This window comes from Benincasa hispida, chromosome 6, assembly GCF_027475165.1.
Source record: "Benincasa hispida cultivar pf3 chromosome 6, pf3_genome.v1.1, whole genome shotgun sequence".
Taxonomy (NCBI): domain Eukaryota; kingdom Viridiplantae; phylum Streptophyta; class Magnoliopsida; order Cucurbitales; family Cucurbitaceae; genus Benincasa; species Benincasa hispida.
In genome coordinates, this window is record NC_143483.1 from 6453399 (window position 1) to 6741756 (window position 288358).

A 288358-nucleotide genomic window follows, 5' to 3' on the forward strand; every position below is an offset into this window, starting at 1 on the left:
CCAACTCCCCAATCAGACAAATTCCAAAAATGGTAGGCTTGTTGAGTTGAGGATTTGGCCACTCTCACCCATATAAATCAAAGGACCACCCTCATAGATAGGAGTTCACAACTCATCAAGATTCAGGTCATGTTACCTATAGTCATCCTGGTGAAATGAAAGTCTCTATTATGAACGGTGTTATATATTGAGACTAAACATTTCGTGGTTCGGTCTTATACAAACTTTTTTGTATAGAATATCCCCGCTCACATGTCTAATACATGAATGATCAAGATTAGATCATTTGTAGCATTTTATAACAATTGTAACACCTACAAAGCGGGTCATACTCATAGTGTCACTAGGATAAGGTACCCAGCCTTATCCATATACTACAAACTATTTAGGTTATCACTTAAACATGATCCACCTGTATGTCTCCACATACATATTTAAGTTATAATGATAACTTTGCATGTTAGTTTATTGGTTTGTGGTTAATGCAACTAAAATATCACATATTTTATAGACAAAATGAATATCATATATTAATAATCACATAAGAGTTTGTTCATAGAATGTTTACAAACTATAGGACTCTATGAGATTTAGAGCATCACCCCCAATAGTCTTATCCATCTACTATAGACCGTTTAGGTTATTATTTAAACAAGATCCACAAGTATGTCTCTACATACTTGATTAAATTACATAAAATAACATAGTATCTTAGTTTATTGGATTGAGTGTATGCTCATAAAATAACAATTATTTTATTAATAATAACAATTTTTTATACAATGTTTACAAACTACGAGAATACAAGAGATTTAGGACACCAATCCCAACAATTGAACATTTAAATTCTTTGAATATTTCATTTGATTTTTATTATTTAATTTATTTTTTTATTTAAAGTTAGGGGTACCTCAAATAGATATTTTATATTTTTTTATAGGTTTTTAATAAAAAAAATTATTCATTATTTTGAATTTAGTCAAATCTGATGAAAATGTCGTTTCAAAGTTTATGCATGCATGTTGTAACGGTCCGGTTCTTGTTCTAGAAAGTCAGATCGTTACAGACTTGCACATTATTTCACTCTTTAACTCAAGCATTAGAATGCATGTTGCAAGCACCACATTGATGTTTAAATTTTCTCTTTTGTAGGTCATGTTCTTTCTCTCTTCAAACAAGTTCACTGCAGATGCCATATAAAGGTCAGGTGTATTTTCCTTATTTAAATTTCAGCATCAACCTATGAGATATTGGAGCATTGCAAGACAAAAAGATTGGTGAAGCATATTTGTTTATTCTCTCTCAATTGTTCTAAATTTGTAATATTTAGTTGAGAGTGTTTTTATGTGAAATTATAAAAAGGGTGAATTGTTTTATATTTGTGAAAAATATTTTAATTAAGTCTTGGGAGAAGACATATCTACCTTTGAAGAAAGTTGAAATGGTGGTTCACAATGCATCAGGAGCTTTGTGTTTGAAAAGACTTTGTCGAAAGAAAAGTTGATCAACCATTAATGCCTGATTTAAGAAGAGAATGATTCTTTTTATGAAAGTCAATATGATCGTAAATTGTTCTAACATTTGATTGATTAATGTTATTCTCTGGAGGTAATCTTATGGAGTAGATTGAGAAACTGAATCACGTTAAGAAAACTTTATACCATCTTTCTTGAATTATTTTTACTATTAATCCGTGGTTACATTCTATACCTATTTTAAATAATCATTCATTACATTTGCAAAACTTAAGTTACATTTTAGCACCAAATTCAAAACCCATTAAAATTTTGAAAAATTGCTCAACTCAATCTTTTAAAGATATTTGTAATAAATTTTTAAATTTTCCATCATAAGCCTACATATCGTTTTCATATATTAATGAATTTGTCCGTCCTTGAAACTCATTCCAACACGTAATCTAAATTTTTAAATTTTTAAGTTCAAATTATATTAATGTATCTGTAAAAGAAAAAATGAGAAAAAACCAAAAAAAAAAATTAATTTTATGATGCGTTTACTTTTTTTCATTAAAAAAATTGCCTAATTTATTGTTGTGGGTTTATATTTTATTTTATATGTCAACAGTGGAAAATTTAAAATAAAGAGAAAGGGACAGCAGAGAAACAACAAACTACAGCTTTGCTTGGCCAGTGGGGGCAACAACCAGATAGATCTGTAGATAGTAGACTCGGCATTAATTTAACAACCTGACAAAAATACCCCTACCTTTACATGATATTTTGAAATATACTAGTGTATATTATAAAATAGATTGGTTTAGATTTTTAGTTATGAAGTCACGAAGGTTAATAAAGCATGAAATTAATATACTTTTAATCGTGTAGTCTTTAAACCTCTTAAATCCTAACTCTAACTCCAACTCCTTGGATCAAACACCTCTTTCACAAATCTTCAGTAGAGGTAGATTTCTAACTCAACTAAATGTTTGACTGCCAACTTCATAAATACTAAATAACTCAACTTCACCAATTTCGATAGTGTTCAATATTGAAGTTCGTACATTTATTGATGAATTTTCATCTTTCCCTCTTTCTTTCTCCCTCTTTCTCCCTCCCTCCACCACCGATAACCAACTCCAGGGACATGCTCTAACAACCACCTTTGGTAGCTAACTCTACGACCAATTCTGACGCTCAACTCTGACAATAATGATTGTTGGTGACTATTGCTGTCTCACTCCAGCTTACATACTTCTACAACCACCTCCAATGACCATCTCCGACGATAATCACCTTCAGCGACTACCTCCCACAAAGACCACCTTCGATAATCATCTCTAGCAACTACCTCTGACATCCAACTTCGTATGATCACTACCTCCGATGTCCAATTTCGACGATCACTTTTGGTGACCAATTTCGATCACCAATTCAAATAGTGTTGCTACTAATTTTGTTAAGTAAATTAAGCTTCTGATAGTGTTGCTATAATTTTGTTCAATGTTTTGATAATTATAACTTAGTTGAAATAACCTTGAGATCGTCTAGAAAATGATCAAATTAGAGTTATATAACTTGTTATGCCAAATCTGTGACAAGTTGATATTTTTTTTCTTTGGTTTCATTGACAATGTTATGATTGAAATAACTAGGTGGTATTGTTGGTACAATGTAAAATGAAAAATATGTCACTTTTATTTAAATGCTTAAAATATGCAAATATGTGGTAGGTTGGTAATGTTCAAAACATTTTATATTCTAAATTTTATAACAGGTTTGTATATTAAATTTTACATTATTTTTCTAATTAATAAATAACTTTCAACAATATTTTATTGAACATCAATAAATTGTAAATCATAATTTACAAAAAGTAGCTTGAAATTTATAGTGGCACATAATATAAATTTTTATCGATGTTTTACCCATGTCGCAAAAGATATAGGATAGGCAACGGGCAGGGCGGGGATAGGGAGTACTCCGTGGGGATTTGCCACCCCCGTCCCCACCCCATTTCCCCTTTTGGAGAGTCGAGGTCGGGATCGTGGAATCTCCGTCTGGAGATTGAGTCCCACGGGAAAAATTCTATGTTTTTATTTAAAATCAATTAAAATTTGATACTTATATTGAAATTGTAAATATTTTAAGTAATAAATTAGTAGTAGTAGTATTATTATTATTTAAATTAATAGATAAAAAATATTTTATTTGTTGTAAATTTAATTAAAAAATAAAAGCTAATTGTGTTATGACATCATTTTTTTAAAAAAAAAAGTTAAAAAGAATTAACAGAAAAAAAGGCTTAACTACTGTTTTATAAAAATATATAAAAATATTTAAGTATATTTATATATACTCAAGGTGTTTTATGGGGAAAATTAAAAGGATATTATCCTTTTAGAAACTATTTAGGAAAATATTGTTGTTTTCAAACTATTTGTAAAAATATTGTTTTTTTTTTAAATAAGTCGAGGGTTGAAAATTCGACCTAAACTATTTAGGAAAATATTGTTGTTTTCAAACTATTTGTAAAAATATTGTTTTTTTTTTTAAAATAAGTCGAGGGTTGAAAATTCGACCTAGATGGGTCGAATTTTGAACCCTCGACCTTCCCCTTTCCCTTTACATTTGCACGTCGAACTTTGCCTCGACCTTGCCCTAACATTATTATTGAGTCTGTTTAATTATCATTCCGGAGACCTTCCTCATAATTATTTGATGTGGAGAGAACGAAAGACCTTCCTCATTCCGGAGACCTTCCAGAGACCTTCCTCATAACACTCATAATTATTTTATGTGTTAAAAATAATTTTGTATTGGGAGAGAACGAAAGAGGGAAGAGTAAGAGAGAGAGAGCGAGAGTTTGAGAAAGCGAGATTTTGAGAGCAAGAGCGAGATATCCGTACAAATTTTCCTTTTTTTCTTTTTTTAATTATTACACATTCCACCTTCTTCTTTCTTCTTTCCTTTTTTTTAATTTTCTATTTTATAAAAAAAAATTCTAAAAAATATTGTTTTATTATTTATAATTTTTTTAAAAAAAGAAAAAAAAAACTCCATCAAAATCTTGGTACCAAATGTACAAGAGGAATCCAAGATCATTATTGTAAAATCTTTTAAACTATTGATCTCACTACTGTGATTAAAATTTCTATTCTTTATATCAATAATACAAGTCTTATTTATAGACTTGCATGTGAAGGTTTTGAGTGCTGATTTGATTTATTATGTCCCTAAATTATTATCTAAAATATGTAAATTCGAATATTGAAGTTTTTTTACCTAACTTTTTAGATGTAGACTATCTGATGTTATTATTTATGTCAGTGACATTTAAAAACTTCTATATCAAAATAATTACTATTCATAATATATAAAAAGAATAAATTTTAAAAATAATATCTCATAAAAATAAAAAATGTAAATTAAATATCTCATTTATATAAAAATAATTACAAAAATCAATGTGTCCATAAGGCGGACGTCGTCGATTTCGAGCTGGTTGTCGTTGTCGCCTTCGAACTTGAGGTTGCTTGGATTCTTCTTGATGTTGCTCTGATACCTCTGCAGGCGCTTTATAATATAAATATTCATTATGCTCTCCACGACCCCGACCATGTCCATGCACGTATGAAGACGAAGGACCAGCCTTTGAGTCATAATGTCCTGAACCAAATGCTGGTATCATCATCATCAGACTAACATAATCAGTTTGACTCTGCGTCTGCATCATAGGGGGCAACTCTTCCACATTATGTGCAACCTCATCAAACTCATCCTCTTCCCGAACAGGTCCTCTACGTCTAGGAGTTGATAGAGGAATAATAGGTATATCGTACATATAATGAATTTCCTCCATATAGCTTTGGTTGTCACTACATATAGCAAGAACCTGGTTCGGATCATTCGCAACCTCACGGAGTCTACAGTTGTTCGATCTCTATAAATTATAAAACAATTAGACAATATTTAAAATAAATTTAAATTAAAAATAATTAAATAATATTCACTTACCAGATGACCCACAGCTGCTCCCGGACGAATAACGTAGCACATTGTGATATTATTATACCAATGAATATATTCTGGAGTGACATCTATGTTAAACTGTTCAAGAGAAACCCTCACTGCAATAAACCTTGCACGATAATGTCATCGCACTACCAAATGTGCAACTTTTTCAGACCAATCTCCAGTCCTTAGGTCAATATCATGCGGGTTCAGTATTACAAGGCGATGGGACATTCTGCTGAAAACCAAATTGTCTCATCACCCTGTCAGGAAGATGCCACTCACCAATATGAAAACATATGAGAGGACTCATCGTCTGCCATATGTTTTGATCATTCGTACAAAAATTAGGCAAAGTATGCATAATAATTTTGTACGGCTCCCAAATAACCTGAAACACAAAATATTATATTAGAGAATATTAAAGACAAATACAATAAAAATGTGTATAAAATAATCAATTAGGTTTAGTGTAATGTACCTGTTCAGGTTGAAGCAGATCAAACATGTATCTATACTGGCTGACTACATGTGTGGCTATCCTAGTCACACAAAATTTGTCTCTCCACCAAAATTTTAAAATTGATATTTTAGAATTTAAATTAACTAGATCAGTGATATAAAAATTAAATTGAATTAAAACAACATACTGAGAATCGTAGGCTCGTCCAACTAACTGAACGTTATTAACATGTTGTAGCTGTGGAACCATTGTTGGAAATCGTTCCCAAGCCCATAGTTGAAAAAGTATGAGAGGCCCAACTATCTCTCGAATCTCAAGTCTTGTTGCTTTGCATAGTTGTCTATACAACCATGCCAAGCATGCTCCACTCCACGAATATCGCCCCGTATCATAGAGGTTAGCTAACAGTGGCAGGAACATCAAGTGAACAAAATGACTTGATTTATCTGAAAACAGACTTCCACCATTTGTAAGCTCACGAAATTGTGTTCCTAACCATATTAAACTTAACATAGATCCTTTAATCTTGTTGGTAGGTGGAGTCGCACCGAGGTACAGTTGACAAACTTCTAACCAGTCATTGTACATCACTCCGGTGATGGACTCACCGTCAATAGGTAACTCCAACAACACTTCTATGTCTTGTAGAGTGATAGTGCACTCTCCAACAGACATATGGAATGTATGCGTCTTGGGCCTCCATCTCTCGACCAAGGTTGTGATCAGATGCCAGTTCAACTGAATAAATCCTAATCTGACAACCCCATAGAATCCAGATGTGCGCAATAGGGGTAGTATTCGAGGGTGAAGCGGGATAGTGTGCTGGAGAACTGCCTCTCGACGCCTGCAAGATATTTCTCCAGTAGTATGATCTCGCTATACAACAGATGATCGATGAATGGACTGGTTGTACAAAACATCAGGATCAACAGTCCTAGGTTTAAAGCCATGATTTTAAAAAATATATATTTGTTTCTCAATTAGAAGAATAATGTACAACTTAATTAAAAGAATAATGTACAACTTAATTAGAAGAATAATGTACAACTTAATTAGAAGAATAATGTACAAGTTAATTAGAAGAATAATGTACAAGTTAATTAGAAGAATAATGTACTAGTTAATTAAAAGAATAATGTACAACTTAATTAAAAGAATAATGTACAACTTAATTAAAAGTAATAAAAAAAATTGAATATACAATAAATTTATTTACTTTCCATAGAAATATATATATATATATATATATATATATATACATGACCAATGAGAAAAAAACTAGTAATCATTAATGAAAAAATAACAACAATAACAGAATTTTGAATTGTAAAAGAGAGCGAGATGTTCAGAGAGAGCAAGATTGTGAGAGAGAGCGAGATTGTAGGAGAGAGCGAGATTGTGAGAGAGAGCGAGACGCATACATTCCATAGACATTAGAGATTGTTCCATCCTACAATCTCGCTTGCAATCTCGCCTCTCCTACAATCTCGCTCTCTCTTACAATCTCGCTCTCTCTTAAAATCTGCTTCACCCACTTATCTTCCTTGTCGATGGTTGAAGTTTCAACTTATGTAAAACTAGCGAGATTTCCTTTTCCTTGTCGAGGGTTGAAGTTTCGACTTATGTATGTCGAAACTTCAACCCTCGACAACCCTTGTTTCCAAGTTTTTCTTTGTTTGTCGAGTCCTCAACGTTCGGCCTCCATTAGTCGAATCCTCAACCCTCGACTTCTAGCCTCGAACTTCCCAAACAACAATATTTCTCTAATAAGTTTTGAAAACAACAATATTAATATTAAAGGTCCGTGTTTTGTGGCTTTCAACCATGTATTTTATTGGTCATTAAAAGTGGTGTCCATTGATTATCTTCAATAACTAACTCTAGCGACCAACTCAACGGATCATACATACTTGAAAAATAAAAAACAAAAACAAAAAAAACTTAGTCGATGATATTTATTTAAATACAAAAGTGAAATTACTAATTTATAATGTCTAATAATTCTTATATAGTAATTTATCATTAATAGAAACACTTTGAGCATATAATGTTCAAATCTAAATGACTTTCTAAAAAACATTTCATTGTTTGTCCAAAAGCTCAACCACTGATGAATACCACCATGATTGCATCCTTTGAGACTCTCTTCACTTTTTATTTGGCATATGAGGATTCTACCAACATGGCTAAGTCAGGATTTGGCGTCACTTTGATATCACTTATGTTAGGGACAGCAAGCCTCTGGATATCACCATAATGATATGATATAGTTCCATTTCGGACATAAACCCTTTTGATTTTACTTTTGGTTTCACCCAAAAGGCCTCATATCATTTGGTAGTTGTCTCTCCTTACATACCTATGATCATCATCTTATTCTAGCCAAACTTTGTTCACATTCCCAACACCAACATATGCATAATAAACTATAACCTAATTTTTACATAAATGACATAAAAAGCCCTAAATCCTCTTGATGGCTTTTTTTTAACCTATTAAGTTCATGCATTACTAATATGAAAGTTTATTGTAATTTTGTTATTTATATAAAACAAGAGTATTTTTATCTACTTTAAATATAATAGGTTATATATAAAGAGAAGAACACATTAGATTCCACGATCCACACTATTGTTGTTTAAAGAGGAAAAAAACAAAACCATGCCGAATTCTTCTAAAAAGGGGAAAAAAAAACCATGCATAATTCCACGCTATTGGATTTGAGTTTTAAAAATAATTATATAATTAAAAAGTTATATGTTGGGAGATGAGGAAGGAAAGAGAAAAGAGGTAACGCAAGGAGTGAGATATAAGAGGTTAAAGAGAGAGAGAGATAATAAGGATTACCAAAATTTTGTCCACATTTTAATGTTATTTCTTAACATCTCGACACTTGGTCGACACTTTAGAAGCCAATGTTTTATCTTTCAACCACGTATTAGACCCTTTTTCGATATCTTGAAAAATCGAATGACATTTTGGGACGACTTTTTATGCCTAATTTAATAGAATCATTTTTAACTAATTTTTATAACTCGAAAAAAGAAAAATCATTTGATAATTTTTAAAAGTTGTTTATAATTATTTGATTTTTTTATTTTTAAAAATTAAACATATTTTATACACATTTTTTATAATATTTTACATCAATGATTAAATTCTTAATCAAATTCAAAAAACAAAACTCAAAGAAGAAAATGTTGAAATTAGGATAGACAATTAAATGAAAACTAATTTTATAATACCCTTGCCTTCAACTTCAAGTACCCACATTTCACAATATACTATTCTAATCACTTGATTAACTAAATACATAACTGTCATGGAAATAGATATATGGTCCCAAGGCTATCTTGTATTATAATTACATTTAGATTGGTGAGATAAAAAGATGATCATGGATATATATAAGTGAAGATAATTATCTCCATTCGTATGAGAATTTTTGGGACGACACTTAAAAGGCCTCATGCTAATGGGGATAGTTGTCCTAACTTATATACCCATGATCCTCCTCTTATCTAACCAATGTAAAACTTTGGTCGCATTCTCAATAATTCTCCCCTCGAACAAAGGTCCATCGAGTCTCCTCCCAAATAGTCATCCATCCGTCTAACTTATATCTAGGCTAGCAATAAAATTTGAGAACACAAAAATTTGCGTGAGAATCACACAAAATAATTCTCTCCCCAATCTCAATTACAAAAGCATTCTCTTCGAACATTTATATATTGCTCACACTCTTCTTCCATTCTCAAACTAGAGAATACATAAAAGGGAATTTATCTACATTTAGACTCAAACTTAAAGTGTTTCTGACTGAGACAACTAAAAATCAAAGGCATAGACTACTTTTATCGACTTGAAATCCATGATTTTCTTAAATTTTTTTATGTAGCACAAACCCATGACCTTCCTAAATCTTTTTTTACATGGGACAATTACACTTCAAATATTTTGTCAAAAATCCAACAGTTCCTTCATCCACATTTTGTAAGAATTGGTGAGAGGCTTCACTAAGACTAGGGTTGACAAAATCCCCCATAGGTCAGATCCCATCCCAATCGAGGTAGGGAATCCCTGATTTGACCGAGGATGGAGTCAAACCAGAGATTCTAACCGAGTCTTCGATCGGGGACGAGGAGAGTATTCTCGCCCCATCCCCGTCCTTGATTAATTTTTTTATTTTTTAATATATATATATATATATATATATATATATATATATATATATATTACAAATATTTAAATACAATTATATAATTATATTTATATATAAAAAATAAAAATAAAAAAATTTCTCCAACAGAGAATTCCTATGCTCGCTACGTCTTCAATTGGTGGGGACAGGGGCAGATATGAGAGAAATACCCTGCAGGGACATAATTAATAAGTAAAGATGTTCACAACGTGGGGTGAAGCGGAGACAAGGATGACTCTCTCATCGTCGTCCCTGCCTCCATTTGATTGTTCATCACCATACGAAATCTCTATTTAATTTTGTAAAGATTTGGGATGGAAATTACAAATAGAGGTTGAGGACGTGAACAAGGATCGGGTAAACAGATCTTCCCGCTCATTCTCTCATGCTCCTCTTGAAAGGAGACCCACATCAAATCCCACAACGCCTATCCCTATAGAACATTGAAGGAAAAATGCATAATTTCCTTTTTTTTTTCTTTTTTAATGTTTTGTAAGTGATTAGGAAAACAGATAATTTATACCTGAAAAATGATGAAATGATTTTTTAAAGGAGATATGAAAAAGAATTTAGGAATATATAGTATAACTTTTATAGGGAATATTAATGATTAACTCAAAAAAAAAAAAAAAAAGAAAGGGAGAAACTCGATAGAAAAATAGGATATGGAGAACTGGAGTTTACATTTCAATTCAAATGCCGGCGGCGAAATAATGATTGATAAAAGCGTGGAAGGGGAAATGTATGGGATGGCAAGTGGACAGGCTGTGAGGAAAGGACAGAAACAGAGAGTGAAGAGAAAGACACGTGTCGAAAGAGGAGAGAGATAAACGTGACAGCATTTTTGAATGTGGGTCCCACCACAAATGGCATCCGAGATTTTATTCTCTGCCCTGTCCGTTTACAAATACAATACGATACAATATAATTGGGTTCAACGCCAAGTAATTATCTCCTTCCCACCTAACCCTTCTACTCTCTACGCTTGGATTTATCAAAACCACGGGCTGGAATTATCCTCTCCATCCTTTTATCCATATTATATATATATATATATATTCTTTTTTTTCTCTTGAGTCATAATCCTTATTTCGAATTTTCGAAAATAGAAAAATAGATTAAATTATTTATATAAAATAATATAATTTTAGTATTTCGTTAATAAAAATTGATAGAAACCTATTAATGTCATCGATATTTTTTTTTATTATTTTTATAAATAATTTGATTTTTTTTATCCGTAAAAATTTCTTATTCAATTATTACCAATTGTGTAGTCTAGGGTGTTCATGGGTTGGATTAGATTGAAAGCTTTTCAGACCTAACCCAATTGTTCGGGTTGTAAATTTTTTCAACCGAAATAACCCTTATTAAAAAATGAATTCAACCCAATCCAACCATGAAATATTTGGGTTGAATTGGTCCGGATTAATCGGTTATTATTTAAAATTTTGTTTTAAAAAGAAACAAAACGTAAATATATAAAAATCTAATTTAATTATTTTCATATATTGAATTAAGATTAATAACTCAATCTTAATTTATATAGTGAATTTTTTTTAAAAATATAAAAAAAAAAACTAATTTTGAGAGTTGTTGAAGAATAAATTATTTAAAAAATATTGAAATTAAATAAAATTAAAATCAATATATATATAAATAATTATATTATGAGTAATAAAAAAATATATTTTAAAGTTAATAATAAATTCGAATTAGTTCGGGTTGGTTTAGGTTTAAGTAATATTAGATGAACCCATAAACCAACCCAATTCATAAAATTTTCATTTATTTGAACCCAACCCAACCCAATTTAAATGAGTTGATAACCAACTCAGAATTGAATTGGATTGATTGATTTTTTCGAATTATTAGGTTTTTTGAACATCCCTAGTATAATCTACGAGGAGGGAAAAAAAATTATAGACCTTTAACTAGAAATGACATCTTTTACATCTTTTTATTTTATACTACAATTCAAATCACGACAATCTACAAGCATTTCTTTTAACAATTTAGCCCAAGTTTTACTTAATTACAATCTGGTCTTTATATTTTTAAGTTTATAAATTTTAATAAATATTAATTTAGTTTTTATATTTTAAAATTTATATAAATTTAGTCTTCATTATGAAAATCTTATGACTTTTATTACGTCATAATTTAATCTTTATATTTTATATATACAAAAATTAATTTATGATATGTATATATAAGAAATTAAGTCTTAATAATATTTTTTACAATAAAAATTAAATTGTTTTAAATTTTAAAGTGCATGGATTAAATTATTACTTATTAATGTTCAATGATCAAATTGTTACAAATTTAAAAGTATTTATACTAAATTATTTGACTAAATTGGTAAATTCATAAGAGTTAAAAAAAAGTAGTTTTTTTTTTTTTTTAAACCAAGTATTTACTCATTTTATTGTACATTTGATTATTATTTTTGTGGACCATTTATTTGCTAGAAATTAAGATGTTTGACACATTCTCAAATGTTTGAAAATAGATGTTCAGATTTTGGGTAACCATGTTTGGTGGTAAAAGGATGACATCTTATTTTCAAATAATATTGTTATTTTTTAAATGTATCATTAATTTGTAATCATTATAAAATTAGTTATTGAAAAAATATTGTGATTTTAAAATATACGTAGACAAGATGAAATTTTTATTCATCCTTATCTATCACAAATTGGAGCATCCTCGTCTAATCAAAATACGATGATGCATTAAAAATAATTAAAATATGAACAAAAGATCTTCGTCTTTGATCATTTTAGTGAATAAAAAATAACCCAACAAAAAGAAGACCGAGTATCTTTTAAATTTAATCTTTTCTTAAAAGGAAAAAAAATAAAAATAAAAATAAAAAACCCTTCCCCATCTCTTGTAAAAATAGGAAGGCATATTTTTTTTTTTTTCATTTTATCAATTAAAAATTCTTTCTAATTTCAACTTTATAGTATATGTATCAAAATTTTATTACGAAAATATATCTTAAAAAATATTCACTTGTTTTTTTTTTTTTTTTTTTAACATACAACAATTACAAAATGAGGGCAAAGGTCATGTCAATACCATTGAACCAAGCTCATCATTTATTTTTTTAGTTTAATAGTTTGATAATTTCATGACCATTTCATTTTCATTAAATTGGTAAGCAAAATATGAAAAATGTTGTAAAATAAGAAATCGATAAATAAAGTAGATTCGTTTCTATTTAAAAAAAATAAGCAAATTGTGCATAAATGCTCATTCACAACACAATGAGAGTAAAAGGATGAACGATAATAAATTACAAAGTGGTAGTCAATGACAACTCTTTGATATTTGATTTCGTTCCTTTGTTTCCTCTACAGGTTTTGTAAGGTACAAATATTGTTCATGTTATCCACGTTCATACCCACACCTTTGTGATGAAGGAACAATCTCACTATGAGCTAGGAGTGTGTAAAAGTTGGATAAAACTGGTGAATGGAAGCCGACTAAATCGAACTGGGTAGTTCAGCCCTCTTTCTAGTGAAAATTTGAAATCGACGGTTTATTGTTGTGCAAAACCCAACAACTCGGTTTGGACCTTGGTTCACCTAGTAAAAATATGCTCAACTTGATTTGGACATTGGTTCACCTTGGTTCGAACTTATATATTTAATTATATATTTATTAGATTTCAAAATATGCTCAAGTCTGCTGGTAGACCATTCTTTTTAATAAGTCCATCCCAATTTAATTTTAAAATTAAAAATAAAAGAAAATAAAGAAATCAAAATGAAAAAATTAGAGAAAATCCTAAAAGACCCTTCTTTTATCTTCTTCTCTCTTCTTCAAGTTCACGACAGCCACCACTCCAAACTCACCGCCCATTTTTCTGTCTTCTTCACAGTTCACAGTAGTCACAGATCCATGTCGTCGTACTCAATCGCAGATCTCCAGCTGTCACAGACCATCACGTTTCCATCAGTTTTCCTTCAGTCCATGGCTACGCCTCCCACACACAGATTCTCCACTTGCTAATCGCAAAAAAAAAAGGGTTAAAAATCGAATCGAACTGATCTGAATCAAATCAGGTGGGTTCTATTCAAAAGCTGAAACCAAGGAAATCTGGTTTTTGTTAGTTTCTTTGTAATATGAATTGAATAATTTGATTTGGTCCTTGGTTTGACCCAAAATTGGATTGAACCTAACCCCACACACCTCTACTATGAACAACATGTGATGATCAGGAGAGAGAGGCTAGTATCACTATGAGCATATGATGATGATGGAACATGGTATGTTGATGCAAGGGTCAACATCTTCATCTTTAAGGTGAAGGAAGTAGCTCAATTTTTATTTTGAGTTTGTCTAATAGGAGGCCTTTTTTCAACATTCCAGTGAAATTCACCATGTACAAATTACTCATCTCTTGAAATTTCTTCATTTCGAGCACGTCTTTTATGCCTAGGACCAAGTGGACATGTGAATAGAGGTATCATATATAATGAATTTGTATAAGACTAGACCATGAAATATTCAAGCTCTCTTTATAAATATGTTAATGGAAAGGATTAATATTTCACTGTAGGATTATATGCAATCAATCTTACTTCTGGGTGAAATATAAACTTTTACCTGTAACGGCTCATCCTTTGATTTGCATAGGTGGGAGTGTCTATAGTAATCAATGCGATTAACCTACCATTTTTGGGGACTTGATCTTATAGGGAGCTGAGAACATAATCTCACACCATGAAATTCACCCATTCCTATATATGATAAATAGATGAGTAGTTCCCTTAAATGATGATTTCATAACTTGAATTTTGAGACTTCCAAACTTAGTTTATAATTAGATCATAAACAAATTGTTTATTAGTAAATCAGCCGTAGTTAAGGTGCAAGTAGTAATTATAGAGAAAAAATAAATTTTTTTTGACCCATTTATAATTACAAACAACTCGTGAAGTTGGAGTGTGAGACATAAACACCCACCAAAATAGCTTCCATTATTCAATGATGTAAATTTTGCATTTTGTTTTTCTTTTTTATTATTATTCTTTTGAATTCTAAATAAATTTAATGACTATCCAATGCTTCCATGGTAGGTCCTTAAATACGGAAATTGGACACTTATCTTTATCATCCACATATTTTTTTTAGTTCAACGTAACGTAATGTTGGGATTGTGTATTCGGATTTCCGATGTTTTTGTGATAATTATTTCATCATATTTACATAACATATTTTTTTTTGGCTCCAAGACATCACTATTTGGGTCAAGGTAGAAGATTGCCATAAATAAGAATTTTATTGTTAAATATATTCTAATTGGATTCTTCACATATAACCTTGATTCCATGTTAGCGTTTTGTATTAACTTGACCTAGCCTAATATACAGTTCTTTTTTTGTTTCTAGGTTCGGACACAGACAAGACTTTGTCCACATTTGGAACAAAGGGCTGCAGACAGAGTTAACGACGAACAGTGCCTCACGTGCTGTGGTGATTCATGACAAAAAATGTGAACATGTGTAATTGGCTCATAGGCAAAATAATGGTTAATTGCTAGTGCACACGATCTATAAGTATTAAAGTAGAGAGTACTCCGAATATCATTTTTCGTGAAACCATGTGAAATCCAGATTTTGAAAGGAAAGTGATTTGAGTTAAAACGATAAAAGTAATATAAAAAGTAATGGTAAAATGAAGGATTCAATCAAGCTTCAATCATAAAAGTAAACTGCCAAAGGATTGCTATCACATTGCAACAACACTGCACTTTTTGTTAATGAACCAAGGTAAACTCTTATTTAGCTTTGATTTCAAGAACCAGTAAGAGCATACGAATTTAGTCCTATATGTCTGGCTAATTAAAACTTAGATTAATACATGCATCTTTTTTATTGTATATGATGTGCCTTACGTTTAAGATCATGTGACGTGTCCTATATTTAGGTTTTTAATTCCTTATTCCTTTCTAAAATCCGTGAAAAAACGTAACATAAGAGTTTAAAATGCATTCACAATTCTATAAAGAGAGTAATCAATAAATTCATTGATAAAAGAATTCATGAATACAATGAAGAGATATATAAACTAAACATAATGTAGAAAAGTGACAATATTTTTACTCTCTAAAGTGCTCTCTTGACGCGATTTGGCCACCTCTTTCAAGGGTAATCTTGCTTACAAATCTTTTTCATGGATAGAAGTTTATCTAAAAACCCTAATTTCAAAGGAACTTTCTTTCTTGATGTATGAGACGTCACTCTCTTTGTGGGAAGCATAAAAAAATCATCTTCAAGGGTTTATGCCGTAAGGCAAGTGGACATGCTTTGATGTACTCTATATCAACATGTATTTGGATAATCTTCCAAGGTTAAAAGCATCTCCATTTACATGTATAGAACCATGTACGAAGGTTGATCACTTATTCGTATAATATTATTGTTCATTTATTGCAGACGTAATTACTTCGATACTTTGTATGTTCAATGTTGAGTGGTAATATCGAGATACTAAGGTGGATTTGAGATCTATGTACATTTGAGATGCCCACATTGATCGAGTGTCGACGTCATAAAATGTCGTATTTAAGAACCCATTGATCAAAAATTGCCACTAGTCTCATCAATTTATCACAAATCTCACTTCTTATAGTTACATGTAGCTAGACACTGTATAACTAACTTTTCTAATTGAAGTTAAGTTTTAAGTTAAGGGAGATTCAATAATAAATTCTACCATTCTTTTAAAATTATTGTCGTTACAACTCGTCTTAAGATTAACAGGGCCACTTGGGACCGGGTGTGACACTAAACAGTAAAATTTTGATTTTTTTTCCTCTATTGTCTTAAAAGTTTCAATTTTATCCTAAACCTTTTAATTTGATTTTTAATGAACTAAAACACACATTAAAAAAAGTTGAAACCAACCATATATATGTTACCTTAAAAAAAGTATATATATATATATATATTAGAGAGATTTGTATAAATTAAACTCATTATTGTCAATTAAAATATAATTCAATTAGTTCGAGTATGATATATATGCACATGTATAACAAAATAATAAAAGTTTGATCTTCACATGTTGAACTCGAGAAAAAGAAAAAGAAAGCTTTACTAATATAGTGAGGGTTCATTGTCATTATTTTTCTCTTACACTCCTTAAAAGTGGATTGAAATATAGACATAAGATTATTGGTGATATAAAGTATATGACTTTGTAGTTGAGAATCTCTACTATTAGGAAAAAGGAATCCAACTAACCTTTGATGATTTTCTAAGCCAAAGTGAAGTTGCTACAAACTTCCACTCCCAATTCACACTAGAGATTGGGTTTTACGTCGAAAAACCTTTCCACCAGCTTTCTAATTTCAATATTATTTTGGGAACAAAAATTATTCACAATTTTTAATTTTAACATACATGTAATTTTAAAAAAGTATATTTTGATTCCTGAATTTTATTTTTATTCTTATACTTCTAGAAAGAATTGTTCATGCTTTTGATAAATTTTCTCATTACATATCGTCCTTAATTTTCAAATTTAATATTAGATAAGTTTGTAAATTCTCAAAGTTTAATGTTTAAAATACAAATGTACAAGTTATACGTGTTAGTATATATTTAGGAGTGATTATTAATTTGTTGAAATTACTTTTATCATGTTCTTAATTACTTTGAAACATGTCTTTAATCACACAAAATTAATTTAATATTTAATTTTACACTTTTAAATGCAATTTTATGTACTCAAATTTATTTTAATTTATTAAAAACATGTTTTAGAGTATTTTGAAAGTGATTTTAACCATTTTAGAATCACACCCATACATGTCCTTAATCTGTTACAAAAAAGACAAATATCATGGTAATTCTCTCAAATTCTGACGTCATATGTAAAAATTAATTATGCGGTAGACCATCTCATATCTACTATGATTGTACGTTTAGGGATTGTTTGGGGTGTAAAGTTAGTTATAATAGTATGTGATTAGTATACTCTCTGGCTCTAGATGATTACTAACTTAATCGTTAGAATGTTTTGGTGGCCAAACACCACACCAATGTGAGATTCTCTCTTATGTAGGATGTTCGTTTGGTTCCTCCCGAATATTATAAATTCATTGTGGGCACCAAAAATTCGTATCAAAGGACTTGAACAAGTTGATTATAATATTTGCTAAATACTAAATTATTGTATTTTAGATACAACGACTAAAATAGACATGCTTTTAAAATTTACATTTTTTATAATTTATAATTCTTTTTAAACGATGGCCTAAAATAGTATTTTCTTTGCTCTATATTAATTTTTGAAGAATCAAGAAAAATAACTTTTTTTAAAAAAAGAAAAAAAAACCAATGGTATGATTTAAAAGGAAATAGTTACATTCAACTTATGAAAAATTATGAGATAGATTTTCTATTAGATACATAGAATAAATTTTAATTTAGAAGGATAAAATTAAAAATCCTAAATTGAAAAATTTATTAAAAAGTGACTGAATATTTAAAGTCAGTAGAAATTAATTTTAAAACTGGTGTGAAATAAACGTATGTTTTGAAGTAATTTTGATAAATTTACTAATCACGTGTGTTAGAAGTGATTCTAAATGATCAAAATTATTTTGTCATTTTCAAAATTATGTTGAAACATGTTTTTAATCATTCAAGATCAAATTTGTTGTTTGCAAATTGTATTTAAAAGTGTAAAATATAATATTATGTTAACTTTGAGTGATTATAGACACATATTCAAATGATTTTAAAGATGACAAAAGTGATTTTAACGATATTTGAATCACTCCTAGACTTACACTCAAAATTTGTTATACCAAACATAAAAAATTGTTAAGATTTTTAAAAATCACTTTTTAACCCTCTCAAATTAACTCTAAACGCACCTTTAATCAGTTGAGCTATGTGTTAAGTCTGTTTGTACGTTTTTTTTTTCTTAAGTACAATAACACAAAGATGGGAAACGAACTACTAACCTCTATTAAAAAAAGTCATGTCAATTATCGTTGAGTTAAAACCAATTTAACAAGTTTCCTTAATTTTATATAAGTTTTTATATAAGTTTACTTTTTGAAAAGAAAATTATTGTTTGATTATTTATTATAAGGTGTGGGTCTCATTCATGGAATTTAATTGTTGTATAATAAGTATGTTTCTCATCATGATGTCTATCTAATATGTGTACGGCATGTAAAAATATGAGCATTTTAATGGAAAATTGTCCAAAATAACCTCTTTTAATTTTACAATTTTAAAAGTAGCATGCTTTTTAAAATCTCGTAGAATTGATTTTTCTCGGGCCTTCTCAGGCGAGATCGGGCCTGAGATTGTGTTTAAAACGTAATGAATTCAAATTATCCAGTCGTGTAAAAGAACAAAAATATCCCTGCTTTAAAAAAACCTTTTCAAATACATGGAAACCCTTCAGATGATTCAGGTCCTCAACTCTCCCGAGATTTCCATGCTTTCTTTGTGAAATTTTCCTTCTCCACGGTTCTTTGCATCCTTAAACTTACTTATTTTAGAGATATGTCCTTCTTTAAGTATATTGTTTCATTTATAATTAGAGGTTTGCTAGGGTTTTTGAATGTATCTAAAGTATATGGATCGATACTCCTAATCCTTTCATATACAATGAAATCTGGTTTGATGATTGTGTATGTTGCAATATTTGTTCCTTTTTGGGTATGTAGTCTGTCGTTGATGATTTTTTTGGAATTTTTCCATGTTATTTCGATTAATTTTATTTGAATCTCAGTCGAGATTTGACCAAGTGGACCCCAGATCGTTTGGATGTGTACCGAGATTAGGTTTATTACCTTTGAATTTTCAGAATTTTGTATATAATCTCGGGGTAATTGTAGTCCGAGTTCTTCCTCGAGATTTTATATAGGATGTGACGAAAACTCTAATCTCGTGGCATACCGGTGTAAATGGCCCAAGTTCTTCATTATTAGGGCATGATCTTAGGTTTTTCATCGAGTTCTTTACCGAAATTTTAGCTAGATTCTAGATTTATTTGTATTGTTTTGTTGTTGTTTTGCCTACTTGATTGTTGACGACGACTAACTGTTCCAATTACCCTAGGAGGTAAGACTACTTTATCAACAAACCCGGGTGATGTCTTCCACTCTAATTCATGAAAAACAGGGAATATAGGCTCTACATAACTAGCCAGTAGTTCGTAACTGTGTGTGCACTTGAGCATAAAGTATATGGATCAATACTCCTGACCCGACAAGCGGCAAGTGCATGCAAATAGGGGATTTCATAGTAATGAAACTTGCCACACATGTAAGTCTTCTCATTCAAGTTAACATGAGGGTTTAAATGACCGTCTACAATCTCAAACTAGTGGTGATCGATCGATCGTATAGTAAATGTTCTAGAACTAATATCTGCAAGTTTCAAAAAAATTTCCCCATGGACTAACAAAACTGATTCTCACATTGAAGCTAATGTCCTACGATTGGAAAACCATTCCTGGTGAAGACTTCTAATATGATCCAACAGTGTAGTCACCAAAAGGAATCAAGCATCCTTCAATACCACGTTGATACACTTTGCAATATTTATGGTCATCTGATCATACCTCATTCCTCCCTTGGTATACGTGGGCCACCTTGACATCCCGACATTAGTAAGGTATTTTTGAACACTGTTGTAAGGAGACAACTTGTTCCAATAATATCGAAAGACGGACTCCTGACATGCCTTAGCTGCTAACATAAAGTTTGAACACATGTTATCATTGTTGAACTTCGTTGTCAGGTTCAGGCTCAAATGATGGATACAAATTCATGGAATGCGTCAGGAAAAACTGTAGCAATAGACTCTGCAATACTTTTGTGTTGATCGGATACACAACAACCCATTAATCACAACAACAATTGATTGCAACCTTTTCATGAACCACGTCCATGAACCATCTTTTCTTTATCCCCCAAACCAAAAGCAACCAGGTATATTTGTTTATTAGCATAAATTGAAACTGCTACGAGGACAATATCCTTATACTTCCCTTTCATGTGTGTAGTATCAACAATAATAACTGGCTTGATATAATTTAAAAAAAAAACCCTCTGATTGCAATCTCAAGTGCCATATAAATGTATTTAAAATGCCCATCAGAATCAATCTCCAACTCATAGTGAGTCCCAGGATTGGCAATCTTCAACGCTTCCCCATACTATGGTAACAAATAGAATGACTCTCTAGGGGATCCTCTCGTTAAGGACAATGCAACTTCCCTAGCCCACCATGCCCTCTTGTAACTAATGTCCACCCCATACTCCTTGCGAAAGTCTTGAATAATTTCCTTCGATTTATAACCATGACTAACATCCTGATATTTAGACTTAATCACTTCAGCTATAACCCAACTGTTAGCTTATTTATTATCTTGTTTTCTTAATATCTTTTAGCATGTGTGGGTGTTAACATATTTGCTAATTTTGAACATTTCAGGGTCTTTCATTCTAATAGCCCTAATCTTCCATTGATAAGTCATTTCTATGCATCTTAAAATATATAATTTCTTAGTAGATCTATTCAACACATACTAGAAGTTCTTTCTAATGGCAAAGACAGACATTTTCTTAGCAAAATCTTTTTTGCTTAAAAACATATTATCAACTTGGACATCTTCTATAGTAGACTCGGATGAGACGACTATGGTGCTTGCCATTAATTTCTCGATATACTTCCTCTTCTTACTGTTGACACGGTGTTCACCACTTCCTATTGAATCTGCATGATGCTCATCGTCAATTATCGGGTTATTATCACCATAAGGTCCTCTATCAACCCTTGATTCTACATTCATCATTGACTCTTCCACATGATCAACATTAGCAATCTTCTCAAACATATCTATATCAGCCACATTAACGTCCACATCATAATCCACTAACATGTCTACTTCAAACATAGACTCATTGTTAACAGCATCCTCATATAGGTCCACGTATTCCATATTCAACAACCCATCTGTATCGTCTCCCAAGTATAAAGGACATACATTATTATTCAATGGACTTAATGATTGCACCTCATTGAAAATCGTATTGTATTCAGGAATAAATTCAAGTTCGGATGCAAATGTTGAGACATTTTGAACTGGATAGGATAGTATTGTACTCCTAGGTTTATGGACTCCTATGGGTAACTTCGATACTAAAAGGGCCACTTGAGACATATTGTCACCAATTAAGAAAAAAATGGAGATCTTCTTGATTACTTATCACAAAGGCAGCTACATTTGGTCTAACAATGTACAAACACCTTATAACCAATTCAAATTCAACAGAATTTATCCTACTAATTCTATATATTTCCCATAAAAACTTCTCATACTTTATTCTGACATCGACAATCAGCCCTTTCAACTGACTCCCTATGCATTATTTCTCATCCTCCTTCCATTCACCCACAAAACAAACAAATATATAAAGCATCCCTAAAAAAAATCATATACAGGTTCAACAAACTTAATAAATTCAGGCAAAATCTCGGGGATATTGAATAATCTCGGTGCAACTATATAAAAATCTCGACCGAGATTTTAAACCCTCCACTAAATCTCGGTGTAATTATACTCAATCATGGCCGAGATTATTGAGTTTCGACCGAGAATGCATAAACAACCACGAAAACATAAATGATTGCATCAACAACATGCTAATAACAACTCCAACAAATTTACAAAAAATAATATTGCTACATTTATCTTGTTTTTTTTAATGTATGCAAAAAGATGAGACCTGAGGATTTTGAGGACGGCCAAACACTAGGGAAAACTTTTGATCATGTTTAGGAAACTTGTTGAGCAAGCCAACCATCTATTTCCCAAAAAATGGGTAATTATAATAATTATATTATTTTTATATTACTGAGGGCATATTCGTAAAATTCATTTCCCATCAATCAAATTTGATATTCAAAAGTTAAAACAATTAACACAATCTCGGACTCGATCTTACCTGAGAAGGCCCGAGAAAAATCAATTCTACGAGATTTCAAAAAGCATGCTACTTTTGAAATGTAAAAACTAAAGGGGTTATTTTGGACAATTTTTCCATTTTGATACAAGTGAGTGAAATGGTTTGTTAATAAAATTTTTCAAAATAATTTTGATATTAAAACCATGTCGAAGAGTAATTTTCAAATAGCTAAAATTATTTTTATCAATTTGAAAGTCACTCTAAAATATATTTTGATAATTTAAAATAATTTTTTATGATATAAAAAATGCATTTAAAAGTGTAAAGTTAAATATTAAATTAATTTTGAGTGATAAATACTTGTTTCGAGATGGTTTTGAATATGACAACAATAATTTTGACTTCAAACTCACTCTCAAATATGTACTAATTGTTTTTGTTAAGTGGAAACGAAGTATTATAGTTATGGAAGAAATATATGATATATAAGTGAAGACAATTATTTTCATTGGTATGAAAATTGGTGAACATATATAAAGAAAGTGTCTAATAAGTTTATGACATTTTAAATTTATGTCTTATTAAACATTTAAAATTATTGAAAAAAAAATACAAAATCTATCCTTTAAATTTGGGCGAATATCAACTTATACCCCTAAACTTTGGAGATTGTATCAATTTAAACCCTAAACTAAGAATTGTATTAATTTAAACCTTTAACTTTGGGGTTGTATCAATTTAAACCCCGAACTTTGAGATTTGTATCAATTTAAACCTCAAACTAATAATTATATCAATTTAAAACTTGAACTTTCATAAGTGTATCAATTTAAATCCTAAATTTTCATAAATATATTAATTTATACCTTAAACATTTATAAGTGTATCCAAATAAAACATAATGAATGGTGTAAGTTGATACAATTATGAAAGTTCATGGTTTAAATTGATACAATTATTAGTTTGGAGTTCAAATTGATACTATTCCCAAAGTTTAGGGTTTAAATTGATATAATTATTAATTTAGGATTTAAACTAATACAACACTTAAAATTCAGTGGTATAAATTATACTTTAAATTTTGTGTTAAGTAAATTTGTGAAATTAAAAAAAAATGAAAAATTAAAAAACTTGGAGTATTTTAAATAATTAAACTTTAATAGTAAATATTATTGAAATTTTTATATTTTTAAGAAATTCTATATTCATCTCTTTCTCTATTTTGTAGACCAAGAAACTTTATTTTATTTGTAATTATAATATATTAATTTGAGGCATGATAACTCAATAAGGGATAATTTTAACGTTGAAGAAGTAAAGAAGAAACCAAAATATTATAAATAGACAAAATTTATGATTTGAGAAAAAAGAATGATTAAAGAGAGATTAAAGTTAAAGAATGAGAATGATGATTGAAGTTTGAGAAGGAAGGGAAGGAAGAATAACGTTGTAAAAAGAAGGGGGGAGAGAGGATGAGATAGGGAAGAGGAGGAGGAGAAGGGCCCACAAACAAAGTGGCATGACAGCTGGCGAAGGGCTCTGACAGTCTGTTCTTTGTTATCATTACAACGGCAAACAACACACATACCCCTCGCATCCTTTCTTCTTCTTCTTCTTCTTCTTTCCACTTCGCCTCTCCTCTTCACTATTAAGCCCTTCTTTCTTCTTTTCTCTGTTTCACTCACAAACAATACTCCTTTCTTCTTCTTCTTCTTCTTCTTCTAGTCATGGCTGAGGAAACCCAGAAGCCTGCTGCTGCCGAACCCCAGCCTTCTTCTCAACCTGTCCCGGAGGACCCTGCCCCTGCCCCGGCCCCTGCCCCGGAGAAGGAACTACCTGACCCTGCTCCTGCCAACCCTGATTCCGTGGAGGAAGTTGCAGAGGCGGAGAAGCCAAAAGCCGCCGAGGACTTTGAGAAGATCTCTCAGTCTGTTTCTTTCAAGGAGGAGACCAACGTCGTTGCTGAGCTTCCGGAGTCCCAGAGGAAGGCGCTGGCCGATCTTAAGCTTCTGATTCAGGAGGCTCTCAATAACCATGACTTCACTGCTCCTCTACCCCCTCCTCCGCTTAAGGAAGAAGACAAGCCGTCCGAGGAAAAGAAGGAAGACCCTGACAAGCCTGCTGAAGAGACTAAAATCGAAGACAAATCCGATGCTCCCAAAGAAGCTGTACCCGAGGAACAACCTCCCAAAGAAGTTGTGATCGAAGAGCCTCCCAAAACCGAACCACAACCAGAGACTGTGACGGTGACGGTGAAGGTGGAAGACACAATCACTCCTAGTCCCGCGCCCGAGACTTCGTTGGCTCCAAAACCGGAAGAGAAGGCGGCAGAGCCATCGACGGTGGTGGAGAAAGTGGCAGTTATCGACGAGGATGGTGCCAAGACGGTGGAAGCGATCGAGGAAACTGTAGTTGCCGTCTCGGCCCCGCAGCCGGAGGAACCAGCCCTGCCCAAGGAAGAGGCGAAGGCTGAGCCCGAAGCAGAAGCGGCAGAGCCTGTGCCGCCACCTCCACCAGAGGAGGTGTTCATCTGGGGAATTCCTCTCCTCGGTGACGAAAGGAGCGATGTGATTTTGTTGAAATTCCTCCGCGCCAGAGACTTCAAGGTGAAAGATGCTTTTACGATGATCAAGAACACGGTTCGTTGGCGAAAACAATTCGGCATCGAGGCTCTTCTGGACGAGGACTTGGGGAACCAGTGGGACAAAGTGGTGTTCTCCCATGGCGTCGACAGGGAAGGCCACCCAGTCTGCTACAACGTGTTCGGTGAGTTCGAGAACAAGGACTTGTATCAGATCACCTTCTCCGACGACGAAAAGAGCCTCAAATTCCTCCGATGGAGGATTCAGTTTCTGGAGAAGAGCATCAGAAAGCTCGACTTCAGCCCCAATGGCATCTCCACCATTGTTCAAGTCAACGACCTCAAAAACTCGCCTGGACTCACCAAGTGGGAGCTCAGAAACGCCACCAGGCGAGCTCTGCAACTCTTCCAAGACAATTATCCTGAATTCGCTGCCAAACAGGTATCGCCATATTCAATCCATTTTTCTTTCTCCCTCCAAATCAACTTGATTAAGAAACTGTTTGATCTTACGATGAAATTTAATTCCTCTGAAGGTGTTCATCAACGTGTCATGGTGGTACTTGGCCGTGAACAGGATGATCAGCCCCTTTTTCACTCAGAGAACAAAGAGCAAGTTTGTGTTCGCCGGACCATCCAAGACTGCCGAGACCCTATTCAAGTGGGTGTATAATTAAAACTTTTATTATTTTTTTCTTTTTCATTTTTCCGCCATTAATGACCTTTCAAGCTTGTTTTCCACTGCAACAAATGTCTCAATCTCATGTAGCCTTGGCCTGTACTTTGGTTTCTTTGTGTTCCCTTCTCAGATACGTTGCTCCTGAACAAGTACCAATTCAGTATGGTGGATTAAGCAGGGAGGGCGAGCAAGAATTCTCCATTGAAGACCCTGTTACTGAAGTTTCCATAAAGGCAGGAACCAAACATACTGTTGAATTCCCAGTTTCTGAGGTAGGAGGACGACTTGAATTATATATATATATTTTTTAATCAGAAACTCATAATCTTTTGTTTCGTGTAGTTTTTTGGTGTCTGTTTATTTGATTTGATACTAAAAGATCCATCTGCTTTTGTAGCCAAGCCTTCTGGTTTGGGAATTGAGAGTTGTAGGATGGGATGTTAGCTATGGGGCAGAGTTCTCGCCGAGTGCTGAAGGTGGCTACACTGTGATTGTACAAAAGACAACGAAGCTTGGGCCAAGTGATGAACCAGTGATCTCCAACAGCTACAGGGTTGGTGAAGCTGGTAAAATTGTGCTCACCATTGACAATTTGAGCTCCAAGAAGAAGAAGATCTTGTTGTACAGATCCAAGACCAAACCCGTCTCTGATTAATGGAGCTGCAAAAACTTGATCAAATCTCCCATTTCAAATTGATGAACACAAAACTGCAGACACAATAATCAGGGTTCTTTATTTATGAATGATACAATGTTTTCTTCTTTTTCTCCTTGTTTCATTTGTTGAAAAATTAAAATCATATTTCTCCAATTTGGATAGTCTTATAAACAGGATTGGTGGGTGAGAGTTGGATTTCTTTTGTATGCCTTCTTTCTTTCCATGTTTGCTTGGGTGTTGTGATCTTTTGACGTTGGTGCTAAATTGGCAGGAGAGCTGTCTGAAATTGTCTGGACTCCCAGGAACGAGAGAGGGCTTTTGTTTGTTCTCTTGATAGTATTCTGTAAAATTTGTGTAAATTTGTTGTATTATTTAGTGTTACTCTCTTTCCTTCAATTTGTGTATTGGTTTATTTTTCGAAAGATTTGTTGCGTGGTATCTTTTTGATCATTCATGGTTGTTAATACAGTTGTATTTTCTCGGCATGATTAGCTTTCTGCTCTAATGACTTGACTGACAAGTTTCAAAGCAATCCAGCCTGTCTTTGTTCTCTCGTCTGGTTTTTTGATAATGGAGATTTGAAATTGTGGAAAATGACTATTTTATTAAACGATAATGACTCTCTTGGATGAACCAAAATAATTGTAGAGAGACGTGGCCAAACCACACATCAATCTTAATAGGTTGCTTAGAAGTTGAGTTGGTAAATTTTAGTAATTTAGTCAAACTTATGATGTATTTGAAATACTTTTTTTTAAGTATATTTTAATCCCTTTTTATCAAAATTAATCAAATAAAAATGAGTTTTTTGAAAATTATTTTTTTCTAAAGTCAATTTAAACAAGTATTTAATATTATGGTCATTCTTAATTTGTTGAGTTGATAAAAATTACCAATTGAATTTAACTCTCCCCCTTTCTAATGCCTCTACACGTTAGATACTGACTGTGATCAACTTCGGTGAAAACTAATGTCAATAATTATTATTGTCTCACTCGGTGATATTTTCAGTGACCACCTCTGTCGATATGGTTTGTAACAACCCTTGTTGAAGATTACTTTGTTTCATTTTGACGACTCACTCCGACACCACCTCTGACTACAAAACTCCTATAGCCAACTTCGATTATAAATTTCGTTGATCATCTCCAACGACTAACTTAACGACCAACTTTGTCGATCATATACACAGAATAAATATAAAAACAAGAAAACTCAATATGCAAAAGTATTTTTAAATAAAAATTTGAAATTATGAGTTTTATAATTGTCTTATATAGTAATTTAACATTAATATACTAAGTATACGTTTGGGGGCAAGGAGTTGGTTATTAAGTTTTAGGTTATTATAGTTGGGTCATAATCGTTGGTGTTTGGAGTGTATATTTTAGTTTGGGTTATAATAATATGTGTTTGAGGTGTAGATTATTTTAATTTAAGAAGAAAATAGTAAACATTATAGTAAATAATAAAAAAATGATCACCCTAAAATAGTAAAATCTGTATCAAATAGTAAACTTTTTTTCAACCTAATCCAAACAAACCGCAATTCAAGTTTATTAGTTAAAAAATATCAAATGGCATGTGTAGTAACAATAAATAAATAAGTGCTAAATCTACATAAATTTCATAAAAAAAATCAATACAATTCAATACATATACATTTACATTTTTCTAAAAATTGAGATACATTTTTCATAAGACAAATAGATTTTTTTATTATTTTTATTATTTTTATTATTTTTTTAGGCAAATATGCCTTCTCAATTTTAGACATAATATTGTTAATAATTTTTTGCATGTCATGTTTATGAATAAAGACAAGTAAAAATAATAAAGACAAGTAAAAATGCTCTAAACCAACCAACATAGTATATAATAAATCCAACCTATAATTTGACATACATGCCATAAAAAACCATAAACCCCTTGATGGTCTATTCATGTTTTTTTACATTTTCTACTTATATATTCCACATATGTGAAAGGATGTTGTGCGTTTGTTGATTTTTTATGTTAAAAAAATATCTAAAGTACATGATTATATTCATAAAATTTCTAAAAATATTGAATCAACTCAATTAGTTTAGGCATGTGTTATCAACCAAGAGAGTCAGATGTTCAAATCCCTATACCTCCATGTTGTTGTATTAAAAAAACAGCATGATTAGAATCTAAGTTATTAATGTATTTAAGGTAGTTTGTTTCTCTATTAAAAAAAACAGAAAAAAAAGAAAAGAAAAGATAGTTATGTGGTTCTTTAAACAGGAATATCTTTTAATTCTAATATACGAAACTTTAATTTAACATAGATATCAAAAGTATCTAATGCATTTTTTTTTGTTGTTATCATGAAATAGAAGAGGGTGTTTAGGACTTGAGGTTGGTTATTATAATTTATGGGTTATAACAATCTATGTTTAGGGTACAAATTATTTTAATTTGAATAGTAAATAATCACTATAACAAAGAGAAAAAGAGATGATGGGTAAGAAATAGTAAATACTATAACAAATTAATCATAGACAGAAATAGTAAATACTATAACAAATTAATCATAGACACCATAACAAAAAGAGATTTAAAATAGTAATATATTATAGTTAATTGTAGGTTATAATAGTTGGAAACACAAACTATTATAATTCGAGTCTTAAACATGGAACGAACTATTATAGCCCACTCCACCAACTTGAAACTGGAGGTTCGAACACTCCTAAATATTTTGTGTACATAACTCAATTTACAACCAGCGCATGCATAATTATAACATACATGTAAAGTTTTTAAATCGGTATCTCAATAGAATTTTGAAAACTTAGAAAAATGTGTAATTGAGTGATTACACAAAAAGTTAAATAGACAAAAGTAGTTGGCATAAAATCAAGAGTTCTCTAGGTTACAAAAAGGGGTTTCTCCTTAAATAGACCAAAATAGGACCCATTATTCTACACAGATGATAAATTTTCTAGTATTTACAAATTTGTCCGGCACAAAATAATTAGGAATTTTTATATAATATATCAATTACTATATTAAACTTTAAATATTGTAATATTAATCTTTTTAAAAAAAATACGAGAAAAGAAATAAATCCATAAAATAATTACTATGATTAATAAATCTATTTTGAGAATATCCATACTTCTTAAAGTTGGTCAATTAATTATCCATACAAGAGAAAACATACTATCATGTGGTGCCCCTAGCCAATGATTCAGAATTCAAATTCGGCACATGATGATTCCAACATTCTCTACATATCCCCTGCGACCTGGCAATGTCAATCTTACTTGTCTTGAACTGCTTTCAAGAGTGAAAACTATCCCCCACAGACCAACATGAATCATTTTGTTATATTTTGTCTTCACTCATATGTTTCTTAAGAAAATTTCTCGAAGGTAACCCAACATAAAATTTCCAAACTAAACACTTTTAACTTTTGTAGTTCATATGATTGAGCCACCAAAAAAGGAGGTGGACTTTGTTAGCATAGGTATTAACTTTCATTTAAAAAAAAAAAAAAAAATTCTTAACCATACTCTCATATGTTCATGATCTCTCTCATTTAAATGTGATATTGGTTCATTTATGTGTACTTTTTAAACTCGAGCGTTACGTGTCCACCAACTTCAACCTAGTTTGTTTCCAAACTACATCTTACTTAGAGATGTTTTTCTTTGATACCATATACAACGTCTCCAAGTCCAAGATTTGAATCAAAATTTAAAATATGGACTCAACACCTGATTGTCCATGTGAAAGGTTTTAGAAGAATCAAGCCGTTACAATTATTAATGCTGCCAAAATTTTACAAAAAATGAAAAACCAAAAAAAAACAAATTCCATGCATGCAATTGCCGGTTTAAAAAAAAAATCTAAAATGAAAAAGTTTACAAGAAACAATGAATCTGGAAAAATAAATCATACTAAAATTTTCTAAAAAATGAAAAAAAAAAATCATGTAGGACGAAAAGTTGATCGTTTTCTAATTTTCTCACAAAAAGAATAAGTTTTAAAAAAAGAAATAAAAGAGAACGTTTGAGATAAGAACTATTGTTAGACTATAATAATCACCTCTTACTATAGTAAATATTATTTCAAAACCTTAAATTAGCTACCGTCAATACTATTTCAAAAATTCTCATTGGCTACAGTATTTACTATTTGCTACAATTTTTATTATTTTAAGTTCATCATTTTTTTATTCTTTACTATAATGTTTACTATTTCCTTCTCCAACTAATATAGTTTACACCTCAATCAAATACTATTATAACTCAAACTAAAATAATCTACACTCCAAACACAAACTATTATAACCAAATTATAATACTTAAAAACTATAATAGCCAACTTCTTACCCCAAACGTTTCCGAAGTGTTTGAGAATTTTAAATTTATTTATTTTTATTAAAAAAACATTCTTTATATGCCACTTCTCAAATCCGCCAAATTCTAAATAAATTATATAATAAAAACATTAAAAAAATTCTAAATTACTAATAAAATAACAATAACTAATTTTGATAAAGGTATTTATTTTTGTAATATAAAAAGATTTTTTTAAAATAATGTTACTTCAATAATTATTAAAAAAATTAGGGTTGGGTGGAAATTATTGACAAAAATAGGTGTTTAAATCGTGTACCCGGTGCAGGACTACCTGTTACCTGGCACGTGTAGATTGCCACATGGACAGTCATGCAATGACTAAGTAATCGTGGGCGGGGTTCACAATTACCCTAAATTGTGTACTAGGTATATGACTTAGTGGTCCCTTAAACCACCTCGTGGCCCCTTCCTCTTCCTCCCTCTAAAAGCTCTCCCTTTCTTCCTCCTCACTACCACTGGTCGCCCACTCCGTCGCCGTCCGCCGTCTCTGATCTTGTTGATGCTGCCGCCGTGAGCCGATTTACCACCTTCCGTCTCCAATCTTTGTCACCGTCCGCCTTAGGTAAAGTTTTTTCTTTATTTTTCTCTAATATATGAATTTATTCATAAAAAATAAAGATTGCTTCATAGATCTATCATTTTGTTTTCATTTGGACTGATTTAAATGTATGATTCATAGATATACTATTTTGTTTTTATTTGGGCTGATTTAAATGTATACTTTATATATCTTAGATTTGGGTTGATTATTTTTTTTTTGTTTGTAATTGGACTATTGAATTTATAAGTTGAATTTATAAATTGGATTTTGTTGGGCTATTTTTTGGGTGATTTTGTTGAGCTATTTGTTGAGTTGATTGAAGAAAATATTTGGATTTCTTAAGAAATAAGAAACAATTTTTTTTTTGTCGTATTAACATATTTTTTGTCAACTATAACAATTGAAAAAAATTGAATAAATATGTCGATGCGTCCTGAAAATTTAGTCATTCTTGAACCTAGAAATGATGGAGACAGTGATATTGATGTTGAACTTGATGAATTATTTGAAAATGATAGATGTGAGGAACATGATCTTGAATTGGTACCATCAGATATGTTCACCCAAATAGATTGGGAAATTACTAATTCAACATGTGAACGAGAGTCAACTTTAGAGGAAAGGAGTATATGTGTAGATAATTCCAATTTAGTATAGAAATGAATGCTATTTAATACTAAAGAAAATTTACAACTTGGTATAAAAAAAATATTGCGTGACAGAACATTATGAGATTATTGTAGTAGAATCAAATCAAGATATTTGGTATGTGAGATGCAAATAGTGGAAGGATGGGTGTGATTGGAGATTACAGGCATATCGGCGTAAAACTCATGGGATGTTTGAAATCACCAAACTTGAAGGGGAGCACTCATGTTTGTATTCAGAGTTGACACAAGATCATTCATAGCTTGATTTAAATTTTGAGTATCGAAATCTAAAATTTGGTTAGGGTTGATCCTAAGGTACTTGTGGCCCTACTCTAAGAAGCAATTAAAAAACAATATGACTATAATGTTAATTATAGATGGGTGTGGCAAGTCAAGAGAAAAGCATTGATTGTTGTGTTTGGTGATTGGGAGAAATCATATTCAGAGCTTCTGTATTGGTTGAGTGCTCTTGTTTATTACAATCCAGGAACACGATCGCATTGGTATTTCCTTTTGTCTGATGTGCCAGGTACGGCTACTTTTGGTCGAGTTTTTTGGTCCTTTGGCCCTACAAAAGAAGGGCTCAAATATTGTAGACCATTAATCCAGATCGATGGAACTCATCTCTATGGAAAGCATAAAAGGAAATTATTGATCGCCTATTGATGCAAACGGGCATATATTTCCCCTTACTTTTGCTGTTGTTGAAGGTGAAAATTCATCCAGTCGGTCATGGTTTTCGTGGGCATTGCGTGAATATGTTAACCAACGAGATGGTATTTGCTTGATTTATGATAGACATAAGGGCATTCTTGCTGCAATAATAATGAAAAAATTGTTTGGAGTACAATTTGCAAGGGAGAATTGGAGAGAGAAAAGCCAAAAATTTGATGTACAATTTGCAAGGGAGAAGGACATAACAAGCATATTTGTCCACAACGTACATTAGGTGCTTCCTCTTTGGGCCATTGAATTTTTTATGTAATTGTATTTTTTATGTAATTGTACCATTTTTATATAATTGTATTTTAATGTAATTGTATTTTTAATGTAATTTAATTTTTCATGTAAAGAATTTATTTTATCTAATTCATTCCTAGGAAGTTGATTTTGTTATATAATATAATTTGAACTTCTTAGGCAATGGAGTCCGATCATTCTAATCTTATACAACTATATCAACAAACTACCTATCGTTTAGAATCAATATGGGATAGTTCTTCTATTGGGTTGTTGGAGAAGGGAGGCATTTGCACAATATACTATCCAATTTGATCCATGTATTATTCCCTACGTTGAACAGACTGGTTTTCTTGGAGTTGAACAGATCAGATTTATCCAACTTGATTGACACCTCATTACTACTTTAGTTGAGCATTGGAGACCAGAAACCCACACATTTCACTTGCCTTGTGGGGAATGTACAATTACGTTACATGATGTTGTCATTCAATTTGGGTTACGAGTGGACGAAGAACCTTTCACAGGTTCATTACAATATAATTGGAAAACTTTTTGTGACAAGCTCTTGGGCGTTCTACCAGATGATCTGAAAGGCTCAAGATTGAGTATCTCGTGGTTGACATCCCAGTTTCCAGAATTATCTTCCGATGCCGACAACATTAGTGTATGTATGTATGCATGAGCATACATTATGTAGCTTATTAGAGGATTTTTGTTCGCTGACAAGTCGAACACTCGTACATTTTATGTTTCTCCCTCTACTGTCCGATTTTGAGCATGCTACTACGTACTCATGGGGTGATGCCTGTCTTGCATGACTTTATAGAGAACTTTGTCGGGCTACCAATGCACAAATGTTGGAAATAGTGGTGCCACTGATACTACTACATGTATGGACTTATGATAGATTTTAAATTATAGCACCACAAGTCCAGTTACAGGCCCTAGGTCATTAGTGTTAGGTATTATTTTATTTATATATTTATTCCATTATTATTTTATGTAAGAATATAAATTAGTTGTATTTTTTTTTTTTATAATTTTAGATGGAGTGGTGTATTAGCTGCCTCTGAACAATCAGCAAATATGTTACTAGTATACCGAAAAATATTTGACAGACTGATGCACAATCAGGTAACAAATGTATATGTTCGTTGAATTCGTGATGCGAGCTTAAGAGTGTATTGTATAAAGTAATTGGAAAAATAAGTGCAAATGTGAATGATGCGTTAGTGATGTGCAACGGGACGCGTGACACTCCTCTCTAGATGTTCAAGTTTTCCTAACTCAAATCCAAGTATAAATCCAACTCAGGTTCCTGGTAAATCCAGGGTCAAACTTAGGATTCAGATTAAAGCTAACGCAGAGCTTGCGTTGTAGCTGTTGTAGAAATATCCTAAGTGAATGCAGAAATGAGTTATTTACATTAAGCTGCTGTGTGCATGCAAGAGGATACAAAAGGGTCAATTAGAAAACAAGGGGTCGTGTGAAAATGGAGTTTAGTGCCGGGGATATGCATCGATCTAAGTTAAATGTACATGAGCAAGAATATGATGCAGATGAGATGACTTGCTTATCTCCGTTTATGTGTTAGACTTCTATTCAACACTTCTTAATGCGAATGTCATATAATACCCTATCTCTAGGATGTATGCGTTAGTCACAGGATGCAATAAAACATTAGTGCGTCTATCTCTAGATGTACCAAGCGTTTCTAACTTAATGCTGACTTGCTTATTCTCTCGAATAATTCAAGCTAAAGTAGCTTTTACGAAGTGATTTAGATGGCTTAAGTGTTTAGAAATGGATTTTGCATGAAGTTATAGATGTGTCTAACATAAAGCAAGAAATAAACAGTGGCGAAGTAAGATAGATCAAATATGTGAATTCATAAAGAAATTGATTGTCTTTGCAAGATCAATACTCAATCAAATGAGATGAAGAAAATGATAATTCAGATGAAATGAAATAAATCAAGCCGCAGAGTACAATCTCTTGGCCTCTTTTGGCTAAATTCTAATTCGTGTATAACCACTTGTAGAAGAAATGGAAGATAATTCTCTCTCGAAATCAGCTTTCTCCACTCCTTGATCGACGGTGGTGGTGATTCTCTTCCCTCTTGTGTTCTTCTTGTCACTGCAGCATAACTCTAAGTCTCAAAATTTCAGAATTATACAATGAGCTAAAAGATCCCTTCATCTGGTGGGATTTCTTCTATTTATAGGCGTCATTCTTCACCAACTTGATGATGGGGCAGCATTAAATTTCATAACCTGGTCAGCCGCTTGACACTCAGATACTTTTCAGACACCGTTAGCTACAGATGCCCATGCATGCAAGTGATGATTTGACACAAATATCCTGAATCAATGAATCTCCTTGCGCTGAATCCCTCCGACGCATGCCTATGCGTTTGACATTGCCTGCGACATTTAGAATCTTTGTTGAAATCTTGCAATATTATGCGTTAGCACCACAGTATTTTAGCAATAAACACTATTTTGCATGAGTTTGATAGTGTTCGAGTAATTCCATGTGTTTTCTCTAAGAATGATGAGATTTTATCATTAAAGTCCTAATTGTTCCAACTTTTGAGTCACAATGACTTGTATTTCTACAAGTTATCAGTATATAAAATGAATATTTAAAATATTTTGGGTGGATAATTATCTTCTTTTTTTGTCAGATTAAATGGACGCCATACACGTAAGATATTTGGTCATCACTACCTGATTACTGTCGTGATGGTTAAGACATCTAGTTAACCGTTAGCGCTCTTATATGCTTCCATATAGTAGAGTGGTATCATCCAGATCGTGTGTTGAGATAGTTCAGTCTACGACAAATGGTACCTTCGTTGTGCTATACACTCCCAACACTACACTAGATTGATTCGAGAGGTAAGCATGACCAAGACTGGTATCGAATTTACACGTAAATATCCTACTAGCATGCACAACATGATCGTTGTGCACAGGGAGAAATAAAAAATGGACCAGTTGAATCAAATGACTACTTTTTCTGGTACGATTCAATCACGAGACAATTTATCACACCTGACGGTGTTTACTATTACTGCATGGTAAGAGATTTAAAATCAGACATTTCCCAAATATATGATATGAATATTGTTTAATATTAATTTTTTGATCGTACAAAATAATTTTATCGAAGAAGTACAACAATATTCAGTACAACATAATTTACTAGAGTTGGGTTTAATGTGTGACCAAACATTGATCAACATAGAACATATTATTCAATAAACAAGATGATTCAATGTTGTTGCCACTGATCAAAGATGTAGTTGTCATAGACGACAACGGCAACAGAGCGAAGCTTATTTAGAGGCACACAAAGACAACCCCCATGTAGGGTAAGGGTCAGGGGGTCGTCTTTAAATTTCATGTAAACTTCTATTTTCAAATTAAAGAACTAATTATAAATCTTCTTTAGTATCATGAGGTTTTTTTTTTATTATTATTTATTTATAGAGGGATGTACTACTAAATGAAGTCACAATTTTTTTTTTTTAATATGAGTGCAGAATAATTAAGTTTAGTAATGAAGAAATTTGTTAGTTAAAAATTAGAAAAAAAACAGTTAAACCGATTAAAAAAAGAAAAAGAAATCGTGGAGTGGGTCCATGATTATGGAAATCGTGGACCCGATCCACAAGTATGTCCTTGACCAGTCCACTGACTGTGCTGACGTGGTGCTGACTGGATGAAAGCCTAATCATGTACGGGGTACACAATTTTCTTTCCCAAAAAACTACCATAGTTTTGTCAATACTTTTCATTCCCACCTATTTTTAAAAATTCTTTCCCATCTACTCATTTTTGTCACTAAATTAAAAATGCACTATATTCTTGAACTTTGTCTAGATAAAAATAAGAAAAAATACTGAAATAATATGTTTGAAAATTTTTTAACCTTCTTTATATGCTGTTTCTCAACCCTGCCAAATTGAAAATAAATTATATAACAAAAACATTAAAAGTTTCCAGATTACTAATAAAAATAATAATAATAAATTTTGATAAAGGTATTTTGGTAAGATAAGAATAAGAAAAAAATAGTGAAAACAAATGAATAAAAAATAATTTTTTTTAAAAAATCAATGTATGCAATGGACGAGATTAAAATAAAAAAGTAATTCTTATAAATAGAAAAGAAAAAAAAAAAACCAAAAGTACTTACAATCTATAGTAAAAAAATTGTTAAAGGAAGCGAACTTATCCTAATATCCTTGCAATTTGAAATCCGCACGTCATTACCTACAACTTCTTCCTCGTCGTTCTCCAGCTTCTTCTTCTGCGTTCTTTGTCATCGATATCTTCTTCCTCAACCTCCTTCATCATCGACAACGTCTTCTTCCTTGGTATTCTTCTTTATTGAAGACATTCTTCCTTGACCACGGTATGACTTCTTCTTCGATTTTCTATGCGTGTAGGTCTACAGTTCTTCCTTGATTATCTTTTTTGATTTTTTGCATGCGTCCGCATATGGCTTCTTCCCCGTCCATGGCATCATGGTACCTCGACCACACTATTTGTGTCGGGAAGTTCATCTCGTGAATTCACGAGACGAAATTCTCGAGACAAAAGACAGAAATGACATGAAGTTGTGTTCGTTGAGTTCATTTCTTGTGAAGTTCAAATCAGTTTTTCTTGTGAAGTAACTTCACGAGACAAAAGACAGAAATGACATAAAGTTTAGTTCGTTAAGTTCATTTCTTGTGAAGTTTATCTCTTGAAGTTCATCTCGTCAAGTAACTTCATGAGACAAAAAATAGAAATGATGTGAAGTTGAGTTCATTAATGAGATTGTTATCCTGAAATGCTTGTTCTGGTCTTTGATAGGTCTTGTAAAGGACTATCTTTTCTATGATAAAACCTTTAATTCATCATAATTTTTTGCTTAAAATGACTATTTTTGTAGGTAAACTCCAATCCTGACTCAACAAAGCTATTTTGGAAGATTTAGAGCTAATTCATGGAAAATGATACCAAAAGATCACTTAACAAGAAGATCAATGATGAAGTACCACTTTTCCCCTCAAAAGGAACAATACCACTTTTCTCCTCAAAAGGAACAATTCAACATACTTCAGCAATCCTTGCAGCATCACGACGCTTCTTACTACACTGAGACTAATGCTAGCTCGACTTGAAGACAGAATGTATCTATTTGCTGTAAAATAGGGTAGCGTCACAACGCTTGACCCAGGATCACAACGCTCCGAATTTTCACGGAATAGTCCGCGTGCGCATGTGCACCTTGCGCAACCGACCGTCGACGCATCGTTGCAACGTTAGCCTAATGCTTCTTGGCTTTTCTACGATTTAGCGTTGCAGCACTGGCCTTGGCATCGCGACACTACGGCTGCTGATATAAATTTCGTTGTTTCATTTTCAGCGAGAGAGGAAAGAAAGACTTAAACTTTTAGAAGAGACTTGGGATTTGTAGAGCTATTTTTGTAAATTTTGGAGAGATTCAATCAGTTTGAATTCAACCTTAGTACCAATTATGCAACTATTAATGTATTTCTTGAAGAATTTCATCATCCATGAGTAGGTAATTCTTTTTCTTGGAAAATTGTGTAGATCGACACTTTCTTGAGACTTTTCTTTGAATTTCTTTCATGTAATTACTTTCTTTTGAATGTTCTTGCTGAGATTTAGAATAAAATTGATTAAGAATGAATTGACAACTCAAGATTAATCAATTTTTGTATGCAAATATTACATAGTTCTATAACAACTTTGTAATTAGGGTTGCAAGAATTAGTAGCTTGATAGAAAATGTGGACTTCTTTTTCTATTTTTTTTAAAGAACCTATTAATTCAGAACATTCATGTAATCAATCTTGAATTTTTCATCTTTTGATTTCAAGATTTGGAATAGTTAAGAAAACCTATGAGTTTAATGCAATTTAGGAATTAATTGTGAAATTTTTTTAATTAGGAACCAATTAAGACCTAGGTTAGGGTTAATTGTCAAATTAGCTAATTAGGGCATTAGGAATTTATTTTTAATAAACTATTGAATAATCTAATTGTATATTCTTTGTTAAATCAATGATAGAATCATTTTCGATTGAATCTTATCTCATAATCCCTCTTACATCTCTCATTACTAATTTTCCTATATCAATTCTTGCTCTCCCCCCGTTTAACCTTTTGCATATTGGAATTCAATTGGTCTATTTTAGGCCAATTAATAGAGGTTCTCTTGAAATCGACCTCTTACTCGACTACTGCTACGTGCTAGTTTTAATTGTAGTTAGTGTATTATAAATTACATTTGTTTTGGGGAAGATAAAATTTATGACACCTATTTTAGCTCAAACAGTTTTGCATTATTGTTTGTTGTTCATGTTCCTATTCTACCTATGTAAAGATACAACTATCAGTCTATATTACATCATTGACTATCACTCACTATTGATAGACTATCACTCACTATTCACAACATGACTAAACCACGAAGTGGGTCCTATAAGCAAACTAAACGGAAAACAAAACAAATATCAAACATATACAATCTAATAAGTAGCCCCTAGCCAAACAATCAAATATCAAAACATATATAATTAGGCTAAACATATATGAGAAAACGTTCCATCATTTTATATCACTGATAGACAGTGATATACCACTATCAATGTCTATCATAGGTATGTTTACACATTCAGTTTTAGTTTTCCTTGTTCTTCCTTTTGAGTTTTTATCTTCTTTTGTTTTTTTTATGATTGTCTTTACAAGATCAATACTTAATCGAATGACATGAAGAGAATAGAATTGAGATGAAAAGAAAAGTGTCAAGCCGCAGAGTACAATCTCTTGTCCTCTTTGGCTCAATTTAAATTTAGGTACAACCAACTTGTAGAAGAAATGGAAGAAAATTCTCTCTCGAACTAAGTTTTCTCCACTCATTGATCAACAGTGGGGTGGATCTTTTCCTTCTTGTGTTCTTCTTGTCACAACAGCACAACTCCAAGTCTCTAAATTCCAGAATTATACAAAATGAGCTGATCTCTTTTCTTCTGTTAGGATTTCTTCTATTTATAAGCGTTGTTCTTCATTAGCTTGATGATGGAGCAGCATTAAATTCCATACCCTAATCAGCCACCTGACACTCAGACACTTTTCAGATGCCGCCATCTGCAAATGCCCATGCTTGCAAGTGGTGATTTGACATAAATAGCCAGAGTCAATGAACCTTTGTTGCATTGAAATCCCTCTGACGCATGTCTATGCGTTGACGTTGCCTGTGACACTTAGAATCTTCGTTGAAATCCTGCAATATTATGCGTTAGTGACGCAACTTTCAGCAATAAACACTCTTTTGTATGATTTTGGTAGTGTTTGAATAATTCCATCCGTTTTCTCTAAGAATGATGAGATTTTATCATTAAAAACCTTAATTGTTCCAACTTTTGAAAGACAATAACTTGTATTTCTACAAGTTATCATACATCTTGTTCCTTCAGTCCCACTGATCTTGCAATGAACAATTGGTTTGTGGTCCAACCACTAAACCGAGTCCCTCTTGGGCCAATGAGAGGGTGAGACCCCTTGTTCAAGATTCGAAGTCAGCACTTAAGAGAACGCCTATCTATTATCCCTAGAATCGGGTAGGAGTGAATTTCATCTTGCAGGACTTGTTCCTAGTTATCTACCTAGTCTTATCCCTAAAATGGGGAGCTTATTGAGTCGGTGAACTCGAGCAACTCTCACCCATGCAGATTAAAGGATAATCTCGAATAAACAAGAGTGCATAGTTAACTCAGAATTAAGATCGAGCTAACTAAGTCATCATATTGAAATAGTCAGTCTTAATAGTAGATAGTGTTATAAAGTAAAAGTGACTATTATGATGTTTGGTCTTATCTAAACTCATTGCATAGGACGCCCTTACTCGCATGTCTTCACATGAACGATTCAAGATCACATCGTTTGTGTACAATACAAAGTGGACCACATCCATAGTGTCCTCAGGATAAGATACTTATCCTTATCCTTATAGTATAGACCATTTTGGCTATTACTCGAACTTGATCCACTTTTATGGCTACACATATAGTTCAAGTATTCATGCTATAACTAGGGGTTCTTAGTTTATTGAATTTTAGAATTTTTAAGTGCAATTCACATATTCAATATCTTTACTGAATAAACCTCAGTAACAACTTTATTAAAGAATAGAATATGTTTTTTGTTTGCGAACCACGAGTTTTAGGACATGAAACCCAACAAACTCTCACTTGGACTAAAACTCCAGTGGGGTTACTTACATTTAATGTTGATCGTGAGAGAAAAAACATAAATACAATAAATTAGGTATCACATACCTGATAACTTGTAGAAATACAAGTTATTTACACTGCCTTATTTAGATATTGCAGCCAAAAGAAAGGAAAGTTGCGTCAATTGTATGGACATTAGCTAAGAAATACAAAATCACCGTATGCGCTCATGGCTCAAGAGAAAAAGATTAACACATCTACGTCGCATTGCGCCCATCATTCAGAAATGAATAGACGATCAATGTAATGATGGCGCATGCGACAATCGATCAAGAGCTTTGCAATCAATGCAACTTCAACCGTATGCGGTAATAAAAAACAACATCGCATGTGGGTACACGATCAAAAGATGCAAATGAACAACGCAATCGCGGAGGATTTTGACACGTGTACAACTTTGTGCATTTTTTACGGATTGATTGTACCCTCAGAGAATTCATTAAAAGATATACTTGATACGAGGCTATTTTGATATTTGTATATTGAGAGAGAGGCTGATCTGAGTGCTGATCGGAGAAGATCTGGGAAGAAAAGAGGCAAGGCTAAGAGGTGAGTCTCAGGGCGAATCATTCCAAATCCTCGCCGTGAAGCTCTGTACCTAGATCAACTCTACCGGTTGAGCAAGCCTGAGAGGGACGCTCATCCTACCATTCACTCCATACGCCGGCAAGCGATTTCTCCATTCAGATCTGTGTCAAGACGTTGACACTCTTTTGTATTTGTTTCTATCTCTATCATCAATTGTATCTCATCTTCTTAGTCTAAATCATTCACACCATGTATCAGACGCTTGATTCTATAATTAAATGTCATGATCATTTTCCTCTCCATATTTCTGTCTACTTCCATTCCTCCATTAATCGCTTTCTCCACAATGTTTTCTTAATCCCTTGGTAATTAGAATGAATTAAACAAGTAAATTAATTTGTGTTAAAGGAATAAATATGTGTAGCTAAAGTATACTAGACGGCATCTTCACTTGTGAGAGCAGAAGTGAAGATGCCATTCTGATCTGTCGAGAGAAGGTTAGAAGAATGCGTTAACTAAAGCGAGAAGTACTTCCAAAGATGGAAGCCACCTTACGTTTATTACGTTCATCCCTGTTTCACCACAGAGATGTGGGAACACGATCGATCACCGAGAGGTGTACGCTAAGAGAAAGTGGAACCATAGTTATATCTTTACGCAATTAATGAACTTGCGATGTTTGTACTAATTATCTTTTCTCTTTCTGCTTCGTACATAAAGCCTTGCCACTGCATACACGATTCTTTGTATAATCTTCATAGTCAGTCTCAAACTCAGTATCATGTATCATGTAACCTATATCTTGTATCATCATAGCTTAGGTTTATTTTTATCGCACATTATTTTACTGGCCAACTCTATTTTATCGCATATTTTACTTCACCACAGATTTTACTTTACCGCAATTTTTAAATACCTGTACAAACCTCACTTTTATTAAATTGAAAAACGCTCGGTTGCTTATATCACGAACATAAAACAATTAACCTAAAACAATCCCTGTGTTCAACCTTGGATCAGTCTGAGAAACTTGCGGTGGAATTATACTTAGTTTCAACGCAAGGAAACTTGTGACAACGCATAGTATACTACAAGCATTTCGTTAAGAATGCATACATCTAGAAGTAGTATTGCATATCATTGCATCATCGCATTAAGCACTTACAAGTTGTATCCTGCATTACAATCATCCATGCGTTGTATGACATAAGAATAAATTTTATGCGTTACAAGTTTAAGAACTAATTTTATGTCACCAAGTTTATGGTGCCGTTGCTGGGATTGGTAACGGTTAGTGTTGAGTACGTTTGTGATATTTTGCAGGACATATCTCTTTGTATTGGTTGTTTATCACGGAGAGCAGTCTGACGGTTTATGAGTACTGGAGTGATCTAGAAATTCTAAACTGACTCAGAGATCAAGTGTATTTTTCGCGCAGGAACACATCAGACTCACTTGTCCTAGGTTTACATAACTTATAGTCTTAGACTCACTAGGTGACCCTCAAACACTTTAGTTGTGAGGGCCTTTGTAAACGGATTAGTAATGTTGTGCTCCGAGGCTATTTTCTTGATGATCACATCTCCTCATTGTACAATCTCCCTGATGAGATGATATTTTCATTTAAGATGCTTCCCATGCTTACGGCTTTTGGGTTCTTTAGAGTTTGCAACTATGCCTCTGTTATCACAATAGAGGCTGATAGGCAGATGCATATTTGGAACCACTTCCAAATTTGTCAATAACTTCTTAAGCCATACAGCTTCCTTTGCCACTTCACATGTAGCTACGCTTTATACTCCTTCAAAATACTGCTCCTCCATTTATAGTGAACACTGATCCTGATGTAGATTTTCTTAAATCGTTATCAGTTTGAAAATTAGAGTCAGTGTATCCTGTAAGGATCAGATCTTAGCACCATACACGAGCATATAGTCCCCCGTTTTCCTAAGATACTTGAGGATATTTTTAACGGCAACCCAATGGTTATATCCTAATTGGACTGATACTTGTTGACTATTCCCACTGCCTAGTATATGTTAGGTCGTGTACATAATATAACATATATCAGACTACCAACTGCTGATACATATAAAATATGTCTCATATCCTTAACTTCTTAATGTGTCTTAGGACACTGTTCCTTCGATAGATGAACTCCATGCCTGAAAGGTAACAAACCCCTCTTGGAATTCTACATCTTATATCTAGACAACATCTTGTCTATATATGATGCTTGAGATAGGGCTAACATTTTGATCTTATGACTTAGAATGATTTGGATTCCAAGAACATACTGAACCTCTCCCAAATCTTTCATTTGGAATTGGTTGCCAACCATTGCTTAATGTCAGTCAGGAATCCTACATCATTCCCAATGAGTAGGATGTCATCAACGTACAACACTAGGAAGGCTATAGTGGTTTTGACAATTTTTTTGTAGACACAAGATTCATCAATATTTTGTTCAAAGCCGTAGGATTTGATCACAGTGTCAAATCTTATATTCCAGGATCTAGATGCTTGTTTTAATCTATAAATGGATCGTTTAAGCTTGCAAACCTTTTGCTCTTTATATTCCAGGATCTGGTTGAGCCATATAGATACTCTTTTGAAGATTGCCATTCAGAAAGGCTGTTTTGACATTCATTTGCCAAATTCAAAATCATAAAATGTGGCAATGGACAATAATATTTTAATTGATTTTAGCATGGAACAGGGAGAAGGTTTCTTCATAGTCTACCCCTATTTCTGGGTATAACCCTTTGCCATTAGTCAAGCCTTAAAGGTTTATATCTTACTGGCTTGGTGTTGTTTACTTTTGTCGATCAATTTACAATCAATAGGTTTTACCCCATCCGACTGATCTACAAGTTTCCAGATCGAAATGATATATAAACTCCATATCGAGGTCTATGACTTTAATCCACTAGTCTCGGTCTACATCATTCATTGTCTATTTATAGGTCCATGGATCCTCAATGCCATCATCGGTTATGATGACCTAAGTTTCTGATAAACCCATGTAACGGACAAACTGATATACAACCCTCCCACTACGTTGAGGCACTCTCAACTTTTGAGAATGATGCGACCGACTAGATTTACCAGCTTCATTAACAAATTTTATGAAGGATTGGTCTTATCAACAACCCTTGTTGGTTTGTCTATAGCTTCTCTTGAAATTCTGCTCGATACTATTTCCTGTGAGGTTGATGATCTCTCATGTGGTCTCCTCTAAGAATGTAGCGTTTGTTGACACAAATATTTTGTCATCTTGAGGATCATAAAATAGACCAAATTTCATTTCTTTGGGGTATCCTACGAATAGGCACAATTTCGAATGGCATTTTGTCTGCGACTCGGAAATCGATGTCATTAATTCGACTCCAAACTGAAAGAAAAAAAAATATTTATAAATCACCAAAACCTACTTCTTATACTAACAAGTAGCATAAGCGGCAAGTACGGGGTCGAACTCTAGGGAGGCCATGATTTAATCTTCTCTTAAGCTAAATTTGACTATGAAAAGTAGTAAAAACGAGATTTTGGTTTTGGATAAAATGAAAACATGCTAGGAATTAAAATGCAAGGAATAAATGTAAACTAGGATTGTTCTATGTAGTTTCTAGAGCCATTTAATGCAATTTCTATCCTCGATTTCTGAAACTTACACATGCAACTGATTCGTGTATGTGAAGAAACTCTTATTCAAGAGAACCAGTGAGCAGAAGAAAGATCTATCCAAATCCATTGTGAAAGAGTTAAAGGCATTCACAAACATATATAATAGTTATGCATATTAGAACAAATTATAACATGCTTTAGTAATTAAATACAAAAGGAATAAGAAACATACCTTTGAAGAAAACTTCTTCTATAGATCTCTCGCTCTCATGAAGAACCGAACGACAACCTCTTGCTCTTATTCAGATCGCCTACCCAATTGTCTGGTAATCACGAACAGTTTTCTCCACGAACAAGCACCCTTCGACACCACCACTTGGTAACCTTGGTATTCTCAGAGTGAGAATCCAGGAGGTGTGGGCTTTATTGGATTTGGTAGAGGTATGGAGGAAGGAAACGATCATACTACTTAATCAAGCAAGTGAGAGGAGGTTCTGTCTATCGCATAGACCAAGATTAAGGGTTAACTATTCTGGATCGAACAAATGGTGGCTATTAAGTTTAGTTCCAAGAGTTGGTTCTGCCTAATGGTTGAGAATGTCTCATCCCAGTGAAAGGACATCCGATCACCCCACCACTGACGTTTGCCCTGCCTCGCTGGGGCATCATTGCAAAATAGAAGTCTTTTCACTTAGGGTACTTGGAATCCGTTTTGCTAAAATTAATTGGTTAATTAAAAGAATGTGGTTTTTTTTTGCAAAGTCTTATAAAATGTTATTCTTTTGTTTTAGCAACGAATTTTATTGGCATCAACCACTATCAATTTACTTAGTGCAAAAAAACTAAATGGCCAAAACTATTCAAGTTAGAAACATATGCTCACGACGATACTCATCATCGAGAATCTGAAGTTTTTCCTTACGGAGGAATGTCCTCCTATCCCACCTCAGGATGCTACTCGAAATGTTCAAGCGGCATACGAGTGTTGGACATGGGTAAACGAGAAGGCCCGAGCCTATATTCTGGCCCGTCTTAATGACGTGTTGGCCAAGAAGCACGAGTCCATGGTCTCAGCTCGTGAGATCATGGAGTCCCTGTGGGGAATGTTCAGACAGCTTTCTGGACAGCTCAAGCATGAGGCTATGAAACACGGCTTCAGCTCCAAAATGGAGGAAGGCATTTTTTTTTTCGTGAAAACGTGCTGAATATGATGGTCCACTTTAACGTGGCAGAGATAAATAGGTCTAAAATCGATGAGGGCACTCGGGTTAGCATTATCCTGTATTCATTGCTGGAGAGCTTCCTCACTTTATTAGCAATACGATTATTAACAAAGTGGACTACTCCCTTACCACTGTCTTCAACGAGTTGTAGACTTACCAATCCTTGCTAAAAAGTAAAGAGAAAAAGAGAGGTAAGGAAAATGTTGTCTTGCCCTCTAAAAAGTTCTATCGAAGTTCGACCTCAGGAACAAAGTCGACACCTTCAACTTCTAACTCTGGAAAGGGAAAGAAAAAGAAAGGTGGTAAAGGAATAGGGAATGTGCTTGCTAACCCGCCACTTATCACCCAGAAGAAGAATCCATCACCAGTTGAAAAAGAGAATGTTTCCACTGTAACCAGGACGGACATTGGAAGAGGAATTGTCCTCGTTATCTAAAGGAAAAGAAGGCTGCCAAGGCATACAAAGGTAAATATGATTTTCTTATATTATAAACTTGTTTAGTGGAGAATGATGATTCTGCTTGGATAGTAGATTTGGGCCTACTAATCATGTATGTTTTTCTTTTTAGGAGATTAGATCCTGGCGACAGTTGGAGGCTGGTTAGATGACGATGTGAGTAGGCACCGGGCACATCGTCTCAGATGTGGCAGTGGGAGACATCCAGTTTACTTTACATAATAGGTTTCTTATATTAAAAGATGACTTCGTAGTTCTTGAACTAAAAAAGAACCGTATTTCTGTAAAGTGTCTGCTACAATACAATTACACTATTTCGTTCAAATTGAATAAAGCGTTTATTCGTAAGGATGGTGTTGAAATTTGTATAGCTAAACTGGAAAATAACTTGTATGTGCTAAGACCTTTAGCCTTAAGTTCCCTCCACAACTCAATCTAAACGCCAACGAGTTTCTCCAAAAGAAAATCCCGACTTTTGCACCTTCGATTAGGGCGCATCAATCTCAGTAGGATTGAGAGATTGGTGAATAATGGCCTTCTAAACGAGTTAGAGGAAAATTCTTTACTAGTGTGCGAATCTATCCTGGAAAAGGTTATCGAGCCAAAGAGCCTCTTGAATTAGTACATTCTGACCTTTATGGTCCTATGAATGTGCGAGCTCGAGAAGGTTATGAGTACTTTATTAGTTTTACTATGCTTACATAAGATATAGGTATGTCTATCTGATGCAACAAAAGTTTGAATCTTTTAAAAAGTTCAAATTATTTACGGTCGAAGTTGAGAATGCTTGGATAGACAAATAAAAACACTTCGATCAGATCGAGGTGGAGAGTTTTTGGATTATGAGTTCCATGACTATTTATTAGAACATAGAATCGTTTCCCAACTCTTGGCACCGGGTACACATCAGCAAAATGGTGTAGTAGATAGGAGAAATAGAATCTTGTTGGGCATGGTTTATTCAATGACGAGTTACACTTCCTTACTGGACTCGTTTTGGGGTTTTGCAGTGGAGACTGCAATATACATTTTCAACTGTGTTCCTTCTAAGAGTGTTGCAAAAACACCTCTAAAGTTGTGGAACGGGCGTAAAGCTAGTTTATGTCACTTCTGCATATGGGGTTGCCCAACACATGTGCTTGAGGAAAATCCCAAGAAGTTGGAATCACAATCGAGGTTGTGCCACTTTGTAGGCTACCTCAAAGGTACACGAGGAGGTTACTTTTATGATCCGTTCAAAAACAAGGTGTTTGTTTCCAGGAACACTACTTTCCTGGAGGAGGATCATATCAGGGAGCATAGTCCACATAGTAAAGTCGTGTTAAGTGATCTTTCCAAAGAAACTATTGAAACTTCAACAAGAGTTGTTGAAGGACTTGCTTCATCAACCAGAATTGTTGATGATATAGTTCATCTGGTAGGTCGATTCCACCTCAAGAGTTGACGGAACCTCGACATAGTGGGAGAGTTACAAACCCGTTTGATCGCTATTTGTGCTTCATGAAAATCCTAGCTATGGTGATAGATGGCGATGTTGATGATCCGTTGTCCTATAAAAAGGCAATGGAGGATGTTGACCAAGATGAATGGGTCAAAGCCAAGAATCTCGAGATAGAGTTGATGTACTTTAAGTTGGTATGGGATCTTGTAGATCAGCCTGATGGGGTAAGATCTATAGGTTATAAATGGATCTACAAGCGTAAACAGGGTGTTGATGGGAAGGTGCTAACCTTCAAGGCCCGATTTATGGCAAAGGGTTCTACCCAGGTGGAGGGAGTCAACTATGAGGAGACTTTCTCACTTGCTGCCATGTTAAAGTCGATTCGCGAGATAGTGCATCGAGGAGACGTGATCGTCATGAAGATCGCCTCAGAGCGAAACGTTTCTGATCCATTTATGAAGGCTCTCACGGCTACAGTTTTTGAGGGTTACCTTCAGAGCATGGGTCTACGAGACCGCCCATGGCTGGACTAGGGCAAGTGGGAGATTTTGATGCACTAGATTTTTATGCCCTAGTTTATTGTTTTGTGCCTGTTTACTTGTACTCCCCACTTCGCTTTAAGACAAGTGGGAGATTGTTAGGGTTTGTGCCCTAAAGTCTCGTATCCTGTAGTTTGTAACAACTTTGTACGAACACTTATGATGTATAATATAAATGATATTTACTTCACTACTTGACTTTGCACATTTAGATGTTTTTTTATTTTACCACAAACCAATAAACTTAATATCCCTGGTTGTCTTTATGTAACTTAAGCATGTATGTAGTGACACACAAGTGGATCATGTCTTAAGTGACAACAAAATAGTCTGTAGTATATGGATATAGGAGGGAAACCTTATCCTGGTAACACTGCGGACGTGACCCACTTTGTGAAATTGTTACAAATGTTGTGACTTATCCTAGATGGTTTGATCTTGCGTCCTATACAAAGAGTTTGTATAAGACTTGACCTCGAAGTGTTAATATCTTGTCATATAACACCGTTCATGGCTGAGACTTCACTTCACTAGGATGACTATAGGTAACATGACCTCAATCCTGAGTGAGTTGGGAACTCTTACCATTGAGGGTGGTTCTTTGATTTGCATGGGTGTGAGTGGCCAGAACGCCGACTCAAACCTACCATTTTGGGGATTCGTCTGATTTAGGAGCTAGGAACTTAGCTTCACAAGACGGAGTTCACTCTTTTCCTCCTTCCTTGAAGTAGGGGTAAGTAGATAGATTGCTCTCTTAAAGGTTGATCTTGGGGCTTGAATGATGTGGCGCCACGCACCTTCTCATGGCTCGAGAGGTGTTCACACATAGTAGGACTATGTTGTATTGTTCATTAGAGGGATCGGTGATACTTAAGGAGGGAGATGTAATTACGGGGGCAAAATGGTAAATTGGTTTGCTGTAATTACGAGCATCTGTGAAGGGTCATCGTATTAATGATTGATTATATCCAATGGACATAGAAATATATCTATGGTAAGAAGAGTTCAACTGTCGGTCTTTAATGGAATGTCTAGCAGTTAACGGATGGTAGATATTGTGACTAAAGAGTTTAGTCAGCTATTTACGTACCGTTAGAGCTTTGAGCCATAGGTTCATAAGGTCCCTTTGGTGGCTTGGATACAAGTTAAGAGTTAGTTTTTTTGTCAGTTTGAAATGTTCAAAATGACAAGAAGGAGTTCGATTATATATGATATAATAGAACGAGTTAATTAAATATGATATAATTAACTTTTTGTATGAGATACATTAATTTAGAGGAAATTGGATATAAATATGATTTATATCTAGTAGAGGAAAATATTATAATTAATATATGATATTAATTTATATGTTATGAATATGATAAAATCACATTCATTGAACGGTTATAAAGGAAATGGGACGGTGTCTCTTCTATTCAAAATAACGGATGAGTGCATTATAAATAGCTGACGGTGTGTTGAGAACAAGCACGCAGACATTGTGAAAAAGATAATGTCATCATTTAGAAAATCAGTGCCTATACGAGAGTGACTGCACGACCGCTTACATATACGATATTGCTAAGCGATCACTTACTGATTACACCATCACGCGCTATTATCTAAACGATCATTTGCCTTTTTCCTAAGCGATCGTTTAGCTCCTGATATTTACTAAATGATCGTATAGACGATTGCTTAGTTTTTCCCACGCGATCGTTTGGACGATCGCTCACCCTTTTCCTACACGATCGTTTATACGATCGCTTACCTGTTCCTACACGATTGTTTAGACGATCACTTACTTTTCCTACATGATCATATACTTCACCTAAACAATCAAGCATCTTGTCTATGTGATACGACGACCTCATCTCCCACCTGCTTGATCGTTGTGTACGGTCTCTCTTCCTCATTCCCTCTACCAAATCCGAACAAAGCCCATACTTTGGATTCTCACTCCAAGAATACTGAGGACTCTGAGTGGTGTTGTCTTCTCCATTTCCTTCTGTCTGAGTGGTGATTGTTCGAGGTAGAAGATTGGGTTTAAGACTCGCTGTGAAGAAAAAATCTTCATCTGGTGTGATCTCTTGATCTCTTTAGCATTATGAATGCATATTAGTATGTTTTGAATGTATTTGCGTCAATTCTGTCACAATGAATTAGAAAGATCCGCTTTTGCTCGTAGGTACTCTTGAATAAGAGTAGGTTTGAGTCGGCAATCTGGCCACTCACACCCATGCAAATCAAAGGATCGCCCTCATAGGCAAGAGTTCCTAACTCACTCAGGATTAAGGCTTGTTACTTGTGGTCATCCTAGTGAAATGAAAGTCTCTGTCATGAACGACGTTATATAACGAGACTAAACATTTAGTGGTCTGGTCTTATATAAACTTCTTTGTATAGGACACCCTCGCTCGCATGTCTCCACATGAATGATCAGGATCATACCATCTATAGCACTTTACAATACTTGTAACATCTATAAAACGAGCCATATCCGTATTGTCACCAGGATAAGGTTTCCCTTCTTTATCCATATACTACAGACCATTTAGGCTATCACTTAAGGCATGATCCACTTGTATGTCTTCACAGACATGCTTAAGTCACAAGATAACTAGGGATCTTAGTTTATTGGTTTGTGGTAAATGCCACTAAAATATCTCATATTTCATAGATAATAGTGAAGAAAATATCTCATATTATTACATCACAAGCGTTTGTTTAGGTGTTTACAAACTACAGGACTCTATGAGATTTAAGGCATCAATTTCAACAGTATGCATAACTACTCTTTCGATGTGATCTAACTAGCCTCTACAAAGGCGGACAACTAACAAGAATCTAATTGAGAAAACATCATAATTATTATTTAAGGTCGGAAAGGCCATACTTCAACTAGTCTACATGTTTCGAAATTCTATTGGGTTTGATAGCAGCCATATAAAATTAAAACCACATGCATTATGATTTAGGATTCAATTGTGTTGATTAATTGTCAAGAAAGTCATGTTCAATTAATCAATTTTATCTTCGAACCTAGCAATTCATGTATCCTAGGAATAGCCATCAAATGCAAAGTGAACTAATGCTACTTAATTGGTTTTTAGCTAGACATTCAGGTAAGAACATGACGTAACTAAAAACTTATTAGCCATGCACGATTATGCGTGAACAGTTAGCCTGACAATCATGCTTTTAGAAATATAATGGATATGAAGAAGACATAAATTCACCATGCAATTTATTCAAGAACACAGAATTCTACAGAAATTCGCAAAGAATTAAAACTCCAAAAAACTAGATATAAAATTGTCACCTCGAGCAATCCATAGACAAAACGAAGAGGAAGATCCAATCCATCATTTAGAATCCAAAAAAAAAAAATCTAACTTAAAGATACAAAAAAGATAAAGGAAGGGGAAGAACTAGTAGCCATTCCTCGGCCTCCATCAGATTTTGTATCCTCTTTTACCTAATTTGGAAAGAACACTTTTATACATTAGGCGTACTATTGCAACGCTCTTGTTGATCCAACCCCTCAAGCATTAGAGTGGCATTGCAACGTTACTATGACACTTGCTTACGACGACCGCGTGTGCACGGTTGTGTTGGCGTTCCATTAATCTTTGCAACGTTGCAATGCTAAGGGTAGCATTATGACACAGCTCTAAATAGAAGCCTACTGCCTTATAACGTTGAGATAGAGCGTTGAGCGAGGGTTGCGATGCTACGGTTAGGGGAATTTTGGTCATTTCTTCTTATTTGAAGCCCGAATGCTCAAATCACCTCCAAATTGCTTCAAATTAATATCGTTTCTATCCAATGCTCGGTTTTACCTTTTCGGTGCTCAATACCTACAAAATAGGATAGTTAATATTACAAATCCATTAACGAGCCTAAATTAAGCTAGGAATTATAGCTCTTTTTTAGAGCTATCACATTCCAATTTCTTTGGGTTTTGCACCAGCACGTGTTCAGAGCATCCTCAAATTCTAAAGTGGCATAAACTACCTTTACGCTTTCTCTATAACTCATAAGGGTTTTTAGAAGCTCTTTTGGAAGGAACCATGTTCAAATGTATACAACAATCTCTACTACATATCTCCAAAACAAATCAGGCAATTGAGCATTGCTCATCATTGATCGAACCGTGTCCAACAGGGTTCTGTTTCTCTTTTTTGATACACCATTCTGCTGAGGTATGTCGGGTGCTAAGAGCCGAGATTAGATTTCATGTTCTACCAAATAGTCCTGAAATCTTAAGTCCATATATTCTCCACTTTGACCTGATCGATGTGGTTTAATTATTTAACTTAACAGGTTCTCAACCTTCTCCTTATACCCCTCGAAACCTTTGAACTTTTCAAGGGTTTCAGACTTCTGATGCATTAGGTAAACATAACCACACCTTGAATACTCATCAATAAAACTGATGAAGTATTCATACCCGCCTTATGCTTTGACATTCCCCGGACCACAAAGATGCATGAGTTCTACGGGTTCTTTGGCTCTAAGGCATTTTCCTGCAAAAGATCTTTTGATCATCTTACCCTCAAGATAGGACTCACATGGAGGAAAAGAGTTGTCTTCTAACTGACTAGGAGTCCACTCTTGATCAATCTCCTAATCCTATTTTGATTAATGTGTCCAAGTCTCAAATGCCAAAGGTAGGTACTAGGAGAAACTTTTTGCCTTTTCTTTTGAGTTTCAATTGTTTTAATCATCTCAGTATTTAAAATAGCTTTTGCCTTGGTTGTTCTTAACACATATAAGTTGTCTTCAAGTTTTATGGAACAAATTTGTACACCTCTTAAGCTAACTAACACTTCATTAACTTCAAAAGATACTTTGTACATTTGTTTTAACAAATAAGAGATATATATTAGATTCCTTCTCATATTAGGAACTAAGAATACATATTCTAGTAAAACGAATCATCCCTAAAAAAAACTTCAAGCCTCCCACTACTTTAGCAAAGACGATGTCTCATGTTCCAACTTTGAGAGTTGTCTCACCTTCTTCAAGCTACCGCTAGGAACTAGTTTACTGTAAAGAAATACAAACATGGTTAGTAGCCCTCGAATGTAGTATCTAGGTGGAGCTATCATTCTCCACTAAATATGTTTAAACAATGAGTAATTGACATTTATCTTGTTTTGTTTTCTCAGATTTCTTCTCAGTAAGGCATTTTGGGCAATTTCGTTTCCAGTACCCATCTTCGTTGAGTAGAAATGCTTTTCTTTGTATGTAGCTTTTTCCTAGCTTTTATGGGCTGTAGGAACCTTACCTTTCCCTTTTCCCTTATTTTTCATTTGAATACTCTTATTTTTTGAAGTGGAAGGTCCATACTTAATTCTTGAGAATGATTTTTATTTTTTTTTTAACTTCTTTGAGTTAGAAACATTTGCTTCCCTTTCTTGTCCCATAGTCTTTATAAGAGATAGATATATCTGGAGCTCGTTCAAGAGAGTAGTCAGATTGTAATCAATTTTGTTCATCATTGCATTTATGTGGAACTGTAGGAAACTCTTCGAAAGAGATTCCATAATGAAACTAACTTGACTTTTCTCATCAATGACAACATCGTTTACCTCTACTAGATTGAAGTGGACCGTCATATCTAGAACAAGTTCTCTAATAGAGGTTTCTTTCTTCATGCAAGAGTTGTAAACATATTTGAGAGCATCATGCCTAGTATATGAGGACGGTTGTCCAAACATTGCCTGCAATGAATCCATAATCCCCTTATCAGTGACAATGCTCTCGGGTTTCTTAGCTAGAACATCATATTTGCTCGCTAAGAAATAGACTCGAGCTTTATCATTGGCCATAATCCATCTATCATAGGATTCTTGAACATTTCGGTTTGTTGACGAGCTAGGATTTAGAGGAAATTCCTCTGTTAAGACGATTACTAGTATCATGTTTAAATTTGATTTTCATGTTGCGTAGTTGTCTCCGTTAAATTTTTCAGAAGCAAGTAGTTGAACTAATGAGCTAGACATGCTAAAAAATGAACAAGTTCTATTAATTAATTGCTAATTAAATCCAATTAGGTTTTAGCAAAAGTAATAATGTACCCAATGATTTATTAATTTTGCAACGATACTTCAGTGAACCAGAATAATCGCTACCAAGGGGCAGTCAGTTACTCCTTTACTGAATCAAGACATTCTTGACTAAATACTAATATCAGAATAACTCTTATTCCTATAGCATTTAGTTGTCGCTCGTTTGGTCAAGAATTTACCAACATTTATTAATTCTTGTAAGTATAGCTCTTCATTTTGAGAACCCAGAGATTGGTCCCAACAAGCTACTGAATGGAAAGACAATGTAGAGAATGGACCTAAGAGACCCTATTCATTTCTTAAGTTTGCGTTGTTCCGACCCCCATGTCACGACCCTGCAAATGGGTGGTCACTCTAGGACGACATGCAGGAAGAGCATGGGAATCTCACGGTGTGACCTAATGGAGGAAACCATAGGATGTGTTGACACATTTCCTTTTCCTACTTACTATGGGCAACTTTCACTATTCACCTTGATATTGACCCATGCAAACATTTTCCAAATGAAAGCTGCACTAGGGGAGACATGAAGCCAAGCACGGATCTCACAATGTGAACTCTTAGGGACGTGAGAGCTAAAAATAATATATCATATATACCATTTTTCTCCCACTGAAATGTTCTAGATGGTTTGGGTATATTTTTACTAAGGTATATTTCGGCTAATTAAATACAACCTAAGCCTAGGTGTTTATCCTGTTGGGGTTGATGCCCTAAATCTTGCAAGGTCCTATAGTTTGTAATTCTATTATACAAACATTTTGTTTATGTAATAAAAGATATGATGTTTTTTTTTAAAATTAGTTGCATTAACCATTAACCAATAAACTAACATCCAAGGTTATCTTGTAGCTTAAACATGTATAAAGAGACATATGAGTGGATCATATTTAAGTGGTAACCTAAATGGTCTATAGGAGATAGATAAGGCTAGATACCTTATCATGGTAACACTACAAGTATGACTCGCTTTGTAGATGTTACAATTGTTGTAAAGTGCTGCAAATGATCTGATCTTGATCATTCATGTGGAGACATGTGAGCAGGGATATTCTATACAAACTCCTTGCATTTTTAGTCTCATTATATAATGTCGTTCATAATAGAGACTTACATTTCACCAAGATGACCATAGGTAACATGACCTGAATCCTGAGTGCGTTGTGAACTCCTTTCTATAAAGACCTTTGATTTGTATGAGTGAGAGTGACCAGATCGTCGACTTAACAAGCCTACTATTTTAACGATTCGTCTGATTAGAGAGCTGGGAACACAACTACATAAGAAGGAATTCACTACTTCCATAATGTCGAGGTAAGTAGATAAATTGCTCCCTTAAGAACTGATTTTGGGGCTTGAACAATGTGGCGCCACACCCTCTCCTTGCCCGAGTGGGGTTTGGTCATAGTTAGACGATGAATTGTTGTTCATTAGAGAGATCAGTGATATTTAAGGAGTTAGATGTAACTATAGGGGCGAAACGGTAATTTTGGCCCGTTTATACTTACGAGCAATTTGTGAAGGGTCGTGGTACTTTTTATTGGTTATATCCAATGGACACAAAAATATATATGTAGTGCGAAGAGTGCAACCGTCGGTTTTTAATGGAGTGTTTGACAGTTGAATGGATGGTGAATAATTTAATTAAAGAGTTTAATTAATTATTCACATACCGTGGGAGTTTCAAGCTACAGATCCATGAGATCCCCTCGGTAGCTCAACGGGATTTAATGAGAATCAGTTTTTGGATTAATTCTAATTGTTCAAATTATTTGAAGGAATTAATTATATATGATATAATTAATTAAATTTTAATTATGTATAATATAATTAATATAATTTATTTGATACATCTTATTCTTAAGTATTTATTTGAGAGAAATTTGATATTTGAATATGATTAAAATATTAATTATGTGAATTGGATTCATATAATTAAATTGAATATAAATATGATTTATATTAAATATCGTTGTTGAGAGAATTAAACCATAGGTTATATTGTATTGGATACTGATGGATAAATAGAAGCATGCACAGTGGAAGCAATGGCTTATTAACGCTCTAATTACATTAATTAACTAGGATTAAGCATGCAAAGAGAGTTAGAAATACAACCTTTGTAGTTTCTACAAGTATCTTCATCTCCGTGAACAATCGGCACCACCAACAGTAAATCCTCGCTATTCTTCGATTGAAGAACACGGTTGTGGGACCAAATCTTTAGCGAACTATAGGAAATTTCAATAATTAATTTGGAGAGTCAGAGAGAATTTGTGGAAGAATAATTGACAAAAGTCAAAGAAGTATTAATTTTTAATTTTTGAAAATCAAAACCTATTTATAACCAAAACACATGCAAAGACTTTTCTTGCATGGCCTCCCCTCAGACTCCATTAGTATGTTAAAAATAGGTGTCAAGTTTAGCATGAAACATTTCATAATCCACTTAGTTAGTGGAACCATTAGATTTTTCCAATAACTAATTTTTTATTAAAATAAAATTAGAATAAAAAAATTTTTGAAAAAAAAAAATTTGAAATACATTTTTCATATTTTAGAAATTATTTAATTAAACAAATTAATAAATAAGATAAATAATTTAATATGACATATTAAATTGTCTTTGACACCTAATTTTGATTAATCACATTAATCAATTTTTAAAAACACTTTCATGCTAATATTTTATTTAATATAAAATATACTCTCCAAATACCGAATTTGAACATTTCAAATTCTCACTTAACCTAGTTCTTCAATTTTGTCCGTAGTGAGCTAGCAAGGAGACCCGATGGATCTACAGATCATGGACTGGTCTTCAACGATCTGAGACTAATCGGTCAAACTTTTTAACCTAGTTAATCAACATTTGTTAACTAATAGGACAATCCACTATAGCCTATAGTTGCACTCCTCTCACTCTAGATATATTTTGTATCCATTTTATATAAACAGTTATCAATAAGTTGATCCTTCACAAGTTGTCGTAACCTCAGCTAGGTCAATTACCGTTTTACCCCTGAGTTACATCATTTCTCCTAAAGTACCACTGTCCCTCTGAATAATTGATTTAGGATCTTAATCACTAAATTCATTCCCTCTCAGGCCAGCGAGAGGATGAGGCCCCTTGTTCAACACCTGAGATCAGCCCTTAAGAGAACAACCTTTCTACTTAAAATGGGTAGGAGTGAATTTCATCTTGCAAATTCTATGTGCCCAACTTATCTACCCGGTCTTATCCCTGAAATATGAGGCATATTAAGCAGCGATTTTGAGCTTACTCTCACCTATGCAGATCAAGGGACAATTTCGAAGAAACAGGAGTTTATAGATAGCTCAAGATTCAGATCAAGTTATCTAGGTCATCAAGAAGTGAAGTTAATCAGTGTTAACAGTAAACGGTGTTAATATATAACAGTGATTATTTCGTGGTCAATCTTACACATTCTCATCATGTAGAACACCTCCGCTCACATGTCCCTACATGAACGAACTAATCACATCGTTTATGATCTTTACAATATTTGTAACAATCATAAAGTGGGTCGTATTCAATAGTATCTCCAGAAATAGGTACCCAACCTAATCCAAGTACTATAGACTATTTAGGCTATTATACTCGAACTGGATTCAATTTATGTCTCCACATAAAGTCAAAGTATTCAAGACAATAGCCAAGGGTTCGTGGTTTATTAGAGTTAAACAATCAATTCATTTTCATTCAACAACATTTGTCTGAATAAATTTCATACATGTTTACTGTTTACAAACTACGAGTTTTAAGGCATACAACCCAATAAACTCCCATTTGGACTAAAACTCCTAGTGGGTTACAACAGAGTTGAGTACTATGAGAGAAATCTAAATACAATAAACTAGGGCATCTCATACCCACAAATACAATATTGAACTATAGGTTATATGTTATATTTGATATAACATATAGTTTAATATATATATATTATATGATAAAGTAGTTATCACACACACACACACACACACACACACACACACATATATATATATATATATTAAGGTTTATTATTTTTTTATTTTTAATAATAATAATAATAAACCAAGTTTAGGGAGGGATTTGTAATTCCCTTCCCATTATTCTTTTTACAACGTGCAGGAGTGAGGTGCTGGTTTTCATTCTTCTTTTTCCTAAAAAATAAAACAGATCCAAAATAGCCAGAACCCTACATCCTCTTGGATTCTCACTCAGAAAATACTGTGGATTCCATCGTGGTGGTGTCCAATTTGGACATGAAAGGTTTTTTCAATTGAAGAATCAATCTTCAAAATGTAAGGGTTTTCTAATCCATTTTTAATTCTCTATAAAATTTTTTTTTAGTATGCTGTAATTTATGCATGGAATGCATAATTTTATTGTTTTTTGTAAATTTTTTTTGTTCGGTAAAATTATGAAAAATTGGGACGATCCATCTCTTCCACTCAAGGTCCCATCATAGGGTTCTTTCATATCCGAGTATAAATTTTATGTTGTTTTTAACTTACGATGTCTAAGTGATAAACTCTTTAAAACCTCACATTGCTCACACATGCTTATAAAATCGGGTTTATCATAACTCTGATACCGACTCGATCCCCGGGTTGTAGCTGTTCCTTAAACCGTCAACTTAAGTATGTATAGCCTTAGATAGGATTTTATCGGGTGAGTTATGTTGTAATCTTAGTTTTACAAGTTATCGACCTATTTTAACTCTTAAAACAAGTTGTGGTTGTTAACTTTATGTGAGCATGCAATTATCTTTGTTATAGATTTTAAGTCTAATTCATTTTATAACACTTATAACTTAGACATAATCCATAACAAACATCAAATATTTCATAAGTTAATATAACAACTTATGTTAATTCTCATGGAATCCTACACATGTATACTATGTATTATAATACTTATAACATACTTTCATTGCATGAAACATGCTTATCCTATGGTAGGATTTTAAATCTATATGGCATACTTTATGTACAAACAAGTTTAATTTAATTAAAACATACATTCACAATGTATAATTAATTAAACACACTAAACTGAACCGATTTTGGCATCCTAGGAAATCAAACAACTAAATTATTACAATAGTAATTAAAAATAGGCTTGAATCGCTCTCGTACACTTTGAAATGGCCTGAACCAGGTGAAAACAACTTGAATTGGACCTCCACAACTTCAAACAAGATAGGACCAGTTGGAAAAGTTCTGAACCAAATCGAATTGGTCCAACTGGACCGTTCTTCCTCGCGTGCACGCGTTTTTGGAAAAATGATGAACAACTTTGCAACATTGTTGTAGGGCGTTGCGACGCTCTATGTCGGGTCACAGCTCCCTATTTCGGTTTCAACTGTGTTTTGCTTCAAATTTCTTTAAACTACAGCCTAAAATCAACTCTATTGACTCTAGCAAATTTACAAACTCTTCTTCACACATTAAAGCCCATAAACAAGCAGGAAATTATAATAATTACAACAAAATGAAGCTTAATTTAATGCCAAAATCGTAATATATCCAACTTTAGCAACCAACACATTCATCTCATGAAAAATTACCCATCAAGCTTAAATTAATGCATATTAAGCGCTTAAAACATGCTCTGATACCAATTGATGGATTTAGGAATATGCATATGGAAGCGATTTGGATCTAAAGTACTTTAATTACATCAATTTTAAGGATCAAGCATGCTTGTTCAAAATAGAAAAATAAAGTTTGATGAATAAACCTTAGTGTAGCTCAAAATTGAAGCAATCCTTTGGTTGTTTTTTTATCACGAACACTTCGTGGACTACCTCTAGAGTCTTCCCCCTATTCTTCAGCCTTGGAACGAATTGTGGGATCCAAAATTGTGATGAATTTTTAAGGAACATGGGAGTTTGATAGAGTTGAAGTTTATGAATTTGTGAGGATCAATTCAGCTTCATCAACCTTCTAAGAGGAACCAATATCAAGAAAAAAATTCTTCTATTTAAAGAAGAAATCATGCACTCCAAATTCTTCATAATTGATAGCAAATTCAAGCTTAAATGAAATGGGATTTGAGGTGTTAAAAATGTTCAAATGTGGAGAAAACCCACTAACTCATAATTAATTTAAAGTTGAATTTTTAAAATCCAATTTTTTAAATGAATTTTCTTAATTTTAAATAAAATTAATTGTAATAATTAATTTTAAATAAAACTAATAATTAATTTTAAATAATTAATTAAACAATTTAATTAATCAAATTAATTTAATATCAAATATCAAATTAATTAATAACACCAATCCAGATCATGAATCCTTATTCATGTATAATATTTAAATCATATTTAAATATTTCCAACTCTCCATATTATTCACTTTATAATTAAACAATAAGTCGTTAATTATTTCACATATCATTAACGCTTACTTCCTTAAACCAAATTTGAGCAATTCAAATTCTCTCATCACACTGTCCTAAGATTTAGTTTGATATGAGCTAGCAAGTGGACCTAATGGACCTACAGATCATGAGCTTCAACGATCCAAAATTAACTGGCTAAACTCTTTAACCTAGTTAACCAACATTCGTTAACTACTGGGACAATTCACTATAGTCCAGTAGTTGCAATCTTCTCACTGTAGATATATTTCTGTCCGCAAAATCTAACTATGATCCGTAACTTGATCCTTCATAGGTTTGTAATTACATTTGAGTCAAAATTATCGTTTTATCCTTATATTACATATTGTTCCTTAAGTCCCACTGATCTGGTAATAAACAATTAGTTTGTAGTCCAACCACCAAACTGAGTCTCTCTTGGGCCAATTATAAGGTAGGGCCCCTTGTTCATGACTTATAGTCAACACTTAAGAGAACAACTTATCTACTATCCCTAGAATCGGGTAGGAGTGAGTTTCATCTTGTAGAACTATGTCCCCAGCTATCTGCTCGGTCTTATCCCTAAAATGGGGTCCTTATTGAGTTGACAAACTCGGGCCACTCTCACCCATGCAGATTAAAGTATAATCTCGAGTAAACATGAGTTCATAGTTAGTTTAGTATTAAGATCAAGTTACCTAAGTTATCGTATTGAAATAGTTAATCTTAACAGTAAACGACATTATAAAGTAAAAGTGACTATTTCGCAGTCCCGTCTCATGCAAACTCATTGCATAAGACACCCTCACTCGCATTTCTCCACATGAACAATTTAGAATCTTTTGTATCAAATACAAATGGGCTATATCCATAGTGTCCCCAAGATAAAGTACCCAACCTTTTCCTTATACTATAGACCATTTTGGCTGTTACTCAAACTTGATCCACTTTTATTTCCCCACGTATAGTTCAAGTATTCATGCTATAGCCAGGGTTTTTAGCTTATTGGATTTAGGGTTTTTAAGTGCAATTCACATATTGAATAATATCTTTACTGAATAAACCTCAATAAAAACTTTATTGTAGAATAGAATATGTTTATTGTTTACAAACCACGGGTTTTAGGACATGAAACCCAACAACTGAGAACTCACCATCTTGCTCTGATCCCACCTGAATAAATTTTCAACAAGGTAAGAATTGTTAGGTTGTATGTCCTAAAACTTGTAGTTTTGTAAACACTAAACATATATGAAGTTTATTCAGACAAATGTTGTTGATTGTTTAATAACTCTAAATCCAATAAACTACGAACCCTTGGCTATTGTCATGAAGACTTGGACTTTATGTGGATACATAAACTTGATCAAGTTCGAGTAAAATAGCCTAAACCGTCTATAGTACTTGGATTAGGTTGGGCACCTATATCTATTGATACTACTGAATACGACCCGCTTTATGATTGTTCCAATGTTGTAAATTGTCATAAACGATGTGATCAGTTCGTTTATGTAGAGACATGTGGGGGGGGGGGGGGGGGGGGGGTCCTCTACACGATGAGATTGTGTAAGACAGACCACAAAATAATCACTATTACGTATTAACATAGTTTACTATTAACACTGATTAATTTCACTTATTGATGACCTAGATAATTTAATCTGAATCATGAGTTGTCTATGAACTCCTGTTTATTCGCGATTGTCCCTTGATTTGCATAGGTGATGGTAAGCTCAATATTGTTGCTCAATATGCCTCCCATTTCAAGGACAAGACTGAGTAGATGGTTGGGGATATAGAATTTGCAAGATGGAATTCACTCCTACCATTTTAGGGATAGTAGAAAGGTTGTTCCCTTAAGAGCTGATCTTAGGTCTTCAACAAGAGGTCCCATCCTCTCGTGAGAGGGAATGGATTTAGTGATTATGATCCTAAATCAATTGTTCATTAGAAAGACAGTGGTACTTAAGGAAAAAAGATGTAACTAAGAGGTATTTCAATATTTGACCTTGTTAAGTTTACGAGCAACCTATGAAAGATCAACTTATTGATGATTATGATCCTAAAGTGATTTTCCCTTGTCTTCACTAACAAAACGGTCCCACCACCGTGTTCTTCAACTGGAGAATAGCAAGGATTTACCGTTGGTGGTGTCGGTCGAGCTCGGGAGAGGAAGATTGTGGTGGATTCTACAAAGGTTGTAATTTCTAACCTTTATGCATGCTTATTCTTGTTTTTATGTAATTAGAACATTATCCATCCTTGCTTCCGCTGTGCATATGCTCTTTATTTTTCAACAAGAATCGCCTTGTTGTGCATCAATAATCTTCTGTCTCAAGGTCGGTTGTACTGTCAACTGTGCCAACTATGCAATGACTTCTCCCACTGCTACTGCAATTTCAACTTGTTCAGAATCTTTGCATAAATGTGGTTGTTTAGTAATAAGAGCTACTGAATCGATTGTCTTTTTGCTTAGAGAATCTGTTACTACATTCACCTTGCCTGGATGATATAAAATCTCACAGTCATAATCTTTTACTAACTCTAACCATTTGCGCTGCTTCATATTTAACTCATTCTTAGTGAAGAGGTATTTCAAGCTCTTGTGATATATGAAAATCTTAATTTTCTCCTGTATAAATAATGACTCCAAATTAAATCTTCAAGGCAAACACCACTGTTGCCAATTCCAAATCATGTGTAGGGTAGTTTCGTTCATGATTCTTCAACTTGCAGTAGGCATAAGTAACTACTTTACCTTGGTGCATCAACACATCCTAACTCTTTATTAGAGGCATCATTGTAAATAACGAAACTCCCATATCCATCTGGTACAATACGAACTGGTGTAGAAACCAACCTCTCTTTAAGATCTTGGAAGTTGTCCTCACGAGCCTTACTCAAAATAATGGAAACTCCCTTCCTGGTTAATTGAGTCAGAAGAGTGGCTATGCGAGAAAAGTCCTTTACAAATCAACGGTAATATCCTGCTAATCCTAATAACACTAACTGTGATGGGGCGAGGCCAACTTGTAACTGCCTCAATCTTTGCAGGGTCAATGGATACTCCCTCCCTCGATACCACATGCTCTAGAAAGGATGCTTGCCTCAACTAAAACTCACATTTAAAAAACTTAGCTTTTCACTTATTTGACCTCATAATCTCCAAAACTTTCTGTAAATGCTTCTCATGCTCCGCCTCTGTCTTGGAGTAGATCAAGATATCATCTATGAAAACTATCACAAAAGTGTCAAGGAATTTCTTGAACACCTTATTCATCAAGTCCATAAATACTGCAAGAGCATTTATCAAGATGAATGACATTATGACGAATTCATAATGTCCTTACCTCGAACAAAAAGTTATCTTGGGTATATCGCTACCCTTTATCCTTAACTGATGGTAACCTGACCGAAGATCAATCTTGGAGAACACTGTATGTCACACCCTCTCCCATGCCACCTTTTTAACCTAGAAAGATGCGTGAAGACAACAAATGTCAACCCTTCTATGACACCCATCACCTAACTCAACTTGTAAACTTGTTTCCTCGCTCGTGGAATACCTGATAGACAAATATATATAACATATAAAGTACCAACAATTTTAGCTTAACTTATGGAGCAACATAAACAATCTTTACTTCAGAGTTGGCTTGAGCTTTACCATCGTATAAACATATATTCATAATCAAAGTGCACAACCAATATCTCAAAAGTACATTTACAAATCTAGGGTTTACTACCTGTCCCCAACTAATATGTACATGAACTTCAAAATTATCAAAACATGTCTGATTATTAAGTAACTTTGGAGTCTCTCCAACTCTACTATTCTATGGCAGATTGGCAGCTATAAGCTAGGCTCCGGGACTTTGATCGCTACTTACAGAGGAAAAACCATTTGAAAAAGTGAGCTGGGATGCCCAGTGGGTGATTATTATAAAATAAACCTCTATAACCATGCTTAACGAGAAGATACACAAGAAAATATCAACTGAAAACATTCTTATAGTTTTAGAGTTGGAACATGCTTTTCACGAAGCTTATCAACAATAAAATATCAACATTTCATAGTAATTTTGGAAACCCTGAAAATAACCTTATGAAACAATCATATAAAATCTTTGCACTATTTTAAAAACATCTCATGAAGTCTCATATGAAGTTTGTACCCTTTCAAACCTTAGTTGGGTGGAGCCACATTTGCTCACATTCCCAACATCAAAAACCTTAGCTGAGGTGGAATTCTATGTCACTAACAACGTCGATAATAATCTGACGTGCATATAGAGATCTTCCTTGGATACCTTCGTCTCTTTCAATATTAGGGTAAAAAGCAACCCTATATGCCTTCGTAGCCTTCGTTATCAGGGACTCGGATATCTTCACAATCTTTAGTATCAGGTTTCATAACTAGGGTACTAAAATGATATTTTACATAAACACATTTTGCATACCAAATCAACATTCCTCATAAAACATGGCGTTTAAATGCATATCATTAGAAAATTCAAGATCATTAAGAATGCTTACATCAAACACCATATATTGGGAATATCATGTTCTAAAACATTTGAGCTAACCCTTTCTAAATGAATACATGCATCAAAACTCATAAATCAGTCATTCAACATAAATCATGTGTTAAAGCCACTTGGAGTGAAACATTCATAACTATGCATAGAAAACAATTTAGGAAACTCTTTTGAGTAAACATTGTCACTCATAGTCTTGGGCTAACTTCCTAAAGGTCTATAGGCCTTTCCAATCTCCATTTAGCCTGTCAAAACAATAAGGAACCTTGGTAAAAAAGCTTGCTTATTTTAAGCTTAAATGGCTCACTTAACCTAGCCTTAATAGTCATTTTCCTTTTCCAAATCTAGTGACCCTACACCCCTTTTAAAGTCCTCATTTAAATACCTTAATGATTTAATGTCCATACCATCGCATAAAGATTTTAACTTTGGCTTACCAACTCTTACAAATCCAATACTATGTTAAAACTAGGCCCACGCACATAGACGGGCTGGATGGAATAATGGCACTATGGGTGGGTGCTGTGTCACACCCGCTGACCCTTATACATGCACACAAGGCTGTTGGATAGCCCCTTGTGTGCAGTAAACACACACACGAGCATTTAGGTGTTAAATGTGTGCGGCAGCAGTGCGTGTGAGCTAGCATCAGTCGCTCGAGGATACTAGGCGATGGGATGTCTCCCTTCCATGCGATGTGTGAGGCTGTTCGCTGAAACGCACTCCAAAAATTTGTTCTTGGGCTTAGAATTTAGTTAGTTTTATGCTTAATATGAGTTCTTTGATGCTTTTTATGTTTAATTGTAGAACATTGAGCAATTGGATCAGAACAAGCAATTTTTTAGGATTAATGGCCAAAATACCTCAAGAAGGTCAAAACTTTGACCCAGGAAATGATCAAGGGTCAAAAAGTGAAGAAAAGGCGAAGACTGAAAATAGGGCAACATCACATGTAGTTTCGCAGCGCTGCCCTGCAACGTTGAAGACCCGAGAGGATTACAAATTTAACGAAAACCTAGAACGTGTCTTTGTCTAGTTTTACCCTGGTGTTATCTTTTATTTGATTTTTAGGAGTAGATTAATTAGATTCTCATCACAGTCCAGTCCCCTAAATAAAATTAAAAAGATCTTTGAATAGCTAAAAGAGTTAAACTAATTTCCTAGAGGACGATACTTGGTCTCTTGGCCGTTTTACTATATTATAATTTGATGTGTGTGCTTGCGCGAACATACACACCATCAAGTTTTTAGCATCGTTGCCGGGGTGTTTTAATTTCTTTTAATATTTAAGAGATTTGACTGATTCTAATTTAGGGTGTAGATTATTTATTTTATTTTGTTTTGTTTTGATTTTTTTTTATTTGAGTTTTATCTTAAGTGATTTCTTGTGGTGTTTGCTTTGTCATGTCTTATTATAATTTGGGTGACCTTATGGGTTTTACGAACCTAATTTAGGTCCACCACCACCAATGTTTATCAACCGATCCCCATATCCCATCAGTTACCCATCCCAGAAGTATAAGAGTTTTTATGTTTATCCAACCCCAGTTGAAGAGAAACCTTCTTTAGAGAACCAGTTAAAAAAGTTTATCTTAGAGTCCAAAGTTAGAAGGTTTTGTATGAAAGAGAGGAGGAGATTGGATCGGATAGAAGCCCAAGTGGTAGAGAATGAGGCAGCCTTGAAACGTTTAGGAGATGAACTTAGTCTAATGGTTAATGCATTTAGGGCCTTGTATGAGAAGAATATTTCCGATGCCACCGAGGTAGGGAGGTCAGTTATTGTAGATTTTGATGATGTGGATGAGTTGGAACATTAGATTCATATCAAGAGTCAGTTTGTGAGATCGAGAGAGAAGTTTAGCCTAATTTAGATAAGGAAGTTCGACTAATTAAGATTGAGGTTAAAGAGCCTTACGTTCCATCACTTGAGAGCATATTCTTATGAGTCTTATAGGTTTGAGTCTACTTTTAATTTTTAGTCTTTTTATTTTTTAAAAATTAAAATTACCAAAAATAATTTTCTGCTTTCAGGTACGTAGGAGAAGATGGAAAGCTTACAAGACTTTGTAGGTTATATTGATTCAAGCAAGAAGGGACCTAAAAAATGGGATAATTTTTATGTACCTTGATTGACAATCTCCTATGTCGTCTAGCTTGGACATTAAACTCGGCACTTCTTGGGAGCAACCCAAGCTTTTATTATCTTTTAGTTGTTTTAGTTTATTTTATTATTTTTATTTTTAGTTCAACACTCCTGGTTTGGACTCTTATCTTTTTCTGGCCTATGTTTTATAGGAGCCCTGAGATAAAGCATGGTTTGCAAGCTTGACACACGTGGATTACTTCACTAATTAGGCCAATTTCGCTCACTCATTGTGCTTTATTTTATTGCATTGAGGACAATGCATGTTTCTAAGTTTGGGGTAGGGGAAGTATTGCGCACTATTGTTTTTCTTGTTGTTCTTATCCTGCTATGCATGTTACTTGGGAAAATTGTCTTATACATGTTATTTGACAAAATATTTTGAGTGGCTGAATTTTGAGGATTTTCTTTTTAATTGAAAAGATGATCTTGTGCTTTAATTGTGAAATATGCTGAGGATGTAGTGATTATGATTGGCTATGAGTTATTCTAAATTTGCATGTTAGATGATCCATTGTGGAAATGGGATGGCATACTCCTTAATTAAATTATCTTTAAGTCTCTCTTTGAGTCTACCATAGCATGAGCACGTTGTCACTTTAATTTAGAAACATTAACTAAAAGTAGGATTTTGTTGAGTGTATTTGGTTGACACCTAGAAAGCTCCCACCAGTTAAAGGGTTGACGTGCATGATGGTTTGTAATGTTAGATTAAGAGGAAGAGAAAAGAATATTATGTTTGCCTTTGAAAAAAAGAGTGTACACTTATTTGCTTAAAAGAATATATTTTTTTTATTATTTTAACTTTGAATGTGTATGCATGGATGAGGGTAAAAAGAGTTGCCTTTGCTGTGATCAATTAGGACATTTGGGAATTGACTAGGTATGGTTTTCTGCCGTGGATGTGTGAAAGCTAGTGCCCTTAGGTAAAATGATGCAAGTTTAGAGCCTTTTTGTTGTTGAGAAAAAAAAAAGGAAAATAAAAATAAAAAGACAAGGCACCTTAGTGGATATATTACTCTTTTGAAATATGTAGATGCTTGATGATTGGTGCATGAGCCAAAGTAGGGTGGAAAAATTGGAGAAGCTCTCTTGAACCTAACTTTAGTTCTTTTGTTTTGAATTAAATGTGACTTGCACACACACACGTGGGAGATGGTAAGATTCGGCCTTGAAATCTTTTAATGTTGGGAAGTGTTTGAAAGTTTATACTAATGAATCTAATATGTTTATTTTGAATGATGAGGTTTTGAGTCATTTCTATGCTCGTCTGAATATCCTTATAGTTTTATGCTTTCTTTGCTTGGGACTAGCAAAGTTGTAAGTTTGGGGTGGTGAAACACAGTCCAAAAGTGTGTTCTTTGGGCTTATAATTTAGTTAGTTTTATGCTTAATATGAGAACTTTGATGCTTTTTCTGTTTAATTGTAGAAAATCGAGCAATTGAATCGGAACAAACAATTTTTAAGGATTAATGGCCAAAATACCCCAAGAAGGTCAAAACTTTGACCTAGGGCAATGATTAAGGGTGAAAAAGTGAAGAAAATATGAAGACTGAAAAACAAGGAAGTGCCACGCGTAGCATCACAGCGCAACCCGCAACACTGTAGACCCAAGAAGATTACAAAATAGGATAGCATCACGACGCTCTGGAAAGAAACACGTGCGCTTCATGTTTCTTTTAGCATCAGTGTCGCAACAATGACTCCCAGCGTCGCGACACTGCGACTACTGCCTATATATGCAGTACTCACTGAAAATTGAATGTAGGGAGTCGTTTTAGGGCTAGTCTTTTAGAACTAAATTGATATTGCAGTAAGGCCTCCTTGGGGAGAGTAATTCTGGACAGAGGCAGCACCTCAGAGCTTCAAAGGATCAAAGATTTGAAGAGTTCGTTGGGTTGCGATTTTGGATTCGAGGATGAAAGTCAAGAACACAACTTGCATCTTCTTCCCTCTTTTATTTTCTATTCCTTTGGTTTGGAAACTTCATGAATGTTCTATGTTTGTGTTATAACCATGGGTGACTAATTTGTGTTTCTAGGGTTTTTGATCTAGTTTTATGGATTGCTCAAACTAAATTGGTTATTATTAGATTGAATTTCTGCATAATTATCTTAGCATGCTTGTTCTTAATGCTTTTGAATAATCGGCCATTGTTTAAATGTTCTTTACTTAATATCTTGCTCGAGAGAAGGTGTTGGGTTAGATCTGGCATGTTAAACAGTTAATCAAGTATGCATGAGAGTGATAGGAGAGTAATAGAGATTGTTGATGGAGAAACTTAATGTTGTAACTAATCAAGCAATAGAAGAGATTTGGGTTGATAGTTAGTTATTAGATAGGGTTGAGCTCGAGAGAGGATACTTGGATATAAGACTCTTAGGTCTATCATTCGCATGAAATCAATCTAAGGTAAAAATAATTAATTTGGTTAATCCATTTAACGAAATCATACCTTAGAACGTGTCTTTGTCTAGTTTCACTCCAGTATTATCTTTTATTTGCTTTTTAGGAGTAGATTAATTAGATTCTCATCACAATCCGGTTCCCTAAATAAAATTAGAAGGATCTTCGGGTAGCTAAAAGAGTCAAACCATTTTTCCAGAAGATGATACTCGGTCTCTTGGTTGTTTTACTATATTATAATTTGGCGTGTGCGCTTGCACGGACATGCATACCATCACTCGCCTAGTTGTGTGGTCATGTGTGGGCACATGCGACAGGCACCTTGTTGCTTAGGGTGATCGCCTGCCCCACCTCCTCGCGTAGTCCACTTGCTTGGTTGTTCAACTGTTGCGGCTGCCTACTTATTCATCCACAACAATTTCCACATTTCATTTCCAATCTTTATATCTTAAAATCCAGACATCTAATCACAAAAATTCCTTCAAAGAACTTATTTCTAATCCTTTCAACTTTCTTACCTCAAAATTTGAGCCTATAACTCCTCTTGATGAACTTATTGAAAGTGGAAAAGCCAAAAGTAAATAATACTTTCTCTCTCATTTATTTATTGACAGTAAAGATACATTATATAGATGTACAATAAAGGAGAAAAAGGAGCAGTTAACTACCAATGAGGATATTAACAAAAATAACAAAAACTTGTTACAACTAATAACAACTAACAAAAAATAGCAAAAACTTGTTACAACTAATAACAACTAATACCCCCCCCCCCCCTCAAGTTGGACTGAAAATGTTAGACAAACCCAACTTGGATTTTATACCAGAAAATAGTGGAAAGGGAAGAGCTTTAGTGAAGCTATCAATAAGTTGATGTATGGAACGGATGGGCAGCAACTTAACAAAACCATCAGCAACTTTATCTCGAACAAAATGACAGTCAAGCTCGATATGTTTGGTCCGCTCATGAAAAATAGGATTGTTGGCAAGGTGAATTGCAGCTTGATTATCACAATAAAGCAAAGAAGGTTGATGAATAGAAATGAGTAAATCATGAAGAAGAGACTGAAGCCATACAACTTCACAGGTTGTGGAAGCAAGAGCTCGATATTCAGCCTCTGCACAAAATCTTGAAACCACATTCTACTTCTTAGACTTCCATGAAACAAGAGACCTGCCCAAAAAAATACAATAACCTGTGGTAAACTTCCGTGTATCAAGGCAAGATGCCCAATCAGAGTCAGTAAAGGCGCGTAGCTGAAAAGAATCAACAGAGGTGATCAAAACACCTTGGCCAGGGGCTGATTTCAGATAACGCAAGAGACGATATGCTGTAGATAAATGAGCTTTGCATGGTTTGGCCACAAATTGACTAAGTTCATTAATAGCAAATACAATGTCTGGCCGTAAAATAGTCAAGTAAAGAAGGCGACCAACCAGTCTTTTATAGGGAGAAGGATTATCAAGAACTTGATGGTCAGAATTTCGAAGCTTAACATTCGGATCCATGGGGAGATTGGCCGACTTAACACCAAGAAGACCAGTATCCTTAAAGATTTGAAGTGTATAATGTCGTTGAGAAATGGAAATACCTTGAGATGAACGAGCAAGCTTAGGGCCCAGAAAATACTTCAACGGTTCAAGGTCTTTGAGCTTGAAAACAACATGTAAAACCTATTTAAGTTCATCAATAAGCTTGATATCTACACGAGTAATGATAATGTCATCAACATACACTAATAAAGCAATAAAACTAGAGCCAGAACCACGAACAAACAGAGAGTAATCGGCTTTAGATTGTTGAAAACCAAGAGAAATCAAAACATCAGAAAATTTGGCAAACCATTGCCTTGCCTACTTGAGACCACATATAGACTTCTTTAATCTACAAACAAGCTTGCCTTTGTGATAAACCTTAGGTGTTTAGCCAAGTGAGAGGTCCATAGAAACCTTTTCAACCAAATCTTCATGAAGAAATGCATTGTTGACATCGAGTTGAACCAGAGGCCATTGATAAGTGACAGCTGAAACAAGAAAAACTCGAACAGTGGCTAATTTGGCCACAGGAGAAAATGTCTCAAGAAAATCCAGACCCTCCTGTTGAGTATATCCTTTAGCAACAAGTCGGGCTTTATATCTCTCGATGGAACCATCAGCACGATGTTTGATTTTATACACCCACTTGTAACCGATGCTATGTTTGGATGGAGGTAAAGGAAGAACCTCCCAAGTGTCATTGTCTTCCATAGCTTGCAGTTCAAGCTTCATAGCTGTCTTTCAATGGTCATAAGGTATGGCTTGATGATAAAATTTCGGTTCATAATGAGAGAAAATGGCAATAGAAAAAGTACGAAAAATAGGGGATAGGTGATCATAAGAAAAAGATTAGTGTATAGGATGATGTGTAGAAAAATTGGAAAAGAAGTTTGGGATGTGAGGCTGCAGTGATAGTCTTTAAGGTAAGAAAGGGGTTTGATTGGTTTGGATGTCCTTCTGGGTGCAGCAAAGGGTTGAGTATTTAGGTTGGAAGAAGGGGAAGGCTGTTGAGATGAAAGAACAGTGGAAAGGGAGGGGGGATGTGACAGGTGAAGAAATTGAAGATGTAGATGTAGGAGGCATCGAACAGAGAATGGATGGGGAAGGATTTGTAGAAGAAAAAGGTTCAATGGGAGTGGAAGGTAAGAAGGGTGCAATGGGAGGGTGGGCTGAAAAATCAATGTAAAGGGCTATAAAAAGGACAATATGCTGAAAAGGGTTGGGTTGCACAGTCTCCAAGGTCACTTTATGAAAAGGGAATAAATGTTCATGGAAAACAACATCGGGGGAAACAAAGAACTTGTTACTAGTGATATCAAAAAGTTTGTAAGCCTTCATACTTGGTGGATAACCAATAAAGACAGCAAAGACAGCCCGTGGAGCAAACTTGGATCGACCATGAGACAAAGTAGAAGCAAAACATAGGCACCCAAAAGTTCTAATAAGAGAATAATCAGCCAAAGTACCTTACAATAACTCATAAGGTGTTTTCCAACCCAGAATAGGTGAAGGTGTTTTGTTAATAAAATATATTGCAGTCAAAACACATTCATTCCAAAATTTGAGAGGGACTCTGGATTGAAAGAACAATGCTCAGGAAACATTTATGATGCTTATGTTCAACTATAAAATTCTGTTCTGGTCTGCCCACACAAGAATATTGATGTAAAACCCCTTTTTGTAAGAAAAACTCAACAAAGGAAAGTTCAGGAGCATTATCAAAATGGAACACTTTGATTTTCTTATCATATCGAGTCTCAACATATGAAAAGAATTGAGGTATAATCTTCAAAACATCAAACTTGGATTTCAACATGAATACCCAAGTAAAACGACTGTGATAATCTACTATAGTAAGGAAAAATTTATGTCCAGCATGAGTAGGTGTAGAAAAAGGAACCCAAATATCAGCATGAATCAAGTAAAAAACAACAGATGATCTATTATTATGCGATTCAAAAGACAATTTCTTTTGTTTTGCTAAAGGACAAATGTCACAAGGGAATGTGCTATGCAAAGAAATAGAATCAAAATATAAAACATGTTTCAAAGCAGATAATCGAAATAGGGATGGATGTCCAAGCCTGGCATGCCATAAGGAAGAATTATTTGAAAAAGCAGTAGTAATAACATGAGAAGGTACTGTATTAATGTGAGGTTGCTCAACAATATACAAACCATCAAGCAACCTACCCTTGCCAATCGTCTTCAAAGTGGACTTTGCCTGAATATCATAAGAATCAGTGGAGAAATGGACAAAGATAATACCATCAGATGTTAAAGCACTGATAGAAAGTAAGTTGTATTGAAATTCTGGAACATATAGAACATGATGAAGATGCAGTGACCCAAAAAGTGTGACGGTGCCAATAAAAGAGACTGAAATTCTTATGTTATCAGGCAGAACAACAGTCGTACTAGTCAGCAGAAGCTCGCGAAATAAATGCCTTTGGAAACATATATGTGTAGAAGCCCCAGAATCAATGATCCATTCATGATTAGAGAGAATTTGAGAAGAATTACCTGCTACATGTGTGACTGAATCAGTTTCGGCCTTGGCTATATTAAGCTTGGATTGCAACATAGTGAGGAGTTGCTGAAGAGTGTCATTAGTAATTATATTCCCAGATGGAGCAAGGGACGAGAAAGAGGTAAAATCAACAGGATTAGTAGATGAATTGGAGGAAGGATGTTGCTTATGAACTTGATTTGAGCGTCCTTTATGCTTATAGCTTGGTGGATATCCATGGAGCTTGTAGCATTTATCAGCAGTATGACCAGTGATGTTGCAATAGGTGCAAACAGGGCGACTTTTAGTCTGCTTCGAAGAGGGCTGGTGATGACTCTATTGCAAAGGGTTATCATTCTTCTGCACAGCCAATGTAACAACAAAAGAAGGAGGATTAGCAAGGGATTGATGTTGTTCTTGTTGAACAACAAATGAAAAAGCCTTATTAATAGGTGGAGGCGGATCCATGATAAGAAGCTGAGAACAAGTACGGTTGAAGCTGTCGTTTAGCCCCATCAAAAACAGAGGAGATACTCGAATTGAAGAAAGTCTTCCATGGATTTGATGTCCCCACAGGTACAATGCCCACACATACAACCAGGGCGATAGGAAACATACTCATCCCAGAAACACTTCATTTTAGTAAAATACATAGTGACGGAGTCTTGATCTTGCTTGAGGCTGGATATCTCGCGTTTGAGATGAAAAATACGAGGTCCGTTGCGTATTTGGAAACGATCTTGAAGGTCAAGCCAGATTGCTTGAGTCGATTTGGTGAAAAGAATACTTGAAGAAATACTCTTAGAAACAGAGTTGAGAATCCAAGCAACAACAACATTATTATTGCGAATCCATAAGGGAAGAAGATAACCTGTGGGTCGAGGGAGAGAATCATCAATGAAACCAAGTTCTTTTCGGATGGAGAGGGCAAGAACCATCGATCTGCTCCAAGAAACGTAGTTGTCATAAGTGAGAAGTTCAGAAACAAGAACAAGATTGGAAGTATCACTATGATGAAGAGCGTAGGGAGTGTACTGATCAGCATGAGAAAGTGGAAGCTTAGTAGTCGGAAAATCGACTGAGGAAAATGGATCGGCCGGAGGACGAAGAGGTGTCTCGGGAAAAACCATTTTGACTTCGCCCGGGAAGAGGAAAGGGGGGAAAAATTTAGGGATTTGGGGAATTTTCTCGCTCTGATACCATATTGGAAATGGAAAAGCCAAAAGTAAATAATACTTTTCTCTCTCATTTATTTAATGACAGTAAAGATATATTATATAGATGTACAATAAAAGAGAAACAAGAGCAGTTAACTACCGATGAGGATATCGACAAAAATAACAAAAAATAACAAAAACTTGTTACAACTAATAACAACTAACAAAAAATAGAAAAAACTTGTTACAACTAATAACAACTAATAGAACTTAAAATTCACCAATCTTTATAGCTTGCTTCGATTGATCTAAAGAATGGAACGCTTTTTGATTTCTTCAAGATGTCACCGTCAATTCGTGGGAGATTCTTCTCAGTAGCCTCAAATATTCTTCCTCACTCAATAAGGTTTCATTTGACTGCAAAATCTCTCCTGTGGTACGAGTAGATTGGCAAAACCTTTCTCTTTTCTTTCCAGCTCATTTTTAAACTAAGTCTTATATGCTTAAAATGCCTAATTTGCTGATAGCTCGCCCACTAACTCTTGATTAACACCTTTAATGTTGCCACTTAGCCCACTAATTAGTCTTAACAGATATGATTTCTCGGCATTTCAACACCGAAAAAAACTCAACCTTATGCCTCAAGTCTTATTGCCATAGCCAACGTTTACTAACCTCCAAACCATCGCCTACCTAGCCCCTTTCTCATGCCATCGCCTAAGTCATGCCAACGTCCATCACCTAAGACCTTTTTGTCGCCTAAGACACCTTGTACGTTCCTCCCTCACTTGGCAAGCCTTCCATGACTCACCATCAAGGTCTTTGCCTACTTTCCATCACTAGGCCTCCACGCCTAATTTCTTTATGTCCATACCCTAAAAAATTTGCCTAAGTTTTGAGAATTCCTTACTAGACCCGAGAGCTCTCTTTTCCTACACGTACATTGTTTCCAACTAAAACTTTGTTCTTCCTCTATAGAAACTTAATTACTTAGAAAATTTTCTTCAAACACTACAACAACACAATAACAACAACAACAACATCAACAACAAGAACAACATTTATGAATTTCAAATGTGTTACTTAAGAATTTTGGTTTTAGGGTTAACAATTTACCTTCCCTTTAGAAAAGTTTTGTCTTCGAAAATTTAGCTAAGCTTCTTACACGAATATCTGGGGATATTTGATCTCATCTGATCCTCTGTCTATCATGTTGCTTCTTCTACTCCATGGTTCTTCCATAATACCTTTACTAAAGGAATTGTCTTATTCCTCAACACCTGTTCTCTTCTGTCTAGTATTTTCACTGGTTCTTCGTCATAGGTCAAGTTCTTTTTTAGCTGAATGGGTTGATCCTGAAGAACATGTGATGGATCAGGAACATACTTCCTCAACATAGATACATGGAAGATATCATCTATCTTAGATAACTCCAGAGGTAACATTAGTTTGTAAGCTAAAAGTCCCACTCGTTCCATGATTTCATAGAGCCTAATATACCTCGAACTCAGTTTCCCTTTCCTTCCGAAGCATAACACACCCTTCCATGGAGATAACTTAAGAAAAAGTTGATCTCCAACTACGAATTCTAACTCTTTTCTTATTCTGTCTATATAATTCTTTTGACGGTCTCGAGCTACTTTTAAGTTCTCTCTGATTAACTAAACACTTTCTGACGTCATTTGGATTAATTCTGGCCCTATCAGCTTCCTTTCTCCCACTTCATTCCAATAGACTAGAGTTCTACACTGTCTCCTATATAAAGCCTCATATAGTGCCATTCCAATACTGAAATGGTAGCTATTGTTTTATGCAAACTCCATTGGAGACAATTGTGTGTCCCAACCACCATTGAATTGTAACACACAAGCTTTTAACATGTCTTCCAATGTTTGAATGGTCCTTTCTGACTGACCATTTGTTTGATGATGAAATATCGTACTAAATTGTAACTTATTCCTTAAAGCTTCCTGTAACCATGGCTAGAACTTAGAAGTAAATCTAGGATCTCTATCTAACACTATTGACACCGGTGCTTCGTACTAACTCACTACCCTGTCTACATATAGATTGGCCAACTTGTCAAGTGCAAATGTCATCTTGACTGGAAGAAATCTGGCTATCTTCATGAGTTTGTTCACTATTTCCCAGTTGTCGTCATAACTACTTGAGGTTCTAGGTAATCCAAAAAAGAAATCCATCGTTATATGTTCCCATTTCCACTCAGGTATTGAGAGTGGATTAAGTAATCCCACTAGTCTCTGACATTTTGGCTTAATCTGCTGACAAATTAAGCATTTATCCACATAATCAGCTATGTTGGGAAGGATTCGTCCAAAAATGCCTCTTCTGGGTCCAGTTAGAGCTAGAAACATGGTCTAGCTTGAGAGTAGGAACCTTTTGCCAGCGTAACCCGAGGGACGCTTTCATAAGTTGTGATCCCGAAGGGTCACAATTTGAGGCATACATGGTGATCCTAAAGAAACATCGAAACATAAACATAAGGTGTGAACTCGAAAGTTCACAACATGCGATGTACGTAACCTGCTAAGAACACTAATAGTCACTATCAGTCTAACATCGACATAAACATGCAATGATAATCTTACAACATTCTCATGAGCCTCTAGAACAGTCTCAACAATCCATCCATCAATCAAATATTGGAAAAAATCACATAATATCATATTTTTTGTAACATAAACACGAGTTTCCAAAACATCCTCAACAATCCAACCATAGCAAGTCATAGTAATTCAACCCATCCAAATTGAATCATACTTTCAGTGCAATCACAATCTTAACACTAACTTGGGTTCGAAGGCGAACTGGTAGTAAATCACTTACCTTAGAGACATACGAGTGAGTCATGTTTAAATGATAACCTAAACAGTTTGTACTAGATGGATAAGGCTGGGTACCTTATCCTGGTGACACTACGAATATGACCTGCTTTGTAGATGTCATAAGTGTTGGAAAGTGCAACAAATGATCTGATCTTGATCATTCATGTGGAGACATGTGAGCGGAGGTATCCTATACAAAGAATTTATATTAGACCGAATCACAAAATGATTAGTCTCATTATATAACACCGTTAATAATATAGATTTATATTTCACCAGAATGACCAAGGTGACATGACTTGAGTCCTGAGTCAGTTGTGAACTCCTACCTATGAAGGCGGTCATTATTTTGTATGGGTGAGAATGGCCAGATTTTCAACTCAATATGCCTACCATTTTGGAGATTCGTCTAATTGAGGAGATGGGAATACAGATGAAATTCGTTCATTCCCTGATGTCGGGGTAAGTAGATAAATTGCTCCCTTAAGGAATTATATATAAGGTAGTTATTATATATATATAACTACTATTAATTAAATTATTTTATTTTATTTTATTTTAATTAATGGGAGGGAGTTACAACTCCCTCCCCTGATCTCTCTCAACCCGTAAGTGGAAGTTTAAGTTTAGTTTATTCTTCCATAATTCTAGCTTTTGACAGAGCTCTCTCTTTGGGGTTTTCCAAGAAAATAGAGAGAAGAAATTTTTCTTCTTTCTCTCTTAATTTCATTCATTCTTCCAAGAATTCAACCAAAGCCCACAACTCTTGCTTGAATTCTCAATCCCAAGAGTCTTGGTTTGGAGATCAAGATCTAGATCGACGCATTCATGATCGTGGATCGAGGGAATTATGCGAAGAAGGTATTTTTCAAAGGTATGTATTTTTCTTCCCTATTTTTTATTTAATCTGCATGCTGTAATTTCATTTTTAAATGCATAATGGCTATATTTTTCTGTAAAATGTTCAATTATTTATTTTTTGGGATTTGGGTCCGATCCCCGTTTTCCCCACAAACCTTAACGAATTCCTTTAGGATATTACTTAAAATTTGCTAATCCGATTGCAAATCAATGACTCTATTTCGCATCTTTGTACGATTTAGTGGAGAAGGGCACTACAAGAAATAATAGATACAATAGCTAATGGAAAAGGCTATAAAAGACCTTTCATAGTTTTTTCGAAGGTCCTGACAGCCTATGTTATTAAAAGTCTATGACTTTTTATAGCCTTTTTGTAGAGCTATAATGGATACTATAATAGAGAATGGAGATATAACATGTATACATGGCTATGAAAATATTCAATAGCATTAGTCATTAAAGCTATCTTTAACATAAAATAGCTTGCTCTCAGTTCTATCTTTATTATATAATAGCATTTTCTTAATGCTTTATTTGACATATGATAACCTTTTTTTAAGGCTATTATATCATATATATAGCTTTAATCTTATGTTATAACAAATAGCATTGAAATTATGTTCATTTACATTACAAACACTTGTTTTAAGTTAAATAGACATTTGAAATAATTCACAATGTATGGATTAAATACAATGATTTCCTTTCATTATTGAAAATTTAGTAATCAATTTATATTAGAAACTAAAACTATTATCCAATAATACAAAAAATACATCAAATGTAATTTTCAACTAGACAAGATTCACAAAATACAAAATTCATCAAGTTCTGAGGATTATACCATCATGGAATTGAGCTTCCATCTTTGATCTTCATCTACCTACATAAAAAGTGAATTAACATCAGGTTGGTTCTCAAACCACAATTGAATGTCAAAACTATATAAAAAGTACATAGTTGTCATTTTGACTCTCAAAACAACCTAAAAAATATGTAGTTCATTAATAATCGACAAAGTTACATAAACACAATTATTAAACCTTTAATTACCTCTAAATTCATGAGTCTGTCATTCATTTTAGCTATTCTTAATATAACAAATATATATAAGCATTGGTCAGGAAGGATAAGTTGACATTAAACTTTATAGATCATTGAAATAATTGCCAATTAGGCAATAATAATATAAGCAATGGTCATGGACTCTAAACATATGAAAATAGTAGTAAAATAGAAACGAAGGCACAATGAATAAATATGTTAAAAACAAATTCGGAACAATATGTAAAATATGGAGATGTTTTACAATTCTAATAATAGATTGAAATCAACAATAAAGCAAAGTGTAACTTGTTTACCCATTAAGAAAAAAGCAAAAAATAAGCATGACAAACATGCTAAAATAATACTTTTATATCTACGGTTCATTGACAAAAAGATTCCAATCTTGTCTATAGTCATAAACTTACAAATAATACTCATGGTAAAACAAAGCAAGAAACAATTGAAGGTGAGAAGAGAAATAGTGTAGAACAAGAGAGAAGAAAAGGAAATTTTTATCAAAAGAATAAGAAAGCGATAATTCAAAATATTCTAAAAGATGTTTTGAACTGAAATTTGAGCATTTTTATGTTATTACCCACTTTAAAAGTCTCTCCTGTTCGAATCGGTGTAGAATGTCTTATCCATAACCACATTCATTGTCAATCTTGTAACTTCCTTTCTCACTTTATCATCCACTAGATCATTGGACCAAGCTTAAGAGTAGGAAATCACGAGAACCATTATCAACAAATTCTGGACCTTTACACCAAAAAATGACATTGAAAATGGATGGATAAATCAAGAACATCTCTAAGGGATTTTTTTTTTCCCATTGAAAAACCTAGAATTCCTCTCATCCCAAAATCTTCAAAAAAAAAATTGTTTTTGTTAATGTTGTCCTGTAAGAGTCCTTTCGTTTTCTTAAAAAATTATGATTTGAAAATTAGCAAAGGAAGGAAGAGTATAATTACTAAGTATAGGTTGAACGCATAGGCATGATTGATGCACATTTTAAAATAGATTGTCTACTAAGAAGTCTTTCAAATCCACGCGTTAAATTACATTCATACAAAGTTCTAAAAGTATATAAACGTACAACTTCTCACAACTTTTAGTAAAAAGAAGTCTAGAAATATTTATTACTTTCAACAAACTAAGTAACAAAAAATTGACCAATTCAGCATCACAACAACTCACTAAAGATGCAACCAAATTTCCACATATTTGGGTAACAATATCAACCAAAGATAGTATATTAAGGCTAATTAGCTGTAATAAAAAAAATCCATGTCCTAAGTGACTAATTACAACACCTACTCGTACACAAATTTAAATAAAAATCAGAATATGTGAAATTTAAGAACTTACATAAACAAGTCTTAAATAAATATAAACTCCTTTAATTAAAAAGTCAAAAGCAAATCATATACCTCACTCTTTCAAAATTAAGAATCATCTGTATACCACCATCTTGACCAATGAAAAACTACTCAACTGAAGGGAGAAGAAAGAAAATAATGTTAAAATCAAGAATCTAAATTCCACAACAAAGATAACAAAGTAAACAATAATAGTTTTTCTCGAATAAACGAACTTATTAAAATGAAAGAGGTAAAGAAACACACAATAAACGCAAAATAACAATACATAAGAGAAAACATTGCGTTTATATGTACAAACATTTTTTTTGCGGGGGAGCATCGAGTGGGTTTTATTTTGCACCAGATCTAGGTGAGCATCGAGTTCTTCACAGTGGGGGAGTTTTAGATCGGACCGAGTTCTGGACTGAATCAAGACTTGGATAGAGTTCGATCAAGGATCGAGTTCTAGACTAGATCGAGTTTGAATGGTCGAACACCAACACTAGAAGAAGTTGCACATATAAACGTTCAAATCTGAATAGAATGCACAATATGGTCGACGATGAAAGCACGTGTGATTGGACAAAGGGTAGGGAAGCTTTGGATTTGTGCATATGGCAGAGCAGTGTAGATCAAAGATGGATCTGCCTCCATCAACGACCATTCGCTAGAGGTAGAGAGCTGACAAAAGAAGTACATTGAGAAGTATAAAACCCTAGGATTTGGGCTCTGAAACCATGTGGAAACAATATTTGACTGAATAATTTTTGTATATTAACTTGAGATTTACATATGAAATTTATAGAAAGGACGATAACCTAATTATAGCCTAAATATATGCATAATACATAAATTAAGGCCTACATATCTCAATAGTACCTTTACTACTATGGTAGACAAGAGCTCATTTTTTGGAGAAATTGCACAAGTCAATAACCCTTCTTGAGAGCAAAGACACCTAGGAACATGAATCTTATAAATTGGTTTAGACTCCCCTGTAGAAACAACCATTGTCAATGATGTATTTCCTCATGTATTGCAAATAAAAAAAATAATTCCAAGCTTTTCATCTCTCGACAGCAAGCGAAACAGTGGTAGGGATTTGAGAGAAAGAAGAATTTAGGTTTTTGCTTGTAGAGGGGAGGAAATAAGTGAAAAGGGAAAAAAACAAAGATTTTTGTGCTTTGATGGAGTGAGGCTTATGGCACTTCACACGAAAATTTTTGGTGCCCCTCAAAATTTCATTTTCAACATTTTCCGCTTTTTTGTGTGATATTCCATAACCTATTTTCTAAAAGGTTATATTCAAAAGCTATTATAAGTCCTATTTGTTATAGTGTGGGACCAATCCAGAAGCAATTACGTTGGAGGTCATATGAAAAGTCTGAAGGTCAAAAATGATATAACGGTCAGTGAATTAGTGAATATTATGCACCATTGACTGAATATTAAACCAGATATGTTCGATAAACATATCAATTGTTGTTACATTATATTAGTCCCTATTCCTTAATTGACATAGTTGACGATGAAGATCTTGGCTTCTTTTTAAAGACAGTAATACATCCTAGATGCCATTATTTATATCAGTTACAACTTGCGAAAGCCATGGAATACACGCCGAGAATGCTTGCCAGAATACTTACAAGCAGTGCAATCCAATGAATAAACCCATTCCAACCAGTCAAAACTTTGGGTTTGCAACCATTCCAACGCGTAATATTCCCACCATGTCTTCGTTGGATGATCATATTGAGCCATGTAACTTGGAGGACGATTGAAGTGAAGCTTGGTTTGTTCATAACAATTAACCCAAATGTACTCTGCAGTTCGATACTGACCATGAATATGGACAATCTTCAGGACTACAAACTCCTCCAAAACCTTGCATTCATGTTCCAACCCCACCTGCTTACGTCCCACCAGTGGTGTTGCGTTCGATTCAAATTCATTCCATCATTCCAACCCAACCAGTTTTAGATATACCCAGACCATTAGAAAGCCCATCGTATGACAACCTCATGACTGTTTGAATGAGAGGATAAAAAGGTCGGCCAAATTTTCTTTTCAAAATATGACTTGTCAGTTAAATTGTCAATCCTTGCAATAAAAAAGAACTTCAACTATCGTGTAGAGAAGTTAAGGAATAGCTTGCTAACTATATGGTGTTCAGTGGTGGAATGCAAGTGGAGGATTCGTGCAAAAAAATTGAAAGAAAGTGATTCTTTTAAAGTTACAAAATATCCAAGTGAACATACATGTTCTCTTGAAATGAGAATGTGTAATCATTGACAAGCAAAAAGTTGGATTATTGGACACTTAATCAAGTTCAAATACAAACAAGTTGGTCGAACATACCGCCCGAGGATTATAATTAAAGACATCCGACAAGATTTTGGAGTGAATATAAGTTACAAATGGGCTTAACGCGCTAAAGAGTATGGATTACGCAATGATTATTCTTAAGGAATCATACTGATGTCTAGGACATATTGTGTTTCCCCGATGAAGATGCTTATAATTAATATGGACAATGGATATTTGGAGGGGTTGGTTCATCTTTGTTCACGGGTATGTACATGTATGGAGTTCAATTGCATGGAGATCCCATGCTCTCATAAAATATCTGCGACAACCCTTAGAAACATTAATGTTCAAACATTACGTGCAAAATGGTTTATAATTGAGAGTGTGCTTGCTATTTATGCAAAACCAATCTTTCCTGTTGAACATAGACAAGAATGGAGTCGAAGATCAGATTTTGAAGACTTTGAAATTCTACCACCACGAAAGGTACCAAGTGCGGGTAGACGTCAAATCGTTAGGATACCTTCTGCTGGAGAGTGTTAGTTTCTATAAACGTGTAGCAGAAGAAAACTGAATCATTAAGCACTCTAGTTCATCTATTTTAGCTATAAGTAAGCATGCTCATCAAATGATAAAAGAGGGTTTCAAACATACCTTTGAAGATCCTCTTCTTCAACAAAATTCAGCTGCAATTCTCTCGAATTCTGGTTGTAGACCACCACTAGAGCTTTTTTAATATCCTTTAGGAGCCTTAGATTGAATTGTGGGACTCAAAACTAGCTGGAATTTAGGGAAAGGAGGAGAAAGGTCACTGATTCATTACTGTTGAAGAATCCTTCTTCAAACTTGAAACTTCAGCAAAAATTAGGTATTTTTGCATACCTTTTTCCACTCAAATCTTAGTGTTTTATATTGAAAATTCATACAAGAATTGATTGCCTGAAGTAATTCCAGCTCCTCCTTAAAAAATGAGCTGGAACTGGGAGTGGAAGGGTGACTAACTTGGTAGCTTGAAAGTGGGATGGGATTTTCCATTTTCAATTTTCTTTTTAATTTTGAAATTGATTTTCAAAATCAAAAATCATTTTTTAATTTTAATTCTTTTAATTAAAACTATTTTTTTTAATTTTATGAAAATTAATTTAATAATGAATTTTTCTAATAAAATGAATAATAATTAATTAATTAAATAATTTAATTAATTCTATTATTTAATATCAAATATTAAATCAATTTATCACCCGTTCCATCACCATGAATCTCCATTCATGAAATTAATATTTAAATCATATTTAAATATTAATCGATTCTCCAATTTCGTTTAATTCCATAATTAAACGTGTAATTATATCGCATATAATTACTAATTCTTTTAATTCAAATTTGAACGATTCAAATTAACTTATCATGCTATTTTAAGGCTTGTTCCGTTTGTGAGCTAGTAGGGGAACCTAATGGACCTACAGCTCATGAGCTCCAACGATCCAAGATTAATTTATTAAACTTTTTACACCGAATTAACCCCCATTCGTCAACTGCTGGGTCACTCCACTAAAGCCCAGTAGTTGCATTCCCCTCACTATAGATATATTATGTCCATTCGATATAACCATGATTAGTAAGTTAACCCTTCACAGGTTGTTCGTAATAACTGTTGGGTCAATAGTTGTTTTACCCCCGAGATTACCTCTTGTTTCTTAAGTTCCACTAATTTTCTAATGAACAAGTTGTTTGTGATCCAATTAACAAACTATATCTCTTTCGGCCCAATGAGAGTGCGGGGCCCCATGTTCAAGACTCAGAATCAGCATTTAAGGAAATAACCTCTTTACTATCCCTGAAAGCGGTTGGAATGAATTCCATCTTGCACTCTATTTTCCTAGGTATCAACTTGGTCTTACTCCTGAAATGATAGGCTTATTGAGCTGGCGCTATTGAACCAACCCTCACCTATGAAAATTTAAGGATAATCTCAAATAAATAGGAGGTCACAGTTAGCTTAGGATTAAGGTCAAGTTACCCAAGTCATCTCTATGAAATAGTCAGTCTTAAATAGTAAACAACGTTATAAAGTAAGAGTGACTTATTTCTTGGTCCGATCTTATGCAAACTCATTGCACAGGATCCCCTCACTCCTCATGTCACCATATGAAAGAATCAGGATCACTTCGTTTGTGGCACTTTATAACTCATTATAACAACTACAGAGTGAGGCACATCCAATAGTGTTACGATAATAAGGCACCCAACGTTATTCGTATACTATAGATCATTTTGACTATTTACTCGAACCTGATCCACTCTTATGTCTTCACATAAAGTTTGAGTGCTCACATAATAGTCATGGATCTTTTAGTTTATTGGATTTATTTCTAAAACGAAATAAGCAATTCATATACTCAATAACAATTTTATTGAATCAAAACTTCAATAACAACTTTATTGATTTATAGAGTAAGTTTATTGTTTACAAACCACGAGTTTTAGGATATAAAACGCAACAGAGAAGAGCCACGAAAAATCCACAAGTGTACATGATGTGGTCAGAGAGGTCATAACAAAGAAACGTGCAAACAGACATTAATAACTCATGGCACGGGCCCATCTAGGCTCGATGATATGTAATTTATGGGTGATCGTTTACTTGTTTATGTGTGATCGTTTACTTATTTGTTTGTGATCGTTTATTTATTTATGTGTGATCGTTTACTTATTTGTGGGTGATCGTTTACTTGTTTATAGGCAATTGTTTATTTTTTATGAATGATCGCTTAGTTATATGTGGATGATCGTTTCGTTATTTATGGAAGATTGTTTAGTTATTTGGTATGATCGTTTAGTTGTTTATGGATGTTCGTTTAGTTATTTATGATTAATCGTTTATTTATGTTTTTTTTTTCTTTTTAGTTTATTTATTGTATTGTTTTTAATATTATTTAGTTGAACATAAATATACAATGCAAATTCAGTTCAAGAAATTCAAGTACAAATTACCATATATATTGATTAGCCCACAACTTGGCAACTTATTATTTCCTAAACAATTCCATATTATTCTATTCTTAGTTATCCCTATTACCAGTTACAATATATTCTACAAACTTAACACAAAAAATGTCACAGTCAAGAGACTTACCTTGTTGGAGTGTTCTTCGATCTGTTCACTTCCCATAGCTCGTACTTGAATTTTCTATATCACTCATCATATTTGATGGAAATCAACATTGAAGGTATTGATTTGGCCATCAGCTAAAGATAACCATCAATTATGTCGCTACCGATGTAGTTAGGAATGGAGTCAAATTCATAGATATTGCACATTTTTAGATTGATGGTAAGCATGAGCCAGTGTTGTTTGATGTTGATTGGCCCAAATATGAATTCAACTTCCGTCCATGTTGTTTGTATTCTTCATGTTGTCCAAGCATATAGTCAATAAAGTAAGAAGAGCCTACCCAAAACCTCATATGTGCCTCTTAATCCAACTAGTTTGCCACTTTTCCATCTTCCATTTCCACACCTTTTGGCTGGATCTTAGAAGCAAGTTCTTTTGGCTCCATAATTGCATCCTGGGGCAAAGCAATACGTAAATATAAAGTTGAATGAAGAGTAATCGTGCCTCTCAACCTCCTCAATCCTTCTTTCTTCAACATTATGCATCACAACGAGTCCTTCCAGTCAGTTCTTCTTGTATCTTATCTCTTCGACACTCGGTACAAGTCTCGTCAAAATAAATAGTCTGTACATAAGCAAATGAGTAAGTCAGAATGCATGAAACTATGATGGATACCAAGAATTACTTACTTTTTTTTGGCTGAAAAATATTCTTACTCAATGATTTTATAAGATGAAGCACGAGAAAAAGTTTATCTAAGAATTTTAGGAATTGCAGCCTTGCTGACTTTGGTGGCTATGAACTTATTTGATGAGGATAAAATTTCATAAGCCCACACCTATGATATGAGAGCTTTGTTACACATACATAACACACAAATTCAATGTAGATTAAAGTGAAGTGAAAACGAAAGTACATACCTGGAATACAAATGCAAATCCTTTTATACATTAATATGAGGCATGATAAACATTTTCTGCTTTCTTTATCTCATGTGCCTCCTTTTTTCCGTGCATGATAGTCTTCATGCTATTCAATTTACGTTTAAAAAAGACGGATGACCAGTCATAATGTCTAAAAACTTCAAGGTCATTGGCAATCTCAAATGTCTTCACATCAAATTGGGTTTTCTTGTCTTTTCCAATCATCACCATTTTGATGAATAATGCCAATGCAACCTTAACGACATCTTCATCGTTTGTAAAAGCGAATTTCTCGAATGCAATCTCCACGTCCTTGCAAGAACTATCCTTATCATTTGGATCCTTCGGTTCAAGAATGAGTTGTCACAGTCTCTCACCACTTGTTTCTCTTTCTATTATTTTCTTGGTCGGCCACGACCCAATTATCAAATTAAAATCACCTTGGGAGAATGTCACCTCCTTCCTCAATATGTTGAATGATATAACGTCTGGGTTCGTATCCATTACCTCCCTTAATAGAAAATGATGGAAAAGTTGCCCATTAAATAGAAGATCTACGTCCAACAGTGGACTCAAGGTCGATTTCCTATACATTCTTATCTGCTCGTCTTTCAACTTATTCTTAATCATCGATGCAATTCTGTGGACTTGGCAAGAATCTCTAACAAGGAAATATTTCTCAGTAGAGACGACCATCTTAGCAATCTGTAACAAACGTATACATTAACATAATAAGTAAACGATCGCCTAAAAAAATAAATAATCGCATAACAAAAATTAAACAATCGTGTAACAAATAACTAAATTATTGCATAACAAAAACAAATAAATCGCATAACAAAAAGCATAACAAAAAACTAAACGATCACACAATAAACAACTAAATGATCGTGTAACAAAAAAACTAAACAATCCCAATTACAAAGAACTAAACGATCACATAACAAAAAACTAAACGATCACATAACAAAGAACTAAACGATCATGCAAAAAAACTAAATGATCGCATAACCAAGAACTAAATGATCACGTAACCAAAATTAAATGATCGCACATCTTTATCTAAAATGATCGTTTAAGTTTCTCTAACTGATTATTTGAAAAATACTAAATGCTCGTATAGGACTATCTAAACAATCGATTATGAGCGAATACACAATCATTTAATAAAAATTGAGAGATCGTTTAACAAAAGATAGGCGCAAACCCTAAACAACCGGCGAGAACCCTAAATGAATATCAATATGCATTTAAGGAGAAGAGTCATATACCTTTCAAATCACGATGACAATGGAAAATGTGTAGAAATGAGCAACGAGAAGGTGGCCAAACACTCAAATGAAGATGGGAGACGACGAAAGAAAACGAGAGATACTTGAGAGCAAAATCACACAATGAGAGAGGTAAGCGAAAAGTTAGGTAAATGATCCTTAGTAAAACATTCATAAAAGTGGTAAGGATAATTTTTCTAAATTAGAAGTGAAATTGATATTTTATATGGACAAAAGGTTAATTGTAGATAAATTTTTAGAAAATGGTCATTTATAAAATAGTTTTTTTTATTTTTGAGTCATTTTGGGAAAATTTCCTAATGGTTATTGGGCGTGCGAAACACGACTAACTGTGACTCAGTGTATGGTATATAAGGAGAGGGAGAGAAAGAGAAGAAATGGTAATGGGTAGGATGAGGATAATGGGTAGCGTGAGTTGTAACGTTCAAAGTGGGATCTCTGTGAATCTTGGTGGTTCCTCCACTTTGGTTTGCAATCGGAGGAGAGTTTCTTCATTCCTTCCCAGAAGTAGAAGCAGGTTCCCCTTCACTCCTGAACGCCATTTCACCAGCAACAGAATATTTCATTCGCAATCGCAACCAGCTCCTCTATTTTCTGTTTCTTCCGAGAGAAGATGGAGTAATTTGTCTGTGTATGCCACCTCTCTAGACCTTCCGCTGCTTCCCTTTGGCGTCAATGAAGTAAATCAACCACCCCTTACTCTGCATTTACTTCAATCCCCAACCCTATTCAATTTTTAATTTATTACTGTCCCTTCAAATATTTGATTCCACTTTCGCCTTCTCTACTTCAGTTTCTTACCTTGCTTTTCAGGTGCTTGTTCCGTCGGAGAGTAAAACACTGCACCTGTATGAAGCCAGATATCTAGCTCTATTGGACGAGGTACTTACTTTTTGGACACAATTTATTTCATATAATATTGTCATATTTGTGGTATAAATATTACTGGTTGATTAATTTTATGATGTATATATCTTCCTAAGATTATGTAGCTGTTTTGTGTTTTAATTTGTGAGGTTGTCCATCAACTGCGTCTTAAATCTTTTGTTATGCATTAGCATCTCGGTGCCGGTGGGATATATCTCCACTAGAACAATTTTAAAAACGGATATAATGTGCTAGTAAGTAATTAAGTTCATAATCTTATGAGCGTGTTTGGAATTATTTTCTAAGTACTTAAAATTATTTTTGTTTGCACTTAGAAATAGTATTTTAGGCCATTAGAAAATCATTCCATGCAGACCCTAAGTTCTATTTCCAGTCAAGTGGGATGGAAACAACATAAAGTTTTCTACTTATCAGTGGCTTAAGTTCTGTATATATCTGCTTGCTTTCAGATTCCATGTAATTAGCACATACTCTGTAACTCCTTGGTATGTTCTGCTGCTGGAGCCAGTTTGGTCCTTGTTCTATGATAAGATTTTGAATCTGCATTCCCCAACCTGTAATATATTTCATATTCTTTTTGGTTCCTCCGTTACAAACCAAAGGAATGAGTTTGTGCAAAATAGCGATGATGAAGATGAGTGATTTCTCCTTGTTTGGAAGGGATGGAACTTCTTCTCAGCCTTCAAACCCTTTGACTTGCTGATAATCTTTCTACCTTCTGCTTTTCATTTATCTATGTTATCATATTCTTCAGTTAATTTTGTTGATGTTGCTTGCTTCAGTCCACCGTGGCTGATTCGTTGGTTTGTTAGCCTTTGTATTTAGGTTTTACTTTTTTGGCATTTTTTGTTCTTGTATTTTTCTGTTTGGTTCCTCTATTGTTGGTTCTTTTTCTTTTTCATTTTCTCCCTCTTTCTCCCAGGGAGGTTATAGCTTCGAATTTTTTCTTCCTTTTCACATATCAATGAAATTTTTGTTCCTTGTTCAAAAAAATTACACGATGTGTGTTATTTCATCCTTTTTTTTTTTAAAAAAAAAAGAAAAATTTACTTGCTCTATTTAATCAAATCCCTGACTTGAGTATACTAATTGCAGTCCTTATTTAGGAAGAATAAACTTTTCGTGCATTTTGTGTTGGATCCTGTCGCTGTCAGTGACTCATCAAGGGAAATATCGTTTGCAGCCAGACATGCTTGTTTGGTTTTAATTGAGAATGTAAGTTTCAAAACATTGAAATTGTATATATATCTATACTTTTTAATGTAAACACATGAACATATTTTGATCTACGAGCAGTTTCAGCAAATTGCAGGTCGAGAGATTGCAGGTGGGGGCGTTAGTCACCATCAGAGGAATCGGACGCGTCAAAATTATTGAGCTCTTGCAAGCAAGTGATAAGTGAATTGATTTGAACTCTAAGGAGGTGTTTGGGGCGAGAATTATCCTAATACTATAATAACTACCTTTTGCTGCAGTAAATACTATTTCAATGCCTCTAATTAGCTATAGTCAACACTATTTCAAAACCCTTATCTGTTAGAGTATTTACTGTTTGTTACAGTTTTTACTATTTTACATTCATCATTTTTTTTATTTTTTGTTATAGTTTTTATTATTTTCTACTCAAATTAAAATAGTTTACATTTCAAACACATACTATTATAACCGAAACTAAAATAATCTATACCCCAAATACAAAATATTATAACCCAATTATAATAACCTAGGACTATAATATCTAACTCCTTACCCCAAACACTCCTTAAGTCATTTATTTACCAGTAAATGCATTAAAGTCTAGAATGCTAATTTGTGGTCATTTTAACCATCTTATGGTATACGATTTTTCCAGGTTGATCCTTATTTGCGAGGTACAATTTTATCGGTGAGAGATAATATTGTTCAAGATGAATGTGGGTTAAGTTCAAAAGTGATAGACGTCAAAGACGTTCTTCATAATTTGAATAGTTTGGAGATCAAACTGAAGGTATGATTTTTTCCCTTTCTCAACCGCAGTCATTTCTATGAAATTGAACTGGAAGAGCCACTTGTAGGGCAGTAGATTTTGGGTGATTTTGATAGTTTGGAAGGGTAGAAAATTGTGCTTTCGGCTACTTATATTTCATCTCCATGCACGCTGCAGATTTTTGTGGGCATCTGTAACTTTTTCCTGTTATTAAATTTTCTGGAATGCTATTTTGCCCATCTTGTGGGATATCTAACTTGAAAGGAACATTATAATCTATAGTAGTTTTTGGAGTTAGGTTTAATAACTTCTTCAGGGAATCAGTCAAAAATCATGAAGGAGTTTTGTAGTTAGTTCCGAGTATATATATATATATATCAAAGTCATACTAAACTCACCGTTAATAATGTTAGATTAGATAATGTTCAAAATATGCGTTGTTATCATATCACCAGGCTCCCAAGGAGGCATTGTTGCAGACTCAAATAATGAACTCACTTACATGGGCTGAAAAGGGTATATATGTGGACATTGATCAAAATTTTGTACCATCGTTGGCCGAAAGAGTATCCTTCGCAGCCTTCCAACCAATTTCAGGTAAATTCTCTTTGATCTACACTAGGTATTTGGGCTTTAAAGTTAATATGATTTAATTAATTCAATTATTTCATTTTCAGGGTCAACTAAATCTGAATTACAGAGTTTGCAGCTAAAAAAAATCAAAGCAATGGATATCAAGAATACCCTTGAAAGACTAAATAAATCGTTGAAATTAACAACAGAAAATATTTCTACAGTGGTAGCCAAACTTGCTATACAATCAGTTGAAATTTAGTACTCTGAAAGCTATGGATTGGACATTCTGATAAGTGATAACCAACCCCAATCGTGAAAGGTTGTGAAGTTGTCAACGTGGGGAGTTGATTATAATGTTGGCCATACATGCAATCATAAAACATGTTATGCTATTTTAATTATTAAAACAAAAAGTGATCAATTAAAGGATAGACATGGGTATACGTGAGATAGAATCATTAATCGTGATAACCAACCCCACTCATGAAAGAATGTGATTTTCAGAATCTGACTTTGTCTTCGAGACAAAATCAATCCTCCAATGCTCTCTTATTGTCTTCGACTCCAAAAGCATTTACAAATAACTGACCTCTTTCTCTCGGTCTCTAAATCCCAAGGTCTCAATGCCCTAAATCGAAGAAATGAGAAAAAGTATATATAGAGATGGTGATAGTGAAGCAGCATTGCCCACAATTAACATGGCACATCATAGCGTTGCGGTGCTATGTGTTGTGTGATGTTCATAGTGTTGCAGTGCTAGAATATAACGTTTAGTTGCTATCCTATTTTGCAGCCTTGGGTTAGCATTGAGCCTAGCATTGCAGTGTTTCTTCCGTGCCTTTTTTGGTTTTCTTTTTTCCTTTTTTTTTTTTTTTGTGCCTTAGGACCATTTTTGCCTTTCCTAAAGCTATTTTCTTCAATTAATCTTCAAATTTCTTTTGATTTAGTCCAAAATGCTCGGTTCCTACAAAATCACTATGGAAAAGCATCAAAGAACACATTTTCATATGAAAACTAACAAAATCTAAGTCAAAGAAAGTACTTTTGAGTACTTTCCACCTCCCAAACCTAGAATTTTATTAGTTCCGAGAGAAAAAGAATAAAAATTCTAAACGTGTTATTCACTCAAACTTTATTACTCAAAAAAGCATATTACATCTATAAACATTCGAACACATTCTATAAATTTCAAGGTCAAATCTTTTTGTTCTTCATAGGTGTGTAGAAGTCCTTTTCATTTAGTACTTAATAGTTTAAATGTTGATAAAACTTCCTCTAGTTTTTCCTCTACTCTAATTTTACAAAACTAGCAAGCAATTTTCTAAACCAACCATGTAGCAAAAAGACACTATGTTAATTTTTTTTTTCACAATTTTTTTCTAACAAAACAAGAATACTTTGAAGACAACTGTTTTCGTTTTGGCTTGCTCACATGGCCACATAAAAAACATCCAACTACGTGTCTAAGCTTACTTTCGACAGGTCTTCATGCAATGGAAGGAGCAATCTTCTTTAAAAATTTCTTTTACCTTTTTTTCTATATATTTTTCATTTTTTTATCAACTACACAACAACTAAACTCAACTAAGATTCGGACCTTTTGAGGTGATAGTGGATTCCATTCCATGATACGTGCTAATTTAACAAGGTCTTATATGAAATGGCTACATGCACAAAGTGCAAAAGAATTCAAGAGGGACTTAAATAAAAATAATTAATTCATGACTATGGTACCCTTCACAGTAGATCATCTAACGTGCAATTCAAAACAAGTCATAGGCAATCATAATCCACAACATGCATAAGAATTCCTCATCATTAAAGTACCTTATTATCTCTAATAAAATTTCATATATCCTACAATTGAAAAAAATATAAAAAAAAGTAGACTCAAAATTCATATAATCATATGAGCAACTACATCAAATTCACACAAGCATGTAGTACGTCTCCCTCCCCAAACTGAAAATTACACATTGTCCCCAATGCATTAAAATAAAAATAAACAAAGAGTGAGTAAAACTGGTCTGATTAGTAAGGTAGTCTATATGTGTCAAACATGTAGAATGGTATTTTATGTGGTAGGACTCCTGTAAGAGAGACTAAAAACATATCATGAATGCCATGAAAGGTAAACTAAAACAAACATAAATGAAATAACAAAAATATTTACAAAGTTCGTGAAAAATTGGAAAAGAAAGATCAACAATAAGATTCTATATAAATGGAAAACTAGGATCATCTATCATATGAATGTCTTCCTTTATATAAGGCAGATTTAAAATCAGAAAAATATTTACAAGGCTCGTGAAAAATTGGAAAAGAAAGATCAACAATAGGACTCTACAGAAATGGAAAACTAGGTTCTTAACCTCAATATCTATCATATGAATATTTTTCCCTATATAAGGCAGATTTTCTCTTTCTATCTCACAAACATGCTCTTGGTCTGACTATAATTTCTTCAACTCATCCTCACTATTTGAATACAACATACTATATCTCTGTACTTCATTAGCATAAAAAAAAACATTCTCCTCATGCAAGGCTCTAAGTGCGTCAAGTATCAGAATATGTTGATCATAGTCTCGTTCTCTACCACTTGAGCTTCTATCCTATCAAATCTTTCTAGCTTAGACCTCTCCAGAAATTCTTCACCTTTCACTATAAGATAAACTCTTTCAACATGTGCTCAAGGGAAGGTTTCTTCTCCAATCAAGTTGGATTGAAATTGTAACTCACATGGTCATGGATGGATAACGGATGGAGTTAAAGATAAGGATTGAAAAACATTGGTGTTGTTGGACTTAGGTTGGGTTGGGACATCCTATCAGCCACATATAATTTATTATAAAAGGCCATGACTTAACCACATACACTTATAAGCATGCAAACAGAGTGAAATCAACCAAAAAAAGACTTAAAACAAAAACAAAAACAAATTAAAAGAATAAAAAACTACCTTACACCCTAAATTAAGATTCATGAAATCTCATAAATGTTAAAAGAAATCAAAATATTGATTCCCCAATCATGATGCCAAAAACTTGATAAGCTCAAGTGCAGGTGGCAAATTGCAATATAGTAGAATAGTTTGAGACTGAGTATTATCATCTAGAAATCATGTTATTAATTCTTTTATTTATTTGAGATATCGTTCCAATTTTATTTATGGGATGAAACTATGATGCAAAATAAACTAAGTTAATCCTAAGCAAATAAAATGATCAAGTATGAGGAATTTAAACTAAGTGATGTCCTAGGTATCGATTTCATCAATAAACTTAATAAATTCAATTGTTTAACTCTTGTACCAATTAATACAACAATTAGGTCTCAAATTCTTTTATTTCAAAGTCAACTTTTTCTCTCACCTAATTACTAATTCCTAATTCCTAAATCTCTTAAAACTAGTCAATTAAGTGAAACATTAGGACCCTTCATCATCAATCTCTATTGTTATCCTATTACGCTAATATATTTTAACATTAATCTAACATGTATGATCTAATTTAAAATCCCCTCAATAGATCAAGATAATAAACCATGAAATCAACTAAATATTGTACAAGCATTCAACAACGGGAAGAACAACCATGCTAAAAAGTATCAATACTCATTGAAATTTAAGATTCACGAAAGGGTTCACAACCATCCACATGACTACACAAACCCTAGAACGAAAAGAAAATCAACCTAACTTAGCTTCTTAGACAAAACCATAATCAGAAAACTAAGCTACAAGCAACAATGAAAGACACTGGAAGAAAATACGATGTTATTCGACAATTTAACTCCATCTCTAAGGTAGAACGACCCTCCAATGCTCTCTGGTAATCTTTGGCTCAAAAAGCACTTGTAAATAGATTTGATGTTTCTCTCTAAGCCTCGAAACCCTAGAGTCTTGATGCCCTAACTTGAAGAACCGAAGAAAATATCTAAAGCTGAAATAGTGATAGCATTATGGCACTAGCCCAAAATTAACCTAGTATGCCGTAGCAACACAATGCTATATGTTGTGTGATGTTTGTAGCATTTTGTTAGTAACTTAAAATTGCAAATTAATTTTTGAGTTGATCTAGTCAATTCCTAGTCTTTAGGAAATAGTTGAAGTTGTTTTTAGTTGTAGTCAAGTCTAAGTTCCTATTCTTGTGGAGTTAGTGGGATTAGTTGCTAACATTGTGGAATCTATTTTCAGATTCAAGATATGTATTTATATGAAGTTTTCTAGAATGAAATACACACTTCCCATTTTTCTCATTTCCCTCTCATTAGTTAGAACAACAGTGATATCAGAGCCCTCAATTCTTAAAAGATCTGTGAGTGAGGATCAGTGAAATATCTCTGAGAGAAACTGAGTGATATACTTGTGAGAGTTGTTAGAGATGGAATCAGGATCAAATAGTCTTTCTTCATTGGTTCCACTTGTATTTGATGGTGAAAACTACCAGGCATGGGCTATCAGAATGCAAGCCTACATGGAGGATTGTGATTATTGGGAAGTAATTGAGCAAGACTATGAGATTGCTCCACTTCCTGATAACCCAACAATATATCAGATCAAAACTCACAAGGAGAGAGTCACCAGGAAGGAAAAAGCTCGAGTTTGCCTATATGTAGCTGTGTCTCCCGCCATATTCAATAGAATTATGGCCTTGAAGTCGAAAAAGGAGATCTGGGAGTTCCTCAAAAGTGAGTATGAAGGTGATGAGAGGATTAAAGGCATGAAAGTGTTGAACTTGGTGCGAGAATTCGAGAGAATGCAAATGAAGGATTATAAGTCCATTAAAGAGTACTCAGATAAGTTGATTGGGATTGCTAACAAGGCAAGAGCATTAGGAATCGATTTATCTGACAATAGATTGGTTTAGAAGATTCTAATTTCAGTACATGAGAGATATGAAGCAACCATTGCTTCCTTAGAAAATATTAAAGACCTCTCAAAACTTAAGGTGATAGAAGTGGTTAGTGCTTTGCAAGCACAAGAGCAAAGGAGGTTGATAAGACAAGAAGGAAGCATTGAGGGGGCATTGAAAGCTAGAGTGCCGCAGGGAGAAGGTAGAAGAGAGAAGAAGGGAAGTGGCAGTAGTAGCTCAGAGTCTGCTATAAAGGATGCTGGTAGTACATGCAAGCATTGTGGGAAGCAGAATCATCCACATTTCAGATGTTGGAGAAGGCCAAATGTAAAGTGTAGAAGCTGTCATTTATTGGGGCACATTGAACGATTATGTAAGAAAGCAAAAATTCAACAACAAGGAGGAGCACATGTTGTAGTATAGCAAGAAGAAGATCAACTCTTTGTGACTACTTGCTTCTCATCAGTCACTCAATGTGATGGTTGGTTGGTTGATAGTGGGTGTACCAATCACATGACAAATGACAAAGAGTTGTTCAAGGACATTGACAAGTCATTCAAGCCAAGAGTGAAGATAGGAAATGGTGAGTATCTAGAAGTAAAGGGGAAGACCACAGTGTCAATAGAGAGCTGTGCTGGAATCAAGTTGATTACTAAAGTGTTGTTTGTCCCTGAAATTGATCAAAACTTGTTAAGCGTTGGTCAATTAGTAGAGAAGGGATTCAAAGTTTTGTTTGAAGAAGAAAAGTGCCTCATTTCTGATTCAAATGGGAATGAGTTGTTCAAAATAAAGATGCAGCACAAGATTTTCTCGTTGGATTCACTCGAGAAGGAGTAGATAGCTTTCAAGTGTCAAATAAATGACACTGAGTTATGGCACAAGAGGTTGGGGCATTTTCATCAAAAAGGGTATGCACAAGTCTGGGGAATTGATTTATCTGAGACTTTTGCACCAATTGCAAGAATAGACACAATCAGGTTGTTACCGGCTGTGTCAACCCAACATGAATGGAAGGTGTATTAGCTAGATCTGAAGTCAGCATTCCTAAATGGAGTGTTAGAAGAAGAGATCTATGTTGAGTAACCAGATGGATTCATCATACCAGGACAAGAGTAGAAGGATTATTTGTTGAAGAAGGCTCTCTATGGGTTGAAGCAAGCTCTTAGAGCATGGTATAGCAAGATGGATGATCACTTGCTGAACCTGGATTTTGTGTGAGTCGTTTTCAAGCTCTTAGGAGCAAGTTAGGTGTTTGCAGTATTTGAGTTAGGAGGAGAATGTTAGTAACTCAAAACTGCAAATTAGTTTTTTAGTTGGTCCAGTCAATTCCTAGTTTCTAGGAAATAGTTGAAGTTATTTTTAGTTATCTAAGTTTCTATTCTTGTGGAGTTAATAGGTTTAGTTGTTAACATTGTGGAATCTATTTTTAGATTCAAGATATGTATTTATATGAAATTTTCTAGAATGAAATACACACTTTCCATTTTTCTTATTTCCCTCTCATTAGTTACAACAATACATTTGGGTGCTACCTTGTCTTGCAACCTCCAATTTTAACATCGAGCCTAGTGTTGCCATGCCTCTTATACGTGGATTTCAGCTCCTTTTTGTCCTTTTCAAGTGCTAATATCATTTTGTGCTTCCCAAGGCTATTTTCTTTAATTAATTTTCAAATTTCTTCTAATTCCATTCAAATGCTCGATTCCAATCCGATCAATATAGAAAAAGCACATTTTTCAAAAACTAACCGAACTTCAAGGCAAAATAAGCATTTTTTAAGTGCTTTTGAGGGATCTGTCCAAGGGTTCCTTTTGGTCAGCCGCACGAACAACTTTGTTGCTCATCGCATGCTCACAGATTTGGCTATCTCTTTAAGGAAGTCAAGAACAATAACGGAAAGATGCAAACTTGGAAAGCTTTAAAGTGACAACGAACTTAATTAAGTTGCCTCTTGGTCACTTCAATGCATGTAATTGAAATAGAAGAAATACGACATTATTATCATGAAGAAAGAAGAGGATGAAAAGGGAAGAGATTAGAATACAACAATACGATTGAAAGAGAGTGATTCATCCCGACAGGAGGCTACAAGGTAGCATCGGTGGAATACACAACGGAGTGGAATGAAGAATTCGTGGAATACGATGATTTGTTGGCGGAATGGTGTGAAAATGCAGAAGAATCGATTGATGGAAAATTTGGGGGTGAATTTTGCATGATTTTAGGATCTTGATTTTGATTATAGAAGGAAAAAAACTTTGATTTTTTAATTCCGTAGATTTCAGCCAGGTTTTATTTCAATCCATATATGCTTCTTTTTAAAATTTAATTGTCAATGGATTAGACCAGAGATAATTACTAATATACCCTTTATCTATCTTTTATTTTAATATTTTTTATTCTCCATATTACACAAAAGTATAATATTTGATCAGATTGAACAAAAGTAAAATTTTGGTTCCAAACAAAAGAAATCATGGATACCCTAATTGGTTAAGTTGGTTGTTTAGAACCATCATAAAAAACTGTCATCATATCTATATGACAATTACTTACTATAACGAATCAGCAATTTATAATTAGTATCAAATCTAATGTCATCACATCTATATGATGACGGTTAGTTATGATGTTAGTTTAGAACCATCATCTTATTTCATGCCATTATGTTATTAATTATTTTGTTAGTTTGTAATCATGTTGTATACCTAATGGATGGTAGTTGTAAACTGACATCAACCTATTTTATGTAGATGACGTTTAATACCCATTATTATTGTTATCAAATGAAACTTAAAATCTTTTCTACTTTTTAAACATTTTACAAACTTAAGATTAGTTTAAATGTGTAGTGCTCCTTGACACCACACCGGTACGAAATTACTTGTATGTTGAGGATTTTTTCTTTTTTCCTTCAAATTTATTGATGAGTCATTTTTCTAGTATCAAAATAGTCCATCCAGATATTTTTAGGAAGGACAAAAAAAAAAAAAAAAAAAAAACGAAGATAAGAAATTGGTGATTTACATGGAAACTAAGAGGTTGTGTTTGTGGGTTTTGTGTCCCCAACTCCCAGGATATTTTTAGGATATTTGTTTTGGACGTCATTCACTGGCTGCCACTGCAAATATTTTATTGGAGAGAGAGAGAGAATGGGATTAGCCTCCGCCGGAGCGCAGTTGATTTCCCTTCCACCAACGGGGAGCAGTAGCTGCCGCCGCCGCATCGGGACGCCATTTCAACTACCTTACTTCCGATTTACTTCTCCTCTCCCTTTTGTATGTTTCTTTTCCCTAACATGTTTACCATTCTCAAAAACCATATATATAAATTGAATCCTCATTTTGTTGAGAGTAATTAAAGGGTTGAGATTATTTTCAGAGGAAATGCGGTAATAGGAGTGATTGGAAATGGAAGGGCAAGAGAGAGAAAAAGGGAGGTAAAGTGTGTTATAGCGTAGAGGGAGTGGAGGATGATGATGATGATGATGCTGCTTGTGAACTCGTTAATGGAATGGAGCTTTCAATTGGGGAACAACCTCATCATTCAATCCCTGCATATCTCTTTAAGGCAGTCAAGAACAATAATGGAACTGCCATTCTCCTCTTGTCCGATCTCTTTGCCTTTCAACATTCTTCCATTAGAGACTTTGCTTATCGTCTTGCTTGCAATGGCTTCAAGTATGCTGCCCTACCATTCACTTTCAATTTCAAAAAAAAAAAAAAAAAAAAATTCAATTTAAAATAAATTTCAATTTTGTATTAAAACGGTACCCTAAACTTCCAATTTTGCATTTAGTAAATATATGTAAATTTTGAAATAATATATCAAAGTTTAAAAATAAATTTACAATTTGAAAGTTTAAAAATCAAAACAATTCAAACGACAAATTATAATTCAACCTTCATCGCTTTTCATTTCCTCAACTCAATTAAGATGTCAATTGTGTTAACGAATTTCAAGTACAAACAAAATATTAATACTTTTTTTTTTTTAAATGCAAGATTGAAACTAAAAATACACTTTCAAACACTTTCAAACAGGGTTTAAAAGTTATGTATCCTGGAACCTTTTGATGCCAAATATCTTCTTTTTTCTCTCAATCATGCCACGATTGTTTGCTGAAGTTGAACTGCAGTGTCTTACTTCCAGATTTAATTCACGGAGATTCATGGAAGAAACAGTCTACAAAACGAGACATGCAGAGGATTGCAGAAGACATAGGAACAGTAACAAAATGGTTGGTCGACGAGTTTTCAGCAGCAGGCCTCTCGAGGAAGCTTGGGATCATGGGATTTGGGTATGGGGGAGGCCAAGTTATAGAAGTTCTAGCACGAGATGAGGGTGCCTGTTTCTGTATTGGAGCCTCCCTCTATGGTACTGAAGTAGATCCATCTCTTGCTACCAAAGTCAAGGTTCCTGTGTTACTCATCTCAGGGGACAATGATCCACTTTGTCCAGTGAGTGTCATGAAGGATTTGGAGAAAAGGATGGGAGAAGGTTCCAAGTTAGTGATATTTGGGGGAAGAGGCCATGACTTTGTTCACAACCCTAGATCTCCAGAAGAAGATGAAGATGCTGAGCAGGCTTTTCTAATGATAAGAAATTGGCTGCATCACGGATTGGTTGCAACTAATATTTAGCTAACTACCATAGCTAATTTGGTAATGAACGAAGTCAACCTGATTCTGATACCACTGCTACTAGGATTCCAAAATGCCCAAGACTGGGGCATGCCCACTTATACACAACTCAGCAATATGATGCAGTCATTGATAAACACATACTATCAGTTGGGATCCCTATGAGTACGTATTTTTCAGGCTAAAAATTGCTTTTCAATGATCCATATCAGATGAGTAATAATTGAAATGATAAAAACAAAAACAAAACTTAAGTTAAATCAACCAGTGTCCAAAATAATGTTTCACGTTTCCCCACTACTTGAAGCCATCAAACTGCGAAGTGTATGATACAAAAGATGGTTGTCATAGCATGAATTAAATAAACAAAGTGAGGGTTGCAAGAAAAGTACTTATTAATTTCTTATTTCCTCTCCAGCTCACGTAACTCTATTAGCAACAGGAAAAAGTTACAGACGCCCACAAAAATATGCAGCGTGCATGGAGATGAAATTTAATGTCTACATGCAAAAACGTTTGTATTACACAATGGAAACCAAGCATGGGAAACGTAAGCTTAACACTCTCAAGTAAAATTACGGTTTCACATCCATTCAATCTCAAGACAGCTTGCTTCTCACAGCATTTGTGACTAATCTTGCCCCTCCTGGACAAAACCAAATGTCAACCAGATATCAATACATAAAATGTTGACAAACTATTATCTGCTTTAGAAATTTCAGAAAACAGCAAATGGTTTCTCCTTTCATCACAAAGATATGAGGGAAAAAATGCGTGGAAAGACTATGGAAATCGATTTCCACATAGCAAGAAACCAAAATACGTGTTACAATAAACAGAAAAAAAGTATCAGTTAAAAGATCAGTTATTCCTGTGAAACAAAGATTAGAAACTGTGGTGATCAGGTGGACAACGACCACAAGCAACTTCATGTTTTAACTTTTCTTTCATAGTTGGTGGTTCTTTACGGTTCTAATTAAGAGGGCTGGGTTTGGTTCTTTTCCTTCAACAAGTTTCTTCACGTCTAGAAATTATCCCGGCATCCAAAACTAAGAAAAACATATATATATATATATATACAAATTGAACACAATTTAAGGTCCCAAGTCTAGAAACATATATATTTTGCTTACCCATGCTTTATAGGTCGCAAGTCTCAATCCCATCTTTTTCCTCTTGTCAAAAATAAGAAACGAGACAAATTATACTTATAACATATTAAAAAGAAAAACAGATCGGTTAATATAACCTTTTAAGGGAGGGCAATCTCTCTCGCACAACACTATTCCCAGAACTACAGTTCCCTTCCAAAACCCGAACTCCTATTTATAACCCTCAACTCAAACAAACTCCAAATAATATTCTCAATATTGTACTACTACTAACGCTGTTGACAAGACTATTTGGACACCTATCACCATATAGTGCGAGGATTCAGTATTGCTAAAAAAGTTGTTATTCTGTTGTAAAGGCATCAAGAAAGTTAATCCACTGAATAGCTAATACAAAACTTCTGGATGATCTACAAATAAAAGAGGTGCCAAGGCTGCATAAACAAGGATAGGAATAAACATGGGATGTATTTTTTTTGGGGGGGGGACAAGCCGACAATATAAGACCACCAAGACACCTAAAACCAAAGAAGCACAGACATGGCAACAAGACAATTTCTAGAAATGTAGGGCACAGACAAGTTGGAGATACTTTATTTTAACCTTTTTTTTATAATGAAATAACTTTCATTGAGAGGGAAAAAAAACCTCAAAAGGAAAGCCAATTCAAGGAAATTGCTACAATAGTGCAGAATAGAACCCATAGAATAATTACAAAAGCTCTTTGAAACCAAAGCTAAAAAAGAAACATAAAATCTAGACCAAACATCCAAAGGGGCCCTCTCCAAACCTCCAAGAATTTTACCATTCCTTCCACCCCAAGGATCCACGAATTGCACACCCCCGAAAAAGCTACAAGAGCAGGTACTTGCCACAAAAAGGAAAATCAAGGAGGAACTCTCCAATCGTACTATTAGAAACCTTATGACTAAGAAGCACGGACACGGACACGGACACGGGACAAAGGATACGACATGATGACACACCAATTTTAGAAAAGGTAGGACACAACTCATTCAGGACAATAGTTTTTATTTTTTTTTAATATATATATATATATTAAAAGATCAAACCTAAAATACTTCCATTTTTTTTATTAATTATTAAAAATAATGTTATTTAAAAAAATAAATAATAAAGAAGAAATTCAAAAAATAATAATAATAAAGAAGGAAAGGACATTTAAAAGAGAAAAGTCAAAAACCCATTTAAAAGAGACCCAACGTGGAAAGAATGTAAAAAAGCCCAAAAGCCCATTTAAGTGTAAAAACCCCAACCTTAATGATGTTTCCTTTTTCCCCCACTGTTCTCTTTTTGACACCCACACACAACCCCCTCATCTCTCCTCTCCGATTCTGCTTTTTCTCCCTTCCTCCTCGATTCTTATCAACTTTCACCACCACTGTCAAAGTTCTCGATGCTGATACCCCCCTTCGTCATTGCTCAGCAAGATAAAAAATGCAACGTTTCAATTGTTTTTTTAGATTGAAACTTGTCATGTCCTGAGGTGTTGCCTGCCGTGTCTGACCGTGTCGAGGGTGTGTCCTGCCGTGACAGACATTACAAATTTAATAATAAAACAATAAACATGCCAATTAGCATGGTATCCGACACCGGCCTGGCCATTTTAGGAGTGTTTGTGCTTCTTATATGACAGGCAAGCCTAAAACCAAATGCCTGGAAGAAACTACTCCAAACCAATCTCACATACTTGCACCTACCTCCAAAGAATATGATTCAAGTCTTCCTTTACCTTTTGACAAAGAATACAACAACATGGGCCAACTAACAAGGGAGATTTCCTAGCAAGCTAATTCAAAGTATTAGCTTAATCGTGTAACACCAGCCAAGCAAAGAACTTAACCTTCTATGGAATCTTTATTCTTTCATAGAGGAGAAAAAAAGATTCACTGACAAGAGAAGAGCCCAATAAACGACGAAAGAAGGAATCACAAGAAAACCCACCCAAAGGGTTACTACTCCAAATGTGAATCATTTCTTCCCAACCTAAAGTCAACCTCCCCTATCAAATATAGGAGAGCTCAAACATCCACCACTTCTTTATAAGTCAATATATGCCATAAGCTAGGGGGAAATACTCTCGAACCAGACCAAAAATCAACCACCAAGTGGTTTTTAAAGGATGACCCATGATAGAGACAAAGAAACACGCAGTAGAGGGGTTTATCCCCCACCACACAATGAACCAAGTGAGAGAAAGGGAGCTCAAAGATAAATATCTTTCCACGGATTTTGAAAAGTATCTCTCACACTATCTGATAGCCAATCAAAAGGGTGAAGCCCATACTTGATAACAATGACCCTATGCCAAAGGTCTTAGGCTCAAGGAGAAAACGCCACGACCATTTAGCCAACATGGTTTCATTGCAAGTCCTTAAATTCCCAATTGCTAAACCCCCAAACTCACATGCTTCTCAACAACCTCCCATCTCACCAAATGTGCCTCTTGCTTTCTTCCACCCTACCAAAGGAAGTTATGCATGAGCTTCTCTAAATCCTTACAAACCAAGCAAGGGTCTGAACAAAGAGAAATAGTAAATGAGGAGACCACTCAGCACATAATGAATAAGCGTCAATCATTTCTTCCATGATGCCAAACTTTCTAACCTTATCAACCACCGATTCCAAAAAGAACTAGTCTTCAAGTTGCCACCTAGAGGGAGACCTAACTACATAAAAGGGAAGAAACCTACATCATAACCCACCAACCCATAGCACTTACCCAACGTCTTTGCTTCACAATTAATCTCCATTATTCAACATTTGCCCTCGTTAATCCTTAGCCTTGACATAGCCTCAAAATAGGCAAAAACGTGATTCAACAACAAAAACGAATCCACCTTGCCAAATCAGAAGATCATGTAATCAACAAATTGGTTATGGGATGAGGCAACTTTCTTCCTGTCAACCTCTAAAGATTCAATAATGTAACCTTGAACACCTTTAGACATGATCCTACTCAGAATATCAAAAACTAGCAATAAGAGAAAAGGGGATAGAGGGTCATCCTATCTTAGACCTCTAGTGGCCTTGGTTTTCCCCTTCAGACAACCATGAATAGGATAGGACTAACTCACATTTCTTATACAACTCCACATCCACAGCCTCCATTGGTAATCAAACCCTTTTCTTCTCCGACACCTTATACAAGAATTTCCAATCAACATGTTCACAGGCTTTCTCATAGTCTATTTTCAAAATTACTCTCTCTTCAAATGTCTATAATCCTCAGTAGCTTCATTAGCTATAAGAGCTTGGCCAAGAATCTAACACCCAGCAATAAGCCTATCCATCATTAGCTATAAGAGCTTCCCCCGCCTCCCGATAAATGATACAACAAAAAGGACCCAACAACATCTTTATCATAAGCCTATCCATCGTATTCAGATGACCAAGCAAAACCTGTCAAGAAAATAACTTAACTTTCTTTGGAATCTAATTTTCCATATAACATCAAAGACTGACTCAACAATAGGAGAGAGATGCAAAAGAATCCTAAAGAATGAATTGTAAGAAAAGCACTCCAAAGGGTTAGGACACCAAACACAAGCATCCCTTCTCCCAATCCTAAAGTTAAAAACCTCAATCAAGGAAAGAAGAGAGACCACTTAACCCTATCTGTGTGCTCCTTCTTAGGAATAAGGCACACAAAGGTTTCCAAGAAGGAACAATTCATAATGCCTCTTTCAAAGAGAATTCTTCAAAAACAATTTCCAAATCCCCCTTTAGAAGATTCTAGTTACCTTGGAAAAAAGACATGGAGAAACCATCTAGACTTAGAGATTTACTCCTATAACTCCCCAAAATTGCTTTCCTAATTTCTTCCAAAGAAAATGGCACCACCGACTCTTCTCCCTCCCTAGGCAAAATAAGGCACCAATCAATACCTTGAATAAACAGTTTTGGCATCACAATGGGGCTATAAAGGTTAGATAAAACCAACAGAACCTCCTCTTCCACCTCCTTGTCACTACTTGTTCTCTCCCATGGCCCTTAACCAAAGGATTTCTTATTTCTCCTTCTACTAGCCACCCTATAGAAAAAAGCACAATTACAATCCCCATCCTCAAACCACTCCGCTTTCATCTTTTGGCTCCAATTAATATTCTCCCTTATCAAATCAGCATACTCCCCCTCTAAGAGAATCCCTCTGCCTTTCAAAGCAGGATCCAAAAGACCCTCCAACTCCTTCAAATCAATCTCCTCAATTCTATTAAGGATTTCTTGCTTTTTGATTTAGACATCTCCAGAAACCTCTCTATTCCAAGACCTTCAAGTTGCTTTTAGCACTCTTGGTTTCCTCATAAAATGAGAACCTTCCCAACTACTATTAACCCAAGTAAACTTACCATTCGAAAGAGAAAGACCAAAAAGGTTGCCACCCTCAATAAAGTCATTAAAGAGACATCGACTTCGTCACCCTCCCACCAGAACCTCTCTCTTGGGGAATGATCCATTTTAAAATTACCAGCAACACACCATCTCTAGCCATAGTAGCAGATTTGATACTCCAAAATAGATAAGATACATAAATTTAACATCAAATGTTTAAAAGTGCTTATAAAATTGGTATCATGGACCCTCCCTTCCCCCTTTTAGACTTTCAAATGTGAATTTAGTGTTGGGTTATATTTTATGATTGATCACATGTAATGGGTTGGGCAATGGCATATAGCAAAGAAGCACGAACATAGACACGACACGACATGAACACAATGACATACAAATTACAAAAAATGTAGGAGTAGGAGTAGGACACAAACAGATTAGGGACCAGTTATTTTCTTTAAAATTTTAAAACAATATTAAAAGACCAAACTCAAAGTACTTTAGTTTTTTTTTTTTTTACTAGCTATTACAAATTAAAAAAAAAAACATGAATGGAGATTTAAATGGCCATTGAATTTAGATTAGAATTTAAATAGTAGAAAACCCCAATGAGTCATATGAGCCCACTTTAACCCAATACTACTACCTCCAATCAACTTCGTAACCGCTTCAACCAACACCATTGTTTTGTTGCCAACCTCTTATGACCAACACAATCTATTGTTGACCGCTTGGAAGGTTTGGATTTTTTTTTTATGTACCATTTAAATGTTAATATGGTGTGTCTGCCACATGTCCAATTTATTATTATTTTTTTTAAAAAAAAGGTGGAATATCCAACATATACACTTTGTCAAAAACAAATTGTACATGCTTCCTGGAAATGTAGTAAGGAATAAGGTTAGACATTTTTCCCTTTCTCAAAGTTTAGTACACCCTGGCAAAACAGCTCTGAAACAAACAGGAAAAAAAAAAAGGTGCGCCACCTATCCATGTTTTCAGGTTGATGTGTTTGAGAGTGTCCCCTATGATCCAATTCCAAACATGTCCTAAGGGTTCGAAATTGAAATAAAAAAACAACAAAAAAGTACGATACTTCTTTTTTGCTTGTCAAACGCATGTTTGAAGTGTGTGTGTCAGACATATATACAACACAAACACCCTACCAAACAAAAAAGGTTAACCAAAAAGTTGGCATCTTTGGAAATTTTGAACCTTCAATTTTTCATTGACTAAAACAGATATATGGGTTGCAAATTTATAATCTTAGTAACTAGGTAATGACGTAGATTAAAGATTTTGTTGAAAAAGTCCCATAGGCTCTCTTTGCAAAATTACTAAGTCCTAACAAGTAATTTCTAGATCACACAACTCCTAATAAGTATGATCTAATGTCTGGATTCTGATAATTTACAATCGCACACGCTTAATACTTCTAGCCCTTACAACAAAATAAATTAATTCTTGACCATAACATAGTCCATATATATATATATATAAAGAAATCAATATAAACACATAAGAATCAATCTCTCCAGAAAAATTAAATCAGAATCTAAAGATGATCAAATAATATCATATTAAACAGAAAAATTCAAGGAGATGATTTTACTGTAAAAGAAAACGTGATTTCACCTGTGAAGGCTGAGCCTCTGTGATTTTGGGAGATGCGAATTTTGCGGTGGAACCTTCAAATAAGGAATTACAATCTGTGTATGCTGATCCAATGCCCAATCCAGCACCAAAAGCTATAGAAGCCCAACGAGTCACCGGACTCCCTAGTTAATCACGATATGGTGCTCATTAAACCATAAAACTTAAGTTTCAGAAATGATAAAACATCGGTATATTATTGAGTGCAGGTGCTTCAAAATAAACAACCAAAGAGGCCATCTATTTTGCAAAAATCCAGGATGTCCACAAGTGGGTTTCTGGGTTCAAACTCACAAGTTTGCTTAACAAAATTCTAGAAAATTCTGATATTCGAGGATGCAACGACCCCAATCTTGATATTTTTTTTTAGTACAACTACAACAATGGAAGAGATGGAATCGAACCTTCACCAAGAAATAAGGTCATGTCAATTACCTTACGCTCAATTTGGCATCCAATATTACTGCTATCCATGTTATCTGTTATAAACTGAAAGGACATTCCAGTATTTGTGCAAGCATCCATGTTATATGTTCCCGATACTTAAGAAACGGATACACTAGTACATAAAAACATGCTCTATGCGAACCTCGATTTTCTAAGTCTAGAGTCTCGTCGCAGAATAAAATCGTTACATCTCTTCCATTTGCAGATAAACAGACATTCCAAATTGACAGACGAAAAAATCTGAACATATGGTTGATCCAATGTAATAAAATGCAAATCCAATTTTTAGGAAAAAATAGCGAGAGAACGAAATGCTTCAAAAAGAATTATTTTGTTCGCTTAAAACTCCAATGCTTCCCATCCGCCATATGAAGATTAGGAAAATATAATAAGGTGGAAATAAGAAAAGAGAAAAAAGGTGAGGAATTATTATTACTGAAGAAAAGGAGACCACCAAATGCACCAGCCAAGGAAGAGTAAACGAATCGACGCAGCGTCAAATCAAGACAAGCGTCCCACTTGGCATTCAAATCGTGCGGTGGAGGCAAAACCCCTTTGTTCTCAGCCATATCTAGGGAGGAACTGTCAGACGCTATCAAGGGATAAAGTTGTATGATATCCTCCCCGTCGTCGTCGTCGTCGTCGTCTTCTTCTTCTTCTTCTTCTTCAGCTTTGTGGGAATGGCCGTATTATGAGGGTTTCCGTCGGACCCCTATCCTGCTTCGTTTGGTCAGCGGGTTCAGCCCGGCCCCATTTGTTATTTGGGCCCATTGATATCAATGAGCCCAAATACCAATCCCATTCTTGGCCGGCCCTATCACGTTGATTGTCGTTATCGAACCATTTTTAATGGAATAAATGGCCATAACTCTGGATTAATAAGTTCAATATTGTATTTTAAAAAAGAAATTTAGTCAAAACCGTTGATTTGAAAAATGGCTAAAGGCAAATTTACCGTAAAATGACCAACATGAATTTAAGATATATTGATTTGCTCTTTGTTTTTCCAATTTGACCCTCACGCCATTGTTAACATCATTAATAAATATTAATATTGATTTGCTCTTTGTTTTTCCAATTTGACCCTCACGCCATTGTTAACATCATTAATAAATATTAGTGCTCATATGGCTACAATCTAGTTCTCTCTATTAGGACTGGCAACGGGATGGAAATGCAATCCCTATCCTCATTTTCGTAGGGATTTATAATCCTCATCTCTGTCCATTTCCTGTTTTGAGGAGTCAGGGTCGGGATTAAGGAATCTCCATTCGAGGATCGGGTCCCTACAGCAAAAAATTCTTCGTTTATATTTTTATGTTTAATCTTTTTTTATTATTTTTATATTAAAATTCTAAATATTTTAGATAGCAAATTTATGTTATTATTTTTATTTAAATTAATAATAAAAAATAGATTTTTATTACAAATTTAATATAAAGTTAAAAGTTAATCAAGTTATGAAATGAAATTAAAAAAATAAAAATAAATAACAAAAAACAGTAACTTTAGCTACTGTTATATATATATATATATAAAGTATTGATAAAAATATATACGGGTGGGATCGGGGATGGAGACGAGGTAGAGATACCTTTCCTGTCCCCGATCGAGGACCCAGTTTGTGCCCTAGTTTGACCCCATCCTGGATCAAATCGAGGATTCTCTGATCAGGGTGATATCCATGGGGATCTTTGTCAACCCTACTCCCTACCGATTAGAGGAGAAAGCCAACAAGGAGACAAAGAGTCCTAAGTACCTTCCGACTCTATATTATTTGGAGAAATCGTGGCTCAAAAATGGTAAATACATATTCATCCATGTGATCCAAAATTTGATTAACCCCAAATGTCGTTATAGATATAGCGAAATCATATTTTGACAAAGCTAAATATGAAAATCAAGATCATTGCTAAATTTTTTAGCCTTCTTCAAGTTTGCACTCATGTTATCGTCCAACAATATAACTATTAATCGTATATTCAAATCTTCACAATGTAATCTTTACTAAAAATTTAGGTCCTCAGGTTTGAATTCACATCATCCCATTTGTTTGAAATCCAAATTATCTTCTTTTTCTTTTTCCGAATTTTTGGGATTAATTTATTTTTCAAACCTTTTGAAGATTAAATTAACATAACTAAGGTTCGATTTGATAACCATTTCGTTTTTTGTTTTTGGTTTTTGAAAATTAAGTTTATTTCCTCCTCATTTTTTACCATGATTTATATTTTTGTCAAGTACAATTGTTGAACTCCTAGCCAAATTTTAAAAACAAAGACAAGTTTTTAATAGTTACTTTTTCTAGTTTTCAAATTTTGGCTTAATTTTTTAAATTATTGGTAAAAAGTAGACAATAAAAGAAGAAATTTGGAGGTGAGATGTAGTGTTTATAGACTACTTTTAAAAACCAAAACCAAAAAATAAAATGGTTACCAAATGGAGTTTAAATTTTAGAATTTTTGGATTGAGTATTTTTAATTAGGTCTCTAATTCATAATTTTGAGAATTTAATATTATCTTTGGATTATTGAGAAAAGTTTTAAGACCCCAAATTTATCTCCAATGTCTCTAAAGATAGGTTTCACATCTTTTATGGTTGTTGAATTTGAGATTTACTTGGAGTCTAGTGTTGGAAAAATAGAGAAAATTTTGTGGAATAGAAATTTGCTCAATTTATGTGGTCATAAAAGAAGGAAAAGGGGGAAAAAATATTTCTTAAAAAAAAAAACGCAGGAAAATGGAAAGAAAAGAAACCCTAGACATCTTCGTCCTCTTCCTCCTCTCAACCTTCAACCTCCCATGGGCATCTCGTTCTTCGGTAACCTCAGACAATGCACAAATGCCTAGCTTTGGTGACCTATATTTGTAAGGGCGAGCAATAGGATTCGAAAAACCGAAACAACCAACTAAAGCCAACAAAACCAAAGTCAGTCGGTTGGTGACTAGGGCAAGCAATAGGACCCGAAAAATCAAAACAATCAACACCAAACCAAAGTCAATCAGTTGGTGACCTATATTTGTAAGGCAAGCAATAGGACCTCAAAAACCGACCAAATCAAAGTCAATCAGTCGGTGTGTTAATTTTAGTCGAAGTTGATTTATGTATTGACAAAATCGAAAGGTCGGTCGGCGAGCCAAAATGGATCAAACCGACCGAACCGATCAATTATATATATATATATATATAAATTTAAAAAAATGTAAAATATGATCTTTAGTATTTAATGTAGACGAAACTAGCGGTTGGTTTCCAAAGTAGGTAATCATTAGCTTTTTTTTCTTCTTTTCTTTTTTTTTTTTAAATAAAAGTAATTATATTCTTTTTTTTTTATATATATAAAAATAATAATTACCCTTTTTTATAGAGTTGTTTCCCTTCCCTATCGTGATCCCTTCATTTTTTTTTCTTTTTTAATTTTATTTGTCTTCTCTCTCCAACTTGCTAGAGACGAAATGGACATAATTGGCCAAACAATCGAGCAATCAGTTGGTATTTCTACTTTCATCAGAACCGACATGCACTGACCGAAAACATGCTGATATGTCGATTGTAAGCATCAACTTGAGCCCAAAACCAACATCGCTCGATCGATTATTGCCTCTAATTTGTTCGACCTCACCCACATGTTGATAGTGTTACCCATGGACCCATCATACCTCTTTTCCTAGAGCGTCATGATGATGAATCCCACTGATCGAACTTGTGATACAAGTACATGCTTTGTTTTAGCTTCGCAACAACATTTCTCTTCTTTTTGTTGAGCTTCGACGCCTTAGTAGACTATTATGGGTCTTTTGGACTAAAAGATATAATAAACATAAAATAAAGATATAAACAACAAGGTTGAGAAAATAACAAGGTTTCGGCCAAAGATAGCATTCATGAGCTTAGGGGAGACGATTAGTTCACGTCAAAGTCCAAATTAATGTGCTCAGCCTCGGTCAAGGGCAAGGTTGAACCCGAGCCTAACAAAGTAGCAAATGGGCATGTCCTGTGCATATCCCAATCCAAAATATCAATCTACGACCCTAGCTGAACGTGAAATAGGGCACACCCCTTGACCTGGTAGGTTATATGATTATCCTAAAGTGACTCTGAAACCCTATTAGAACAACCTAGGTCCATCACCTCCATAAATACATCATTTGAATTCCATATGGAGTAACTTATATCTTATATACAAACTCCTTAGTTTCCACACTTTTTCACTCTTTGACTTAAGTTTCAAAGTATGTGTGAAGTGTGCAAGTTTTCTCTTTTGCAAGCCACACTTTTCTCCCCTTGAAATAAATTCAGTATTGTTGTCACATGAAAATTATGTGTATTTCTCCTGTTCAGATTTTGGTATCAATAGTAATAATATTTCTCTACGTTTCACATAGTTTCAGTGTTGTCTCAAATTCTGTTTTATCTGAAACCAATTTATCCACAACTTATTGGTTCTTTATGTTATTAATTTTTCATTAGGCTTTTCATTTTGAAGTGAATTGTAGGTTCATTTGAAATCTTCTTCTTCTTTTTCCTGCTCAATACAGGTATAATACAGTGTGCTAATCATTTCGATCTAATTTAATTAATCATTTCCATCTAATTTAACTAGGTTTTTGATTCTTGTGTTATCAATTTGTCATTTTTATTTGTAGCTTAATTAGTGCCAACCTTCTAGAAGGCTTAATTATATTATGTTTTCGTTTGCTTTACATTTTAGGATGATTTGAACATTTAAAAAACAAATAATTTATAGTTGATTGTGTATTTAAAAAAAAAAAAGAAAAAGAAAACATGAATACAGGTTTTTTGGATAATTAGTATTTTTTGTTTTTTTATGTTTATTTACAATTTATCAATTTCTTTTTTCTACAAGGGTATTTTCATCATTTGGCTAGTATTACTATTTAGACATTTTTTTTTTTTGTTATTTTCACAAGTGAAACTTTAGTGTAGCCATCCTCATTATATATCGTAACATCTCGAGCTGTCATGTAAATTTAATTAATTTTTCTAAATTATTGAGTTTTATTCTATAACCAATTTTTTTTTTTTGCTTCTTGAATTATCATCACCTTTGCTTCCAAATCTTGGGTAGAGATCTAAGATTTTTTCTAACATTTTCAGATGTTATATAGACTTATTGGTGTGTTAGTAAATCTAGTAAATATATCGATTATAGACTCATTAACATCCATCTTATATAATTCATAATTATGAACAAGTATGCTAATTTTGAACTCTTTAACTTGATTTGTTCCTTCATGAGTAATTTCAAAATTGTTCCAAATTTCTTGAGCAGAAGAACACATGAATTCTATTAAATCTATCTTTCTTTAAAGTACAATACAAACAATTTATAGCTTTAGCATTAAAGTAACACTTTATACTTTTTCATTTCATTTTCATTATTCTTCTTCTAATTTAAGCCTTATCAATATTATTAATCTTTTTCATTGGTACATAGGACCTTTAGCAACAATTGGCCACAAATTATAGTCCATATATTACAAATTAATTTTCATTCTAGTTTTAATATGCATAATTTCAACCATCAAAGTAAGAAAATCTCAAAGTAGATTGACCTTCAAAAATTCTATTTACTACTAGATTTGTCATAATGCTCTGACAATAAAGATCATAAAAAAATTGAAATTTCAAGATGAACTACCTCACTCTGGTAGTAATTATTGGAAAGGTATGTCAACCCTAGAAGGGAGTAAATAGAATTTAATTAAACTTTTTTTTTTTTAAAAAAAAAGCTTAATTTAAACTAATTAGATACTTTTTAAATTTATCTAAATTAAATTAATAAACACACCAATTGATGCCAAATAATAAGATTGATAAGAAGTATGAAATAATGAATTCAATCATTCTCAACCAGCAAGAATAAGTAATATGGAGCATGCAATTAAAATTATTTGTAAAATTAACTAATATAGAGTAAGAAAAGAAAATACCATAATTTTTATAGTGGTTTGGTTAAACTCCACCTACACGTAGAATCCTATTGAACGTTGCTCAAAGCTAGTACACAATAGAAACTACATAATTTTCAACGGACAACCTCAAGGATTCTAAAAACAAGACTCCCATGGGATCAAATTAAGAGAAGTAAAAAAAACAGTAACTTCAACCTGTATTGCTTCGCTCAATTCCGAAAGGAGGGTCTAAATGTCTCATATGGGCAAAATTGAAACTGGTATATTATATGATCAAAATTGTTCCCAACAGATATTAGCAGCTAAAATAGATTTATAGATACTTAGCCAACCAAGGTATATCCTTACTGTCTTTCAGTGCAAATGAGACGTCATCACTGCATCACAATAAACAGAATTAAGTTAATTCACACTGGCGTATCGGCTATTAATTGAGATCATATATTGGTGAGGGGGAAGAATAAGTTAGGTGCAACGACAAAAATTAGGCTAGCTTTTAGTTCTAAAGATTTGGTCTAGATTTATATTTGATCGCTAAAATTTTAAAGGCGACCTTTTAGTTTTTGAAGTACAGAAAGTAGTTAGTAATGGTACTTGAGAAAAATTGGCTATCGGTTGACTTTGACAAAAAAAAAAAAAAAAAATGGCGCATGCTATGGTCCTTAGCCCCTTGGTGATGTGTACACTTTTAAATGACATGGAAGAATTTAATAATTTTATATTTAGTATTAATCAAATTAGTTTTTTTTCACTCTCCTCGTTGCCCATCCTTTATTCTTTCTCATCTTCCCCTCCATAATCATCGATCTCTACTACTACTACTTCATCCGAAACCATGTTTAACCAAATCACTACCACTTCTCTATAAATAGAAAAATTATATTCTTGTATGGACAATTTTTAATCGAAAGACTTTGAATTTTTATCTTTTGAGCTACACGTCACTACCTCTCAAGCAAAATAGACAATGACAGTTAAGTGAGAAGGAGAGGGGGAATCCAACAACAGAAATGCGACTTCTTCCAATCCTATGAAACTTCTCGAGACATCATCTTTGTCAAACTTAAATGTGTCAATTCTCATTTGGCGGGAATTTGAGGATGGTCTTGAAAACGAGTTTAGCGCTGATTTTTTAAATTATTTTATTTTCTCAATTTGTGTGGGGGTGGGGTTGAGAATTTGGGACCGGTTTTGGAAACGAGTATTGTCTAATTTGGGGGATCTAAGCAGCGTTTTAAAGAATTTTGATTGGAAAAACATGCAACAACAAGGAATCAAGAGAATAAATAAATAGTTGATTGAATCCAACAAGAGAAACATGACTTCTTCCATCCTATGAAACTTCTTGTTACTTCATCTTTGCCAAACTTAAATGTGTCACTTTCGAATTGTCGGTTATTTGAGGTTGATTTAAGAACACGAGTTTAGGACTGATTTTTTCAATGTGTTATTTCTATCTTCAATTTGTGTGGGGGTGTGGACGAGTGTGGGTGAGAAGTTAGGGCCGATTTCGAAGACAAGTATTGACGTATCCTGAAAGATAATTGGAGAGAAATCTCAAAGAATAAAACCAAACTCTTCATCATGAATAAAAAGTTAGAGAAATCTCAAAGAATAAAACCAAACTCTTCATCATGAATAAAAAGTTATTAATACAAGAAGACAATTTCTCTAATTATAAAGAATTGGAAAACAAACTAATCCTAATGGATAAAAGAAACTAATTTTATCCTATTGAACCGCCTAAAAGGATAATAGGAGAGAAATCTCAAAGAATAAAACCGAACTCTTCATTATGAATAAAAAATTATCAATATAAGAAGACAATTTCTCCATTTATAAAGAATTGGAAAGCAAACTAATCCCGATGGATAAAAGAAACTAAAATTAATCCTACTGAACCAAGGAAACTAATCATAATACTAAATAATCAAGGAAACTAATCCTAATCAAATTAATTACAGTTTTTTTTTTTTTTGAAGAAAACAACCACTTTAAAAAACAAGCTTTCCTTATTGGGACAGAAGAAAAGAGTATCATTAGAAATCGAAGATGGAATAGGGTCACCCTGTCCTTTCCCACCTCAAAAGGCTCAATGAACTTGCCATCAATGCATTTACTCACAAATCTACTGAAGACGTCCACAACTAGAAGGAAAAGAAATTAGAGGCCTCAATTTATGTTATTAGAGGCCTTAGAAAAGATTTCATCGGACATGTGGCTACAGTTGCCGACATTAGAGGCCTCGATTTATGTTATTTTTATTTTGTTATTCCAATGAACTACTCTTCCTGTTTGATTAAAAAAAAAAAAAAAAAAAACTAGAAGGAAAAGAAAGGGAAAATCAAGATCTCCCTAAGACTTCTAGTCACCACCACTTTGCCCCTAGGACTCCCAGTAAGAAAAGAGTAGCTCACGTTCCTCAAACAGCTCCACATTCACATCTGCCACTTATACCCAAAACCTTTCCTCTCTATAACCTTATCCAAAATAATTCCAATCCACGTGATCGTAGGCTTTCTAGAAATTAATCTTAAATAGCATAAATAGCACTTCTTCCTTCTTCTTTGATCTGTAATCCTCGATTGGCACATTAGCAATAAAGGACTTGATCTAAGATTTTTCTCCCAACCACCAAAGCCCCTTGCGAGTCCGTGATAGTCGACGGGAGCACCCTCTTCAGCCGATTAACCAACACTTTCGCTATGACCTTGTACACACTCGTTACGAAACTTATCGGTCACATTCTCTGTCTCCGGAATAAGACAAACGAAAGTTTTAGAAATTGAATTATTTAGGACTCCCCTTTTATAAATTTCTTGGAAAACTTTAACTAGATCCTCCTTGATCAGAACCCAATTGTCTTGATAAAAAGCCAAAGAAAACCTATCCAGACCTAAGGATTTAGAGCTGTCACACCTAAATACAACCATTTTAATCTCCTTCCTCAATGAAAGGAACATACAAACTCTCCCTGATGTAGGGGTATTTTAGTCCAACTATGTCTTATTATTGTTCTATTATTTAATTTTTATTTTAGTTTAAGTGGGACAAAGCCCCCTTTTGGGTCTACTTAAAAAGACCTAGGTTTAGAATTAATTAATTAGGTGTGTAACAACACTTTCCCTTTGGGTCTATTTAAAGGGACCTTTGTCTTCATTTTCAATATCAATAATACTCCTAATTCAAGATTGTTCCAAGAATTTCAGTCTACTTCAAGATTTGAACCCAATTTTAGCATGTAGGTCTTAGAAACTCTCCGCCGCACATAGCATTTCGTGGACCTTAGATCTCTCGTGCACAGGCCCATCGTTTCAGATCCACTGTGCACCGGAGGTTCCTTGTCGCGCAGATTATCGCATCGAAGGTTTCTCGCAGCATCATTCCGCTCGGTGCTCTTCAGATCGGTTTCAAATCTGCCGCCTCAGACCATTCCATGAAGGTTAGGTATTAGGTCGTGAAGGCATGATTTTTCGGTTCACGTTTGGTTCATACCGGTTCAATTTAAAGTCATGTTCATTTATTTGGTTCAGTTAGCCCAGTTCGACCCGGTTCAATTCCATCTTGGTCATATCACTTTGGTTTGAGTCATTTGGTTAAGTTCTTCAGTTGTTTCAGTTTTAGACTGGTTCGGTTCGGTCATTCAAATCAATTTAGCCAGCCTAGTCTTAGTTGGATTCAATCGGCCCAATTTGGTTTAGTAGACCGGTCTGGTTCAGTTTGGTTCATTGTTTAGTTCATTTTCAGTCTCTGATTTGTTTTCAACTTTGCATTTATGGATTTATGTTTCGTTTCAAATCAATTGTTCAAGGGTTCTGTTGTAGATTGCTCTATGAGGATTTTTGTTTTCAGCCTAGAAGTTCTTCGTAGGTTTTGTTATCGATCTCTCTATGAAGACCTTTGCTTCCAGCCCAGAAGTTTGTTTCCTTTCTTTGTGGGTTATGTTTCCAGCCTACACCGTGTTATCGTTCTTCATGGGTTTTTGTTTCCATCTCATATCTGCTAATTTGTTTTGGAAGTTATCTTTGCAAACTTAAATTGTTTACCAATCTACCATCTTGAGTTTGAGGGAATGTGTTAAAAGGAAATTAGGGCTTATTACTAATTATTATTTTTCTTTTTGGGTATTTTCCATTTATATATTTTATTTTAGTGGTTTCTTGATGTCTATTTATTTATCTCGTAAAAGGTTGATTATGTACTCTGATTTATTCAATAATACACTCTAAACAAAATGTCTCAGATGATGACTCGATGGTAAGTGTTAGTAGTGAAGAGCTGGATTTTAATTTGATGGAAAAAAATGTTGAGAAAAGTCCTATAATTGAGAATTATGGGAAATAGCTTAATGGCTTATGTTGAAATTATATTTTAGCCCTAAGGGCGTTTTTATCTTTTATCAGTCTAGGGTTTCTCATTATTTGGTTATTTATACTTGTTCCTGTATTGTGTACTGTATATCTGAATTAAAATAAAACTCTTATCGTGGTTTTTTCTCCCTGGTCTAGGGTTTTCCACGTAACTCTGGTGTTTTCTTTTCTTCCTTAACTTTTCAAGATGGTATCAGAGCATGGTGATGAGAACGTCACTGGAATAGAAGAGATTCAGTCATCGACTCTAGTAGGGGATGGAACTCCAAGAGAAAATTCTAACAGTGCTGAAATCAGGGCTACCGTCGACCAATATCTACGGTCATTACTTGGACCAATTCAGATCCAACCAGCCCTAATAGATCCAGCCGTCACTGCCGTCGAAGGACCCTTACCACTATCGTCGACGACTTCAACTATATTACAACCGCTGCCATCGAGAATCGACCTTCCGCCGCAAGTCCAGCCCAGATCCGCCGAGGCTTCGACGTCCTCTGTGTTCCAGCCGCCGTTTTTTTCAGATCGCTGCCCCAATTCCGCTTCAGATCTCGCCGGCGTAAACCTTCCAAGTCAGTCGTCTTCCCTTCCTCTGGTTTTTTCCCTTCCAGCGTTACCCAGCTCGTCCTACCCTCCGAACACACTCGATCTCAGTTGTCTTCACCAGGTCCAGAACCCATCGTGTCTTCCAAACCTTTAGAATACGTCCGATCTATCGGTCTACCAGAACCCACACACCGCTTGAACCAGCCAGTCCAGTCAAACCCGATCCAATTGAACACTTTACAGCAAATTCTTGTCTCCCGCTATTTGCCCTCTGGTCAGCTAGCTCCTCCCATTGGTTTTTCCACATCGACAGAAGCGATATCTTCAGGGGTCTATGGATAGAAACAACCTACAACGATTCATGGTGGGACTGTTAGTGTTCAACAGCAACTGGCCAACCTTCAGCAGCAAATTTCTACACTTGGGGCAGCCATTAGATCTTCGGCCAATCCATCAACAGATTTTTTACCAGATACATACCTGGGGGTTCCGTTATGCTTAGAAACTCCGATAACTACTTACCCTACTCTACCTTTCACAAACATTATGTATGGGTCTGTAGGCAATTCTGCAGGAATTTCCATTAGCGAAAAACTTAATGGACAGAATTATTTTTCTTGGTCACAATCTGTGAGGATGGTTCTCGAGGGGCGGCACAAGTTTGGGTATCTAACAGGGGAAATACCCAGACCAAACCCCGGGGATCCTCAGGAACGGACATGGAAGAGGGAGGATTCTCTCCTTCGCTCAATTTTAATAAATAGTATGGAGCCTCAGATCGGGAAGCCTCTTCTTTACTCAACTTCTGCTCGGGATATCTGGGAAGCTGTCCAGAAACTTTATTCGAAGAGGCAGAATGCTTCACGTCTTTATACCTTGAGAAAACAGGTGCATGAATGCAAGTAGGGGACACTCGACGTAACATCCTATTTCAATAAACTATCATTGTTGTGGCAAAAGATGGATCTATGTCGGGAAATAATTTGGAATTGTCCAGTTGACGGGGTTCAGTATTTGAAAATTGAGGAGGTTGACCGTGTTTATGATTTCCTGGTTGGCTTAAACTTGAAGTTTGATGGTGTTCGGAGTCGAATTTTGGGACAATGACCAATGTCGTCCCTGATGGAAGTTTGCTCAAAGGTCAGATTGGAAGAAGATCGAACCAACGCTATGAATGGTACAACGCCTAATACCCTGGACTCTGCTGCGTTTGGAGTCAAGTCATCGGGTTCAGAAAATGACAAATAGAATGGAAAGAACCCTCCAATTTGTGAGCATTGCAAGAAACCATGGCATACGAAAGATCAATGCTGGAAATTACATGGCCAATTTCCAAATGGCAAGCAGCGTCCTCCGAACGACAAATCTAAGTCCGGTCGCGCCTTCGTTAGTGAAGCTGTTGATGGTGCCCCTCCAGGAACGAGCTAGGTGGATCCAGGTATAGTCGGAATCAGCAATATTGCACAGTCAGGTACTCCCCATTCCTTTAGTTTCTTTGCTGAGGAAGATGAATCTTGGATCCTTGATTCCGAAGCAACGAACCATCTAACTGGATCATCTGACCAATTCCTCTCCTATTATCCAAGTACTGGAAATGAGAGAATAAGAATTGCAGATGGGTCATTTGCCCCTGTTGTAGGAAAGGGCACTTATCCCCAATTCAAGGACTGATTTTGCATAATGTCTTACATGTGCCAAAAATATTGTATAATTTGCTATCAATCAGTAAGTTAACCAGAGATTTGAACTACAAAGTTGTGTTCTCACCAGATAATGTTTTGTTTCAAGACTTGAGCTCGGGGAAGATGATTGGCACTGCCCGGCACAATAGGGGGCTCTATTTTCTTTCCGACGATGCTTTTTTTAGGAGTTTATCTAGCACTTATTTACCATCTTCTCTTACTATTTCTGAAACTGATTTCTTATTATGGCATTTTCGTCTTGGACATCCAAATTTTCATTTATGAAATATCTATTTCCCCATTTATTTCATAATGTGAATGTGTCATCTTTGTCGTGTGATGTTTGTATCCGTGCTAAGTAGCCTAGGGTGTTTTTTACCTCACAACCTACAAACCTTCCCGACCCTTCCATCTGATACATAGTGATGTTTGGGGCCCTTCGAATGTCCCAATGGTATCAGGTAAACGGTGGTTCGTTACCTTCATCGATGATCACACTCGTCTTACATGGGTGTTTCTTCTTACAGACAAGTCTGAAGTGACGACGGTCTTTCAACAGTTTTACACTACCGTCGAAACCCAATTCAATACCAAAATCGCCATTCTTCGAAGTGACAATGGGCGTGAATTTGTTAATCAGACCCTTCGTGAGTTCTTAAACTTTAAAGGAATTGTCCACCAAAATTCTTGTGCCTATACACCTCAGCAGAATAGGGTGGCCGAACGGAATAATCGCCACCTTATTGAAGTAGCCCGATCCCTCATGATACCTACATCCTTACCCTCGTATCTATGGGGGGATGTTGTTCTTACTGCAGCTCATCTCATAAATCGGATGCCCTCCCATGTGCTCAAATTCCAAACCCCCTTAGAACATTTTAAAGAATCCATCTCGTCCACTCGCCTTTTCCCTGATGTTCCTCTTAGAGTTTTTGGGTGCACTGTATTCGTCCATAATCATGGTCCTTACCAAAGTAAATTTGCTCCTAGGGCCCAAAAATGCGTCTTTGTTGGTTATCCGCTCCATCAACGGGGCTACAAGTGCTTTCAGCCTTCCTCTCGAAAGTATTTTGTCACCATGGATGTCACATTTCTGGAGGACAAGCCCTTCTTTCCCTGGTCTTCTTCAGGGGGAGACTTCGAGTGAAGAGGCTAACACTTCCACCTACTTTGTTCCCTTAGACTTGTTTCCCGAACCTATCCCTGAAACAGAAACAAATGAACCTATCCTCCCTACAAAACAAGTGCCTTGGATAACCTACACTATAGGAAGCATCTCCGAAAGGAAATAGTTCCCGAAATTGTTTCCCCTATTACTCCGCCGGAAGGTGTTTAAGAGTTAGAACCGGAACCGACTCAGGTTCAAAGTACCCCTAGTCATAATGACAATGAGTGTGTTGAAGGTGATATAGGGGACTAAGGCGAACTCAGAGATGATGACAGTGAAGTCAGGGATGATGGCAGTAATAAAGTGCCCAGTGGTGCTCAGGGGATTGAAAATGAACAACAGTTGGGTACAGATCAACAGGTTGACAAGACCAATGAGATTGAGGTTGATGCTACCTTGGATTTGTCGATAGCTCTGCGAAAAGGTACTAGGTCGTGCACCAAACACTCTATGACAAGCTTCTTGTCTTATAGTAACCTGTCTACGAGATTTATAACTTTCACCACCAGCCTGGATAATGTGATAATTCCGGGCAATGTGCACAAGGTTCTGGATATTCCTGAATGGCGAGGTGCAATTATGGAGGAAATGCGGGCCCTTGAAACTAACAAAACGTGGAATCTGGTTAGTCTTCCGAGAGGTCACAAAACAGTAGGGTGCAAGTGGGTTTTTACTGTCAAATACAAGTCAAATAGAACTCTTGACAGATATAAGGCCAGATTGGTTGCAAAAGGATTCACTCAGACATATGGAGTGGATTACCCAGAAACCTTCTCACTTGTGGCAAAACTTAACACTATTCATGTCCTCCTTTTTGTAGCTGTTAATCAAGACTAGCTTCTCCATCAGTTGGATGTGAAAAATGCATTCCTGAATGGTGAACTGGAAGAAGAGGTTTATATGAACCCACCTCCAGGTTTTGAAGCACAGTTTGGCAATCAGGTGTGCAAATTAAAAAAATCCTTGTATGGACTGAAGCAATCCCCTAGAGCTTGGTTCGATCGATTCACCACCTTTGTTAAATCTCAGGGGTTTGTTCAAGGGCATTTAGATCACACCTTGTCCACTAAGAAGTCAGCACAAGGAAAAATAGCAGTATTGATTATCTATGTTGATGATATTATACTATCAGGAGATGATTCAGCAGAAATTGACAGGTTGAAACGACGAATGGCAGATGAGTTTGAGATAAAAGATCTCGGTACCTTGAGATATTTCCTAGGAATGGAGGTAGCAAGATCAGTAGAAGGAATCTCAGTGTCTCAGAGGAAATACACACTCGATTTGTTGAAAGAGACTGGAATGACAGGGTGTAAACCTGCAGATACACCTGTAGAAGCCAACCTCAATCTGATAGAGTCAGCAGATGATGTTCCTGTAAACAAAGAGAGATATCAACGACTTGTGGGGAAACTGATATATTTGTCACATACCAAACCTGATATATCATATGCAGTTAGCTTGGTCAGTTAGTTCATACAGGCTCCGTATGAAAGACACATGGAGGCAGTCACACGGATCCTGAGGTATCTGAAGTCTTCTCCTAGAAAGGGCTTGGTTTTCAGAAAGCATGATAAAAGGTGTATCGAGGCCTACATAGATTCTGACTAGACCGATTCTGTTACAGATATGAAATCTACCTCAGGATACTATACCTTTGTGTGGGGAAACTTAGTTATCTAGAGAAGTAAGAAGTAAGGCGTTGTGGCTAGAAGCAGCGTCGAAGCCGAATCCAGGGCTATGATCTTGGGTATATACGAAGAGATTTGGTTGAAGAAGGTTCTAGTAGATCTACATCAAGAAAGTCATGACCCGATGAGACTTTACTGCAATAACAAGGCTACCATTAATATTGCACACAATCCGGTTCAACATAACAGAACCAAACACGTTGAGATCGACCGACACTTCATCAAAGAAAAACTGGATAACAGTAGCATTTGCATTCCTTATGTTTCGTCCAGCCAACAAGTTGCGGATGTTCTCACCAAAGGGTTACCCAGACAGACTTTTGACACCCATGTTAGCAAGTTGGGTCTCATTGACATCTACGCCCCAACTTGAGGGAGAGTGTTGAAATTATATTTTAGCCCTAAGGGCGTTTTTGTCTTTTAATAGTCTAGGGTTTCTCATTGTTTGATTATTTATACCTGTTCCTGTATTGTGTACTATGTATCTGAATTAAAATAAAAAAACTCTTATCGTGGTTTTTTCTCCCTGGTCTAGGATTTTTCACGTAACTCTGGTGTTTTCTTTTCTTCTCTAACTTTTCAAGAGTTTATTTCAAAGTTTCAAGGAGTCTAGCAAAGGTTCTCTCCACTTTCTTCATCTCAAATCTCATCCAAATTTTCTTCTCTCATTCAAGCCTGCGGTTTACAACTCTATAAAGTCTCCAATCACCATTCTCCTTTGGTTAGGTGATTGTTTATATGATCAGATTAGAATTTTTCATGATCCTTGGTGAGGGTTGTGGAAAGGCAAATGGTCTCCTCATTATTTGGGTTGAATGTTTATTGGAATTGTTGGAGTATTTGTTTCAGCTGCAATATTAATCAAGGATGTTCGGTTTTTTGTCTTTTCTCAAGGAGTTCTTTTGACAGCACCTTTTTTTTTTTTTTTTTTTTGGGAAGAATTCTCTATTTTCAAGGCATTCCAAGAACTTCTTTCGACTGCATTAACTGTTTGGAGTTTTTCTCTTCTGTATTTCGATAGCATTTATTGAAGTTTTGTTTTCAAGAATGGATAGCTCATCTAGATGAAGAATTAGACTGAATTCAAAAGGAGAATCTTCAGTGCAAAATAAAGTACCCCAAGCGGAACATTGAAAATTTTAAGCAACTATTACAAAGCATTCTGACCCCTACTTCAAATTCTTTGGGCAACTCGATGTTATTTCTCTTGCTTGATGGGGGTCGCCTTCTTTCAAAGATGTCAAAGTTGGTGGATGGTTTCTCACTTCTCCTATTTTGGCCTCATCAGATGGTGGTTGGTTTTCTTCGTTTTAGATTTAGTGGTCTTCTGTCGAGAGCCATCTTATTTCGTTTTGGGTTGTATTTCAGTTTGCTCTACTTTTTTGGACTAGTTAGTCACGGGTTTTATTTGGTTGTATTTACATTATTTTACTTATTTTATTTCACTGTACTTTGAGTATTGGTCTCTTTCCATTTCTTCAATGAAAAGTATTGTTTGTTTTTTTTTAAAAAAATAAATAAAGATTAAATTTATTATGTAAAGGTACTAAAAAAGGTTGGCTATGTTTAGCTCACTGCAGAATGTAGCTCTAGTAAGACTAACCTTGGAAAATTAAGCTGTAACTTTTGCAACCGGTGTTTAGCCCCTGATTCACATAAAATGACTCTGCACTCACCAAGCCTACAGCTGCAAAATTAAGAATGAGAAAAAAGAAAACAACATAGTTCGTTAATATAAAATGCCAAAGCAAGGTCAGTAAATGTGACGTAATAGGATTTGGGTAATTTATTAAACTCAAGATTAGTTACCCTATCCCACATTTAATTTTCTATAAGTAGAGAATCCCTCTCTTGTATTCATTAGATTTTGATCATTTGAATAACTCTCTCATTGGTTTTACACTAATTGGTATTAGAGCTCCAAAAAACTTAGACCTAATGGCGGGAAGAAGGCCTACCGGCAGTAACCCTGTGACAACCCTCGTAAAGGCAGAGCAAACAACCGTCCTATCGCCGAAGATATCAACCCGACGCTTGCAGTCAGTCGAAAGCTCTATCGATGATATCTATTGTTTACTTGAACGCATGTCCTTGACACTCGATCAAATAGAAAACAATCTTGGTTTATCGCTGCCACGAATCGAAGAAAATCAGCCACTAATCATTGATTATCCTCAAGAAAGATAGAATCTGAATGTACAACTGCAAATTTCTCCAAGAAATGTCCAAGATTTGCCAGTGGTTATCCAAGAACGACAAAAATTTCATGATCGCCAACGACATCATCAATATAGTGATAATTCCAGCAAAGAGGATGGGTCGAGTAAAGAAGATCAAGAAAAACTAATTGGAGTTGAAGAAAATGGCTTGTGTGAGGAGGAAGATGAATTAAACTCAAAGAATTGGGAACATTCCAACCGCATAGAAGAGGAAATCACTTGTGGGAATGAAAACGACAAAAAAAACAGGAGCAACCAAATCACCAACTCTAGACGAAGGTGAAATTGGTGGTGTTGCAATCGATTGCGAAGAACCTTGGACGACAACATGTTTCAAATGGAAAAAATTTGGGTATTCTGGCGAAATCACCGACAAAGCTGAGGTGGCTGGACCAAAAGACCCGATGAAGAAGGAAGATGAAGAAGATATCGTAGATTATGAAGGAAATCATCAAAAACTCATTCACAATCCACTTGCAGTCTCCTATGCCAGATAGAAGAAGAAGAAAGCCTTGTGGCTAATGAAGGAAATTGTTGGAAGCTCGTTTTCAATCCATTTGCAGCCATAGGCAAGATGGACTACAATTAATCCGTTTAGTGGTCTCCTATGCGAGTGTATTGTTAGACCTCCAATTATTCACACATATAGGAGGTGGGGTAAAAAGGGAAAAGCACTGAAAATTACTAATGTGGAAGGAGAAGATTCGGGTAACGGGAAATAAATGGAAAGGAATAAAGGATGATTTTGGGACCACCATTCGGTTATTTTGGGGAGGAAGGAGAGACCACCGAGCTGTTATATAAGAAAGGCAGTGGAGAGGCTTTTAGACAGGGAATGTTTTAGCTGAGGTTGAGGAAGCTGAAGGAGAGGAAACCAGCCCTCTCAAATTGGCTGGGAAAATCAGGACAGTGTCTCTTAGTTACTATTTCTTTTCTATTTCTGTTATTTGTTGTTTCCAAGGTGTTTTTCTGTAATATTTCCCAAGAAAGTTCATATATAATATAATCACAAAGTATACTCTGTTTTCTGGGAAGGTTGCCATTGTTGGGTATTAGTTTTCAGGGTTGGATACCTAACAGACTCCCATGCCTTTCTTGTTCCACTAGCTAGGAGCAAATTCTCATATGTCTCTTTCATTATTACAACCTTTTTTATGTAAAAGACCAGAAGCTGGAAACTTCTTACTTTGTTTTTACTTTTGTAGTTTTACATGCATTTTATGCACATGTTTAAGATCCATAACCATTGTGATTTTTTTTTTTTTTTGGAAATGGAAACAAGCTTCTTCATTGAAATAATAAAATGAGACTAAAGCTCGAAGTACAAGAAAGAGATACAAGGAACAAAAGTAACCTAGATCAAGAGATGTATCCGAGAATCTCAACTAGGTCGACACTCCCATAGCATCCTCATCATATCTATAAACAAACTAACAAAACATTCCAAAAGAACAAACAAGCTCAACAATCAAACAGAACAATACATCTCAAGTACAATGAATTTGAGTAGCAAATAGGTGCAGCTATGGTTATGGTTGAATCTATGGTTTTTCCATGATTATCATATTGCACATAATAGACCTGCCTTTCCTGCATTTTATTTTTACTTTCATGCACTTTATTTTTCCTGCATTTTATTTTTACTTTCATTTACCTGTCTGATGTAGGGGCCTTTCAGGGTTTTCCTTATTTGTACTAATAGGTGACACGTACTTATTTCCATAACTCTTTAGTTCTACCGTGTGTTGAAGTCCTTTGTAAGCTGCTGGTTAATATTTGTCCAACATCCTCTCTTAGTTAGCCAGCCTATATATAAAAGCGATTTCATTGTATTTCATTACAACTTTAATAAAATCCTTTCCCCCAAGAATTGATTCTTTCTCTGATTCCCCTATTCTTTCCGATCACGTCTCCTCTATCTATCCACCACATTTCTCCATTCCTCATCTCACAGTCATGGAAATCAAGAGCTGCAACATTGATGACTACTACTTTTGTATCTGGCAAGAAGATATCGGTTTTGCTATAGAAAACTTCATAAGAAAGCAGACACTCATAATCTCTTTACAGGTGGTGCAGTGACTGGAAAAGAACTACAGGAACTATTGAAGGATCAAATCCATGATTTCTTCTCTAAAAAGTACAAGATGGAGCAAGGAATCATTAATCTGGCCAAATTTCAATCAAAAGCAGGGTGGTTCATGGATCTAGCAGTCTGGCTCCTCAGGTGAAAGAAGAAACATCCATATTCCAGCGAGTATGAATACAAGAGTCTGGCAATCCTTTGCTTCAATGGTGAACGAAAGTTTACAAACTCTGAATAATCGACCTCATGGGGCCTCTAGCCTTGAAGATCAAAAACTTAACAGGCCCATCAGAATACGAACTTATGCTGACATTGTGAATGACAACAAAGCTACAAGAACTCAGATGGAATCTGAACATCCAGAGGTTCTTCATGATTCTTCCTCTTTCTGGATTTCAAAGGAAAAAGAAATGCTACTTATCTCAGTTCATTGCTAGTTGTGACAAGATTGATAGAATATTATTCTTGGTCAGATGTTAAAGATACTTCAGAAGATTTTTTTTGAAGTATCTATATCAATTAACCCATGTTTTGATGATAAAGCCTCAATTAGGTTTAATCAGGAGATTGATCCAGAGCATTTAGATGGCAAATGGAACGAATATGGAAGAATGCATTTGAAGATTGAACCTTGGTAAAAAAAGCTTCATTCTCTTCCAAGCTTTGTCAAATGTTATGGAGGATGGATATCAATCAAGAACCTTCCATTGGTTTTTTGGAAAAATTCTGTGTTTGAAGCAACTGTTCTTCACTTAGGAGGCCTTGTGCAGATTTCATCAAAAACTTTAAATGGTTTAGAATGCCTCTTCAGCGTATATCAAGATTGAAAATAACCTTTGTGGATATTCCAGCCTAATTAAGTATTGAAGATTCTTTGTTGGGAAAATTTGATATTCATTTTGAAAGCTTGGAACCTTTGATCTTCAAGAATAATATCCCAGTCAAAAAAAGAAGTTTTTCAGCTGATGACTTTCCAAATTCTATGGATATCATTCGAATTAAAGAGACCATGCTTGATGAAGGGTTCATGGTAGACATTCTTGAAGAAAAAATAAATGCAGCAAAGGATATTTCGAGGGCCATAATTCGGAGAGAGAAAAGATTGCTCGGATCTTGTGTGGGATAAAGAAAAGGCAGTAATCCAGCCTACTCAGCGGCCCTCTGTACTTGGAAAAACACCTGATTCTGAAAGGGTTTTAGAACAAGAAAAGGCGCCAACTAATATTGTTAATAGAATAAATCTGTCTGGCAATTTCCAAAGAGAGAGCTCAAGGAGTCATGGAAGTGCAAGAGGCTTTAAACAATGAGAAGACTAATGAAAAATCACCAAAGCCCTCTCAAAATAATCACTCACCCTCCCAGAAGGATTGCCTACAAAATCCTCAGGTGGAAGATGAAGGGTCTTTTTATGATCAGCAGCAAGATTATTCTGAATTTGAGCACTACTCGAACCAGGACTCCAAGCACACAGCCGAATCACTGTTAAATCATGCCACCAATCCTGATTTCTTGGAAGAGAATGTTGTGAGAGTCTTGACTTGTCAAGATAAAATCTCTTCAAGGAAGAGACATTCGTCACCAATAATAGTCCAATCAGTCTTCACATTTCTTGGTTCAAAAGTTCAATTCGTTCAAGAAACATTCTCTCAAAATTACAAGAACCATGATCAACAAGAGTCGGATGATGAATCAAATGTAAGTGTAAGTAGTGAGAAAGCATACAACCCTATTTCACAAGAAGAAGCTGAAGACTCATTCACTTTAGATAAGTTGGGAGAAGCTTACAAGACATTATTTCTACAGCAACAACAATCTCTTGTAAGTCCTCAACCTTTGTCTTCCTCTCAAATTCCACCACATTTTGCATCTTTAATGGCTACGTGTGATTTCAATCTGCAGACAATCACATCTCCACTGAAGGTTTCTTAAGAATGAAGATCTCATGGGTAATGGGCTGCATTGCAAACCCAAAGTTCTCCATCTTCATTAATGGCAGGCCACGAGGGATAATCTATGTAACAAGAGAAATTAGGCAAGGAGATCCCCTTTCTCCTCTCCTATTCATCCTAGTGGGTGAAGTGTTAAATGACCTAATCACTCGTTTGCATGAAAAAGGAAGTTATGAAGGCTTCTTGGTGGGTAAAGATAAAATCCATGTCCCTATTCTCCAATTTGCAAATGACCATTCTTAAGATCTCATGGGTAATGGGCTGCATTGCCAACCCAAAGTTCTCCATCTTCATTAATGGCAGACCACGAGGGATAATCTATGTAACAAGAAAAATTAGGCAAGGAGATCCCCTTTCTCCTTTCCTATTCATCCTAGTGGGTGAAGTGTTAAATGCCCTAATCACTCGTTTGCATGAAAAAGGAAGTTATGAAGGCTTCTTGGTGGGTAAAGATAAAATCCATGTCCCTATTCTCCAATTTGCAAATGACTCTAATTTTTTCCAAATATGAAGATGCCATGTTAGATTCTCTTCGGGCTGCTACCCTTGATCTTTTTGAATGGTGCTCAGGTCAGAAAATTAATTGGGAAAAATCAGCTCTTTGTGGCATAAATGTAGATTCAAACAAGCTGGAAACAATGGCTGCTAGATTCAATTGTAAAGTTGAGCAGCTCCCTCTCGTTTACCTCGGTCTCCCTGGGAGATTACCCAAAAAAGGTGGAATTCTGGCAGCCACTTATTGACAAATTTCAAGGCAATCTAGACAAATGAAGAAGATACAACCTGTCTCGAGGAGGAAGGGCGACCCTTAGGGCGACCCTTTGTAAGTCAGTACTCTCAAATCTTCCTACTTACTATATGTCTTCTTTCTTGGTGGCAGGGAAGGTGTTATCCAGTTTAGAAAAAATTTTGAGAAACTTCTTTTGGGAAGGACATAAAGGGGGGAGAATAAACCATTTAGCTAAATGGGAGCAGGTGTCTAAAGCTCAAGAGGAAGGAGGTTTAGGGCTCGGAGGTTTAAAAGAAAAAATTTTGGCTCTCTTAGCAAAATAGGGCTGGAGATTTCTGAATGAGAACTCCTCCCTATGGTGTAAAGTGGTCAAAAGCATATATGGCAGCAGCGTGTTTGGTTGGCACACTTCAAGTAGGGCAGGTTGCAGTCTTAGAAGCCCTTGAATCAACATCTCAAGATCGTGGCAGAAAGTGGAAAAATTGGCTGTCTTCGTTTTAAGTAACGGCTGCAAAATAGCTTTCTGGTTGGATGCTTGGATCGAAAATCCACCATTTATTTCCAGATTCCCTAGTTTATTCCGATTAGCTATCCAACCAAATGGCTCAGTGTCGGATCATTGGGATAAAAGCACTTCCTCTTGGTGCATTTCATTTAGAAGATTATTGAAAGAAGATGAAATTTCAAATTTTCAAGTTTTGTTAAGCCTAGTTGCACAAATAGAAGTGAAGGATTGCCCCGACATACGTTCATGGTCACTGGAGTCCAATGGCTTTTTTTCGGTTAAATCTCTAACCACTCATCTTCGCAAAGCCCCTCCAATCGATAAATCTTTGGAAGTATAAAAGCCCGAGGAGAATAAATATAGTCCTATGGATAATGATTTTTGGAACTCTAAGCTGCTCAAGTTTGCTGCAAAAGAAGCTGGCCTCCCATTATATTTCTCCCAATAGATGTGCTTTGTGTAGAAGGAATTGGGAGGACCTCCAACACCTTCTTTTCGATTGCATTTATTCTCAAAACTGCTGTTTCTCACTATTCAAGTCTTTCAACTTAAGCTAGGCTTTTGGGGAAGCATTCAAAGATAACGTTCAGTAACTGTTAGTAGGTCTAAGCCTTACGAAATCTCAACAAATTTTGTGGGTCAATGCTGTTAAGGCAGTGCTGTCTGATTTGTGGTTTGAACGGAACCAAAGAATCTTCCAAGATAAGGAAACTCCCTGGTTTGCAAGGTCTGAAGCAGCGAAGCTTAATGCCTCATTGTGGAGCTCTCTCACTAGCACCTTCGTAGATTACTCTTGTCAAGTAATCAGCTTGAATTGGCATGCCTTCCTTTCTCCGGAATTTTAAAGCTACCCTCCCCCAAAGGATTTTTAGCTAGCAGTGTTTTATTTTGTTCTTTGGCTATCTCGTTTTATTTTGTCCCCCAAGTGCTGATTGTTTCTCTTTGTACTGTTATGAAACCCTTTATATTTTCTTGTTGTGTCTCCAAAAGTGATGAGAGTGCTAAAAGGGTGTCAACCTAGTTGAGATGTCCTGGTGCACCTGTTGATCCTTTTCGTATCCTTGTATTCTGAGCATTAGTCTCACTTCATTTTCTTAATGAATAAAGGGACTAGTTTCCTTTTCAAAAAAAAAAAAAATGAAGATCATATCATGGAACACACGGGCCTTAATGACAAATCTAATCAGACAACATTGAAACATTTCATACAACATCCAGATTTAGTTTTGATTCAAGATACCAAAGCACCAGAGATAGACTCATTTTTCATCAAATCAGTATGGAGTTCAAATAGCATCGGCTGGACATTTGTAGAATCATATGGAAAATCAAGTGGAATGCTTATTGTGTGGGATGAAAGCAAGGTAACTCCCATTGAATTTCTCAAAGGGGGCTATACATTATCAGTCAAGATCATGACTCTTTGCAAGAATCTTTGTTGGGTGACAAAAGTATATGAAGCTGTAGAATACAGAGAGAGACATTTCATTTGGCGTGAGCTCATGTCTTTATCTCATTATTGCGTTGAGCCATGGTGTGTAGGAGGAGATTTCAATATCACAAGATGGCCCTATGAGAGATCTCCAATGAGCAGGTAATAAAAGGGATGAAGAAGTTTAATAAATTCATTAGAGAAGCTAGTCTGTTGGAAGTTCCACTATCCAATGGCAGTTTTACATGATCTCGAGAAGGAAACCGCAACTCTCACTCACGGTTAGATCGCTTCTTTATTCTAAAGAGTGGAATGAGTTATTTGATGATGTAAGAGTGAGCAAAAAAGGAAGAATTTTTTCAGACCATTCTCCTTTACTTCTAGAAGCTGGAGCAGTTTCATGGGGGCCCATCCTCATTTCGATTTTGCACAGCTGGTTGCTTAATCAAGAATGTAACATGGTGATGAAGAGAACCCTAGAAAATGATCAATCAGAGGGTTGGACTGGTTTTGCAATTAACTCCGAACTATGCAACCTGAAAGAGAAGATCAAAATCTGGTTTGATGATTATGAATCAAAAAGGAAGAGAAAAGAGAAAGATCTGATTTTCGAGCTGGAATTTTTTAATTCAAAAGCAGAGAAAAGGAGAACTCTCAACACTAGAATTTGACATCACGCTTGCCATCAAAGGAGATCTATTAAACTTGTACAGATTGGAAGAAAGGAATCTTATACAAAAAAGCAAACCGAATTGGTTGAAGCTGGGTGATGAAAACACCTCATTTTTTCACAGATTTCTCTCGGCCAAATGAAGAAGAAACTTGATCACAGAGCTCTTAACGGGAACTCCATACAATCCTTTAGAGAAATTGAATCAGAAATTCTGAATTATTTCTCTACTTTATACCAAAAATATCCTAGGACCAAGAACAATCTCCTCAAATATCTTCCGGATCCAAGTCACAGCTGCTCAAAATTCTGCACTGGCGGCTCCTTTTAGAGATGTGGAAATCAAAGCATTAAAAGCCCTCGGTTAGAGCAAAGCATTGGGTCCTAATGGCTTCACGGTGGAATTCTTTTTGAGGTACTGGGCCTGATATTCAATCCATCATCCTGAAGTTCTTTAACCAATTTTACACTAATGGAGATTGAATGCCTCTGTAAAGGGAACTTTTATTTGCCTAATCCTGAAGAAGAAGGATCTCTTTTGGTGAAAAACTTTAGGCCGATAAGTTTAACTATTTCCATGCAAAAAATCTTGACTGAAGTTCTTGCAGAAAGATTGAAATTATTGATGCCAAGTAGTTTAGGTGTGGGAAATTTGAGAAACAGAAAACGGCACTCCTTTTCAAATGGAACTGGAGATTTTTTAATAAAACAGAAGCACTTTGGAGCAGAATTATGAAGAGCATTCACGGCTTGGAGCCTCATCATTGGCACACATCTGGAAATTTTGGCTTGAGCCTTCAAAGCCCACGGATAAGTATCTCGAAATTACGAGTAGGGGTCAGAATTTGGATGCTTGGCGTACTGAATCTCCATTTAAGGTAAGCTTCCCTTGACTTTTTCGTATTGCCTCATTACCTCATGGTAGTATACATGAACATTGGGATAGTACCACTAGTTCGTGGAACTTCCTTCTAAAAGGCAGCTCAAAGAAGAGGAATTTTCAAAGTTACATCAGTTGATGAGCAGTTTATTGCGAAAATCTCCATCACATTTACCCGATTCTAGAAGCTGGTCTTTGGATGCCTTGGGTAAGCATCCATAAAGTTCAAAAAGAATTAATACTATTGTTTTGAGTGTTATTGTTTGGTTCCTCAATTGCTCAACTACCTTACAACATAAGCTTCAGTCACACTATCTTTCGCCAACTATTTGCCCTCTATGCTTAGCAAACAGCGAGGATTTACAACACCTGCTATTTGATTGTTTTTCTCTAGTTGCTGTTGGCAAAAACTACTTTCATCCTTCAATCTTCATTGGGTTTTCAGCAACACAGTACAGGATAACATGCTTCAAATCTTGGTGGGACCCCGGTTACCTTTCAAAGCTCAACTGCTATGGTCTAATGTCGTAAAGCATTAATTTCCAAAATATGGTTCGAACGAAATCAAAGGATTTTTCATGACAAAGTGACAGATTGGTCGGACCGTTATAGAACAATTTGACTCCTAGCTTCTACATGATGTTCTCTCTCCAATGCCTTCCAGGATTACTACATCGAGGATATTTGCTTAAATTGAAATGCTTTTATTGTTTCACCTTAATTATGTTTTCTATTTGAAAGACTTGTGTTGTGGTTTTGGTGTATCTCTTTGAAATATTTCTCTTTGATGTACTTCTTTCTATTGGGATGTGATAAGGGCACAAGAGATGTGTCAACCTAGTTGAGATAGTCAGGTGAGCCTACTAATCTCCGCAATTTAAGTTGCAAATAGCTCTTATGTATAATTGTACTTTAAGCATTAGCCTCTTTTCATTACACCAATGAAAGATTCTGGTTCTGTTTTTTTTTTTTTTTTAAATATATATATATAACAGCAAAGAAGGCGAGACATTCCACCCCAATATATTCCAAGAAACCAAGAACCTACAAGAACTCCTCCAAAGGGCCAAATTAGGGGATTTTATCTTTGTAATATAATATATGTTTAGCCCATGTCGATTAAATCATGGATTTTATATCGTCACGTTGTCTCTCTCATCCATTTTATCTAATAAAACCTGGTTTTCTATAATTTCTAAATAATAATAATAATATTGAAAAAAAGGAAGAAAAGAAACACCAAGATTTACGTGGAAACCCTATATCAGGGAGAAAAACCATGAATGGAGAATTTTTATTCTTTTAATTTTCTGATACACAGTACTCAATATAGGACAGGTATAAATAACCAAACAGAGAAACCCTAGACAGTAGATACTGAGAAAAAGACTAAAACGCCCTTAGGGCTAAAACACCATTTCAACACTCCCCCTCAAGTTGGGGCATAAATATCAATGAGACCTAACTTGCTAATACAAGTGTCAAATATCTATCTAGGTAAGCCTTTAGTCAGAACATCTGCAATCTGTTGACTGGATGGAACATAGGGAACACAAATACTACCATTGTCAAGTTTCTCTTTTATGAAATGTCGGTCAATCTCAACATGTTTGGTTCTGTCAAGCTGAACAGGGTTATTGGCAATATTAATAGCAGCCTTGTTGTCACAGTAGAGTCTCATCGGGTCATGACTCTCTTGATGAAGATCTACTAATACCTTCTTCAACCAAATTTCTTCACAGATACCCAAGCACATAGCTCTGTATTCAGCTTCAGCACTACTTCTAGCCACAACACCCTGTTTCTTACTCCTCCATGTAACAATGTTTCCCCATACTAAAGTGCAATAACCCGAGGTTGACTTCCGGTCAGTAGCAGAACCGGCCCAGTTCGAGTCAGTGTAGGCTTCTATACATCTTCTATCATTTTTCCTGAACATCAAGCCCTTCCCAGGTGTTGACTTTAGATATCTCAGAATCCGGTTAATAGTTTCCATGTATCTCTCATACGGGGCTTGCATAAACTGGCTTACCAAACTCACCGCATATGAAATATCAGGTCTGGTATGCGAGAGATATATCAGCTTCCCTACAAGACGTTGATATCTCTCCTTGTTCACTGGTACATCGTCTACTGAGTTTACCAGACTTTTGTTGACCTCAACTAGAGTATCTCAGGTTTACATCCAGTCATCCCAATCTCTTGTAGAAGGTCTAACGTATATTTTCTCTGAGACACTGAGATCCCTTCCTTTGACCTTGCTACCTCCATGCCTAGGAAGTACCTCAAGGAACCAAGATCTTTAATTTCAAACTCCTCTGCCATTTTCTGTTTCAGCTTGTCAATTTCTACAGAATCATTCCCTGACAAAATAATATCATCAACGTATATGATTAACACTGCTACTTTTCATGATGCTGACTTCTTAGTGAACATGGTGTGATCTGAGTGACCTTGAATGTACCCCTGGGTTTTGACAAAGGTAGTAAACTTATCGAACCAGGCTCTAGGGGACTGTTTCAGATCATACAAAGACTTCTTTAGCTTGCACACCTGACTCCCAAACTGTGCTTCAAACCCTGGAGGAGGGGTCATATAAACCTCTTCTTCCAACTCACCATTTAGAAACGCATTCTTTACATCTAACTGATATAGAGGTCAGTCTAGGTTTACATCAACAGAGAGAAGAACCCGAATAGTGTTGAGTTTTGCCACTGGCAAGAAAGTTTCTGAGTAGTCCACCCTATATGTTTGAATGAACCCTTTCGCGACTAATCTGGCCTTATATCTGTCGAGAGTCCCATCAAATTTGTACTTGACTGTAAACACTCATTTGCACCCGACGGTTTTGTGACCTCTAGGAAGAACAACTAGATCCCATGTTTTGTTGGTCTTGAGTGCCCACATTTCTTCCATGACTGCAGCTCGCCATTCAGGAATTTCCTGGGATAGTCACAATGTCTAGGTTAGTGGTAAAAACCTTGAATCTTGTTGACAAGCTACTGTAAGATAAGAAGCTTTTCATAGAGTACTTGGTGCAGGACCTTGCTCCCTTTCGTAGGGCAATTGGTAAGTCTAGGGTGGCATCAATTTCACTGGTCTTGTTACCTTTTTCCTCTGTATTCATCTGCTGCACATTTTCAGCCTCCTGAACATCATCGGGAGGAAATTCATTGTTCTCATCCTCCCTAATTCTGTCAAGGGTCACTGCATCGTCAGTGTTCACTGTACTACTTTCAACAGAGTAATTATTGTCAAGAATATGGTTACCTTGAGTTGTCTCTAGTTCTGACTCTTGAACACTTTCCGGTGGAGCAGCAGAGGAAACTATTTCCTTTCGTAGATTCTTCCGATAGTAGGTTATCCAAGGAACTTGTTTTGTAAGAAGGATAGGATTGTCCGGAATGGGAGGTCCAGGATTAGTGTCAGGAGGGCCAAGAGGATTAGTGCCAGGAATTGGTTCAAGAAACAAGTCTACAGGAATGGAATAGGTGGATGACGTGTTAGTCTCTTCACTCAAAGTCTCCCCCTGAAGAGGACTAACAGGAAAAAAAGGTTTATCTTCTTGAAAGGTAGCATCCATGGTGACAAAGTACTTTCGAGAAGATGGCTGATAACACTTGTAGCCCCGTTGATGGAGCGGATACCCAACAAAGACACATTTTTTAGCCCTAGGAGCAAATTTACTATGGGAACCATGATTATGAACAAACACCGTACATCCAAACACCCGAAGAGGAACATCTGGGAATAGCTGGGTAGAAGAGAAGGATTCTTTGAAATGGGCTAAGGGAGTCTGGAACTTGAGGACACGGGAAGGCATCCGATTAATGAGATGGGCTGCAGTGAGTACAGCATCGCCCCATAGGTACGAGGGTATGGATGCAATAATCATGAGAGCCCGAGCAACCTCAATAAGGTGACGGTTTTTCCGTTCGGCCACCCCATTTTGTTGCGGGGTGTAGGCACAGGAGTTTTGGTGGATGATGCCTTTAGAATTTAAAAACTCACGGAGGGACTGATTAACAAACTCACGGCCATTGTCACCCCGAAGGATAGCAATTTTGGTATTGAACTGGGTTTCAACCGTGGTGTAGAATTGCTGAAAGACTGTAGTCACCTCAAATTTATCCGTAAGAAGGAACACCTATGTAAGACGAGTGTGATCATTTATAAAGGTGACAAACCACCGTTTACCCGACACGGTTGTGATATTTGATGGGCCCCACACATCAATATGTATCAGGTGGAAAGGTTGGGACGGTTTATAAGGCTGGGAAGTAAAAGACACCTGAGGTTGTTTTGCACGAATACAAACATCGCAAGATAAAGATGAAATATTAACATTACGAAATAAATGGGGAAATAAGTACTTCATATAATGAAAATTCGGATGTCCAAGACGAAAATGCCATAACAGGAAATCAGTTTCAGAAATAGTAAGGGAAGAGAGTAAACAAGTGCTAGATAAACTCCTAGATGAAGCATCCTCCGAGAGAAAGTAGAGCCCCTTACTGTGCCGGGCAGTGCCAATCGTCTTCCCTGAGCTCAAGTCTTGAAACAAAACATTATCCGGTGAGAAAACGACATTACAATTCAGGTCTCTGGTTATTTTACTAACAGATAGTAGATTATAAGATATCTTTAGCACATGTAGGGCATTCTGTAAAATCAACCCTTGAATAGGAGATAAGTGACCTTTCCCAGCAACGGAAGCAAAGAACCCATTTGCAATTCGTATTCTCTCGTTTTCCACACTTGGACAATACGAGAGGAATTGATCAGTTGATCCAGTTAGGTGGTCCGTTGCTCCTGAGTCAAGGATCCACGATTCATCCCCTTAAACCAAGAAGCTAAAGGACTGAGAAGTACATGATTGAGCAACATTGCTGGTTCCAACCATGCTGGACTCTACCTGGTTGGTGGCTGATGATGTACCATCCCCTGTTTCACTGACAAGGGCCTGACCGGTTTTTGATTTATCATTCGCAAACCGTCGCTTACCATTTGGTGGGCGACCATGTAACTTCTAGCATTGATCTTTGGTGTGCCATGGTTTCTTACAGTGCTCACAGATGGGTGGGGATTTTCCGTTCTGTTTGTCGCTCTCTGGTCCCGAAGATTTGGCTCCAAACGCAACAGAATCTAAATGGTTGTTGCTAGTGCCATTCATAGCTCTAGTTCTATCCTCTTCTAATCTAACCTTTGAGCATACTTCCATTAGAGCCGGTATTGGTCTCTGTCCCAAAATCCGACTTCGGACACCATCAAATTTAGGGTTTAAGCCAGCTAGAAAATCATACATCCGGTCTACCTCCTCAATCTTTAAGTACTGAACTTCGTCAACAGGACAATTCCACACGACCTCGCGGCACAAGTCCATTTCATGCCATAACAGGGACAATCTATTGAAATAAGACGTTACGTCAAGAGTCCCTTGTTTGCACTCATGAATATGTTTCCTCAAGGTATAAAGACGTGAGGCATTTTGCCTCTGTGAATAGAGTTTCTGGACAACTTCCCAAATATCTCGAGCGAAGGCTGAGTACAGAAGTGGCTTTCCGATCTAGGGTTCCATGCTGTTTATCAGAATTGAGCGAAGGAGAGAGTCCTCTCCTTTCCATATACGTTCCTGGGGATCACCGGGGTTTGGTTTTGGTATTTCTCCAGTTAGATACCCAAACTTGTGACGTCCCTCAAGGACCATTCTTATCGATTGGGACGCTCACTGTTAAGTTTCTCACCAATAGACATTCCTGCAGAGTTCCCCACAAAACTAGACATAATATTTGCAACAGGTAAGTTAGAGTAAGCATTTACCGGTGTTTCTGAGCATAAAGAGAAGTCTGAATATGGATGAAAACCAGTTGTAAGATTTGTCGTGGACCTAAGGGCCGATATTTGCTGCTGTAAGTTGGCCAACTGCTGTTCAAAACCAACGGTTCCACTAGAATATGTCATAGGTTGGTTTTGCCCATAAATCCTTGGAAAAGTAGCTTCATTTTGGCTCGAGGACGGATCAAAAGAGGGGTTGGGAACTGACTGACTAAAAACCTGGTTCGGCTGGACCCGGTTTGGTTGAACCAGGTTTGGTTGAACCGGTTGGTTCGGCTAGACTGGCTGAGTAACTTGGGTCATCCATGGGCGATCTGGAACAAAATATCCCGAGGGTGAAGGGTTTGCTAGGGCTGGCTGCTGACCTGAAATCGGAGGCTGAAGATCGGTTGTATATCACCAGTCACGGGCGGTGGAGTCGGCCTGAGCAAAATATCCCGAGGGTGAAGGGTTTCCATGCATCGGGGGGTTCTGAGGCAGGATCTGGTGGGTGCTGATCGGGTCTAAGGAGTTTTGTTGGAGGTTGGATTGGGTCTGACGCAGATGGGTGTCGATCGGGTCTGACGCAGATGGGTTTGAAAATCCATAAGGTTGTCGAATTCTAGATGGGTCACTCGGATCTGAGGCAGAAAACCCAGATGAGCTCGGATCTGTGTGCCGATCTGGTCTGAGAGTTCCGGTGGTCGGGTCTGCAACAGTAGTCCACTGGTTATAAATTAGAGGATCAGGTCGGGTCTGGCTAGAGGTTGGATCAAACATAGATTTTAGGAGTTGAGGCATAGCGGTGTAAAAATAATGCTCAACGGCTTCTCTTATGGCTGCAACAACCTCAACGTTCATGGATCCCTTTGTTCCAATGGGGGTTTCTGTTGGGGTCTCTGGTTTGTTCTCATCAATGACGGCCAGGGCTTCGTCGCCATGCTCTGATACCATATTGAAAAAGGGAAGAAAAGAAACACCAAGATTTACGTGGAAACCCTAGATCAAGAAGAAAAACCACGATAGGAAAATTTTTATTCTTTTAATTTTCTGATACACAGTACTCAATACAGGACAGGTATAAATAATCAAACAGAGAAACCCTAGACAGTAGATACTGAGAAAAAGATTAAAACGCCCTTAGGGCTAAAACACCATTTCAACAAATAATAATGCCCAAGTGTTCAGAAAATAATTACAATGCCTATAACAATGTATAGAATACAATGGCATCTCTTACCCAACTTTCAGGAGAGCATCATATCCAGGAAATTCCTCTCCATTGCTTGTACAAAGATACGAGACAGTCATGGCAAGCTGTAGCACAAACGGAAAACAGGAATGAATGTATTTACAATATGAAATTTAGCTCTCCAGAATGACAAGTTAATGAGAAATTTTTTAGACATAAAGCTTCTAACGTCCACCAATTGTATGCAAATACCATGCTTTCAGTTAAAGATAAAGAAATCAGAGCTTTAGCTAATAATGCTTTTAGTAAAATACATTTTTAGTTCCTGAAGTTCAGAGTTGGTCTCTATTTGATCACTCAAGTTTCAAAATGAACACTTTTAGTTCATTTAGAAAATGGTCATAAATTGTTCTTGAAGTCAAATGACCATTAGTTGAGTGAACGGAAGGATGATATGATGGTTAAGTTGATTATTAGACTTTGTTGAGGTGCTATTTTTAAACGAGTTGGCAACACTTAAATTTTATACTGAGAAAAATATCTTTTGGTCCTAAGTTTTCAGAAATGGGTGTGTTTGGTCCCCAATGCTTCAAATTGGTTATTTTAGTTTTGCGAGTCGGAGTGTTGATGCTTCTCTGAATAAACGCACCATATTGAGCCCCTCCACAAATCACAATCATGACATTTGAATGAATCCCTTACAGAGTGAGCATAACTGACGATCCAACGGTTCGGTAATTCCTAGGCCCACCATCCAACAGGGATATTCCTTCACCACTTGATTCGTCAGGTGATGGTATAAAACTGCTCTATGGACAAACATGACAGAAACAAACAAAATCCAGTCGCAATTCGAATTTGAAATTAGGGCCAAACTAAATCTAGAATGAAAGACTGTTGAAATGGAATTGATGGAAATGGAAAGAGGATTTTGATTTTTGAAGACCTGAAGGAGAAAGGAAATTGATTGGAATTACACGAGGAACGAAGTGGGTGGGAGATTCATTATTAATGAAAGAGAATGAGAGGGGGGAATTGGATGGTGGAATAGATGTCAATTTTTCCAACCGTTTCTTTTGATCCTTAAAAAAAATAAATAAATAAAATTTAATTTTCCAATGGGTTCACGATGATAGTTAATGGCCCTACCTCCCGTTGTTTAATTTTCTCTATCGATATTTTTGTTTTCTATCTAGAGCAAGAGTCTTGCAACTTGCATTTAGTTGAAAAATGAGAAAGAGGGAGGATGGAGAGGGAAGAGAGAGGACAAGAAGAAAATGAGCGGAGGAAAAGATTAAAAACATTTTTTATTCCAAGACGTCTTGCCTCATTATCCATCTAGTCAATTCTACGTTAAATTTAATGATACCATTAGTAGATAGATCTTTTAAACCTATAGAACTATTGAAAAATACCTTACCTATTATTTATGATCTTGATTATTACTATTAGAAAGGTACTCGAACTTGTACTAAATATCTCATTGGCTAATTATATCTCATATGCAAAATGGTCAAATAGTCATAAGCCTTCACTTCTAAGATAGACAACTTATTTGTTCCAAGGAATATATAAGAAGCCCTAGATGATCCAATTGAAAACTAGCCGTGCGGGAGGAAATGAATGCTTTAAGACAAAGTGGTACTTGGGAAATAACAAACTTGCCAAAAGATTAGAAGGTTGAGAGATGCAAATGGGTGTTCACAGTAAAGTGTAACGCTGATGGTAATATTAAAAGATACAAAGCCGAATTAGTAGCCAAAGGCTTCGCTCAAACTTATGGAATTGACTACCATAGACCTTAGCTCCCTTTGCAAAAGTTAACACCATCATAATTCTTTTGTCCCTTGCGGCTAACTTAGATTGACCGCTTCTTCAACTTGATGTTAAGAATGTTTTCCTCAATGATGATTTAGAAGAAAAGGCCTTTATGAGCTTACCACTAAGATTTGAAATGGAACTTAGAAGTAGTAAAGTTTGCAAATTAAAGAAATCATTATATAGTCTCCAGCAATCTCCAACAACTTGGTTTGAACGCTTTGGAAAAGTAGTCACTAGCTACGGATACCTTCATAGTCAAGTAGATCATACCATTTTCTTTAAACACTCAGGGAATAATAAAACTACTATTATAATTGTGTATATTAATGATACGATTCTCACAGGTAATTGTTGAAATACGTTGAATTAGCCCTAAGGGCATTTTTGTAATTTTTGCTATATTTGCTAAATTAGGGTTTCACCTCATTCTATTTATATCTGAGGTTGGGTCTATTGTAAATATGACATAAAATAATAAGTCCTTTTCTACCGTGATTTTTCTTACCTGAATTAGGGTTTTCCACGTAAACTCCTTGTGTTGTCTTCTTTTTCTACTTCAATATGGTATCAGAGCAAGGTGATGAAACCCTAGCCCCGGTAGAAGAAACTCAGTCATCAAACTTGATAGGTGAAGGTACGCTGACTAATGAGGCTGTGATTCAAGCAGCGGTTGACCGCTATCTCCGAACCATCATCCCAGGTGGCTCAGCCGAACAGATCCAGCTAGCGAGCCGAACAGCAGGTGGTGGGATTGCTCCAGTTGGCGCGCCGATTAGCTTCCAGTCTCAGCCATTCCAACCGAACACCATCGATTGAACCTTTCCAGCCGAACAGCAGGTGGTGGTGGAAGGTCACGCTTTCCAGCTGGCACACGCGAACAAGTCACAACCGATCGGACTCTCGACTTCGCTCCAGCCGGCGCACGCGAACGGGTTACAACCAATCGGACCCTCGACTTCGCACACAATCATCTCAGCCTCGCACGTTCCCTAGCCGGCGCACGTGATCGATCTACAATCGATCAGTACCTCAGCATCGTACAGAACTGGATGTACACCAGATGGTCATGGGTTTGCTCCAGCTGCTGGGTCGGGTCAGATCGGCGCGATTTCTTCAACCTCGCAACCGATCGCCGAGCCTTCTGTCCGTTACCCACCATCACAGTCGTCTGGGAGCAGCGCCGGTCACGGGTTGCCGAACTTTGCCGCTGGTGGACTTCCGGCAGCAGCTTCTTCACAGTACCATGGTGGACAGCTTTTTCCTCATGTATATCCAGTTCAGCCCCAGTTTCGAATGGGTGATTCCATTGAAGAAAATCTCATGGTTTTTAGACAGAAAAATTCCAGATCTGAATCTCATGGGGAACTCCAACAACAATTAGTTAGTCTTCAGCAACAGATGGTCGCCCTGGGAGCCAGATTGAATGGTCATGATTCTTCCCGATGTATTCAGAAAATCCGGTATCAATGTTTCCTACTCTTCCAACTTCTAATCTTTTATCTGGAACAATAGGAAATTTTGCAGGAATGATCACGGGAGAGAAGTTGAATGAGCAAAATTACTTCTCTTGGTCCCAAACAATTAAAATGGTTCTTGAGGGACGCCATAAGTTTGGATATTTAACTGGAGAGATACCACGACCGAATCCTGGGGATCCTCAAGAGCGTGTCTGGAAGGCAGAGGATTCTTTGCTCCGCTCAATGTTAATCAGTAGCATGGAACCACAAATCGGGAAACCCTTACTCTATTCAGCCACTGCCCGAGATATTTGGGATGCAGTCCAAAGGTTATATTCGAGGCGTCAAAAAGCATCCCGCCTGTATACTCTACGTAAACAGGTTCACGAATGCAAACAAGGGAGCATGGATGTAACGTCATACTTCAGCAAGATGTCATTGTTATGGCAAGAAATGGATCTATGCCGGGAGATCATCTGGAACTGCCCACAAGATGGAATTCAATACTCCAAGATAGAAGAGGTTGAGCGTGTGTATGATTTTCTTGCCGGGCTGCACCCCAAATTTGATACAGTTCGTAGTAGAATACTAGGGCAGAAACCAATTCTGTCTCTCATGGAGGTCTGTTCAGAAGTTAGATTGGAAGAAGATAGATCGAGTGCAATGAACGGGCCGGGTGTTACCACTGTAGAGTCAGCTGCCTTCGGGGTAAAGTCCGCTGAAGCTGATGGTGACAAGCAGAATAGTAGAACACCCCCAGTTTGTGAGCATTGCAAAAAACAGTGGCACACGAAGGATCAGTGCTGGAAATTGCATGGTCGCCTTCCAAATGGTAAACGTCGCCCTCCAAATGACAAGTCGAAATCTGGGCGTGCTCTAGTGGGTGAATCAGTTGAAGGGGCTGCACAACCTCAGACACAGCCTCCAGTGACTAATCCTGGTGATTCAGGTACCATAGGGATCGGAACAGTTGCTCAATCAGGTAACCCTCAATCTTTTAGTTTCCTTGTTAAAGGGAATGAGTTATGGATTCTAGATTCAGGAGCGACCGATCACTTGACTGGCTCATCCGACCGGTTTCTCTCATACTATCCAAGTGCTGGAAATGAGAGGATTCGAATTGCGGATGGGTCCTTCGCTCCTGTTGCTGGAAAAGGCAGACTGTCACCATTTCAGGGATTAACTCTGCAAAATGTCTTACATATGCCCAAAATTTCTTACAATTTATTATCAATAAGCAAAATAACAAAAGATTTGAACTGTAGAGTTGTCTTCTCACCAAATACTGCTTTGTTTCAGGACTTGAGCTCGGGGAAGACGATTGGCACTGCCCGATATGACAGAGGCCTATATTTCCTTTCTACAGATGCTTCCTCTAAAAGCTTGTTTAGGACTAGTCTTTTATCTTCGTTTCCTATATCTGAAACAAATTATTTATTGTGACATTTTCGTCTTGGACATCCTAGTTTTCAATATATGCGATATTTATTTCCTCATTTATTCCATAATGTGAATGTTTCTTCATTATCTTGTGATGTCTGTATACGTGCTAAACAACCTCGCGTGTCGTTTGTTTCTTAGCCCTATAAACCTACCCAGCCTTTTCACCTGGTCCACAGTGATGTTTGGGGTCCCTCGAGCATCGCTACCCTGTCTGGTAAACGGTGGTTTGTAACCTTCATCGATGACCATACCCGACTTACATCGGTATATCTCCTTGCTAATAAGTCCGAGGATTTATCTACCTTCAAACAGGTCTATACCACTGTATTAACACAGTTCAACACAAAGATTGTCATCCTTCGAAGTGACTGGTCGTGAGTTTGTCAACCACACCTTTCAGGAATTCCTAGCGTCAAAAGGGATCATCCATCAAAACTCGTGTGCATATACTCCACAACAAAATGGGGTGGCTGAACGGAAAAATCGCCATCTTATTGAAGTTGCTTGTTCCTTGATAATTCCAGCGTCTCTTCCTTCGTACCTGTGGGGAGATGCGGTTCTTACCGCAGCTCATCTAATTAATAGAATGCCTTTACGAGTTCTAAAGTTTCAAACTCCTCTTGAGTGCTTCAAAGAGTCCTATCAGTCTACTCGTCTTATTCCTGAGGTTCCTCTTTGTGTGTTTGGGTGTACAACCTTTATTCATACTCATGGTTCACACCAGACTAAGTTTGCTCCACGAGCTAAAACATGTGTGTTTGTCGGGTATCCCCTTCATCAGCGAGGCTATAAATGCTTTCATCCATCTTCCAGAAAATATTTTGTCACTATGGATGTCACGTTCCTTGAAGATAAACTGTTCTTTCCCGTTAGTCATCTTCAGGGGGAGACCACGAATGAAGAGACTAACAATTCCACGTACTCCATACCCATTAGCCTCAATCTTAAGCCTAGTCCGAATATTCCTGAACCTGAGCCTAGTCCCAATGTTCCTGGACCTAGTCTACCTAGTCTTGAACCTAATTCTGCTCCTGTTGTTCCCGTGTCGGTTCTTCCTACTAGACAAGTGCCCTGGATAACATACTATAGGAGGAATTTCAGAAAGGAAATTCAGGAAACCTCTGGTGTTCCATCGGAAAGTGTCCAAGCGTCGGAACCAGTTCAGGTTCAAGATCCCGTTGTTTCAAAGGAGAGTCTTGAAGAAAAGTCTGGAAACATAGAAAATGATGAAATGAGCTCAGAGAAGGTTGAAACTTCAGGAAGTAATGAGATGCTGAAAGATCCTCAAGAAGATGCAGAATTGTCTCAAAAGTCTGATACTGAAAAGGGACAGACGAAAACTGACAACTATGATGATACCACTCTGGATATGCCAATTGCTCTGAGAAAGGGAACCAGGTCATGTACAAAATACCCTTTGCATAGTTTTCTGACCTATAGTAACTTCTCTCCTGTTTTTAAGGCTTTTACAACTCATCTAGATGCTCTAACAATACCTACCAGTGTACATGCGGCCATGGAAGTTCCCGAGTGGAAAGCAGCAGTAATGGAGGAAATGAGAGCTTTTGAGGCAAATAAGACTTGGGAGTTAGTAGCTCTCCCTAGAGGTCACAAAACAGTTGGTTGCAAATGGGTGTTCACAGTGAAGTATAAGTCTGACGGAACACTCGAGAGGTATAAAGTCAGATTAGTTGCTAAAGGATTCACTCAGACGTATGGGATTGATTATTCAGAAACTTTTTCCCCAGTAGCTAAGTTAAACACGATTCGTGTTCTTCTGTCTGTCGCCGTGAATAAAGATTGGTCCCTACATCAACTAGATGTAAAGAACACATTCCTAAATGGTGAGTTGGAAGAGGAAGTTTATATGAGTCCACCTCCAGGTTTCGAAGCTAAGTTTGGGAATCATGTTTGCAAACTCAGGAAGTCTTTATATGGGTTGAAGCAGTCTCCTAGTACCTGGTTTGACAGGTTCACCGTGTTTGTTAAGTCCCAAGGGTTTGTTCAGGGAGCATTCTGATCATACCTTGTTTACCAAAAAATCACCCTTAGGAAAGATTGTTGTGTTGGTAGTGTATGTCGATGACATCATCCTATCAGGGGATGACACGGCAGAAATTGCTAAACTAAAATAAAGGATGGCAAGTGAATTTGAAATTAAGGATCTTGGTAGTTTAAGGTATTTTCTAGGGATGGAAGTGGCAAGATCAAAAGCAGGAATATCTGTTTCTCAGCGGAAGTATACTCTGAACTTGTTAAAGGAAACAGGAATGACCGGATGCAAACCTATTAACACTCCTATTGAGGTCAATAGCAAACTGAAAAGTATTTCGGAAGGAGTTCCTGTGAATAAGGAAAGGTATCAACGCCTAGTAAGAAAACTGATTTACTTGTCTCATACTAGGCCCGACATCTCCTATGCTGTGAGTGTAGTAAGTTAGTTCATGCAGAGTCCATATGAGGAGCACATGGAAGCTGTGACTCGAATTTTGAGATATTTAAAGTCCACCCCTGGAAAGGGCTTGGTGTTCAGGAAACATGGCACACGAAGCATCGAGGCATATACTGACTCAGATTAGGCCGGATCTGTGACTGATAGAAGGTCAACCTCAGGGTACTGTACCTTTGTATGGGGAAATTTGGTAACTTGGCGGAGTAAAAAACAGGGTGTAGTGGCGAGAAGTAGTGCTGAGGCAGAGTATAGAGCTATGAATCTAGGAGTGTGTGAAGAAATCTGGTTGCAGAAAGTTTTATCTGATTTTCACGAGAGTAGTCCGGGGCCCATGAAGCTGTATTGTGATAATAAGGCTGCCATCGGTATTGCAACATGATAGAACCAAACATGTGAAAATTGACAGGCACTTTATTAAAGAAAAGTTAGACCGCGGAGCTATTTGTATTCCCTATGTACCTTCAGTCCAACAGATTGCAGATGTTTTTACGAAAGGGTTATCGAGACAGACGTTTGAAGCTTGTATTAGCAAGTTGGGTCTTGCCGATATCTATGCCCCAACTTGAGGGGGAGTGTTGAAATACGTTGAATTAGCCCTAAGGGCATTTTTGTAATTTTTGCTATATTTGCTAAATTAGGGTTTCACCTCATTCTATTTATATCTGAGGTTGGGTCTATTGTAAATATGACATAAAATAATAAGTCCTTTTCTACCGTGGTTTTTCTTCCCTGAATTAGGGTTTTCCACGTAAACTCCTTGTGTCGTCTTCTTTTTCTACTTTAATAGTAATGATGAAGAAGGATTAGTTGATCTTAAGAACAAACTTGCAAGGGAGTTTCAGATCAAAGACTTAGGGCCTTGAAGTACTTCGTAGGGATGGAGTTTGCAAGATCTAAGAAAGGTATTTTCATTAATAAATAAATATATATATATATATATATATATATATATACACATACATACATACATATATATATGTTATTGGCTTACTTCAAGAGATAGGTTTACTAGGTTGTCGGACAGTAGAAACTCCTATTGAACCGAATCTGAAATTACAAGCTGGAAAGGGTGAAGTAAAGGACAAAAACAGATGCCAAAGACTGGTGGGAAGACTAATCAATTTATCTCACACATCTAGATAACGCATTCGCAGTAAGTATGGTGAGTCAATTCATGCATTCACTTGGACCCATTCATTTTGAAGTAATGTATAAAATTATATGATATTTGAAAGGAACTCTAGGTAAAGGCATATTATTTCAGAAACATGACAATCTTTAAGTTTGAAGTGTATATGGATGTAGATTGGGCTAGAAGTACTACTGATAGAAGATCTACTTCTTGTTATTGCTTTTTTGTTGGAGGGAACTTAGTTACATGGCGTAGTAAAAAACAAAATGCACCTACCAGAAACAGTTCTGAAGTAGAATTTAGAGGTTTAGCACATGAAATTTGTGAAGGTATTTGGATTAACAAGATACTTGAAGAACTGAAATTGTCTAAGAAGGATCCTATACGAATTTATTGTGATAACAAGCTGTCATCGTCATAACTCATAATCTAGTCCTACATGATAGAACAAAGCACATTGAAGTTGACAAACATTTCATAAAAGAGAAGATTGATGCAGATGTAATATGCATATCCTATCTTCCGACTACCAAACAAACGACTGAGATGTTAACTAAAGATCTTTCAAAAAGGCAATTTGATAAACTTATCAACAATTTGATAAACTTATGAAAAGGTCCTTCAAAAAGGCAATGTCTCTTCTAGCTCACCAACAACCTTTCTCTTGGTTCGACTATTCTTCCATAAGTTTAGAAAATGTAGGAGGGTGGGGGGAGAATATACAATTTCCTAAGAAATTGGTCCATTCAGCCTCCCATCTTACAACTTATAGAGAGAGAAAACACAAGAGAAAAAAAGAGAAAAGTATTTATTTCCGCATCTCTTTAAAGAAAAATAAAAATTGAGTATGTCTACAAGTTTTGAAGAGAGTAGAGAAAGGAAGGAACTTTCTATTATGCAGTTTTTAGAAAAAGAGCGAGATATAAATAATTTCAACTTTTTAAAGAGAGGAAGTGGGGAAGATGGAAGTAATTTTATGTTCAATTCAACTTCTTTTTTCTATTATTCTGCAACTATTTAGAGAGAGGAAGTGGGGAAGATGGAAGTAATTTTATGTTCAATTCAACTCTTTTTTTTATTATTATTTTGCAACTTTTAGAGAGAAAAGGACGATGGAAGTAGTTTTATTGACTTTTTTATAAGAGAAACAGATTCCTGGTTATGAGCTTTTTTTTTAGTTTTTTTGCAACTTTTTAGACAGAGAGGGAGATGAAAGTAATTTTATGTTCATGCAACTTCTTTTTCTTTTCTCAACTTTGAGAGAGAGAGGGGGGGAGGTGAAAGTAATTTTTTGATATGCAACGTTTTAAACAGAAAGGAGACATTAGATAGAATGGGGGAGATGAAATAGGAGAAAAGAAGAGAAGAAGATGAGAAAGAAGAGAGGGAGAAGAGAGGACCATGGCAGCAGGGAGACCTGCCTTGAAGAGGGATGAGAAAGAAAAACGAGAGAAGATGATGAAGGAAAGAGAGGAAGGGGGGGGGGGAGGGAATGTTTAAAAATAATTTTAAATTAATCGCTTTTACCAACACATTGAAAAACGCCACCTTACCAAAGTCTAATCATCAACTTAATTATCACATCATTTTTCATTAAGACAACTAATAGTCAACTGACCTCGTGGACTATTTAAAACTATTTTTCAAACTTCAACGATTAAAAGTGTCTCATTTAAAATATAAAAAACTGAATAGACACTAACTCCAAACTTTAAGAACCATCCGTGAATCTACCAAGTAAGCAAAATTGAAAACTTGAGTTATGGACCTTTTCAAAGGTTGCTTCACCCATTCCAGTTTTATAAAGTTCGTGCACCATAGCTGTCAAGAAAATCTTACTCTGCTTAGAACAATTCCTCATCACCTACACAGGAGAGCGCAAGTGAATTGAAGTTGACAATTTATAAAATGCAAACCAACTGGCGTGCAACTACAAATTCATCATGTTTATTCATATTTATTCAATAGGAGACAAAATAAAATCTGAAGACATTTTCTTTTAAAGAATAGTCATTGATTAACTCTCATCTATGCAGTGATCTGACAAAGAGACATTATTATCTTTTTTTTTTGGAAAGAAAATAAACACTTTTTATTGATAAAATGAAAAGAGTTTTTTTTTTTTTTTTAAGGACACAAACACTAAAGCTCAAAAGGGAAACGAGAATGATAAAGTAATAGCCGAAAATTAAATCAAAATTGAATTACAAGAAAAACATAAAAGCATTCCAAATAATGCAAATATCCTGAATACAAAAAGTATCTCGCAAAGCCTTTAGAAAGAGAGCACCAAGGACTTTTAGTGCATTAAGTCAAAAATCTTTGGAATTTTTTGAACAAGAAACAAGCCTCTTAATTAAGATAATGAAATGAGACTAAACTCTTTGGAATTAACACCACAGTTAAACCAATCCATTGTTGAAAGATATTCTCTCCTTAATGAATTAAGAAAATCCCATTCGATGTTGAAGAGTGAGAAGAGATTCCATCAACAATGCCCCTTCAAAAATAGGAGAAGATGTTTCCATGTGTTTTCATAAATGATAAAGATTTCACAGAAAACTTGCACGAGAGACAACTTCAAGATCCCAAGATACCAATCACTTTGTAGCCTACTAACCATCCAAGGAGCTGCTGAAAATAAAAAACCACATCATCTTTAAGCAACCTTCAAAAGCCAATGTTCCACGAAAGAGGAGTACCAATCATGAATCTGATTCCTTTTGGTGTAGAGTGATCCAAAGTATACATGATAAGGATCAATTCTCTTATGGTTTAGTTGTTGAAGTAATTGACTCTAACTGCTTCAGTTCAGTCTCCGGTTCGGTCCAATCTAGTCTGGTCAACGGTCAAGGTCAAAGAGTAAACATTTTTTTTCCAATTTTAGAGTTCAAGCAATCCGGTTCAATCAATTCGGTTTGGTGCAAGATCGATTCTGGGTCAAGCAGACCGGTTCAGTACACTTCAGTTACACCGATTTCAATTTGGTTCGGCTCAGTCAGTCTGGTTCAAATCCGCTTTTCAAATTAGCTCATGGAGCCTATGTTTTCATTTAGGGGTATCATCTGGTTTCTGTTCAATCTCGTCAATTGATTCGCTCTATCTTCATCTTTTCGAGAACAGTTATCAATGTCAACCAATGGTTAGTCCAATAATAGGCTGCAGCCAGTGACTAAACTCAGAAGGGGTTGAAGGGAGGGCTGGATGGCCAGGGTTGGGGATTTTAGTCTCGGCAGTAAGGTCCTCCCCGGTTAGAAATAGGGTAGTTAGGTCAGCAAGCAGGGTTTCTTCCGGAATTGGCTCATCTTGATCTTTTGAATTGATGAGCCAATCGTTTTCCTCTGTATTAATACTGAAAGGGGAATCAGGAGGGCAATCTCTCTCAATGATTGATTGAGGTTTAGGGGTGAAAATAGGGGTTTCTTTTGGTGGTGGTCTAGCCGAGTTGTAAGGGGGAAGAGAAGATGGATAATCTGACCTGGAATTAAAAGGCTGCTTTGGAAAAGAAGGAATTTTGGCTTCTTGGGGCTGGGTGGAGACTGAGTTAAGGGTGAGTCCGAGGCTTTTGGGGTGTTCCCTCAGGTGCTTTCTTCTGATAAAGTGCTTGGGAAAAGTTTTGAAGAGGCAAGAGGGGTGGCGGGCTCTATTTAGCCATTTCTGGTTTGTTTTGCTAGGTTTAAGGGCTGGTTTAATGTTCAGGGGAGGAAGAGGAGGCTTGAGGGATGCAGAGACAGAGGTAAAGATTGCTCTATTAGGACAAGGGAGAGCAAAGCAAGGAGAGGATCGGATGTTTGAGGGTAAAGAAGGCAGGAAGGTTGAATAATCTGGAAAAACAGGGGAGGGCAGGGGAGAGGAATTGAGGCAAAGAACAAGGGAAGAGGAAAGCTGATGAGTTGCTTGGGTTTCAGGCTTGGCTAAGACATGCTCAATTGAGGGGAGCACCACATTGCAAGGGACACAAAATTTTGCTTTCGTTTTTCTTTTTGGCACCGGTGATTTTTCAACTTCTTTCTCTTTCATCTTAATGGCAACAGATGAATTAATATCTAACTGTGGAACACGAGGGGTTTTCAAATTTAAACAAGGAGCCTTATCTGAAACAACAATTAAATCAGGAGGCTTTTTGATTTCCTTTAATATGCCAGAGGATCTTTCAGATGACTGCGGCTGCAAGGAGAGCTTTTCGACTTCCTTTGAATTAAAAAAAAGCCTTTTCAAAAGGCTGTGGCTGTGAGTGAGGGGGGGCTTTTCAACTTCCCCTATTTCTCCCAGATTGATGATTGAAGTCTGTGGCTTTTGGATTTCTTTCAACTTTTATGCTTTTGCACTTGGACTTCGTGAGAACTTAGGCTTGGATTTATTTGACAATAGGAAAGACCAATTGGATAAATCAATTACATCAAATTGGGAGGAGGCATCTTCATCCTTTAGAGCATCTTGTAACCGAACTAGGTCTATTGGGTTGGAGAAGTCGTTAAGCAAGACTTTAGGGGGTAGTTTTGAAGGCTGATGACAGCAAGCAATATCACCAAAGTTTAAGTAAATACTTCCACGAATATCATCCTTAATTTCAGTGGTGGCTGGCATGAATCCACATAAATTCTTCCTTACTTGAATTTTTGCTTCTAAACAGTTGATGAGATTAAGAGTTTCTGATGCAATAGCAATTAAACCACCAAAATAAGCCCCAATTGCTTCAAAAGTTTTCCTACACCAATAATCTAAGGGAAGGTTTTTGATGGTTGCCCATAATCTTGCATTACTGAGGGCCTTCCATTACTGAATGAATTCCATTTTTCCAGATGAAGATGAAAAGGGCCGAACTTAGTCCATTTACCCTGAATTGGCACTTTTTCGTTAAGGTTTCCTTGGCTTAGTTTGATGAGGGCTTTGTCTGCAAACAGATGATTGATGATGACATTGGTGCCTAGACACTTACTTAGTTCTACCACAATTTCCTTCCACCCATTTGATGCCATAAGTCTTGAGATAATCCAGAGGTTACTAAAATTTTCAGGCAAGACATCATCATTCTTCTTTAACCAGACAGTAGGATTGCTCTGTTTCTTCACATGTGGAGTAGGGAAGGATGGGAGGGCAGAGTTCCCACAGAAAGGTGGAGTAGGGCTGGTACGACCGGCTGGACTATGTTTAGGAGAGGGAGGAGATGAAGAAGAACTAACCTGGAGAACAGGGGATTTTCTGAAGTATTGGATGCAGCTATCGATCATCTCCTTAAAGTCTTGCCAGCCTGCTTTTTCGTTGCCGAACGGGAGGTGGATGTTCCTTCTTCCTCCTGTGATTGGCCATACAACACATTCTACAAACCAACTCTCCTTTGCACAAAATTTGGCAAGCCTCATGATGCTTTGATCAACTCTTTCCTTTAGAAGGAAAAACTCAAAGGTGGAACCATACAGTAGTCTGCGAAAGCTCTCAAGAAGCCATTTAACTGAGGTTAAGGAGAGAAGAATGGACTGTCCTTTTTTTATGTATTTTAAAAGGAAGTTCGATCCTTCTTGCTCCATATGGAAGGCATGGTCAAGGATACGGCAAGAGAAAGAAGTCATGGCTGGAAACAGGGCAGAAACAGAGTGAGAGAGGAGTTCGGTGGAATGATAGGAGCCAAAAGAAGGCTGGAAGGAGAGGGATGAGGGAGGCGGTCAGAAGGAGGGAAGGTTAGGGAGGGCATGGTGAGCTCCGGTGGGGTGTACGGAAGGGAGGGCGTGGGGGAAGGGAGAAAAGGAGGAAAGAGCAGAGAGCATTTTTTATCATTAATAAAGATTATCTTGAAGTTTTCTTGGAGTTTATCCATTAAATTGGTATCAGAGCATTTTGATCCAACGCGACTTCTTCCCTCGGATCAACTTCAAATGGATGCGGAAGCTTCCTCTTAGACTAAGACTTTGGAGAGCAGAATGGCCTCAATAGAATCAGTCGTGAGCGACATCAAGAGTTAAGTGGGAGACCTGCAGACGATGTTGGCACAAGTGTCCCAACATTTGGATATTCAAAATCCAAAGGATATTCAAGGACAGCAAGTACAAGACAATCAGAAAAACAAAAGGTGCCTTCGAATCAATAAGAACCTGAAAGAATGTGAGCAAGAAGAGGTGACTGGGACATACGTTGATCAATCTGAAGCAAGAATTCAAGAACCAATCAAGAATCATGTTAGAACGAATCGGGTCATTCATAATCCCCCAAAGGTACATAATTGTCCAGCAAGAATTATCAATTGTCAACCAAGAATTCAACCACAAGAGCTGCAAATGCCAAGATATATGATGCAAGATCCGAACTCCTCTGATGAAGATGAGAACTACCATTTTGGAAATCAAGAAAGGAGGGGTTTTAGACCGAGCAAACAGCATTATTATCAAGAAAATCAAGATTACCAGATGAAGGTAGATCTCCCAAGTATAGATGGCAGAATGGATGTTGAGGCTTTCTCATATTGGATCGAGAATGTTGAGAACTTTTAATATGCCAACACACCAGAGGATAAAAAATTGAAGTTGTATCCTTCAAATTTCAAAGGGGGGCATCAGCTTGGTGGGATCAATGGGATACAAAGAGGCGCTATTATGGCAAACCACCAATCAAATCTTGGCCTAAGCTGTTTCGGTTAATGAAGAAAAGGTTCCTCCCCCTCAATTATCAATTCTCAACAACTCCTGTACAATCACTATCAATTATGTAAACAAGGGTACCACTCCATTCTTGATTATACGGAGGAGTTCCACCATTTAGGGGCTCAAAATAACCTCCCCTGAAACAGAGCATCAACTTATCTCAAAATTCATTCCTGGCCTTCGTGAAGAGATCAAAGAAGTTGTCAAGTTACATCCAGTGGCTTATTTGGTTGATGCTATTACATTAGCCACTACTATTGAAGAAAGCACTGAAATAGAACAGCCCAAGACCTATCAATGAAGACAACCATGGGCTCGGGAACAAAATTTCCCTCGCAAGACCTCAACTGAACAATCAAGACAGCCACCCCAAGGATCTACTTCCAATCAGCAACCCAAGAAAGATGATTCCAGCACAAGGCAGACACCTACAAAGGCACCGGACAGTAACCCTTCCAAAAGAACTCCAAACCCTTACAATAGACCAACTCTAGGGAAGTGTTATCATTGTGGTCAGCAAGGCCACCTATCCAATGAGTGCCCCCAACGTAGAACCTTAGCGATTCAAAAAGATGACACCCAAGAAGAGGCCGGATTGTGTGAAGAACACACTGACGATCTTGCTTACATACAAACAGATGATGATGACCAACTCTCTTGTGCTCATCAGCAGGTCTTGTTATACTCAAGCAGAAAACATCATAAACTTACTCAACGTAGAAAAAAATTATACTCAAGCAGAATACGTCTTTGATAAAGTAGACTTAAGGAACTACATAAACTTACTTGAATATGAGGTGCTTGAAACATTTCTTGAATCGCTGCTTCCACTTCAGCTATTCCAACATGTGTTTTCACTGAAATGCAGAAATATGAGTTTAAATACCCAAATACTGACTCCTAATTAAATTTCAGAGATATATTTCTTTCCAAATAAAATTTCAGAAGTCATTCTAAACACTTGTTTCTAGGAGCAGGATGTCGCAACCTTTACACTATTATATCAGACCAAACATCTAAAGTTTCAACATAAGATCCAGGACTTACATCTACGAAAATTTCAAAAAAAATACATAAACAAATAAATAACCCATTTAAGCAGCTTAGCAAAGGTGAACATGTATTTTCCATGATTGAAATTCCATTTTCATGTGAAATATGAAGCTTCTTAGTGATAAGATTTCGAGCAGCAGTCAGGAAAATTTTCTAGCGATCCTTCTTTACTTTTTTCTCTTCTTTTTCTTTTTTTCTTTAGAGTTACTTTGTAATTCAGTTTCAGAACCAGCTATGCCGCCTGCAAACTTTCTTACTGGACCAGAAATGGAACAAAGACAGTAGCTTCCATGATGGTATCGTTGAAGATTAACAATGAGACTCAACGCTAGATAAAAGTATTAGGGTAGCTCCTACTTCCTGTCAGTACAGCCATGGACAGTTTTCTCGCTCACATAGGAAGGACAAAAATTTGGCAAATAGTAGCCAAAACCTAATACACCCTAAACACATCCAACAAAAGAAATTGTACCTTGCCATGTAAGTGCAAGGAAGCAATGGGGAAACCACCTAAAAGCAACAAAATATCTGGTAGCTTAAATAGGCTTTTAACTTTCATGGGCACAACATTTGCTTCGAAAATTTGTAATACCAAACTTGACTAGATAAAATTTATACCAATAATAACAGTGTCGGAAGTAAAACTCGGTTTCTTCATAAGATGCTTCTTTAAATGATAATCCGTAATTTCAGCTGCACGCCTACATATCTCTAGAGCACGACGCGCATCTCCTGAAATAGCAGCTACCTGACATGATTTATACCATGATGATCAAGTAAATAACACTCTGGATTACAAGTGCAATAATATTATGCTATGCTATTATTTGAAATTTATGGTACATAAATCATTTTATTTATAACTTGGGTAAATTATATTTTTTGTCCCTGAGGTTTGAGATTTGTGTCTACTAAATCACCAATTGATCCAAAAACTTAAGCTTGTAGATGAAGGTAAATTTAATTGTATATCATCTAACACTCTCTCTCACTTGTGGGCTTGAAATACAAAAAGGACCCAACAAGTGGAAATGAATATTAATTGGGGAGGAAATAACAATGCAGGGGTTTGAACACAGGACCTCTTGAACCAACCTGCTCTAGTACCATATTAAATCATTGATTGACCCAAAAGCTTAAGTTTGTGGATGAAGATAAATTAATTATATATCATCTAACAGTGTCAATCTATCCCTAGATTTCAAAAGTGAACAATCAAGTCCCAACATTTAGAAGATGCCCAATTTCAGTCCCTCTATTAACACAATCCATTCAATACTTAACCGTTTGCTAACATGCTATTTTTAAACTTAAAATAATAATTATATTTATTATAATTAAATTAAAATTAAAAAAAAATTAAAGAGAAGAAATTCTCTCTCCTCTCCTCCACCCTTTTTCCCTTTCCCCTTCCCCTCCCCCTCCCCTTTCACCCCTCTCCCATCAGCTACATTCGTCGTCCTACTACAACCACCATCGTTGTTGTTGTGACTTGTGATGTGAATCTAAAAAAAAAAAAAAAAAAAAGATGAACACAAGGACGTTTCTCGCTGTTCACCTTTTGTTTCTGTTTCTTACTCTCCCCCTGCTTTCTTTCTTCTCGCCATTCATGGCCATGCTTCTTGATCTAGTTTGCTGGTATGGCTCTTCCCTGTCTTTTTTTATCCTCGTCTTTCTGCCCTAGATTTGATATTGGTTTTCAATCACTCCCATTAAATTTTAAACCTCTTCCAATAATGCACTGTATGGTGTCTAATCATACTGGGGATGATTTTTCAATTTCTTATGTTGCGCGTCAAGTGGGTTTTTATGTGGGAGTATTGCCCTTTTGAATATTTCTCTTCTACTTGTGAAATTGGCCATTGACACGAGGATAACATTAAGATCTCGATGTATTTTGAGGTGAATTTTATCTTCTACACTTGACTTGAAGTAGGATCTTGATGTTCAGGGCTAATGGTTTCCATGTTTGAGATACTTTGATGGAGCTATGGATGCCCTTTTATAGATTTTTTATTTTGTATTTTTTATTGACGGAGTGAATGTTCAAGAATGCAACGACCTTTTATCTCCATTGAATCGGAAAATGATGGATACTACTCAGCATCGGTAGGAAGGTGAATGGATAGGGAGAAGAATGGAGGGATGGGTAAGAAAGGTTAAGTTGAGAAAGCATGGTGGATTCGGAGGGAGAGGTGAGGGGTTGGCTTGGGGGGAGAGAGGAGGGAGACATTTAGCGATTGTTTAAAATAGAGGCAGCACCCACAATGGATAATTCTGAAGTTTTCTCATTCCCTCCCCTCAACAAGAGCAACATACCCTAGAAACTGCATTCCTTATTGGAAGACTATGAAATCACCCTTGGATGATCAAGTTCGTTTGGGGAAGACAGTTGGCATTGAATATTCTGTCAAGATAGCCGATTGGCCTCGATGAAGATAGCCTCATCAAATATAAGGGGACTAGGAGATAAAGACAAAAAGAGTGACTATTAAAAGATTTTTGAAGAAATTAAATCCAGATCTAGTGTTAATTCAAGAAACAAAGAGAGATAAGTTTGATAGGGCTTTCATCAAAAGCATATGGAGCTCAACGGAGGTTGGTTGGTTTTACATTGAAGCAATAGGCAGATCAGGAGATATTACCATGTGGGATGAGGGGAAGATTTCAGTAATAGAGGACATCAAAGGGGAATGTCCTTAACAGTCAAATGCTTGTCTATATGCAAAAAAGTGTGTTGGATAACAAACGCTTACGGCCCAACAAATTATAGAGAGAATCGCCGTGTTCAAGCTAATCACTATGTAGAGCCATGGTGCATTGGAGGAGATTTTAATATGACCCGCCGTGTTCAAGAGCGATTCCCTATTGGAAGAATGACTAAAGGAATGAGAAAATTCAATAAATTCATCGAAGATACAAATTTTCCGGAAATTCCCCTATCTAATGGAAGATTCACATGGTCAAGAGAAGGTATGATAGTTTCACGATCCCTTATTGATCAATTCTTCATATCAAACAATTGGGAGGAAGTTTTCGACAATTCAAGAGTGGTTAGACAAGCTAGAATTCTATCCGATCACTTTCCCCTACTATTTGAAGTAGGAGCATTCGAATGGGGTCCAGCCCCATTTCAATTTTGCAATAGTTGGTTAAATGTCAAAGAATGTTGTAGATTGATTGAAAGAAAATTGGAGGTAGACTGCCAGCAAGGATGGGTCGGCTATGCTATTGCTTCAAAGTTAAGAAACTTGAAATATGCTTTTAAAATTGTCAGATTCAAAGAAAAACAGGAAGAGTAAGGAAGAGTTCTTGCTGAAAGAAATTGAAAGAAGAGAAATTGTCGTTGAAAACATAGATCTCGATGAGCTGGAACAAAGCATCAGAATAGCACTAAAAGCAGAATTAATATCTCTTTACCAAGTGGATGAAAGAAACCTCTTGCAAAAAAGCAAGTTGAATTGGTTAAATTTGAGTGATGAAAACACATCGTTCTTCCATCGGTTTTTAGCAGCAAAAAAGAGAGAAAAAAATTGATCTCAAAACTATTCAACGACCAGGGCATATCAACCAAATCATTTAGAGAAATTGAAGACCTTATTTTAGGCTTCTATACATCCCTCTACTCCAAGGCTGATGGAGTAAGGTCAATCCCTATCAACCTGCAATGGGCAAAAGTATCAAGAGTGCGAAACAGTCAGCTTGTGGCCAGTTTTACAAACCTGAAATTAGAAGAGCAGTAAAGTCATTGGGAAGGAATAAAGCCCCCCAGTCCGGACGGATATACTTCAGAATTCATCCTTAAATTCTGGGATTTATTTAAAGATAGCTTCACGAAGCTTTTTGAGGAATTTTATGGCAATAGAAAGCCTAATTCTTGTGTTAAAGAGAATTTCATTTGTTTAATTAAAAAAAATGGATACAGTGATGGTTAAAGACTTTAGGCCCATTAGCTTAACCAACTTACTTACAAGATAGTAGCAAAAGTCCTTGCCGAAAGAATCAAAGTTATCATGCCTGCATTTATTAAAGGAAGATAACTCCTTGACCCTATCCTCATCGCCAACGAAGCCATGGAAGAGTACAGATCCAAGAAGAAAAAAGGTAGGGTTCTAAAGCTTGGTTTAGAAAAGGCATTTGATAGAGTGGATTGGGATTTTTTGGAGAAAGTTCTACAAGGAAAAAATTTTGATCCTCGTTGGATCTCCTGGATAATGGGCTGTGTTTCCAAACCAAAATTCTCTGTTTTTATTAATGGAAGGCCTAGAGGTAAAATTAAGGCTACAAGAGGCATTAGGCAAGGAGACCCACTTTCTCCTTTTCTATTCCTATTGGTTAGTGAGGTTCTAAGCTTGCTGATTGCAAGACTGCACGAAAAAAGGGAAATATGAAGGCTTTCTCGTGGGAAAAGATAAGGTGCATATCTCCATTCTTCAGTTTGCTGACGACACCTTATTATTCTGCAAACATCATGATGAAGTGATTGAAAATTTAACAAGATCTCAATCTTCGAATGGTATTCCAGCCAAAAGGTAAATTGGGAAAAATCTACAATTTGTGGGATCAATGTAGAGGAAAATAAGCTGATTTCAGTAGCTGCACAACTTTATTGTAAAGTGGAGCATCTACCTTTGATGCATCTTGACTTACCGTTGGGAGGATATCCCAAAAAAGTGTCATTTTGGCAGCCGGTCATTGACAAACTGCAAGAAAAGCTAGATAAATGGAGAAGATTTAACTTATCTAGAGGAGGGAGGCCCACTCAATGTAAGTCCATCCTTTCAAACTTACCTACCTACTACTTGTCTCTATTTTTGTTGCCAGAAAAAGTGCTCGGTATTTTGGAAAGAACCATGAAGAATTTTTTCTGGGAGGGTCACAAAGGAGAGAAGATCAATCACCTAGTAAAATGGGAGCTTGTTACTAAGGCCCAAGAGGATGGAGGGCTTGGCTTTGGTGGTCTAAGAGCAAGAAATCTGGCTCTCCTAGCCAAATGGGGGTGGTGGCTAATAAATAATGAAAATACTCTTTGGAGTAAAGTAGTAAAGAGTATACATGGAAGAGATATGTTCAATTGGCACACTTTTGGAAAAGTAAGCCTTAGCCTTTGCAGCCCATGGATAAGCATTTCAAGATCTTGGCTAAAGGTAGAAGCTTTGGCAGTTTACAAACTTGGAAATGGGAGCAGAATTGCATTCTGGTTTGACCCTTGGTCAGATAATACTCCATTAAAGGTAAGTTTCCCGAAACTATTCAGAATAACACTTATTCCCAATGGCTCGGTCATGGAGCATTGGGATTCCTCCACCTCCTCATGGCCCATCAATTTCCGTAGATCTTTAAAAGAGGAAGAGATTATGGACTTTCAAAACTTGTTGGGCATCATTTCTAAGATATCAATGCGGGATATCCCTGACAAGAGCTCATGGTTGCTTGATCTAATGGATCTTTCTCGGTGAAATCTCTTGTTACACATTTATCATTGGCCTCCCCTCTAGAGAAACATTTGATGAAAGCTCTATGGAAATCCAAAAGCCCTCGGAAGGTTAATATCACGATTTGGATCATGCTGTTCGGGCTTCTTAATTGTTCCTCAGTCATGCAAAAGAAAATGCCTACACATTGTCTTTCTCCTAATAGGTGTGCCCTTTGTAAAGCCGATTGGGAGGATCAGCACCTCTTCTTCGACTGCAAGTATGCTAGAAACTGCTGGGAGAAACTCTTTGATTGTTTTAATACTAGTTAGGTGTTTGGAAAAGTTTTTAAAGAAAATGTGTTACAGGTGCTCGTGGGGCCAAAGTTGAAGCCGGCACCAAAACTCCTTTGGATTAATGTTGTTAATGCTTTGCTTACAGGCTTATGGTTTGAAAGAAACCAAATCGTTTTTCACGATAAAGAGACTCCTTGGTTTTCTCGTTTCGAGACAACTAAACTGAATGCCTCCTCATGGTGTTCTCTGTCAAAGACCTTTGCAGACTATTCAACTCATGATATATGTATCAATTGGAGAGCCTTCATAAACCCTAATTTCTAAGCTGTTGCCCCTAATTATACGCCACTCTTCCACCATAGATTGACAAACTTGTTTACTGATTGCAAATTCATCATGTTCAGATTTGAGACAGCTCGTCTTAAACCTTCATCACCGTGTTCTCCTTCCAAACCTTTGAAGACTTCTCCATTCAAGACATCAACCTTAACTGGATTGCCTTTGTATTTGCCTTTATCTTTCCTTCTTCGTATTATCTAGATGGATGTGTCTAGATTTTTTGTCATTTGTATTTAGACTTTATATCTTTGTGCTAGCTTTCATTTTTCATTGTAATACTTTGGATTCGGTCTAGTCCCAAGTTGTTCTTGGGAATGTGTTCTCAGTTTGTTCCTTTTTGGATGTGATGAGAGTGCTATGGGGATGTCAACCTAGTTGAGATGTCCGGGTGCACTCGCTAATCCTTTTGTTTGGATTTGTTTTGAATGGTCTCTTCGTGTATTTCCTTTCTCTTTGTACTATCTATTCATTATCTTAATGAAGAGGCTTGTTTTCTTTTTCCACAAAAAAAAAAATTGACAGTGTGGATGTGGGTTTTCATTGGAATGTGGGGGAGAGGAGAGAAGAAGATGAAGGGGAGGAAAAAAAGTGTCGGCGGAAAGGATCGGTGTCATTGCCAAAAACTAGGGAGGGGGAAGGGGGAAGGGAGGGTGAGGGGGGAATGAGTTTTTTTGGTCTTTTTTGATAGTTATAATAATTATTTTCATTTTCCATTATTTTTACTTTTATTATTCTATTTTCAAAAATATGACGTCAGTGCCTCTATTAATAATTAATGAATTCTATTGCTTGAGGGATTGAACTTGAGCATTTCATTAATGTCAGAAACTTGACTGTTCGATTTTGAGACCTAGGAACAAATTTGACATAAATCTTAACCCTAGGGATCAAAAGTGCAATTTATCCTAAAATAAATAAATAACATATAGATATAAAAACCAACTACCTTTCTCGATGCAAATTCAATAGCTTGTTTCTCAAATGCATTGATTCCTTCGAGGCGGCTTGAAATGATTTCTTGAAGTTGCTGATAATTATAGGGGCCAAAACAAAGCCTTTCAATACCCATTCGGCTTGAAATTCGAGGAAGCAACTTCTCAGGTAGGTCCATGGTATTTGCAATTCCTAAATAAATTTTTATCAGATCAAGGTTACTAAACTCCAAAAACTACCATCCAACTATCACTATCCTCTAAAGGTTTGATAAACCATTATTGCATGCTCCCAAGGGCCTGTCCAAACACTAGATAGATCATGGATGAAGCTCTAATAGATCTATGATCACATTACAATAACCTAAATCTGTCGTCTAGAATAGAGAATATCGAAAAGATTTCTTTTCAATCTTTATGGTCTCCAGAGCCACAGGTTAGACCAATTGACCATCTTTTAATGCTTGAGAACTTTTTTAAAGAAAGAGAAGGAGAAGAATGGAAGTTCACATTAGAAAACACCGAGAGGATAAAGTGATAAAGGGAAGAAGAGCAGAGGAGCAGAGAGCAACATCAGTGAGTACCTATCACAATCAACTTTGCTTGTGGCTTTGTAGGCCAATCAAGAATATTGTATAGAACCTGTTAGAATTATTTAAAAAAAGGAAAGGAGAGAGATCAAAAGCCACATTTAAAGATAAGTAATGAAGTAGCTTTTGGTTAAACAAGCTCAGAAAGTGCAATACTTACTGACTGATTTCTTGTTACAAGAAGATCAAGTTCATCAATGAGCAGAATGCAAGGTCGCTCATCCTCCCTGCAATTATTTACATCTGAAAACCGTTTGGTCAACAACTGAAGTGCCTTTTTCCAATTAACCCTGTGCCCAGTTAATGCTTCATGTATAACCTGAAATAGTATAGAGCATTATTTTTTTTATGAGAATTACAACTTTTATTGAGAAAAGATGAAAGAATATACGGACATATAAAAAAACCAGCCACAAAAAGGGAAGGCAAGTCAACACCGTTATTACCCTGTATATATTTTCTGGTGCTGCCAGCTTTAGACCATTAACCTCCACAAAGCAATGAGGCCTTATATTTCCTGCATCAACTTTAGCCTGCAAGTTCCTCATTACTGACAGCACACTCATTGTCTAGATTCCAGAAAGAAAAAAAAAAGCACGTTATGATAATATTTTTCTAAATACAGGAGGAAAAGGAAAATCTAGGTTAAACATTAAAAGTACCACTATCCAAGGAACTTTATAGGTATGATCAGTTTTCTCTCTCTCTCTCTCTCTCTCTCTCTCTCTCTCTCTCTCTCTTAACTTTTTTTTGGAAAAGGAAACAGATTATAGGTATGATCAGTTGCAGGCTACAGAAAGTAGACATTACCTTGCCTGTTCCTGGAACACCATGGATGTACAAGCATCGCCCCAAGCATTGATCATCACGTAAAGCACTTTCTATAAATGTAGTTATCTCCTCAATTTCTCTAGATTAACAGAAATGTTCAATCAAAGGAAAGAAAAATTACCCATCAAGAAGAATATTTATCAAGTTTCCACTCACTTATTTCTACACGGTAGAGACTTGGGTAGTGACGCCAACATGAGGGTTGCCTTTGCTCTTTCCAATTCAGTCTGTTTGTGGCATCTTATATGCGCTGGGATCTTCTTAGCTCCTATCTTTTGTAGTCCACAAAATCGTCCTTTCCTTGAATTCTGATCATGCATCATAGCACTCAACAGGGGCGGTTTGCATGAACAAAGCCAAAATATACATGCAATAAAGAAGAGAATCCATACTGCAGCCAATTCATGGGTTGAGCTTGAGTAGTTCCGAGATTGTAAAATTTGTGCTCTCTCTTCTTCATATTCCACATCACCATCTGAATCAGGGTCTGCACTCTGATCCAACTTCCACTCTTTGTCACTATCAACTCCTTCGCTATCCTGCCAATTTAGAACATACAAATAAAATTCAAAATATTATCACAATCAACATCCCAATGCTAATTCCACTTTTCCAAGCTTACCTCTTCTTTATCAATTTCAGCTAACCTCTTGAAACTATGCCAACGAACGTCATATTCATACTCACATAAAAATATATCATCCCCTTCCTTGGCATTATAGTAGTCTTTAGGATTCATGACTTCACACAGTCTAAGAAGTGATTCCATCTGCAATGATATATATAGAAACTTCAAAGCTAATTGAAAGAATGTTTCCACACGATGAGATAAGATTATAGATTTAGAATACAACTGCAGCAGAAATAGAGAAGAGAACAGCTAATATAATTAATCATTTCAAATAACTACGTGTAACATCTTAAGATAAATTTAAATAAATTTTCTTGAATTATTGAGTGTGTTCCCCCCTTTCATTTTAGATTTTGGTGCCAAAATTGAGTTAATTTAAAGAGATAATTGTTTTATTTGGATTTTATTTGATAAAAGATTTGAAAGATTTAGGGTTAAAGAAGGAAAAGAAGTTAGGTTAAGTTTATATATACACACACACGGAAGTATATAAAAGAATAAGAGAACATCCCACGAGTTTGGCCTAGTGGCAAATAACAATTACCATGTAACCATCATGGGTTCGCCTAGTGGTAAATAAGAGAACATCCCTTTGATAAAGGGCTAAGAGACCATGGGTTCAATCCATGGTGGCCATCTACCTAGGATTTAATATCCTACGAGTTTCCTTGACACCCAAATATTGTAGGCTCAGGCGGGTTGTCCCATGAGATTAGTTGAGGTGCACGTTAACTAGTCCAGACACTCACAGATATCAAAAAAGAATACACAGCAGTAAGAAAGGGAAAAATGCAGCAACCTCTCCCTCTCTCACCCTCTCATTCCTCCACACAAAATGAAGAGGAGACACCGCCAATCACCATGATCACCACCGACCGTATAGCTGCCGCGCTGCTCGTTAGTCATCTCTGCCCATCACTGGTAAGTGACATCGCTGCCACCGCTCTTTATGTGTTTCTCTCTCCCTAATTCACCTCTACAGAACACTGCTAGACCTCTGCTACTACACATTCGTTGTTGTCTCGCCGCCGCCAAACTCATGGGCAAGTTGGTTGGAAAGCAATTGACCCATTACCCAGATTCAAGACAGTCTTTGACTCTTTGGATTCTTCTAAAATATTCTCTATTAGTTCCTTTCCCAAGCATTTGACTGCTTCATCTCCTTTAGATTTTAAAGTTTATCGGGCTTTGTGGAAATCTAAAAGTCCCAAGTGTATTAACGTCCTGCATGGATAATGATTTTTGGCTCACTTAACTGTTATGCTACACTTCAACACAAGCTTCAGATGCCTTCTATCCGCCCCTTGTATTTGGCTCACAATGAAGATTTGTAGCATTTGTTCTTCGATTGTGATTCTTCTCAATCCTCTTGGTGGCTATTATTCTCTTGTTTTCATTTACATTGGGTAATTGGCAATTCTTTTCGGGAGAATATTTTTCTCAATCCTCTTGGTGGCTATTATTCTCAAAATACAATGTCACATGAAACAAGAAGCAACAAGTACACCCACAGCGCTCTTCTTGACCACCAGTTCTTTCATTGAAGGATCCTTGTTGCATATATGCAATACTAACTTACGCAGTATTGCTCTATACCATAGTGGTTCAGTCACATTATTTTCACAAGCCTCCAGCATTTCACCATTAGTTATTTTCACCCTTCTACAAATTTTGCCATTGTTCTGAGGGGAGAGTCTCAAAACCATTTGGCTCCTCAGCCAGTCAAGAAAATCAGAACCTGAGCCCCTCAGAACAAGCCTAATAAAAAATAATCCTGATTTGTTAGAGGATTGTTGCACAAGAATTAAGCACCATCTTCTTCTATAAGGTCAGATAGCATCTCTTCTTCTTCTAAACAGTTTAATCATTCAAATTTCACCATTCCTAACTCGGAAATTAATTTCTTGAGAGGTACTCCTTGTTCTCCTCTGTCCTCCTCTAAAACAAAGAAGTGCGAATCAGACATTGACTCTCCAATCACTGTTCATGGTGAAGAAATCGAAGGTTTGGAGATTGGTATAGCTCAAGAAGACCGAGTGCAAGAAGATACAAGTGGTGCGGATCTACAGACTCTGTTTATGAATGAAGCGGAGTTGAATGGTGTTGAGCATCATTTTTCATGTTTTTCTCCATTACATCCATCTGAAATACCAGCTCACTTGATCTCCATTGTCAAAGATTGTGGAGTTACCCTGGCTTGAAGACTCTCCTTCTTTTTGATACCTACAGTACTCAATTTCCTCCTAAAAAGACAACTTGTCCTCAACTTCATGAAAGCAACGGGAACCATCAGGAGGGTGATAGGTAAATAGGTCAGCAATACCCTGTAAAACCCCCTCACAGCCCCACCAACGATACCATCCCACAAATGTACTGCTCCTCTAACCAACTATGATGTAGATTACTTAGATTATTTAGGGTTCTCTTGGTAATTTAGCTTTACTAGGGCTCTCTTTGTAGTCTAGCTTAAGTTTTTTTTTCCTAATTTTTTTTCTTAGTTAGGTTGCTAGTTAGTTACTGTGGTTAATATGATTAACCTAGTAATCAAAGCATATCGATCCATGAGCTAAGCCTATATATAAAGGCTAAGGCTCCCCCTTTTACAACACTTTTTTGAAGATCAATGAAATACCGCCATAAGGCTTTTCAGCACCACCAATATTGGTATCAGAGATAGGGAAAACATTCAGCCAGAAGGATGACTAACTCCAAGAATTCGGAAATGGGTAAGGAAGAAATCTATTCCAACGAGCTTTTATGTGATTGTGCTCGATATCCAACATTGCATCCCTCCTTTGGAATATTTAACTGGAAGAATGAGAAGAGTAGAAGAAGCTGTTGAAAATGTACAAAAATGTTTTAGAGGATTAATGATGGAAAACACTGAACTCAACGCACAAATTGACAAAGGAAAAGAGAAAGTTACAGAAAATTCAGCAGCCCAAACCACAAGAAACAAGAATGAATAACGATTGGAAATGTCTGAGAAATAGAAAGTTCTGACAAAGAAAAATCCAAGAAATGCTCCAAGAGTCGCAAGAAAACCAATTTGTCAAGTTAACAAAGGCCAAGGGCAAAACAAAGGCTTGTACACTCCCCTTCCTATTCCAAAGATAATTTGGGATGATTTCACTACAGATTTTGATGTAGTCTAAGTAGCCTCAAGGAGTAATCCTCCAAGAATCAAGGTTGTGAATCATTTATCAAAAAGAATAATATGTCTCATACAAAGGAAAAGACTCATATTTATAGAGTTTACTAAAAGTGGGGTGAAAAGGGAATTAACCTTGAATAATCCTATTCTTTCTACATCAGATCTTGTGTTGAATTTACCACAAACTCAATGAGTTAATCATTCTACTTTTGCTGTGGTTGACCGTTTTAGCAAAATGACCCATTTCATACTATGTTAAAAAACTAATGATGTTGTTCATATTGCTAACATTTTTTTAAAGAAGTGGTTAGGCCACATGGAGTATTGAAAACCATTACTAGTGATAGGGATACAAAATGCTTAAGCCATTCTTCGAAATGTCTTTGGTGAAAGTTTGATACCCATTTGAAGTCTAGCACCACTTGTCATCCACAAACGGATGGTCAAACCGAAGTTATAAATTAGGACTTTCAGTAATTTAATCTTGTGTTTAACAATATGAAAAATCGATCCACGGTTGAAACATCCTTTGAGGTAGTACATACTCACTCTCCTCAATTAACTCTTGATCTTATAAGTTTACGTAGTGCTGCAGATTTGAGTTCAAAAGCTGAATTAATGGCTGATCAGGTTCAAAGAATACATAAGGAAGTCATATACCATCTCCGAGAAGCTAATACTAAGGGGTTGTTTGGCCACTAACCTTTTTTTTTTAAAATGGAAATGAGCCTCTTCATTAATAATAGTGAAATGAGACTAATACTCAAAGTACAAGAGAATTCAAGAGGTGTACTAAGACATCTCAACTACGTTGACACCCCGTTAGCGCCCTCATCATTTTCATACAAACTATCCTCAAGAAAAATAAAACCAAGGCTAAAACCCAGCCCATAAAAATGAGTAACAAGATCATACGGTTTTAACATAAGCCAAAACTAGACAAAACAGAACAAACAAATACCGAAGAGACTAAAAATTAAATTAACTAGAGGAGATCTGATCTGAGAAGCAGTCCACTGGCAATCTGGGAAAAAGAAAGCCCACCAATTTAAGCATAGGTCCTGAATGGAGAAGACTTCGAGATCCTTGCTTAATGTGCATCAAGAGGAAGCATTTTAACGTGCGGTTTCAAAACAGTCCAAACTTGAAAGGGAAGTGAAGATTACAATGCTCTCTAATAATGTGCTGGCCATAATAGGTGTGCATGACGAGTCAAAATCAGAGCCAGGGACAGATCAACCTCTCAACAAATCATCAAACTGGAAATTAGTATGAACAATAAACTTTCCTGAAGGTCAAGGCAATTTCATCCATGTAATGAGAGTACAGTTCAGCGTTAAGTTGCATTCTGGACTTGCAATATCTTCTAAACAATCAGAACAAGATAGGATAGCAATGCTTCCCTTGCAAACTGAAACAACATCAATGTCAACATCCAAAAGAGTACATTCAGCAACTAGCCACTGTAAAGGATCAGAATAAATTTGCTCCAGCTTTTTAGCAACCCTAAAGTATCAACTTGCACTGCGAATTCTTGGTCAGCTTCGTTCCAAAAATAATCTGTCTTCAAACAAACAGATTCAAAAGCTTTAGCCAACGAGTACGGTCATCCAAAAATTAATCCACAATCTTCAACTATGGACTTCAAATGTGATGGAATTTCAGAATGATGCAAAGGTGAAAGACATGAAGTACCCATGACTTTTAAATTCAAATTCTCTTCCTCATGAAACAAAGCATTCAAATCACCTCCCAAATTAACTATTTGTGTTGGTGTTTCTTGATCAAAGACCTACTGCTCATCTGGCTAAAACAACTAATGAAAACCGTCCCCAAATCGGTCTGTCTTAGCTACTTCTTGAACTTCCTCTGTGTCTGAGCAATCTAGATCTTCACTACTAGCACTCACTATTGAATCAACATCAGAGTCTTGCTATCTGGAGTGAGTGCCTCTCGAGATTTCGCTTGGAAACCCTCACATAAAGGTTGCATTTGATCGAGATTTTAAACTCTGAGAGATAAAATTTATTAGACAAGGATTATGGCTGAACTGACCTTTTAATGGAGGGACTAGGAACTTGCACCCTGACACAGCACTCCTCTAATAAATCAAAGTTTACTATTGTTGACCATGAGTTGATGAAAGAAGTCTTTCTTTCTGATGAAGTGTTTGGGGAACTGCTTGATACAGTGGGGACGTCCTTCTAAAAGTGGTGAATTTGTAGTGACCAGCTTGCTCTTCCTCTTCACTGTCAAAGCTTCATTACTCAGAGGTCCCTTTTCAATTAGTCGATTTCCGTTGCACTCGAGCCTTGGTGAGAGAGTTTGATGCACTAGAGCAACTAAAATGTGAATATTTTTTTTTTTAACAAGAAACAAACCACTTCATTAAGATAATGAAAGATGTTACAAGTGAACGAAAGGAAACAAACATAAAGTGCAAAACAATCCAACACACTAAAAACCGCAAAAAGGATCAGCAAATGCACCAGGACATCTCAACTAGGTTGACACCTCCCTAGCATTCTCATCATCTCCTAGAAGGACTAGAATCCATAGCTAAGTACAATATGAAGAAGACCTTGCGAATGACAAGGCTTACAACCGAAGGATAAACTGAAAATTAAACTAAAAATTAATAACCATCACTAGGTTGTAACAAAATCAAGAGAGCGGGAAAATGAAGGCATTCCAATTGTGCTTGATGTCTTGTATAGAGAAGTCTTGAAAAGCTTTGGAAAGAGAGCACCAAGAGGAGGCATTGTTATGGGCAATGTCAAATTTAAAGGAGCTAATAGAAGCTTTGTCTTGAAACACTCTTTGATTCCTTTCGAACCAAATTTCTGATAATAAAGCTTTAACTATGTTGGTCCAAAGTAATCTTAGCTTCTTCTTCAAATATGGGCCGATCAAGAGTTGAAGCACGTTAGCTTTAAAATCATTATCAGGAACCCAGCTGACATTGAAGCACTTATATAGAGTTGTCCAACAATTTTCTGCAAAAACACACTGGAAGAACAAGTGTAAGAGAGATTCTGAATTTACCCAACAAAGAGAGCAAACCTGTGGAGAAATATAGTGAGTAGGTAACTTCCTTTGGAGGATATCTGCACTGTTAAGTGAGCCATTCAGCATGATCCAAATCAGTATATTTACCCTTCTAGGACTCTTAGACTTCCATAAGACTGATTCTAGTAGTTGACCAATTGGGGAGGAGAAGGATAGATGCTTTAAAAGAGACCTGACTGAGAAAAACCCATTTGGTTCTAAAGACCACCTTCTTTTATCAGGAATCGAATTAAGTTTACAGTGATAGAATTTTCCAGTCAGGAGCTGGAAGTTTTCTGCCTCTTCATCCTTTAACAGTCTTCTAAAATGAAAAGTCCAAGAGTCTTGTAATGAACCTTCGGGTTTGGTGGAGATGAAGAAGCGCTCGTCCTTCCATTGCTAAACCCTCGTCGATCCGGCTGCCGCCTAAACCCTCATCGTCCGAACCCTCTCCTCACGCTTCCGGTCCGGCCTCCCCTTAGTTCCCTCGTCGATCCAGCTCACGCCTCACGCTTCCGATCCAGCCTCCTCTTAGTCCCCTCATTGATTATGAGGATGGATTTTGAACGCCAAAACTCTTATTATCACCCTTGTTTTCGGAACAAGGAACACTGCAACAACTTCTTAAGTTGGTGTAAACAACTCAGCTTTAATAGTAAATACTATTGAAGTTGCACATTATCGAGTAACTTTTATCTTCCCATTTTTTAATACCTTTCACATTTATCGAGGAACTCCATCTTCTCCTCTATCTCTAATTTTTACATTTATCAAGTAATTCCATCTTCTTCTCTTAATTTACTTTTCACAATTATCGAGGAACTCCATCTTACAACTCCACACCCTAAACATAAACTTACTAGCTCCAACATATTAACCTCAGATTTATTAACCCCACTTAAATGGGTCAAACGCCACCTCAATATGCCTAGTTTGCTAGCATGGATGTTGAGCAACGACTTCTGGGGAAATGTGCAGCAACTTTTAGTTGGAACAAGCTTTAAGAGTTCCATCGATTTACTTTGGCTTGATGCGGTTAAGGCTTTATTGGCAGAATTATGGTTTGAGAGAAACCAGAGAGTGTTTAATGATAAGTCTCTTAGGTGCCAAAATCGCTTTGAATCTGCCCGTCGTCTTGCTTCTTCTTGGTACACCCTCTCCAAACACTTTAATAGCTACAGTATTATGGATTTCAACCTTAACTGGAGAGTTTTTATCTCCCCTCCTAATGGCGGATCTTAGCTTCATCAGCTGTTGTTTCTCTTGTTTTTCAGCTTTGTTATCCCTTTGTTATATTTACTTTGTAGTTCTCTCTGTTTCCGGCCACTGTTTTGGTCTTGTTAAGCCGTTTGTATTGTGTTTAGCTACTTTTCAACCTTTTTATTTTCCCATTAGTCAATGTTTATCTATTCTCTGGATATGATGAGGGCGCTAAGGGGGTGTCAACCTAGTTGAGATGCCCGGGTGCACTAGTTGATCCTAACGCTTTTTGCTCATTGTATAATCCTCTTGTACTTTGAGCTTTAGTTCACCATTTATTTAATATAAAGAATCGTTTCCTTTTCAAAAAAAAAGTTTGCTAACACTAAAAAGGCGGCATAAGAAGTTTGATTGATTTAGCCATTGTACACCTACAATTCCAATATAAAGACATTGTACACCTAAAGAAAGAGAGATTTCATAGAGGAACTTGCAATAAGTTGCAAAAGAGGAAAATCGGATCATATCATCGAATCCTTAAAAAAATTGCCAGTAATGCTTATGTGGTGAAGCAACTAGAAGGCTACGACATATCTTACACCTTCAATATTTCAGATTTATCTACCTATTTCCCTCTAGATGAACTTCATGTTTAACTCAAGGACGAGTTCCTTTTTTATGGAAAGGGGAATTGATGTAGATTAGTTAGATTATTTAGGGTTCTCTTTGTAATTTAGCTTTACTAGAGCTCGTTATGTAGTCTAGCTTAAATATTTTATTTTATTTCTTTTCTCAAATAGGTTGTTAGTCAGTTATTGTGGTTAATATGATTAACCACCATTGTAATTAAAGCCCATTAACCCATGAACTAAGCCTATATATAAAGGCTAAGGCTCCCCTTTTATAACACTTTTTTGAAGATTAATAAAATACCATCACAAGGCTTTTCGGCTCCACCAAAGGATCTTGTGTCCAATTCTTCTTTTACCCTTCCTGGAGAATGCGTACCTAATTGGAGGTTTCACACCTCGCAGTTAGTTTCTATGAAAATATGGATTACATACACTCTAGGGATGTCCTAGCCCTTCAATCTGATATCACTCATATTTCACCTCAAAGGAAGGGTAAAAGAGGAATGGCACACAAGACAATAAAATAGTGGAGTAGGAGGATTCTAGGACCGAGCAATACCTCCCAATACACTACAAACCCCCTCACGATTCCACTAACTGACTATCTAGCGTGCAATTCCTCTTTTACCCTCCCTTGAGTTTGCATGTCGAATTGGAGGTCACACACTTTGCTGCTAGTTTCTATAAAATATGGGTTACACTTAAGAACTATAGGGATGTCCTCGAACGAATTGAAATGTGTTTTCCTTCTCTGTTATGTAAAGTCAAGATGAAAACTATTCATCTTCGTTTGGCACAAGAAAAACTGTGAGCATTAACAAACAAGTTTGGCAAGCTTGGCTTTCTAGAATAATATGATTAGTTTCATTTACATATAACCTTGCTCTTTAAAGATGTCACAACATTTTGTGCATTGCCCATACAAGTTCAATGGACTGGTCCCATACATGACCTTTCAATGACCTTTCAACTAGATAAACTAGCAAATAGAAAAAATAAATATAGATGACAAAAGAAGGAAAAAGAAAACATGTATGTTGAATACGAAGAAATGAATTCAAGTTCACAAACTAAGGAGATAACAGCTACCATAAGTAAAAATCTGTTAATTACCTCAATATCTGCATAATCATTAGTTAAATAAAGCTCTCTCTTCAAGTTATGTGGTTGCCTTCCAGTTGCAGTCTCTTCTGGGATTATATACCATCTAACCTTACACTGATGGTTACCATTTACTTCTTTCCATAAACTGCACATTTTGAATAGTCTAATAAACTAATGTACGCATGAAAATAAATCAGGCTGATGTTTATAAACATTCAAAATATAATATATAAGTAAATAGAAATCCACCTTTCAATGTGAGCAGCCCACAAATCGCCTGCCAAAAGCTTCTCCCTCATTGTCCTAACCCGTTTTTTACCCTCCAGAGGCTTTGGCAACTGAACCTCTTTGCCCATTTTAGCAGCCTCACAAAACTCACAAATCCAATCCCCCTCAGGGATTACCTTCATTGGCGGCTTCAAACACTTCAAATGAAAACCACCAAGACAATCATCACACTCGATCATTGTAGCCTTTCCAGACTTAAAGCACACTCTACACTCCTCAACTTCAGGGTCTTCATCGTCAGAGCTTGCATCTTCTCTCCTCCTCACATAAACATCATCCCCAACCTCAAAGTCACCACCATCAAACACCACTTTTTGATAATACACCCTCTTCCCTAATCTCCCACTCCCTTTTTTGTTGATCCCCTCCTCAGACCTAAAATTCTTTGAAGCCGTTGCTCTTGTGACCATTGACCTCTTACTATATCTCTTTCTCTTCTTCCCTTCTAATTGCTCGAAAGATGAAGTAACTTCATTTAGCTTAATCTCATTATTTCGTGTCCACTTCTGACTCCTAGAAGATTTAAGATTTCCCCAAGGTACACCACGTCTCTTAGTTCTAGATGATTTTGCAGTTTCACTACTTGTGATTTTTTCTAAATATTCATTCGCCTTTTCCACTAACCTAGTTGATCTTCGCGACATCTTTGGTCAAACGTTGCCCTTAATTTCACATAGGGGAGGGGTTCATCTTTGCATCCTCTTCCTTTGCTCTACGGGTGATAATGGATGGAAGAGGGTCTGAAATAAATAAATGGAAAAACTAAGTATAACACCCATCAATTCTCAACTAAACTGGAAAAACTTTAAGCATAACACCCATCAATTCTCAACTAAACATTGGAAACATTACTAAGACTTCTCATTTTCTCTAACTCAAGTCAAGAAATAAATTCTATGATAGACCCCAAATTACTAAAGTGTACAAGTGTAAGCGTGTGAGAGAAGAAATTGTGTGAGAGGTTGTTTACGTGTAAGTGTGACTGTGTGAGGCCCATTAAGTTTGTCATTATGTACAGGGCCTTGAGGGAGAGTGGAAGTATATTGGTGAGGTTTGTTTTAGGAAATCATTTTTGTATTTCTCTTTAGGAGAGTTGGGGAGCTTTTGAATCTTTCCCAATTTTGCTTTAATAAATAAAAGTGTGGCTTGAGCCTAACATTCTACTCCTTCGTTGAAAAAAGAAAGAAAACTAAAATTTTCCAAGGTCAAGCATTGAGTTGAGTTGAGAACACCATGAAGAAGCGTTGAGTTGAACAGCCTCGAAGCGGGACATCCAAGGTGAAGCATTGTCATGAAAAACGCGATGATTTCTTTCAAACCACAATTCTGCTAGCAAAGCTTTCACTGCTTCGGTCCATATCAACCTTGGTTTTTCTTTGAAAGTGGGGCTGATGAGAAGCTGTGGAGAGAGGCAGTGAGAGGGAAGCTTCGATTGCTCACAGCTGCACAGTTGAGGAGACCATTAAGCATAATCCAGATTGTGATGTTAATCCTTCTCGGGCTTTTGGTTTTCCATTGTGCATAATCCAATCTTTTCCCAATAAGGGAAGCTTTAGAGAGATGCAATTTGTGGAATTGATTTTGCTGCAACAACACCAATTAAAGATTGAAATTCAATGCATTCTTCCTCCTTTAACAGCCTTCTTAAATTAATTGACCAGGAAGCGGTTGAGGAATCCCAAAAATCGAAGCCATTAGCATTCGGGGATCAACTAAATAGTCTTGGAAACAGACTCTTTAGGGGTAATAAAATGTCCGCCCAAGGGTCAAGCCAAAAGGCTATTCTTCTTCCATTTCCTAGTTTGTAGGCAGCCAACGAATTGACTTTTAACCAAATCTTTGATATGCTACCAAGGACTACGGAGACTGCAGTTAACCTTTCCACTGGTGTGCCACCCAAACAAGCTTCTACCGTGTATACTTCTCACAACTTGATTCCAAAGTGCATCTTCTTCAACCATAAATCTACAACCCCATTTTTCTAACAAGGTTAGATTTTTTGTTTTAAGGCCTCCAAGACCAAGGCCACCATCCGCTTGGGATTTGGAGACATAATCCCATTTTACTAAGTGATTTATTTTGCCTCCTTTATGTCCTTCCCAAAAGAAGTTCCTAAATAACCGATCCACAATTATGTCAAAAGAGAGACCTTGAAGTAAAGATGTCTCTCTCCCCTCCCTCCTCCCTCTCTCCCCTCCTGTCCCAACCCAACCTTTCATCCCCTCCTCGCCGGAACTCACCATGCCTCCTCACCTTAACCGTGCCTCTTTCCCTCCCGCTTCCCCCTCCTCCTCCCGATCACCCTCCGGCTATTTTCCTCCCTTCGGCTCTCATTGCCCTCTTTGTGCAATTCTCTGTCATGGAGCTTAAAAGCTGTTGCATTCTCGACCACTTCTTCTATATGTGGCAAGAAGGTTCTGGTTTCCTTTTAGAAGACCTAAAGAGAGGCCAATCCATCTTCCTATCCTTGACTTCAACCCAATGGCTTCAAGAGAGCTTCCGTAGACTATTGATTGGTTCAACCTTTGAATTTTTCTGACTAAAGGAAAGAGTGGATCGGAGCTTCATCCAACTAACAAAATTTCGAGCAAAAGATGTGTGGTTTGTAGAATGTGTTGTTTGGCCACTCTCAGGAGGAAGGAAGAACATTCACATTCCATTTGGCGACGATAAATCAGGATGAAAAGACTTCAAGGACATGATTGATGTCTACATACACAACTTCAAAGAGCCCTCTGTTCAATAGGTTAGTCCTCCTTCAAAAAACCTTCCCCCCGAACAGGCTCTGGCCAGTAACTTTAGTCTTGTTCTTCTACCTCGTGATTCTCATGAAAAAAGCTTTTCAAAAGTGTTAAAAGCTAAGCCCCATAATTTCAATACCCTACCTCACCCACTGTCCCCTGATCCAAACCTGAAAAAACAGAGTAAGCATTCTTTCTGGATTCAGAAGAATCATGAAGTTTTTAATGAAGATTTTCGTAAATTATGGATCATTTCAAGATTGTTATTCTCAAATGGGTGGAAGGAAATTGCCAGAGAACTTAGTAAGACATTCAACACCAACATTATTATCAATCCCCTGTTTGCAGACAAGGCTTTAATCAAGGTTAGGCAAGGTGACTTAAACGATTGGGTGGTAACACAGGGCAAATGGAAGCTATATGGCCCTTATCATCTGTTATTTGAAAAATGGAATCTCTTTAGACATGGCAGGCCACATGGCAGGCCATCAGTAATGTAAGGATTTAGGGGTTGGGTGTCAATCAAGAACCTCCTTCTAGATTATTGGTGTAGAAGCACCATTGAAGCAATTGGGGCTTACTTTGTGGTCTTGTTTCAATTGCATCAAAAACTCTCAACCTCATCAATTGTTTGGAAGCTAAAATTCAAGTCAAAAGAACTCTTTGTGGTTTCATGCCAACCACCATTGAAATTAAAGATGAAAATTGTGGAAATTTCTACTTAAACTTTGGTGATATTAAATGCCTTGATCAGCCTTAAAATTCCCTTGATACTGTACTATTTAAAGATTTCTCTAATCCAATAGACTTAGTTCGTTTAAATCAAGTCTTAAAGGATGAAGATGTCAACTCCCAGTTTGATGTTTCTGAATGGTCCTTTCTATTGTCTTCTTAGTCCAAGCCTAAGTTCTCAAGAAGCCCAAATGCGGAAGCAAAAAAGGGCCTCCAGAAGTCACAACCATTGAAAAGAGATAAGAGAACTTTAGAGGAATGTGAAAAGTCACCCCTATGGGAAAAAACACTGGTATTACAACCAGCCATACTCTATTATCAGCAGAAGAAGACGATCAGTCACTAAGACTTGACGGCAGAAAATTACCAAGGAAGTCGAAAAGCCAATAATTCCTGCTATGCAGTCACAGCCACCTGAAGGCGAAAAGTTTCCATTGAAGGAAGTCAAAAAGTCATCAGTTTTAAACAAAAAGCCAACAAAGACGCCTCGTGCAAGCGCCAAGGCTCCTCGAATCCCACAGTCTGAAGATATTTCTCTCTCTGCCTTTAAGAAGAAAGAGATTATGAAAGATGGATGGTCAGCCGGCATCCCCTCTTTAGAATTTGAAAGGCCTCTCACGCTAAAAAGAAAAAAGAAAGAAAAGTTATTGGGCCACTGTAACGTCGGACTCCTTATTACTACATCATCAAAAGAGGCTGCTTTAAGCATTATCGAAGACCAAGCGTCTCATAAGCCTGCTCCACCCTTCCACTGCCTCCACACAAGTAATCTGTCTTCCCCTGCTTTGCCAAAACAGTTGGCTCCTCTGCCACTGTTAATCTCAGAACCAAATTCGAGCAACCATGCCCCCCCTCGTGCCTTCCCCTCCCCCCGCTCTAAACCACTACCTAACCCCAGCAAACCAATAACCAAACGGCTCCCCAGAGCACGTCACTCCTCATGCCTCTTTAAATCATTCCCGAAGCACTTCATTAGAAGAAAATATCTAAAGGAGCACTCTAAGAGCCTTTGCCTCAGAACAAAGACAATGGCTGACCATATTCCAGACTTTATTGAGGCTAGAAGCACTTCATCTCAAGAGCAGCCTCACTTTAACAGGTCAGATAACCAACTCCCCCCCCCCCCCCTTCTCTTTCAATCACTCTGTTTTTTCCCCACCTAATTCAGAGTTGCTTTTTCTGAGAAGTTCTCTAAGTTTCTCCCCGGATGTCTCAATAAATGTGAAAAATGATGGCCTTCTCAACTCCCTTTTCAGTGTGAGTAGTGTTGAAGATGATTGGAACAGCATAGCAGGGGAGACAGAGGATTCAAGGACTGAAGCCCCTCTGCTAACTGATCTAAACTCCCTGTTTCAGACGGAGGAGGACAAGACTTCTGAAGATATTGTTTCCGGCTCCATTCCTCCAGCTTTTCCTTTGGATCTTCCAGCACACCTAAAGAGCATAGTCTCGTACTGCAACCTATTTTTGGATTGACAGCCGGCTGCAGAGGCTACTCTCCAACCTTAGCTCCACAAGAATGAAAATAGTGACTTGGAACACAAGAGGTCTAAAAGATGCTAATAAAAGGTTGGCTCTCAAGCGCTTTTTAAAGAAAATTAATCCTTCAGTAGTGTTAATTCAAGAATCAAAGAAAGAAAGTTTCGAAGCAAGTTTTATCAAAACCCTCTGGAGTTCCAAAGAGATTGGCTGGGATTTTGTTGAATCATATGGAGCTTCTAGTGGAATACTGACAATGTGGGATTCGAATCTGATTTCAATAGATGAAACTCTAAAAGGTGGTTATTCCTTATCAATAAAATGCACCACTATCTGTAAGAAGACTTGCTGGATCACTAATTTTCATGGGCCAACCAATTACAAAGAAAGAAAATTTGTGTGGGCCGAACTCCTCTCTCTTACAGCTTATTGTGAGGATGCGTGGTGCATTGGTAGAGACTTTAACATCACAAGGTGGGCCCATGAGAGATTTCCTTTGGGCCGAAGCACTAGAGGCATGAGAAAATTCAATGTTTTATAGACCAAGCCAAACTTCTGGAAGTCCGATTGAGCAATGGGAGTTTTACCTGGTCAAGGGAAGGTGTCTCAGTTTCAAGATCTCTTTTAGACCGTTTCTTTATATCTAAAGCATGGGATGAGTTGTTTGAAAACTCGACAAGCACGAATCTTCTCAGATCATTATCCAATTCTACTAGAAGCCGGTTCCTTCAGCTGGGGTCCCTCCCCCTTCAGGTTTTGCAACAGCTGGCTGCTCAACAAGGAATGTGTTCAAATCATTGAGATAGCTTGGCTTAATAGCAAGGTTTATGGTTGGGCCGGTTTTGCACTTAGTCAGAAGTTAAAAGAAGTGAAAACAGCAGTCAAAAAGTGGCATTCTAAATTCAAGGAAGACCAAAAAAAGAAGGAAGAGAGGCTGATAGAAGAAATTGAAAAGTGGGATGCCCTTGCTGATAGTTCCCCCCTCTCTAACAGTGAATATTCAATTAGATCCTCCCTAAAATCAGATCTAATGTCGCTCTACAGGCTGGAGGAAATCAATCTAATTCAAAAAAGCAAGTTAAATTGGCTTAAGCTGAGAGATGAGAACACAAGCTTTTTCCATAGATTCTTAGCAACAAAAAAAGGAGAAATTTCATAAATGAGTTAGGTGATGAGCAAGGGGTGCCAACTAAGTCTAGCTCAGAAATTGAAGGTCTGATCCTAAACTTTTACAGCAACTTATTTCTAAAATCCCCAGGGAGGAGACACATTCCTCTAAATTTAGATTGACCATGTATCAACCCAAATCAGAATCTGTCCTTACAAGCCAAGTTTTCAGCTACAGAAATTTATTCAGCTATAAAAAAACCTTGGCAAAAGTAAAGCCCCAGGCCCTGATGGTTTCACAATAGAGTTTTTGTTGAAATTTTGGAACCTTCTCAAATCAAGCTTTCAAGACACCTTTGAGGAATTCTACAAGAATGGTAAGCTCAACGCTTGTATAAAAGAAAACTTCATCTGCTTAATTCAAAAGAAGAAATTAGCAACAAAGGTCAGTGACTTTAGGCCAATCAGCTTAACTTCCTTAATTTATAAAATCATTGCAAAGGCGCTGGCCGAGAGACTGAAATTGGTAATGCCTAGTATCATTGCTCCCTCCCAAAGTGCTTTCATAGAAGGAAGACAAATTTTGGACCCCATTCTTATTGCCAACGAAGCAGTAGAAGATTATCATGTGAAAAAGAAGAAATGGTGGATCCTTAAGCTTGACATGAAAAAGGCTTTCGACCGCGTCGACTGGAATTTTCAAGAGAAAGTGTTGAGAAACAAGAACTTTAGCCAGAAATGGATAGAGTGGATTATGGGTTGTGTTAAAAACCCAATGTTTTCAGTCTTCATTAATGGTAGACCAAGGGAGAGAGTGGCTGCTACAAGAGGCTTAAGACAATGTGACCCCCTTTCTCCCTTCCTTTTCCTCCTTGTCAATGAAGTGTTGAGTGCGTTGATTTCCAAACTTATCCAGTCCGGCATTGTTGAAGGTTTTTTAGTTGGCAAAGAAAACGTTCAGGTCTCCATATTTCAATTTGCGGAAGACACATTATTATTTTGTAAGTATGACAGCTCCATGCTTGCAAAAATTAAACAAACAGTGGAGTTCTTTGAATGGTGTTCAAGGCATAAAGTTAACTGGGAAAAATCAGCCCTTTATGGTATCAATGTGGACGACAATGAACTGTTTTTCACAACAGCCTCTCTGAATTGTAAGGCTGACCTCCTCCCCTTCTCTTATCTAGGGTTGCCTCTAGGTGGCCATCCGAAAACTCTCCTTTTGGCAGCCAGTTCTAGACAAATTTCAAGCTAAACTTGATAAATGGAAAAGATTCAACCTTTCTAGAGGGGGAAGAGCCACCTTATGCAAGTCAGTTCTTTCAAATCTTCCAACTCACTATTTGGCCATCTTCCTTATGCCCGAAGGAGTAATCTCTAGAATGGAAAGGATAACAAGAAACTTCTTTTGGGAAGGACACTCCGGCAGCAAGTTGAATCACTTGGCAAAATGGGATTTGGCTCAAAAACCCCTAGCAAATGGAGGCCTTGGCCTCAGTGGCTTCAGATCAATGAATGTAGCACTCCTAGCTAAATGGGGGTGGAGATACTTTAATGAGGAAGATTCCTTTTGGGACAAAGTAATCAGAATTATACATGGTAAAGACTCTATTGATTGGCACACAGCAAGGAAAGGTGGTAGAAGTTTGAGAAGCCCCTGGATTAGCATCTCGAAGACTTGGCTTAAGGTTGAATCCTTGGCCAAATTCAAGCTTGGTAATGGCTGCCGGATTGCTTTTTGGTTAGATCCTTGGGAAGGAATGACCCCCTTCAGTACCCAGTTCCCAAGTCTCTTCAGAATCACCTTACTCCCAAATGGTTCAGTTGCTGATCATTGGGACAGCCGCTTAGCCTCTTGGTCAATTTCCTTCCAAAGATTGCTTAAAGATGAAAAGGTGTTGGCTTTCCAAGAGCTGTTGGGGAAAATTGCAGCAAGAAGCTTAACTGGGTCTTTTTCAGCCTCCGGTTCTTACACGGTCAACTCCCTTAGAATCCACCTTCCCCTTTCTCCCCTTTGGATAAGTCTCTTTATTTGGCCCTTTGGAAGACAAAAAGCCCTCGAAGAGTTAACATTCTCACGTGGATAATGTTAACCGGCCAGCTGAATGTAGCCTCGGTTTTACAAAGAAAACAGCCTTCAAACTCCCTCTCTCCCTCAGTCTGCTTGTTTTGCCTCCACCATAGCGAGGACTCCCTCCACCTCTTCTTTACATGCCCCTATTCAGTTTGGTGTTGGAAAAAACTACTGTGCTTCTTCAACTTATCATGGGTTATGTGCAATGACTTTAAAGGAAATGTGCTGCCGCTTTTTGCTAGTATAAATCTCCATAATCCCAGTCGTCTTCTTTAGTGTAATGCAGTTAAAGCTCTCTTAGCAAACCTATGGTTTGAAAGGAATCAAAGGATTTTCCATAATAAAGCTCTTGGGTGTCAAGATCGCCTCGATTCTGCCCGTCGTCAAGCTTCTTCTTGGAGTATTCTCTCCAAACCGTTCAATGGTTATAGCCTAATGGACTTCAACCTCAATTGGGAAGCTATCATCTCCTCTCCCTCTAGTGGATAGCAGTCAGTCGTTTTGGTTGTTTGTTTCTTCTTTATCTAGTTCGTTTAGTCTTCTCTAATTGTTCCCCCCCCCCCCCCCTATTCGGCCATTGTTTGGGCTTGGTTACTCTTTTTTGCCTCTTGCTTTGTTTTCTCTTTAGTGTTCATCTCTTTTTGTTCCATTGGATGTGATGAGGGTGCTAAGGGGGTGTCAACCTAATTGAGATGCCTTGGTGTGCCTCCTGATCTATAGGCCTTTTAGCTCTTTGTATAATTCTCTTGTACTTTGAGCATTAGTCTCATTTCATTAATTTTAATGAAGAGGCTCGTTTCCATTTCAAAAAAATATTTAAATAAATTGTCTTACATAATTAGGAAAAAGTGGAGATATTCAGAGAGGAAAAAAGGTAGAGTGTTTTCAAATAATATTTAAAAAAAAATAAAAAAAAATAAAAAAAAAAAAGAGGCTTTAAACAATATCATCAATTAGCCATGGAAGTAAATAATGTAAAAATTTATATTAGTTGGAAGAGAAAATAAAGTTGGACACATATCAAACATGGAGTAGAGATCGCATGACTTTTCATCTTCTCTATTCTTCTTCTCCTCCTCTTTTATATCCACTTCTTCTTCATTTTCTATTTATTCTTAGTCTTCTGACTCTCCTTTTTCTTCTTATTATTTCTCACTTATCTTCTCATTCTTCTTATTATTTCACTTCTCTTCTTCTTATTCTTCTTCTACTCTTCCTCTTTCACTTTCGTCTCCCCATATTCTCCTTCTTATTCTTTTTCTTCTTCTGCATAATTGTCCATTTATTCTTATTTTTCTCCTTCTCCTATTCTCTCTTCTTCTTCTTTATTTTATGTTTCTTTTAGATCTTCTGACCTTCCCTATTCTTCTTCTTTCATATTATTGTTTTTCACTTTTCTTATTTTTCTTCTTCTACTCTTCAATCTCTTCTTGTCTTTCTTTTTGTTGAAATTAGGGTTTTGCGCTCTAGAGGCAATTTTGTCTTTTTCATTGTACCCTAGGGTTTCCCTGTTCTCTATTTAAGCTGTTGGTCTACTGTATTCCATTGTATCAGTTTCTAATAATAATTCCCTTATCCCGTGGTTTTTCTCCCTAATTAGGGTTTTCTACGTAAATTCTTGGTGTGCTATTTTCTTTTCCCTACTCTTTTTTCATCATGGTATCAGAGCATGGAGATGAAACCCTGGCCACCATTGAGGAAAATCCAATAGGAGAATCCAAAACCAATAACCCAGATATAACTACTGTTATCCAAAAAGCCATTGATCGATATTTTCAAACCCTTCTTCCCCACTTCCGTGAAGACTAGCCGCCGCCGCCCTACCCACTGCCGGCCGTTTCCGTCGAGCCAGCCACCTCCCTCGAAGTCCCAATCGTCGGCTCCCTCGAAGACCCATCCACCAGCCGCGTGTTACCTGTTCGAATCAGCCGCACGCGAATGATGGGTTTCTTCCGGTTCAGACACGCTCAAAGGAGGTCGACCAGCGACCAGCCGTGCGAAACCAGTCCGACCAGTCCCAAACGATGCCGACCGAAGCTGTGGAGCACCGATCTGTTATACCTAGAGCCGACTGGACCAGATCTGTGATGCCCGAGCTCCAATCTGCTATTTCTGGCGCCGATTAGTCCAGATCTGTGATGCCCCATGCCAATCAGTCAAGTTTCCGTCCTTCGAGAGTGTCGTCGGCCTTCTCTCAGATCGGAGCCTCATCCCAGTTTTTGTCGCACCAAAGGACAGATGAAAGAGGTATGGGTATTTTCCAGCCGGGTATGAGCAAACGAATGGGGCAGTTTTCATCGAGTATGGATGAGTTTGGAGGGGGCGATAGGGGTGTTCAAAAAACCCGGTAACCTGACCAACCCGGACTACCCAACCCAAACCGCAAGGGTTGAGTTGGGTTAGATTTTATTTTGGGTTGGGTTGGATTAAAAATGTTAAAAAATATTAAATTCGGGTTGGGTCAAGGGTTACCCCTTTTCAGGGTCAGGTCAACCTGAACCAATCCGAATATATATATAGAAAAGTTTTTAAAAAAAAAACAGAACCAATGGTCCAACCTGGAAATTTTGGGTTGGGTTGGGTTGAGTTGACCCTCCAAAAAAGAACTAATAGGGTTCATTATTAGCCAACTCGAATTTTTGGATTGGTCCACAAATCTTCCAACCCGGACTATGTACACCCCTAGGGGGCGAGTCTTCATCATACCACCAAGACCAAGGAAATATAATCAAAGATCAAGTTACCCAGTTACAGTTGCAGATTAAACAACAGAACGAGATGTTTCAACAACAGCTTGCTGCTATTGGGGAAGCCATGGGATCGAAATCCAAGATCCAATCAGATCTAAATCCATACCCTAAAAACTCGGTAACTTCGTTCCCTGCTTACTCCTCAAATTTATGTTTTGGAACTATAGGCAATTCTTCTAGAATTATTATAAGGGAAAAGTTAAATGGCGATAATTACTTCTCTTGGTCCCAATCTATTGAAATGACTCTTGAGGGCCGTCATAAATTTGGATATCTGACAGGTGAAATACCAAAACCAAGGATCGGTGACCCCCAAGAGCAAATGTGGAAAGAAGAGGATTCTTTGTTGAGATCAATTTTGATTGGCAGTATGGAACCTCAGGTTGGAAAACCTTTATTGTATGCAGCTACAGCCCGTGATATTTGGGAAACAGCCCAGAAACTCTACTCCAGGAGGCAGAATGCCTCCCGTTTGTATACTCTACGTAAGCAGGTCCATGAATGCAAACAGGGAACGATGGACGTTACCGCTTACTTTAACAAGCTATATTTGTCATGGCAAGAGATGGATTTGTGCCGTGAGATGATCTGGAACTGTCCTTGTGGAGGAGTGTTACATTATCAGTCTGAAGAAACGGATCGCATGTATGACTTTCTTACAGGTCTCAACTCTAAATTTGATACAGTGCGCAGTCGTATACTAGGGACCAGACCTTACCATCCCTAATGGAGGTCTGTTCTGAAGTTCGCCTGGAAGAAGATAGGTCGAGAGCCATGAACAGTACACCTATAACACCAACAGATTCCGCTGCTTTCAAAACATCAGGCCCGGTACAAGATAAACAGAACAGTAAGCCGCCCCTAGTGTGTGAACATTGCAAGAAACCTTGGCACACTAAAGATCAGTGTTGGAAACTCCACGACCGACCGCCTAATGGTAAGAAACGACAGCCAAGTCGGGCTCTCGTAGGTGAATCTATTACTGAAGATACTCAGACTCAGAATCAGGAAACTACTCAGAACACTACTACAGTGGGTGTAAGTGCAATCGCCCATACTAGTACTTTTCAATCTTTTGGTCTTGTGAGTATAATTGGTAATAAACCATGGATATTAGACTCGGGAGCCACAGATCACCTCACTGGTTCTTCTGATCAATTTTTATCTTATCAACCTAGTGCTGGAAATGAAAGAATCAGAATTGCAGATGGGTCATTTGCTCCTGTTGTTGGGAAAGGACGAGTGTCACCCTTTGCCGACTTAGTACTCCAAGATGTATTGCATGTGCCAAAAGTGTCTTACAATCTGTTATCTATTAGTAAGCTAACAAGAGATTTGAAGTGTTGTGTTAGTTTCTCACCTGATGATGTTGTGTTTCAGGATCTAACCTCGGGGAGGACGATTGGCACTGCCCGGCATGACAAGGGACTCTATTTCCTTACTGAAGAAGCTTCCTTTAGGCTATGTGATAGGACTAGTTTGTTTTCTTCTCATTTTTCCATTTCTAAAACTGATTATATGTTGTGGCATTATCGTCTTGGCCATCCTAATTTCCAGTATATGAACTATTTGTTCCCTCATCTTTTTCGCAATATTAATATCTCTAAATTGAAATGTAATGTGTGTGTCCAGGCAAAACAGCCTCGTGTTTCTTTCTTTTCTCAGCCCTATAAGCCGTCTAAACCGTTTACTCTATTCCATAGTGATGTCTGGGGTCCTTCACCAGTCACTACCATAACTGGGAAGCGTTGGTTTGTAACTTTTATTGACAATCATACTCGTCTAACCTGGGTTTTCCTGCTGACAGATAAATCAGAAGTCACTTTAGTTTTCCAACAATTTTACAATTCCATAGAAATCCAGTTCAACGCTAAAATCGCTATTCTCAGAAGTGATAATGGTCGAGAATACCTTAGTAACACCTTACAAGAATTCCTTACCTCCAAAGGTGTTGTCCATCAGAGTTCTTGTGCGTACACTCCTCAACAAAATGGAGTGGCCGAATGGAAAAACCGTCACCTAGTCGAAGTTGTCTGCTCTCTTATGTTGTCTACCTCTCTTCCCTCTTATTTGTGGGGTGATGTTATCCTGACAGCAACCCATCTAATAAACCGCATGCCATCCCGGGTCCTAAAATTCCAAACCCCATTAGACTATTTCAAAGAGTCTTACCCAAACTCCAGACTTCTTTCTGATGTACCCCTTCGTGTCTTTGGCTGTGTGGTGTTCGTCCATACACACGGACCTAACCGTACCAAGTTTACCCCTCGAGCACAAAAATGCGTTTTTGTAGGATATCCTCTACATCTGAGTGGGTACAAGTATTATCACCCTCCTTCCAGGAAATATTGTCTCTATGGATATGACCTTCTTCGAAGATCATCCATTCTTTCCCAATGGTTCTCTTCAGGGGGAGCATTCCAGTGAAGAAACTAATTGGGGTCCCAGTCTTTCTACCTTACCTGAACCTGAACCCATCCTTGATGTCAGTGTCAACACCAACGCACCCATCCTCCCAACTGAACAAGTCCCTTGGATCACATACTATAGAAAGAATCTCAGGAAGGAAATAGCGCCACCTGTCATCTCTCCGGCTCCAGTTCATGAGTCTAAACAAAGATCAGTTCCAGGTACTAGTAGTCCTATCCCTGATCATAATAATAAATGTGATAACACTGATACTTGTGTTGAAAATGTTGAAAGCAAAAGCAGGGAAGATAATGCCAGCAAGGATGTGATTGAAGTTGATGATGGTAAAGAGACAGATGAGTGTATGACTCTTGAGGACTTGGTAGAACCTAGAAAAGAAGCCTTTCTTATTCCCGCTGGAAAAAATGTTGAAAGTGGGAAAATAACAGAACCGGAGGGAGAATGCAGTATGTCAGAAGAAAATAAAGATAGAGATGAATCCCTTGATCTTCCGATTGCCCTGAGGAAAGGTACGAGATCATGTACTAAATATCCGTTGCAAAGTCACTTGTCCTATAGTAATTTATCTCCTGAGTTCAAGGCCCTCACTACAAGCCTAGACACAGTGGTGATACCAAAAAGTATACACGCCGCATTGGAAAGTCCTAAATGGAATGCAGCAGTTATGGAAGAAACGAAAGCCCTCGAGAAAAATCATACGTAGGATCAAGTCAATCTTCCAAATGGTCAAAAAGCAGTCGGATGTAAATGGGTATTCACAATAAAGTATAAGCCCGATGGGGCTGTTGATAGATACAAAGCAAGATTAGTGGCCAGGGGTTTTACTCAAACGTTTGGGATTGATTATTCAGAGACCTTTTCGCCAGTTGCAAAGCTAAATACAGTTCAGGTCCCCCTTTTTATTGCAGTTAATAAGGATTGGCCCCTTCACCAGCTTGATGTGAAGAATGCTTTTCTCGGAAGAAATCTATATAAGTCCTCCCCCAGGATTTGAGAAACAGTTTGATCACCGAGTTTGCAGATTGAGAAAGTCCTTATATGGGCTAAAACAGTCACCAAGGGCTTGGTTTGGCAGATTTACTATGTTTGTAAAATCTCAAGGATATAAACAGGGTTATTCTGATCATACTCTGTTTACTAAAAGGTCTGTATCCGGGAAAATCGCAGTTTTGATTGTTTATGTTGATGACATTGTTATTTCAGGTGATGATACCTCAGAGATTGACCGATTGAAAGCAAAGATGGATGAGGAATTCGAGATCAAGAACCTTGGAAACTAAGATACTTCCTCGGAATGGAAGTAGCTCGATCAAAAGAAGAAATTTCAGTTTCCCAAAGGAAGTATACTCTGGACCTGCTCAAGGAAACAGGTATGACGGGGTGCAAACCAGTTGATACCCCTATAAAAGCCAATGCAAAGTTAAGTAATATGAGTAAAAGTGTTCCAGTGAGCAAAGAAAGATATCAACGATTTATTGGGAAATTAATATATCTTTCTCATACTAGACCCGACATCTCTTATGCAATAAGTATGGTAAGTCAGTTCATGCAGTCACCATACGAAGAACACATGAGGGCAGTAGAGTGCATTTTGAGATATCTGAAAACTTCTCCAGGGAAAGGCTTGATGTTCAGGAAAACTGAAAAATGATGTATCGAAGCTTACACCGATGTTGATTGGGCAGGATCTGTAATAGACAGGAAATCAACATCAGGATATTGTACCTTGTGTGGGGCAATCTTGTTACATGGAAAAGCAAAAAACAAAGTGTTGTTGCCAGAAGCAGTGCTGAGGCAGAATACAGAGCCATGAGTCAGGGAATCTGTGAAGAGATCTGGCTTGAAAAAGTCTTGAAAGACCTTGATCAAGAGCATGCCAGCCCAATGAAACTCTACTGTGATAATAAAGCAACCATAAGCATAGCAAACAACCCTGTTCAACATGACAGAACAAAGCATGTGGAGATTGACCAGTACTTTATCAAGGAAAGACTCGATAGTGGCAACATTTGTGTTCCTTATATTCCCTCCAATCAACAAATTGCATATGTCCTAACAAAGGGGCTTTCCAGACAGTTGTTTGACGCTTGTGTGAGCAAGTTGGGACTTATTGACATCTACGCCCCAACTTGAGGGGGAGTGTTGAAATTAGGGTTTTGCGCTCTAGGGGCAATTTTGTCTTTTTCATTGTATCCTAGGGTTTCCCTGTTCTCTATTTAAGTTGTTGTTCTACTGTATTCCATTGTATCAATTTCTAATAATAATTCCCTTATCCCGTGGTTTTTATCCCTAATTAGGGTTTTCCACGTAAATTTTTGGTGTGCTATTTTCTTTTCCCTACTCTTTTTTCATCATTTTTTATTATTTTTCTTCCTCTTCTTAATCTTCCCCTTATTGTTCTTATCCTTCTTACTATTTTTCTTCTTCTTAATCTGTACTTATTCTTATTTGCAATTAATATTCTCATTCTTCTGAATTTTCCATTTCTCATGTGAACACAGTTTTTGTTGCAATGGCACCAAATGGCAAGAAATGGCACACCATCTCGAGCACCATGACCCTAGATCGAGACATAGAGGCCTCATCTTGCCACACCTCTTGCTTGCCTCAACATTCAACAACACTAAAACCAAGTCCCCCTAGCATGTTTGCCATTTCTTGCTTTCCACCAACAATTAGCAATTACCACACAAACAATCACATGCCCAACATAATTTTGCACAAGTTCATTAAACAAACTTTGAACCCAACCATCATCAAGCAGCTTCCTAACACATCCAAACAATTATATTCAACACAACCAATAGTTTTACAATCAACATGCTACAACATACATCCCATTCAAAGTACATCTAGCCTCCTATCCAAGTTACTCATGTAACATTTAGAATTAGTCATCCAAAAATCTATATTACGTATATAGATATATTCAAGAAGTGGTAACAAGATAAAGTAAATACAAACACACTGTAACAACCCGACTTCTTAAGATCTCTGACAGGGGTCATTAATACATGCACCCAATTTCAAAACTAAAGCAAGTTGGCCAATTTTACCTAAAATAAAATTTCTTACATAATTAAAACGTTGTCAAGACAATTTAATGAAAGCCAAAGAAAAACTTTTGTTCGGGGTCCCCTAAAAACATTGATGAAAGAAAGGTTCAAAATTCAAAATGTGCTATTTATCTCAAAGCCATACGTCAAGACATTAAATAACTTGAAAAAATGAAATTGAGCGGAAGTGATGACACTAGTCCCATGAAACTGTCACCAATCACCTCGTTGTGCGCTCGATATGTTCTTGCCTTTATCTAGAGAGAGGAGGAAAAAAAACATTGAATGAAATGATAAATATTTAAAATACTCAATAAGTAAAGTCAGACTATGCAATCACATGCAATCGTGAGTTGAAAATCATTGAAACTAGTGATACCCAAACTTAGCCAAACCTGGTCAAAATTGTGTCACGTGTCTTCTTTTTTTGGATAAAGAAAAACTGTCGTGTCATTCCAGGCTAAATAGTGTCATTTGTCATTCCAAGCTAAACTATGTCATGTGCCACTCCGGCTAAAAAAAAAAGTCATTTGTCAATCCAGGCTAAAACTTTGTCAATATACGCATAAAGTTTATCAAGTTCTAAATTCCACATGTAGATCTCACATCAAATCATCATTCATGCTAAATGAACATAAATGGTTGTCATCATAAATTTTTATAATCAACCACACAAAAGGGCGTGCTTAATCAACAAGTCAAACACACAAACATTATCACATCAATATTTTCTAGAGTTAAGGGCATTCTAGTAGTAGAGTTACTTACATCGAAAATAAACTCAAATATTATTATCCAACCAAATTAATCTTCTTTCATTTTTAGTTTAGAGAAACCTTGAACCAAACCCTACAACATGAACCAACTTTTAATTTAACACTTAATGCCTAATTCCAAACATAGGTTTATTCCAATCATCTCCAAACAACTTACCCAAGGTGTGGCTTGATCCAAAGTCTCTTCCAAACTCTAAATAATGACCCCAACCTATGCAAGATTCTATAATAAGGGTCAGAAACCCAATTTACAGCAAGCAATATTGAGTTCAAATGGGTCCAACGCCATACTACTTACCAAAAACGTACTAAACGCTCTAGAACTTGGGACAGCACCGCTAACAGCCTCCAAAAACTTGAAAGGATTAAATTAAATTTAAGCCCAAAATTTAGCGGGTATTCAAGATAATCCAAGAAAAACCCACAAAAGCCACCAAAACCTTACCCACAACCTCAAATCCGGCGAAAATTGACAGCAGCAGTGGCGTGCGGCGGGTTACGGCAGAGGAGGCGGCGGCGGCGGCTGGAACTGAAGACAGAACGAGAGAAAAAGAGTTCAGGAGAGAGAAAGTCTCACCGGTAGTCGACGGCAGCAAAGCGGTGGCCGGCGATTGGAGGAGGAAGAGAGACGTCGAGGAGAGAGATTACCGAGAGGGAGGAAGACGCAAGACAGGCTGCTGACATTTTTTAAAAATTTACTGCTTCATAGATTATTTAAGTAAAATTGACGAAATGACCCTAAGTTTCGAAAAAATGACCATTTTAAAAAGAATGTTTTCACTCCTCAAGATTTATCAAAGATAGAAAAAGGTCATTATATCATTTTTTTTAAGGAAAAAATTCAAAACTTCAAAATCCAACGGTCCTTCCTTCCATGACTGTTTTCTTGTTAACCCTTCAAATTCTTTTTTTCGGTTGATCTTTATCAACACAAACATCTTCATCAAGTAAGTATGTTTGCACATTTTAAGAGAGTTTTGGTTTTGGATTTCTTGAAATTATTCTTAGTTTCATGCTTTTGTGTATCTTTATACTTTATTTATTACAGTAGTGAGTTTTGATCTTGTTTGAACTCATTTGATTGAAAAAAATTGAATCATTTTTTGTAACAAGTTTTTGGGTTTTATTTTCATGGATTTTCATAAATTTTTGGATTTTTGTGAAAAACGTTACATTTTATAATGTTTTTTAGGTCTATATATAGTGTACGAGTTGATTTCAAACGCTTTTTGTTGCTTTAAATTATGATATTCTAATTTTAGGCCTCCTAATTCAATGAAGTCCAATCGGGCTACTTGAGATCTTGACCGGGCAGAGCTTTCAAGTGATGGATGCGAGCGACTCGGGACCGAGAAGGGGGAGGGATGGGGTGGGATCGGGCGATGGGGTAGCAGGACATTACTGTTTTGACTTGGTCTCGGGCTCGACCAGGTATGGGACCAGGGCAAAAAAATAGTCGCTTAGATTTTTTTTTTTTTTTTTTTTTTTTGATATTCTGACTCAATATTTTGTATTGTGTTGACTTTTAATTTATGTATTTGATGAAAAATGAAGGTTATAATAGAATTGGAAATGAAGATACATCCTAATGATCGTTTTCCTACAGCCATTTTATGTTGTTCCCATATAGGAAAAGTCATCCCTAAAATTAAGAAGAAACTGACTCCGACACAATTAACCACGTTTAGACAAATATGCATTGGTCCTCTCCTTGACACAAACTGTAAACCCTGAACCCTATTTTTCCTACTTACTATTTTTCTTACTTAAGTAAGTTAATTAACATCTAATCAAGATTAAGAATAAGTTATTAATATGTTTGTAGGGAAAAGCTTGAAGAAGGAAAGAAGGAAAAATGTTCTGTGTTGAACAAATGGTTATCGGGTAGCAAGACAAAGAAAGCCTTCTGTAAGGAAAATTTTGGCCAAGTGTGGAAGTCCAAAGTAGCATGCATTTAAGGTGTTGAAGTATACGACAACCATGCTCCTAAGAGGTTAGTTGAGAGCTTGATGGGAATGTTGCATGGAGAAAAATAACTAAATGTAGGTCACATGAGGTGCCTTGCATTAAGCAAGGGTATGCATTGGTCAAAAGCCATGAGTGGTTAGATGGGCAAGGATGAGTGCGTGAGAGCTTGAAAGCCTAAGGCGTTGGGGGCTACACATATGCGTTGATGAGTGTGGGTACATGATGCGCCAAGTAAAGCGCTACCAAGTTTAGTTATGCGCCGAGAAAAGGCGTGCAGGCGTTGGGTTGATGCACGGCATGGGCAGGTGAGCCTATGCATGGCATATAGGTGAGGTGATAGGTGATGGCTGATGGCTACGTGATGGCAATGGCAAGGGAGCTATGCGTTGAGGTTAAGCCACACGCTAGTTAAGTCTATGCGTTGTTCAAGTAAAGGCCACGACAAAGGAAAGCATACGCTAGCACTAGACCAAGCGTTGGGCTACATGTATTGATTGTGCCAAGGTAAGGTAGAGTTATGTGTTGGTTAAACGGTGGTTTAGCAACTCAGTCACCAGTGATAATGGAAAAACTATCGAAATTTAAGGAATTAATCCAACTTAGTGGGTGATTTGGAAACCTAAGAATGTTTGAAGTCATGCAGTGCTTAGTATAAAAGGGAAATTTCAATTCAAAAGCTCAGTTTTAGCATGTCACTCGTGCAAATGAGATGATTTTAAAGCCATTCGAAAGCTTGATGAGTGTAATTTAAGCTATAGGACTGCTGGAAGAAAACTCTAAGGAATTCAGGTTGAAATTTGAAGAAGATTGCAAAAAGTTCAAGCTCTTGGATGAACCGGAGCCAGTGATGAAGATTTAAAGTTTTTAGACAAATCACGAGAATTAAGAGCTTAAATTTTAAGGTAAGTAAGTTAAGATATTTTTAAACAAGTTTGTAGAAGGAAATTTTCTAAGATAAAGTATGAAAAATAAGTTATTCGAGCTCAAAGTTGAAAGTAGATTTTGGTTGAACAAGCAAGCAGCTGCAACCATTGAGCAAGTAGGCTGCTCAACTTAGACAGGTTACAGGCGTGCACGAGGGGCAATTTGGGCATAAGGCTTGTGTTGACACCATGCAAAAGGGAATGTGTCGTGTTGTGCGGCGTGTGTTGAAGTCATGAACGCAAGAGGCGCTAAGCTGTGTGGGCAAAAGCGCTGGGCGCAAGGGGCTAGTCATGCATTAGCACGTTGGACTAACACATGACATGTGATGGGCGCATGGGTTACAATGTTGGCCGCATGACTAAGGCTTAACTACTCAAATTTTTCCTAAGTGTCAGACACACAAGAAGGTATGCGTTGAAAGGGAAATTGATGTTTTAAGCTTATTGTTGAGTTCATTTAGGTAAGTTAGTCTCACAAGGAAGCCATGTTGGCTAAACATGTTTTTCATTTCCACAAGGTTAATGCCAATAGGAAGGGCTTATCAACCCTAGAAGGAACGCACAAAGGCTGTGAGTGACAAAGTTGATGTTTTCAAATGTTTTAGTAACACGTGCTTTACTTAAATGATTAAACTCATGCTTGTCTATATGAATGTTTAAAATGATTTCCAAGCAAACTATGTTTCATGAAGCCATTAAAGTATGCTAGTTTTAAAGAAGTTTATGAGTATGATCTAAGTATTTCTATACTTACATTTCAAAGAGCATGCGTTAGAAGTGATGCTTATTAGCAAATATGTTAAAGCCTATGAATTATGATGCTATGCTTTCAAAGTATGAGTTTAATGATGAATGTTAGAACCCGATACTGAAGGACAATGTGAAGGTATCTGGGCAATAGTACCTAAGGTATGACGATACTTAGTGATAACCATGTGCATGTAGGTAAAGTCGACGTTGGATGTGTTGAGAATACTCCGCACTAACTAAGGTTTAATGTTGAGGGATTGAGCAAAAGGGTTATCTCTCAACTAATAATTATGTTAAGTTATGTTTTTAAGCTATGCTATGATAACAAGTTCTAATTATGAGTTTGCTTAGAGGTTTTTAGTTTAAAGCATGTTGTTTATGATTTATTAGTCACTCATTAGGCTAGTAGCTCATTCATTTAAATGTTTTCCTTCTCCCAGGTAGTGGTCATCTCCTCAAAGGATAATTGCACTGTTGCTCTGCCACTTAAAAACTCAGTTGAAAGAGGAAGTCTAGGTGTCTATCCTAACTGTACACATGTGTTGCGTATTAGAGACTACTTTTGAGTGTGGGATCCATCGAACCTTGTTTCTATATATATGTTATGAGTTTGCTATGTATAAAGCCCTGAGGTTGTTATAAATGTTTTAAGTTCTGCTAGCTTTTAATGTTAAATATGTTTTTCAGGGTTCCTTAAATAGGTTAAACAGATTGGCTAGGCGGTAAGTGTCACAAAAGGGTTGGTAACTGCTGTCACCACATTCTCTTATAGGTTAAGAGGTTAATCTGGGAAGGGGTATGACACTAACATCATCTTCAATGGACCACCAGTTCACTATATTTTTCTTCGAGAAGTGGAGGAGCCTAGGAGAGATGTCATTAGTTTTAATCTTCTAGGGAATAAGGTGTCATTCAGTCAGAGAGTTTAAATTTATTACAGGACCGAAACATCAAATGAGGACTGTGAGTGCTCAGATCGGGAATTGATGGCGTTAATCAACTACGAACCAAAGCAAAAGAAAATTTATAATATCACCGAAACACTTCTATTACTACTAAAATGTAGCAACAATGGTAAGTGCAGGGTCAAACCACAGAGAAGCGAGGAATGTGTTAGATTTGACTGCGAGAAAAACAGTAAAAATGAGGTTTTGGTTTTTATTTATAAAGATGCAAGAAAAGTAAACTGCAAGGGATATATGGAATAGTAAAGGACTCGTTTAGTTATCAGATCAAGTGCATCATTCGATGTAAATTAAGTCATTGTTATATGCCAAATAACTAATTTTTGAATTATGCATGCATAACTACTTAATTTGATAAGAATTAATCAATCTCTAGAAAGGTCGAAAATCAATTAATACAAACCAAATTGAGCGTCCTAATCCGTAGTTGAGGCTGGAAAGACCATGCCCTAACTAGCCTACATGCTCCTAAATGCAATTGGGTCCTTACGGCTATAAAGAACTAGAAACACATGCATGAAAATCAAGGATTGTTGACTAAGTGTCAGGAAACCCATGTTCAAATAATCAAAATATTTCTTTAATTCTAGATTAAATGTACGATGCAAAGATTCAAGTTTAGCCTATACACCTAAGCATGCTCATCTAATTTGTGCTACAAGGGTAAATTCAAGGCATGGAAAATTACAAGCATACATGCGAGCTTGAACTTAACTAGCAAAGACATGCAATCGTGATAGGGTTGTCAGTCCAACACACAAGCGCAAGTCTAATTCATGCGAGGTTAAAGAAAAACACAATTCTTAATTGAAGCAGAAAATTGAACACATAACTCATTAAATTACAAAGAACACTTAATCCAAGAACTAATTGATAATTACCTCATTGATTCATAGACAAAGCAATGGGATACAATCCGATACAAAAACCATAATCCGGAAAAATAAGTCTAACTTATGATACTGAATACATAGAGGAAAAAGAGAAAATCAAGGCCTCTCCTCGGCCTCCATGAAGAGTTCGGCGTTTTTAGGGCCTTTCTCTATACAACTCAACATATATTTGACCTAGCAAAAGGAAACATTTATAGAAAAATTAAAGGCAACGTTGCAACGCTATAATTGAGCATTGCAACGCTGACTCGCGTGTGCGCTTCTTATCCGTCGGTCAACGCTAGGCTACTTTCTTACAACGTTACGCTAAAGCATTGCACGACGTTGTTGAAGGAACTCTTGTACAAAGAGTACCTATGAGTAGAAGCAAATATTTCCAATTCATTGTAACAGAATTTTCACATATACATTCAGACATACAGATATGCATTAATAACGTTTAATTACTGGCATGATTAAAGGATGAATAAACAAAAGATCGAGAGAACATACCAGTTGAAGACTTTCTTCACTTGAAAACTCGCGCTTTCCGCGAACGAACTTCTCTCACTAGAATGTCATGTTGAATCAACACCAACACGCAGCGAAAGAAAACAAGATCCATAAGCACTCTAATTCATAATTTTGGTTGAAAAGAAACATGCTAAAACAAAGGTTAATGGGTTTCAAGAACATACCTTGGCCGAACCATCGAAATCTCTATTTCCAACTTCTAAATCCTCTGAATCCTTGTGTAGACCACCACAAGATCTTCCCTACTATCCTCTTGGTGCTCTAGATTGAGTTGTGGGACTCAAAATAAGCTGAAATCAAAGGGAATATGTAGAAAGCTCACTGAACCAACCCATTGAAGAACACCTTCTTCATCCGAATTTTTAAGCAAAATTTCAATCGATTCATCAATCAATTCTTCACTCCAATCTCTTCAATATATTGCAGACTATCATGCAAAGAGATGTATTGCATGGGATGCAGCTCATGTCTAGAGTAAATCAAGGAAGAGATGGTGGGTTCCTAGTGAGCAAGTTGAAGATCAACTTAAAAAACTCATTTTTCAAGTTTGTGTAATTTTTCAATTTCCAAAAATCCAAAATTGATTTTAAAATCATATTTTATTTCTAAAATTAAAATTTATTAATTTTACAAATTAATTTCATAAATTAAGTTTCTAATAAAATTATTTAAACAATTTAAATAATTCTAATTAATTTAATATCCAATATTAAATTAATTTTTACACAAATTCATCTTCATATATTTAAATCATATTTAAATACATTTTCTCCAATTCCGTTTATTCTAATTTGAATGTTTCAAATTAACTTATCACGCTACTTTAGAGCTAATCCATTTTTGAGCTAGTAAGGGGACATCATGGACCTACAGATCATGGGCTCCAACGATCCAAGATTAATCGACTAAACTCACTAGACCGATCTAACCCCATTCATTAACTAATAGGTCACTCCACTAAAGCCATAGTTGAACTCCCTTCACTGTAGATATATTATGTTCACTAGATACAACTATGATTAGTAAGTTAACTCTTCACAGGTTGTTCGTAATAACAGCTGGGTCAAATCTTTGTTTTACCCCCGAAATTACCTCTTGTTCCTTAAATCCCCACTGAACCCTTAATGAACAATTGTTTTGTGATCCAATCACAAAACTAAGTCCCTCTCATGTCAAATGAGAGGGCGGGATCCCTTGTTCAAGCCCCAGAATCAGCACTTAAGGGAACAACCTCTCTACTATCCCTAAAGTGGGTATGAATGAATTCCTTTTTGTACCCTATGTCTCCAGCTATCTATTCGGTCTTACTACTGAAATGGTGGTCTTATTGAACCGGCGCTGTTGAGCCAACCTTCACCTATGCAAATTTAAGGGTAATCCCGAATAAACAGAAGTTCATAGTTACCTCAGGATTAAGGTCAAGTTACCTAGGTCATCGCTTTGAAATAGTCATCTTAAACAGTAAACAATGTTATAAAGTAAGAATGACTCATTTTGTGGTCCGATCTTGTACAAATTCTTTTGCACAAGGACACCCTTACTCCTCATGTCTAACATGAACGAATTAGGATCACTTCATTTGTAGCACTTTACAACTCCTTGTACAACTATTGAGCAGGTTGTATCCAATAGTGTTACCAAAATAAGGTACCCAACCTTATCCATATACTATAGATCATTTTGACTATTTACTCGAACTTGATCCACCTTTATGTCTCCACATAAAGTTCGTACTCATTCAATAGTTAAGGGACTTTTAGATTTATTAGATTTCTATTCAAGAAATAGATTTATTCAATAACACTTTTATTGAATTATCAGAATAAGTTCCATTGTTTACATACCACGAGTTTTAAGACATAAAACCCAACACATTAGGCAATCGTTCAGTAACTCTCCCGTCGTCTACCTCGAACGGCTTCACACAAACACCAGGAAACGGGAAGACACCAACACTCGGAGCCCTCAGTATTCTCGAAGTGAGAATCCAAAGGGTGGACTTTGTTCGGATTTGGTAGAGGTGAGTAGGAAAGGCAATCGTGTACAAAGATCAAGTAAGTGGGAGAAGGGACAAACTATCACGTAGTCGGGTGCTTGATCGTTTAGTGCGAGATACACGATCGTGTAGTAAAAGCTAAGCAATCGTCTATACGATCATTTAGTTCAACTCAAGCGCTAAGTGATTATCTAGGAAATGGTAAGCGATCGTTTAGAGAAAAGGCGTGCGGGTGTGCGATCATTTAGTAAACGGTAAGCGCTATCGTATAGGCTCTCAAGTACTATGCGAACGATTGCTAATCACACCGTGAGCGATTATGCGTATCTCTTCGATATTTTGCAAAAATGAAAACAATTTTCATTTTATTTTTCAGTTACTAAAACTGACTTGAACTTTTCACTAACGCATGAATTTGGAGAAAACTGTGGGCAATTATCTCATAACTGTCCAATTAATAAAATAATACATATAATCATATTATATTCATAATCTATAGTTTGATATCATATATCAACCATAGTGTTTTCTCCTCTACTTGATATAAATCATATTTATATCTAATTTCCTCCAAATTAATGTATCTCATACATTTAGTCGATCATATCGTATATAATTAACTAGTTCAATTATATCATATATAATCAAAATTTCCCTTGTTAATTTGAACATTTCAAACTGACCCAAAAACTAATTCTCAACTTGTATCCAAGCTACCAAGGGGACCTTATGGACCTATGGCTCGAAGCTCCAACGGTACATTAATAGTTAACTAAACTCTTTAGCCAAGAGATCCACCATCCGTTAATACCAGGCATTCCACTAAAAACCAATAGCTGAACTCTTCTTACCACAGATATATTTCTGTGTCCATCGGATATAACCAATCATGAGTACGATAACCCTTCACAGATGCTCGTAAGTACAGATGGGCCAATTTACCGTTTTCCCCTTATAGTTATATCTCACTTTTTAAGTACCACTGATCCCTCTAATGAACAATACAACATAGTCCTACTATGTGTGAACACCTCTCGGGCCATGAGAAGGTGTGTGGCGCCACATCATTTAAGTCTTGGAATCAGCTCTTAAGGGAGCTATCTATCTACTTACCCTTACTTCGTGGAAGGAGTGAATTCAATCTTGTGTAGCTGAGTTCCCAGCTCCCAAATCAAACAAATCCACAAAGTGGTAGGTTTGAGTCGGCGACCTGGCCACTCGCACTCATGCAAATCAAAGGACCACCCTTAATGGCAGGAGTTCCCAACTCACTCAGGATTGAGGTCATGTTACCTATAGTCATCCTAGTGAAGTGAAGTCTCTGTCATGAACAACGTTATATAACGAGACGTTAACACTTCGTGGTCAGATCTTATACAAACTCTTTGTATAGGATGCCCCACTCGCATGTCCCTTACACGAATGATCAAGATCAGACCATCTATGACAAGTTACAATATTTATAACTATTCCACAAAGTGGGCCACATCCGTAGCGTTGCCAGGATAAGGTTTCCCTCCTATATCCATATACTACAGACCATTTTGTTATCACTTAAGACATGATCCACTTGTATGTCACCATATATACTTGCTTAAGTTACATAAAGGCAACCAAGGATTTTAGTTTATTGGGTGGTAAAACAAATAAAACATCCGAATGAACAAAGTCAAGAAGTGAAGTAAATATCATATATTATACATCATAAGCGTTCGTACAAATTGTTTACAAACTATAGGACAGAGACTTTAGGGCATCATCCCCAACAGTTGTAACACTGATGTTAGGGGTATTTTGGTCATTTAATGTCTCTTGAAGCTTGGATACTTCAAATCTACTCCAAATCACTTCAAATTAATCCCGATTAGCTTCAAATCCCTGATTCTACCTCTTGGTTGCTCGTTACCTACAAAATAGAGAAATAAATGCATAAAATCCATTAACAAGCTCGAATTAAGCCTGGAATAATAATTCTTTTTTAAAGCTATTAGTGAGGGGAGCAAATACTTGTGTTAGACTTAGAACTAAGTATTTAAATGGAAATGAGGGCATGAAGGCATATGAGTTGGACTCCATTTTTATCCCTCGAGTTCGAGAACGATGATGAAGCAGTGAAATTTGCCCTTTTTTATTTTATTGAGTTTGCTATGATGGGTAAAGAGAGGAAAAAACAAATGGATTTCGAAGTGAAGAAGGAAGGGAAGAAGAAAATCTTCTAAGTGTTGAGTTATAGAGCTCTTCGGTAGGAGGTTGTATGTGCGCAAGGGAAGGTGAAGAATGTGGCTAAGTATGGGCCAAGCGTTGATGCCAAGATGCGATGAAGGTTGAAGCTTAGGTAGGTGATAGCCCTATGTGGTCAAGGATGTTAAATGAGGCGCTAGTCGTGCACTAATGGAAGGTAAGACCTAGGTGTGGGCTGACTAAGCCATAGCCAAGAGGATGCTATTCGATGAGCATTGACCTATGTGATAACTTATATATGCGTTTGCTGAAAAGGGAAATTCTTAAGCAGAGTGTTAGAATAAAAGGTGATCTTGATGATCCAGGGCTGTCAGATGAAATCTCCCACGATTTCGAGTTGAAAATTGAAAATTTTCCCTAGTGATTCAAGCTCTCAAGTGATCTTGAGCAAACAAGAAAGATCGAAGATTTCTGGGCTGATCTAGTGGAATCTGAAGCTGAAACTTAAGGTATGAAAGTTGAGTCAATTATGAACAAGTTTATAAAAGGAAGTTTTCCAAAATAAGGTCTGGAAAAAGAGTTATTTAAGCTCAAAATTTAATATTGAATTTTTGGTTGATTAAGAAGGCACCTACTTCAGTTGAGTAAGCAAGCAACTCAACCAACCAGGCGAAGGCGTTGATAGACGCACGTGCGAAGACAAGGTTAGATACCAGGCATTGGGCCAAGCATGCGTTCAAGGGTTTTGCGGTGAGGCGCAAGGTGCATTGTGGTGTGCGAGGAGGCGTACACAACTGTGTTGGTGGAGCGAGCATGGATGCATAAGGCAAGGCGCGCAACGCATGGGCGTATGAGCGTGGCCTAGCACAAGATGTGAGCGCATACGAGCGCATGGCATGGCAACCTGACCTAAGGTATCTCTTGAGTATGACATGCGTTAGTTAGTATGTATTGAGATGGGAGTTTGATACTCCAAGTGAAATGTTATGTTTATTTTAGTAAGTTAGTCTCACAAGGGGACTAATAGCATTAACCAAAGATGTTTATCATTTCCACAAGGTTAACACCAATAGGGAAGGTTTATCAACCCTAAGAAAGATGCCCAGGACTATGAGTGACAAAGTTTAAGTGTTTTACAAATTCTTTAATGAACACATGTTTTATTAAAAGCTATTGATACATGCTTGAAATGTTAGCATTGCAAAAGACGTTTCCAAGCAAACTAGTTTTCTTTAACTCATGCTGAGATTAAAAGAAAAGTTTATGAAAGCATGATTTAAATGTTTCCACCAGTATTTTTATAAAGCATGCATTGATTGATGCCTTATGAATTATGGCATTCAAGCCTATGATTCTAGTTTACAAATTATGTTTTATTCTAAGCATAAGTTTTATGAAGCTATAATAATGAACCCAATACCGAAGGACTTTGAGAAGGTATCTTGCTTTAATGAGGAACCCGATACTGAATGACTTTGATAAGGTATCCGAGCCCTCTAGTACCTAGGGTATGACAGTACTTAGTTATTACCATGTGTACGTAGGTAAAGTTGACGATGGATGTGTTGATAATACTCCACACCAACTAAGGATTGACGCTGAGGGATTGAGAAAAAGGGTTCATTCTCAACTAAGGTTTAAGTAATGATGTTTAATGAAGTTCAGTATTTAAATGTTTCATGCACTAGCTTTATAAGGTTCAGTAGTTTTATGTTAAAAGTTTTAAGTATGAGTTTGCTTGGCATTTTTCAGTATAAATGTTTTTAAATGGTCACACTGGGCTAGTAGCTCATTCTTTCCAATGTTTTTTTCCCCAAGTAGCGGTTAATTCCCTAGAAGATAACTACACTACTACTCTGCCATTCAAAGACACAAGTTAAAGCTTGAAGTAGAAGGAAGAAGAACTAGGTGTTTACCTTATCTATGTTTGTATTAAACTCATATACATACTTAGGGACTAGTAGACTAGTAAAGTATGTTGGGACCCACTGAGTTTTATACTGTAAATATGTTATGTTTGCGTTTTGTGCTAATCCCTGATTACTTAAGTTAAAATATGAATGATGTTAAGAGTTCTATGAAATGTTATCATGTAGCCAGGGGGTTAGTAAGCATGTTAAGGAAGTCCAAATAGGCAGTAAGTGCCATAAAATGGTTGGTAATTGTTGCCATTACATTCTCTCCTGGATTAAGAGCGTGATTTGGGAGGGGTTGTGACAACCGACACCACTAAAACCACTTCCACCCATAAAATATGTTGATGATGTCGAGGCTTCAAACACTAAGGAGGTTGATTACAATGATAGTGAACAAAGGCATCACAGGAAGACCCAGAAGAAGCAGAAGAAGTATCGCAAGCTGATTAAGTTAATCAAAGGTCTTGATCGTCGTGTAAAAAGTATAGAACATGACCTAAAGAGCATTAAGAAGTACTCGTAACGACTATCCAAGATAAGGATATATCATTGTGATCCTTGTTGTCTGTTCTCCTCATACATAATTTATCCTATCTAATAACCATGCATGTAGGGAAAATTCGTTGACTGCACTAGATATATTGGTCCGGATGGTCATTCTAATGGTAGGGGCCATGGAGTTAATAATGATCATTGTGTGACAAAGGATGGTGATAGGGATGGTCATTCTCATGCAGCTCTAGGTGATCATGTAGGTACGAAGGAACCTGTAGTTTCCAGGTGATGATGCGATGGATGTTACAGATGAAGAGTTGAGCATTGATGGTTGAAAGGATAAGGTGTGACCTCATTGAGAAGTCCTCGAACAAAACTTTTGGTGTAATTCTTATTTTCGTTGTCTTCCTATTGTTGTAATTATTGTTGTCGTTGTCTTTTTATTATTGTACTCATGATTTAGTAATAATTAAAGTTTTATTAATAATTGAAATTTTATTTTTGTCTTACTATTATTCTCCCACTTCTTTATTTATTTAATCAAATAAAACTATAATCGACATCTAAGTATAGCGGTTCTTAGAGAAATTTGTTCTTGTATTTACTATGTAGGTCATCGATATAAGTTCTCAAGACAGAAGAGATCTAAATCTAATAGAAGGTCGTGGAGAACGAATGAGAAAAAATTCTTGGAAATTAACTACGTCGTGGAAAGACACAGGTATGATGGGAAGAGGCAAAAAGTGCAATAGAAGTAAAATCCCATCATTGACATACTTGAGGATTTAAACATTAAATTTTAGAAGTGGATGGACAAGATAGATTCAGTTGCAATGATACAAAGAAATGCATATGCTCAAATGGACAAAATGGTTTAATAGTCTGTTAACACCTTTCGAATGGATGAATGATGAGGTATAAAACCTTTAATGAAGCTTCTAATTGGTGTATGAATGTCTCTATTTAGTTAAACACTCAACGTTATCATGTAGGTAATAGACACATTATTTATGTTCATAAAAAAGAAAATGCAAGCCCAACTGGACCTATGTCGTCGAATATTTGTCGTAGCTAATATCGTAGTAACAGTAGATTATATATATATTAATTCCTTTACTAACCACGTGGTTAGTTTGTTATCAATTCCTACACTCAACATTGCCTAATTGTCTCATTGGTCTAGAATTTTCTAAGTAGTGATCATCATACTATCGATTGAAGTAAGGCGACGAACATATTGAAGTACGTCAAGGCTCAACATACTGACCACGATGTACCCTGGAGCAGTGTTGATGTTGTTTACATGCCTTTCAACCTCTCTGGGATTCACTGAGTGCTTGTTTATGCGGACTTCCAAATTAGAGAATTAATCATGTTCGATTCATTGATTAGATTACATTCAAATGGAGACTTGGAATGTTAGTGTGTGAAAATTTTCCTGGTTTGCTCCTTGTTGGTGTGGTAATGGAGTCTATAATCTTCTAGTGGATCGATGGACTCTACATCGAGATGATTTCATGCCTCAACAACATGAGAGTTGTGACTGTGCTATGTTTGCATGTGAATTTTTCGAATATGATGTAACCAAATCCAAAATGAATACTCTAACACAAGTTAGAATGACATATTTTCTAGACAATATGAAAAGTTGGGTAAATAGAGCATTGTTTAAGAAGTTTATGAACTTTTTTGTAGTTAATGGCTCAAGTGATCAAATGAAACTCCATAGTTGGCTTAATATGTTTTTTTTGTTAAATACTTTGTGTTATGTAAAAAAGACAAAATATATTTGTAAAATTTTATGTAATTAATGGTTCAAGTGATAAATGAAACTCGATAGTTGACTTAATATGTTTTTTTTTTTTTTCATGTACTTTGTGTTATGTAAAAATATCATGCAAAATACACGTAATTTCTAGTCGGGTCCATGCAAGTAGGTGCCAATTCCCAACCGGGTTCATAAAAAATATCATGCAAAATATACGTAATTCCCAGTCGGGTCCATGCAAGTAGGCGCCAATTTCTGGTGGGGTTCATGAAAAATATCATTCAAAATACACATAGTTTTCAAGCAGACCCATGCAAGTGGGTACCAATTCTCGGTCGGGTTCATGAAAAATATCATTCAAAATACATGTAATTCTCGATCGAGTCCATACACGTAGACGCCAATTCCTGATCGGGTTCATGAAAAATATCATTCAAAATACACGTAATTCTCGTTTAGGTCCATTCATGTAGTGCCAATTTCCGACCAAAAAATAATAAGCATATACTCCATATACAACACCAACGGGGTTTGAAGTTACCTCTATCGAGCCCTGGACCAGGCGATGTTCCCAACACATGGTTGGGCCCTAACTGGGTTGCCCCATACCCCTATTCCCAGTTCCTATCCCATGAAGCCCTCCCGGATAGTTTCAAACCCATTTCCAATATACCTGATTAAGACCGATCAAGTATCTTAAAAAAAGAGTTTTGCTGTCCTTTTTTTTTAAAAAAAAAAAAATTCAAATACCTTCGTTCGTTTTCGATTCCTATCCCATGAAGCCTGCTCGTGTAATTTCAACCCATTTTCTTTATACCCCATGAAGACCTAGTGAAGTCCAACCAAGTATCTTAAAAAAATAGTTTTTCTGTCTTTTTTTCTTTTTTTTTTCTTTCAAATTTTCAAATATACTTCTTTATGGCATTAGAAAAAAAGAAACAAGCAAGCAAGCAAGCATCAACACAAGCAAATGAATTCTAACATGAACGAAATGTTCAAACTATTGAATACAAAATGAAATACATACCTTCTTACGAAGTGTACATAATCACAATAAAATCACAACTTTGCGAGGTACAAGTTTTGAACTTGACGAAAAAATTTTCGTTATGGAGATGACTAGGTGAAGAGAACTTTTTGAATCACAATTTTGTGAAGTGAATTCTTTGTGAATATTTTTTTTTTTGTTGTGGGTTGTAAAACAATTAATTTTGGTGGAGACTTTTTTTGTATTAATTTTGGTTGTATACCAATTTTTTGGTTGTAGGTTAGTTGTTGAATTTAAAGTTAATTTGGTAGGTTGGTTGTTGAAATTTAAAAGCAAGAATTTAATAAAGGGTCCATAAGAATAATTATACATAAAAAATTTTCCATGCTTACATCATTTTCATTATCAAGGGGGTAAGAAAGAAACTTGCTTTTCAAAAAAAGGTAAAAAATACAAAGCCAAAACCCCAAAAGGTCATTTTTGTCAATTTCTCATTATTTATTGGGAAACCTTTTTGGGGTTTTTTGTATGGATGACCTCAATTTGCTGGCCTAGATGAAAAATGCCACTTATTGAAAAAGAAATGGAAAATAGTCTTTTGCTTGCATCATCCTTGTGTGATTTTACTACTCCGCCCCTGAATCCACCCCGTGCGCCTACCATTACCAATGAACTCGATCCTTGATGACTTGTCATTCGTTCCTCAATGACGAGTCACTCAATACTTGATGCACGACGTACGACGACATCGACACGTGCTATATCCACTATACTCGATCATGGCCATGTCATATTTGATACTCGATTCTTTTGAACTGTTTGGATTCATAATTGCAGCTTAAAATGTCAACTTGTTCCATTATTTCACCACTTCAACTCATTCGCTCAGACTATTTTCACAAGCTCTTTTTCGTCTTTTGAGTCTATATCCCTAAACGATTGCACTTCTTGACTCAAAATTCTCTCTCAATTCTCTCTACATCTAGTAACATTTGTCTCTTTGTTTATATTCTTGTTTAGTGTTCCTTTTTTTTTTTTTTGAATTTGTATGTTCCTTAATACTCGACCGATACGGTTTTCCCTTGTTTTCATTTCAGTTTTCATATCTTACACGTTTTGCTGGAGTTGGAACTTTTTTATGTTTCGATTTTCATAGTTTTGGTATTTTGGACCGTTTAGGGTTTGAGTAGGATTAGTCACGAAGGTGGAAAATCAAATCTAATGATCGATAATTGACCATCAAGTCACATATAGTGTGTATTGAGTAGCATGTATCGTGTATTGAGTAATCGAGTATTGTGTAGCATGCATCGAATATCGAGAATTTAACATAATGCATTTTTTTTTGTGTTTTTTGTTATTCTATGCAGTATGGCTAGAAAAATTCAAGATTCCTCTCCAGGATCATTTCTTAAGCCAAGCAACCAACCTATCCTCGCACATTGAAACGACTAATGTTAGGTTTTTAAAGATGTATTTTTTTTTTTATGATAATTTCCCCAAAATTGTGTTGATTATTTGCTCTTAACTAACTTTTGTAGGTAAAACGGTCCACAAGGCATTTTAAAGTCATTACAAGAAAATTAGGCCAAAAAATTAAAAAATAACTAAGAAAATCAACATATTGAAGAGAATCGAGTAAATAACCAGAATACCATCGAGTAAGGCTGTTGAGTAATTGAGCATCGAGTTTTTAGCAGAATACTATCGTGTATAATCAAATAAGGGTTGTCGAGCAATCAACCTTTGAGTCATCGAGTTTCATCAAATTCCATCGAGTCATCGAGTACTATCGACTTTATTCTTATTCATTTTTCATCGAGTAAGTTTCATCGAGTAAAAGCTATCAAGTAAAGGTCATCCAGCATCGAGCATCAAGCAAAGCATCATTGTGTATCGAGGATCGAGTATAAGTCATGAAGCTCGCTCTTTAAACTTCAAAAACTCGATACGTTCATTCTTTTTTCTGGATTTTGACGCAATTCATCCCCACACCTCACGACACTATGCTGCTGGTATAAATTTAGTTCAGTTTTTCAGAAAAACATATAGAATATCATTTTTAGAAAGAAAACTTCGACCACGAGGAGAATAACCCATTTTTTAAGAGAGAGACTTCGAATTTCTAAGAGCAATTCTTGTAATTTTTTGTGAGATTCATTCAATTTGTATTCATACTTTGTATCAATATACAACTATCAATGGATTGCTTGAAGAATTTCATCATTCATGAGTAGGTCATCCTGTTTCTTGGGGAATTATATAAATTGATATTTTCTTAAGACTTTTCTTGAATTTTCCTTCATGTAATTACTTTCTTTTGAATGTTCTTGCTGAGATTTAGTATAAAATTTATTACGATTGAATTGACGACTCAAGATTAATCAATTTTTGTATGAAAAAATTACATGGTTCTATAACAAAATTGGAATTATAGTTGCAAGAATTAGTAGTCTTGATAGAATATGTGGACTTCTTTTCCTCTTTTCTTTAAAGAATCTATTAATTCAAAACATCCATGCAATCAATCTTGAATTTGCAATCTTTTGATTTCAAGATTGGAATAGTTAAGAAAATCCATGAGTTTAATGCAATTTAGGGATTGATTGTGAAATTCTTTTGGAAGCAATTAAGAACTAGATTAAGTTTAATTGTCAAATTAGCTAATTAGGGCATTAGTAATTTATTATTAATGAACTATTAAATAATCTAATTGCATGATTCTTTGTTAAGTTAATGGTCGAATTGCCTAGTTTACAAAAAATCCCCAAGATTTTATTTAAATTGACTCTTATCTCACAATCTCTCTTATTTCTCTCATCAATAAATTTCCTATCTCAATTCTTCGTTTTTTCACTTAGTTTCTAGTTCTTAAAAACAAACAACCCCCCATTTAATCTTTTGTATTTTGGAATTCAAGTAGTCTATTTTAGGCTAATTAATAGCGTTTCTCTTGGGATCAACCTCTTATTCCACTACTACTACATGTTAGTTCTAGCTATAGTTAGAGTATTATAAATTTCATTTGTTTTGGGTAAGATAGAATTAACGACACCTATTTCACACAAAACAACTAACAAGATAGTGAAAGAGAAGCTTACCCCCACTCAGCTTGCCCTCTTCAAGAAGACGGTATTTGGACGATTTCTAGATATGGACATTATCTTCAACAACCCATTGGTCTACTACGTTCTATTAAGGGAGGTTGAAAACAATAGGAAGGATGCAATGACGTTCAATTTGAATGGTACGATTGTGACATTCTCCAAAGAAGAATTCATGTTGGTGACGGGATTGTGGTGATCACCTAATCCAGCAGTTTTGAGGAGGGTTAAAGCACCTGGATCATTGCGTAGTAGGTACTTCAGGAATGATTTTGCCGGTGGCATTCACATTAGTACCTTAGAGTTAGTGTCCAAGGAGATGAAGTTTGAGAATGACATGGACATTATGAAGACGACATTGGTTTATTACACTCAATTGGCTATGTTGGGGAGGGAGAAGACGAGGACCAATGTCGATAAGACCTTATTAAATGATGTAGAGCATTTAGATTACTATCGAGGATGTTACTTGGACTGCAAAGAGGATTAAATGGTAAGGTCGAGAACTACCAGGAAAGGTCCAAGAACTCTAAGAGCTACATTGTCAAGTACAACGTACCGGGATTTCCTCATGAATTCCAGGTAATATCAATTCCTTAGCCTCTTTAATTACAATATCAGTTACTACTTTTTTCTATTTTATAATCGTTTATTAATTATGGTAGGTGTGAGTATATGAGATTATATTAACATTTGCTAAAAAATTTGCAACCTGGCTGAATAGACATGTCGTACCTTGATTCCTAAGGTGGGAACATACGTACTCACTTCTGACCAGAATGTTGCAACAAGATGTGTTTGACTCCAACGAGTTTAGTGTATAACATCAATATTTACTTGGATCTAAGGTGAAGGTCACATATAACTAACAAATTCTTCATTGTTTTATATAGATAAGGATCACACCTACACCATTAATTATGTCGAATAAGGGAAGGCAATATAGAAGCACTAAGGTTGATGAACGACCCGTATACGAGTGTGAAAATGCCGAGATGAGCTCCTCAAAGGCACACAGATCAGACCACGATGAGGATGCTCACAGTTAATCCAATGACTACGAGAGTCACGAGCATCAGTCTCACGAGCCATAAATCTAGGGGCATCAATCCCACGAGCCCCCTACTAACGAGTATGAGACTCACCCTCTTCATAATGAGTCTCACAAGCATGTGGATCCATTGAGGGGCAAGTATTGCCTCACCTGAATATATCCTATCCAGAGCCCATGAGGGTTGTGTGCATTCATAGATCACTTCATGACATAGACCAGAGAGTGTCGATGGTGAAGTATAAATTGGATTATGTGCAGTCAGACTTAAAACATGTAAAGTCTGATTTGGGTGTCCTTCAGGCCGACATACAAACAATCACTAGCCTACTGCGATTCTTGTGTCGAGTGCGTAGTATTATCGTAAACGTATTCTAATGTAAATCTATAGTATGTAATGTTTGACCTAATGTACTTCTTTAACGATAAAGGGTTTAGGCGTGGAGTCCACTGAGCCAGAATTCATTAGTCCACTCCCCACCAACACATTACACACTGAGCCCTCTCCCTTATTCCTCACACTAGATTGTGGAATATTCTGTCTCAAGTTCTTTGAATACTAGTGATCAAGACGAGTATGGAGAGCTTACGACAAGATAAAATGCATGATTATAGGATGCAGTATGGTATCGAGTTATGGGCCGATCAGTTTTTTTTTTATTAGGTCTTTCTATGTAAAATTTGACATCATTTGTAAATGTATGAACTTATGAATTTTATATGAGCAAATGTAATTTTAATGAGAAAATTGTGTATATCTAATTTTGTATATTTTCAAGGTGCAACTGTATGTTTATTAGGTTATAAGGCCGTCTAACGAGGAACATGCATCAAGTATCGAGTAACTTGTATTGAGTAACATGCATCATGTATCGAATATCGTATTTCGGTTAATGTTTACCATGTAAAGAGTTAGCTTGCAATAAGCATAAGCAATTAAGGATCTAAACACTCTAACTACATCAATATTAGGCAATTAGCATGCATGTTCTTAGTTTTCAGCATATTAGGGTTTCATAATCATACATTTGATGATTTCTTCCAATGGCTTGAAAACACCACAAAATTCTTCTTCAATCCTTGAAGTAGATCACTATATAAGCTTTCTCTACTATCCCAGACCTTAGATTGAATGGTGGAACTCAAATTGAGAGAAATTTGATGTAGGCATTGAGAGATGAATAAGATAAAAAAACCAGTTTTTTCTTTTCTCAGATTTCAGTTTGCATGAGTTGCAAAACTGATCTAAAACTCAATTTATATATCCAATCCATGCAGATCAAATTGCAAGAGATGAAGCCATTTAATTTTCCATTAAAAATTGAGTGGCAGCAGATGGATATAATGAAAAATGTGGGATTATTCCACTTTTCATTAAATCTTATTTATTTAATTCATAAAATTGATTTAATTTAATTATAAAATTTATTTTAAAAACTGAATTTTAAATCCAATTTTACTTAAATAAAATTTTTAATTTTGAATTTCATAAATTCAAAATTTTAATTAACCAATTTTAATAATTTTGAATTTCATAAATTGAAAAATTAATGAATTAATTTTGATAATTAATTAAACTAATTAAATTTAATCTAACACTTCATAAATATTTAGATCATATTTAAATATTGTTAACTCTCTAAAATCGTAACGTTTAATTCAATAATTAAACATCAGTTATATCAAATATAATAATCCAAACCCTAAATTGAGTTTGAATATTCCAAATTCTCTCAACCTGCTATTCTAAGGTTTAATTCTTTTACGAGTTAGTAGAGGGACCTAATGGACTTACAGATCATGAGCTCCAATGATTTGAGATTAATTGATTAAACTCTTTAAACCAAATTAATCACTATTCGTTAACTACCGAGACATAGCTCATTAGTTGCACTCTGCTCACTGTAGATATATTTTTATCCACTTGATTTAACCATATTAGTAAATTAATCCTTCACAGGTCGTTCGTATTTATAGCTAGGTCAAAATTATCGTTTTACTTCTGTAATACATGTTGCTCCTTAAGTCTCCATGGATCCTCTAATGAACAATTGGTTTATAGTCCTACCAATAAACCGAATCCCTCTCAGCCACGAGAGGGCAATATTGAGAATGTCCTAAAACTCACAGTTCGTAAATATTGTTAACATATTTTATTTATCAATAAAAGTATTATTTATTGAGTATTTTATTCAATAAATTTTTATTGATATTGCATTCTGTTATAAAAATCCAATAAACGTATCCACGGCTATAATATGAATACTTTAACTTTATATAGCGACATAAAAGAGGATCAAGTTTTAATATATAGCCAAAATGGTAAGTATATGGATGAGATTTGGTACCTCATCCTTGTGACACTTTTGGAAGTGACCCATTTTGTATACCGATATAATTGATATGATCCCAAAATCATTCATGTGGAGAGATGTGAGTGGAGACATCCTATACAATGAGTGATAGAGTAAACTAACATGCAACCGAAAAAATTAATCAATAAGCACTCTAATTACGCTTAATTTATGTTTAAAACATGCTTTTGAAAAACAATTTTATAAGAGGGTTTGTTGAACACAATACCTTTAATGAACCCTCTTTAAATCCAGCTCAATTCCACGAATTGATGCTTCAATCTTCAAGTAGACCACCACAAAGATCTTCTCTACTATTCTCTTACAAGGATTGTCTGGTAGAAACACTAAATTGAGCTGGTTTTGATAAGATTGAAGAGGATTTGAATGGAAGAGTTTCTGCAGAATTTTTGGAGCTGATAAGTTTGCATGAATCCATGAATTGAAGTTCAAAATTTCAAGTAACTAACTCAACGTGCCTGACGCCAATTTCAATTTTGAAATTGAAGTGGCATGAGGTGGAAATTTGAGTGGAAAAATCCAATCTTGGATTTTTCCACTTTCAAATTTAAAAATCAATTTTAATTTTATACATTTTGATTAATTTAATTTATTTAAAATATGATTTTCAAAAAATCAATTTTAATTTTAATTTTGTAATTTTGAATTTCAATAAATTTAATTTTAATTAATTAAAATTCTAATTTTGAACAATTTCAAATTTTGAATTTAAAATTGGACAATTAATTAAACTCATTTGATTAATTAAATTTAATATCAAATATGAAATATAATATTACACCTCACCTAATATTTAAATTAATATTTAAATATTTTGAACTCTTCAATTTTGTTTAATTTCGATAAAATTAAATGTTTCAATTGAATCGAATACAAATAATAGAAACCCTAATTGAATTTGAACATTTCAAATTTTAAACCCTAATATCGAATCTTATCAAATTTACTTAATTTACTAATCCAATTTATGAGCTAGTAGAGGGACCTTATGGACCTACAGATCATGAGCTCCAACGATTTATAATTAATTGGTTAAACACTTTAAGCCGAATTAATCACTATTCGTTAACTACCAAGACATACCACTATAGCTCGATAGTTGCACTCTCCTCATTGTAGATATATTTCTGTCCATTTTAACCATAATCAGTAAGTTGATCCTTCACATATTATTCATATTTACAGCTAGGTCAAAGTTACCGTTTTACCCCTGTAAATACATCTTGCTTCTTAAGCTTTTACTGATCCTCCATTGAACAATTGATTAATAGTCCAACTTATAATTCATAACCCTCTCAATCATGAGAGGGCGGGGCTTCGTTGTTCAAGACTAGGCATTAACGCTTAAGAGAACAATCTATCTGCAAACCCTAAGTCGGGTAGGAGTGAATTCCATCTTGCAAAGCTGTGTCCCCAGCTATCTATCTAATCTTATCTCCAAAATGGAAGGCTTATTGAGCAGTGCTGTTGGACTACTCTCACCTATGAAAATCAAATGACAATCCTGAATAAATAGGAGTTCATAGTTAGCTTAGGATTAAGATCGAGTTACCCTAGGTCATTGATTTTGAAATAGTCAGTTTTAACAAGAAACGGTTGTTATAAAGAAAAGTGACTATTTCGAGGTCTGGTCTTATGCAAACTCATTACATAGAATGCCCCTACTCACATGTCTCTACATGAATGATTTTTGGATCACATCATTTGTATCAGTATACAAAATGGGTTGCATCTAATAGTATCACCAGGATGAGGTACCCAATCTCATCCATATACTTATAGACCATTTTTCCTATATACTAAAATTTGATCATCTTTTATGTCGCCACATAAAGTTAAAGTATTCATATTATAGCCATGGATTTGTTTATTAGATTTTCATAAAAGAATGCAATATCAACAATAAATTTATTAAATAAAATACTCAATAATACTTTTATTAATAAATAGAATATGTTGACAATATTTTTGAACTGCAAGTTTAAGACATTCCCAACAATGAGTTTGCATAAGACCAGATCTCGAAATAATCACTTTTCTTTATAACGACCATTTACTGTTAAAATTGACTATTTCAAATTCAATGACCTAGGGTAACTTGATTTTAAGCTTGAGCTAACTATGAACTCCTGTTTATTTAGGATTGTTCTTTTATCTGCATAGGTGAGAGTAGTCCAATAGCACTGATGAATAAGCCTCCCATTATGGGGATAAGACCTGATAAATAGCTGGGGACATAGTTCTACAAGATGGAATTCGCTCCTACCCGATTTAGGGTTAGCAGATAGGTTGTTTTCTTATGCGCTGATTCTTGATCTTGAACAATGGAGCCCCATCCTCTCATGATCGAGATGGTCATGGTTTATAAGTTGGACTATAAACCAATTATTCAATAGAGGATCAGTGGGAGATTAAGAAGCAAGATGTTTTACAGGGATAAAACGGTAATTTTTACCTAGCTGTAAATACAAATGATCTGTGAATGATCGACTTACTAATTATGGTTAAATGGATAAAAATATATCTACAGTGAGGAGAATGCAACTATCGAACTACAGTGGTTTGTCTTGGTGGTTAAGGAATATTAATTGATTTGGTCTAAAGAGTTTGACCAATTAATCTCAAATCATTGGAGCTCATGATCTGTAGGTTCACGAGTTCTCTTTACTAGCTCGTAAAATATATCTTGGGATTTTGAATTTGAAGTGTTCGAATTCAAATTAGAGTTTTGATTAATTGTATTCGATATAATTAAAACGTTTAATTTTATTTAATTTAAACGAAATTAAAGAGATTGGAATATTTAAATATTGATTTAAGTATTAATTTACATAAATAGGATTCATGTATGAATTAGATATTTGGTTATATTTGATATTAAATTATTAATTAATTAATTTATTAAAATATTTTAATTAATTATTTAAATAAAACATTTTTTCAAATTTTGAAAATCAAAATTCAAATTTGATTTTACATGAGGTGTCATTATCCAACATTTCCTTTCTAATTGGAGTGGTTTCACTCAATTAAAACACCTAGCCCACTCATAATCCCTTGCTTGAGGTGTCATTAGGTTGAGATTAAAATGCTTGCATGATTAATTTGATTAAATAGATGTGATTTGATCAGATTTGAAAGTCATGCAAGATGAAGTGCAAAAAACTGTCTCTCCTCTTAAACCCTCCTCTTCCCTTCATCAAATTGAGCTCAATATGTGTTTCCACCACATAATCCAAGTTATGATAGGGAGAAGACTTTCGTGGTGGTCCTTTAGCATTTTGGAAAACCAATTTGAGCAGAGGAGCTGTGATTGAAGAGAATCTTCAAAGATATTGTATTATTGAAACCCATTTTTGTTTCAATGCATGTTTTAAACTCAAATTACATGTAAGTAGAGTGCTTAATTATTCTAATTTCAACTGCTGCATATTAGTTTACTCTATCAGGCAAGGCCTTTTTGCTCAAGATCAGGAATTAGTATTTAAGGGAATAACCTATCTATTGACCCTAAGACGAGTAGAAGTGAATTCCATCTTGCAGTATTAAATCCCCAGTTATCTATCCAATCTTACCCTTAAAATGGGAGGCTTATTGAGCGGTGATGTTAAACCACTCTCAGCTATGTAAATTAAAGGATAATTCTAAATAAACAAGAGTTCATAACTTAGGATTAAGTCATTTCTTTTTTGATTTTGCAAGAAAAAGACCTTTTCTTTTCAAAGTAAGCTTCAACTTTTTGTTAGCAAAACTTTAAATTTCTAAATGCTTGCTTATATCCTTACTTCCTTGATTGTCGAGAAAAGAGATGAGAACCAATTCATTGTGCAAGACAATTGAATGTATAAACCATTTGAATGTGAGGAATGTGCCAACATGAATATATAAATTTTGAATAAATGAATGAAACTTTGAATAAACAATCAAACAATCCATATTTGCTTGAATGTATGCATACTTCTATTTTTGACTTGTTCGGGACGACCAAGAGTTAAGTTGGGGGTATTTTGATAGGCCTTGTAAAGAGTTATTAGTGCTAATTCCTTCAATTATACTTCAATTATTTGCTTAAAATGTCTATTTTGATAGGTAAATTCCAATCCTGACACAAATGGAGTAATTTCAAAGAATTTGGAGCTAAATCGAGCCAAACCACACCAAAGAATCACTTTAAAAGAAAAGCCAAGACAAATTACCACTTTGCCCCTCAAAAGGAACAAGTCAACACACTTCAACAATGCTCGCAGCGTCGCAACGATCTCCACCACACTAAGCCTGACGCTAGCTTGACATTAGAGGAAAAATGCACCATTTGCAACAAAGCAGAGCAGCGTCACGATGCTCTACGTAGTGTTGCAACGCTCCAGAAATTGACGGAAAAATAAAATGCACGTGTGCGCCTGCGAAACGTAGCGTTGGACTTCTTTAGGGCAGCGTTGCAACGCTGCGACCTTCTTCAGAACAAAATGGGCTTCGATCCAGACTTCAAAAGAGGAGAAAATTCATTTTTATAGTTGATGGAGAAAGCTTAAATCGAAATTAGAGAGAAAATTTAACAATTTTGTGTTTGTATTAAGAGATTTCTTGTAAAAGTGACAATTCCCTAGTGAATTGCTTCATGGATTTCATCATATTTTCAAGGATTTCTTCAAGACTACTCAAACTCTATGGTTAGGTAATTCTATTTCTTGGGAAATCTTAATTCTAAATTTAATTTTTTGAGTTCTTTTGTATATTTTTTTGAATGTTCTTGGGCTGAATTTGAATAGAAATTAATTGAGGATAATCGACGCTTTGATTCCATTGAATTCTTGTATGTAATTCTTGCTTGACACTATTGCATAATGGTGAGATAGGTTACAAATTAAGTTTTGCTGTGTTAATTAGGACTTTTTTCAAATTTAACTCATGAATTTCTTAATTAGAGTATTCATTCAACCATTCTTGAAATTTGCTCAAATGTGTTTCTTGAATGTCATAATCATAATAACTTTTGTCTTTAAAGCAATCTAAGAAAAGAACATGATAAATGCTATATGGAAGTATTTTTTACTTAGATTATGGTTAATTGATGTGATTCATGTTGATTGGTTATATGGGTCTTTAAGGGTCTTCCCTGATTGGATTATGGGATGTTGAGTTTTCAAGTATTTGGTCAAGAACAATGATAGGATTAAACTCAGTCACAAGATTTTCCAAGAATCTTTTTCTATCAATTCTCTTCTAACAAAAATAGTAAGTTTGTGTTATAATTTAAATAAAAACAAAAATAGTTAGTTTGATTAAATTATCCTTTTATGCATGACCCGCTCCTCTCGGAGGGTACTTTGTGATTTTTTTGTAGATATAGACCGTGAGGAGAGGAGACTAGAAAAGGAAAGAACAAGAAGAGAAGAAGGAGAATTTGAAGAATCGAGTCAAGAAGAGGAACCAATACAAACAAACACCATGGGTGAAGTAAGGGAGCAAACGTTAAGAGATCATGTCGAATCGAATTACACTCAACAACCGTTATGTATAGTATATCTGGAGACTATGGTACCTTTTGAATTGAAACCTGATTTAGTTAATCTTTTACCCACTTTTTGAGGTAATCAAGGTGAGGATCCATATAAACACATGAAATAATTCTATTTGGTACGTGATGGTATGCGCTCACATAGGGTAATGCAAGAACAACTTAATTTTAGGGACTTTCCCTTCTCCTTGAAGGATGTGGCCAAAGATTAGTTGTACTACTTGCTAGCGGGATCGATTACCACGTGGAATGGTCTTAAGAAAAAGTTTTTAGAAAAATTTTTCCCAGCATCTAAGGCTAATAATATTAGAAAAGAAATATATGGAATAAAGCAATTTATAGGAGAGTCTCTATATGAGTATTGAGAAAGGTATAAGCAACTTTGTGCTTCATTTCCCCATCATCAAATTTCTAACCAATACCTCCAATATTTCTATTCAGGATTACTTTCATCTGAGAGAGGCAACATTGATGTGGCTGCCAAAGAATCTCTAGCTGACGAAACGGCCATTGAAGCTAGTGAGCTAATATCAACTATGGCGGAAAATTCGCAAAATTTTGGATCAAGGACTCTCGAATATGATGTTGTTCAGGCTAAAAAGGTTAATGAGTTAAAAACTCAAATATCTAATCTAGTTTTCATTTTTACTTAGGTTGCTCAAGGAGGACCCCCCAAATTAAAACGTGTGGAGCATGTGGTGTAGTTGGACATGCTTCCGAAGCTTGCCCGCAAGGTCAACCTCAAGTGATTGCAATAGGAGGTTTTCGAAGGAGGTACGACCCCCACAGGTAAACTTATAACCACGGGTGGCGAGATCTTCCCAATTTCAAATGGAGATCTTAAGGGTAATACGAGAATCAAAACCAATCTTTTTCAAGCTCCTCAGGTATGTCTCTTGAGGATGTAGTGAAATCCCTTGTTGACCACTCTTTGAAATTTCAATAGGAACTTCACAATTTGCAAAAGGACAACATACAACTTCAACAAGACACAAAATCTTTTCAACAAGAGACTAGACAAGGCTTCTTAAACTTGGGCACACAAATCACACAACTTGTATTAGCAATACCTAAGGTAGAAGATACCGACCTAGAGCTTGTTGAGATGTTAAAAAATGTACAAATTAACATCCCTTTGCTTAATGCTATGCAACAAACACCTAGGTATGGTTTGGCTTGATTTAGCTTCAAAAGAGAGCAAGGTAAGTAAACCAAAAGAGACTTCTATTTTTTCTCGAGGTATGTGATTACTCTGCTCCTAAAGTAGAGTCATGTATACCCAAGGCACCATTCCTTAGTAGATTAGCAAGACCTAAGGTAGAAGATACCGACCTAGAGCTTGTTGAGATGTTAAAAAAGGTACAAATTAACATCCCTTTGCTTAATGCTATTCAACAAACATCTAGGTATGCTAAATTTTTAAAAGATTTGTGTATTAAGAAAAGAAAAGGAAAGGAAGAGGAGAGAGTAACTGTTAGCAAGAATGTATCTGCTTTGTTAAAAAAGGATATGCCTTAAAAATTTAGAGATCCAGGAATATTTACCTTGCCATACAAAATAGGAGATAGAATTATCACTCATGCTATGCTAGATTTAGGTGCTTCAATAAATGTTATGCCTTTTCATGTTTATGATGACCTTAAATTGAATGGCCTACAAAAAATGAATGTTTGCATACAACTAGACGATAGGTCATACATACAACCTCTAGGCATAGTAGAGGATGTCTTGTTCAGAGTTGGAGAATTAATCTTTCTTGATGATTTTTACATTTGAAAAATGGATGAACCATACTCTACTTCTTCCTCTAACATTTTACTTGGTAGACCCTTCATGAAAATTGCAAAAATTAGAATTGACGTAGATAAGGTGTCTTTATCAGTAGAATTTGATGAAGAGGTAAAATCCTTCAACATTTATGATGCCATGAAATTTCTAGAGGAATATTTGTCTCTTTGTTCCATAGATACATGCAACATGATTGATGAATTGTTGTTTTCTATTAATGAAAATTTGGATTGTTTGGTTGCTCCTCCATTGATCTTGATGATGACTCTTCGATTGAATCTTTTTTTAATTCTAATGATTTTGATTTAAATGATAATTTTTCTAATAATGATGTTGTGGAATCTCAGGTACAAGATCGAGTTTAAGGTTCTCCCTTCTCACCTCAAGTATGTTTTCTTAGGAGAAGAAAAAACCTTTCCTGTGATCATACCGAGAGATCTCACATCTTCTCAGGAATGCTCACTAGTAGAAACATTGAAAGACCGCAAGAAGGTAATTGATTGAACTTTGGATGATATCAAAAGGATAAGCCCTTTCGTTTGCATGCACATAATCATTCTAGAGGACGAAACCAAGACAATCATTCAACCTCAAAGAAAACTAAATCCAACCATGAAAGAAATTGTTCACAAGGAAATCCTCAAGCTACTTGAAGCCGGAATAATATATCCAATCCCAGATAGCCGATGGGTAAGTCCGATAGATTTGGTACCGAAGAAAACTGGGATGACCATTGTGAAAGATGAAAAAGGTGGATTTCTAATGAGTGTGCAAAACAGTTAGAGAATGTGTAGAGACTTTAGAAAATTCAACGAGGTAACAAAAAGTGATCACTTCCCTATACCTTTTATTGACCAAATAGTTGAACGGTTAGCTAGGAAACCATATTTTTGTTTTCTTGACGATTTTTCTAAATTTTATCAAATACCAATATCATAGGAAGATCAAGAAAAGATTACTTTTATTTGCAATTGTGGTACATATGCATTTAAGAGATTTCCATTTGGGCTATGTAATGCCCCGGGTATGTTTAACAATGCATGATGAGCATTTTCTCCAACTACATAGAAAAGTGCATAAAAATTTTCATGGATGACTTCACTGTTATGGTAATTTTTTCGAAGATAGTTTGCACAATTTGAGTTTGATTTTGAAAAGATGCATAGAAAAAATTTGGTTTTGAATTATGAAAAAATGTCACTTCATGGCTTCTTTATCCTAAAAACATTAGGAATTGCGTTCTTTTCTTCGTAGTTCAAGGTTCTACAGGAGGTTCATTAAGGGCTTTTAAAAAATTGCACTCCCTTTGTCAAGCCTACTTCTAAAAGATGCCACATTTGATTTCAATAAGAAATGTAAGGAAGCCATTGACACACTTAAAGAGTAGTTGACATCAACTCCAATCCTTCAACCACCCCGATGGGACTTGCCATTTGAGATCATGTGTGATACTAGCAACTTAGCAGTAGGGGCAGTATTAGAACAAAGAGTTGACAAGAAGTGCCATGTGTTGTGTTTCGCATCTAGAACGCTCAATTCATCTCAAATCAATTATTAAACAACAGAAGAATAATTTCTTTCTATTATTTTTGCTTTGGATAAATTTCGATCTTACATTCTCGGTTTTCCAATAATTGTTTACACTGACCACGCTGTTCTTAGGTACTTCATGACGGATAAAGAATCAAAACCCAAACTTGTCAAATGGATTATTCTTTTGCAAGAGTTCAACTTGACTATCAAAGATAGAAAAGGATCCGAGAATTCACTGGCCGACCATCTAAGTCGAATCATGGAAGAGGAAGAGTTAATTCTAATTAGAGAAGACTTTTTTAATAAACACCTTTTCAAGGTAATTGCTTTCCTATCGCGGTACGCTGACATGGTAAATTACCTTGTTATGGGTAAATTTTCCTTTAAGATGTCTTCATCTAGAAGGTCTAAACTAAAAAGTGACTCTAAATACTTTGTATGGGATTCTACTTAACTATGGAAATTTTGTTCCGATCAAATCATTAGAAGATGTGTCCTTAACAAAGAATTTGAGTATGTTTTGTCATTTTTTCATGAACATGCATGTGGAGGTTATTTTAATCCAAAACGAAGTGCTAGAAAATTTTTAGATTCATGACTATTTTGGAATTCTATTTTTTCCAGTTCGTATGCAAATTGCAAGTCTTGTGAAAAGTGTAAAAAATCTGGATCTTTGTCTAAAAGAAATGAAATGCCTCTCAATTCTATTCATGTTTGTGAAATATTTGACGCGTGGGGCTTAGATTTCATGGGTCCATTTCCTTCTTAATTTGGTTATTTGTACATTTTGCTTAAAGTAGATTATGTTTCCAAGTGGGTTGAGGCAATCCTCATTAGAACAAATGATTCTTCTATTGTTTCAAAATTCCTCAAAAATAACATCTTTAAGATGTAACGGAAGAAAATGGAATCATTAAGCATTCTAATTCATTAATTTTAGCTTCAAATTAAGCATGTACATCAAATGAAAAAAGGGCTTTATTTACCTATGAAGATCTTCTTGAATCTTCAAATTCAGCTACGATCTTCTCCTCTTTTGGTCGTGAACCATCACAACGTCTTCTCTACTATCTTTTAGGATCTTATATTGAGTTATGGACTCAAAATGATATAAATTTAGGGAATAATTTGAGAGGATAATAACAAATTTTTGGGTTTGTTGAAAAACACTTCTTCAACCTCTCCAATATAGAAATTCTCAGTATTGCATGCATTACTCAACCGAATCTCCTATGTTTTTATTCAACTACAACATGCTTCAAGTCTTCATCAAATGAAGACACCACCTACTTGGTGGATTTAGTGGAATTGGGTGAGTGAGGTGCTTCAACTAAAAGTGGGGAAATCCTACTTTTTATGGGTTTTCCAATTTCATTTTTTTCAATTTTAAAACTATTTTCAAAATCAAAATATATTTTCAGGTAATTAAACTAAAAATGTATTAATTTTACAAAAATTAATTCAATTAATTAATTTTTCAAATAAAATTAATAATTAATTAAATAATTTAATTAATTCTATTAATTTAATATCAAATATTAAATTAATTAAACACCAATTCCACCCACGAATCCTTATTTATGAATTTATTATTTAAATCATATTTAAATATTATCTGGTTCTCCAATTTCGTTTAATTCTATAGTTAAACGTGTAATAATGTACCTAGATTTCTATAGTTTAGCCAATTAACGAATTCTGTCAGAAAATTGCATTCAAATCTAAATTTGTTTTAGCAAAAGTAATAATGTACTCAGATTTCATTATTCATTTGCAACGATACTTTAGTGAGTCAAAATAGATACTACTAAGGGCAGTCAAATAATCCTTCACTGAAGCAAGACACTCTTGACTAAATACTAACTCTAGAATAATTCTTTATTCCTTTAGTTATTAGTTACTATTTTTCAATCAAAAACTTATTAACACTTAGTACCTCTTGTAAGTGTGACCTTCCATTTTCAGTTTTCATAGAACGATATCAACATGCCCACAAAGTGGAAGACAATGATGTCGAAACTAAGAAAACTTCATTCATTTATGAAGTTTGAGTTGTTTCGAATCCTATATTACAACAACCCTCTGAGGGGATAGCCGTAGAAAACGACTAGCTAATGCTGCCTAAAAACGACAACAGGTGAAACATAAAAATCTCACGATTCAAAATAATGGAAGAGACCGTAGGATATGCTGACACATTTCCTGCTCCCACTTACTATGAACTACTTCCCTTACTTGTTATTGACCCATGCAAACATTTTTCGAAAGGAGTAGTTACGGTAAAAGCGACACGAAGCCGAGCATGGATCTCATGGTGTAGACTCTTAGGGACGTGAGAGCTAAAAATAATATATCATATATATTATTAATTTCTCATTGAAGTGTTCTGATCATTTATGTATATCCTTTTACTTAGGTATACTCCGGCTAAAAAATATCCTAAGTCTAGGTGATTTATCCAAGTATAACGATTATATTTGGATTTTAACCTACAATGTCTAAGTGATAAAACCATTTTATTACCTCACACCACTCATGCATGCTCACAAAACTGGGTTAATAATGCTCAATAATTCAGCTATAATCTCTAAGTAGCAGGTGTTCCGTAGACCGTCAACTTAAGTACCTCTAGCCTTAGACATGATCATAGTTTGATATGAGTTTGTAACCAAAGTTTTACAAGATAAAGTGTTATTTTAACTATTTAAAACAAGTTATTATTTGTTAACCCTAGGCGAGCATGCTTCTTATCTTTTTTATAGATTTTAAATGTCTAACCCATTTTATATCACGTTATAAAATTATAGACATGCTATAACTTACATCAAACATTCCATATTTTAATATAACAATTATATTATATACATGAAACCCTAAATCATGCATATTATGTATTATAACATATTATAACATACTTTCAATGCATGATACATGTTTCATGTGGTGAGATTTTAAATCTACATGACATACTTTATGCACATATAAGATTTAATTTAATTAAACATACATATATAATGCATAAATAATTAAACAAAATAATTGAATAACATTTAAAAGCCTATGCATCGCTCGAACTGACACTAATCAAACTCGAATAGCCTAAACCGAACCTCCAAGGCATCAAAATGGGTTGAACCGGTCAAAACCATGTTGAACCGAACCTTTAAGACCTGAATCGATTCAGTTAACTGCTAGACGTTTGCCACGTGCGTGAACTGGGCTGGGATGTACAGCATTGTATGCTTCATCCCAGCATTGCAACACCATGAGATATTATCTTCTTTTTTGGGCTGGCTGAAGAATAGCGCTGCAATGCTGTTTGACAGCAGCTTCAATTTTGAAATTCAGCAGCTGAGCATGCTTAAGATGTTCTTCAATTAAAACCTAATTGCAACTTTATTGACTCTAGTAAATTTATAAACTCTTAATCACACACATTAAGACCCATAAACAAAGAGCCAATTACAACAATTACTTGCAAAATGAACAGAAATTTTGATGCCAAAGCCATATAATATCCATTTCAACAACCATTTCATGCAACTCATGAAAAACACCCACTTTGCTAAAATTAATGCAAATGAGTGCTTAAAACATGCTTTGATACCAATTACAAGGAGTTATCATGTAATAAACGGAAGTAATTAAAGATCTAAGCACTATAACCACATCAATTTTAGGCAATTAGCATGCATGTTCTTAGTTTTCAACATATTAGGGTTTCAGAATCATACCTTTGATGAATTCTTTCAATTGCTTGAAAACACCGTGAAATTTTTCTTCAATCCTTGAAGTAGACAACCTTAGAAGCATTCTTTACTATCCCCAGGTCTTAGATTGAGTGGTGGAGCTCAAATTGAGAGAAATTTGATGTAGATATTGAGAGATGAAAAAGATAGAAAAACCATTTTTTCTTTTCTCAGATTTAAGTTTGCATTAACTGCAAATTTGATATAAAACTGAATTTATATCTCTAATCCATGCACATCAAATTGCAAGAGATGAAACCACTCAATTTTCCATTAAAAATTGAATGGCATGAGGTGGATTTAACGGAAAATGTGGGATTATCCCACTTTCCATTAAATCTTATTTATTTAATTCATAAAATTGATTTAATTTAAATATAAAATTTATTTTAAAAACTAAAATTTAAATTCAATTTTAATTAAATAATTTAAAAATTAATTTGGATAATTAATTAAACTAATTAAATTTAATATCAAATATTAAAATAATATAACATTGATATTAAAATAATATAACACCTCATTAAATAATTAAATCATATTTAAATATCGTTAACTCTATAAAATCGTAACGTTTAATTCGATAATTAAACATCAATTATATAAAATATAATAAACCCAAAACCAAGTTTGAATATTCGAAATTCTCTCAAGATGCTATTCTAAGGTTTAATCTTTAACAAGCTAGTAGAGGAACCTAATGGACTTACAAATCAAGAGCTCCACGATTTGAGATTAATTGCCTAAACTCTTTAAACCAAAGTAATCAATATTCGTTAACTACCAGACATACCACTATAGCTCAGTAGTTGTACTCTCCTCACTATAGATATATTTCTGTCCATTTGATTTAACCATAATCAGTAAGTTGATCATTCACAGGTCGTTTGTATTTACAGCTAGATAAAAATTACCATTTTATCCCTATAATACATCTTGCTCTTTAAAACTCTACCAATCTTCTAATGAACAATTGGTTTATAGTCCTACCAATAAACCGCATGTTGGGAATGGCCTAAACTCACAGTTCGTAAATATTGTTAACATATTCTATTTATCAATAAAAATGTTGTTGAGTTTTTTTATTCAATAAACTATCATTGATATTGCATCCTTATGGAAGAGACGGTTATTATTTATAAGTGTGACTATAAACAATTGTCCAATGGAGGATTAGTAGGAGCTTAAGGAGCAAGATGTATTTACAGGGGTAAAAGGGTAATCTTTGACCCAGCTGTAAATACGAACGACCTGTGATGGATTGACTTACCAATTATGGTTAAAATGGACAGAAATATATCTACAGTGAGGAGAGTGCAACTATCGAGCTATAGTAGAATGTCTTGGTCGTTAATGAATAGTAATTAATTCGGTTTACAGAGTTTAACCAATTAATTACAAGTTGTTGGAGCTCATGATCTATAGGTTCATAAGGTCCCTCTACTAGCTCGTAATTTGGATTAGTAAATTGAGTAATCTTGATAAGATATGAAATTAGGGTTTATAATTTGAAATGTTCAAATTCAATTAGGGTTTTTATTTATTGTATTCGATCTAATTGAAATATTTAATTTTATTAAAATTAAATGAAACTGGAGAAACAATTAATGTTTAAAATATGATTTAAATATTAATTGTATAATATTAATTTCATCATGATGGAATTGTTTTTATTATGTTTAATAATAGATATTAAATTAATAAAATTAATTAAAATTTTTAATTAATTAGTTTTTTTTTTAAAATTAATTAATTGAATCAATTTTTGTAAAACTAATAAATCAAATTAAATAAGTTCAATTTAGAAATTGATTTTGGAAATCATTTTTTGAAAAACCATTTTGAAAATCAAAACTCAAAGTGGAGATTTCCAAAAGTTGGAAATCTCCACTATGGTGCAGGGCTTCACTCAATTCCATTTTCTTCATGAAGTAGGAGTTAGCCTTCATGCAAACTTTGTATTTGCAAGATGAAAGGTCTATAAATTGAAATGCTAAGCTGAATAATTGTTTCATGCTTACAAGAACTTCTTGAAGAACTTTGCATAAATCAATAACCCTCCAAACCCTCTTCATATCTTCTATATATCATGCTCAATTTAGTGTTTCCATCACATAATCCTTGCAAGGGAATAGTGGAGAAGTTCTTCGTGGTGGTCTACTTGCAGATTGAAGCTCTTTCACATGGAACTCAACTGGCATCAAAGAGGATTCTTCAAAGGTATTATGTTCAGCAAACCCTCTTATGTAATAATTACTTTAAAGCATGTTTTAAACTCAAATTACGTATAATTAGAGTGTTTATTGATTATGATTTTCTTCGTTGCACGTTAATACTCTAACAATTGGTATCAAAGCATGACTTAAGCACTCAATTGTCATTAATTTGAGTTTGGTGGGTGTTCTTCATGAACTGTATAAAAATGATGAATTGATATGGTTTTTCAGTGTTTTGGCATTTGAATCTTTTCAATTATGTTGTAATTCTTGTAATTGGCTCTTGTTTGATGTACTTTAATGTATGTTTAAGAGTCTGTAATTCGTTTGGAGTCATTAGAGTTGCAATTAGGATGTAATTGAAGAAAGAAGTGAAGAAGGTCAAAGCAGCAGGAACTGAAAATTTGAATTTCTGCCAGATACTTGATGCTCGATGGAATACTAAATGGTATACTTGATGATATTTAATGAAATACTCAATGCACGATGCCATACTCGATGGTACTCGATGCATTTACTCGATGATATTTCATGAAATACTCAATGCTTGATGCTATACTCGATGGTAATCGATGCATTTACTCGATGATATTTCATGAAATACTCGATGCTTGATGCATGATGCCCTACTCAATGGTCGATGGCGTGTTCTCCATGGTACTTTTGTGAAATATTTGATGCTCGATGTCATACTTGATGCACACTAGCATACTCGACGCTAGTTGTTTGCTGATACTTGATGAGTTTTGCTCGGTCCAAGGCAGTTCGAGTGGTCCAGAAGTTTTTTTTAAGCCGGTTTTGTTGATTTATGTAATAGCTAGGCTTTTATTTGCTTGGAAATGCCAAAACCAAAACCATATCAGTTTTTTGTGTTTAATTATTTATGCATTTGATGTATGCTATAATTAAATAATATTTATATATGCATAAAGTATGCCATGTAGAATTAAAAATCCCACCATAGGAAGCATGTTACATGCATTAAAGTATGTTATAAAAATTTTATAATGTATAGTATGCATGTATAGGGTTTCAATATTTTTAATATAAAGGTTATTTTAAAAGTTGAATAACTTTGATGTATGTTATGGATGTTTAGCATGTCTATTTTTGTAAGTTGTTATAAAATTGAATATATATTAAAATCCATAACAAAGATAAAAAAGCATGCTCACTTAGGTTAACAACTTGTTTTAAATAGTTAAAATAGGCCATTATCTTATAAAATTTGGATACAAACTCAATTAGTTCATAATCCTGTCTAAGGCTGGGGGTACTTAAGTTGACGATTTATGTAACACCTCCTACAAGGGGATTATGACTGAAATAACGAGAATTGATAACCAGTTTTATGAGCATGCATGAGCGGTGCGAGGTTTAAAATTAATTTTAACCTAGACATCGTAGTTTTAAATCCAAATCTAAATGTTATACTTGGATAATAAACACATAGACTTAGGTTGTTTAAAATTATTCGTAATAAACCTAAGTTAAAAAATACCCAAAAAATTTAGAACACTTCAGTGGGAGATTAACAATATATATGATATATCGTTTTTAACTCTCACATCCTCAAGAATTCACACCATGAGATCCATGCTCGGCTTCGTGTCAATTTTACCTTGACTGCTCTATTCAAAAAGTGTTTGCATGGGGCAATAACAAGGTGAATGAAGGAAGTAGTTCATAGTAAGTGGGTGAAAGAAATGTGTCAACGTATCCTATGGTCTCCTCCATTAGTTTGAACTGTGAGATTCCTATGTTGCGCCTGCTATCGTTTTTAGGCGACACTAGCTAGTCATTAACAGCGGCGATCCTTTCGGAGGGTTGTAACATAGGATTTGTAACAACCCAAGCTTCAGAAATGAATAGGGTCTCATAGTTCCGTCTTGCATATTGTCTTCCAATTCGGGGGTATGTTTATATCATTCTATAAGATCTGAAAATGGCAAGTCACACTTACAGAATTACTAAGTGTTAGTAAGTTCTTGACCGAAAAATGGTAGCTAAATGACTGTCAGAATATGAGTTATTCTGGAGACAGTATTTAGTCAAGAATCTCTTGCTTTAGTGAAAGGATATTTGACTGCCTTAGGTAGCACTTATTCTAAATCACTATAGTATCGTTGCAAATAAATAAAGATTTATGGGTATTTTTTTCGTTTTTGATAAAAATTGGATTTAGATGTACTTTAATAATAGAATTTGTTTATTTTTCAGCATGTCAAACTCAATTATACAATTTAACGGAGAGGGTTATTCCAACTGGAAGTTAAATTTAAACACGATATTAGTAGTTGATGATATGAGGTTTGTGTTAATGGAGAAGTGTCCTCTTATTCCAAGTTCGACGACAAATCGAAGCGTTCGGGATGTATATGATAAGTGGGTAAGGGCAAATGAAAAGGCTAGGGCCTATATCTTAGCGAGCATATTTGATATGCTCAACAAAAAACATGAACACATGCCCACAGCCAGTGAAATTATGGCGTCATTATAGGATATGTTCGGATAACTGTCATCTTCTGTTCCCCACGAGGCTATAAAATAAGTTTATAACTCGAGAATGAAAGATGGAACTAATGTCCGGGAACATGTCCTAGACATGATAGTTCATTTTAATGTCGTTGAAGCTCATGAGACTACCATAGACGAAACTAGTCAAGTTAGTATGATATTAGAGTCTCTTTCGAAGAGCTACCTAACCTTTCGTACTAATGCTATAACGAATAAGATAAGTTACAATTTGTCTACTTTATTAAATAAACTACAGACTTATCAGTCAATGATGAAATTAAAAGAGAGTGAAGCAAATGTTGTTCCATGTCAAAAGAAATTTCTAAAGGGTTCTTCATCAGGAACAAAAGCCGCTGACAAAAAAAAGTTTGTCCCTTCTTTTGATGGAATACTCAAGAAAGAAACAGAAGTAAAAAAAATCAATAAGTACTCCAATTATATTTAATTTGAGTTCTGAAGCATGCTATTTCAGAAAAAACTCAAATGGGTTTCAAGTTGAACTTACCTTTGATGAAATCTTCCAATTTCAAGCTGCTCTTCACTTCAAATCAGCTCTAAATCGACAATGAACCACCAAGAGATCTTCTCTACTATTTTCAGCCTTGAAGTTGAGCGATGGAACTCAATTTGAGAGAATTTGGTGAAGAAAATTGTGGGTTTATGTGAGGAAGAAGATGAGTACAGCTGAAACCTTTTTCAGCAATTAATACACCCTTCATCAGTCAAATTGATCAAGTTTTTATCATCCTCAACATCCAGCAATCAATACACCCTTCATCAGTCCACATGATATAACCATAACCAGTAAGTCGACCATTCACAGGTTGTTCATAATAATGGTTGGATCAATATTTTGTTTTCCCCCCGATATTACGTCTTGTTTCATAAGTTCCAACTGATCCTCTAATGAACAATTGGTTTATGATCTAATCACCAAATCGAATCCTTCTCGATCCAATGAGAGGGTGAGGCCCCTTGTACAAGACTTGGATATAGTACTTAAGAGAACAACCTTTCTCCTATTCGTAAATCAGGTAGGCGTGAATTCTGTCTTGCACCCTATGTCCCCAGCTATCTACCAAGTCTTACCCCTGAAGTGGGAGGCTTATTGAGTCGGGGCTGTTGAGCGAACACGCATGCAAATCTAAGGATAATTCCAAATAAACAGGCGTTCATAGTTAACTCAGGATTAAAATCGAGTTACCTAGGTCATCTAAGCAAAGTAGTCAATCTTAAACAGTAAACAACGTTATAAAGTAAGAGTGACTTATTTCTTAGTCCGATCTTATGTAAGCTCATAGCATAGGATATCCCCACTACTCATGTCAATATATGAACGAATCTGGATCACTTCATTTGTAGTATCTTTACAACAACTTGTAATAGCTATAGAGTAGGCTGTATCCAATAGTGTTACCAGAATAAGGTATCCACCTTTAATCATATACTATAGATCGTTTTGGCTATTTATTCGAACTTGATCTATTTTTATGTCTCTACATAAAGTTCAAGTATTCATATAATAGCCATGGATCTTAGTTTATTGAATTTAGACTTTATGAATGCAATTAATAGTTTCAATAACAACTTTATTGAAGAAATGTTGAATAACATCTTTATTGATAATAGAATGTGTTTAAGTTTACAAACTGCGAGTTTTAGCACACACAACCCAACATCTTCATCTAAAGAAAAAAAATGTACAAATGAAGAAGAAGGGAAAAGGGAATAAACAACCCACTGCAAAGAAAAACAAGGCTCCCAAAGGAAAATATTTCCATTGTGGAGAAGACGGGCACTGGAAACGGAACTGCCCGAAGTATTTGGCTGAAAAGAAATCGAAAAAGGCAAACCAAGGCAAATCAGATTTACTTGTATTTGAAACATGTTTAGGGGAAAAGTCTCACTCAACCTGGATATTAGATTTAGGAGCCGCTAACCATGTTTGCTACAGAAAATTTAGTTCTTGGAAACAACTCTCAGAGTATGAAATGACTTTCATGGTGGGAATGGGGGAAGTCATTTTAGTAGAAGCAGTGGGAGATGTCAAGTTATTTTTTGGAGATTATTTTATCTTGTTAAGAAATGTATATTATGTACTAAAGATGAAAAGAAACTTAATCTCCATTTCATGTCTACTTAAAAATATGTATAAAGTATCTTTTGAAGTTAATTAAGTGTTTGTTTCTTCAAGAGGTGTTCATATTTGTTCTGTTAGATTTGAAAACAACTTTTATGTGTTAAAACCAACTGAAGCAAAAACAATTTTAAATATAGAGATGTTTAAAACGAATGAAGCTATAAATAAAAAATGGAAAATTTCTTCTAACGCCTATCTTTGGCATCTCGGACTTGGTCACATAAATTTGTAAAATTTTCGCCCTCCAGAAAGTTTGCAGACAGTATGGCGCACGACTTTTTCTCATCGTTCTGAACCCTTGGGCCCATTTTCAAATTTTTGCCCGTCGGAAAGTTCGCGCAAAAAAATTGGGCCTCAGGGCAACCCCCCGGGCTCGATAGCCGTTTGGGGCACCAAACGAGTTCCGTTTCAAAAACCATCTGGCGCACGACTTTTCCCCATCGTTTTGAACTCCTGGGTCCATTTTCAAATTTTCGCCTGTAGAAAAGTTTGCGTACAAAACTGGGCCCGGGGCACCCCCACCGGGCCCGATAGCCGTTTGGGGCACCAAACGAGTTCCTTTTCTAAAACCGTCTAGCGCACGACTTTTACTCATCGTTCTGAACCCTTGGGTCCATTTTCAAATTTTCGCCCGCCGGAAAGTTTGCGCACAAAAATTGGGTCTCAGAGCACCTTCACGGGACCGGAAAGCCGTTTGGGGAACCAAAGGAGCTCCGTTTCTAAAATCGTCTGGCACATGGCTTTTTCTCTTCGTTCTAAACCCCTAGGTCTGTTTTCAAATTTTTTCCTGTCGGAAAGTTCGCGTACAAAAGGTTGGCGCCGGGCGCGATAGTCGTTTGGGGCACAAAACGAGCTCCATTCCCAAAACCGTCTGGCGCACGACTTTTTCTCATTGTTCTAAACCCTTGGGTCCATTTTTTAATTTTTTCCTGGTGGAAAGTTTGTGCATAAAAATTGGGCCCTGGCACCTCCGCCGGTCTCAATAGCCATTTGGGGCATCAAACGAGCTCCGTTCCCAAAACCGTTTGATGCATAGCTTTTTCTCATCATTCTGAACCCCTGGGTCCATTTTCAAATTTTCGCCAGTCGGAAAGTTCTCACACAAAAATGGGGCCCTCGAGCAACCGCCCCAGGCCCGATAGACTTTTGGGGCACCAAGCGAGCTTCGGTCCCAAAACCGTCTGGCCCACCACTTTTTCTAATCATTCTGAACCTATGGATCTATTTTCAAATTTTGGCCCGCCGAAAATTTCACACACAAAAATTTGGCCCTGGGGCAGCCCGATAGCCATTTGGGGCACCAAATGTGCTCCGTTCCAAAAACCGTCTGGCGCATGACTTTTTCTCATCGTTTTGTGTACCCTTGGGTTCGTTTTCAAATTTTCGCCCGCCAAAATGTTCTCGTACAAAAATTGGGCCCGATAGCCGTTTGGGGCACATAACGAGCTTCGTTCCCAAAATCGTCTGGTGCATTGCTTTTGCTCATCGTTCTGAAGCCCTGGGTCTCTTTTCAAATTTTTGCATGTCAGAAAGTTTATACACAAAAATTGGGCCCCAGGACAAACCTTTCGGGCCCGATAGCTATTTGGACACCAAACGAGCTCTGTTCCCAAAGTCGTCTGGCGCAAGACTTTTCTTATCGTTCTGAATCCTTGGGTCTATCTTCAAATTTTTGCCCGCTGAAAAGTTCGCGCACAAAAATTGGGCCCTGGGGCACCCCTGCTGGGCCCGATAGTCATTTGGGGCATCAAACAAACTCTGTTCTCAAAACCCTCTAGCGCATGGTTTTTTTTCATCGTTATGAACTCTTGGGTTCGTTTTCAAATTTTTGCCGCCAGAAAGTTCGCGCACAAAAATTCGGCCCTAGGACAACCCCTTCGAGCCCGATAGCTATTTGGGGCACCAAACGAGCTCTGTTCCCAAAATTGTCTGGCACACACCTTTTTCTCATCGTTCTGAACCCCTAGATTCGTTTTTAAATTTTCGCCCATCAAAAATTTTGCGCACAAAATATGGGCCTCGGGGCACCCCTAAGGGGCCGATAGCCATTTGGGGCCCCAAACGAGCTTTGTTCCTAAAACCGTCTGGCGCAGGTTTTTTGTAATCGTTCTAGTACCCTGAGTTCGTTTTCAAATTTTCGCCCGCCTGAAAATTCGGGCACAAAAATTGAGCCCCAGGGTACCACCGCCGGGGACGATAGCCGTTTGAGGCACATTACGAGCTCTATTCCCAAAACTGTCTGGTGCACAACTTTTTCTCATCGTTTTGAACCCCGAGTCCGTTTTCTAATTTTCGCCAATCGGAAAGTTCGCGCACAAAAATTGGGCCCTAAGGTACCCCCTCGGGACCCGATAGCCGTTTTTGGCACATAATAGGCTTCATTCCCAAAACAGTATGGAACACGACTTTTTCTCATCGTTCTGAACCTCTGGGTCGGTTTTCAAATTTTCGCTTGCCAAAAAGTTCGCGCACAAAAATTGGGCCCCAGGGCACCTATGCCGTTCTCGATAGCCGTCTGAACACCAAACAAGCTCCGTTCCCAAAACCAAAATGGTGGAGATGTCTCTCTCGAGCTCTATCTCCGGCGAATGCTCCGATCGTCACTCGGTCTGGGTTGTGGAGATGAAGAATTCTCACTGAAAATCTCTTTCAAGCTCTCACCTGTGATCACAAACCTCTGCCTTGGGACAGAAATTCAGATGTCTTAAAATGAAGGTCCCACGGGCTGCTTATAGAGTTAGGATGCCGACAGCTATAATGATGACGGTATGGCTTACTGTTACTTTTGTCGCGGTATGGGCATTATCACATCGCCTTATCTTGTTGATACTCCCAAGGTATGCGTCCGAGCTTAATTTAGTTGAAGTTATCAATGTGTTGTACCCATCTTGCGATCTTCTATTATGGCTATCACTCCGTGGCCGCAATCTCCATTTGGTCACCGTAACTTCCATGCATTGGATGCATGTGATTACCGCCTGCGATCGCTTAGCTCATGCGTTTGTCTTTGCGATCGCCTGTCTTCAGCACATGCGTTTGTCTCCGATAGCTTATTTCAAAGGCATGCGTTTGATTTCTACGATAGCTACAAAAATAGACACTTTGGCATGGAGTAACACATAATATTAGGGTCAGTGAGGATTTAGTGGCTAATTGATGCAAAACTCAATTTTTCGCAAATTCTAAGTATTATCACCGCATTCTACTTATTAGCCCTCATGATTCTAAATAAAAGGCTTGTAATAACTGGCATTTCTGCCAGTTATCACTCCTTCAAACTTAGAATCATGCTTGTCCTCAAGCATGCATTATACTTAAGAAATTCTCAACTCACCTTCCGGTGTCTCTTTGCGATGACCATCTTCTTAGAATATAATTTACTCGTGCCTTTAACTATGGACGCAATGCTCTCTTCTACTTCGGCTGCTTCTTCAAAGAGATTTTTTCTAAGTTAAAATTTTGGCAAGCCTTTTCTAAAAAACTTTTTAATCACTCTCCGCAATTTTGCGTTCAGCTCATGAGAATGCGTTCGTTCAAAACAATTCAAGCTTATGCGTTTAGTTATTCTAACACGGCGTTAAACCTTGTTACGCTCTTCATCTGGCTTACCCCCACGTGTGTCATGCGGGCATTCAACTTCGGTTGCATTCCATATTCAACTCAACTCATGTCTTGCTTAAGTTGGCTTGCGCCAGACAGAGGAATTGCGCTTATGCGTTGATCTTGGCGACTTACCTTCATTTTGGCTTTCCTCTACTGGTGTTATGCGGACATCTAACTATGGGTAACTGCCTTTCACAACTCAACTCTTGTCAACATGGGTTTCCCCATTGCATTGGCAGTGGAGTTATTATTTTCAAAAGTTTTTTTTTAAAAAGTAAATGAACGCAATGTGATGAACGCAATTCTCCGAGACCGCTGCCACCTCCCTAAACTTAGATTTTGACAGCATTCTCATTGCAAGCTAAAAACAAACTCAACAGGAAAGTGATAACAAATGTTTGAGCAAGGGTTTGCACACAATAAAACTATAGACTTTCACAATTTGAAGAAGCTATTAAAAGTATGGAGACCCTTGCGATACTAGTTAGAGGACACGGTGAATGATTTGTACCATTAAAGACGCAAAGAACCGTAGTCCGACAAAGAGAATTTCAAAAGGATAATGCATAAAAGATAACAAGAAAAGAACCTTAAGTAGAAGAACGCATGCGACAATGCGTTGGAGTTCATGCGATTGAAGCCATGCGTTGAAGGATGTGGAGGATTCTTCCACTGTAACTGCACACCGAGGAGAGTTATTATCACACCTACAAGGAGCAAACGCACCACAACCAAGGAAGCAGCCGCATATCCAAAAAAACAATAAATAAAAATAATAAATTAAACTAAGAAAGCAATGTAAAAAATAGAGTAGAAGACGTCCCTAGAAAGATTGGAGTGTTGTCACCGCAAGGAGTCTCCCATGCAGGAGATGGTTCTCAACTGTTTGGGTCAAGGGGCTTGCCTTGACCATTGGAGCTTCCACCAATTGTTGGATGCATGATGGTTGACATGCGTCTAAGACTACTTCTAGCTCTTGCGACAGATGGCCTTTCTATCTTATGGTGAATATTTGACTTTTGACACATCGCCTATACTTCAAATATTGTTTACAGTTTGGTCACACAATCTACAATACGCCTATGATTGAAAGGGTGCTGCGAAAACATAAAAACTTCACAAAACATTAGCTGCCAAGTCCCCGACAACGGTGCCAAAAACTTGTTGGAATTTTAGGAACGGATTGTTTTATTTATTTATATTGGATGGATGGGGCCGTACATAAATTTATGCGTTAGACATGGCTTATACGTTTGCACCCATGCGTCTGAGGTCATGCATCAGAATGAAGATGCGCTAAACTAATATGCAATGACCACGCGTTCCTATCACAAGTTTTCTTACGCTCGCGCCAAGTATAACGCAAACGCAAGTTTCTCGGGTAATCCGAGGTCGAACACAAGGGCTTGTCACTCAATAATTCTTGTGAAGCAATGTGTTTGAGGCGATGAAAAAAAAAATAAAAAGAAGATAAATGGATGTACACATTATTCCTACTCCAAACTAAATAGATTGAGCAATAGAAGACTTGTAATGAGAATAAGTAGAGACACAAGAACCATTAACGCATAGTAATATTTATTATCTTAAATCGCCCAAGTAATCCCAGCTCATTGCACTAACGCGTCGCACACCTCTCGGTGGTCAGCCGAATGACTATATTTCTATAGTGCATGGTTGTGTCGAGCATAATATTGTGCCTATCTCTAGGAACAATGCGAACTTTGCTTTAGTGCGTTCCATCCCTTACTTTCTCAGGCAGTTAGGTGCGGCTATTTAACTTATAGACAAGCAATGAAACATCCCATAGACAGACGTTGCTACAGCTTTTCACCAAGCAAAAAGGATTTACTCACTATACTCGCACAATGCACACTTCTCGGTGGGTTGCTTCATGCGTCTTATTTCTAGGCTACACGATTAAACATGCGATTGTCTTTGATAAATAAACGCTGAAGATAAACTATGATAGAGATGAAGATGATGAAGAAGACAGCAATGAAGGAGTTAAGATTTGCATTAATCACAAAATATCTTAATATCTTAAGCTAAAATGTAATACAACATAGAGATTAGAAGAGAAAGGAAGGACTCTGCGTCAAGGATGCCAGTGGTGCCATGGTTGAATGGTGGAGATATCTCTCTCGAGCTCTATCTCCGGTGAATGCTCCGATCGTCACTCGGTCTGGGTTGTGGAGATGAAGAATTCTCACTGAAAATCTTCTTCAAGCTCTCATCTGTGATCACAAACCTATGCCTTGAGGCAGAAATTCGGATGTCTTAAAATGAAGGTCCCAAGGGCTATTTATAGAGTTTGGACGCTGACAGCTATAATGATGACAATATGGCTCACTGCTACTTTTGTCACGGTATGGGCACTGTCACATCGCATTATCTTGTTCATACTCCCAAGGTATGCAATCGAGCTTAATTTAGCTGGAGTTATCAATGCGTTCTACCCATCTTGCGATCTTCTATTATGTCTATCATGTCGTGGCCGCAATCTCCATTTGGTCACCGCAATTCCTATGCATTGGAGGCATGTGATTACCGCAACTTCCATCCGTTGGATGCATGTGATTACCGCCCGCGATTGCTTAGCTCATGCGTTTGTCTTTGCGATCGCCTGGCTTCAGCGCATGCCTTTGTCTGCGATAGCTTATTTCAAACGCATGCGTTTGATTCCTGCGACAGCTACAAAAATAGACACTTTGACATGGAGTAACGCATAATATTGGCGTCAGTGAGGATTTAGGTGCAAAACTCAATTTTTCGTAAATTCTAAGTATTATCACTGTATTTTCTACTTATTAGCCCTTAGGCTTGTAATAACTAGCATTTCTGCCAGTTATCAAGCTCCGTTCCCAAAAACATATGGCGCACGATTTTTTCTCATCGTTCTGAACCACTAGGTTCGTTTTCAAATTTTTGCTCGCCGAAAACTTCGCACACAAAAATTGGGCCCCGGTGCACCTCAACCGGGCCTCGATAGCCGTTTGGGGCACGGAACGAGCTCCATTCCTAAAACCTAATGGTGCACAACTTCTTCTTCTTGTTCTGAACCCCTTGGTTCATTTTTAAATTTTCTCCCACCAGAAAGTTCGTGCACAAAAATTGGGCCTCAGGGAACTCGCGCCTAACCTGATAGCCGTTTGGGGCACCAAACGAGATCTGTTCTTGAATCTGTCTCGTGCACGGATTTTTCTCAATGATCTGAACCCCTAGGTCTATTTTCAAATTTTCGCCCACCGGAAAGTTCGCAGACAAAAAGTGGGCCACGCCCACCGGGCCCGATAACCGGATGGGGTACTAAACGAGCTCCGTTCCCAAAAAAGTCTAGCGCACAGCTTTTTCTCATCGTTCTGAACCGCTGGGTCCATTTTCCAATTTTCTCTCGCCGAAAAGTTCGCGCACAAAAATTAGGCCTCGGCGTACCCTCGCTGGGCCCGATAGCCCTTGGGGGCGCAAACAAGCCCTGTTCTCAAAATCATCTGGCGCACGACTTTTTCTTATCGTTCTGAACCCTTGGGTTCATTTTAAAATTTTTGCTCGCCGAAAAGTTCGCAGACAAAAATTTGGCCCTGGGGCACCCTCGTCAGGTTCGATAGTCGTTTTGGTCACCAAACAAGCTCCGTTTGCAAATTTGTCTGGTGGACGGCTTTTTCTCATCGTTCTGAACCGTTGAGTCCATTTTCAAATTTTCACCAATCGGATAATTCGTGCACAAAAATTGGGACCTCGGGCATCCTTGCAGGGCCCGATAACCGTTTGGGACACCAAACGAGCTTTGTTCTCAAAACCGTTTTGCGTACGGATTTTTCTCATCGTTCTGAATCCCTGGGTTAGTTTTCAAATTTTCGCCCGCCAGAAAGTTCACACACAAAAATTGGGTCCCGGGGCACCCTTGCAGGGCTCGATAACCGTTTGGGGCACTAAATGAGCTTCATTCCCAAAATCGTCTGACGTAAACTTTTTCTCATCGTTCTGAACCCCTGGGTCCGTTTTCAATTTTCGTTCACTGGAAAGTTTACGCACAAAAAATTGGGCCCCGACATAACCACCCAGGCCTGATAGCCATTTGGAGCACCAAACGAGCTCTCCAAATGAGCTTCGTTCCCGAAATCATTTGTCACACGACTTTTTCTCATCGTTCTGAACCGCTGGGTCCGTTTTCAAATTTTCACCCACCGAAAAGTTTGCGCACAAAAATTGGGCTCCGAGGCACCTCCGCTGGGCTCGATAGCTGTTTAGAGCACCAAACGAGCTCCGTTCTCAAAACCATCTGGTGCATGGCTTTTTCTCATTGTTCTGAACCCTTGGGTCCGTTTTCAAATTTTCGCTCACCGAAAAGTTCGCGAACAAAAATTTAGCCTGGGGGCACTCCCGCTGAGTCCAATAGCCGTTAGGGCACCAAACAAGCTTCATTCCTAAAACCGTATGGCGCACAGCTTTTTCTCATCGTTCTTAACCCTTGGGTTCATTTTCAAATTTTCACCCACTGAAAAGTTCGCGTACAAAAGTTGGGCCCCAGGGCACCACCTCCGGGCCCGATAATCGTTCGGGGCACCAAACGAGCTCCATTCCTAGAACGTCTGGCAGACGGCTCTTTTTCATCGTTCTGAACCCTTGGGTTCGTTTTCCAATTTTTCCCGCCGGAAAGTTCGCGCATAAAAATTGGGCCTCGGGGCAACCTCACTGGGCTCGATAGCCATTTAGGCACCAAATGAGCTTCATTCCTAAAATTGTCTGCCGCCCCGCGTTTTCTCATCATTCTGAACCACTGGTTCCTTTTCAAATTTTTGCCCGCCGGAAAGTTCGCACATAAAAATTGGGCCCTAAGGCACCCCCATCGAGCCCAATAGCCGTTTGAGGCACCAAACGAGCTCCGTTCCCAAAACCGTCTGGTGCATGGCTTTTTCTCATCGTTCTGAACCCCTGCATTCGTTTTCAAATTTTCGCCCACCGGAAAGTATACGCCTAGCCAAACGAGCTCCGTTTTGGAAACTGTCTAACGCCCGACTTTTTCTAATCGTTCAAAACCCCTTAGTCCATTTTCAAATTTTCACCCGCGGGAAAGTTCTTGCACAAAAATTGGGCCTTCGGGCACCCCCGTCGGGCCTAATAGCCGTTTGTGTCACCAAACGAGCTTTGTTCCCAAAACCATCTGGCGCACGATTTTTCTCATCATTCTGAACCCCTGGGTTCATTTTCAAATTTTCGCCCGTCGAAAGGTTTTGAGAGATTCGTTAAAAACAATAAATCAGTTAGAAGGCAGTTCTTTACCTCATTATGAGTCATGTCTTGAGGGGAAAATGACCAAAATATTTTTTTTCTAGAAAAGGTCTTCGTGCCAAAGAACCCCTCGAACTTATACATTCAGACCTTTGTTGTCCGATGAATGTAAGAGCACGAGGTGGATATGAATATTTTGTCAGTTTTATTGACAACTATTTTAGATATGGCTACGTTTACTTAATAAGTCACAAGTCTGAAACTCTTCAAAAGTTCAGGGACCGAAACAGAAAACTTATAATGTAAAAGAATTAAAACACTTCGATCAGATCAAGGTGGTGAGTATATGGATTTACAATTCCATAACTATATGGTAGATCATGGAATTCAATCCCAACTTCTAACATCTGGAACACCACAACAAAATGGTGTTGCTGAAAGGATAAACCGAACCTTGTTAGTGATGGTTCGATCCATGATTTTGCTCAGTTTCCTCAATCCTTTTGGGGGTATGTAGTACAAACTGCGGTATATATTCTAAACATGGTTCCCTCAAAAAGTGTTTCTAAAACACCGTATGAGTTATGGAAATGATGTAAAGGTAGTTTACGTTACTTTCGAGTCTGAGGATTTCTGACACACGTGTTGGTACAAAACCCTAAAAAATTGGAATGAAGTTCGAAATTATGCCTTTTTGTTGGTTACCCAAAAGATACAAAAGGAGGATTGTTCTATGATCCCCAAGAAGATAAAGTATTTATTTTGAAAAATACTACATTCTTGGAAGAAGATCATATTAGAAGTCATCGACTTCGCAGTACACTAATATTGAAAGAAATGACCAAAGATACTACAGATAAATCAATAAAATTTGTTGATAAAGTTGGTCCATCAACAACAGTTATTGCTCTATCACATTCATCTCAAGAGTTGAGAATGCCTCGACATAGTCGGAGGATTATTCATCAACCTAAACGCTACATGGGTTTAACAAAAACCCAAGATATCATACTTGATGATGGTCAAGAGGATCCATTGACCTTTAAACAAGCAATTGAAGATGTTGATAGGGAACAATGGATAAAAGCCATGGACGTCGAAATAGAGTCTATGTACTTCAATTCTGTCTGGTATCTTGTAGATCAACCACATAAGGTTAAACCTATAGTTTGTAAATGGATCTACAAGAGGGAAAGAGACCAAACTAGCATGCAAACCTATAAAGCCAGACTCGTGGAAAAAGGATTTTCCCAAAGGGAAGAGGTTGACTATGAAGAAACCTTCTATCCTGTTGCCATGATAAAATTAATAAGAATACTCTTATCCATTTCCGCATATTATGATTGTGAAATATGGCAAATGGATGTCAAGACAGCTTTTTTTAGTGGCCATCTTGATGGAAGTATTTTTACGTCCTAACCAAAAGGGTTCACTAAACAGAATCAAGAATAAAAGGTTTGTAAGCTTAAGAGATCCATTTATGGGTTGAAGCAAGCTTCTAGATCCTGGAATATAAGATTTGACATTGCGATCAAATCTTATGGCTTTCGACAGAATGTTGATGAACCTTGTGTAAATAAGAGGTAGTCAACAAAATTGTAGCATTTCTGGTCCTTTATGTTGATGATATCTTGTTCATTGGGAATTAGACAAGTTACCTTGCTAATATAAAGAGATGGATAGAATCATAGTTCCAAATGAAAGATTTGGGAGATGCTCAATATGTTCTTGGGATCTAGATTTTTTGAAATCGAAAGAATAGAACTTTAACACTATCTCAGGCATCTTATATTGACAAAATATTGTCAAGATATAACATGCAAAATTTCAAAAAGTGTATGTTACCTTTTAGACATGAAATTCATCTATCAAAGGAACAGTGTCCTAAGACACCTCAAGAAATTGAGAAAATGAAAAGAATTCCATATTCATTGACAGTTGGGAGTCTGATGTATGCTATGTTAGGTACACGTTTTGGCATATGCTTTGCAGTTGGGATCTTTAGCAGATTCCAATCTAATCTAGGCCACAGTCATTGGACAGCTGTAAAAAACATCCTCAAGTATCTCAAGAGAACAAGGAACTATACGCTTGTGTATGGGCCTAAGGATTTGATCCTTACAGAATACACTAATTCTGATTTTCAAACTAACATAGTGTAACACCCCGAATTTTCACTTTTTATATAATTTCTGTTATTTCATTAGTGGAGAGCATTTTTGGAATTTTAGAGTTTAAGTGTAAGTGCGAGAATTTAATTTTGATCTTACAAATATGTTCAATTTAGAAATTAATGGCAGGTTTTATTTTCACTTTTTAAGAAAGAAAGGAAGTAATAAAATATATGGGAATAAGAAAATGAATAAAATAGAGTTTATTTTATTTCATTTTTTAGTTTTTAAGTTTTATTATTTTTATTAATATTATTGTTATTATTATTATTTTTATTATTATATATAAAACAAATTAAACCCTTCTTATTCAACCTCACTGTCCACCTCCCCCCCCTTTTCGTGAAAACCTTAGCTGTCGAAACCAGCAGCCGCCTTTGAGTCTACCGCCAGCCATCCCATCTCCAGCAAGACGTCAGTTCCACTATCCTAGTTGCTCGCGGAACGCTTCGGTCGCTCAGTGTTTGCAGTCTGAAGTAGTCGCTCGTCGACTCCCTAGCGTCGTTCGCCGTTCAGTGTCTCTAGTCAGTCGCGTTCGTGGTGCAGCCCTTTTGCGACACCATCGTCGATTCCAATCGCGAGCATTCGCCGTTCTTTGCGTCGAGCACGAGTTCGAAGGCCATCCACCTCTGTTCGATGAGCCGCTACCGCAAGTCCTAGGTCAACCGTAGTTAGTCCGCTTGGTCGGAGTTGCGCCACGTCGCCAGTTATGTGCAGGTCCAGTCCATTTTCACAGCCGTTGTAGTCTTGGTCATTGGTTTTGGACAGATTGATTGGTTGAGGTAAGATTTGAGTAGTGTGGTTGCAGTTTCTTGAGGATTTTGGAATACCCACTAACTGTTGGTGTGTATGGTTTATTCGGGTGAGTAAATGGATGTTTGAAATTTATTTGAAAAACTCAAAGGTTGATGTAAATTGGGTGTTTTGGAATTAAGCTTAAAGATTTAAAAATCGATGTTTTTGCTTTGAATTTGAAGGATGTGTTTCTGTGATTAGGGAAATTGCTTCAAGTTGCTATTGGTATTTAGGTTCTTGATTTGATTGGGTTTTCTTGAGGACTATTGAGCAGTCATTAAATTTTCAGCTCTAATTTGTTGATACTCGTCGTATTTTGGATGTTGGTACGAGGTTTCAGATTATTGAAATTATTGTCTAGCCAACTAAAGGCTTAGTCAGCGAATTTTTGGTGAAAGGTTTCATTGGGCAAGGAAGAGGCTAAGCTTACTAGTTCCTGGAGTTTCCGATTAGAGGTAAGTAATTTTCCTACTGGAATCGCTTTTATGTCATGCAATATACTGTAGATTTAACATTGAGGGTCCTGCAGTAGTTTTTTTTGTTAGAATATTTTTATTTTTCTGATATTGGATGGACTGCGTATGAAGGATATATGAGCATGTGGTAGTATATCGGATTATGATTATGTATGAGCTTGAGCTAGAATTTTATGTTAAAGTAAATGATGATTGAGCATGACCCTTAAATTATGAGTTAAGTAGCACTCCTATTGGAATGCCTTAAAGCTAGATGAGGATTAGATATTTGCTGATCTATATAACTATGCGGTTTATTATGCGAATGTGTAGACTGTATGATATATTATGAAATCCCGAATACTTTATTGTTTACATGATTTAGTGCATGAAAGTGATGCATGTCCAAGGGCACTTGTACATGAAAGAGATGTACTAGGGTTGGTGAGTATGAAAGTGATACATATCTAGAGGGTACTGGGTATACGTAAGAGGTACAGCTCAGTGGGTTGTGTGTATACGAAAGAGGTGTATACATAACCATGTGTACAAAAGAGGTTTGCATCCCTACATTCATAGAGAGGATCTGGGGTGTACGAAAGAGGTACACACTCAGTGGGTTATGTGTATAAGAAAGAGGTGTATACATAACCAGATGTACGAAAGAGGTACACATTCAGTGGGTTACGTGTATACGAAAGAGGTGTATACGTAACCATGTGTACTAAAGAGGTACACATTAAGTGGGTTATGTGTATATAAAAGAGGTGTATATGTAACCATGTGTATGAAAGAGGTACACATTAAGTGGGTTATGTGTATACGAAAGAGGTGTATGCATAACCATACGTACGTAAGAGATTGTGTTTCCTTCGGGATTTTTACTAGAGGATGTGGGTCCTACGAGACTTACTAGAGATAGTGGCCATACTTAACTACAGTAGGATAGAAGTAAGTTTTTCATGTATGTATGTGTCCCGGGAGGACTAGAGAAGTTTATATGTTCCACTAGAGGTAGGCATCTAGAAGACATAGATTCCTAGCCTAACCCCAGTAGTGGGGTTACTTACTGAGTATTTTATACTCACTCTTTCTCATGTTTATGTTTCAGGTAAGAGTGGAGACGTGCCGGAGAATAACAAGCAGAATCCGTGATCAAGTCATTGGGACCAGTTTTATGCTTCCGCACATGATGTTTAGATTTCTCTCATGTTTTTCCACTTTCAATCTTCATGTTTGAAACTTACTGATTAGTATTCGTTCCCAAACTTTTACAGTTTTCTATTTATAATTTATGGGTACCCTGTTATTTGGATTTTATTTAGTTTTAATGAAAACCTTTTATTTGACTTTATTTATTTAGATTTATTTCGCTACGAAAATGCGTCATTTTAAATTCCATGCATGCATGTGTATAGTAACAACCTAGCTCGAGTCCTAGAGAGTCGGGTCGTTACACATAGATTCCAGAAAATCTACCTCAAGATCAGTTTTCACTCTTAACTGAGAAGTTATAGTGTGGATAAGGATTAAACAAAGTTATATAGCTGACTCCACAATAAAATATGTAGCTGCATGCGCAAATTCCCAACAGATTTGGAAGTCGTTCGAAATATGCACCTGCCCATTACTCTGTATTGTGAGAATAGTGGTGCAGTTGCTAATTCCAAGGAACCTCGAAGTCACAAACGTGGAAAACATATCGAAAGAAAGTACCATAACATCAGAGAAATCGTACACCGAGGAGACAAAGTTACATATATACCTCAGAAGACAACCTTGCTGATCCATTTACAAAGGCCCTCTCACCTAAAGTATTGAAGGGCCACCTGATTGGACTAGAACTATGAGCAACAAAATCAAGGGCAAGTGGGAGAATGTCAAAGGGTATTTTGATGCCCTAGTTTATTGTCTTTTTCTCTCTTTATTTCTCAACATTGTAAACATTATATATTTGTATGTTTATCTCACTGGAGTGTTAGTCCAAGTAGGAGATTGTTGGGAATGGCCTAAACTCGCAGTTCGTAAATGTTGTTAACATATTCTATTTATCAATAAAAATATTGTTGAGTTTTTTATTCAATAAATTACTATTAATATTGCATCCTTCTATGAAAATCCAATAAACGAATTCATGACTATAGCATGAATACTTTAAATTTATGTGGTGACATAAAAATGGATCAAATTTTAATATGTAGCCAAAATGGTCTATAAGTATACGGATGAAATTGGGTACCTCATCCTGGTGACACTATTGGATGTCGCCCATTTTCTATATTGATACAAATGATGTGATCCAAAAATCATTCATATAGAGATATGTGAGTGGGGGTATCCTATGCAATGAGTTTGCATAAGACCAGACCTCGAAATAGTTACTTTTTTTTTTATAACAACCATTTACTGTTAAAACTGACTATCTCAAACTCAATGACCTAGGGTATCTCGATCTTAATCCTGAGCTAACTATGAACTTCTATTTATTCTAGATTATCCTTTAATTTGAATAGGTGAGAGTAGTCCAATAGCATTGCTCAATAAGCCTCCAATTTTAGGGATAAGACTAGATAGATAGTTGGAGACATGGCTTTGCAATATGGAATTTGCTCCTACTCGATTTAGGGTTAGCAGATAGGTTGTTCTCTTAAGCGTTGATGCCTTGTCTTGAACAACAGGGCCCTACCCTCTCATGAAAGAGATGGTTATGATTTATAAGTTGGACTATAAATCAATTGTTCAATGGAGGATCAGTGGGAGCTTAAGAAGCAAGATGTATTTACAAGGGTAAAACGGTAATCTTTGACCCAGCTGTAAATACGAACAACCTGTGAAGGATATATTTACCTATTATGGTTAAAATGGACCGAAATATATCTAAAGTGAAGAGAGTGGAATGTCTTGGTAGTTAATGAATAGTAATTAATTCGATTTAAAGAGTTTAACCAATTAATTACAAGTCATTGGAGCTCATGATCTGTAGGTTCATAAGGTCCCTCTATTAGCTCGTAATTTGGATTGGTAAATTGAGTAATCTTGATAAGATTTGAAATTAGGGTTTAGAATTTGAAATGTTCAAATTCAATTAAGGTTTCTATTTATTGTATTAGATACAATTGAAAAGTTTTAATTTTATTAAAATTAAACAAAACTGGAGAAACGATTAATGTTTAAAAAATGATTTAAATATTAATTGTATAATATTAATTTTACTATGATGGAATTATTTTTATTAATTTAATATTATATATTAAATTAATAAAATTAATTAAAAGGTTTAATTAATTAGTTTTATTTAAAAATTAATTAACTAAATTAATTTTTATAAAACTAATAAATCAAATTAAGTAAGTTTAATTTAGAAATTTATTTTGGAAATCATTTTTTGAAAAACCATTTTGAAAATCAAAACTTAAAGTGGAGATTTCCAAAAGTTTGAAATCTTCACTATGGTGCAAGGCAGGAAATCTCCACTATGGTGCAAGGCACCTTATTCACTCAATTCTATTTTTTCCATGAAGTATGAGTTGGTTCTCATGCAAGCTTTGTATTTGTATGATGAAAGCTCTATAAATTGAAGCGATAAATTGAATAATTGATTCATGCTTACAAGAACTTCTTGAATAATAATTGATTCATATCTTCTATATATCCAACTCAATTTAGTGTTGAAGAGGATTCTTCAAATGTATTATATTCAATAAACCCTCTTTTGTAATAGTTACTTTGAAACATGTTTTAAACTCAAATTAAGTATAATTAGAGTGCTTATTAATTCTGATTTTCTCCGCTGCATGTTAATATACTCTAACACCACATCCCTCTTTACCCTGCTTTATTTAAGACCATGAATCAGTACTTAAGGGAACAACCTATCTACTAACCCTAAGATGGTTAGGAGTGATGTGAAACCTGAACCCTATTTTTCCTACTTAAGTGTGATAATTAGTATGTTGATTAAATCTAAGTATAAGTTAATGAAGTGTTTGTAGGGAAAAGCAAGAGGATGTTATAGAAGAAGAAAGTTCTAAGTATGGAGAATAAGGTTCTCAAGTAGTAAAATGGTAATGGCGCATAGTAAGGCTAAGTGTGGAAGCTCATGTGCCTTGTGTTGATAACCTAGGCGTTGAAGGATATGGCCTAGATTGCGATAACCATACTCATAGAGGTTATTTAAGCGCATGAAAGGCATTGGCCATAAGGCTAAGTGTGAGCGAGAGTGAAGCCATGCGTTAGCATAGGCAATGCATCAATCAAAAGCCTTGAGAGGTTAGATAGGCAAGGAAGGATCTCGGCATGGCAAGGACGTCTAGGCAGTGAGCATTGGCTAAGTGAGGTAGTGTGCATTGACCAGACAAGTTATGAAGGTAGGCAGGACCACGCGATGGTGAGGGACCTAGGTGATGCGTGCAAAGGACACTAAGGTATGAGCTGGCCGGTAGGTTGTGCAGGCAACCAAGGAAGGCTTTGGGCCCATGGTTAAGGCTATGTGATGGTTAAGTAAATGCCACGGGCAAAGGAAGTCATGCAATGACACTAGACCAAGCGAAAGGCACATGATGCATGGAGGCTATGTGTTGGCCAAAGGGATGTGCATTAAATGTGCCATGCAATGTAAGTGACTGAATTTGTGATGGATAATAAACAACATGCACAGTAGAAGCAACAGATCATAACGCTCTAATTACAAATAATTAACTAAGGATTAAGTATGCAAAGAGAGTTAGAGATACAATATTTGTAGTTTCAACAATAAACTTCGTCTCTGTGAGCAATCGGCACCACCAACGGTAAATCCTCGCCATTCTCCAGTTGGAGAACACGGTTATGGGATCGAATTATTAGTGAAAGATAGGGAATTTCACTGATTAAATTTGGAGAGTCAAACAGAGTTTGTGGAAGAATAAAAGGTGGAATAATTAAGGAAGCATTCATCTTTAATTTTTGAAAATCAAAACCTATTTATAAACAAAACACATGCAAAAACCCTTCTTGCATGGCTTCTACCTCGAACTCCATTAGCATGAAAAAGATAGGTGTCAAGCATAGCAAGAGCCACTTTAAAACCCACTTAGTCAGTGGGAAAATCCAACAACTGGATTTTTCCACGAACTAATTTTTTTTTTTTTATTAAAAAGATTACAATAAAACAAATTTTTGAAAAAATATGAAATACTATTTTCATATTTTAGAAATTATTTAATTAAATAAAATATACAAATTTAATATCACATATTAAATTGACTTTGACACCTAATTTTAATTAATCACATTAATCAATTTTTAAAAACACTTTCATGCTAATATAAAATATAATCTACAAAATAAATAAATAATTATTTAATTATAAATTATATCTTATATAAAATACAATTTTCCCTAAAGACCGAATTTGAACATTTCAAATTCTCACTTCACCTAGTTCATCAATTTTGTTCGTAGTGAGCTAGCATGGAGACCCGATGGACCTATAGATCATGGGCTTCAACGATCCGAAACTAACTGGTCAAACTCTTTAACCTAGTTAATCAACATTCGTTAACTAACAGGACTATCCATTATAGCCTGTAGATGCATTCCCCTTACTGTAGATATATTATGTATCCATGTGATATAACTGTCATCCATAAGTTGATCCTTCATAAGTTTTTCGTAACCTAAGCTAGGTTAATTACCGTTTTACCCCTGAGTTACATCTTTTCTCCTTAAGTACCACCGTCCCTCTAATCAACAATTGATTTAGGATCTTAATCACTAAATCCATTCTCTCTAAGGCCAACGAGAGGATGGGGACCCTTGTTCAAGACCCGAGATCAACCCTTAAGAGAACAACCTTTCTACTATCCCTAAAATGAATAGGAGCGAATTCCATCTTATAAATTCTATGTCGCTAGCTATCTACCCAGTCTTATCACTAAAATGGGAGGCATATTAAGCAACGCTTTTGAGCTTACCCTCACCTATGCAGATCAAGGGACAATCCCAAATAAACAGAAGTTAATAAACAACTCAGGATTTAGATCAAGTTATCTAGTCATCAAAAAGTGAAATTAATAAGTGTTAATAGTAAACGGTGCTAATATGTAACAATGATTATTTCGTGGTTAGTCTTACATAACCTCATCGTGTAGAACACCCACGCTCACATGTCTCTACAAGAACGAAAAAATCACATCATTTATGACACTTTACAACATTTGTAACAATAATAAAGTGAGTCATATTCAATAGTATCTTCAGAAATAGGTACCTAACCTAATCCAAGTACTATAGACTATTTAGGTTGTTTTACTTGAACTTGATCCAGTTTATGTCTCCACATAAAGTATAATATTCGTAATAGCCAAAGGTTCGTAGTTTATTGGATTTGGAGTTATCATTTCATTTTCATTCAACAATATTTGTCTGAATAAACTTTATATATGTTTACTGTTTACAAACTACGAGTTTTAGGATCCAATAAGTTGGGCCTTGCGTTGAGGATTATGGAGAGAATTCTTAGTTTAAGCATCATATTAGTGGCTAGATGTCACGATCAGGGGAGTTAATCCCATTTAGTGGGTCGAGTTAGCAGACTAAAAGTTATAAGGGGCATGCAGTGTTTAGTATAAAAGAGAAAGCTTCAGTTCAGGAGCTCTACTCGTGCTATTAAGGTGATTTCAAAGCAATTTGAACGAAGGTTGAGTGTAATTGATGTTTTAGGGTTGCCAAAAGGAATCTCCAAGGAATTTGAGGTGAAATCTAAAGAAATCCTCAAGAAGGTTAGACTCTCGAATGAATCTGGGCCAGTGGTGAAGTTTGAAGGTTTCCAGCCAAATCAAGAGCAGTTCAAAGCTCAAATTTTAAGATAAGTAAGTTAAGATGTTTTAAAAAAAGTTTGTAGAAGGAAATTTTCCAATAAAAGATCTGGAAAATATGTTTTTCAAGCTTAAAGATTAATATAGAATTTTGGTTAAACAAAAAGGCAGCTACAACCGTTGAGCAAGCAAGCAGCTCAACCCAAGCAGGCACACCCCCTCCCAGATTTACCTTTAGACCTGCAAGGAGTTGTGACTGCAACAGTTACCAACCCTCTCGCTGGCACTTACTGCCTACTAACCTTCTTAACCTTACTTAAAACCCTGAAATGCATATATTCCACTATATACTTAAGACAATAACATTCAATAATAGAGTTCTACATTACTCTTCACTAATACAACTTATATACTTTACATAAGTAGTGAGCCCAACATACTCAACTAGTCCCTTCATGACATAATACATGCGTACTACTTTATACATAACCCACACTTAGACTTTCTAACAATTTGGTCTTGAGTGGCAGAGCAAAAACAGAGTCGTCTTTTGGGGAGTGACCGATATCGCTGGAGAAAACATTTAAACAGGGTGAACTAGAAACCCAGTGAGTAACTAACCTTTGAAACATAAAAGACATACATATCAATCATGCTTAACAAAGAAATCATGAACTGAAAACTGTAGCTAAAAACGGAGAATTTACTTAAGCAAATATTTATATAAAACTTCTCTACACTAACTAAACATAACATAGGCATCATAGACATCAGCTTTGGGAGGCCTTTAAGCCCCAGCTTCCACATTAAATATCTTTACAAGAGAGCGACTTCTCTAGTTCACTCTTGAGCATAACCTTACTAAACTAAAACTTGGTTAGGAGAGGGACCCTTTAGCCCAACTTTCACTATAACTTTAGTCAAGGTGTGTAACTTTTGACCATTATTTATGTCTTTAACTGTAACTCATCGAACAACTTCCATACAACTTGAAGCATAAAACATAATAACATTCTGTGAATACTTCCTAAATCTTAGTTGAGAATGAGCATTCATCGCTCAAGTTCCAACCATCTGTATCATGCCAAGAGACCTATACTTCGGCCTCAGGTTTTTGAAATATGGCATAGGAGACCCATAGTTCGGCCTCTCATTCAAAACTTTCTATGTGCACGTGGAGTTACTAAGTACCGTCAACACCTTAGGTACTTTCTGGACACCTTCCATGCTTTCAGTATCCAACGTACAAAAACATATCCTGCTTTAAAATCATACATATTATGAATCTTTCAAAACATAGCTTTTAGCTTAGCATTTGTAGAAACTTAACTATAGTCTTTAGCATGCATGCTTCAACATAGAATACTTAATCTAAAATAAGACTAACTTTTCACCTTGGCATGCAATAAAACAATTACATACTTGAGGAAAATGCTAAGCAATCTCATGAAACTTAGTTGCTTGAAAACATATAAAATTATCATCAATTAGCATTAGAATTGCATGGTTTATCATTCTTCATAGTTCTTGCTAATGCGAAACTAACTCAACGCATAGCATTCTTCATTAACAAGTTTTACTGAAACTTGAGTTTATCTCCTGGGTTGTGGCTCCTCTGTCCATCACCTTCCCAGTCCCACTGGCACTACATGTACATAGCTAGGATCCTATCATCAACTGTCTCTAAGCTCGGTTACCACTTCGAGATATTGAGCTAAACATACTTTACTAGAAGTCCTTCACATAAATATCACACTTAGCTTTATCTTATAGACTTAGCTTTCCCTAATATCATGCGCTAACCATTCAGGTTTTGTCTAGGGCAACATACTTCATAAGCACTAGATATTAATCACTTAAGAACATTATAACTAAACCACACCTATCCATACTTTATAAGTTATTAATCTATCAAGCATTCGTAAATATTAGTAAAGTAAATAGCTTGGCAAACATTTGAGGCTGACTATCAATATGTAACTTTCATTAAAGCTTGACTAACTAAATCATTAATAAACATTTGTAAACATTAGTGTCACTCACAGTCTTTGGGAAATCCTTTTAAGATTGATGAGCTTCTCCTACTAATGTCAACCCTATGGACATATCAATATACTTTAGTTACTAGCCATGGTCTCCCTTTAGACTCACTTTCAAAATTAAGCTCATAATAATCCTACTGCATTAGGCTTTCAAGATTCAACTTCTAACATAAATAATTAGAATTCCAAAACTTATCTAAAGGAAAATACTTCTACAAACTTTCTTAGAATTGGGTTAACAACATTACCTCAAAATTTCAGTCTAAGAACTTTCGTGGTTTTCCCTGGAGCTTCAGATCTTCACCATCGGCCCCAAAACAAACAGTTGCTTGCTCGTATAATGATTTCTAGGTTTAACTTCCAAAATAAGTAACTCAAGCCCCAGGCCTTATCTTGCAAAAGTTTCTTCTACAAACTTACTCATAAAGGTGATAACAATATTAGCTTAAATTTTCAGCTTGAAATACCATGTGGTTCATCTTGGATTTTGGTTTCTTCACCAACGGCTCGGATTCGCCCAAAAACAAAACCCATTGCTACTTCCTTCCTTTTCCGGCCTTCTTCTGGTGAGACTTCCTTTCAATAGCTCGGCTTCAGAAACTAGACTCTCAGAGCTTTCATTACACAAATTTCTTGATTTACTCGAAAGAATCGTCCAAAACGAGCTCTTGAAATTCCCTATTTCCTTTTTATACCACCACTCAGCCTTCTGCATGAAATCTTCTTAGCTACCTCACCCACTAGTGGAGATTAAGGGCCAACATTAAGCCAACTATCTAGATTACTTAGGGTTTAAAGCTGAATGCTTCGTGCAAAACTCTTTGCTCGAAGGAAAACTTGATGGTATTTTGGTAAATACTGGATGAAAATTCCAATGGTATTCTGGAAAATACTCGATGCTCGATGGCTTACTCGATGCACGATCCTTTCTTTTCCACACATACTCGATGCACGATTCTTCCTCGATCGCACATACTCGATGCTCGATGGCATTTACTCAATGCCTGCCTTGTGCTTACTTGATGCTCAGCCACCATTTTTCACGACTAACACTTAGCCAAAATTTCTTTTTGCAGGGCTAGCTTGTTAAGTACTTGATAGTCAAGTTTCTCATACTTAAACATTTCCCTCTTCATTTCCTTATCCTTTACCCACTTTCCTACAATTCCACATTAACTTTTAATAACATAATAGTACTATCAGCCTTAAACTTTAGTAGTATCCAGATCTTTCCTTAAACATACTTAAGTAAGGAAATTAATACTCGGGTTTTACAATTACCTTCCCCTTAAAGAAATTTCGTCCTCGAAATTCCTCAAACCTACTTCGGTTGAGGGTTACTCCTTTGTAAGCCTTATGGTCTTTCCAAATACCATGCTTCCACTGCGCCACTCTGACACTAATTGTCTTAGTACTTTCTTAGTGCTGTGATTTCTCCTTAGCACTTTACTAAGAGTATCATTTTACTTTCTAGTACTTTCTCTTTTCCGTCAAGAATCTCATCTTCAATTTTCTTCCTTGTTTACGATCATAACTCCTTTGGTTATCTCATGTAACCTTTAGGTTTTCTTGATAAGGTTAACATTATCTGATGTTTACTGAACATAAACTAGGTCTGACAGTTTCTTTCCTCTAACTAGCTTCTAACGTCCGTTCTAGCTTTGGGAGTAAGTTTTACTCCATTGTCGGCTTCTCCTGTTCAGGCTTCTCATTGTTTCTCTATTAACTTACAAGTCAAACTCTTAATTTTCTATTCTAGGAAATGGTGTTTCTCATTGCTTGAACTTCTAGTTCATTCCTAACCCTTACCTTTCCAGTTGACTTTTGGAATTCAGAATCTTTTAGGGCATATCAAAGAGTTTGAACTTTTGTCAAATGCAATCAATCCCTAGTTGAGAGCGAGCATCTTCCGCTCTAGTTCCCAACATCAAGCCATAGCCAAGAGAGATCCTTACTTTGACCTCTCGTTGTTGTACTACCTACGTGCACATGGTAACAACTAAGTATCGTCATACCTTAGGTACTATTTTCTAGATACCTTCTTAAAGCCCTTCAGTATTGGGTTAGTCAAGTTATCATGGCCCAAATACCTTCTCTATGTCCTTCGGTATCGGGCTTCCCAGATACCTTCTCCATGTCTTCAGTATCGAGCTAACCATGAATTTAAGCAACACCCTCATTAATATGTTGTACTAGAAGCATGATAGTAAACTTAGCTCATATGTAACTTTCATACTTAATATTGAAATGCCCTTAGGATACCTTCTTACCTTCGGTATCTTCTCATAAGCCTTTAAGAATACCAACTTTATTTTCTAATATAATAGGTCAATATTACTAAGGCCTTAACATCATTACTAACGCATGCTCCACAATTTAAGAAACAAGTTATCTTAAAACATGTTAAAACTGTCTTTTGAAAAGATTAACATGCGTTAGACATAGAAATCATACATGGGAATTCATATTCCATAAATACCATGCGTTGGTTCTACTTCCCAACATGAAGTTAAGTTGCTTGAAATCACATATCAACCCTAGCATAAGATTAATCTTGGCAAAACATAAACTCTTTATTGAAGCATGTATACCTTAATCATAAAACATTTAGTTCCAATCCTAAGACTTAAATTCACATCATTAACACATGCTACCAACTTGACTTAACCAGAAGTCATGCTCAATGAGCTTAGCATAAAGTTTCCCTCAATTGTTCAGGAGATCATCTAAGTAGGGATAATACACACTTACTCTCGACTGTCTCCTTAATCTACCTATAATCTTCACGTAACCCGAGAATACCATCTTTTTATTTCCCATACATGGGATTGGTACTTCCCAAAGTGACATACCGAGTCTAATATGCTCCTTATTTATTATCCCCAGTAAAAGAACCCTTAGCTCTTGGAATTCTGTTGACAGCATCGTGTATGGCGCCTATAGAATGGGGATATACCTAGGATCGAACTCACAACAAATTCAATGTTCTTTTCAGGTAGCAAGCCTGATAATTCTTGCTTCTTGCATAAATTGTATTTTACTTCTTTAATCTCTCGTGTCCTGCCTTTCCCTTTCGCAGCTACTAGATACAACTAATTGCATAACACCATGATCCAACAAATATAAATATGTTGGTTCTATATAAGTACTTTACTAGTTACAACATCCAAAAATTCCTCTGTTCCCAACTGAATCATTGCATATACTCTCCCCTGATAATGGGAGGTCATTCCACTACTATTCTCTATTATACTCCACTAAAACCTCGCCTTTGGCTTTAGTGGCATTTAACTATTTTTCCTGTCTAATGAGTCATTCTTCGCTCTAATTGAGCTACACGAGCTAACTGTGAACATTCCTTTCTTAACATGACTTACCTACCCACATTGGTGGCAGTCATCCCTTTCACGGTAACATATACCTGAATGTTGCTTGCCTTAGTTAACATAGAAAAGTTTCCAGGTTGTACCAGCCACTAGCTGGCCAGTACGTCCTGTTACTGATCTAATAGCTTATCCAACTGCAGGTCTCAATCTCTTCCCACACAATCCTTGCTGGCTCGCAACTCCTTGTTCTTTCATAATTGACTATCCAACAAATGGAAGTCAGAAATTCTCATCATTTGATTCTACTGAAATTCCCGGTGGTTTCCTTTACCTACCCACCGCTATTCATCCTCAGCCAAACTTCTCTTAACTCGAATGGTTTTATCTACTAATTGGGTGAGATCCTTCCAATTAGCTATACAAATAACTAGTGTGCATGTCTCTCTTCGCAGATGTTTATAACGATTTAATTCTAACCAATCTTTAACATCTTCTGAAGTTGTGGTACCTGTAGATGTCATTATATTTAAGGCTTTCACCTCTTAATGCCTTATCTCATCTTTGGATCCATCTAACTGGACCAAATACTTGTCGCCAATCTCTAAGCGATTCTGTCAAATACTTTGTCCTCTAACTAAGGATTCGATTTCCCCCTTGTGGGTGCTCAACTTCCCTTCTGGATTCATTCCCTACACCACTGGATTGCTACCCTTTTTCATTTCTAAAAACTTGATTCCTTTCTAACTTTGAAACTTCTAGCGGTAGGGACAAAATTCCCATCTGCTGTCTGCGTGCTCTACCTGCCACTTCCTCTTTACATTATCTACTTACTTAAGTAGTACACCTGCCAAGGACTCATATTAGGACTCAAGCTTATGAATAAACACTCTTCGTTTCCCAAAATCTTATGTTCTGATACCAACTTGTCACACCCCCTCCCAGATTTTATATACTTTACATAAGTAGTGACTATAGTAGTTACCAACCCTCTACCCTTTTTCATTTCTAAAATCTTATGTGACTGCAGCAGTTACCAACCCTCTCGTTGGCACTTACTATCTACTAACCTTTATAACCTGACTTAAAACCCTAAAATGCATATACTTAACCATATACTTAAGACAATAACATTCAATAATAGAGTTCTACATTACTCTTCACTAATACAATTTATATACTTTACATAAGTGGTGAGCCCAACACACTCAACTAGTCCCTACATGACATAATACATGTGTACTACTTTATACATAACCCACACTTAGACTTTCTAAAAATTTGATCTTGAGTGGTAGAGCAACAGCAGAGTCGTCTTCTGGGGAGTGACTGCTACTTGTGGAGAAAACATTTAAACAGGGTGAGCTAGAAGCCCGGTAAGTGAAACCTTTGAAACATAAAAGACAAACATATCAATCATGCTTAATAAAGAAATCATGAACTAAAAACCGTAGCTGAAAACTGGGAATTTAGTCGAGCAAGTATTTACATAGAACTTCTCTACACATAACTAAACATAACATAGGCATCATAGACATCAGCTCTGGGAGGCACGTAAGCCTCAGCTTCCACATTAAACATTTTTACAAGAGAGTGACTCCTCTGGTCTGCTCATGAGCATAACCTTATTGAACTAAAACTTGGTTGAGAGAGGTGTGTCACTTCTGAGTACAATGAGAGAATAAAAAGTATAAATACAATAAATTAGGGCATTAGATACCCATAAATTCTCCCGCTTGCCCTAGTTTTAAGTATCTCATAGGCCTAGTCTTACTAGGTGATCCTCGAATACTTTAGCCTAGAGGGCCTTTGTAAATGGATCAGCTAAGTTATCTTGTGAGACTATCTGCGTGACAATCACGTCTCCTCTGTGTACAATCTCCCTGATGAAATGGTACCTCCATTTGATGTGCTCTCCACATTTATGGCTTTAAGGTTCCTTTGAATTTGCCACTGCTCTACTATTATCACAATATAGGGTGACTGGCAAGTGCATATTTAGAACCACTTCCAAATCAATTAGGAACTTTTTGAGTCATACTACTTCTTTAGCTACTTCACTTGCAGCTACATACTCAACTTCCATTGTGGAGTCAACAATACAACTTTGCTTGATACTCCTCCATACTACTGCTCCTCCATTCAGAGTGAATATTAACCCTGAAGTTGATTTCCTTGAATCAATATCGATCTGGAAGTCAGAATCAGTGTATCCAATAAGAATCAAATCCTAGCACCATACACGAGCCTATAATTTCTCGTTCTTCGAAGATACTTGAGGATGTTCTTAACAGTAGTCCAATGATCATATCCCGGATTGGACTGAAATCTGCTGACTATTCTGACTACATAACATATGTTGGGACGAGTACACAACATGACATACATTAAGCTCCCTACTACTAATGCATATGGAATTCGATTCCTAACCTCAACATCTTGAGGTTTCTTAGGTCTTTGTTCCTTATACAGATGAATTCCATGTCTGAAAGGCAACATTCCTTTCTTGGAATTTTGCATTTGATATCTAGACAACATCTTGTCTATATAAGATGCCTGAGATAATGTTAAAATTCTATTCTTTCGGTTTTGAACTATTTGGATCCCAAGAACATACTGCGTTCCACTTAAGTCTTTCATTTGGAACTATTTGGACTCCAAAAACATACTGCGTTTCACCCAAATCTTTCATTTAGATTGCATAGCAAGCTATCTCTTGATGTCAACCAGAAATTCTACTATCATTTCCTATGAGTAGAATATCATCAACATATAGAACCAGAAAAGTGACAGTTTTGTTAACGATTTTCTTGTAAACACAAGATTCGTCAACATTTTGGTCAAAGTCATAAGATTTGATCGCAGTGTCAAATCATATATTTCAGGATTGAGACGCTTGTTTCAATTCATAAATGGATTGATTAAGCTTGCAAACCTTTTTTCTCTTGACCCCGTTCAATAAATCCTTTTGGTTGAGACATATTGATACTCTCCTCAAGGTAGCCATTTAGGAAGACTATCTTGACATTCATTTTCCAGATTTCATAATCATAAAATGCAGCTATGGACAAGAGTGTTCTAATAGATTTTATTATGCCAACTGAGAAGAAGGTTTTTTCATAGTCCACCCCCTCTCTTTGGGTAAATCCTTTTGCCACACACATAGCTTTATAGGTCTGTACTTTTCCAGCTTGGTCTCGTTTTCTCTTGTAGATCCACTTACAACTGATGGGTTTTATCCCTTCTGGTTAATCTACAAGATCCCAGACTGAATTGAAGTACATTGACTCCATTTCAAGATCCATGGCTTTAACCCATTGTTCTTTATCCACATCATCCATTACTTGTTTGAAAGTTAATGGATCCTCTAAGCCATCATCAGGTATGATGACTTGAGTTTTAGTTAAATCCATGTACTGGTCAGGCTATTACACAACCCTCCCACTACGTCAAGGCACTCTCAACTCTTGAGAATGACATGGAGTATCAATTTCATCAACAATTCTTGTTGATGGACCTGTGCAATCTATAACTCTTGTCCATGCATTTGTTGTTTCTTTAGTCATTTCTTCTATTACTAGTCTACTGCGAGGTTGATGATTCTTTATGTGGTCCTTCTCTAGAAAAGTTGTATTTGTCGATACAAATACCTTATCTTCTTGATGATCATAGAAAAAACCACCTTTTGTTTCTTTGGGGTAACCTATAAATAGGCATACTTTTGAACGATTTCCAGTTTCTTGGGATTTTGCACCAACACATATGTTAGGCATCCCCATATCCTGAAGTGATGTAAACTACCTTTACATCCTCTCTAGAGCTCATAAGGTGTTTCAAAAATACTTTTCGAGGGAACTATGTTCAAAATATATACTGTAGTCTGAACTGCATAACCCCAAAAAGAACTTGGTAACTGGGCATAACCCATCATGGAACGAATAATGTCTAACAAGGTTTTGTTTCTTCTTTTTGCCACAACATTTTGTTGAGGAATGCCAAGAGCTGTGAGTTAGGACTGGATTCCATGCTCTATCAAATAGTCCTGGAATTCCAAGTTCATGTACTCACCACCTCAATCCGATCGAAGTGTTTTAAGCTTTTTACCTAATTGGTTCTTAACCTCAATTCTATATTCTTTGAACTTTTCAAATGTTTCGAATTTATGATGCATTAGGTAAATATGCCGATACATTGAATAGTCATTAACAAAGCTAATCAAAAGTTTATATCCTCCTTTAGCTCTAACATTCATAGGACCACAAAGGTCAGAATGTACTAGCTCTAAGGGCTTTTTGGCTCTAAGTCCTTTTCTAGAAAAAGATCTTTTAGTACTTTTACCCTCAAGACATGATTCACACGATGATAATGAACTTTCTTCTAACTGATTTAGATAACCATTCAACAATCTCTCAATCTGTTGAGATTTATGTGACCAAGTCTCAAGTGCCAAAGATAGGTGGAGAAACTTTCCTTTTCTTATTTTGAGTCTCAGCTTTCTTAAACATCTCTATGTTCAAAACAGCTTTTACCTTAGTCGGTTTTAACATGTATGAGTTATTTTCTAATTTTTTGGATCAAATATTAGTGTCTTTCGAAGTAATGAACACTTCATTATTCTCAAAATTAACTTTGTAATTTCGTTCCAGCAAACATGAGATGGATATTAAATATCTTTTCATGAAAGGAATATTAAACAATTTCAAGTAAAATGCACCTATCTCCTAAAAATAACTTCATATCTCCCACTGCTTTAGCTGAAACAACCTCACTGGTCCCTACCTTAAAGGTTGCTTCGCCTTCTGTAAGTTGTCTCTAGGAACTAGTTTCCTAAGAGAAAATACAGATATGATTAGTGGCACCTAAATCTATTATCTAGGTCATTTTATCGCTTTCCACTAAGCATGTTTCGATGACTAGTAAATCACATTTACTCTGTCGTTCGAAAACTTTAGATGAGTTAGGAGCTAGCGAACAATCCTCTGTTACAACTTGTTTTGAATCATCATTTACTAGTAATTTGTATGTCGAATTGTTATTATTGATTATTAAAGCGGAAGCGAGCATTTTAAAAGAATTTGGCATGCTAAAAATTTAAACATATTCTTATTAGTAAATTGCAACTAAATCCAAATAATTTTTAGCAAAAAATAATAATGTACCCATAATCATTATTTATTTGCAACAATACTATAGTGAGTCAGAATAAGTGCTACCAAGGGGCAGTCAAATACTCCTTTACTAAAGCAAGACAATTTTGACTAAATACTGTCTCTAGAATAACTCATATTCTAATAGTTATTTAGCTACCATTTTTTGTCATAACTTACTAATACTTTAGTAATTCCATAAGTGTAACCCTCTATTTTCAGACCTCAGAGGTCGGCCCCAACAATGCTACTGAATTGGAAAGTCAAGGTTGGAAAACGACCTAACAAATCCTATCCATTTCTGGAGTTTGAGTTGTTCCAAATCCCATGTTACAATCCTCCAAGGGGATAGCCATCGTTAAACGACTAGCAAGGCTGACTTAAAGACAACAAGCAAGTGCAACATAGGAATCTCACAATCCAAACAAACGGAAGAGACTGCAGGACATGTTGACACATATCCTTCACCCACTTACTATAAACTACTTCCCCCATTCACTTTGATCTTGACCCCATGCAAACACTTTTCGAATGGAGTAGTCGAGGTTCATAATCTACACAAAGAATTGCATGGATCTCACAGTGTGAACTTTCTAGGGACGTGAGAGTTGAAATCTATATACCGTTTATTTAATTTTACATTGAACAACTTTCTTTCATTCACCTTATCTTGATTCAGGCGAACACTTTTCGAATGAAGCAGTCGAGGTTCATAATCGACACAAAGCGAAGCATGAATCTCAATGTGAACTCTTAAGACATGAGATTTAAAATCAAAACATCAGTTTTTATTTTACTGTGAACAACTTCCCCCATTCACCTGATCTTGATTCATGCCAACACTTTCTGAATGGAGCAGTCGAGGTTCATAATCGACACGGAGTGAAGTATGAATCTTGATGTGAACTCTTAGAGACATGAGAGCTAAAAATAACATACCGTATACGTTATTAATCTCTCACTGAAGCATTCTAATAAATTCTCACTGAAGTGTTCTAATAGCATATCATATATACTATTAAATTTCCACTGAAATGTCCTTTTATTTGGTTCGGTATATTTTTACTCAGGTTTGTTCCGGCTATTTAAACAACCTAAGTCTAGGTGTTTATCTAAGTATAACATTTATATTTGGAATTAACCTACTATGTCTAGGTGATAAACCAATTTTAAAATCTCACATCGTTCACATATTGCTCATAAAACTGGTTAACAGCGCTCAATTATTCGGCCATAATCCCTTGGTAGGAGGTGTTTCGTAGACTGTCAACTTAAGTACCCCCAGCCTTACACAAGATTATATACCAGTCGAGTTTGTAACCAAATTTTACAAGATGTCGACCTATTTTAACTATTAAAACAGGTGGTTAACCTACGTGAGCATGCAGCATATCTTTGTTATGGATTTTAAATATCTAACCCAATTTTATAACAACTTACAAAATTTTAGATATGCTAAGCATCCACAACATATATCAAAGGCATTCAATATTTAATATAACATTTGTATTAAAACATTTGAAACCCTATACATGCATACTATATATTATAACACTTTATAACATACTTTCAATGCATGTAACATGCTTCCTATGGTGGGATTTTAAATCTACAAGACATACTTTATGCACACAAAAGATTTATTTAATTATAACATACATCACATGCATAAATAATTAAACATAGACTAATATGGTTTTAGTTTGGCATTAACAAGCAAACAAAAGCCTAATTATTACAAAAATCGGCTCCAAAACGCTTCTAGATCGCTCGAACCACCTTGAACCGGACCCAAACCTCTTAAATCGGACCTCCACTGCTAAAAAAATGGGTAGAACAAAGAAAAAACCATCGAGTACCATCAAGCATCAAGTATGTCATCAAGCATCGAGTATGCTCTCAAGCATCGAGTATGGCTCTCAAGCATCAAGCATCTAGTATGGCTCTCATGCTCTCAAGCATCGAGCATTTCACTAAATACCATCAAGTTGCTCATCAAGTACCATCGAGTATGGTATCGTGCATCAAGTATTTCATAAAATACCATCGAGTATGAGCATCGAGTACCATCGAGTATGGCATCGTGCATCGAGTTATTTCATGAAATATCATCGAGTAAGCCATCGAGTACCATTGAGTAACATCATGCATCAAGTTATTTCATGAAATATCATCAAGTAAGCCATTAAGTATTCCATCGAGCATCGAGTATGAGGCAGTGGTTGCAAAATCCAGTTCCTGCTCCTCGACCTTCTTCACTTCTTTCTTCAATTACATCCTAATTGTAACTCTAATGATTCCAATCGAATTATAGATACTTAAACACACATTAAAGTCCATCAAATAAGAGTCAATTACAAGAATTACAACATAATTGAAGAGAAAACAATGCCAAAACTCAGAAAAAAACCATATTAGTTCATCATTTTCATACAACTTATGAAAAACACCCACCAAAACTCAAATTAATGCTAATTAAGTGCTTAAATCGCGCTCTGATACCAATTGATAGGATCTAATAGCATGCAACGGAAGCAAACAGAATCAATAAGTACTCTAATTACATTTAATTTGAGTTCTAAAAGCATGCTTAAACAGAAACTTCAGAAGAGGGTTTCTAAACTACATACCTTTGATGAACTCTTCCAGTTCCAAGTTGCTCTTCACGCGATTTCAGCTCCAATTCAACAGTGAACCACCAAGAGATCTTCTCTACTATTCTAAAGCTTGAATTTGAGTGGTGGAACTCTAAATTGGAGTGAACTTTGGAAGGGAATTGGGTGAGTTTTTTTGTAGAAGATGAACAACAATCCAAAACTTATTTTTTCCAGCTGCAATCTCTCATCTCCTTCAAAATCTGAGAGTTTTTATTCATTACCCACATGCAAGTACTCAAGTTCAGCAACCTTGACACTTCAATTTGCTGAAGAAAGTGGGAAATGTGTGTAATTCATAGAGGAACACCTATCCTTCAACAAAGAAGTGGGAAATTCCCACTTTCATATAATTTCCATTTTATTTTTATTTTTTTTTAATTTTAAATAATTCAAAGTTAATTAAAATCAAAATCAAAATTTCAAATTCTTAAAATTGAATAAAGTGAGATATTAATTTAATTTTTATTAACTAAATAATAATTTAATATCAAATATTAAATTAATCACACACCTAATTTAAAACATTAATCCTATTCATGTAATTATTATTTAAATAAATATTTAAATATTATAAACTCTCCAATTTCGTTTAATTTCGATAAATTAAACATTGATTAATTATATTGAATATAATTGTACAAACCCTAATTTGAATTTGAACGATTCAAATTGAAATTCAATTTGAATTATTCAAATTAATATCATTCCAAATTCACTCACTTTATTAATTCAAGGTGTTCATGTTTTACGAGCTAGTAGAGGGACCTTATGGACCTACAGGTCATGAGCTCGAACGATTTAAGATTAATTGGCTAAAACTCTTTAGACCAAATTAATCAGTATTCGTTAACTATCAAGTCACATCACTATAGCTCGATAGTTGCACTCTCCTCACTGTAGATATATTTGTGTTCACTTGATTTAACCATAATCAGTAATCAACCCTTCAAAAGTTGTTCGTAATAATGGTTGGGTCAATATGCTGTTTTACCCCCGATGTTACTTCTTGCTCCTCAAATTCCACTGATCCTCTAATGAACAATTGGTTTGTGATCCAATCACTAAACTAAATCTTTCTTGAGCCAATGAGAGGGTGGGGCCCTTGTTTAAAACCTGGATTCAGTACTTAAAAGAACAATCTTTCTTCTATCCCTAAATCGGGTAGGCGTGAATTCCTTATTGCACTCTATGTCCCCAGTTATCTACCCGATCTTACCCCTGAAATGGGAGGCTTATTGAGTCGGCGTTGTTGAGCCAACCCTCACCTATGCAAATCTAAGGATAATCCCGAATAAACAGGAGCTCATAGTTAGCTCAGGATTAAGATTGAGTTACTTTATAACAGTAAACAACGTTATAAAGTAAGAGTGACTTATTTCTTGGTCCGATCTTACGCAAACTCATTGTATAAGATGCCCCCACTTCTCATGTCAATACATGAACGAATCAGGATCACTTTATTTGCAGTACATTTACAACAACTTGTAACAACTACAGAGTGGACTGTATCCGATAGTGTTACCAGAATAAGGCACCCAACCTTATTCGTATACTATAGATCATTTTGACTATTTACTCGAACCTGATCCATTTTTATGTCTCCACATAAAGTTCAAGTATTCATATAATAGTCGTGGATTTTAGTTTATTGGATTTAGACTTTATAAGTGTAATTTATAGATTCAATAATAAATTTATTGAAGTAATGTCGAATAACATCTTTATTGATAATAGAATATGTTTAACTTTACAAATTGCGAGTTTTAGGACACACAACCCAACATTTTCAACTTTATATTTTGGGTAAAAATTGTTTGAAATCTCAAAGTTTCAAAAATATGTTTAAAAAGAGTTATAGTGCCTCTTAACTTTTAAATGTTACATTAATACTTTCGATCTTAAAAACAACTATTAAAGAGGTATTTGGCTCACCAACATGAGTTGAGTTGAGTTAGTAAAAATTACCAACTCAAGATTTGGCCCACCAACTTTAAACCAAATCATCCCAACTCATTCCAATTCTCCCTCCAATTTACCCTAACTCTCCCTTCCTCCAAAGTTTTCAATGGATCCACCCATCGACTACCGTCTGCGACTATTGTCACCACACTCCAGTGAAACAATCTGACGGCCACCGTCGTGCAACCAACTCCAACGATCAACTACGGGCTCTATCAATCACCTCTAACGACAAATCTAGCAACCAAATTTGACGACCACCTTCGACGACATTGTCAACGAAGGCTACCTTCAATGATCAACTCTGGTGACAACCACCTCTATCAACCAATACTAACATTCACCTCAAACGACCAACTATGATGAAGACCACCTCTAATGAGTCCCTTAATGACAATCCTAGTTTTTGTGAACATGTAAATAGATCCTTAATGAAAAACCCTATTTTTTGTGTATGCTCAACTCATACATTCTACGATCATTAAAGTATATTGTAGGGTTGTTGGTATATAAATAATAGTATTTTGTCTACATTAAATGCAATATATTATATGTAGAAAGGGTAGTTACTAAAAGAAAGATTGTGCTATTCTTTTCTAACTTTCTTATTTTCCACTTCTAACTTTCATTTTTTACATTCATATAAGAGTGATTATTAAAATAAAGACGGTAAAAAATGTCTCTCTCTTTCCTTTCTTTTATAATGAATTAGTTGTTTCATTGATGTGGTTACATACATCTTTTTCTAGATCACATCTATGCTCTGCCTCCTTTTAGTCTTAGGCTTTCGATCTAATTCATCTTGGACTTTTGAAGGTATATTGTAATATGTTTAATTTTAATTTTAGTTGCATTTAGCTTCATTATAATCTAACTATAGTTTGTTATCTTGTAGGGCCCAAACTAATTGCACAATTCACAGTAATTAGTTTGAGGTCCACTAGTATTAAGTTCAGAGTATACTTCTTATGGTCCAGGTTTTGTTTAATTGTTGAGGAACAATTTGTGATGTATTGAGTGTGATTTATTATTATGCTTTTTTCTACATGTATATAGACATTTTTGTGGACATTATTATTTCATTTGTAAGTGGCAAAATTAAAATTGACCATAAAAACTAACCATAAAAGATGTTTGCAAAAAATGAATTTGCACAAACAAAAGATATCATTTTGTTCAATTTTGAATTTTTTTAATGTTTATGATTAAGAGTTAAATAGTTGTGAAAATTTTTCATTTGTTTGAAATATATTTGGTATTTAGGAATGGAAAAAATATATGCATTATGTAACTGAGTGTTCAAAAATTGAATTCAAAATTTGTGTTCGATACGTGTTTACTTACGGTATGTATTTACTTATTAGGAATTTGTTGTGTTTTAAGAATGGCAAAAAAAGCACTTTCTAGTATTAAAAATTTTAGAAAAAAATTGTGTAGTTGAAAATTTATAATTAAAAAAAAAAAAACCCCAAAAATCCAAGACAAAATCAATTTTGTTTAGAAAAACTAATACCCCACCTCAATTTTGCACCCTTGCAAACATCTTCTAAATCCTAAGTAGGTAACCACCACGAATTAAACTCATAACCTCATAACCCTTTTATCAATGGGACATTTTCTTATTTACCCACTAGGTCAATTCATGACCTCTTAGCCCTTTTCCAATTGAAAAATAACCAATTTTAAAATAATATAAATATTCATTTTATTTCATAGAGGTACTTTCATTTTTCTCCAAATTGTTCAATTCTCATACCAATTAATCAGCAGTAAAAAATCACAAAATAGAACTCTCCTCTTAAAACTCGAGAAAGGAATATCATCTTCGATCATAGTCAGTCTCCTTAAATAATCTCAACAAATAAAGTAGTTTGAATCGCCAAAAGACCAACAATATCTTCATTAGAACAAATGTGGTAATGGATATTTTTTTTCAAACTAGTATATCAAAAAATGTAAATATGTATTGTAAATTGTTCGGTATATAATACAAATTATATTTGTTCATGCACTTATCAAATATACTTTGATTTATTAAAGTAACACAAATACAAAATGTTGTCCTGACAAAAAAAAAAATTAAAGAGTCAAGTTTGTGGGTATTAATGCAATTTTTAAAAAAAATTTAAAATTCAAGGGTACTGTGGAAACAAGGAACAAAGTTGAGTGTTTTCTTTTTATATATAATTTAATATAATAAAAGCATGTATAGTGTCTTTTTTTGTTTTTCCCACCAGAGTTTAAACATGAAGATCATCAAAGTACATAAAAAAAAAAAAAAAAAAAAAAAAAAACTCTAAAAAGATCCTTGCGCTCAGTGACACCAGAGACGAGGAGTTGATAACGATCAGATAATCTATTGCGTAAGTTAAGAACACCAAAAAGGTAAAGTACAAATCAAAAATAATACAACAATAACCCACAAGCAAACTTCACCTGGGGCCACCAGTTTTCTGCTTAGCCTTCTCGATAAGGGGTTTCAACTGTTTTTTTTCCGCAAGAATCTTCAGGAAGTTGAATAAAAAGGGTATATAGTTGTGTTTCCTTCTGATATTTTCAGTTCTCCACTTCTTGAGTTTTTCTTCTTCCATCAAGATTTTCTCTGTAACACCCTCAATCCCAGCATTTACTTCTGATAGAGATTTGTTTAGAAACTCATTATTGCTATTTTCCAACGGTGTTTCTGATTGCAAGGCAGCCAACTGCTGCAAAATGCGCTCTCTCTTCTTCTGGAGCTCCTTAAGCTCGGCAGTATACATCTCTTTTCTATTCTTAATTATGGCCATGAGGTTGAATCTTATCTCACTCTGTGAGTACCTTTCAATGCGTTCTTGAATCACAGGTTGAACCATCTTCAGCCACTCAAGGTCACCTTGGCTGCCTGGGCAAGGGCCATGGCTAATAGGTCCATCCTTTAACCCATCAAGTTCATAAAGTACCCCTTCAATAGGTAAGTAGCTTATAAAATGGTACACATCATCATCCTTGCTAGAAGCTTTTTGCTCGTCAGGAACGAAGGGTTCTGGCCTTGCAAAACTATTGTGGGCTGTACGTATCGCTTCGCTATTATTAATAGCCAAACCTTTGAGTTCAGGTGGGAAGTTCTTAGTAAAATCCTTCAACTTGGATAATTCTGGGCCAATGTCAATATCAGGGCAATTCATCAGAATAGACAAGATTGCTTGAGTTGCACAAGCATTGTTAATTACCTGTGACAAGGGAAAAGGACTGGAAGTAAGAAAAAGTAAGCAAAACAAGCTATACGTTCCTATTTATAACTTGATAAATAATCTTCCATGTTCGATATCATAAAGCTAACCTGACTCGCAAAAAATAGATTTGGGTTGGGATCCTTAATAACAAGACGATCATCTTTATCCCCTGGACGCCATTTGAATAGAAATATCAACCCATATATAGGCCTGAAAATGGATAGATTAAAAGACATTTGTCTTATTTACAAAATGTCAGACACAAAAATCGAACACCATACATACCTCATATTGTTAAGAGAGTGGAGATCCAACGAGTACAACTCTTCAACCTGAAAAAATAGAGTTTTCAAAGCAGCTATGTAATATTAGAACACCCTAACCCTAATGGAAATAAAAGAATTATGGAAGAGAAACACACGTAAAAAATATACTTCTCTTTCCAAAAAATAACTACAAACACCAAGTCTATTGAACTCCTGAACAATCACATCATGAGAAAATGAAAGTGATCATTGCCTATTTCATGCATATATTTCTTCTTTTTTTTTTTTGGAGTTCATGACATATGTTAGTGCCTATATAAATCTAGTATTTCAAATAATCATACAATGACCTTGTTTTTCGTTTTACCCAAAAGCCCTTTGATCTTATTGTGTCCAAGCTTTTTTGGATAAGGTTTTTATGTCCAAGTTCAATGTTAAAAATAACATAGGTGGAGTGGAGCATTTTCAAAGTGATGCGAGGCCAGGTGAGTTCAGCAGTTGCTAGACACCATCAAGTTGAGCAACCTCAAGGGGCCACTCAAATAAAGGATGCATCACTCAAGTGATGATCCCCATTTCCCCTTCAGCCTCTACAGTTTTTTTTTTTTTTTTTGGAACGGAAACAATACTTTTTCATTGATATAGTGAAAAGAGCCAAAAGCTCAAAGTACAAAAAACAAATACAAAAGGAAGAAAGAGAAAAATCGAAATAACAAGAACAAAAGAGAGAAGACTAAATCGAGGATACAAAAGAACAATGAGATACAAGCACCCAAAGAACAAAAAAGCGGAAAGAACAGAGCATCTGGCAGAGAACGGAGTAATAGCCAAGAGAACTAAAGAAACTTTGAGAATAAATGAAAGCGGATGTTACTGGGAGCTGGGAACATAACCAAAAAGACCAGAAAGGTGCCAACTCGGAAGCCTCCCCTTACACTGAGATAGGCAATGAACTTAAACAACCATGGCCAGAAGACTTGGGAGGAATAGCAGTAAAAGGCTATGACAAGCCTTGTTAAGAAGAGCCAATCAAAAGCAGCACCAACCGGGTCCTCCAAGCTAAAACTTTCTGAGAGACTTGATGATACCTCACGAACTCAACTTTAACCAGAGAATAAAAATGTGAAGCGGTAACCAAAAACATAACAAAGCCCTTCAAACAAACTACAAAACTTTCACCTTAAGAAATGCCACCAAACCTTATGTGAGCAACATCAGGGACTTAAATGGCGAAAGAGCAAAACAACTTTCTTCAGCCTCTACAGTTTGGATAGTTAGTTCATGGAATAAACCTTTGCACTGTTTACTAAACTTAGTTTCACTAGGATGTTAGGACACCTCCTAACTAGAATTATGATCGAGAGTATATTGCAAGATAAACCAAGTATTAAGGCACTTCAACCCTCCCCCCTCTTGAGTATGTTGATCCAACCCTAAATCACTAACAATTGTCTGTCTTCCCTCAATCCCCATCCCTCTATTTATAACCAAATACCCTAACTAACTACTAACTAATTAGCCTTATGCCCTTATTAATACCATACTAATAGCACTAACTAGGCCCCTTACATAAACTGATGTAAGTAGTAAGAGGTTAAGTTGGATCATTGGATAAAAATATAGGTTAATTCCCTTTTTACGCCCCACTTGTATTCCAATTCTATAAATAGGAGTCTTCCCCCTCATGTATGGATAACAATGGAATATCACTTTTCCTTCAAGAATTCTCCAAGATTTGTAGTCTACATCAAATCGGTATCATACGCCTTTGTGAAAGGGCCTGATGGATGTCAAGAGCACCCACAAGTACCTCTCTCCCCCAACTGATGCGGAAGCATATTCTTCCTCTCCACGGACTCTCAACAAAAGGTCAGTAATTGCGAAGCAGTCCATTCAACTTCTTGCTGAGAATTTGGCGACAATGCAAGCCTCCATGATGGAAATGCACAAAGCTTTAGAACAACTAACCAGAGGATTCAGGAAGATGTCCAATAACAAGGATAAAGATCAAGAAAATGTGGTTGGGCTTGATTCTGAAACATCAAAGAAAGAAGAAGTTGGTTGGCAAGGTTTTTCTCGGTTTTCATATGAAAATCATGAGCAACAACACCGATTCAAGAATCGTTACAAGATCAAATGGGCCTTCAACCAAATGTTCAAGAACATCAAGGCAACCCACAGCGAGTCCAAAATCGAGTGGCCATGCTGCAAGAACATCAAGATAGGAGCGAAAATCTTAAATGTTTTAGGTCGTTATTTGACTATGCTCCCAATAGTACCAATTTTGATCATTGTTGCCCATTTCAATGTGAGAGATCCTTTTCTGACGCCACTTCAAGAAGAAGGATGTTGTAGAGATTGCAAAATTCAAATTTTCACAAAATCATAGTGATGACCTTGTTATTATCCGGCCCTATGGGGGAAAGCAAGAAGTTGAGAAGAACTTTGGTGGATATGACATCTATTGGAAGAACTTTCTTTCTGTACAATCAGTAAAGGCTATTGATTCACTAAGCAAGGAGTTCTTCTCTTTGCTTAAAGATACTGACTTGGTCAACGGGTATTTGAACACCTACAACACCGGGAGTCTTGATGAACTTGATGAAAATTTTATGTCTTGGATTTTTTTCATAATATTTTTGTTCAAGATGTAGGAGGTCGGTTTGGTCATACTCCGTTGTACAAGTTTATTTTATTTTTTAATTATTTCATTTTTTTCTTCTTCTTTTTCAAACACGAGGACAAGTTTTCTTTTTGGAGGGGTAGAATGATGTAAGTAGCAAGGGGTTAAATTGGGTCATTGGATAAAAGTACAGGTTAAGTCCCTTTTTACTCCCCACCTGTATTCAAACTCTATAAATAGGAGTCTTCCCCTCACGTATGGATAACAATTGAATAATACTCTTCCTTCCAGAATTCTCGAAGATTTGTAGTCTACATCATAAACCTTTGCGCTTGTTACTAAATTATCATTAGGAGTGTTTCTACCCTTGCATTAGCCATGCTTAGCCCTTCTATCAATTGAATATTAAAAACATTTCTTCACAATGAGGCCCAGATGCCCTTTTATCAATTGGATATTAAAAATATTTCTTCTCACGAGGGCCTAGGAGTATTTAAGAGAATACCAATGGGTTTTCCCAAGAAAGAAGGGAGGAAAAAGGGAGAAAGATTACTTGAGGCCATTATAGGCTAAGTATATAATGGTCTTAACTTCAAGTAATTATAGGAAACTCGATTTCAAATTTTCATTAGAGTAGTCAAAGGAAATGGTCATTCCCTATAAAGACCAACCACTATCCTGGTTGACAAACATTTCTGAAAAAGGAAACTAGTTTTTATCATTGTGTATATCGATCATTGCAACCTCACTGGAGATTAGAATCAAAATTCTTTGGTCAACTGAATTTGAAATTAAAGGACCGTGAAAATCTTAAATACTTCCTTCATATGGAGATTTCAAGGTTTCTTAAGGCTGCAAGTGTCTCCATAAGGAAATATGTTGTTGACACGTTAAAAGAGAAAGGATACCAAGAAATAAACAAATTGTCGAGGTCACCAATTCATGAATAATCCATTGCAAAAACATATACAGATTGTCTACTATATACCAACATGTCACAAAAAAACTCCAGGAGAAGGTTTATGCTTTAAAAGATTGACAAATAAAATATTGAAATTTAGCAAATCCAGCAGGATCAATAGTCAATAAAAGATGCGCTTCTAGATACTACAACTATGATGCGTGGAGAAACTTAACGACATAGTGAAGTAAAAGAAAAATGGTGGTTTCCTGAAGTGTTGAAGTTGAATTCAAAACACATTAAAATTGACAGACAAATCATCGAAGAGAAGTAGCAACAACTGTCGCTCTCATTTACACTCCTACAGATTGTTGACAACCTTACCGAATATTTCCCCAGTCCAATTGTCTAATAAGTTTGAAGATTTCAGATCCAAGCTAAGTATGACCAACATTTACAATCCAACTTGAGGGAGGATTAGAAAATATTATAGCCAGCTTCTTCTCATACTTGGCTAGCCAATCCTTTGAGATCCACAATCATACCCTTAATTCCCATGTAATTAGCTCTATATCTAGAAGTTGTTCCTCACAAATAGATTATTTTTTTCTTAGTTTGACTTAATAACTTGTTTGCATACATTAGTTGAGAGTTGGTCATGGTGTGAGAGTTGAGAATTGAGAAGTAATATGCTCAATAAATACATGACAAGAAACATATAATTTTTTAGTTCAAGTATCAAAACAACGACATTCCTTTTGACATATATCATCTCCCCCAAGGAAACTCAAATAATGGATTGTGAGAAAACAGGGTTGGAATCTTATTAATAAAATGAGCAGCCGTCAGAATTGCTTCTCCCATAGGCCATAGGAGTTCAGTAGAAATATGACCTAATAATAAAAGAGTACAAGTTGTTTCAACCATGAGTTTTCTTTTAATTAAAAAAATTAGAAACAAATGCTTTCATCGATAAAAAATTGAAAGAATAAAAGCACACAAAATCAAGCTTACCAAAGCCCCAAAACAGAAATGGGTAACAACTGAGTGAGATATTGCCATAGGAATAATTACAAAAAGTCGTTAAAATCGAAGTCTATAGGTATTCATGAAATTTTATGAAGGACCAAACATTGTTTGAGTCCCTTTCCACACCCCTAAAAATTCTATTATTTCTTTCACTCCAAAGGTCCCATAACAGAGTGCGCTATCATGTCGTTAGTGTTTGAGCTAACCGAACGCGCAGCACTTGGATGCTCTTCTATTGTAACACCTTCACCCTTAAGAATTCCTTAAAAGGTAGGAAGTAGCTTGGAATACAAGCCTTGGAGGAGAAGTTTTGCTATGTCTTGGAGTTAAGAATAGTTGATGGGAACCCAAGCTGGAAATTTAGAAGGTAGAATTTTGGCTAAGTGTCTGAACCATGCTTTGAAGGAAGCATTGGCACTTAGAAAAATTTCTATGGGTTGGGACCATGTGGTTAGGAGTGAAGCATGCGTTGGTCTAAATAAGGAGAGGAGAAGGAAAGTTTAGCTAAGTGTTAAGAAATTCAAGAGTTGGAAAGCAAATGACCTAATTAGGAGGTAGAACCCTAGAGCTTGAAGGTTGGACGCTCAGGGAGTATGTTGGATGCATGGGGGGATAAATAAAGGCCAATTTAAACCCAAGGAAAGGAAGATTAAAGCTTGGGGTAACCATGGAAGAGGAAGCTACAATAAGAACCCTAAGAGAAACAAGGAAAACACATGCCTTGAGGATATAGCATGCTTGAACGCCTTAGTGAGGGAGTTGGCATTCGCACTCCGGAAAGTCTAAATCTCAAAGGATTGGTCTTGGACACACAAACACCAAGTAGGTAGGCGTTGGAGTGGAGCTAAGTAGGGTTGATGTGTCCTCACCAAATGTAACCTTGGGAGTCACAACAAGATGTGGGCGGCTTAGAACCAAGCTTGAAGCATGCTAAGTATGAGGAAGAAACTCTTCCTGAACGCTTGATCAACTAGCCTTTCGTTACACCAGGAGAAACTCTTCAGCTGGGACCACTTTACGCACGATAAAATCCCTGGAAGGAGAAACGAATTCAGGTGACATACCTCAACCAACCAACCAATCCTGTGCTACCTCCCGTAACAGATTTAGTGGAGGAATATTCTTCTTCTAGCTCATTCACAAACAGCTTTAAGATGGGCCTAAAACAACAATAATAACACTCTTTCCCTACAGACTACAAAGAGTATACTAAGCCCAATTAATAGCCAAATTAGTGTGTTGAAATAAGACAAGCCCACTTAATATAATAAAGGCCAAAATGTATTAGGCTAGCTTTTGGGATTATGATAATAGAGTTGTCCTTGAAACCCAAATCATCAGAAACTTTCTCTTTCCTCATTAAAAGCGACTTTTCACATTCTTCTAAAGTGTTCACACCAGCCATTGTTGAGGGAGGCTTGATCGACGAGGAAGTCTTCATTGTCTGCATCGTATGCAAATGATCCTTCTTCAAGAACGCGTTCAAGTTTCTTGAGTACTCCGGTTTGGACTGCGTGGATACAAGGAAAGACCATTCTGATTCCATACCTTCAATATCGCCACGTTCGTCCTTCATAACTTGATTCGGACGAACTAAATCTATTGGATTAGAAAAATTATTAACAAATAAATCGCCAGAGTTATTTTGGGAGTTTCAGCACATTCAATATCCCCAAAATTCAAAAAACTATTGCGACATTTTTCATCCTTAATTTCTATCGTCACCGACATGAATCCACTGAGATTTCTTCTAACTTGAATTTTAGCTTCCGAGCAATTTGTGAGATTAAGAGTTTCTATTGCTATTCTTTCAAGGCCTCCAAAATAAGCTCCAATTGCTTCAAACGTGCGTCTACACTAGTAATCTAATGGAAGATGTTTTATTGATATCCATCCCCCAAAACCTTTCATAACTGAAGGTCTACCATGTCTTAACTTATACCATTTTTCAAATAATAAGTGATAAGGACCAATTAACTGCTACTTACCCAGATCATTGATCAACTCCTCCAAATTTCCTTGGTCAACTTTGATTAAGGCTTTATCTGCAAATAGGGGATTGATTATGACGTTGGATTGGAAGGCCTCTTTCATCTCCTTTCATTCATTAAACACAAATAACTTCGAAATGATCCATAAGTTGTTAAAATCTTCCTTAAAGACATCATAATTCTTCTGAACCCAAAAGGAATCCTTGCTCTGTTTTACCATCGCTAAAACAGGGAACTACAACTGCTTGTTAATGTACATAATTGATGACTCTGGGGCAGAGAACTTTAAATTCCTTTTTCCTTTTACCACATTTGCAAAACTTCTTTCATGTTCCCTTTGGAAATTGTGCTCAAGGATAACTTTGGTGGAGTGATCAACTCTGTTGATGGCTTCTTTAATATTTGAAGTTCCATCTGGACGGGATTCCAAGGGGCTATTAATACAAAAGCTAACCATTTCTTTAAATTCTTGCCAACCGGATTTTCCATCTCCATAAGGGATGTGGATGTTCTTCCTTCCTCCTGTTAAAGGCCATACCGCACACTCTACAAACCACCATTCTTTGTCACGAAATTTAGCAAGGCGAATAACACTTAGATCTACTATTTCCTTAAGTAAGAAGAACACAAAAGTCGAACCACTCAAAAGCCTTTTCAAGTTAGTGTGGAGCCATTGTGCCATAATCGTTGATAAGAAAACTTTCTGGCCTCTTTTCATACCTTCCACCCAAAATTCGTTACCATCTTGCCACATACATAAGAAATGGTCGAAAATGCAACAACTTTTTACCTCCATTATTCGCCTATACTGAATACACTAATTAGTAGTAAGGAAGATGGGGACTAATCGATTTTGCAAGGAAAGTGGCCGGACGAAAGGAAGAAGGTCAAAGGAAAGGGTAAGGAATTGGGAGGGAGGAAGAGGAGCTCTCTCCAACAGTAGCAAGATTGTTGAAGCAGACCTCAAATTCATAGCCTCAAAGCAGGTGATCTAGGTCTTCCTCCGCCTTCCGATAAAGAATACAACTGAATGAACCTACTAACAGAGGCATCTTTCTCGAAAGTCGAGCCATAGCATTCACACGACCAAGTAAAACTTTCCAAGAGTAAAACTTCACTTTCTTCAAAACTTTAATCCTCCACAAAATATCAAAGACATCCTTGACGAGAAAGGAATCCAACAAATGTTGAAAAAAGAACTTATACGAGAATCCCTCCAAATGAGGAAACACAAGGCAAAGGGACCTCCCAACTAGCCAAATGTGAGGCTTTTCCCTTTGTCATCCCTTCGCAAAGAAAATCCCACATAAGCAACTTCTTAATGCTTTTGCAAACCGTGCAAGGGGGTCAAAAGAGAGAGATATAATATATACTATATAGGAATGTAGCTCAAAACTCACCAAATCAAAGTAAGTCTCCCAAGAGAAAAAACTCTTTCTCTACGAGGCCAATCTCCTCATGACCTTTTCAGCTGTCAACTCTCAAAAAGCGATGGCTTGGATTACCCTCCAAAAGGGAGACCAAGTTAGGAGGTGGGAAAGGGAACCAAATTGCAATTGATCCCCATAATCTGACATTTTGACATGTTAATCTCAAGTCCAGACATAGTCTAAAAGAACCCCAACATATGGTTGTGAAGTAAATAATCCTCCTCCATTTATACCAAGACCCTTTTTGTCCAAAACCTTATCCAAGAAGTTCCACTCCTTCTCAAAGTCAATTTCGAAAATCACTTCTTTATTGGCTCTATAATTCTCAATGGTCTCGTTGGCAATACGAGCCTGATCTAAAATCTGTCTTCCTACAATAGAAGCTTCCTTGTGACTCAGAGATCGTCAAAGGGAGCATCTTCCTAAGACTATTACACAAGACCTTAGCCAAAATTTTGTACACATTTGTGATAAGATGAGACTAATTGGTCTAAACTCCTTAAGCCTATTAGCTTTTCCCGTTAGGGGAATGAGGCAAACAAACATCTATGAAATAGAATTGTTCAAAATAGTGCTCATAAAGAACTATTTGAACACACCTTCCAACTCCCCTTTCAAGATGTAATCTTCCGTACACAATTAAAAGATGAGAAAATAGTAAAATTTCAGCAGCTTCTATGTAAAGTAGAAAACAATCTAATTTCTCATTCTTTCATATGCTCGAGTATGGTCTTTGGATTCCTCATAAAGGTACTCGGTAAAATCTTTGACTAAATTCTTAAATTCTTCCTCCCCTTTAGATAGAAATATATTGTGACCTTTGGAAATCCAAGAGTTCCAAAAGAGTCAATGTGCTGATTTGGATTCTGTTTTTTGGGACACTAAATTGCTCGGCCACTCTACAACATAAGCTTAGTAATCAAAATGTATCCCCTTCTATTTGCCTGTTGTATCTGGCAAATGGAGAAGATTTACAGCATCTATTGTTTGATTGCTCCCATACAAGCAAGTACCGGTGGAAGTTATTTTCCTACTTCAACTTATCTTAGGTTTTTGGACAGTCATTTCGAGAAAACATGTCCCAAGTATTGGTTGGCCTATTGCTGTCTTCTAAAGCACAAATTCTTTGGTCAAATGCAGTTAAGACCTCAATTTCTAAGATTTTCGATTTCATGATAAGCCCTCGGTTTGGTAGACCGTCTTGGTTCTACTCGTTTCTAGCATCGTCGAGGAGCTCCCAGTCAAAGTTCTTTGAAAATTAATCTGTTCGGGATATTTGTCTTAATTGGAATGTTTTTATCTTCTCTATGTAATCATGGTCCCAAGATAATTTCAAGGACTTCTTTTGTATATGGATGTGATGAAGGTGCTAAAGATGTACCAACCTAGTTGAGATATCTAAGTGCACTTACTGATCCTAAGTTTCTATGTCCTTGTATTTTGTTCTTGTATATCATTGTATCTTGAGCATTAGCCTCTTTTCATTTCATCAATGAAAAGTTGTTTCTGTTCCAAAAGGGGGGAAAAATCTCAATTGTCTTGGGTAAAAGGCCAATGAAAAACCATTTGGGATCGATGACTTACTCATTTCACTCCCTTTTTTTATTTCCTCCAAAGTAAATGGAGCAACCAACTCGTCTCCTCCCCTCTCACAAATAGGACACCAATCTACACCCTGAACAAATGGCTTAGGATGCTCTAGCAGGTCATTGAGATTGGAAAAGAAGAAAGAGAATCTCTTCCCCAACCTCGTTCTCATAACGGGAAAGCTTTCCACAATCCAAAAAATGAGGGCCAATACTATTTAACCCCATTACTAGGAGAAAACAAGAAACCCAAAGAGTTAGAACAAAAATTGGGTTCGCCAACAACCAGCCCTTTGGATAAAACCATACCTCCCCTTGTCCCATCACCCACAAAATTAACCATTGGATCAAGCATAGGCCACCAATCTCCCAGAGAAAAAGTCAAAGAATAAGCCAAGACACACCCAGAAACCAAGAAAGGGTTTAAATAACTCAAAGACGAAAAAAGACTCTTCCTTTCCAACTGCCCCTCCCCCCTTCCCAACACACCTATGGCTAGAAGCAAAGATTTGGGTTCATAAAAAGAAAACGATCCCTCCCCTCCCGACAAGAAGCCAACAATCAAAGGATAAGGCACCAAAGGCAAGAAAGAGAACTTACCTAGCAAGCTTCATCGTTTGTATTAACCACTAGAAGAGATTGAGATGAGCTCCCATTAAAAGGGTCATTTCAAGTACCCTTTTCTTATATAAAGAAATAACCACTTTTAATGAGAGAAAAATGAAAGAATACAAGGACATGAAAAAAATAAAATAAAATAAAAAACCAGCCCACAAAAGAATAGACCACCTCTACAAGAAGGGGTTCCAACTGTGCAAAATAATCCCTATAGTATAGTTACAAAAAGTTTTCGAAACCAAAGCCCATAAAGATACATGAAAATCGATGAGAGATCAAACCTCACTATGGTCCCTCTCCACCCCTCTCTAAAACCCCTACTATTATGATCCCCCACAGCACCCACAAAATGGCACGCACCCCAGCACACTAGAGGAACGATCCTTCTCCCCACCAGAAGGATTGAGAAGAGACTCCTCAATCAAGCCATTGACATCTCTGTGATGAGCAACCCTCATGCCAAATGAGGGAAAGAAAGAATCCCATACAGAACTAGCAGAATCACAATGCCACAAGATATGGTCCATATCTTCCTCCGCCTTCTGACAGAGAATACAGCAAAACGACCCACCAGCGAAGGCAACTTCCTTTTAAGCTTATCCATCATGTTAGCACGACTGTGTAAACCTGTCAAATAAAGAACTTCACTGTCCTAAGGATCTTAATCCTCCAAAGCACTGAAAAAACCGATATACCAATGGGAAAAGGATCAACCAAGATACAAAAGAAAGAATTACACGAACCCTCCAAAGATCAAGCTCCATATCCTCACATCCCTCCTCCCAATTCTAAAAGGAAATATTCCATTTATTTCAAGTACCCATGTTAGAAACAAGAGTTGCTCTTCCCCCCAACCTCTCTTTGGACGAATCAAGCAACTTCGAACCCATCCAACGTCTCATTCAACCAACAAGGAATTCAAGGCTCTCCCTTCCCCGAAAAATAGCTCAATCAAATTTAAATGTCCAACAAAGTTGATAAAGAGTTGAAAAAAAAGACTCATCATAAAATTTAATCAGTGTTGATGGGTCTGAGCCAAACTCCCCTTTTTCAATGAGCTTATGCTTTGATTCAACGACTTTTTTTTTCTTTTGAAAAAGGATACGACACTTTTCAGTAAGGGAATGAAAAAAACTAATGCTAAAAAATACAAGGATCACAAAGACAAACCTATAGCCTTAGCAAAGTGTGTTGTTTTTTGTTTGTACAATCCAAAGGAATATTTCCTTATATGGGGATCAAATAAATTGCTCCTTTGTAAATTAAATTATAGACTTGATTTCCTTTATCTCATTTGTTTATAAGAAACAATTTTATTAATTGAATGAAGTATCCAAAGATGACCAAATAAACAAAAAGGGCCCATTTATTGGGAATGCAAAAGATATTTCCAATTTGCAATAAGGAAAGAAAAACTATTGCTTTTTATAGTCGGTATATCTTTACACCAAACAAAGCATTAAAGATGGCAGAGTCTACAATGTCCTTTGAAGTTTTGCTTTTATACTGAATGATTCTTGCATTTCTTTCATCCCAAATCTTCCACAAAACCACTTAAATTATGAAAATCGGTAAGTGTCCTTATGTGGCTTTGGATTCCATCCAAAGTATTCCAATTCCATTAATAGAAGAGTATGTTACTCTTCAATTTAATATGGTATTTGGATTCCATACAAAGTATCCAATAATCACATCCACCTTGATGAATTTGTATGTCTGTATAAACTATAACCCAATTCCAGTCACAAGGAAATCAAATAAAGGAAGCAAAGTTATGTAAAGTCTGTTTCTATTAGGCCAACTTTTCTTCAATCCAATTGAGGCATCTAATATACGTATCTTCATATAACAATAGCATGCATAATTAGAGATATTGGCCAAAAGAGCACGTCAATGACATACAGATAAAAAACAGCATTGGCATCCAAATAAAACCTACTTGAACGCCTTTTACTTGCATCTGTTGAATAAGCTCCGTAAAGACACCTGGAAAGAGAACAACATGGTCCAAAATTTTTCTTAATTCAATTGAAAACTCATAACTACAATACAAACCATTTCTAAGACTACTTCAATACTACAAAAATAAATTAGACATTATACTTCTACAAGAATGCTATACAGCAAGTTATCTACTTGTTTGCTAATATGTAATCTAGAGGTAAACGTTAAAATAGAGAAATTGGAAAAGCATGAACATAAGAATTAAATAAATAAGGAAAACCAGAGACCAAACAAATGTATACCAGGGTCAGATTCAATTGTGCACCAAGACATGATGATTCAGAAGCTGCACGACACAAAGGGATCTTTAGTGCATACACCAAGCATGGTTTAAAATAACGAGAACTACCGGCACTTATCAGTATCAGATTGATATCCACCAATGACAAGTTAAAAATATGAGCAAAAATGTTAGTTAATTAGTAGAATAGATTTATTGGGAAAAGGCGAATAAATGCATTGGTGATACGGACATTTTTGCTTCAAGAATAACTTTTCAAACGTGAAAGTAAGATAACCAAATTTCTATCTGCCAAAAGACACATTTAAGAAGAAAGATATGGAAATTGGGAACATAAGAGAGTTGGGATCTAAACCATCCCAGAAGTCCTACTTAACCCCAGAGTTTTCTCTTTCTTCCACCAACATGAGTGAGTGTCTAATGGGATAATCACGACACTTTTCTATAAAATTTGTTGTTTCGTTATCTACACAAAATCTATGGCATCCATAACACATATATGCGCATAGAACACGTCAAATGATATAATTCTAAAAATTGAAAGAAAAAAAAACATATAAATACAAAGCAAGCATGGGCAGACGACTACTCGACGTCCACTACTAAATCTCCAAAATATCGAAGTGAGCTTGGAAAAGAAACGGATGAATCAATAAGAAGAAATGACGGTTTAATACATCCAATTGTTGAGAATTTAACTCTGAAAGCGAGCAAGAGAATAGAAACAGAATCGAACGGCCTAAGATCCGTATGAGCGAGGGAGGCGCATTTCTTTGCTTCTACCGTTATTCAATTGTGTTTCGATGAGTGCGACAGATGACGGGCTTCAAATGAGGGGAACAAACGTATGCAACAAATGAAAATGGCAGTACACCCACGTCCGAATTGGAACAGGCAAACAAAAACCACGTCCCTATTTATCGCAAGATTGCTATTTGGCTATTTTATTGGGCAAAAAAAAAATCAAATGACTCCTCCATTCTTTCATTAGACAAGCCCTAATTTTTTTTTTCAATTGAGAAGAAAGACAGGTGGAGATTGAGAGAATACCAGTAACAACAAAGAGGATAGAAAATCGGCCCAAAACCGTTGGAAGGAGGCTGCGGCAGCAGTACTGAACGGGAGAGAAGCAGCGGTGACACTGAGCTGCTGAAACGGAGGAGATGGCGTGAAGAAGACGGTGGCGTGGAACACGTTGATAGATTAGGGCTGCTGGACTAATATGAGCTTCTTTTTTTTTTTTTTAAATTCCGTTTTCGTTTTTCTTTATTCGGATAAAAATTTGGACTAAAAAATAGAAAAAATTAAAAAGATAATATCGTTTTAGAAACTATTTAGAAAAATATTATTATTTTTAAATTATTTGTAAAAATATTGTTTTTTTTTTTTTAATAAGTCGAGGGTTGAAAATTTGACCTACATAGGTCAAATTTTGAACCCTCGACCTTCTTTTCACTTGTACCTCGAACTTTGAACCCTCGACCATGCCCTTTCTAATATTATTATTGAGTCTGTTTAATTATCATTCCGGAGACCTTTCCCTACCTTTCCCTATCAAAAGATCGTATTTCTAAATTTTCATAAGGTCCCTGGAATTCCTTCCAAAGTTTGTTGAATAATTTTTACGGATTCTGTCATCTTAGCAACTAAATAATGAGCTAATGAATCTCCTTCTTTTTGCCACTAAATTTCCCAATCAAATTCGAGAGCGAAATTATGAGAGAGAACAAGATTTTGAGAGAGCGAAAGTTTGAGAGAGCGAGAGAGCGAGAGCGAGATTTTGATAGAGAGCGAGAATACCGTACAAATTTCCC

At 36.1% G+C, this 288358-nt stretch overlaps 8 protein-coding genes and 1 non-coding gene across 31 annotated transcripts; 5 read left to right on the top strand and 4 right to left on the bottom strand.

Moving 5' to 3' along the window:
• The first annotated feature begins 24457 nt into the window (after positions 1 to 24457).
• LOC120079702 (patellin-3-like) lies at positions 24458 to 27407 on the top strand. The gene is made up of 4 exons (XM_039034020.2): positions 24458 to 26116; positions 26211 to 26335; positions 26484 to 26625; positions 26751 to 27407. The coding sequence occupies exons 1-4, from the start codon at positions 24821 to 24823 to the stop codon at positions 27006 to 27008; spliced, it is 1821 nt and encodes a 606-aa protein (XP_038889948.1). The 5' UTR covers positions 24458 to 24820; the 3' UTR covers positions 27009 to 27407.
• Positions 27408 to 90493: 63086 nt separating this feature from the next.
• On the top strand, positions 90494 to 94020 carry LOC120080083 (ATP-dependent protease La (LON) domain protein). The gene is made up of 7 exons (XM_039034638.2): positions 90494 to 90839; positions 90973 to 91041; positions 92143 to 92262; positions 92360 to 92434; positions 92900 to 93034; positions 93469 to 93610; positions 93691 to 94020. The coding sequence occupies exons 1-7, from the start codon at positions 90537 to 90539 to the stop codon at positions 93846 to 93848; spliced, it is 1002 nt and encodes a 333-aa protein (XP_038890566.1). The 5' UTR covers positions 90494 to 90536; the 3' UTR covers positions 93849 to 94020.
• Positions 94021 to 97974: 3954 nt separating this feature from the next.
• On the top strand, positions 97975 to 98868 carry LOC120079069 (uncharacterized). Its single transcript, XM_039033262.2, has 2 exons — positions 97975 to 98454; positions 98542 to 98868. Exons 1-2 carry the CDS (start codon positions 97975 to 97977, stop codon positions 98866 to 98868), a joined length of 807 nt encoding a protein of 268 aa, XP_038889190.2.
• Positions 98869 to 101316: 2448 nt separating this feature from the next.
• On the top strand, positions 101317 to 103476 carry LOC120080084 (alpha/beta-Hydrolases superfamily protein). The gene is made up of 3 exons (XM_039034639.2): positions 101317 to 101723; positions 101827 to 102125; positions 102584 to 103476. Exons 1-3 carry the CDS (start codon positions 101598 to 101600, stop codon positions 103086 to 103088), a joined length of 930 nt encoding a protein of 309 aa, XP_038890567.1. The 5' UTR covers positions 101317 to 101597; the 3' UTR covers positions 103089 to 103476.
• LOC120080085 (MICOS complex subunit MIC10-like) lies at positions 103357 to 111396 on the bottom strand. 2 transcript variants are annotated; one of them, XM_039034641.2, is made up of 3 exons: positions 111087 to 111396; positions 110186 to 110328; positions 103357 to 103734 (listed from the first exon to the last, which is right to left on the bottom strand). In XM_039034641.2, exons 1-3 carry the CDS (start codon positions 111217 to 111219, stop codon positions 103720 to 103722), a joined length of 291 nt encoding a protein of 96 aa, XP_038890569.1. In that variant the 5' UTR covers positions 111220 to 111396; the 3' UTR covers positions 103357 to 103719. The 2 variants fall into 2 exon arrangements, with proteins under 2 accessions (XP_038890569.1, XP_038890568.1); XM_039034640.2 differs by lacking the exon at positions 103357 to 103734 and having other exon boundaries at positions 110015 to 110328; positions 111087 to 111382.
• A 5188-nt stretch (positions 111397 to 116584) lies between these two features.
• On the bottom strand, positions 116585 to 196011 carry LOC120079859 (origin of replication complex subunit 1B-like). Of its 21 annotated transcripts, none has more exons than XR_005482360.2 (21): positions 195561 to 196011; positions 195414 to 195470; positions 195273 to 195338; positions 194735 to 194852; positions 177932 to 178710; positions 177692 to 177827; positions 168536 to 168682; positions 168306 to 168452; positions 168070 to 168221; positions 167893 to 167992; positions 167529 to 167651; positions 167243 to 167401; positions 167077 to 167134; positions 166507 to 166685; positions 160130 to 160259; positions 159245 to 159315; positions 153592 to 153687; positions 143567 to 143643; positions 128000 to 128171; positions 127645 to 127728; positions 116585 to 116964 (listed from the first exon to the last, which is right to left on the bottom strand). XR_005482360.2 is itself a non-coding variant. In XM_039034294.2 (21 exons), the coding sequence occupies exons 6-21, from the start codon at positions 178612 to 178614 to the stop codon at positions 116901 to 116903; spliced, it is 2406 nt and encodes an 801-aa protein (XP_038890222.1). In that variant the 5' UTR covers positions 178615 to 178710; positions 194564 to 194596; positions 194735 to 194852; positions 195273 to 195338; positions 195414 to 195470; positions 195561 to 195869; the 3' UTR covers positions 116585 to 116900. The 21 variants fall into 21 exon arrangements, 20 of the variants coding, with proteins under 20 accessions (XP_038890222.1, XP_038890220.1, XP_038890221.1 ...); XM_039034294.2 differs by lacking the exon at positions 128000 to 128171 and adding an exon at positions 194564 to 194596 and having other exon boundaries at positions 195561 to 195869; XM_039034292.2 differs by lacking the exon at positions 128000 to 128171.
• Positions 168548 to 168625, bottom strand: LOC120080633 (small nucleolar RNA snoR28). Its single transcript, XR_005482586.1, has one exon. It is a non-coding gene; the product is annotated as a small nucleolar RNA snoR28 (small nucleolar RNA).
• LOC150035382 (uncharacterized) lies at positions 182963 to 184081 on the top strand. The gene is made up of 2 exons (XM_090314297.1): positions 182963 to 183396; positions 183676 to 184081. The coding sequence occupies exons 1-2, from the start codon at positions 182963 to 182965 to the stop codon at positions 184079 to 184081; spliced, it is 840 nt and encodes a 279-aa protein (XP_090170423.1).
• Positions 196012 to 272791: 76780 nt separating the features above from the next.
• Positions 272792 to 287874, bottom strand: UCH2 (Peptidase C12, ubiquitin carboxyl-terminal hydrolase 1). 2 transcript variants are annotated; one of them, XM_039033183.2, is made up of 6 exons: positions 287595 to 287874; positions 286546 to 286589; positions 286239 to 286285; positions 274141 to 274187; positions 273963 to 274065; positions 272792 to 273852 (listed from the first exon to the last, which is right to left on the bottom strand). In XM_039033183.2, the coding sequence occupies exons 2-6, from the start codon at positions 286574 to 286576 to the stop codon at positions 273076 to 273078; spliced, it is 1005 nt and encodes a 334-aa protein (XP_038889111.1). In that variant the 5' UTR covers positions 286577 to 286589; positions 287595 to 287874; the 3' UTR covers positions 272792 to 273075. The 2 variants fall into 2 exon arrangements, with proteins under 2 accessions (XP_038889111.1, XP_038889112.1); XM_039033184.2 differs by having other exon boundaries at positions 286202 to 286285; positions 287595 to 287736.
• Positions 287875 to 288358: the final 484 nt, after the last annotated feature.

Bases quoted from the DNA above. Each gene is read 5' to 3' on its own strand.
- LOC120079069 (XM_039033262.2), top strand. From the start codon at position 97,975: ATGGAATCAGGATCAAATAGTCTTTCTTCATTGGTTCCACTTGTATTT. The intron at 98,455-98,541 runs GTTTAGAAGATT...TCAAAACTTAAG, and splicing joins ATTTATCTGACAATAGATTG to GTGATAGAAGTGGTTAGTGC.
- LOC120080084 (XM_039034639.2), top strand. From the start codon at position 101,598: ATGGGATTAGCCTCCGCCGGAGCGCAGTTGATTTCCCTTCCACCAACG. The intron at 101,724-101,826 runs GTATGTTTCTTT...GATTATTTTCAG, and splicing joins TTACTTCTCCTCTCCCTTTT to AGGAAATGCGGTAATAGGAG. The intron at 102,126-102,583 runs GTATGCTGCCCT...GTTGAACTGCAG, and splicing joins CTTGCTTGCAATGGCTTCAA to TGTCTTACTTCCAGATTTAA.
- UCH2 (XM_039033183.2), bottom strand. From the start codon at position 286,576: ATGTCTTGGTGCACAATTGAATCTGACCCTG. The intron at 274,188-286,238 runs GTAGGTTTTATT...CTATTTTTTCAG, and splicing joins TGCAAGTAAAAGGCGTTCAA to GTTGAAGAGTTGTACTCGTT. The intron at 274,066-274,140 runs GTATGTATGGTG...ATCCATTTTCAG, and splicing joins CACTCTCTTAACAATATGAG to GCCTATATATGGGTTGATAT.
- LOC120079702 (XM_039034020.2), top strand. From the start codon at position 24,821: ATGGCTGAGGAAACCCAGAAGCCTGCTGCTGCCGAACCCCAGCCTTCT. The intron at 26,117-26,210 runs GTATCGCCATAT...ATTCCTCTGAAG, and splicing joins CTGAATTCGCTGCCAAACAG to GTGTTCATCAACGTGTCATG. The intron at 26,626-26,750 runs GTAGGAGGACGA...CTGCTTTTGTAG, and splicing joins TTGAATTCCCAGTTTCTGAG to CCAAGCCTTCTGGTTTGGGA.
- LOC120080085 (XM_039034640.2), bottom strand. From the start codon at position 111,219: ATGGCTGAGAACAAAGGGGTTTTGCCTCCACCGCACGATTTGAATGCC. The intron at 110,329-111,086 runs GTAATAATAATT...GTGATTAACTAG, and splicing joins TGGTGGTCTCCTTTTCTTCA to GGAGTCCGGTGACTCGTTGG.
- LOC150035382 (XM_090314297.1), top strand. From the start codon at position 182,963: ATGAAAATAGTGACTTGGAACACAAGAGGTCTAAAAGATGCTAATAAA. The intron at 183,397-183,675 runs GTGGGCCCATGA...CTCCCCCTTCAG, and splicing joins AGAGACTTTAACATCACAAG to GTTTTGCAACAGCTGGCTGC.
- LOC120080083 (XM_039034638.2), top strand. From the start codon at position 90,537: ATGGTAATGGGTAGGATGAGGATAATGGGTAGCGTGAGTTGTAACGTT. The intron at 92,263-92,359 runs GTAAGTTTCAAA...AGCAAATTGCAG, and splicing joins GTTTGGTTTTAATTGAGAAT to GTCGAGAGATTGCAGGTGGG. The intron at 93,611-93,690 runs GTAAATTCTCTT...TTTCATTTTCAG, and splicing joins AGCCTTCCAACCAATTTCAG to GGTCAACTAAATCTGAATTA.
- LOC120079859 (XM_039034292.2), bottom strand. From the start codon at position 178,614: ATGTCGCGAAGATCAACTAGGTTAGTGGAAAAGGCGAATGAATATTTA. The intron at 168,453-168,535 runs GTAAGCTTGGAA...CTAAATTGGCAG, and splicing joins CTGAAATTGATAAAGAAGAG to GATAGCGAAGGAGTTGATAG. The intron at 167,402-167,528 runs GTAATAACGGTG...ATACTATTTCAG, and splicing joins CACCAGAAAATATATACAGG to GTTATACATGAAGCATTAAC.